The 241190-nt window shown below is 49.1% G+C and overlaps 1 protein-coding gene across 1 annotated transcript; it reads left to right on the top strand.

Annotated features, from left to right (window-relative positions):
- The first annotated feature begins 66509 nt into the window (after positions 1-66509).
- On the top strand, positions 66510-189083 carry LOC138548920 (von Willebrand factor C domain-containing protein 2-like). The gene is made up of 4 exons (XM_069642307.1): positions 66510-66572; positions 67953-68311; positions 171926-172055; positions 188040-189083. Exons 2-4 carry the CDS (start codon positions 67979-67981, stop codon positions 188225-188227), a joined length of 651 nt encoding a protein of 216 aa, XP_069498408.1. The 5' UTR covers positions 66510-66572; positions 67953-67978; the 3' UTR covers positions 188228-189083.
- The last annotated feature ends 52107 nt before the right edge of the window (positions 189084-241190 follow it).

Genomic DNA, 241190 nt, shown 5'->3' with positions numbered 1-241190 from the left:
GAGCGGGCCCTGCCTTGACCTGGTGACACCTTCAAAATCTCTTCAGACCAGCAACAACACACACGACCCATCCTTCCTTGCTGGCAGTCAGGTGAAGAGGAATAACAAAGAGCAGTCTTAAGTGCTCGCTCACAGGGCCTGGCTAAGCATGGTTCATGGGGGGCCCATTTCAACATGAAACCCCCCCCCTTGATTACAGTTGGGGGGGAAGGATTGACACACTCTGGCTCCCTTGGGCTTCTTAAATAACAATGCTCTTTGATCTGAAGGGCTAGGGAGCCAGAGTGAGCACACAAACTAATCTGCAACAAAAAATAGTAATTGATCTGTCAGTAAGGCAGTAAAATAGATGAAACCAGAGCAAAAGTGGTGATAGCACTGCTGTGTGTTGGGTGCTATCAAACGCCATTCTGTAACCTGGTGCAAAGCACACATTTAAGTCTTCAGTTAAGGTGATAACAGCCGGGAAAGGGCAGCCTGTAACATGCACACAAGGCAAAGTGCATATTTAATTACATAAAATTAAGAAATATGTTGCTACAAGTAGACAAAATAGGGGTCCTTTCCCTGATGCTCTTGACCACATACACAGAACAGCACAATTACAACACTGAGACTGTTAGGCAAGGCATACGAAGAACTGATATGTTCTAATTTGTACTCGGGACCTGTCCAGCAAAAAATATGCAGAACCCCAATTTGCACACTATGTAGTGTCATGATCAGAAAGGACATTACAGTATATAACATTACAAGCACTGTTATGAGTACTCTAGGACACCATTGGTAAAGACATTAGAATACGTTTTCACTTGTAAGCCAAGAGAATAATGTGCTGTGCAATATATAAATATCCACTATTAATAATATGCAACAACTCAATAGTTTAGGTAAACCATGAGGGTTTTTTTTTCAATTGCTAACTAAATCACTTCTAGTGACACCCAATGTCAGCTGATGGGGAACAGTGAGATTAAATGATTTGCAGAGGATCACACATTTTGTTAAAGGGGTGAAATCAATATTTGGACTCAGGCTGGGATTAAGCACTTCACATTTTCCCAGTGATGGGTCACAACTATTATTTAAGGTTGAGTTTCCAAAAACAAAATCATTCTTTGTTTCTATCAATGCCTTGAAAAGTACACAAATCACATAACAAAGCAATCTGACATCATATACATTGTTATAAAAATAGGTCAAGCAAAAATACATGTATAGCTTTATGTTGCTCCCTCCAGCCCCCCAGGATGCATGATTGCAGTAGAAGCCTGCAAAGGAACATGGACCTAAAAACAATATAATTTGATTTAAAAAAAAAAGGTATTCACAGTGAAAGAGAATTCAATATAAGGTACTCTGCTTGAGACATTGTTTTACACAGCATGCCACGTTATACTCCCCTTCCATTTATCAACCACCAATTGCATCTTCTAAGGGACAAAAGTCCTTAACCAATCGCTTCTGTGTCTGGATCATCAACCTCTAATCCGTTTATTGAAATGAGGTTGACACAAAGCTGCACCTGGAGATGCTGGGAGAGCAGTGGGAAAGGCACTCTGCTTTGAACTATTACATGAAAAGTGTGAGCTGAGAAGACTTTGGACAGCTGATCCTGAGTCAGAGGGACAGTCCTGCAAAATGCTGGATGATTGGCCACCCTATAGACACACCCAGCCCTGTTCGCCGAACGTGGGTTTCATCTGGGTTTGGTAAACTGGCAACTTGGTATAAGGTGAACACGGAGAACTCGCACAAAGGGGATTTTCGTTAACCATGTGGATCTTTTTGGCCCATTTCAATACAACCTTATCCAAGTGGCTGCATTTTAATTGTTTCCCTGTTCATTCATCTATTGCAGCTGTGAACGCGGGTGGTGGGCAGCTAGGGCAAGAATCTGCTCACCTCACAAATATGCTCTCCTTTTACCTCTTGCCTCTTGCTTTCTTTTCCTTTGACAAAGCATTCTTTCACCCCTGCTTTCCTTACTTGCAATTTCCTCTCTACTATCCTACTCTTTCCTGCTCTTTTTGAACACTACGTCATCCCCTGTTCTTGCCTCATTTCCCTAATACTCCTCTTGCCTTTTCTTTCTCCATTTCTGCCAAAGGTTCTTGGTTATAAAAATCCTGCTCTCTTTCTCTTTTTGTAGCTATTCCCATACTCACCTGCCTTCCATCACTCCATTTTCCCCTCCCTCGTTTACCCACGTCATACTAGTTGCCTTTACATTGCTGCCCCTTCCACTCCCCATTCACCCCCCTCACTCAAGTGCCTCCCTTCCCTCCTGCCCTGCTCACTCTTCATTTCTCCCTGACTCTTTAGAACTCCATTATTCCCTAAAGTTCATCATTGTGCAACTCCGCCCACTCTACGCTCTGCCTCCATGACCCGCCCACGGGGGCCCTCTGTCATGTTTGCCCAGGGGGCCCTTTGCCTTAAATCTGCCACTGGGCAGAAGGGTGGAATACTTGTGGTCATGTGCAGAAGGGGTATTTGCACATTTACATATCTGTCAACCATTTCTGTCGCAAATGCGGGTGAAAACACCTGATTTAGTTTTTGGCGGGTGAGAGCCCATTGAAATGAAATGCCATGCAGGAGGCTTGGTGGGTGACACCCGCCAAAAGCGTGTGAGTTGAGAGCTGTGTATTTACCGTCAGGTCCAGCATTTAGCTTTGGCAGTGCCCGGGGTAAGTCAACAAAATTTGGCACCCCATTCTCCTCCCCGGCACCTAAAGCGGCCCTGTTTACCATATCAGGCAGGAGGGGGGATTTATCCTTTGCAGTGGGGCAGACAAGGGGTATTTAGCACGCACAGAGCTTTGGAATAGTGGGGCATGTTATACTGCAGGTGACTACTTGGGGATTTTTCCTGTGCAGCAGAGGGAGGGGCGAGGGAATGAGTTGTCCTTTGCAAAGAGGCAGAGTCCGAGATTTATCCTGTTCAGAGAGTCCGTGGGATTGCCCTGTGCAATGGCCGGTAGTTGGGATTTGTCCTGTGTGGGATTTGCCCTATGTTGAGCAACAGGTTTGATTAGGACCTACCCGCATTTCGACGACGATCACAGCTCTGCATCTAATTTGTCCACCAAGATATTTTATTAATCATTTGTCCCTGCTCAGCCCACTGGGGCTGTTCACTATCAGAAACCTTAATCTACTTTATCATGGCCGCCGCCACTGTAGGCAATCCAGGCACAGGAGTGCCTTGTCTACCCCTCCAACTGTTGGTGTGATTGGCTATTCACCTTCCACTATAGCCAATCGGAGAGCCGGCAAGCAAGAGCCGGCCCACTGATCATGTGCCACACTAAGACCCCTGTCTGGCTATTACTACTCTTTCTTTTTCATTCCACCTTCAGCTCCCTGAGCTTGCAGGAGCTTACCTCCATTCCTGAGACCACAAAGCGGTGATCCAAAAGAGGACCCCACCAGCTAAGCCAGGCTGGTTGGGGTCCTCTTTTGGATCATGTGCATGATGGTTTTTGCAATTTCATGTATGTTTCGACTACAATCACACATCTGCACCTAATTTGTCAAACTGGACATTTTCATTATTTGTGTGCTTTACCATCGTTATCAAGCAGTGCTGCAGCATAGGTCCCTGCTTATACCAGTAGGCTGTTCACTATCAGAGGCCTTGATGTAGGCCATCCAGGGCCTCGTGCTCTGATTAGCTGTTCACCTTCCCCTATAGCCAATTGGCGAGCTGTCAGATGAGAGCCGGCCCACCGACCAAGGCCCACATGAAGGGCTCTGTCTGGCCTGTCCGCCCGTGGCCGCAGGGGCTGGAGTACCCTCTGCTTCATGCCGTGAGCTGTTCAACCCACCTGCTCTCATCACCTGCCGCAAGGATAAGATAGCTGCATGGCACATCTCCCGTGATGCCTTCCTGTCCTACGCTCCATCACATCGCTTCTGGTGCCTTCCTCAAGCTGTCACTTGCCTCCATCACCCTCTCCAGCACTCCTCCTGCCCATAAATCGGGCCTGCACTATGACCCCGCTGCCTATGCACTGTTTACTGCACAACCCCACGTCTGCCGCTTCTCTCTCTCGCTGCCTCCTTGTGCCTGTAACTTGAACCCAATGACACACAGCAGGAGAGCACCCTCCTCTGTGGCACAATCCTCACCCTTCCAGGGTCGGACTGGGACAAGAAATAGGCCCGGACACACAAAAAAAAGTGGCCCACCTCTCGCCTCAAAAAAGTGGCCCACCCCTTGCCTCAAAAAAAGTGGCCCTAAAACCATCATCCGTGAATCGCGTCAATTCACAACTTTACAGAAAATGCTACTTTTGGAGGGTTCATGTGTTTGTTACATCACAACACAACTCATAAAATAACATAACTCTGCATACAGTTCTGTGACAGGGTCCACAGCTCCGAGGCGCAGGAGTGGCATGAACCAACCACCCACACTGAGGTTTTGGGGCCTGCTGCTAGTCGATGCTTATACAGGGCTCCGCAATCCCAGCATGGAAGGAAGTTTAGGGTGACGATGGTTGGATAGGAAGGGGGAAGTAGGGAAACCGGAAAGAGGTTTAGGGAGAGGTTATGCATAGGTTGGGGATGCTAGGGTAAGGTTTTGATAACTGCGCACGCTTCCAATGTTACACTCATAGAAATATGACATTTTATAGCACTTACGCTTAAGCTCTTTTTTATTGAACAAATATGCATACAATATCACCCAACCCGTGTTGGTACTCATTCATCGACCTCAAAAGGATGAAAGGCTGAGATGGCCTTGCTGGGATTCGAGCCTGAAGATCACACTCACATCGCAGCAGTGAGTGCTCAACCCACTGAGCTATCATATCGGCTATAGTAAAATTAGCAATTATTCTGTAATGGAACCATTAAACTGGTAACTGAGATTTAACAGCAGACCATTTAAGTTGATCTGCAGGTCTGGTGCAAAGTTGACCACCTATCAAGCCTGCGTGCATCTTTCAGGCTTCAGAGGTTGGCAAAATAGGGAAAGCGGTGCACTCACAGGACATCCCATACTCTGAACACTCGTTACCTCATACATGCAAACAAACATCCTGAACATCATGCCAGGGAGTTGGGAAAGAGAGACACATTACAACAAAGCATTCATTGTGGCACAATGAAGTCAATGGCCACTTGATGTGCTATGGTTATTGCAGCATTTGGGGGAAGCGTCTGCAACGATGCGCCATATACAAAGTGATCGCATTATGAAATATACAAAAGGCAAACATTCACAGGACGACTATGGATTTCACTGAGGTTTAGAACGGGGAATACTTGCTACGCTAAAACATATGGACTGTGTTTTTTGCAACCATTCATCTTTATAGCGCCTAAATCGGTGGGGGCACATGTGAATTAGTGTGTCATTGTCCCCCCTCAGCATGTAGCTTGATGCAACCTCACGTTGCAATCACCAGCCATTCGCTCCTCTTAAGGGCCATGCCCAGGACCATGGCCACCGACACACCCCTACCATTACCTGCCAACACCTCTTTGCCTACACAAGCTCCCCTGTGCCCACAGCAATTCCCAGATTGCTGCCCTAATGCTTGGGAATGGGCTTCGTGTGCAAGCAGTCCTTTGAAATAAACAAATCTTAGCCAGCACTTTAGAGTAATAATAATGAGGTTTAACAGATGGTTGTTATGGGGCAGAGCCCAGGTTCAAATCCCCAGCAGGGGGGAAATTATAGAAAAAAAAAAGTGGTCATTCCTACCGTCCTGGCATTGTATATCAGGTAACATACAGTAAGGGAATAAGGGAATGAAGGCAGATTACCCTGAGAAGTAATGGAAAGTCCTGTACCCTTTAGTTCACTCCCACTTTGCCCTCTGCTATAAGCAAACCAGATGCAAATGGGGGAAGCGTAATTTCACAAGCACAGGAATGTGTAGGAGAGAGGCTCCAGCGTTGCGTCCAAGTTGCTACACTTTTATCAGTTCCACAGTAAATATTGTCATGGAATTTGATAATTAATTCATCTTGCAATTGGGGTTCGTCTCATTTCTGATTTGCTTGGAGAGAAATGTATATTTAACTGTTGAGTGCGCAGCACGGTGCAGCATTCCTCTCTGACTGTGCAACCCTGCCGTCTGCCCTCCTCTCACCCTCAGTGTTTGCTTGTTCTGGAGTTTTGTTGATGCAGACTTTTGCTCAATGGCCGTGGACAACAAAAGGATCTCAGCTCGGGCCAAAAAAGCATTTCTGTTGCTCAGTGTATTGAGCGATATGACGAAAAACATTTCACATTTTGTTGTTCCATAAAGACTGTGAATGTTTTTCGGAATAATTAGCATGACTGGTGGCCAGCAGAGAAAGATTAAAACAACATAAGATGTCTTTGTAGCAAGCAGCACCCTGGAGCTTTACCAAGAGCCCCAAGGCCCTGCCTCCCTACCCACCTGCACAGCACTCAGGCCACCCACCGTTACTCACCTCTTTCTGGCAGGAGGGGGAATGTCCACGGTCAGGTGACGATGGCTGTGTCTCCATGCACCACAGCCAAGTCCTCCACCAGCACGGCTTCTGGCAACTCCTCATCAACAGCAATCTCAATCACCTGAAGGCCCAACTTCTGGTGCAGGATGCCCGTGTAGACCATACTGCCGGTGGGCCTTAGCCAGATCCACTGGCTCCTCTGCAGCCCGCCTGTGTGTCGGTGATGTGAGTGACCCCGGCTCACCCACTGCTGCAGATTCTTGGCCCAGAGATTCCAGGATGGCCCTCTCCTTTCTTGCAGGAAACCCCCCTTTTCTCCTTTGAACTGAAGTGGGAGCAGCTGGTCTGCTCTCTCTCCAAAGTGCACTGATGGGCAGCAGGCTCTGGTGCAGAGGGCACGGAAATCAAAGGCAGGAAGGGAAGGGGTCGCAGGGTAGCCGCTAGTCGGGGACTCCCTGCAGGAAAGTGGCCGCAGCAGGTGGAGACGTAGGGATGTCACGATATTGATTTTTTGACGGTATGATTACCTTCATGTGACATAACGGTATACTGTGGTTATCACGGTATAGCACATACATGTGTTTAACCATTATCTTAAATACTATTTTGCCAGGAAAAGTCACACATTTTCAGCAAGACACAAAACACAAACAAGAGACGCCACTGTTGTCTTAGTTCTTCTTACATTTTTATTTTAGTTCAACTCAGCAGAGGGGAATCTATGCATTTAGCTGCTTTGATAATTGTTATATGCCATGGACAGCAACTTTTGAAAGATATTCTTGAGAAACAAAAGTAGATTGTACACCATAACACTTGTACCTATAAGGCCATGCCACAGTAATACATCACTAGACTGGCTGCACCAAAATGCCAGTGTAGCCTTGCAATAACAGATGTCATACCTACTTTATTATGGATACCCATTAAAAAAAAAGTTGAAAAAAAAATAAGGTCTCTCATGCCACAGAAATAAGTGGCTACAATACTAACTGTACAAAAATGCTATTCCAGTCACTAAACACATATGCTGAAGAAAAACAACGTGTGCACAACTGCACATAAGCCCCTACACTCAGATGTGAAAGTACACATAATGTGGTTATAAGGGTGATGTGAGCATTTGATTTTGCGGAGGAAGATGGGCAGTGGAGGCTTTGAAAGTAGCAGCTTTAAAGATTCACTGCGTTTGTGCAAGTACATTTTTCTGCATCTGCACAAACAAAAACCTGAATGCCGCCAGTTTCAGGAAAGGCTTCCCTCCTCACCTGTCTGCCATACGCAAATGAGCACATCAGGTCCTTCGAGGGGTGCACGTGCGCCTGGGCTAAAATTGTGGGGTCGGCGGAGCTAACCCTTCAAATGTTGGTAGAGGTGCTCATTTCAGAGAATGTGGGAGAAGGGAGAAACTTCTTTAAACATTCCAATGAGACTATTCTGGTGAAGTCTCAATGTTAAAAGCTGTTCGGCTCTGTCCTTTACCTCTGAAAGCACCCACTTACGGACTGCTGTGAAAATGGAGAGTCTCCTGTACCCCCTCGACCCTTCCAATCACTCACCTGACATACAAGTGCAAACCCCACTTCACGATTTCAATTGCCTAAAAATGTATGCATAACTGGTCTCGTAATTTGCTTCTGTAAATCATTTGACATGGACATTAGAACGTATATAACATTCCTCATATGACAATGTGTCTTCTTTCATTGTTCGGTGTGTTACCTTTATTAAATGTAGTGGTTTTAGTGGTGTATCTGGAAACACTACAATGCCTTAAGTTACCCTCTTTGTTCTGTAGTGATTAGGTTATTTTGTGGTGGTTCTACATCTAATATGTATTAGGTGCTTCTGCAAGTTTTTCTTGGCAAACATTAGTTGCTATTTACCAAATTCAAAATCTTCCCATAGTAAAGGCAAACATCGGTTGCACTTTACCAACAAACATTTTCCAATAGTTGCCAGCATTTCTTTTACCATTGCTTTGATTTTGCAATTTATTTCTTCACTACCCATTGCCTGCAGGCACCTCTCGCCTTAATGTGCAGCCTGACATTTTTCTCTTTTTAATTGTCGAGTTGATTTTATGGACAGGGATGCTGGCCACCCAAAGGTTAAAAGATGGCAGCAGGGATGTCACTTTCTCACTGCAAACTTTTCCCCCATACTTGGTTTCTCCTTGGTAAAGAATCCACCATGGCCTCTCTGGGAAGCCCTCTTGCAGCACAAAGCATGACCCTGCCTGCCCGAAAAATATAAAAAGAGCAGAAATGCTACACATTGCTCTCCAGACAGCCAACATCAAAATATGAATGTGCTGTCTAGTCAGCAGAAATACATACCAAAAAGAGTCTTCCAGAAATGTGCTTTGTTTATTAATCCATGTCCACATCATACAATACATTTGCCATCTGGTGGTACCAGTGAATTATTGTAAAGCCGAAGCTTAAATGGGACACAACCCCATAACGACCTCATTTGGATATACCCCCACTTCCTCACCAACATTTTGTTTGGCCCTCCTGAAAAACAGTTTATAAAAATAATAATGTATTCTACATCCCATCTGCTTGTGGTTTTACTAACCATTCTGTAACCCATATTGAGTGACTGGTATGTTTGTTGTGTAGCAAATATGCTTCTCAAAAACCGCTCCAAAGAATATAAACATAGTCTAAATTATATTTTACAGAGCAATGCAAAATGGCTCAACATGTATGAATGAACTTCCAAACTTTCCACTTTCAAAACCTAACACTCAAAGCACGGTGGGCTACTCTGAGTGGTCATCTCTTAAAACAAGTTGGAGGGCTATTCCCAGAAAGTTGCCATCTTTTGCATCTTGGAATGCGTATGGAGCATGAAGAACAACACTAGCCAAGGAAAGTCTCTATCTCCCAATCTATTACACTCTTTCGTGCTTTCTCTCGCTCACACACATACAGGCAGTCACACTCATTCTCTAAGAAGCTTAACCATCTTGCACATATCCTCGAAAGACAGCGCCACTGTTTAGAGGCATGGTAAAACACAGTTCAACCCAGTGATTTATGTTGCACAGTACACACGAATGCAGGTGCACGGCTAACAGTGAAATGCGCTGTGTTAGTAATTGCAGTGCCTCTGTTTACACGAAGCCCAGGCGCCTTTTAACTTATGTGTCATGTCGGTCCAGCCATGGCTGCAGGTCAGCCAGGTCAAGTCAACATCACACAAACTTTCATGGGGGTGGGGGAGAGCTAAAGCCCAATCAACTCAATGGTGTTGCGCCACTGCTGAACATAGTTTTCACATACCAGGGGCGAGCACAAAATACAAAGGACTCGAGAGAGGTCTTGACTCCGGAAACTCACCTGAACTAAGAGCAGCTAGCTGCACATAAGGGTTCAGCAGGGCTCCCACTCCAATGCTGGTGTGTGCCACTAACGCTTCCAGTGACTCGAATCTTCTCTGGAACTATCTCTCTGATTACAGCATGGGGTGGGGGGGAGGGCATCCCAGCCCAGGCAGACTCCCTCTGCGCTCTCACGCTCAGCCTCGGCCCTCGGGTGGAGAAAGGAGCACAGAATCCAGTGCCTGTCTGTGCCCACGGTGCTTAACGCCACTCATTGTGCACAGAGACTGCACAGTACACTGTGCGCATGCCGCACATGTATTAAAATGAAGGTAATTCTGTATACCGTTGCAAATAAAGTAACGGTAATTAAATACAAATGAAAGTGATGATGATATTTATATTGGTACGGAATACCGTTACATGCCTAGTGGAGAGAGGAGAAGACGAGAAAGGAATGGGGCACAGGGCCTGCAAAGGCAATGAATCACAACAAAAGGAGCGGCTCCCCCAGTAGCCGCTCCTTTTGTTTTGATTAATTTCATTTGCAACAACTGGCGTCACGCCGGCGCCGGATCGGCTCAGGGCCCATGGCACTGCCAGGCCAGCAGGCCTACAGCTACGTGATACATTCATCAAAGAAAGGTAACACTTCTGTGTTACCTTTCTTTAATGAATGCATCCGCTGTGGCGGGTGGTGGCTGCTAAGCGGGCTGCAGGAAGCCTGCAGGCAAGCCAGCCAGTGCCCTGAGCCAAGGTAACCTGGCAAACCGGCCCATATTAGAAGACCGGCCCCCAGGGCCTCAGATCTCATCGGCCACGGGCCGATTGGCCGACGTGGCCAGTCCAACCCTGCGACCCTTCCAGGGCCCTCCGGCACTGCTAACTCTCTTCTTCATTTTCTGGCCATCAGCCACTGGACTTGATTCCTCCCCTTGTGCCCCATGCGCTTGGTTGCTCACCGGCCTGCTCCGAGGTACTTATCACATGTGTGTCTTTCTTTTCCACACCACTCCCAGGTGTAACTTTAAGCCTCTATTCGCTGTTATCTTAAATGTCAAATTTCAATGCCCTGTATGCTCTGACTGTTTGCTCTGATTCATGAAGCCTTTTTTACTTCTGTAGTTTCTGCACTGCTGGAAACTTGAATCCTGCTGTGTTTTAAACCTGTACATTGATCAATTTCAGAGCTGGCTGGAAAGTTGCCTTTAAACCTGCACATTGATTGTTTTCAGCTGCATTTTTGTGATTTGCTGGAAAATTGAATCTAGATGTGCCTTTAAACCTGTGCATTGATTGTTTTCTGTTGCATTTTAGTGCTTGATGAAAAGTTGAATTAGATGTGCCTTTAAACCTGTCCATTGATTGTTTTTTTCTGCATTTTAGTGCTTTGCTGAAAGGTTGTATTTAGAAGTGCCCTTAAACCAGTGCATTGTTTTCAGCTAGTGCTCACCCAGTGTGGGTACTTAAAAGACCACTACCCCGTGCACGTCCTGTTTAAATTACCTCCTTCCTCTGTGCCTGCTTGTCTAGACCACCTTGTCACTTTATTCATGCACTGTGCAGCTTCCCTATGTCTCTCTCCCCCCACTACTTACATGGCACTCTCTATCTCCACACCAGCATCCATCATCATGCATTCATTCACCTAACACCACACACATGCATGCATCCACACACATAATTTAAATTAAAAGAACAGAACATAAACAAACATATCGTCTGCCGCTGGTCTTTCTTCACCAGCGCTCAGGCCCCTGCTAGCATGAACAGGAATCAGGAAGATTCCTGGTTTCTTCTCATGCATAGATTGGCTTGAGCGTGGGTGACAAGACACCCCACTCCAGCCTGCTCTGTCTGTATGTGTGAGGAGGGGCAGGAGTCCCCCCTTGCACATACAAACATGCAGTTCCCCAGCCAGTATTTCCAATGAGACATGCAAGGGTAGGCAAGCAAAAACCCCCAGCCTTGCATCGCTCATTGAGCTTGCACGGCTAGGGAACTTTAACTGTTAAAGGGAAACTGTGTTTCCCTTTGACAGTTATGAGCACTCCTTCAGCTGAAAAAAACAGCTGAGCGAGTGCTCGTATTTCACTGGCCTGGCTCCTCCATAATAGGTGAGAAGGGGCCAAGGCAAGAGCATAGGGATTACAATGTGGAGGAGAAGGAGGAAAGGGCTTTGTAGAGATGAATTCTAGATGAGACATTGTTAAAGGTGTTATGTAGGGTCATTGTATAGGGGTGTCAATATTGCACCTTGTCAGTGGCTTTGGATAGTGTTTTGCAGAGGGCAGGAGTATCTTACATCATTAGAGGTGTTTGGATGGAGCGTTGAAGAGGTGTGAAATGGCTGAGGAAACACATAACTACTGAAACCAGAATACGTGTTAAGGGTTAATTAAACAAAAGTAAAACATAAGACTATTGCATGGAATTTGGTCCGGGATGGCTGTAACATAATTATTCTTGGGGGTCATAGTCCATGAACTCAGAATTATAAATGGAGGACAGAAACAAAAAAGCCTTCCTGATGTTCTAGACAGGAAAGTCTCCAGTTTAGATCGCTGTAGCATTTAGTCTTTATTACTTCTTCTGGAGACCACATGGCCTCTCCTTGAATTTAGGTTTGTCTCCGTTTGCCATGTGTCCTAAACGTCTTCCCATCACTGGATCTCAGCGATGAGGCTCTAATTTTCTATCTTTTACTCAGGAATATGGAGCCCTGATCAACCTTTCAAACCCAGGGATATAGTGGCCTGCTTACTATACTACACCTAGGGATATGTCTTTACTTTCACAGGGATATATATTGCCTTGCTCACTAATCCAAACGCAGGGGTATAGTCTGCGCCTAGTGATATAATGCCCTGCTCACTATCGCAGGGATATAGGTCCCTGATCACTTTCTCTCTCTTCACTGTAGCCCACCCATCATCTGGGTTCACTGGCTCCCCTCTTCTGCTACACATTCCTTCTTCTGGGGCCAAATTCACTCTCTCATCTTCTCACCCGCCCTTCTCTTTGTTCCAGGATCTCTCTCTCCTGGTCTCAAGGTGCTCGCCTCTTCTTACTGGGTTCCATCCGTCTTCTGGGCTCCCAGGCGTATACTTCTTCCTCACAGGAGCACACCCCTCTTATCAGGTTCTGGGGGCACTTTGCCTCTCTGGAACAGGCTCCACTTTTGAGGTTCAGGAGGACTCTTTTCCCCCCTCACTGGAGCACACCCGACTTCTGCGGATCAATGGACTTCTTTACCCCTATTTGAAGCAGATCCTACTTTTGGGGCTCAGGGGGGGCCTTCTCCCCCTCACTAGAACACATCCCTGTTCTCGCATTTTTGGACTCCTATCCCCTGCACTGAGCAGACCACAGGTCTGGGGAATGGAGGGCTCTTCTCCCCTCTCTGAAGCACATTCTCTTAAGGGGTGCTTGGAGCTTCTCTTCCATTCACTCAAGCAGATCCAACTTTTGGAGCTCTGTGGGACTCTATATCCTTTACTGGAGCACAAAAATGTTTGGGAGTACAGGGAACTTCTCTCCCCCTCACTGGAGAAGACACATCTTCTGAGATTAAGTGGCTCAACTTCTCTGGTACTCTCCGCTTCCTCAGTGACAACTCTCCTCAGATCGCAGCCCACAAGACATGGTGTGTGTTTCTTTGCCTCTATTATAAAGACCTCACCATTCTCCCATTCGCTGAGTCAAATGTATGAATAGATAGGATAATTACATTCCTATTCCAAGCCAAGGGAAGAAAGTCTTTAAAAGGTTTTCCACCATCTTGGATTTCTTTTATCTGGCTTCCAAGTGCTTGAGCTGATATTTGTAAGCTGCTCTGCTTCTGTCTTGTGTATTGTGCAAGGGGTCCGTAATGTGATACTCATGACCGTGTTAAGATTTCTCAAGGTGCGACATTTTTATTTAAACAAACGTAGAAAATAAACCCTTACTAAACCTACTCTACCAGGGCATTTCCTACCCAGTCTAGGCGTATTTATTTGTAAAATGGCTTTCTGTAAATATGGGGGAACTGAATTTATGAATTGCTCTATGGTCAGTGTTTCTAATACTTCTGCTAAGTGAGGTCGTCTTTCCCAACCATAAGGAGAGTGTATTTTGAATCCTAGAAGCTAATTCTATAGGAGTTTCATCAGGCTTTAGTTTGATATTGTGCAATTTCTGTTTTGTATTTCACCTCTGAGAAGGGTAGCCAGATAACAGGTTTTCAATTCTGGGCCCCAATTTAACTGGTGGGTTAATCTTTCAAATCTGAGAAAAAATATTCCCAGGTCTTCCTCTTCCTTATACGACTGTAATACACCTTGTGGAATCACTGGTCTTTGGGTGGATGCTATGATCATCTCCAGTACTTCTTGGAACCTAGTCTCAGCCTGAATATGATGTTTGGTTAATGTAGCCAATAGTTCATTTATTGTAGCCATGGTGACAAATTCAGATACCAATTCTCTTACAGAATTCTCTTCGATGTCCCCAGAGGGAGAAGTAAAGTACTCATCACAAATTTCTGAACCGGATATTCTATCTACCTCATTAGATTCTTCAAACCCCACTGCTCCTGAAATATCTGGATCTTCATCCCCTCTAATTTCAATATCAGGAGGAGTTGTAGAAAGGGAGGAAGAAACTTTAATTTGGGTACTAATATCAAAGTAAGTTTACCATACGATTTAAAATGATGATATGATACCCTTTTGTTATTAGACAGGGGCTTTTGATGGAAAAACAGTTTTTGGTGATCTAGGGGAAAGGCTTTTGTCTCAACTATCTGTTGCTTTAATTGCTGTGATGCTGGAAATGCATTGGAGTGACAGGGCCTCCATATCCTTGTCCTGTAGTCCTTTTTCATATGTGTTATGTATTGGTTTATGCCCAGGAGTCCATGTGGGACTCCTGGCAGTGCAGCTCTTCCTATTTATAGTTTGGTGTACAGACCCTTGGGATACCCTTATAGCACCCATGGGCGGGGGTGTAACCCTCTGCCCCGAGTGTATGTTTTTGGGCACCTGTGTGTGGCCCACAGAGCAGGGTATGGGCTGGTGGCAGCTCCACGGTGAATTTGACAGGTGCTCCGAGTATCCTCCGTTTTGGGGATACCCAGGCCCTGCCACTGGAATCAGTTGATTCCTAATAGGAAACAAGATGGCCCCTGTGGCCTCTTGCTTTCTGTTGCCTGTTACCTTGTTTTCCCGAAGTCCTGGGAAGCCCTGACTCTGTCCCTTCCGCCTGACTGGCTGTTGGGTGGAATTTCCATCCATACATGGAATTGTGGGGAAGCCCAGGCCAGACTGGCTGGAGCCTTCCCAGTGACTGTATGTGGTGGGTACACCTTGTGGGTCGGACCAGGGTGAATGGAGTGTGTGACCGTTATGCCCTTCTTGTTGTGGATGTCTGGTTTCTGGTATGAAACACAATGACTGAGACAGCCCTGCCCGAAACTGGTATGAATGCAGTGTGTAGTGCTGAATGGCTGGGTACTTATCCCAATACACATTCCTTCTTGTGAGTGTCTGAGAGGGAGGACAAATGCCTGAATGCACTGTTTGCCTGATTGGCTGACTGACTGCTGAATGGCCTTCTGAGTGATTGGTTGCCTGAGTGTGACCCAGCAGAATGAATGAGAGACAGAACAGCATATCTGGTGGCCTCTCACTGCTAGAATTCGTTCAGAAGCATACGTTGATACTTGAAGCTTATCCTTGAAGCCCAGCTGGAAGAAGAAGATCTGCTACTGCATTTGCTTCGATCCAATCCGAAAGCTGTCGAGTTCATCGAGGTCTGTTCCAAGAGGGGACCTGGTTAGGTGCCCTCTTTCCGAGCTCCGAGGGACCATCGAGCACCGCTAACCTTTGTCAAAGCTCCCTGGAAGTCAGACCCTCAACAGGCTGCCAACCGGAGACAGGGACGGCCGAGGAGAACGAAGAGAAGCACCGGAAATTCCGTTCACTGTCGTCGACCAGGGTTCGGAGGTTTGCTATAACCGCTGGAGGCCCGTCAAGGCCGTGTTGCCCAGAAGCGGGGACCGCTTGATGCTGTGTTGTCGACTACTGGAGCCACAACCCTCCATTGATTAAGACATTTGAATCAAAGGAATCTCTCAACAGCTCCGTCGACCGATTTGTCCCGCTGGAGAAAGTCGAGGCCGCTTACGCGCCGAGGAGAATCCGCCAGTGGGTTTCCTGCCACCCAAAGACCGCAGAGACACCGGACAACTCAACGCCCTTGCTGGGCCAAAGTTCTTCATAGACTCTTGCGGTCCCGAACTATCGACACTGAGGTGCCCCGCACACCTCATCCTTGCAGGACATCATCGACGAACACCATCAGGACTGAAGCAATCCAACTTTTCATCGAGGATCATCAACGCCAAGTTCACCTACTTCGAGGCCTATTGACGATCCGTGGCTCCTGGCTTAAAGGGAGTCACTCAAGAAGGATCCATCAACGCCTCCTCAGGGAACTCTGCTATTCCAGGTACATTGGGGTGGTAGAAACATTGTAGAAGGAAATAAGACTAATTGAACAATATATGGACTGGGCTTGTAGTATATCTTTTATTTTACTGGTTGCCAATGTGGGGGGATCCTCGTACAGAGTTGTGACTTAGCAGCTATAGTACTATTCTGCCAATTGTTCTAACCAACTGCTTTTCCTCCTATGTCTATTGTTGGTTACCTTTATTAATTGATTTGTGTGATATTTGACCAGAGTACAGTTGATGCACTTTAATGAAATCCGATAATTGTGGTACCACTTAGAACTGTATATATTTGCCATTGTATATTAAATGAGCACAAAGTGAGTTATTGTGATTGTGTATATAACTTTGAACCTTAATTATATAAAGACTGTGTTTTCACTAATACCGTGTGTGGACATTCCTTTGTTGGTGCTTAAGGACTAAGAACCAGCCTGCATCACCTCCTGAGAAGCTAGGCCGTGATTGCTCACCCACGTTTATCAAAAAGAGAATCTTGGCTGGGGTCCTCTGTGCCTCTCCTCTACCAGAGTGGAAGCCCTGCCTACCCTTTGCCGAGCAATGTTGAGCTGTGTCTACAATGGCCGCGGAACGGCTGTGTTTCTCGCCGTTCGGCAGATATCTCACTGAGTGGAGAAACATTACAGGACCGGATTTTGATGTCGGATTGTCTGATGCAGACCGCCGAGCACCTGCGAGGAAATAACAATATGAGAGTAAATAAAAGGTTGAGAAACAAAGCCATTTCTATGGAGAAGTTGGCAACGCGTTCCTACCCGGAAGAGCACAGTATGTCGAAATGAGCTGCAACAAATGGGAGAGCTGCAAAGGGGCGAGAGATTCCTAGGGGAGAGGGAGAGCAATGAGTAACGAACTGTGATGCTGGAAATGCATCAGAGGGCCAGGGCCTCTGAATCCTTGTCCTTTACTGCTTTTTATCGTGTGTTCTGTCATGTTTTCTGCCCAGGAGTCCATGTGGGACTCCTGGCAGTGCAGCTCTCTCTTTTGGTTTGGTGAACAGACCCATGGGATACCCTTATGGCACCCATGGGTAGGGGTACAACCCTGTGCCCCTAGTGTATGTTTTTGGGCACCTGTGGGTGGCCCACAGAGCAGGGTATGGGCTGGTGGCAGCTCCATGCTGAATTTGTCAGGTGCTCTGGGTGTCCTCCATTTTGGGATACCCAGGCCCTGCCATTGGGATCAGTTGATTCCTGATAGGAAACAAGATGGCCCCTGTGGCCTCTTGCTTTCTATTGCCTGTTGCCTTGTTTCCCAAAGTCCTGGGAAGCCCTGACTCTGTCCCTTCCCCCTGACTGGCTGTTGGGTGGAAGTTCCATATATGGTGTTGTTGTGAAGGCCCAGCTAGACTGACTGGAGCCTTCCCAGTGACTGTATGTTGTGGGTACCTCCTGTGGGTGGGACCTGGGTGAATGGAGTGTGTGGCCAATATACACTCCTTGTTGTGGTTGTCTGGTTTCTGGCATGAGAGACAAAGACTGAGACAGCCCTGCCCGAAACTGGCCTGAATGCAGTGTGTAGTGTTGAATGGCTGGGTACTTGTCCCAATCCACATTCTTTGTTGTGAGTGTCTGAAAGGGAGGATTGTGGCCTGAATGCACTGTGTGCCTGATTGGCTGACTGACTGCATGAATGCCCTTCTGTATGATTGGCTGCTGAGTGTGTGCCAGCAGTGTGGATGAGAGACAGAATAGTATATCTGGGGACCTCTCACCACTGGTGATTGTTCAGAAGCGTTCAGAAGCTGAGTCTCCACTCTAAGAGTAACTGGAACTGCTGATCCTCGACGTCCAGCTGGAAGAAGAAGACTTGCTGTTGCATTTGCTTCGACCGATCCGAACGCTACCGAAATCGTCGAAGACTGACCCAAGAGAGGACCTGGTAAGGTGCCCTCTTCCCGTGCTCCGAGGGACCATCGAGCACCGCTCCATCTTCGCCGAAGCGCCCTGGAAGTCAGACCCTCGAAAGGCTGCCGACCCGAGACGGGACCGCCGAGGAGATCGAAGTGAAGCACCCGGACATCGCCGCCGTCGAAGTCCATTGCCGTCGACCAGGGTTCGCAGGTCTGTGTAACCGCTGGAGGCCCATCGAAGTTGTGTTGCCCAGCCGTGGGAACCACTTGACGCCGTGCCGCCGACGACCGGAGCCGTCCGCTCCTTGCCTAAGAACATTTGAATCGAAGGACTCCCTCGTCCGCACCGTCGACCGCTTTATCCTGCCGGAGAAAGTCGAGGACGACCAACGCGCCGAGGAGAAACCTACCGGTGGGTTTCCCGCCACCCGAAGACCACAAAGACTCGAACGACTCAACGCCCTTGCTGGGCCCCCGTCTCCACAATCTTTGTGGTCCAGAACAATTGTCATCGAGGTGCCCCGCACGCCTCTGCCTTGCAGGACGCCGACGCTCCGTCGTCGACGAGCACCGCTTGGATCAAAGCTGCCGCCTCATCGACGCCGTTCTACCCTGTTTGTTGTCGGACGTTCGACGCCCCGTGTCTCCCGCTTGAAAGGGAAGGAATTCAAGAAGGGTCGTCGATTCCCCGACGCCAAACGCCGAGTTCCTCGACGCTCCTCGACACCTCTCGACGATCCGTGACTCCCGCTTAAAAGGGGGTCGCTCAAGAAGGATCTGTCGACACCTCTTCGAAGAACTCGACTCCACCAGGTACATTGGGGGGGGTAAAAACATTATAGGAGGGAATAAGACTTGCAGAACAATATATGGACTGGGCTTGTGCTATATCTTTATTTTACAGGTTGCCCAGGTGGGGGGATCTCCACACAGAACTGTGTCTAGTGGTAGGGGCCAGTATTCTGCCTATTGCTCAACCATCTTATTTTTTCTCCTCTCTGTATTGCTGGTTTCACTCTATTGATCTGTGTGACATTGTTACAGTATTGTTGATGCACTTTAATGAGATCTAATACAAAGGGTGGTACCACTTTAGAATTGTATATATTTGCCATTGTTGATTTTCCTAAGTACAAAGTGAGTTATTATGATAAATATACATAACCTTGAATATTGATTATATAAAGACTGTGTTCTAACCAATACAGTGTGTGGACATTCCTTTGTGGGGGCTTGGGGACTACACTGTACTTAAGAACCAGCCTGCATCACCTCCTGAGAAGCTAGGACTTGATTGCTCGACCATAGCTACCGAATAGAGAATCTAGGCTGGGGTCCTCTGTGCCTCCCCTCTACCATATAGAGAGCAGAAGTACAGACCACCCCCTACCAGTCCCCTTTACACGAACAAAGTAGAATAAGGGTAGCTTTGGAAACATAGGACAGAGAGCAACAAACTTACGAAACGTTCACTAGGAAATGTAGCAACGCAGAGTGCTTCAGTCCGAGTAGCTAGATGAGCAGTTTCCCTAGTGGGGGCAAAGTCAGATTCCAGTATGCATCCAGGATGACTCAAACACTGCAGCAAATGACGGGCGCCATCTTGGGAGTATCCCACAAAGTAGAGCCAACCTGCTTCCACCTATACCATAATGACCAGCAAAATCTGCTCCTCGTGACAATAAGTCCCTAAAATGGATGGCAAAGGAGAGACAGGCTTTGTGTACATGTAAAAGCTGACATTATCGCCGCAGACAGAGGTGAGTAGAAACAAGGCTCACAGCCGAGGACAAGTGGAGACGGAAATATTCCAGTTACCAAGACAATGAGCTGCATGCAGAAATTCACTCTAAAATCCTCATAATTACACGCAGGGCAGCTTCGTGATCTCCACACACGTGGACATGACAATGCCTGTTCAACCAAGATAGACGAAGAAGACTGTTCCCATCAAACCAGAGGGGAATAAGTTGCAGGTGTTGCCTACGCACTGTTAATTGAATGCACTCTCCCAGGCTTAGGTGATCAGAGATGGGAACATAAGGGAACACTTTGCACCTCAATATTCATTCCCATTGTCATTTAGTCTGGTAACTGTCCAGGGCCCCAGGGATGGGAGGACACATTCTGCCCAATCCAGGTTCACCTTTCACGTGGGGATATCATTTGTTGCATGGCCAATGGTCTCTCCGTGACCCTGTAACATTGTAGATTGATACTAGTAGAGGTTGTCCTAGGAGGAGCCACTAGACATTGCTATCTATCTGTAAAGGTGTGATAGATTTCTGTGAGGGAACCTGGATTTGTGATGTCATACCTAGATAAAATTGGTGACACTTGCTTAGAAGCTGAGAGCTCCAGAGGATACTATCTGGTGTTATCCATTTCATTTTGTTTGCTAATAAAAGACAATAGCTTTGCCCCATTGCTGAGTCTTCCGTTCATGTGGCAGGGAGTATTTTATGGGTCCATTTGTTCTCTGCTGATAATTGGGGTGACTGTTAGAGTGACTGTTAGAGTACCCCGGCCACACCTATACTCCACGTACACAGAATATTATGACAACATGCCCTAGAGCAAGGGAGAATGCCCTCTGAGGAGGTGTGGCACTCTTTATTGACAAGTCCTCAACTATGGACCAGACGACAGGAGATAGACATACTGGGACGGTAGTTGTGAAGCTAAAGCCGAATGGGACAGTTGAAGTAGTGGCGAGTGCGAGATTACCCCTGCATTTCTCAGCACAGCAGCAGAATTGGTAGCTCTTATAATGGCATTAGAAGCATATGAGGTTGAAGATATCAGAGTGTACTCTGCCTACGTGACATCCACAGTACATGCAGGATTGTCACGTTGGAAAAGGAGGGGCTATTGACGTGCTTACGGCACATCAGCACAACATGCGCCGCTTTTGGCTAGACACGCTGTGACTCCCATCAGCTATAGCGGTAGTGAAGTGCCAAGCTCACACAAGGGGGAAGACGCGATTTCCCACGGCAATGAAGCCACAGATGCAGAAGCAAAACGAGCAGCATATTACACTGAAATAAACGAGTTTGACACCCCACCTAATAAACACATATGAGTAATCAGCATGCTATTGCGAGAGGGTTATATTTAATTGTCCATTACCTAAATAATAGAATCCAGAGACAAGCACCAGAAGAGGAGAAAGAATTGTGGATAAAGAGCCTGTTTTTGATATCCCCTACAGATGCACTGTGGCGACAGGGTAGCACCAGAAAGACAGTTATCCCTTTGCATCATTGTTGATTGCACTTACGCATCTGCACTACTCGACCCATCTTAGCAAAGATGTTCTTGCAGCACCTATAGAGGAAGACTGTTTCTGCCACAAACTGGCAGACTATATTGCCACCTTTATGCACAACTGTATTGTCTGCTAGAAGTTCAATGCAGGCCACACATTGCACGTAGTGCGAGGAGCAATACTGTGCCCTATTGGGCTTTTCCAACATCTCCAAATAGACTACGTGGATATGATTCAAAATTGTAATGGCTACATGTATATCCTTCTAGTAGTGTGGTCATTTTATCGCTGGATCGAAGCTGGGCCATGCTCACACTGCGATGCCCTCCATACAGTGAAATTCCTCATCAGAGAGGTGTTCCCTCAGTGGGAGGTGCTGCGATCAGATAATGGACCTCACTTCGTAAATGAAGTGTTTGAGCATATCATAGTACTGCTGGGGATTAAGCATAGGTTTTCCTGCGCTTATCACACGCAAGCTAATGGGATTTGTGAATGCCTCAATGGCTTGCTCAAAGAAAAAATAGCAAAGATAAACATTATACTGAAAAGGGGATGGCTCCATTGCCTGCCCTTAGCATTATTTGCATTGCGTAATCAGTCTGTATATGACCACCACTTAACCCCTCATGCGTTGATGGGCAGAATGACGCATGCGCCTACCTCTAGAGCATGGACAGACACCCGAAGTGTTGCTACTGTTCTTGGTGATGAAATGCAAACATTTCTTGCTTCAATGATGGCTAATACCTCTTTTATCTCTCAACAGATCAAGTCCCAGCTGGGGAGGTCGAAGAAGGGTGATGAAGACAATGCACAAGTAGAAAAATATGAAGTGCTTAAACCAACAAATCTTTATCCAGGGGACAAAGTACTTTAAAGAAATGTTGTTAGAGTGTGACACAAGCCGCGCTTTGACGCCCCTTTACAGTAGTTCAATCAACAGACAGGGCTGTCAAACTAGTAGGGAACAAGGCATGGAACTGCCCGGGAGATGTCAAGCCCTGCCGAGGTGAGACCTCCGCTAGCCCAACACGTAGATGATCTAATGCATGAAGAAGAAGAGGAACAGTGACAGATTTAAACATGTTCAAAGACCAGAACTAGACAAAAGCACACAGAGAGCTAGAGTAGGCACATTGTCTTTTCTTACACTAGGTAATCCCTGCAAATCTGTGAACTGAATTCAACAAGTAATTTTACAACTGCACAATCGAAGAAAAGCACTTTTATGAACTCATAGTAACCCAAAGCCAATGATACGAAATAATTTTCCATTAAGCTTTCCTCCTTTACGTTGCACACACTTATCCAATTATGACCAGAAATAATGTGCCTATTGTTGTATTGCTTGGTAATCCCATGGTACAATTTATATTCATGTGCATTTTTATTTCCGCATTAGCACAGTACTATTGCAAAAGAGGCTGACTTTTTACAATGATAACTTCCAGACTTATGAGGTTTGGTAACGGTTTGTGTTGAATTCGTGGACAACGTCAAGAGCTTACCCATATGCAAACTATAGACACTGCAGCCAGAGTTATTGTACTGACATTGTTTGCATTCTGCTGTCTCTACCTCTTTACCTTCCTCACTTTACAAAGGCTGCACTGTTCTATACACAATTTGAAGAGTATGCTAACACAACCCCTATCCCCGTTGTTACCAAACCTATCCCTGATTTAATTACCAGCGCTGATCGCAAAGTAAAAAGAAATAAGAGAAGCATGAATACTGATTTTGAGCATGTAATTGCCTATTTAGCTGATTCGGCCCACATCACCAATAATATGTGGTACCAGCCCATGAAAAAGGTGCAGAGAGAAACCACAAAAGAAACCTACTATTTGTGTTCTCTCATCCCCTATGTCATGAGTACCTCCATAACACTCATAGCAACAGAAATTCCAGCAGCCAGAGCCCAATATGTTATTCACTTAGCACTTTCACCATGAGTGGCTAATTTCAAGGAAGATGGGCCACACTGCGATGGATGTCACAGAAGCCGTTCCTGTATGATGATAGCTACATCAAGACTCAAGTAATACTAGACAATTACTGAAGTACAGACAAGATGATAAAGTATATACTGGACGGCCCAAAAACGGGGAAGCAAGAGTAGTAACTCAAAGGGCATTGCAGTGCCCAAAACCAGGGAAAAGGAAATAGGAGGACCCTGGGTTCCTGGGAGAGACCTCAATTGTCGGTGTATGGACAGGTGTTCCACGGAGAAGGGTGGATGGAAGGGATGATGGGGTGTAAAGCACAGGCATGCCTAACGGTTCCAGTAGAAGAGGTCCAAAAGGAAAACGATGACTGCCTCATAGAATGGGTGGCGAGTGTCAAAATGCTCACATGTGTCGAGAATGAAGCAGGCCCTACGTCAAGCATACCAGTCAGAATTCATTGTATTTCCAGAATGATGGTCCAGTGAAGATCGGGGAGAGTAAAGGATGTAAACGAACATGGAAGATATGGGGTATGAACGTCGGCACTGCAGTAATAATGGATCAATACTGGGCCTGTGGATTCAAAGCATACATGCAATTACGGCCAAACTGGGGAGGGATATGCTTTTTGGTACAGCTATATACACCAGCTTTACTAATGCCTCAGAAAGATAAACAAATGGACAAGCTTCCCAAAATGGAAGCACACCAAAGGAGGAAAATATCTGTGAGGCTGCCAAGAGTGAAACGAGGAAACTAAGGGGGTAATTCATAGAATTCAGCGCACAAGTGGCGCACGCGGCTGGCGCACAGAGTGCGCGTGCGAATCCCTGCGCCAGCGGCGTGCGCTAAAATCCATTTCCGCGCACAGCGTATTCATGGATTCCAGCCACCAAAACCAGCCGTGGCGCACAGTGTCGCAGCGACCCTGCAGCAGCGCCAGTTACGCCCCCAAGAACGCCTCTCTCGCAGGGAAAAGCCATCAATATACCCAATCCAGCGCAAAGGGCTGCGCTAACCCTGTACCAGCACGGCAAGCGGGCTACGTGTATCACTGAGGTGCGTGGTAAGTACCTCACGCGATTGGCCCCGTGCGAGCAGGGTACGCGTATTTCAGGGGTGCGCGGGAAGTACCACACGCGATTTCCGTAGGGTACGAGTATCTCAGGGGTGCGCGGGAATTCCCACACGCGACTGGGCCCGTGCGAGCAGGGTACGCGTATCTCAGGGGTGCGCAGGAAGTGCCACACGTGATTTCAGCAGGGTACGTGTATTTCGGGGGTGCGCGGGAATTTCCACACGCGATTGGGGGTGCGCAGGAAGTGCCACACACAATTTCAGCAGGGTACGTGTATTTCAGGTGTGCGCGGGAATTCCCACATGCGATTGGGGGTACGCGTATCTCAGGGGTGCGCGGGAAGTGCCACACGCGATTTCCGCAGGGTACGCGTATCTCAGGGGTGCGCGGGAATTTCCGGACGCGATTGGGCCCGTGCGAGCAGGGTACACGTATCTCAGGGGTGCGCAGGAAGTGCAACATGCAATTTCAGCAGGGTACGTGTATTCCAGGGGTGCGCGGGAAGTTCCACATGCGATTCCATCAGGGTATGTGTATTACAGGGGTGCGCGGGGAGCACCACACGTGAATTGCACGTGTGGGTCCTCCCAGGTGTTCCCTCTACACCCTCCACGGCCCCTGCAGGTGGCTCACACCACAGGGGCCTACCCTGCACATGTCCTGCAGGCACACCATCCACCATGGCCATGACCCCCAGCCAACCCACATGTCAACTTGCACTACTGCCCACCAACGCATGTCCCCCTGCACCCCCAGTCACCAGGGGCACCCTCCACCAGGCCCCACCCATGTCTCCCAGCACCCCACCCCCAGCAGTGCAGGGGCACCCACCACCAGGCCCCAACCCATGTCTCCCACCACCCCCACCCCCCAGCCACCAGGGGCACCCACCACCAGGCCCCCACCCATGTCTCCCACCACCCCCACCCCCCAGCAGTGCAGGGCAGCCTCCACCAGGCCCCCACCCATTTCCAACTCATGTCTCCCACCACCCACGCCCCCCAGCACTGTGGTGCACCTGCCAGCAGGCCCCCACCCATGTCCAACTCATGTTCCCCACCACCCCCACCCCCCAGCACTGTGGGGCACCTGCCAGCAGGCCCCCACCCATGTCCAACTCATGTTCCCCACCACCCCCACCCCCCAGCACTGTGGGGCACCTGCCAGCTGGCCCCCACCCATGTCCAACTCATGTTCCCCACCACCCCCAACCCCCAGCACTGTGGGGCACCTGCCAGCAGGCCCCCACCCATGTCTCCCACCACCCCCAGCAACCAGGGGCAGCCTCCACCAGGCCCCCACCCATGTCTCCCACCACCCCCATCCCCCCAGTCACCAGGGGAAGCCTCCACCAGGCCCCCACCCATGTCTCCCACCACCCCCACCCCCCAGCAGTGCAGGGGCAGCCTCCACCAGGCCCCCACCCATGTCTCACACCACCCCCACCCCCAGCCACCAGGGGCAGCCTCCACCAGGCCCCCACCCATGTCTCCCACCACCCCCACCCGCCCAGTCACCAGGGGCAGCCTCCACCAGGCCCCCACCCATGTCTCACACCACCCCCACCCCCAGCCACCAGGGGCAGCCTCCACCAGGCCCCCACCCATGTCTCCCACCACCCCCACCCGCCCAGTCACCAGGGGCAGCCTCCACCAGGCCCCCACCCATGTCTCCCACCACCCCCACCCCCCAGCAGTGCAGGGGCAGCCTCCACCAGGCCCCCACCCATGTCTCACACAATCCCCTACCCCAGCCACCAGGGGCAGCCTCCACCAGGCCACCACCCATGTCTCCCACCATCCCCACCCCCCAGTCACCAGGGGCAGCCTCCACCAGCCCCCCACCCATGTCTCCCACGACCCCCACCCCCCAGCAGTGCAGGGGCACCCACCAACAGGCCCCCACCCATGTCTCCCACCATCCCCACCCCCCAGCAGTGCAGGGGCAGCCTCCACCAGGCCCCCACCCATGTCTCGCACCACCCCCACCCCCCAGCAGTGCAGGGGCACCCACCACCAGGCCCCCACCCATGTCTCCCACCACCCCCACCCCCCAGCAGTGCAGGGGCAGCCTCCACCAGGCCCCCACCCATGTCCCCCAGCACCCCCACCCCCAGCACTGTGGGGCACCTGCCAGCAGGCCCCCACCCATGTCCAACTCATGTTCCCCACCACCCCCACCCCCCAGCACTGTGGGGCACCTGCCAGCAGGCCCCCAACCATGTCCAACTCATGTTCCCCACCACCCCCACCCCCCAGCACTGTGGGGCACCTGCCAGCAGGCCCCCACCCATGTCTCCCACCATCCCCACCCCCCATCCACCAGGGGCAGCCTCCACCAGGCCCCCACCCATGTCTCCCACCACCCCCACCCCCCCCAGTCACCAGGGGCAGCCTCCACCAGGCCCCCACCCATGTCTCCCACCACCCCCCAACAGTGCAGGGGCATCCTCCACCAGGCCCCCACCCATGTCTCACACAACCCCCACCCCCCAGCCACCAGGGGCAGCCTCCACCAGGCCCCCACCCATGTCTCCCACCACCCCCACCCCCCAGTCACCAGGGGCAGCCTCCACCAGGCCCCCACCCATGTCCACCCATGTCCAACTCATGTTCCCCACCACCCCCACCCCCCAGCACTGTGGGGCACCTGCCAGCAGGCCCCCACCCATGTCCAACTCATTTTCCACACCACCCCCGCCCCTCAGCACTGTGGGGTCTCTGCCAGCAGGCCCCCACCCATGTCCAACTCATGTTCCCCACCACCCCCACCCCCCAGCAGTGCAGGGGCACCCACCACCAGGCCCCCACCCATGTCTCCCACCACCCCCATCCCCCAGCCACCAGGGGCACCCACCACCAGGCCCCCACCCATGTCTCCCACCACCCCCACCCCCCAGCAGTGCAGGGGCAGCCTCCACCAGGCCCCCACCCATTTCCAACTCATGTCTCCCACCACCCACACCCCCCAGCACTGTGGTGCACCTGCCAGCAGGCCCCCACCCATGTCTCCCACCACCCCCACCCCCCAGCCACCAGGGGCAGCCTCCACCAGGCCCCCATCCATGTCTCCAACCACCCCCACCCCCCAGTCACCAGGGGCAGCCTCCACCAGGCCCCCACCCATGTCTCCCACCACCCCCACCCCCCAGCACTGTGGGGCACCTGCCAGCAGGCCCCCACCCATGTCCAACTCATGTTCCCCACCACCCCCACCCCCCAGCCACCAGGGGCAGCCTCGACCAGGCCCCCACCCATGTCTCCCAGCACCCCCACCCCCCAGCACTGTGGGGCACCTGCCAGCAGGCCCCCACCCATGTCCAACTCATGTTCCCCACCACCCCCACCCCCCAGCAGTGCAGGGGCACCCACCACCAGGCCCCCACCCATGTCACCCACCACCCCCACCCCCCAGCACTGTGGGGCACCTGCCAGCAGGCCCCACCCATGTCCAACGCATGTTCCCCACCACCCCCACCCCCCAACAGTGCAGGGGCAGCCTCCACCAGGCCCCCACCCATGTCTCACACCACCCCCACTCCCCAGCACTGTGGGGCACCTGCCAGCAGGCCCCACCCATGTCCAACGCATGTTCCCCACCAACCCCACCCCCAGCAGTGCAGGGGCAGCCTCCACCAGGCCCCCACCCATGTCTCACACCACCCCCACCCCCCAGCACTGTGGGGCACCTGCCAGCAGGCCCCCACCCATGTCCAACTCATGTTCCCCACCACCCCCACCCCCCAGCACTGTGGGCACCTGCCAGCAGGCCCCACCCATGTCCAATGCATGTTCCCCACCACCCCCACCCCCCCAGCAGTGCAGGGGCAGCCTCCACCAGGCCCGCACCCATGTCTCCCACCACCCCCACCCCCAGTCACCAGGGGCAGCCTCCACCAGGCCCCCACCCATGTCTCCCACCACCCCCACCCCCCAGCAGTGCAGGGGCACCCACCACCAGGCCCCCACCCATGTCTCCCACTACCCCCACCCCCCAGCAGTGCAGGGGCAGCCTCCACCAGGCCCCCACCCATGTCTCACACCACCCCCACCCCCCAGCACTTTGGGGCACCTGCCAGCAGGCCCCCACCCATGTCCAACTCATGTTCCCCACGACCCCCACCCTCCCCCCCAGCACTGTGGGGCACCTGCCAGCAGGCCCCACCCATGTCCAACGCATGTTCCCCACCACCCCCACGCCCCAGCAGTGCAGGGGCAGCCTCCACCAGGCCCCCACCCATGTCTCCCACCACCCCCACCCCCCATTCACCAGGGGCAGCCTCCACCAGGCCCACGCCCATGTCTCCCACCACCCCCACCCCCCAGCAGTGCAGGGGCAGCCTCCACCAGGCTCCCACCCATGTCTCACACCACCCCCACCCCCCAGCAGTGCAGGGGCACCCACCACCAGGCCCCCACCCATGTCTCCCACCAACCCCACCCCCCAGCAGTGCAGGGGCAGCCTCCACCAGGCCCCCACCCATGTCTCACACCACCCCCACCCCCCAGCACTGTGGGGCACCTGCCAGCAGGCCCCCACCCATGTCCAGCTCATGTTCCCCACCACCCCAAACCCCAGCACTGTGGGGCACCTGCCAGCAGGCCCCTACCCATGTGCAAATCATGTTCCTCAGCCAACATGTCATCACAATGTAGATCCCTGGTCCCTATGGTCAGCCTCCAAATGCAAAACACCCACCCGAGTATTGCATCCACCCACTCATAATTTGCAATTACATCACAGAACACCAATTTCAAGTTCTGAAACAAACACATTTCCCTCACATACACCCAATGGGTGTCAGTGAATCTCAAAACACATATCATGAAATGCATGAAACCAATGAGATAACACACATTGAAGTTCAGCAAAAAAAATATGTATTAAAGGAAACATAAATAGAATAAAAAATGAAGAAACAGAAACGTGAATGTACAAAAATGAAAAGAAGCATGTCCGTTAAAAAAAGCAAAACCAAAAATAAAATTCCAAAGTAATGTTGTCCAAAGTCAATGTCCACAAAACAAAATCCAATGGGAAATAAAAAAGAAAGCCATTGCTCCATGGTTAAAAAAGTAAAAAAAAAATACAATCCAACTGCGAACTATGTACATGGGAACAAGCCTGGGTCCATTATCCCAACAAAATAAAGGAAACCTATCTAACTACACTAACTAATAAAATAAACTACAAAAATGTGGCCAATGTCCGAAAGGTCCAAATGAAATAAAAACAAAAATGAAACCTAACACTACCTACATAACTATGTACAAGGGCAGCGGGCTAGTTTCACGGCTCACTTGTGGATGTCCCGGGCCAGGGCATCATCGAACTCCTCCTCAATGTCCCGGAGGCGGTCCTCCTCCATGGCCCCGAGGGTCCGCAGGGCCGTCGACGTCTCCACCTCCAAACCCCTGCGGATTGCCTCGAGGCACTCGGCCCGCCTCAGGGCCCTCTGCATGGAGTTCTCCGCCCTGACCATTGTGAGCCGTGCCTCTTCCGCCCGCTGCCGCTCCGCATCAATGGCGTGGCCCAACCGCTGCCACACGGAAGACACTCTCTGTCCTGGGTCCTCCCTCCCTCCGGCCGATGCCTGCCCCTCCGATGTTGAAGGCCCGAGCCTTCATGGCTCCCATCACGTTGCTGCTGCTGCTGTGCCTCTGCCCGTGCACTGCCTCCTGCTGCCTGCACATCCTCCGCGGGCTGGGGTGCAGTCATTGATGTGGCCACCCCTGCTGGACGTCCGACTCCCGACTGTGGCAGGGATGCCCCCTCCACCAGCCTGGCCGCACCTTCAGAGGCAGCTCCACAGGGCACCCAGGTGACTCATGGGTGGGAAGATGGCACAGAGGACGACTGGCGCATAGGGGGTCCAGTTGAGGAGGGGGTCGGAGCAAGCCCCATCAGACGGAGGAATCCGGCCTGGGTGACCTGTCCCAGCAGGCTGACGTGGTCAACGAGCCATTCGAGATGACTTGCAGTCTCTTCATGAAAAGACTGCAGGTCAACTCGCAAGGCCCGTTGACGCAACGCCACACCAGCAAGGACAGGCTCAACCCGGACCTGGATAGCCAAGTCCGCATGCAGAGGGAGGCCAGTTGACGTGAGCTCATCCCCTGCCTGAAAACGGGTCTGGACGTAGGCATCCCTGCTGGTGCAAGATGATGCAGTGACAGGATCAGGGACAGGATTGCACACAGGCACCTCCGCGGCGGCCTGTGCTGCCTCCTGTCCCTGGTCCTGCACTGCACCACTAGCACCAGTGGGATCCCCACCTCCAGACCCCGTCTCTGGTGCTTGCACGGCCTCCTCCTCCACCAAACCCCCCACCAACGTGGACGACTCCGTGCCATCTTCCCTTGTTGGGCCCTGTGGGGTCCCAGCTGCCCCTTCTGCTGCCGAGGAGTCCAACTCCAACCTCCGCCTCTTGGACCTCCCCCCGGCAGCTGCGGCCTGGGACGGGGCACCGGACTCCTCACTCCCCGACGAGATGACAACATGGAAGGGGAGCCGGGCCGTGCGTCTCCGGCTGGCGGTGGGATCCCCGCCGCTGTGCTCCACAGCACCTTCTCCGCCCTCTTCATCAGTTGACGCTGCAGACAGGGAGAAACAAAACACAGGCATCAGGGCACTGTACAATGGACACATACACACATGACAGTTGTACATGAGTGGCATTGGCAAACCTCAGACATGTCATCTCAATCCCCAACACACATGTCATTACAACTCACACACATGAGCCATACCACAGCCATATCGCAACTGCCACCACCATCCATACACATACAACAGCATGAGCAGCCAAAGGTGAGCCAGACATCACATGCAACACAGGAAGTGCACCACACATGTACACACAGCACCACACTTGCATGCATGTGTACACCTCTGCCAAGTGTCGCACTGTTCAGACGGGCATCCATGTCACATCTGCCAATCAGGCTTCCACATACCGCTGTCACATGCATCCATGTTGCATCACTGTTGCACCCTTGTCAAATACACACACATGCACATGTACACAGTGCTGATACATGCAGCCGAAAACAACATACATGCGTGACATCACGGACATGTCTACTTACATACACATTCATCCAAACATGTGTGCCCACACAACTGCATTTGGCATGCAAGCCTACACACACAAGCACCATCCATGTCTCACACATTACAGCCCTTGCATGTGTCAGCCCCACGGCCCTGTACACCCCACCCATACTCGACCCCATACAAACAGATGTGCAACCTGCACACTACTGAATAATCACCACAAGCACTGCTCACAATCAGGATGAATGTACACTCACCGCTCGACTCCAGACGGGTCTGCTTCTCTAGGACCTGGACGTGGAGCGCTGGGGATATGCGTTCCAGGACCCTCATCTGTTCTTCCGAAAAGTGGCCCCGGCGCCCCTTGGCATCCGCTGCCTTCAAGAGGCGCCGGGCCTTGTTCAGGGTCCTGGACCTGAAGTCCTCCCAGCGCTTCTTGACATGTTGTAAGTCGCGGACTGCCACCCCCTCCGCGTTGATGGCAGTCACGATGTCAGTCCAGATCCGAGTCCGTCCTTCCTTGTCGGCGCGGGAACTTCCGAAGAGGGCATCATACTTCCCCAGGACTTGCTCCAGCAGGACACCAACTTCGGTGGCACTGAAGCTGGTGCCCCTCTGCCTCTCTGGCCGGGGGTTGTCAGTGGTCCCAGATGGTGTTTGCCCCGACATGACAACCCCAGAGGCAGGAGTGGGTGGGCAACTGGGTCCTGGGGCTGGGCTGTGGAGCGATGGAATCCCAGTCGGGAGTCTTCGGTTCCAGCAGGGGTGGTCACAGCAACAGCACCCCTGGCCGATGTGCAGGCAGCAAATGGCAGGGCACGTGGGCAGCAGGCAGTCAGGCAGCAGCAGATGGCAGGTGGGAGCGTGCTCAGGGCTCTGGGGGGCAGTAGTTCGGCCTTCTGGGCAGGAGCGTGGTCTTCCGTGTGCTTACGCGTGGCCAGCTTGATACAGAGTGATTTGGCACGTGAAAAATCTGCACGTCAGCGTGTAATTCGAGGAAAGGCCCTTAGCGCGTAAGCGCGTCTGCACGCATACGCATTTTCATTGGACAGAAGGCCCCTCAAGCGCAAGCGCCCCTGTGACGTGACGCGTACAGATGTGCATCGGCATTTCAGCGCACGTGAAAAACTGCACGTCCACGTGTAATACGAGGAAAGGGCCCATGCGCGTAAGCGCACGTGGAAACTGCACGTCCGCGTGTAATACGAGGAAAGGGCCCATGCGCGTAAGCGCGGGTGAAAAACTGCACGTCCGCATGTAATACGAGGAAAGGGCCCATGCGCGTAAGTGACGTGACGCGTGCGTGCGTTTCCCTCAGCACTGGTTAAAGGTGAGCGGGCCCAGCAGTTTGCTGTACGTGCCTTTCGTGGAGACCGACGTGTGTTGCTGCTTCCTGTTGTTTCGCGCACCATCACAACTTCACAGCTATCAAGGACGTATCTCTTCTTTTGGCGGGGTATTGGCGACACGTGTTTTTCTGCATCCCGCTAGTCAGACGGTGAGTCGCACACGCTCTTTTTCCCACTGCGGGTGCCCCTGTGTATTGCACCCATTTTCGATGTCATAGTAGCCTGCGTGTCCCACGCGTACGCGTTATTCGTGTTACTGGGTGCCACCGCATACTGCGGGAGGTTGAATCCACGCACGTAGGCTGCAGGGTTGCGTGCACGGTTTTACTGCAGTTTTGGGGTGCCTGAGCGTTGCGTGACCCGTCACCACATCACCGGGGTCACATACAGCCTTGCAGGTGCAGGGGGGCTGTTAACATCTTGCTTCCCACCCCCTTCACCCCAATTGCCCAGGTCAATTGTGGTGTACACCTCCCATTGGCACCACTCCATCTGTGCCAGCACTACTACATCTGTGCCATGGTTGGGAGGCCACCAAAGGTGAGGGGCGCCTCAGCTGGGCGTACTCCTCGTGGCGGGCATGGTCGGGGACGTGGCCGTGGTGACCAGGGAGTAGGGGGACTCCAGGGTGTCCAGGGCAGCCACAGAGGGGGAAGAGGCAGGGGTGCGCCACTTGAGCACAATGTTGTGCCATGTGTCGGTGCAGCCATGCCACCACCCCCTGTGGTTCCGGGGGATGCAGCTCCTGCATCTGGCACTGGCACCCATATGACCCGGCAGTCCGTTCCATTGACTGCCATGGGCCCAAGGGTAGTGGTAGCTGCAGGTGCAGCTGTGGACACCGCCACCCAGGCTCAGGGTCTGCCAGCGCAGGCTGCGTTGGCACTTGAAGAGCCCTTGGTAGATCTCCAACAGGCCAGGGGGGAAACCATAGGGGCAGGCCGAGCTGCTCAGACCAAGACACGTGTCCCTGGGGCAGTCATGTCATCTGCTGCCCCGAACAGCCAGGTGTTGGCAAGTGCAGGGGCAGATGCACCCAACAGCACCCCGGTTGTGAGTCTGCCAACCAGGACCGTTGCGGTCAATGACCCTGCCACAGCTGATGTTGCTGCGCAGGGTCCATTAGTGGGCACCCAGCTGCCACTGACACAAGTCAGGCCCTTGGTCATCCCTCCACCTGCCACTCCCTTGGCTCAATCCACCGAACCCACTGGCCATACTGGTCAGGGCAGCATTAGCCAGCCAGGGTCTGCGCCACAGTCCAAGAGGAGGAAGGTTGCACCTGCAGCACAGGCTGGGAACCCACACACAGCCACGACCTCCTGCACGTCGAGGAAGAAGCCTTTCTGTAAGCAGGAACTGGACTTCCTCGTGGACTACGTGCGGGGCCACAGCCGTGACATGCTAGTGGGTGCCAATAGTCAGACCACGGCTGCCCAACGTGACATCCACTGGAAGCATGTTGCGGAACATGTCAGTTCATTCGGCCATGAGATGCGCACGGCGCAGGAGTGCAAAAAGCGTTGGAATGACTTCAAGCACAGCACTAAGGCCAAGCGTGCCTCAAATTACAACTTGACTCTGGTGATTGGCGGTGGGCCTGCACCAGAGGAGGAAGAACTCACTCCGCATGAGGCTCTCGTTGCGGAGTTCATACCACCTGAATTGGTTGAAGGAGTGGGAGAGAAGCTGGACTTTGATGCCCAGTCCAGTGAGTGTTGATGCGTGTTTGTTGAGGACGTGTGTGTTTCACTTGTGGGATGTGTTGTGCATGATTGCTGCTACATGTGACGTGTACATGGTTCTGATGTGTAAGTAATGCAATGCTACCGTCATGCATGTCTCCTCTGCCTGCATGCGGGACTCCATGTAGGCATGCTCCCTTGCCCCTCCTCCGCCACTCTGCACCCCAGTTCCACCTTTGCACTGGTCTGATTCAATCTTGCCAATGTGTACTTTCTTGTTCATGTGTCCTGTGTAGATGCTAACTTCCAGCGTAGAATCTGCCAGACATATGCCGTGTGGTACAGCCTTAGTACTCGATGCAGGGTATCTCACTTGTACTGTGCATGGGTCAGATGTCCCGCAGGGACATGAGTGCCCATTAATGCTCCATGTGCATTGCACGCATGCCCCTATGTGTCCTTGACAGGATGATCACTGTAATATAAGTCCTTGGTTACATACATTGCCTGCCATCTCATCAGCCTTCCCATGTCAACTGTGGCTCAGTCCTGCGTTGCACACATGTTTAGGCTCTGACAATCTGTGTGGCTCACAGGCCTCAGCCTGTTCAATGGCCAATGACTCTGTCCAACTCTTGTTGTGTCTTCTTCACACGTGGGCGGCCTCCGGAGTTTCCATCATGTGTCCTGCCCACTGTCCCAGCATCATTTGCAGTGTTGTAATTTGAATCACATTAAGCTGTTGATGCCAGTCAACACTGCCTGTCAATACACAGGTGTATGGCCAGCCTTTTGATACCATGCTAGGCATCCCTGCTTTGGTACTGGGGTGGAGGGGTGCTTGGCTTTTAGACATGGTACACATTGAATTCACAATGCACGTGATGTCTGAATTTGACATTGCACTGCCTTCACATTTCCTGGCACACACCATGTAGTGCTTGTACATGTAGGTAGTGAGTGGCGTACAAATTATTGCACTGCATAGACCCACTTCCATGGAAACTGCCACCTTTCAACAGGTCTGATCACAGAAGCTATTCAAAGTATACCCAGCATGCATGCCAGGTCATATGTTGTGTGTCACATGTCTGCCGGATGCCTTTGCTGTCGGTGTGTGTGTGTGTCGTGTGCTTCTGACATGTGTATTGACCTTTTTCTCTCTATTTTTCAGGTGATGACACAATGGAGGCAGAGGATGGTGTTGTCATGCCAGACACAGGGTTGGTAACACCACATCAACCCGGCACTAGTGGGGGTCGTGGGGTGGTAGGCCACGAAAACCCCCAAGTGCTGCAGTCCATCTTGTCTCTGGCTGCCTATGAGTACAGCCTTGATGACGACTCTGACGTCCATGTTGAGTTGGATGAGCATCAAGTCCATGTGTCAGGGGTGAGTGATTCTGATGTGGACACTCCTCTGTCTGCGACACCTGCACTGAGGGATCAGACAGTCTTGGTTCCTCCGCCCGTGGTGGATCGGGACGCAGGGTGACCCTCCACACCAGTCACTGATGTGCCTGGGACATCACGTCGACGGGGGCATGTAGTCGTGCAGCCGCAGGCGGTGCCAACATAGCGAGGACCCCCGGTCCTTGGGTCCCGCAGGGGTCAAGCCCGGCAACGCGGTCGCCGCACGCAACCGCTGTATACTGAGTGGGAGCAAGACATGACTGCCAATTCCGAACGGCAGGGGGCAGCAATGGAGAACATCGCTGAGAGCATGGAGCGTGTGGCCCGATCTGTGCTCCCCACTGCTAGGCAGGTGCTTCTCCAGCAGCAGGCGGCACGGTCCACGGCCCGCTCGCTCAGGCTGGGCATGGCGGCTTCAGACAGGGCACGCCAGGCTGAAATGTCGTCTCTGCGTCAAGCAATTGCTGCTCACGCAGAGGCGCACATGGATGCCCTGAGGGAGGAGTATGCTTCCCTCAGATCCACTCTGGGTGTCCTTATGATGTCCCAGAGGCAGCAGGCAAAGGAGAGGTTTGCACAGCTTGAGCGTACCATCTCGGCTGAGCTACAGACTTGCCGGGAGGTGCAGCGGCTGTCCAGCCAGGCCTTGCAGGAGGAACTCCGTGTTACACGTGCTACCTTGCAAGAGGAAGCACGTGTATCACGGGAGGTTCTGCATGCAGACCTACGTCACATCGCCACACAGAACCAGGCTCACCCATCCGGCAGACTTGCTGCCGACGAGGGGCAAGCTGCGGCTAGGTGTGGCCAGGCTACTGTGCCACGTCCTCCTTTCCAGGATGAGCCAGACTCGGACGACCATCTATCTCCCACATAGGTCGTGCTGTGCAGGCGTTGAGCCCATGGAGGATTTTTTTTTTGGCTCAGCATCATCGCATGTGGATGTTGAGCAGCACCCTGTACCTCCCCCCTCCTGGGTGCCTCCCCTCCCCCCCCGGTCGTATGTGGCCATTTTTGATTTTTCTTTTAGTTTAGTTAGTTAAGTTTCTGTTTGATAGTTAGTTTAAATAGGTAATGTAGGTTTTCCATAGTTAGTGTAATTAGTTAATAGTTGATTTAGTTTAAAATTGCTAGTCTATTGTGCTTTCATGTGACGGTGCAGTGCTTTGTGGCTTTTGAAGGCATCCACTGTCTGTTCCAGCTGGGCCCTTCATGGTTGTCTTGTGTATGTGTTTGCTGCTTGGGTTCCTTGACTCACATATGCCACTTCTGCATCCCTTATCCATGGGCTCGCAAGTATGGTTCGTTGTTACAGCATTTTACACAAGGGCTTTGGACTGTCATATCTGTGGCATGTCTGGTGCTCTGTGACTTGTGTTGACACCCCTAGTGGGGATGATTTAGGTGTCATTGTCCACTGTTCAGCTTTTGCTAGATGGGGTGTGTCATGATTAATGTGGACATTGATTGCTATGCATTGTGTAGTATGTTTCATATCTTTCCTGTACATGTGCTTGTTGCAATTCATGCTGTAGATAGTGTTCCACACTTTGGAGGTGAAAGACGGACTGATGGTGTGATTTGTGATGTGACTCTCTGACATGGTCAAGTAATGAGATGCCTGATGAGACACACACAGATGACTTTGAAGCATTAATCATGTGTTTCATTCCCTTTCTGCAGGGGGATGAGCCTCCAGAGCACCTTTGCCAGCAGACATGGCCCTTTGGACGACGGAATTCTGGACCCGTTTGTTGGTGCCCACATGCACATGTGTGCACAAGCAGAGGCACAGTGATTGCAGACCCACATCCTAGAACTGCTGACATGTTCCAAGGCACTCCAGGCAAGGTGAGCATCACAGGGGGGCCACGACACAGCAAAGCTTGCACCAGGCGAGTTGCACATGCAGGCTTAGTCACAGCACTGAGGGTGAGCTTAGACGAATATTGGTGTTGAAGCACACAATGCAGCTCAGATGTGTTTGTGGACTGATGGCTGTTGATAGTAGGGTTGTCTGGGACACATGCAGGGGCAGTGGCACATACCCTCCGGTACACCAAGGTCCATTGAGCCACTTGTATCAACCATGTAGCCTTCCGAGACATGGAAAGGGGCAGCTCACAGGGACATACAGCAAGGGACATACTCGGGTGCAGTGCATGTCTTTTCCACGTACTTCATGATAAATGCACTGCCAACTTTGTTTCGGTCATGGTGGTACGCAACTTGCTCTGTAGTCATGGCTTGCTATATGGGTCTGTCTGCTTACCCAGGGAACATTGCATGTTGTGTGAATTGTGACACATTGGTGTTCCTTTTGCCACGCACCCACCAGCGGCTGCCTTACTGCATTGACTGTGTATTACCCATCACAGGGGTGATGTTATATATGGGTACGAAGCATCAACCACAGATTGTCTGTTTGTAGAGTAGTTTGTTGCTAGGGGCATGTTTGGTGTTGTGTTTTTGTGTAATTGGCACATACAGGTTTTTGACTGTGGCTCTCTTTGCAGCATTGCAGTGCTCCTGTAACCGGACCTGAGAGTGCGCAGGCAGGAGGCCAGCACTCAAAACCAGAGCTAAGTGTCTTGTTGTTTTTCTTACGAACTGCTCTGCATAGGCTTGCTGGGGAGTGTACTGATGCATGGATGTATGTGTGGTTCAATTTGGTATGTTTTTTTCTCCCTAATCACCCGTGATCCTATGTAATTTTGAAACCTGTACCCTCTACCCGGTGTTCCTGCTTCCCGTGCCTATCCAAGCAATGTTCCCTGACCCTCTTTCCCCACTGGGGTTGCAGATGTGGAATTGAGGTGTGGAGGCTCCATGACCCAGGTGCAGTTGTTCAGTGGGTCATGGTCATTTGTGAGGGAGGGGGGGTTGTTGTTGATAGTTGCCTTGCCCTGCAGTGTGATGGGAACTCTGACATAGTAATGGTGGTATCCTATGTACATGTTGTGTTATGCTGATCAATGCCTGTTCATGTGTTGTGTTTTCCTTTCAGGTGCGAGGAGATAGTTGTGGTTTGACATGCTGGGGTGTACACATGGTGGATGTTCACATGTGATGTGTAGGGAACACTGATGGTCACTTGAGTGCACATGCATATGTGGAGTGCATGTCCTTGCAGAACCACACACTTGCACTCTGATGCACTACATGTACTCCCACCCTTGCATATCCACGTGTACACTGTTTGCCTTCTGGTGCCCACTGTGTCCCGGCAGCACATGTTCTGTGACCGATCATGGATCCAGTACATGCCTAATTTGATGTTTGACGTGGTCTGTCACTTAGATGTGATGCTCAGGGTGTGCATCACACACAATGGCTGTTCACTGTGCTGTGCGCTGAGCAGTGTGATGCAGGAGTAGCACACTGCGCACATGAGCTGCAGTGTTGATTTTGCAATGCATAATGTGCATGTAGACAGGCATTCATTGTGATGTTACGTCTACGACAGTTGTAATGCATTTGGAAATGACTTATTTTGGGTGGGAGATTTTGTTGGTCTGTCATTTCATCTGATTCCGGGTCAGGCAGCAATGTCCGATGCCACTGTGCATTTAGGACATGGCAATGTGTACCTTATCGTTACTGCATTGGTGTATGGGTATTGCGTGCCATGTCATGTTGATGTTTGGGAGGGTTTGAGTGACATGACAGTGATGGCCATGGCCTGTTTTGCAGGTGTGTGTGATGCACACCTTGCATGTCCGGGTCATCCGCTTCTCAGAGCAACTAGCTGGGGGTAGATTTCTCTCTGCAACAGGCCCCTCCCCCCTGGAACAGACTTCCGGCCTGACTTGAACTTGAGGGGAATCATCTCCAGTTCTGGAAGCACCTCAAGACCTTCCTCTTTGCTTCTGCTTACTGTCTGCCTCTCCCTTGCAGAATTCTCCACTGGAACTGCACAGGAGCTGCAACTGGGCCACTCTCACCGACCTCGGCCCCTGGCCCAGCCACTCTCCACTTGCACTGCCTCCCTGGCAACGCCTGCACTGTAGTACTGTCTTTCTATCCCTACAGCCCTCCCTTCCCAGCACTTGTCTGCACTTACCTTTGTAGTTGCCACCAGGCGACCTATGTATTATTTTTTTGGGCTACTTCCCCTGTACTGGACTCCCCCCCACCCTTCCCCTTGCACTTTTCCCATTCCCCCTACCCCTGCACTTGCACGATCTCAATGACACCTGGCCTAGTAGTACCGTTCTCTGTGTTCCCTTGTTCCCCCCTCCCTGCCTCATTGCGCCTTGGAATACTTGTGTATGGCCCATATCATGTCATATGTCATATGTGTGCCTTTTGGTCACACAGGATAGCTTGTGTTTAAGTAGCTAGGGATGCAGACTTCCATGGCAACTTTCTCAGGGTGGTAGGGTTGTGACAGTTAACTGTCTCTTTGTCATCATCGATTGTCACCTGGTATGTGCCAGGCCTGTGTGCACTCCGCAGGGGTGGGAGTTTAGGTGAAAAATGTGGTCACAAGCTGGGTCCGGGCTTCCTCGCCACGTGCCCTGTCCCCTCCCATGGGCAGCGCCTGTGCCTGTGGTTGGGGATGTGGGGGCACCACCATGTCCACCGGGACGCCCTGCCGTGTTGCAACATTGTGCAGGACACATGCTGCCACAATGATCCTGCACACTGGTGGTGGTGCATAGAGTAGTTGCCCACCAGAGCGGTCAAGGGAGCGGAAACGTGACTTGAGCACTCCGAATGTGCGCTCCACTATGCCCCTGGTTGCAATATGGGCGGCGTTGTATATTACCTGGGGTGTTGTGGTGGGGTTCCGGATTGGCGTCATCATGTGGTTGCTCAGAGGGTAGGCACTGTCCCCTGGGGAGGTGATAATAGTTGAGATTATATGGGTTTGGATATTTGTCTGTGTGTGACTTGCATGCATGTGCAAGGGCATTTGTACTGACCTAGGAGCCATGGGTGCAATCTATGGCACCGAGCACTTTGGGGAAGTGTGCCACCCTGAAAAAATTCAGGACAACGGCCTGCCTTTCTGCGGGTGTTCTGGGCATGTATATGTGCCTGCGGACTGAGGGGCGCGCTGTCATGATTGCCAGTGCCTGGTGTAGGCAGCGTGACTGCGTGGCCTGTGAGACCCCCCCCACTATGGCCGTGGTCTGCTGAAATGACCCAGTGGCCAAAAAATGCAGGACATTGAGCAGCTTCTCCAAGGGGCTCAATGCTTGGGAGCAAAGGGTGGGGGATGTGAGGTCATCTCTCCACTCCCTAACCAGGTCTAGGATGATATGGGATGATATGGGGTGGAAACCTATACCTGCCATAGACCTGGTCGTCAGGCATCCCAAAAAGACTTGTCCGTGGTGCGAAAATGCGTGCCCTGGCTATTCTCCTCCTCCTGCGGTGTCCCACGATCAGTGCAGCGACAAATGGGGCATTCATCGTAGCTGTATATACGCGTTTGTTGTTTGCGCGCACTTTTATGCTGTGCGCGGGGACGCTTCCGCCTGCCTTCGTGTGGCAGACGCGTTGACGCCTGTGCACGTCTTTTGCCGTGCGCGGGTTTCCCGTATTCGGATACGGTCTGAGTGTCATCGCGTGTAATCGGAGGGGAGTGAGCGTACACGCAACTGGCCTGGGTACGTGTGTTTCGGGGTGCGCGGGAAGTTCCACACGCGATTAGCCTGGGTACGTGTGTTCCGGGGTGCCGGGAACTTCCACACGCGATTGGTGGAAATCCACGTGTGTTCTGTCATCACATGCAATGAGGGAAACACCTGCGCGTGTCACGTCACAGAGCGCTCACGCGCTAAGGGCCTTTGGTCCAATGAAATCGCATATGCGTGCTGCCGGGCGTACGCGCTAAGGGCCTTTCCTCGTATTACACGCGGACGTGCAGTTTTTCACGCGCGCTGAAATGCCCATGCACGTCTGTACGCGTCACGTCACAGGGGCGCTTGCGCTTGAGTGGCCTTCTGTCCAATGAAAATGCGTATGCCTGCAGACGCGCTTACGCGCTAAGAGCCTTTCCTCGAATTACACGCTGACGTGCAGATTTTTCACATGCCAAATCACTCCGTATCAAGCTGGCCACGCGTAAGCACACGGAAGACCACGCTCCTGCCCAGAAGGCCGAACTACTGCCCCCCAGAGCCCTGAGCACGCTCCCACCTGCCATCTGCTGCTGCCTGACTGCCTGCTGCCCACGTGCCCTGCCATTTGCTGCCTGCACATCAGCCAGGGGTGCTGTTGCTGTGACCACCCCTGCTGGAACCGAAGACTCCCGACTGGGATTCCATCGCTCCACAGCCCAGCCCCAGGACCCAGTTGCCCACCCACTCCTGCCTCTGGGGTTGTCATGTCGGGGCAAACACCATCTGGGACCACTGACAACCCCCGGCCAGAGAGGCAGAGGGGCACCAGCTTCAGTGCCACCGAAGTTGGTGTCCTGGTGGAGCAAGTCCTGGGGCAGTATGATGCCCTCTTCGCAAGTTCCCGCCCCGACAAGGAAGGACGGACTCGGATCTGGACTGACATTGTGACTGCCCACAACGCGGAGGGGGTGGCAGTCCGCGACTTACAACATGTCAAGAAGCGCTGGGAGGACTTCAGGTCCAGGACCCTGAACAAGGCCCGGCGCCTCTTGAAGGCAGCGGATGCCAAGGGGCGCCGGGGCCACTTGTCGGAGGAACAGATGAGGGTCCTGGAACGCATATCCCCAGCGCTCCACGTCCAGGTCCTAGAGAAGCAGACCCGTCTGGAGTCGAGCGGTGAGTGTACATTCATCCTGATTGTGAGCAGTGCATGTGGTGATTATTCAGTAGTGTGCAGGTTGCACATCTGTTTGTATGGGGTCGAGTATGGGTGGGGGTGTACAGGGCCGTGGGGCTGACACATGCGAGGGCTGTAATGTGTGAGACATGGATGGTGCTTGTGTGTGTAGGCTTGCATGCCAAATGCAGTTGTGTGGGCACACATGTTTGGATGAATGTGTATGTAAGTAGACATGTCCGTGATGTCACGCATGTATGTTGTTTTCGGCTGCATGTATCAGCACTGTGTACATGTGCATGTGTGTGTATTTGACAAGAGTGCAACAGTGATGCAACATGGATGCATGTGACAGCGGTATTTGGAAGCCTGATTGGCAGATGTGACATGGATGCCCGTCTGAACAGTGCGACACTTGGCAGAGGTGTACATATGCATGCAAGTGTGGTGGTGTGTGTACATGTGTGGTGCACTTCCTGTGTTGCATGTGATGTCTGGCTCACCTTTGGCTGCTCATGCTGTTGTATGTGTATGGATGGTGGTGGCAGTTGCGATATGGCTGTGCTATGGCTCATGTGTGCGAGTTGTAATGACATGTGTGTTGGGGATTGTGATGACATGTCTGAGGTTTGCCAATGCCACTCATGTACAACTGTCATGTGTGTATGTGTCCAGTGCCCTGATGCTTGTGTTTTGTTTCTCCCTGTCTGCAGCGTCAACTGATGAAGAGGGCAGAGAAGGTGCTGCCGGGGGGAGGTCCAAGAGGCGGAGATTGGAGTTGGACTCCTCGGCAGCAGAAGGGGCAGCTGGGACCCCACAGGGCCCAACAGGGGAAGATGGCACGGAGTCATCCAGGTTGGTGGGGGGTTTGGTGGAGGAGGAGGCCGTGCAAGCACCAGAGACGGGGTCTGGAGGTGGGGATCCCACTGGTGCTAGTGGTGCAGTGCAGGACCAAGGACAGGAGGCAGCACAGGCCGCCGCGGAGGTGCCTGTGTGCAATCCTGTCCCTGATCCTGTCCCTGCATCATCTTGCACCAGCAGGGATGCCTACGTCCAGACCCGTTTTCAGGCAGGGAATGAGCTCACGTCAACTGGCCTTCCTCTGCCTGCGGACGTGGCTATCCAGGTCCGGGTTGAGCCTGTCCTGGCTGGTGTGGCGTTGCGTCAACGGGCAATGCAAGGTGACCTGCAGTCTTTTCATGAAGAGACTGCACGTCATCTCGAATGGCTCGTTGACCACGTCAGCCTGCTGGGACAGGTCACCCAGGCCGGATTCCTCCGTCTGATGGGTCTTGCTCCGACCCCCTCCTCAACTGGACCCCCTACTCGCCAGTCGTCCTCTGTGCCATCTTCCCACCCATCAGTCACCTGGGTGCCCTGTGGAGCTGCCTCTGACGGTGCGGCCAGGCTGGTGGAGGAGGCATCCTTGCCACAGTCGGGAGTCGGACTTCCAGCAGGGGTGGCCACATCAATGACTGCACCCCAGCCGGCGGAGGATGTGCAGGCAGCAGGAGGCAGTGCACGGGCAGAGGCTCAGCAGCAGCAGCAACGTGGTGGGAGCCATGAAGGCTCGGGGCCTTCAACATCGGAGGGGCAGGCATCGGCCGGAGGGCAGGAGGACCCAGGACAGAGAGTGTCTTCCGTGTGGCAGCGGTTGGGCCACGCCATAGATGCGGCAGCGGGCGGAAGAGGCACGGCTCACAATGGTCAGGGCGGAGAACTCCATGCGGAGGGCCCTGAGGCGGGCTGAGTGCCTCGAGGCAATCTGCAGGGGTTTGGAGGTGGAGACGTCGACGGCCCTGCGGACTCTCGGGGCCATGGAGGAGGACCGACTCCGGGACATTGAGGAGGAGTTCGATGATGCCCTGGCCCGGGACATCCACAAGTGAGCCGTGAAACTAGCCCGCTGCCCTTGTACATAGTTATGTAGGTAGTTTCATTTTTGTTTTTATTTTATTTGGACCTTTCGGACATTGGCCACATTTTTGTATATAGTTTATTTTATTAGTTAGTGTAGTTAGATAGGTTTCCTTTATTTTGTTGGGATAATGGACCCTGGCTTGTTCCCATGTACATAGTTCGGAGTTGGATTGTATTTTTTTTTCACTTTTTAACCATGGAGTAATGGCTTTCCTTTTTATTTCCCATTGGATTTTGTTTTCTGGACATTGTCTTTGGACAACATTACTTTGGAATTTTATTTTTGGTTTTGCTTTTTTTAACGGACATGCTTCTTTTCATTTTTGTACATTCACATTTCTGTTTCTTCATTTTTTATTCTATTTATGTTTCCTTTAATACATATTTTTTTGGTGAACTTCAATGTGTGGTATCTCATTGGTTTCATGCATTTCATGATATGTGTTTTGAGATTCACAGACACCCATTGGGTGTATGTGAGGGAAATGTGTTTGTTTCGGAACTTGCAATTGGTGTTCTGTGATGTAATTGCAAATTATGAGTGGGTGGATGCAATACTCGGGTGGGTGTTTTGCATTTGGAGGCTGACCATAGGGACCAGCGATCTAGATTGTGATGACATGTTGGCTGGGGAACATGAGTTGCACATAGGAGGGGGCCTGCTGGCAGGTGCCCCACAGTGCTGGGGGGTGGGGGTGGTGGGGAACATGAGTTGGGCATGGTTGGGGGCCTGCTGGCAGGTGCCCCACGGTGCTGGGGGGTGGGGGTGGTGGAGAACATGAGTTGGACATGGGTGGGGGCCTGCTGGCAGGTGCCCCACAGTTCTGGGGGGTGGGGGTGCTGGGAGACATGAGTGGGGACCTGGTGGAGGCTGCGCCTGCAATGCTGGGGGGTGGGGGTGGTGGGAGACATGGGTGGGGGCCTGGTGGAAGCTGCCTCTGGTGGCTGGGGGGTGGGAGTGCTGGGAGACATGGGTGGGGGCCTGGTGGAGACTGCCCCTGCACTGCTGGGGGTGGGGGTGGTGGGAGACATGGGTGTGGGCCTGGTGGAGGCTGTCCCTGGTGGCTGGGGGGTGGGGTGTTGGGAGACATGGTGGGGGCCTGGTGGAGGCTGCCCCTGGTGTCTGGGGGGTGGGGGTGGTTGGAGACATGGGTGGGGGCCTGGTGGAGGTTGCCCCTGGTGGCTGGGGGGTGGGGGTGCTGGGAGACATGGGTGGTAGCCTGGTGGAGGCTGCCCCTGGTGACTGGGGGGTGGGGGTGGTGGGAGACATGGGTGGGGTCCTGGTGGAGGCTGCCCCTGCACTGCTGGGGGGTGGGGGTGGTGGGAGACATGGGTGGGGGCCTGGTGGAGGCTGCCCCCGGGGGTGGGGGTGGTGGGAGACATGGGTGGGGGCCTGGTGGAGGCTGCCCCTGGTGGCTGGGGGGTGGGGGTTCTGGGAGACATGGGTGGGGTGTAACGCTCACCTGATTCCCGCAGAGGCACCGGTCTTGACTGGGTGAATGCCGTATCTTCAAAGGTGATGTGTAACACACGGTTGGCTCTTTGGGCTGGACCTCTGTGCACTGTATGTCTGACTCGAAGAGTAATATGTCTTAGGTAAGTGAACGCCGAGCTCTCCATCTGCCTCGGGGCAGGGTGCCGTAACCAGTTTCTTCACTGGATAAGGGTGCAGGCCTCTTGACCTCAGAGGACTGTTGTCCGTCGTTAACTGCACGAACGGTAAGTTCTGGGCACTTCAAATGTCTCAAAAGTCTTTTGTAATGATATCTCTTGTTTTGCAGGGTTCCGGCGATGGCGGATGGCGGGCTGATGAGAGTTGAGGATCGAACCCGCGTGAGGAATAGAAGCGCCTGGAAGCACGTAAGTAAGCGCTTGTAGCCTGCTTCACGATGCGCACTAACTGTCCCTTTTATCTTGCAGGTACAAGTTCTGAGCTTTAGAGAAGCTGAAGGGTGCTGGAATACCCACTGAATTCGGCGTGGGAAGGAGTAATGGCACGTGAGTAATAAAGTTGCCCAATGTCTTTAAACGCACCTTCTTTTGTCTTTCAGATGCGGGATGCAGCGCCGAAGGCCTCCGGAGCGTGCGAAGAGCTGGTAAGATTTTGTCTTTCAGATGCCGGAATGCAATGCGAAGACCTCCGGAGCATGCGAAGAGTAGGTAAGCCTTTGTCTTTCAGATGCCGGAAAGCAGCGCGAGGCGTTGGTGACAGCCGATGGACCAGGTAAGAGATGCGCTGCCACTGAAGACCATAGTGCTAACCTGTTCTTTCTTTGTCTTTACAGGTGCTGCTGAAGACTGGATTCCAGGATGGTAAGCCTTTGTTCCCTTAGGCCCAGGATCAGAAGCAGAAGACACGATGAGCGTTCTGCTGCAGAGAATGCAGAATAACGCAAAGCAAGATTCATCCATCGGGTGTGGTTTAAATAGCCTCCTGTAGTGCTTAGGTGTCTCCTTCCACAGCCACGCCTAGGTAAGAAAAGAGTTCCTGCTTTCCAGAAGAGTTCCAGTGTTCTGAACCTAGGTAGTGGCTCCTGCCCCACCCAACAGGAAAAGTAGTCCCAAACAGAAGAGGATCAGGGGTTCAACTGGCAGGTAAGTAAGCAGCATGGTCTGCTGCAGGTAAGTCCACCCAAGCATTATGAGCCCGGCGCTTCCAGCGCTGGGACTGGGCATCTTTATGAGCCTGGTGCCACTGCCGCCAGGACAGGGTCCAAAAGGTCCCAATTGGGACTGGCTGGCACTCGGAACCGGGGTTATGGGTCTGCTTCCAAGGGAGTCGGGCAAGTCCTGATCTTTTGGAAGCAGAGATCATGACAGCACCCCCCCTCAAGGCCCCTCCCAAACCCGGCTTCTCCGGGGGTTTGGGCTTGTTAGGAAATGTTCGATTAAATCTTTTGATTAGACGAGGCGCGTGGACATATTCTGCAGGTTCCCAGGATCTTTCTTGGGGACCGTAGCCTTTCCAGTCAATCAGGTAAAATAGTTTAGATTTGGAGATCTTGGAATCCAGGATGCTTTTGACTTCAAACTCGAGTTCTCCATCAACTAGAATAGGTTTTGGAGATGTAGTTAGTCGGGTTTGAGGTTGCACGGGTTTTAATAGAGAGACGTGGAAGACCGGATGTATCTTCATGTGAGGGGGCAAGTCCAACTTGACCGCTACTGGATTTACTATGGTAGTGATGGAATAGGGACCAAGGTATCTTGGGTTGAATGTGCGTGGTCCTTTTAGAGGTAGATATTTGGTGGATAACCAGACTTGATCTCCTACTTGATATTGGCGGGCTTCCTTCCGATGTTGGTCTGCTCCTTTCTTGTATTGTTCTTTAGCCCTTTGAAGGTGAGAAACGGCTTCCTTAAAGGCTTGGGTGATTGTAGAATGCAGGTGGTCTACTGCTGGTGTTCCAAGATCTTGGAGTGGATCCAACTCCGAGGTTCGAGGGTGACTACCGTATAAAAGAAAAAACGGGGTCTTCCCAGTTCCCGAGTGGACAGAGTTATTGTAGGCATATTCGGCTATCCAAAGGATATCTTTCCAAGTTTTTTCAGTTTGTTGTAGCATGCAGCGCAAATACTGTTCCAGAGTTTGATTGGTCCTCTCGGTTTGTCCGTCGGTTTGAGGGTGGTGGCTGGTCGAAAGTCTCACATCAATTTGAGCCAACCGACAGCAACTTCGCCAAAAATGAGAAATAAATTGACTACCTCGATCCGAAATTAGAACTGAAGGAAAACCGTGCAGTCGGACGATGTTTTCGAGAAATTCTCGGGCCACAGTTGCTGCTGTTGGTAAGCCTTTGAGTGGAATGAAATGCGCCATCTTGGAGAATAGGTCCACCATTACTAGGATCGTATTGTATCCGGAGCATGGAGGTAGATCGGTGATGAAGTCCATAGAAAGCGTATGCCAAGGGCGAGGCGGGATGTCAATAGGGCGTAAGAGGCCGCCTGGTTTTTCCTTTTGACTCTTGTTTTGGGCGCATACTCCACAGGACATTATAAAGTCTCTGATATCTTTTTTCCAAGACGGCCACCAGAAGTAGCGCTTGATCTTTTCCGAGGTCTTGGTCATACCGGGATGTCCTTCCATTAAAGAATCGTGATAACAAGAGATTACCTTTTTCTGTAAATCTGTGCTGGGCAGGTATAACCGTTCTTGGAAATATAATAGGTTGTCCTTCACCGTAAAGTCCTTTCCCTGCAGATGCCAATTCTGTATGTCTGCTGGAGTTACCAGTAGCCTGGCTTTATCCTTAACTTCCTCTATGGATTGTGTGGCGATTACACCTAGAATTCTTTGTTCGGGAGTGATAGGTACAGGTTTGGGATTGATCAAATGTTCTTCCACTCCCATCCGAGAAAGGGCATCAGCTTTACCGTTTTTTGTACCAGGTCGATAGGTAATTATGAAGTCAAACTCGGCAAAGAATAGTGCCCAACGGAGTTGCCTAGAGGATTGAGCTTTTGCGGTTTTCAAATATTGCAGGTTTCGGTGATCTGTAATCACAGTAACGGTGTGTCGGGCCCCCAGAAGATAATGCCGCCAAGCCTTAAAGGCGGACTTGATAGCTAGAAGTTCCTTATCAGTAATAGTGTAATTGATTTCGGGAGGCGAGAATTTGCAGGACCAAAATGCCACGGGATGCAACTGATTGGTTACTGGGTCCTTTTGTGATAGAACTGCCCCCATGGCAAGGCTCGAAGCATCAGTTTCAACGATGTAGGGGAGTTCTGGGCGAGGATGTTTTAAGATCGGTGCAGAGATAAATCTAGTCTTCAAATTCTGGAAAGCTTGTTCCGCCTCGGTAGACCATTCAAAACATTTGTTTTTCTTTAACAAGGCGGTGATGGGCTGGACTATTCGAGAGAATTCGGGGATAAACCTGCGGTAAAAGTTAACGAAGCCTAACATGCTTTGAACACCTTTTACGGAGGATGGCGATGGCCATTTGAGAATTGCATCGACCTTCTTTGAATCCATACGCACTCCGCTAGGTGATAATATGAATCCCAAGAATTCAACTTCAGTCACGTTGAAAACACATTTTTCCAACTTAGCGAAAAGTTTGTGTTGACGCAATCTCTCGAGGACCATTTTCACGTGTTTCCGATGTTCCGTTTCCGATGAAGAATAAACGAGGATGTTGTCAATGTAAACAACAACACACACATCTATGAGCTCTCTGAGGACATCGTTCATAAAATATTGAAAGGCGGCCGGGGCATTGCAAAGTCCGAAGGGCATGACCTGATATTCAAATAGCCCATACTTGGTGCGGAAGGCCGTCTTCCATTCATCTTTTACTCGTACCAAGTGGTAGGCTCCTCTAAGATCCAGCTTTTTATATATGCATGCTTTTCTGACTTGGTCCAGGAGTTCAGGGATCAAAGGTAACGGATATCTATTCTTAACGGTGATCTGGTTCAGGGCGCGATAATCTATACAAGTTCTAAGGTCCCCTTCTTTTTTTGGAACGAAGAACAAAGCTGAGGAAGCAGGGGACTTGGAAGGACGAATAAACCCATTCGCTAGGTATTGATCCAGGTATTGTAGGAGGTGAAGATTCTCAGGCTCGGTGAGGGCATAAATTCTACTACAAGGAGGAGTAGATCCAGGTATCAGGTCTATCTGGCAGTCATAAGACCTATGAGGAGGTAGAGAGTAAGCCTGATCCTTCCGGAAAACATCTTGGAATTCTAGGTATTCAGGAGGTAACTGGGGAGCCTCCGAGGAAATTGCTGCCAGTGCAACACCAGGTCGAGGGTGACAAGTAGAGACAGATTCTGGAAACTGAACCGTTCTTGCTCGCCAATCGATCTGAGGATTGTGCTTCTCTAACCAAGGAATTCCTAGAATAATCTGGAACTGAGGGGCCTTGATCAAATCGAACACGATCTTCTCATGGTGTCCATCTTGACTTACTAGCGTCACTTCTTGGGTGGTATGCGTTACTGGTCCGGAGGCTATCTCCGTACCATCCACCGTAGTAATGACGTCCTTTACAGCCTTTGGACAAAGAGTCAGATCCATCCTCAAAACCATTTCATGATCCACATAATTGCCGATGGCACCGCTGTCGACGTAAGCTTCAATTGCATGTAATCGATCCGGATGTTCAGGGCTAATGAGGACCATAGGTATCACGAAATGCGAGGTCACGGAACTGGTTTTAACGCTCGGCAAGAGGACCTCTATTCTTGTCGGGCGAGGTCGTTTCCCTGCTCAGAGTTTGTGACCCTGGTAACTGCAGCTCCTACTGCCTTCTTGGCTGGTTTCACCGGACAGTCTCGAAGAAAGTGCCCCGAGTTTCCTCAATAGAGGCATAATTGCAGCTGTTTTCTCCTTTCCCGCTCCTTTTGTGTTAGTGGTCCTTTCAGGCCCCCTATTTGCATGGGTTCCCCGGAGTCTACTCCTTTGGTAGGAGTTGGTGGTTTGGAAAATACTCGAGCATCAAACTTGCAACGATCGGCCTTCCTGTTCTGCAGTCTGTGGTCAATTTGAACGACTAAGTCAATATAGTCCGAACAGTCTTGCGGGGGATTCACTACTTGGGCTAACACATCTTTGAGCTCTCCACGTAGACCTCTATAAAACAGCGTAATCCTTTTGTCCTCAGGCCATCGAGTTTCCACTATCAGTCTGTTGAAAGACGCAATATAAGCCAAAAGGTCTTGATTACCCTGTCGCAATGAAAGGAGCTCATTGTCCAAGGCCTGCCCCTGTGAATGTCTTGCAAACAGTTTTTCCATACTGAGCTGAAAAGCTTGAAAATCATGGAGAACCGGATCATCTTGATTAACTAGAGGGATCGACCAGTCTGCCGCATTGCCACTAAGGTACGAAAGCACGAAAGCTACCTTAGCTTGATCAGTTGGAAAGGCTGCTGGCGGCATAAGAAGTGCAACCGGCACTGATTAATAAATACTGCAAACCTCTTTGGGTCACGAGAAAATCGTTCGGGCGGAGCCAGAGGTACATTCCCAGGTAGGTTGATCTGCACTGGGTTCGTAGAGGATGTTGAAGGAAGATTTGCCCCTGATGCGGGTAACGGAGTTTGTCCGGCTTGTGACTGTAGCAATTGTCTAGCGAGATCGTCTGTTCGCTCCTTGGAAATAATCAGTTCCCTTCTTAGAGCATTCGTTTCCTGACGGGCTGCATGCACTTCTGCTCTTAGTTCCCGAAGTAACTGGGCTAGCTGGTCGGTATCCGAGGTTTCCATAGTGCCTGGGTGGGAGTTTTGCGATAGGCTTTGCGTTCTGTAACGCTCACCTGATTCCCGCAGAGGCACCGGTCTTGACTGGGTGAATGCCGTATCTTCAAAGGTGATGTGTAACACACGGTTGGCTCTTTGGGCTGGACCTCTGTGCACTGTATGTCTGACTCGAAGAGTAATATGTCTTAGGTAAGTGAACGCCGAGCTCTCCATCTGCCTCGGGGCAGGGTGCCGTAACCAGTTTCTTCACTGGATAAGGGTGCAGGCCTCTTGACCTCAGAGGACTGCTGTCCGTCATTAACTGCACGAACGGTAAGTTCTGGGCACGTCAAATGTCTTAAAAGTCTTTTGTAATGATATCTCTTGTTTTGCAGGGTTCCGGCGATGGCGGATGGCGGGCTGATGAGAGTTGAGGATCGAACCCGCGTGAGGAATAGAAGCGCCTGGAAGCACGTAAGTAAGCGCTTGTAGCCTGCTTCACGATGCGCACTAACTGTCCCTTTTATCTTGCAGGTACAAGTTCGGAGCTTTAGAGAAGCTGAAGGGTGCTGGAATACCCACTGAATTCGGCGTGGGAAGGAGTAATGGCACGTGAGTAATAAAGTTGCCCAATGTCTTTAAACGCACCTTCTTTTGTCTTTCAGATGCGGGATGCAGCGCGAGGCGTTGGTGACAGCCGATGGACCAGGTAAGAGATGCGCTGCCACTGAAGACCATAGTGCTAACCTGTTCTTTCTTTGTCTTTACAGGTGCTGCTGAAGACTGGATTCCAGGATGGTAAGCCTTTGTTCCCTTAGGCCCAGGATCAGAAGCAGAAGACACGATGAGCGTTCTGCTGCAGAGAATGCAGAATAACGCAAAGCAAGATTCATCCATCGGGTGTGGTTTAAATAGCCTCCTGTAGTGCTTAGGTCCCTCCTTCCACAGCCACGCCTAGGTAAGAAAAGAGTTCCTGCTTTCCAGAAGAGTTCCAGTGTTCTGAACCTAGGTAGTGGCTCCTGCCCCACCCAACAGGAAAAGTAGTCCCAAACAGAAGAGGATCAGGGGTTCAACTGGCAGGTAAGTAGGCAGCATGGTCTGCTGCAGGTAAGTCCACCCAAGCATTATGAGCCCGGCGCTTCCAGCGCTGGGACTGGGCATCTTTATGAGCCTGGTGCCACTGGCGCCAGGACAGGGTCCAAAAGGTCCCAATTGGGACTGGCTGGCACTCGGAACCGGGGTTATGGGTCTGCTTCCAAGGGAGTCGGGCAAGTCCTGATCTTTTGGAAGAGATCATGACATGGGGGCCTGCTGGCAGGTGCCCCACAGTGCTGGGGGTTGGGGGTGGTGGGAGACATGGGTGGGGGCCTGGTGGAGGCTGCCCCTGGTGACTGGGGGGTGGGGGTGGTGGGAGACATGGGTGGTGGCCTAGTGGAGGCTGCCCCTGGTGACTGGGGGGTGGGGGTGGTGGGAGACATGGGTGGGGGCCTGGTGGAGGCTGCCCCTGCACTGCTGGGGGGTAGGGGTGGTGGGAGACATGGGTGGGGGCCTGGTGGTGGGTGCCCCTGGTGGCTGGGGGGTGGGGGTGGTGGGAGACATGGGTGGGGGCCTGGTAGAGGCTGCTCCTGCACTGCTGGGGGGTGGGGGTGGTGGGAGACATGGGTGGGGGCCTGGTGGAGGCTGCCCCTGGTGGCTGGGGGGTGGGGGTGGTGGGGAAAATGAGTTGGACATGGGTGGGGGCCTGCTGCCAGGTGCCCCACAGTGCTGGGGGGTGGGGGTGGTGGGAGACATGGGTGAAGGCCTGGTGGAGGCTGCCCCTGGTGGCTGGGGGGTGGGGGTGCTGGGAGAAATGGGTGGGGGCCTGCTGGCAGGTGCCCCACAGTGCTGGGGGGTGAGGGTGGTGGGGAACATGAGTTGGACATGGGTGGGGGCCTGCTGGCAGGTGCCCCACAGTGCTGGGGGGTGGGGGTGGTGTGAGACATGGGTGGGGGCCTGGTGGAGGATGCCCCTGCACTGCTGGGGGGTGGGGGTGGTGGGAGACATGGGTGGGGGCCTGGTGGTGGGTGCCCCTGTTGGCTGGGGGGTGGGGGTGGTGGGACACATGGGTGGGGGCCTGGTAGAGGCTGCTCCTGCACTGCTGGGGGGTGGGGGTGGTGGGAGACATGGGTGGGGGCCTGGTGGAGGCTGCCCCTGGTGGCTGGGGGGTGGGGGTGGTGGGAGACATGGGTGGGGGCCTGGTGGAGGCTGCCCCTGGTGGCTGGGGTTGAGGGTGGTGGGAGACATGGGTGGGGGCCTGGTGGAGGCTGCCACTGGTGGCTGGGGGTGGGGTGGTGGGGAACATGAGTTGGACATGGGTGGGGGCCTGCTGGCAGGTGCCCCACAGTGCTGTGGGGTGGGGGTGCTGGGAGACATGGGTGGGGGTCTGGTGGAGGCTGCCCCTGCACTGCTGGGGGGTGGGGGTGCTGGGAGACATGGGTGGGGGCCTGGTGGAGGCTGCCCCTGCACTGCTGGGGGGTGGGGGTGGTGTGAGACATGGGTGGGGGCCTGGTGGAGGCTGCCCCTGCACTGCTGGGGGGTGGGGTGGTGGGAGACATGGGTGGGGGCCTGGTGGTGGGTGCCCCTGGTGGCTGGGGGGTGGGGGTGGTGGGAGACATGGGTGGGGGCCTGGTAGAGGCTGCTCCTGCACTGCTGGGGGGTGGGGGTGGTGGGAGACATGGGTGGGGGCCTGGTGGAGGCTGCCCCTGGTGGCTGGGGGGTGGGGGTGGTGGGAGACATGGGTGGGGGCCTGGTGGAGGCTGCCACTGGTGGCTGGGGGGTGGGGTGGTGGGGAACATGAGTTGGACATGGGTGGGGGCCTGCTGGCAGGTGCCCCACAGTGCTGTGGGGTGGGGGTGCTGGGAGACATGGGTGGGGGTCTGGTGGAGGCTGCCCCTGCACTGCTGGGGGGTGGGGGTGCTGGGAGACATGGGTGGGGGCCTGGTGGAGGCTGCCCCTGCACTGCTGGGGGGTGGGGGTGCTGGGAGACATGGGTGGGGGCCTGGTGGAGGCTGCCCCTGGTGGCTGGGGGGTGGGGGTGCTGGGAGACATGGGTGGGGGCCTGGTGGAGGCTGCCACTGGTGACTGGGGGGTGGGGGTGGTGGGAGACATGGGTGGGGGCCTGGTGGAGGCTGCCCCTGCACTGCTGGGGGGTGGGGGTGGTGGGAGACATGGGTGGGGGCCTGGTGGAGGCTGCCCCTGGGGGTGGGAGGTGGGGGTGGTGGGAGACATGGGTGGGGGCCTGGTGGAGGCTGCCCCTGGTGGCTGGGGGGTGGGGGTGCTGGGAGACATGGGTGGGTGCCTGCTGGCAGGTGCCCCACAGTGCTGGGGGGTGGGGGTGGTGGGGAACATGAGTTGGACATGGGTGGGGGCCTGCTGGCAGGTGCCCCACAGTGCTGGGGGGTGGGGGTGGTGGGAGACATGGGTGGGGGCCTGGTGGAGGCTGGCCCTGGTGACTGGAGGGTGGGGGTGGTGGGATACATGGGTGGGGGCCTGGTGGAAGCTGCCCCTGCACTGCTGGGGGGTGGGGGTGGTGGGAGACATGGGTGGGGGCCTGGTGGTGGGTGCCCCTGGTGGCTGGGGGGTGGGGGTGGTGGGAGACATGGGTGGGGGCCTGGTAGAGGCTGCTCCTGCACTGCTGGGGGGTGGGGTGGTGGGAGACATGGCAGGGGGCCTGGTGGAGGCTGCCCCTGGTGGCTGGGGGGTGGGGGTGGTGGGGAACATGAGTTGGACATGGGTGGGGGCCTGCTGGCAGATGCCCCACAGTGCTGGGGGGTGGGGTGGTGGGAGACATGGGTGGGGGCCTGGTGGAGGCTGCCCCTGGTGGCTGGGGGGTAGGGTGCTTGGAGACATGGGTGGGGGCCTGGTGGAGGCTGCCCCTGCACTGCTGGGGGGTGGGGGTGGTGTGGAACATGAGTTGGACATGGGTGGGGGCCTGCTGGCAGGTGCCCCACAGTGCTGGGGGGTGTGGGTGGTGGGGAACATGAGTTGGACATGGGTGGGGGCCTGTTGGCAGGTGCCCCACAGTGCTGGGGGGTGGGGGTGGTGGGGAACATGAGTTGGACATGGGTGGGGGCCTGCTGGCAGGTGCCCCACAGTGCTGGGGGGTGGGGGTGGTGGGGAACATGAGTTGGACATGGGTGGGGGCCTGCTGGCAGGTGCCCCACAGTGCTGGGGGGTGGGGGTGGTGTGTGACATGGGTGGGGGCCTGGTGGAGGCTGCCCCTGGTGGTTGGGGGGTGGGGGTGGTGTGAGACATGGGTGGGGGCCTGGTGGAGGCTGCCCCTGCACTGCTGGGGGGTGGGGGTGCTGGGAGACATGGGTGGGGGCCTGGTAGAGGCTGCCCCTGCACTGCTGGGGGGTGGGGGTGCTGGGAGACATGGGTGGGGGCCTGGTGGAGGCTGCCCCTGGTGGCTGGGGGGTGGGGGTGGTGGGAGACATGGGTGGGGGCCTGGTGGAGGCTGCCCCTGGTGACTGGGGGGTGGGGGTGGTGGGAGACATGGGTGGGGGCCTGGTGGAGGCTGCCCCTGCACTGCTGGGGGGTGGGGGTGGTGGGAGACATGGGTGGGGGGCTGGTGGTGGGTGCCCCTGGTGGCTGGGGGGTGGGGGTGGTGGGAGACATGGGTGGGGGCCTGGTGGAGGCTGCCCCTGCACTGCTTGGGGGTGGGGTGGTGGGAGACATGGGTGGGGGCCTGGTGGAGGGTGCCCCTGGTGGCTGGGGGTGCAGGGAGACATGCGTTGGTGGGCATAGTGCAAGTTGACATGTGGGTTGGCTGGTGGGCACGGCCATGGTGGATGGGGTGCCTGCATGACATGTGCTGGTTAGGCCCCTGTGGTGTGAGACACCTGCAGGGGCCGTGGAGGGTGTAGAGGGAACACCTGGGAGGACCCACACGTGCAATTCACGTGTGCTGCTCCCCGCGCACCCCTGTAATACACGTACCCTGATGATATCGCGTGTGGAACTTCCCGCGCACCCCTGGAATACACGTACCCTGCTGATGTTGCGTGGGATACTTCCCCCGCACCCCGAAATACACGTACCCTGATGAGATCGCATGTGTGACTTCCCGCGCACCCCTGTAATACACGTACCCTGATGATATCGCGTGTGGAACTTCCCGCGCACCCCTGTAATACATGTACCCTGATGGAATTGCGTGTGGAACTTTCCGTGCACCCCTGGAATACATGTACCCTGCTGAAGTTGCGTGGGATACTTCCCCCGCACTCCGAAATACACGTACCCTGATGAGATCACGTATGTGACTTCCCGCGCACCCCAGAAATACACGTACCCCGCTCAATCGCGTGTGTAACTTCCCGCGCACCCCCGAAATACACGTACCCCGCTCAATCACGTGTGTAACTTCCCGCGCACCCCCGAAATACACGTACCCCGCTCAATCGCGTGTGTAACTTCCCGCGCACCCACGAAATACACGTTCCCCGCTCAATCGCGTGTGTAACTTCCCGTGCAACCCCGAAATACACGTACCTCGCTCAATCTCGTGTGTAACTTCCCGCGCACCTCCGAAATACACGTACCCCGCTCAATCGCGTATTTAACTTCCCGCGCACCCCCGATATACACGTACCCCGCTCAATCGCGTGTGTAACTTCCCGCGCACCCCCGAAATACACGTACCCCGCTCAATCGCGTGTGTAACTTCCCGCGCGCCCCCGAAATACACGTACCCCGCTCGATCGCGTGTGTTGCTTCCCGCGCACCCCCGCAATACACGTGCGCTTTCACTGTGCGCGTCGCGCACGCCTTTCGGGATGTTGCAGTGACTTGTGCGCCCTGCACGGGTTTGGCGCACATCCCGAGGTGAACACACACAGGGACTTCCATGAATCGCACGCGTGCGCGTGCGCGTGCGCCTGTTTTTTTCCACTTGCGCCTGCTTGATCCTGCTTGCACGAAGATTTTCAGGGCAATTTTGTTTCATGAATCGGCCCCTATATCTCATCCAAAATGGAAGAAGCACTTGATGCAATACCACCAGAGCACAGACTGTTCAGCTGAACTGAAATGTTCTTTGCATCAGTTGTTCCAAGGGTCCAGGCCAACTCAACCGCCAAAAGATTCCAAAAAGCAAGATGGGATCTGTTGTAGTTGATCAATTCGACAGTTTATGGGTCCAGCACTATCAAAGAAGAATTGAGAGCTGTTAGACTCATAACTCTCCAGAATAGATATGTTTTGGATACCGTCACAGCTATGGAAGGGGGCGTTTGCACTAAGATCGGGCCATCTTGCTGGAGATATGTATCCTCCCACCATGGAGGGAATGGAACCCTCACCGAAGCTATCATGCAATTATCAGACGTACATGTCAAGATGGAAGAAATCATAAGCCCAGTAAGGGAAGATGAAGACGTACATTTTTTCCTGGATACCATCATGGATGGCTAACGGGCTGAAATTACTGGTAGCTGCTTTAGTGCTAGTACTACTGGCCTTCTGTGTTATCAGAGTAGCAATAACCCAGTTGAAGAAGACCACAAAGAAGACAATAGGGATGAACATATTACTGGACATAGAAACAAAGGCAGACAGAGAGACACAAACTTTCAAAGTACTGCAATCTAATTTGAGGCAACATCCTCTGTTCCCTCCAGGCACAAGATTGTCACATCCCCAGATCCATATAACTACATGGGGCATTGGGTATGGTGCAAACCCTATGGAGAATGCTGCTATATGATCTTGGGTTTCGATGAACAAGTGCATTATGAAGGTCACCTGGGAGGAGTGGCGAAAGTATGGATTGCAAAACCCTACCTAATTAGGGAAAACAACCAAGGATGTGTGGTTGATTGCTCAAACAGAGGGGGGATTGAAGAGGGAGCCCTAAATGTGGCCCTTGTTGCACCGGGGTGATGAATATTGAGAAGGGTAACAAACTGGAGATTGGAGAGCAGAATGATTATCTTACCCAGAGGGAAATCTGTTCATTGAAAGAAGGAAGGCAGCCCATAGAAGGATGACCATTCTGTGCATGGGGATTGGTTTCCAAATAAACTACCTGAATTGAGGGTTTGCTTTAGGGATGATTTCTGGCTGACTAGGGTCCTCTCAAAATCAGAAGCTGCATTTTAAGAGGTGCATTATATTTATTTATTTATTTATTTTTTAATGAGTATAGTTTAAGTTACAAAACCTTTTTTCATTTGGTGATAAGAAAAAGAAAAGAAAAATGAAGGAAAAAAGGAAAAAAATAAAAATAAAAAATAAAAAAAATGAAAGTGAATTATTTTAAACAAGAGAATAAGATGTAGTCCAAACCTTGAAGTCAGACAACCCTGCCCAGAGTCGCTGAAGCTGTGAACGCAATCCTGATTGTCGGCTTCTTGTCGCTGACGCTGCAAACACAATCCTGATTGTAAGTTTCTTGTCCTCATCATTCATCAGTCTTAACCATTTCTCAATGTAGACAAATGCTCTTTTACAAACGCATGGAGCCAGAATTTAACGATTCTGATTGTCAACTTCTTATTTGTGCCAATCATCAGTGTTGACCATCTTTCATGGGGCGTCAATTCCACATAGGAAGCTGATAGCATATTTGCATACTAGTGTCTTTCAGCAATGCAACCTTTACAGTCCATAAGTATAGGTTGCAATGACTCAATTTCATCGTTGCATTTGCAGAAGCGACAATGGGAGGGGGTCAGCCAATCCCGGTTCCTTAGAGCTAGAACTTTGTTGGTCGAGGTGCATTAAAAGAAACCTCAACCAATTCCCTAAATTGTTTATCTTGATCAGCGTTACATCTGGGAAGGTAACAGGCAGGGAATGCAGGGAGGTGCAATTCAAAAATAGAGATACAGTGGCTAATACCCAAATGTTCTCCGGGATTCACTTTGTAAAGTTAAGTATTATTTTCAAATATAAGTAGTGGTTTAAATTGGTGGAGAGTCCTCTGAGCCATGATATTGTTGTAAGTACAATCGGCTAGAGAGATATGCATTTTATACAACTGGATAGAAACATAGTATAGACAGGACGTTGCGCAACGAAATTCATGCTTAAAGAATTCTATTCATGAAGAACTGTGTGAAGTGCAATTCTCTTAATCCTCCTGTGTTTCAATGCTCAGGCAGAGTCCAGTCTAATGTGGGAGGGAAGAGGGGTTTCCACTAGGCATATGTTACTGGAGAATAAAACATCTCCAGCCCAGAAATATAAAGAGACTGAAAGTATTAAATGGAGGCCCTTTTAAAAATGTGCATGCATCTAGATTGAAAGGAATATGTGCATGTACAAGGAAAGCCACACACACTTCCATATATTTACATATTACAAGTGGCACACATCCATGTTTAATGAAAGCCACATACACAGGCATATAGAGTGCTGTGCCCACACATTCAGAACATGTAGGATACATGTGGGTTCAGAACACAACATATAGATTCCCGAGAATATTACCTGTGAATTCAAACTTACATGGGTCAAAGCAAACAAGTCATATTTTGACTGTACATGGCTTAACACATGGTCCAATGCTAGCCGGTCATAGCTTATATATCAAGTAGCCTCTACATAGTTTTACATACATTCACTATCTCAAGCCTGCGTTCCTTGATGGCAGAAGAAAATAAGTGTCTAATTGCTATTTTATTTCTTTAACTTTCTCTGGTACCATACTTGTCTTGATGTTGAAGAACATCACATGTTTAGCTATATTTGCATCATGTAAAATGTTCTACTGGGAAAATAGTGATGTTGACAAAATAGTTAACGCTGAGCAGAAGTGTTATAATGCCTAGTGTCTTTTAGAATATCATAATAATGGCTTTGTGGACTTGTGATAGCAAGATTCTTATAGGCTGGTAACATTTTTTGTTTGTATTGATAATTGTTTTGGATATATATATATTGTAGTGATATCCTGGGTAAAGCTGAAGACCGACTTGGTTTTAGTAGCTTAATTTTTTAAATTACATTTTGGTTTTTGACTACCCCACTGTCTTTTCTTTCGCCCTGCAGTGTGGTTGTGGGATTTTATAAATGGGAGCATGAAACTGGTATGTCACATCTGTGTGAGTCAATATTAAACTACATTAAAATACTCAACAGGTGTCAACATGTCCCTATATCTGACCTGAACATGAATCTCTATTACAAATTGCACAATGTAACCTCCTCCCTCCCACTCCCCATCCTGCCACTGGTCATATCTGTGAGGAATTTGACCTTCCGCACGGGGAGAGTGCGCTCGCCTGGGCTTTTTGATTTTTTTAATAAGAGAATGAATGATGGGAGATCAACCTCTGAGGACTGTGTGAGGCCATTCCGCACACAGTCCCTCTGCTTCTTGCACATTACGTATAGAAACATATACTCCGGGAAGACACAGCCTTCAGGCGCCGTCTCCCACTGTCATATTAAGCTGGAATGTGACAGCCCCGGGTGCATCAAAGTATCTCCAGAAGAGGCAAGGCACTCCTTCCTCCAGCAATGAGCAGTCTTATTTAAATATCAAATGCTCCATGGATTTCCATTCCTTTTGGCTACTCCAGCTGGTGGCAGTGCATGCTAACGAGATAATTGAAGCAAGCCTAGAGAAGAGGCTTGGTTGCCGGAAGAGAGACAACAGGAAGTCAGGACGAACACCCCTTTGGTATGCAATGTGTCAACTTGAAGTTAGTTCCCACCTCTCTGTATGAAAGGCAGTGAATGGCGTGTCTGGGTCCAGCAGTTACTGCAGGTGTCCCTGCAAAGCAGACCCCTTTCAGAGGGATGAAGGATGTGATTTGGGAGATACAGGAAGTCTGCTCCCAGCACATACTTCAAGGGAAGCCTGCGCTTTAATCAACAGTCACAGAGGGCTCAGTCAACCAGAAAGACACTATGAACAACAGACAGGAAGGTGGGTGGGACTTAGGTATATGTTGTCACCCCTTGTCTATCCTGTTGCAGAGCACCCTGGGCCTGACCTCAGGCGTAAAACCTGAACTGCCTATTGCTAAGCAGTAAGCCCAGATGCACTCTTAGGGAACCTAAGTTCAATGCTTCATTTCACATAACAATAATTCAGATTTTCTGTATAATGATAGGCTTCTGTTAATATACCTGGCTTCATAGAAATGTTCAATTTGTAGGGTACTTGATCAGTCAATGTGATAGTAAAGGAAACTTTTAGTTTCAATAGACCAGAAATGTCAAGCAGCATTTATAACACTCTTCAGTGATAAGGTTTGTTTTAATTCACCCCTCATCATTTTCTTCAAAGTAAAATTCCAAAACAAGGATATATAACCAAACAATATGTTATATACATCTTTTTTATAAAACATGACATGAACCTTCATTTAGCCATGCACTTGTTACTGTATGTCGTGTTGAAACGATGGATACAAACAAAAAGAACAACTCTATACATCAGATACAACTTTTCATGTGCGTATCAGTTCCCATTTGGGAAAATTTGTGGGAGTTCTTGTGGGATAATAGCTCCCTCCAGGGAAGCCCTTTTATAGATATTACTAAAGTGACCAACGCGTTTCGGAACCTATAGATCCATCTACAGGGTGGGGCTTTGCTGTTCTTGTATTCATAAAGGTGAATAATAGTGTGTGTTTTCTTTAAATCTTTCCCTGTGGAGAATTTAGAAATGACAAGCATTTGAATCTATTTAGATAGACTGTTTAACTACCAATGCTAAAGTTTCAAAAGAGTGAAACGTCACTGACCTCTCCCGGAGGATTGCAGTGGTCCGGGATCAAGCCCTATTCAGAAAGGAAGGCAATATGGTAACATGAGGCAATAATCATATTTTTCACAGGCCAATCTCACATGATTGAAAGGTCCATAGTTAACTAAATCAAAGCACTCACCCAGTCTTTAGAATGACACTCTCAGGAGACAGGGAAGCGGCCGATTGCGGCCAAAGATACCCTATGGATAGAGTGTGTGTAGATTACTAACAGGATTTTATACAACCTCGGATCACAGTGAGTTGGCTCACACGCCAATCGCGGGTAAAAGAGAAAGTAATAACCCTCGGTGGCCAGATTCAATAAGTAAACCACTGGCGCATATTGCAAACTCCAGTGATTAGTGGCTCCTCGAGCGACTTCAGTAAAAGACCGCTCATACGGATGCCGTGCAGAAATGTACCGGATTGTACAGAGACTCACCTGTTTGCAGAGGCTCTGCTCTCCGTGCGGGCTGCTACAGTGTCCCCAATCCGAATGCCGGTAGCGTTCACTGTAGTCCCGGCAACCCAGCGCATGCGCATGAGGCCCATTGAGAGTCGGCCATATTGGTGTGGGCGCAACGTCGCCCTTGCGTTGTCATGGCGACGCCCCACGCTATTCTTTCGACAGAATTCTACTTGCGTGTACTATCTCATACTATGTTTCATTATTCCACGGTCCAATGATATCAGGGATATTGCAGGCGTAACAGAAGATTGTTAGTGGGGACCCAGGATTGGTTCATTAAGGTAGGCTTATCCTGCACCAATCATTGGGCCCCATATGTCTTTAAAAGAGGGCTGAACCCCTCACTTGATAGATCATCTGAAGACTTTGAAAGGAGCAAGAAGAAGGACTCATTTTGAAACCAGCTAAAGGTACAGTCTACCTTACATCTTCCGCCAGTGAAGGAAGGCTAGGAGTTCCAAGAGGGAAGCAAGATCCCTCCCCCAAATATCTTCGAGGGAACAGAGGGAGATACCGGACTCAGGGGACCCGTCCAGCAGCTCCAGAACCAGTACCCAGCCACCACACAGTGTGCCCTTCTAGGTTCTGCCACCAAGCTTCCTAGTTGGGAAATGCCAGAGAGTCTCTGGACAAAGGACAAGGGTGTTGCCTGCAATCACTCTCCAGAGCTTTGGCCCGTCCGCCTTGTATGGACACGAGCCTTGCGAAGAAGCTAGGAGGAGTGCCACACAAGCATCATCCAGCGTCCATATTTTAGGGACATTTTTTGAGACAGTCGAGTCATCAAACTGCATCTGGCTGCCCTGCTGACTGTTGTCACACTGCAGTCACAAGTGACATCCGAGCCGCCTCGACCAGCATTCCAGATCCGCCAACCAGCACAGAGACGATTATTTTCGCCGAGTTGCTGCGCTGGACAGCCTGCAGACGTCAGTCCAGCCTCGCTTGCCGAACTGCCTGTCGCCTGGTACCCACAGCTGTCTCCCGCCACTGACTTTGTCTCAAGGGCTGCGAAGCGCCCTGGAACCGTCTCGATGCTGTCGAGCACCAAGTACTTCTTCTGCACCAGGTACATTGTGGTTCTGCCCTCCTGGTTCTCCCCCGAAGGCCCCTAGAGACAGTTACGACCCTTTGACCCCTTGGTGCCGGAACAGAATAACCTTGAAAAGTAAGTCTGATTACTTTAGCAACTACCCACCTGTCCAGAGTGCATCCCTTTTCCTTCATGAAACTGTCTGTCGTCTGTGTTCCTTTACAGGGTGGGTTGTATTTTGTAGTGTGCTAGAACTGTCTGCTGTAGTAATAATAAAGGAAGATATTTTTATACAACCTTTACTTGACAGTCTCTTTTATCATTGGGTAATAATTGTATTATTGCTGTGTTGCAACTAACCAACGATCCACAACCTTGCCGAGATAAGCCTGCCGTTTCGTCCACGTTACCAAAATTGGACAAGAAGGTCTTATAATTCTCTTGTATTCCAATCCCTTCTGGTGTATTAAAGGTGTGGGTTTGATTGATGGTTTAGAACCAGATATTCATCCCTGGACCACTGGATCCCCGGAAGTTGATTCGTCAAAATATCACTCTTTTGGACCCAGCAGGGGTGGATGTCACTGTTTCCGACAGGTCTCGCTTTCTAACACGACCCGTTTGCTGACAACATAAAATCCCACCTTTCTTATTGACCCCTGCCCCTTTTTTTGACCCACACAGCTGCCTATTTCTAACTTGTGGAATTTTCCAACATGTCAGACCCTGGGCGGGACATGTCCCTATTCTTTCTGACGTAGACATGGCCCCCTTTCTTGCATGCCCCTCTTTCTGACTCCACACACGTCACTCCTTTTGACCTTTCTCGTTTTCTGATATGTGCCTATTTTTGATCTGATCAGGTGCCTCGTTCTAACATATCTCTCTTTCGAATCCCGGACATATCCCAATTTCTGGCCCGGACAGGCTCCTCTTTCTGACCCATACTTTCCTTTCCTGACATGTCTCGGTGTCTGGGAACTGTGCCCATTACTGGCCCCTGCTCAGCTGATTTAGGAGACTGAGGAGGGTGCAGCAGTCGTGCTTGCAGTGGGGGGGGGGGGTGGAGGCGCTTCGGATATCACATGCTGGAACGCGGTGAGGGGAAGGAGAGGTGGGTGCGCCTCGGCCCTCGGCTGTAAGGGGAGACTCAGTGTCTGCTCAGCCAGTGAGCCATGTTTTGGGCTTCCGTGTAAGACAGGCAGCCCGAGGCACGGATCCTAGCAGACACGCAGCGCTCTGCCAGGAAGGGGAAACTCAGCTAGTTTGAGCACCCAGGGCAGCCGGGAGGGCTTTATCGGCGCCCCCCACTGTCATTAAGACGCACGCCTCCTGACTCGAGGAAGAAGGCGCGGCGCCTCCCACCTGGGGGAGTCCTCATTCGCCCCTCCCCTCCTGCAGCTGGAAGCTGGTGAACTCCCCTTGGAGATCTCCCCGGGCGCGAGTGCCTGTTACCCCGGACGGACTGGCGCATGGGCACTTAGCCCCGGATATCATTAATGGACAGCAGTGGGCTGCACGGGCATTAACACCTTGCGCCCCTCATTGACATACAGTGGGCCCCTCACCAGGAGTTAACGGACTCTGGGGCATTCTATTAGTGGACTTTTGCTCACTGTCTAGGATCGACGCTCGAATTGCCAACGACCAAGAAGCGTCCTACTTGGATCGCATCTCAAGAACTGCAACACGTTGGGCCGCCCCTCAAGCGTTGATGGACTTTAGGTCAGCCATCGAGAGGTAGCGGGCTTTGGGGCAGCCATCTAGAGGCAGCAGGCGCTAGTCAAGCCGCAAGAGGCAGCGGACTGTGGCTCAACCCTCCAAGGTAACGGACGTCGAGACGCGTGTAGCAGACTTCAAGGCGCATCACAAAACTTAACAGACTCAAGGAATAGCCGACTTTGGTCACTCATCAACAAACGTGGAGTCCCTCCCGGTTAGTTATACCTTATTGGGTGATCTCTGGTTGCAAGGAATAGAAGACCCAAGGAGCGTTTCCTAAGTCCATCGTTTCTTTGGAGCAGTCTTACTACTGTAAGTACACACAGAAAGCAAAAACCACCCACTTTCGCCCCCTCACCAAACTGCACACATTGCATACATATCTCTAGAGATCCCACGTTCAATGAGTACATACATGTAGATTGCGTTGCATGCATGCACATGTATGTAGCATGTCCTAATCTATGCATGCATACATGTGGGATTACTCATTCCTTTAGTGCATCCCACATACCCTACACAACACTGCCCATTTAAATGAACATATGTGGGAATGTTTTTTTTCATATGTCCATACGTGTCTGGGACAGGCCATTCACCATATCCACACAAACGAATAGGTTTGTATGCACATTCTATGTACAAGGGGGAGAGAGTGTTCCAGGTTTTTGCAGCTACTACCGGGAAACTGTGCTCCCTCCTCCCCCCGGCTTTAGTTCTTTTGAATGTGGGCACAGTGAGAACGGGAGCTGTCGTGGCGTGTGTATGCTTTGTGGTTTGTGTTGGGGGATCAGGTTGGTGAGATATTTGGTTGTGGTGTTGGTTAGGCATTTGTGGGTGATTGCCAGTGTTTTGAACCTAATTCTGTCCTGGACCGGCAGCCATCGTGCTTTGCATTTTATTACTGAGATATGCTCTCTTTTGGGAATGTTTATGGCCGCTCTGAGGGCATTGTTTTGTGTGACTTGAAGTTTTTTGACGCTAGTGGTTGAGGTGGTAGCCAGTAGAACATTACAGTTGTCCAGTTTTGACAGGACGAGGGCTCTGGCTAAGGTCAGGCAACATGTTGGGTGAGAGGTGTGGTCTAAATGCGTTAATTGGTTTAGCTGTGCAGGCTGCTGAGGAAACCATTGCGTTGACTTGTCTGGTTAATGTTAAGGAGGAGTCAAGGTATACACCCAAGGTTTTGACATCTTTTGAGATGACAATATTGTTCCCGGCTATTGTGAATGATTTGTATCTGGGGTCATGTTTTTTTAGGCTTGTTTGAGTACCAACGAGTAGTAACTCAGTTTTGTTGTCGTTTAGACAAAGTTCATGTTGGGCCATCCAGGATTGGATCATTTCGTGGAGGTTATTGAGTGTTTGTTTATTTGTAACGCGCACCAAACCTGTAGGTATCTTAGCGCATGTACAGGTTTACAAAGAAAAATGACATTACAGTAGGACATTGTGGTAGAGACTTGGTCGTAGACTCCCGAGAGATGCAATCGGATCTGCGTGTCATCCACATAATTAGTATAAGACACTCCAAGTTCATCTAGGCAGCCAAATAGAGGCTTAGTGAATATTTTGTACAGCGCTGGAGACACGCAGGATCCTTGGGGCATGCCGCAAAGGACTGGGGCAGGTGTCGCGTTAGATACGTTAGAAAACACTCTCATGGTCCGCTCTGAGAGGAAAGATTCAATCCAAGAGATAGCTTTTGGTGAGAAATGGGCTGTGCTGGCTAAGTGGCGACACAGTATTTTGTGGTTCACCAGATCAAAGGCCGCGGAGAGGTCTAGTAGCAGTAGACTAGCTAGGTTACCATTGTCAATTATGGCGTCCATCTGGTGTTTTAGGTCAAGGAGCGCCGTTTCCGTGCCATGTCTAGGTCAGAAGCCTGATTGGCGTCGTCCTAAGAGACTGTCTCCAGGTGTTCTTGAATTTGGATATAGGTGGCACGGTCATGGATTTTCAGAAGGAAGGGGACCGGTGTAATAGGACGGTAATGTGTGGGGGGTGTTCGGGTCAAGTGACGGTTTTTTAGAAGTGGGAGGACCCACGCTGCTTTTCATAGCTTTGCAATTCTTCTTCCCACATATGCATATAGTATGTTCCCCCCATGCAGGGCATTGATTGTGCTTTGCCCGCCCTTTGAGTCACAGTGTCACATTGCCTCTTCTTTTCAGGAGGGGTGTTGCCTCGTCAGCCTGCCATGAGATCGTCTGCACCGGACTTCTGGGCACTAGCGGCCCTACTGGCCCTGCTCACCCGAGGCCACCACGGTCTCTTGCTGACCCCGCAGGAGAGCACCTGCGAGGCCAACGGCAGTGTCTACTATGTGGGCGAGTGGTACTTCCTGGACTCGGACCACTGCACGCAGTGCGAGTGCACCACCGAGGGGGCAGCGTGCGCCCGCACCGAGTGCACCGCCCTGCCACCCGCCTGCATGCACGTCAGCCACTACCCGTCCGACTGCTGCCCCCGCTGCGAGAAGATCGGCTGCGAGTACCGGGGCGAGGTGTACGAGCTGGGCGAGCACTTCCAGGTAAGGCGCTTCTTCCAGCCCTGCCCACACCCAGTAGTGTGATATTAGATCATGACATGTTCTGCAGGCCCAGGGACTTTCTCACTCCACTCTTTGAATAATTCGGATATTACACTGCCTACTGATGCCTCATGGCCCACCGCGTGGGGGCAGAGGCCCCGCCCTCTCGCTTACCACGGAGAATAAACAACCTCTCACGCAGCCCACCGATTTCCAATTGCAGCCCTCGTGGACGAGGGACTTCTTCCATGCTTCGTCCCATAGATGTATACGACAATATACTTGGTGTGCTCTGTTTAGCACTACATCCCACTCAGGGGCTAACACTATTGGTGGCGCTAAATCACCACTTATGAGCCAAAACTAAAAATGAATAGCTCATTTATGTAGAAGTAAAAGTATATATTGTTCAAAGTAACAATGTTTAGTGCAGTACCGGCTGTGTCCAACGTGTCCTCTTGTGGGTGATCTGGCCGATGTAAGCTCGAACCAAAGATATATTAACATAATAATTGTTATTATCTGGGTTATGTTACGTGGGTTTATATTGTGCTTTGATGTGTCCAGTCTCTCTTGGCAGATGTGAATGAAAGGGGAGTGGCTTAGGTTGCTGGGGAGAGAGGGTGATGGGAGCAGTCGCAGACCGGATGTACCCCGTGCACCGCTTGTAGGCCTGTTTCTAGGTGTTCGGTTTGAGAGCCTCGCGACGTGTGTGTCTAGAGGGCAGGCCTGTGGACGCACGGTGCGAGGATGCATTAGCTGAGGCTAGAGAAGTGTAATGTTCTGAAGTTTGTAGGGAGGGGTGTCCCGTTGTCATGTACTAGTGGCTGAGCTTGTGGGCATTTTGTGTGCCAGAACATAGCATTTGCGCTCGTGCGTGTGGGGAGCAGTCAGCAGAGACCTCGAGGGCAAGTTAGTGAGGAATGCAGACAACCTAGGCCGACATAGCAAATCCGAACGCGGGATAGCAAGCAGGAAAAGGCTTGGCAAGGCTTGAAAGGCAAAACAGAGACCTGGCAGTCTTAGCAAAGCATGAACAAGGCAAGACGACATGGTCTCCTCGCGGCTCTCCTATCACTTGCCTCTGCACACAGCTCCAATTTCACGTCATCACTTTACCACTCTCAATCCCTCTCTCTCTTTCTCTCTCGCTCTCTCCCTCCCCATCTCTCTCTCTCTCGCGTCCGCTTCAATAGATGCATTGTACCCTTTGTGCAACAAGGATCTGGGATCTGGCAGATGAGGGTCGGGGCAACCCTAGAGACCCCCTCATCGTACGAACGATTGCTTTAGCAGGACATCGGCTATGAGACCCATCATGAAACATTCATTATTATTATTACCATCTAATTCAATGGTACTCGGTTTAAACTCAGAGGCTGATTGAACCATGCTAGGATTCTAGCCTGTACCTTGCAGGCTATGCACAGCAATCGGTTCGTTCATCAAGTTATTCCGTTGGCTAACAACGCAGGACATAGTTATATAAGCTGGCATGAGATAAAATAACCGAAATTGAGGTAATATAACATGAGCCGTGTATTTATAGAGTGCACATTCACCCCAGTGGGCCATCTTGACACTGTTAACGGACGGTTATTGCTCCCCAACTCTTTGCTACTCATTTGGAAGGGTGAAGGGCTGAGTAAAACTGTCAGGATTCCAGCTGGTGACTATTAGGTAAGGGGTAGTGTGAAAGGGATAGTGGACGAGGCAGGAGTGGGAAGCTGAGGTCGAAAGCACTATTTACCTGTCTGCTGATGTAGGCTCTACTGTGTTCAGATGAGGAGGTACCCCGGGGTGTTTGTGCCATAAGGACTGTCCCAGGGGTAGAGGGGTAGCCGGGGATGCATCAAACACAGGTGCCTGTAGTGGTTGCATTGGTGCACCGAGCAGCAGACCTGGCTGGCATGGCACAGAGTAGTGTAAAGTAAGATAGCAGCAGCGAAAGCCGAAGCAGCTGAAACATGACCTATGTGGTCTTCAAAGCTGGCAGACAAAAGTGTGGGATAGCCGAGCAAATGTACTCCCTGTGCAGTCTCTCATGTCAGGTGTTTTTCATTTGAAAAACATGTTTTAAAAGCCGCATACAACATAAAATGACAGAGAAGAGAGTATTTCATCGCAGCTGCTGGTACTTAAGTTTCACCCAGCTGCAATCCTTTCTGGGTGGATCCATGAGTGAGTATTTTGAACCTAATGTCCATGTAATGACACCTTATTTGTAACTATCGTTGCTCAAGTGCTTTTGTGGTTCCACAGCTGCACAACAGGATCCCGGGTTTGATGGGCTTAAGGAGCGCGTGCCTCCAGGATGTGCAAGGAATTTATGGCACAAGGGTAGAGTTCATGTGCACAGCCACTAGGTGCATGAGGGCAGAATTCATGAACACCCACCCTCAACAGTGTAAAGGTGTCGTTCATTTGTATTGCTCCGCTGTGGCAGGGCTCAAGTCGAGGGTAAGGCTACACGTGGCTGGACAGAGTCCCCCCACTCTTTTGCAGGAGTCCCCCACTTTTTTGCAGAGGGCATCGTGATATGATAATTTCTGGTGATGCCACATTCAATTGGTATGTTAATGAGTCCACCCACTTTTTTGGGGGGGACGTGACCCCTGCACCGTTGTGTGCAGTTAGCGTGCATGCACACCCCCGCTCCGTGGCAGGAAGTTAGAATGCATTCATGCCACCCTCTGTGGCAGGCACGGTAGAGGATTATGGGCGGGTGAAGTGAGTGCAGGTAGCAAAGTATAGTTCTTAGATGAGTCTGGAAAAGGAATAGAGGGGGAGACTCATGAGGAGACTGGAGTAATAGTCTAGACTGATGGGGAAGAGTGGAAATCGAGGAGTGGGTGGAATGGTGGGTAAGGTGGGATTTGATGGATGTTCATGAGGTTAACGCTGGATTCCATCACAGTGGCAATGATAAGGCACTGCAGGTGAGCTGTTGAGTTTATTTACTTTTAGATGGTAGAGTGCATGTCCAACCCTAGCGCCACCACCACCTGTCTCGATCGCCACTTATCCTTTCAGCCATCATCAGGCGCTTGGATTCCAGGGAATCGGAGTTCTTGCTCTGGAAAGCAGCATCATAGATGCATGAGGCAATATGGTCAAAACCAGACAACTACAAATCCCCTAAATCGTAACTCTCATGGATGACGTTTTTCACCAATCTCAAATAATGGGTCAATCAAAACATTTATTTTCTAGTTCACATTTAATTTTCATTTTCATAATCTTTTAAGTTTTTATCACAAAGGAAATGTCATAGTAAAATCATACTATATAATAAAAGGCCAGATGTATGTTTGTTCGAAGCTGAGCTTCGCCTGTTGTCACCGCTAGAGGGAGCTTTAGCCTAAGGAAATATGTAGTGGCCCTACCGTGTGAATGAAAACCTAGGAGGCTGCCCGAATGCACAGAATGCTTGGAGGTGTAGTTCTGCGGGCTATAGGATATTTCGGTGGGGAGTCCAATGGACGTTGAAGGGAAAGTGGGACCGTGTCTCCAAACGCAGAGGGAGAGAGCAGCCCTGTCACACCGGCTCAACAGGTCAGGAGAAGAGGCTTGAGGGGCATTAGTGTCGGGTGGGAGAGAGCATTACTGGCACTGCTGCAGAGAGCACCCGTGGCATGCCTCTAAACGCAGAGGGAGAGAGCAGCCCTGTCACACCGGCGCAACAGGTCAGGAGAAGAGGAGTGAGGGGCATTAGTGTCGGGTGGGAGAGAGTATTACTGGCACTGGAGCAGAGAGCACCCGTGGCATGCCTCTAAACGCAGAGGGAGAGAGCAGCCCTGTCACACCGGCGCAACGAGGCAGGTCAGGAGAAGAGGAGTGAGGGGCATTAGTGTCGGGTGGGAGAGAGTATTACTGGCACTGGAGCAGAGAGCACCCGTGGCATGCCTCTAAACGCAGAGGGAGAGAGCAGCCCTGTCACACCGGCGCAACGAGGCAGGTCAGGAGAAGAGGCGTGAGGGGCATTAGTGTCGGGTGGGAGAGAGCATTACTGGCACTGGAGCAGAGAGCACCCGTGGCATGCCTCTAAACGCAGAGGGAGAGAGCAGCCCTGTCACACCGGCGCAACAGGTCAGGAGAAGAGGAGTGAGTGGCATTAGTGTCGGGTGGGAGAGAGTATTACTGGAACTGGAGCAGCGAGCACCCGTGGCATGCCTCTAAACGCAGAGGGAGAGAGCAGCCCTGTCACACCGGCGCAACAGGTCAGGAGAAGAGGAGTGAGGGGCATTAGTGTCGGGTGGGAGAGAGTATTACTGGCACTGGAGCAGAGAGCACCCGTGGCATGCCTCTAAACGCAGAGGGAGAGAGCAGCCCTGTCACACCGGCGCAACAGGTCAGGAGAAGAGGAGTGAGGGGCATTAGTGTCGGGTGGGAGAGAGTATTACTGGCACTGGAGCAGAGAGCACCCGTGGCATGCCTCTAAACGCAGAGGGAGAGAGCAGCCCTGTCACACCGGCGCAACAGGTCAGGAGAAGAGGCGTGAGGGGCATTAGTGTCGGGTGGGAGAGAGTATTACTGGCACTGGAGCAGAGAGCACCCGTGGCATGCCTCTAAACGCAGAGGGAGAGAGCAGCCCTGTCACACCGGCGCAACAGGTCAGGAGAAGAGGCGTGAGGGGCATTAGTGTCGGGTGGGAGAGAGTATTACTGGCACTGGAGCAGAGAGCACCCGTGGCATGCCTCTAAACGCAGAGGGAGAGAGCAGCCCTGTCACACCGGCGCAACAGGTCAGGAGAAGAGGAGTGAGGGGCATTAGTGTCGGGTGGGAGAGAGTATTACTGGCAGTGGAGCAGAGAGCACCCGTGGCATGCCTCTAAACGCAGAGGGAGAGAGCAGCCCTGTCACACCGGCGCAACGAGGCAGGTCAGGAGAAGAGGAGTGAGGGGCATTAGTGTCGGGTGGGAGAGAGCATTACTGGCACTGGAGCAGAGAGCACCCGTGGCATGCCTCTAAACGCAGAGGGAGAGAGCAGCCCTGTCACACCGGCGCAACAGGTCAGGAGAAGAGGAGTGAGTGGCATTAGTGTCGGGTGGGAGAGAGTATTACTGGCACTGGAGCAGAGAGCACCCGTGGCATGCCTCTAAACGCAGAGGGAGAGAGCAGCCCTGTCACACCGGCGCAACGAGGCAGGTCAGGAGAAGAGGCGTGAGGGGCATTAGTGTCGGGTGGGAGAGAGCATTACTGGCACTGGAGCAGAGAGCACCCGTGGCATGCCTCTAAACGCAGAGGGAGAGAGCAGCCCTGTCACACCGGCGCAACGAGGCAGGTCAGGAGAAGAGGAGTGAGGGGCATTAGTGTCGGGTGGGAGAGAGTATTACTGGCACTGGAGCAGAGAGCACCCGTGGCATGCCTCTAAACGCAGAGGGAGAGAGCAGCCCTGTCACACCGGCGCAACGAGGCAGGTCAGGAGAAGAGGCGTGAGGGGCATTAGTGTCGGGTGGGAGAGAGCATTACTGGCACCGGAGCAGAGAGCACCGTGGCATGCCTCTAAACGCAGAGGGAGAGAGCAGCCCTGTCACACCGGCGCAACAGGTCAGGAGAAGAGGAGTGAGGGGCATTAGTGTCGGGTGGGAGAGAGTATTACTGGCACTGGAGCAGAGAGCACCCGTGGCATGCCTCTAAACGCAGAGGGAGAGAGCAGCCCTGTCACACCGGCGCAACAGGTCAGGAGAAGAGGAGTGAGGGGCATTAGTGTCGGGTGGGAGAGAGTATTACTGGCACTGGAGCAGAGAGCACCCGTGGCATGCCTCTAAACGCAGAGGGAGAGAGCAGCCCTGTCACACCGGCGCAACGAGGCAGGTCAGGAGAAGAGGCGTGAGGGGCATTAGTGTCGGGTGGGAGAGAGCATTACTGGCACTGGAGCAGAGAGCACCCGTGGCATGCCTCTAAACGCAGAGGGAGAGAGCAGCCCTGTCACACCGGCGCAACAGGTCAGGAGAAGAGGAGTGAGGGGCATTAGTGTCGGGTGGGAGAGAGTATTACTGGCACTGGAGCAGAGAGCACCCGTGGCATGCCTCTAAACGCAGAGGGAGAGAGCAGCCCTGTCACACCGGCGCAACAGGTCAGGAGAAGAGGAGTGAGGGGCGTTAGTGTCGGGTGTGAGAGAGCATTAGTGGCACTGGAGCAGAGAGCACCCGTGGCATGCCTCTAAACGCAGAGGGAGAGAGCAGCCCTGTCACACCAGCGCAACAGGTCAGGAGAAGAGGAGTGAGGGGCATTGGTGTCGGGTGGGAGAGAGTATTACTGGCACTGGAGCAGAGAGCACCCGTGGCATGCCTCTAAACGCAGAGGGAGAGAGCAGCCCTGTCACACCGGCGCAACAGGTCAGGAGAAGAGGAGTGAGGGGCATTAGTGTCGGGTGGGAAAGAGTATTACTGGCACTGGAGCAGAGAGCACCCGTGGCATGCCTCTAAACGCAGAGGGAGAGAGCAGCCCTGTCACACCGGCGCAACAGGTCAGGAGAAGAGGAGTGAGGGGCGTTAGTGTCGGGTGTGAGAGAGCATTAGTGGCACTGGAGCAGAGAGCACCCGTGGCATGCCTCTAAACGCAGAGGGAGAGAGCAGCCCTGTCACACCAGCGCAACAGGTCAGGAGAAGAGGAGTGAGGGGCATTGGTGTCGGGTGGGAGAGAGTATTACTGGCACTGGAGCAGAGAGCACCCGTGGCATGCCTCTAAACGCAGAGGGAGAGAGCAGCCCTGTCACACCGGCGCAACAGGTCAGGAGAAGAGGCTTGAGGGGCATTAGTGTCGGGTGGGAGAGAGCATTACTGGCACTGGAGCAGAGAGCACCCGTGGCATGCCTCTAAACGCAGAGGGAGAGAGCAGCCCTGTCACACCGGAGCAACAGGTCAGGAGAAGAGGAGTGAGGGGCATTAGTGTCGGGTGGGAGAGAGCATTACTGGCACTGGAGCAGAGAGCACCCGTGGCATGCCTCTAAACGCAGAGGGAGAGAGCAGCCCTGTCACACCGGCGCAACAGGTCAGGAGAAGAGGAGTGAGGGGCATTAGTGTCGGGTGGGAGAGAGTATTACTGGCACTGGAGCAGAGAGCACCCGTGGCATGCCTCTAAACGCAGAGGGAGAGAGCAGCCCTGTCACACCGGCGCAACAGGTCAGGAGAAGAGGAGTGAGGGGCATTAGTGTCGGGTGGGAGAGAGTATTACTGGCACTGGAGCAGAGAGCACCCGTGGCATGCCTCTAAACGCAGAGGGAGAGAGCAGCCCTGTCACACCGGCGCAACGAGGCAGGTCAGGAGAAGAGGAGTGAGGGGCATTAGTGTCGGGTGGGAGAGAGTATTACTGGCACTGGAGCAGAGAGCACCCGTGGCATGCCTCTAAACGCAGAGGGAGAGAGCAGCCCTGTCACACCGGCGCAACGAGGCAGGTCAGGAGAAGAGGAGTGAGGGGCATTAGTGTCGGGTGGGAGAGAGTATTACTGGCACTGGAGCAGAGAGCACCCGTGGCATGCCTCTAAACGCAGAGGGAGAGAGCAGCCCTGTCACACCGGCGCAACGAGGCAGGTCAGGAGAAGAGGAGTGAGGGGCATTAGTGTCGGGTGGGAGAGAGTATTACTGGCACTGGAGCAGAGAGCACCCGTGGCATGCCTCTAAACGCAGAGGGAGAGAGCAGCCCTGTCACACCGGCGCAACGAGGCAGGTCAGGAGAAGAGGAGTGAGGGGCATTAGTGTCGGGTGGGAGAGAGTATTACTGGCACTGGAGCAGAGAGCACCCGTGGCATGCCTCTAAACGCAGAGGGAGAGAGCAGCCCTGTCACACCGGCGCAACGAGGCAGGTCAGGAGAAGAGGAGTGAGGGGCATTAGTGTCGGGTGGGAGAGAGTATTACTGGCACTGGAGCAGAGAGCACCCGTGGCATGCCTCTAAACGCAGAGGGAGAGAGCAGCCCTGTCACACCGGCGCAACAGGTCAGGAGAAGAGGAGTGAGGGGCAGTAGTGTCGGGTGGGAGAGAGTATTACTGGCACTGGAGCAGAGAGCACCCGTGGCATGCCTCTAAACGCAGAGGGAGAGAGCAGCCCTGTCACACCGGCGCAACAGGTCAGGAGAAGAGGAGTGAGGGGCATTAGTGTCGGGTGGGAGAGAGCATTACTGGCACTGGAGCAGAGAGCACCCGTGGCATGCCTCTAAACGCAGAGGGAGAGAGCAGCCCTGTCACACCGGCGCAACGAGGCAGGTCAGGAGAAGAGGAGTGAGGGGCATTAGTGTCGGGTGGGAGAGAGCATTACTGGCACTGGAGCAGAGAGCACCCGTGGCATGCCTCTAAACGCAGAGGGAGAGAGCAGCCCTGTCACACCGGCGCAACAGGTCAGGAGAAGAGGAGTGAGGGGCATTAGTGTCGGGTGGGAGAGAGTATTACTGGCACTGCTGCAGAGAGCACCCGTGGAATGCCTCTAAACGCAGAGGGAGAGAGCAGCCCTGTCACACCGGCGCAACGAGGCAGGTCAGGAGAAGAGGCGTGAGGGGCATTAGTGTCGGGTGGGAGAGAGCATTACTGGCACTGGAGCAGAGAGCACCCGTGGCATGCCTCTAAACGCAGAGGGAGAGAGCAGCCCTGTCACACCGGCGCAACAGGTCAGGAGAAGAGGAGTGAGGGGCATTAGTGTCGGGTGGGAGAGAGTATTACTGGCACTGCTGCAGAGAGCACCCGTGGAATGCCTCTAAACGCAGAGGGAGAGAGCAGCCCTGTCACACCGGCGCAACGAGGCAGGTCAGGAGAAGAGGCGTGAGGGGCATTGGTGTCGGGTGGGAGAGAGCATTACTGGCACTGGAGCAGAGAGCATCCGTGGCATGCCTCTAAACGCAGAGGGAGAGAGCAGCCCTGTCACACCGGCACAACAGGTCAGGAGAAGAGGAGTGAGGGGCAGTAGTGTCGGGTGGGAGAGAGTATTACTGGCACTGGAGCAGAGAGCACCCGTGGCATGCCTCTAAACGCAGAGGGAGAGAGCAGCCCTGTCACACCGGCTCAACAGGTCAGGAGAAGAGGAGTGAGGGGCATTGGTGTCGGGTGGGAGAGAGCATTACTGGCACTGGAGCAGAGAGCACCCGTGGCATGCCTCTAAACGCAGAGGGAGAGAGCAGCCCTGTCACACCGGCGCAACAGGTCAGGAGAAGAGGAGTGAGGGGCATTAGTGTCGGGTGGGAGAGAGCATTACTGGCACTGGAGCAGAGAGCACCCGTGGCATGCCTCTAAACGCAGAGGGAGAGAGCAGCCCTGTCACACCGGCGCAACAGGTCAGGAGAAGAGGAGTGAGGGGCATTAGTGTCGGGTGGGAGAGAGTATTACTGGCACTGGAGCAGAGAGCACCCGTGGCATGCCTCTAAACGCAGAGGGAGAGAGCAGCCCTGTCATACCGGCGCAACAGGTCAGAAGAAGAGGAGTGAGGGGCATTAGTGTCGGGTGGGAGAGAGTATTACTGGCACTGGAGCAGAGAGCACCCGTGGCATGCCTCTAAACGCAGAGGGAGAGAGCAGCCCTGTCACACCGGCGCAACAGGTCAGGAGAAGAGGAGTGAGGGGCATTAGTGTCGGGTGGGAGAGAGTATTACTGGCACTGGAGCAGAGAGCACCCGTGGCATGCCTCTAAACGCAGAGGGAGAGAGCAGCCCTGTCACACCGGCGCAACAGGTCAGGAGAAGAGGAGTGAGGGGCATTAGTGTCGGGTGGGAGAGAGTATTACTGGCACTGGAGCAGAGAGCACCAGTGGCATGCCTCTAAACGCAGAGGGAGAGAGCAGCCCTGTCACACCGGCGCAACGAGGCAGGTCAGGAGAAGAGGAGTGAGGGGCATTAGTGTCGGGTGGGAGAGAGTATTACTGGCACTGGAGCAGAGAGCACCCGTGGCATGCCTCTAAACGCAGAGGGAGAGAGCAGCCCTGTCACACCGGCGCAACGAGGCAGGTCAGGAGAAGAGGCGTGAGGGGCATTAGTGTCGGGTGGGAGAGAGCATTACTGGCACTGGAGCAGAGAGCACCCGTGGCATGCCTCTAAACGCAGAGGGAGAGAGCAGCCCTGTCATACCGGCGCAACAGGTCAGAAGAAGAGGAGTGAGGGGCATTAGTGTCGGGTGGGAGAGAGTATTACTGGCACTGGAGCAGAGAGCACCCGTGGCATGCCTCTAAACGCAGAGGGAGAGAGCAGCCCTGTCACACCGGCGCAACAGGTCAGGAGAAGAGGAGTGAGGGGCATTAGTGTCGGGTGGGAGAGAGTATTACTGGCACTGGAGCAGAGAGCACCCGTGGCATGCCTCTAAACGCAGAGGGAGAGAGCAGCCCTGTCACACCGGCGCAACAGGTCAGGAGAAGAGGAGTGAGGGGCGTTAGTGTCGGGTGGGAGAGAGTATTACTGGCACTGGAGCAGAGAGCACCCGTGGCATGCCTCTAAACGCAGAGGGAGAGAGCAGCCCTGTCACACCGGCGCAACGAGGCAGGTCAGGAGAAGAGGAGTGAGGGGCATTAGTGTCGGGTGGGAGAGAGTATTACTGGCACTGGAGCAGAGAGCACCCGTGGCATGCCTCTAAACGCAGAGGGAGAGAGCAGCCCTGTCACACCGGCGCAACGAGGCAGGTCAGGAGAAGAGGCGTGAGGGGCATTAGTGTCGGGTGGGAGAGAGCATTACTGGCACTGGAGCAGAGAGCACCCGTGGCATGCCTCTAAACGCAGAGGGAGAGAGCAGCCCTGTCACACCGGCGCAACAGGTCAGGAGAAGAGGAGTGAGGGGCATTAGTGTCGGGTGGGAGAGAGTATTACTGGCACTGCTGCAGAGAGCACCCGTGGCATGCCTCTAAACGCAGAGGGAGAGAGCAGCCCTGTCACACCGGCGCAACAGGTCAGAAGAAGAGGAGTGAGGGGCATTGGTGTCGGGTGGGAGAGAGTAGTGAGGGGCATTAGTGTCGGGTGGGAGAGAGTATTACTGGCACTGGAGCAGAGAGCACCCGTGGCATGCCTCTAAACGCAGAGGGAGAGAGCAGCCCTGTCACACCGGCGCAACAGGTCAGGAGAAGAGGAGTGAGGGGCATTAGTGTCGGGTGGGAGAGAGCATTACTGGCACTGGAGCAGAGAGCACCCGTGGCATGCCTCTAAACGCAGAGGGAGAGAGCAGCCCTGTCACACCGGCGCAACAGGTCAGGAGAAGAGGAGTGAGGGGCATTAGTGTCGGGTGGGAGAGAGTATTACTGGCACTGCTGCAGAGAGCACCCGTGGCATGCCTCTAAACGCAGAGGGAGAGAGCAGCCCTGTCACACCGGCGCAACGAGGCAGGTCAGGAGAAGAGGCGTGAGGGGCATTAGTGTCGGGTGGGAGAGAGCATTACTGGCACTGGAGCAGAGAGCACCCGTGGCATGCCTCTAAACGCAGAGGGAGAGAGCAGCCCTGTCACACCGGCGCAACAGGTCAGGAGAAGAGGAGTGAGGGGCATTAGTGTCGGGTGGGAGAGAGTATTACTGGCACTGCTGCAGAGAGCACCCGTGGCATGCCTCTAAACGCAGAGGGAGAGAGCAGCCCTGTCACACCGGCGCAACAGGTCAGAAGAAGAGGAGTGAGGGGCATTGGTGTCGGGTGGGAGAGAGTAGTGAGGGGCATTAGTGTCGGGTGGGAGAGAGTATTACTGGCACTGGAGCAGAGAGCACCCGTGGCATGCCTCTAAACGCAGAGGGAGAGAGCAGCCCTGTCACACCGGCGCAACAGGTCAGAAGAAGAGGAGTGAGGGGCATTGGTGTCGGGTGGGAGAGAGTAGTGAGGGGCATTAGTGTCGGGTGGGAGAGAGTATTACTGGCACTGGAGCAGAGAGCACCCGTGGCATGCCTCTAAACGCATAGGGAGAGAGCAGCCCTGTCACACCGGCGCAACAGGTCAGGAGAAGAGGAGTGAGGGGCATTAGTGTCGGGTGGGAGAGAGTATTACTGGCACTGGAGCAGAGAGCACCCGTGGCATGCCTCTAAACGCAGAGGGAGAGAGCAGCCCTGTCACACCGGCGCAACGAGGCAGGTCAGGAGAAGAGGAGTGAGGGGCATTAGTGTCGGGTGGGAGAGAGTATTACTGGCACTGGAGCAGAGAGCACCCGTGGCATGCCTCTAAACGCAGAGGGAGAGAGCAGCCCTGTCACACCGGCGCAACGAGGCAGGTCAGGAGAAGAGGAGTGAGGGGCATTAGTGTCGGGTGGGAGAGAGTATTACTGGCACTGGAGCAGAGAGCACCCGTGGCATGCCTCTAAACGCAGAGGGAGAGAACAGCCCTGTCACACCGGCGCAACAGGTCAGGAGAAGAGGAGTGAGGGGCATTAGTGTCGGGTGGGAGAGAGTATTACTGGCACTGGAGCAGAGAGCACCCGTGGCATGCCTCTAAACGCAGAGGGAGAGGGCAGCCCTGTCACACCGGCGCAACGAGGCAGGTCAGGAGAAGAGGAGTGAGGGGCATTAGTGTCGGGTGGGAGAGAGCATTACTGGCACTGGAGCAGAGAGCACCCGTGGCATGCCTCTAAACGCAGAGGGAGAGAGCAGCCCTGTCACACCGGCGCAACGAGGCAGGTCAGGAGAAGAGGAGTGAGGGGCATTAGTGTCGGGTGGGAGAGAGTATTACTGGCACTGGAGCAGAGAGCACCCGTGGCATGCCTCTAAACGCAGAGGGAGAGAGCAGCCCTGTCACACCGGCGCAACGAGGCAGGTCAGGAGAAGAGGAGTGAGGGGCATTAGTGTCGGGTGGGAGAGAGTATTACTGGCACTGGAGCAGAGAGCACCCGTGGCATGCCTCTAAACGCAGAGGGAGAGAGCAGCCCTGTCACACCGGCGCAACGAGGCAGGTCAGGAGAAGAGGAGTGAGGGGCATTAGTGTCGGGTGGGAGAGAGTATTACTGGCACTGGAGCAGAGAGCACCCGTGGCATGCCTCTAAACGCAGAGGGAGAGAGCAGCCCTGTCACACCGGCGCAACGAGGCAGGTCAGGAGAAGAGGAGTGAGGGGCATTAGTGTCGGGTGGGAGAGAGCATTACTGGCACTGGAGCAGAGAGCACCCGTGGCATGCCTCTAAACGCAGAGGGAGAGAGCAGCCCTGTCACACCGGCGCAACGAGGCAGGTCAGGAGAAGAGGAGTGAGGGGCATTAGTGTCGGGTGGGAGAGAGCATTACTGGCACTGGAGCAGAGAGCACCCGTGGCATGCCTCTAAACGCATAGGGAGAGAGCAGCCCTGTCACACCGGCGCAACAGGTCAGGAGAAGAGGAGTGAGGGGCATTGGTGTCGGGTGGGAGAGAGCATTACTGGCACTGGAGCAGAGAGCACCCGTGGCATGCCTCTAAACGCATAGGGAGAGAGCAGCCCTGTCACACCGGCGCAACAGGTCAGGAGAAGAGGAGTGAGGGGCATTGGTGTCGGGTGGGAGAGAGCATTACTGGCACTGGAGCAGAGAGCACCCGTGGCATGCCTCTAAACGCATAGGGAGAGAGCAGCCCTGTCACACCGGCACAACAGGTCAGGAGAAGAGGAGTGAGGGGCATTAGTGTCGGGTGGGAGAGAGTATTACTGGCACTGGAGCAGAGAGCACCCGTGGCATGCCTCTAAACGCATAGGGAGAGAGCAGCCCTGTCACACCGGCACAACAGGTCAGGAGAAGAGGAGTGAGGGGCATTAGTGTCGGGTGGGAGAGAGTATTACTGGCACTGGAGCAGAGAGCACCCGTGGCATGCCTCTAAACGCAGAGGGAGAGAGCAGCCCTGTCACACCGGCGCAACAGGTCAGGAGAAGAGGAGTGAGGGGCATTAGTGTCGGGTGGGAGAGAGCATTACTGGCACTGGAGCAGAGAGCACCCGTGGCATGCCTCTAAACGCAGAGGGAGAGAGCAGCCCTGTCACACCGGCGCAACGAGGCAGGTCAGGAGAAGAGGAGTGAGGGGCATTAGTGTCGGGTGGGAGAGAGTATTACTGGCACTGGAGCAGAGAGCACCCGTGGCATGCCTCTAAACGCAGAGGGAGAGAGCAGCCCTGTCACACCGGCGCAACGAGGCAGGTCAGGAGAAGAGGAGTGAGGGGCATTAGTGTCGGGTGGGAGAGAGTATTACTGGCACTGGAGCAGAGAGCACCCGTGGCATGCCTCTAAACGCAGAGGGAGAGAGCAGCCCTGTCACACCGGCGCAACAGGTCAGGAGAAGAGGAGTGAGGGGCATTAGTGTCGGGTGGGAGAGAGCATTACTGGCACTGGAGCAGAGAGCACCCGTGGCATGCCTCTAAACGCAGAGGGAGAGAGCAGCCCTGTCACACCGGCGCAACAGGTCAGGAGAAGAGGAGTGAGGGGCATTAGTGTCGGGTGGGAGAGAGCATTACTGGCACTGGAGCAGAGAGCACCCGTGGCATGCCTCTAAACGCAGAGGGAGAGAGCAGCCCTGTCACACCGGCGCAACGAGGCAGGTCAGGAGAAGAGGAGTGAGGGGCATTAGTGTCGGGTGGGAGAGAGCATTACTGGCACTGGAGCAGAGAGCACCCGTGGCATGCCTCTAAACGCAGAGGGAGAGAGCAGCCCTGTCACACCGGCGCAACGAGGCAGGTCAGGAGAAGAGGAGTGAGGGGCATTAGTGTCGGGTGGGAGAGAGCATTACTGGCACTGGAGCAGAGAGCACCCGTGGCATGCCTCTAAACGCAGAGGGAGAGAGCAGCCCTGTCACACCGGCGCAACGAGGCAGGTCAGGAGAAGAGGAGTGAGGGGCATTAGTGTCGGGTGGGAGAGAGCATTACTGGCACTGGAGCAGAGAGCACCCGTGGCATGCCTCTAAACGCAGAGGGAGAGAGCAGCCCTGTCACACCGGCGCAACAGGTCAGGAGAAGAGGCGTGAGGGGCATTAGTGTCGGGTGGGAGAGAGCATTACTGGCACTGGAGCAGAGAGCACCCGTGGCATGCCTCTAAACGCAGAGGGAGAGAGCAGCCCTGTCACACCGGCGCAACAGGCAGGTCAGGAGTATACCACAAATCCTAGTGACTCTCTGAAAATGTCTTTCTTTACGCACTTTGGCCCGTGTACACAGCCTTGTACCCTAGTCTATTATAAACGTGTCAGCAATACAACAGTGCATACTTAATTGCACATGCCTCAATGGCCAAATCGTTCTTTGCATCCTCAATACCACATCTATACTTTCAATCACACGTGCTCTACTCGTACCACATCCTACATGTTTCATTCTGCTAACACTCATTTAAAAAAATGATTAGGAAATTGTGGATAGTTATAAGTGGATGGCAGACACACAGTACTGCCGTAAATGCTCACACATCACAACACAGACACACGGTGGCCATTCAACAATAAACAGTTGGAGTTTGCTGTCAAAGAGGACCACAAGGATGCTAGCCAGGCTGGGTGCGATGCGGGGTTCAGGGTGGGGGTGAGGATATAGAAGAGGAGAGAAGGGGCGAGGCATTAGAAGCTGGGAGCGAAATGATTTCAGTTTTAGGAGAGTTTAGCTTAAGGCAGGGAAGGCGGGACCTCCTAGGGACGGAATGCAGCAGCTCTCCGCGACCTCCTAGGGACGGAATGCAGCAGCTCTCCGCGACCTCCTAGGGACGGAATGCAGCAGCTCTCCGCGACCTCCTAGGGACGGAATGCAGCAGCTCTCCGCGACCTCCTAGGGACGGAATGCAGCAGCTCTCCGCGACCTCCTAGGGACGGAATGCAGCAGCTCTCCGCGACCTCCTAGGGACGGAATGCAGCAGCTCTCCGCGACCTGCAGCAGCTCTCCGCGACCTCCTAGGGACGGAATGCAGCAGCTCTCCGCGACCTCCTAGGGACGGAATGCAGCAGCTCTCCGCGACCTCCTAGGGACGGAATGCAGCAGCTCTCCGCGACCTCCTAGGGACGGAATGCAGCAGCTCTCCGCGACCTCCTAGGGACGGAATGCAGCAGCTCTCCGCGACCTCCTAGGGACGGAATGCAGCAGCTCTCCGCGACCTCCTAGGGACCGAATGCAGCAGCTCTCAGCGACCTCCTAGGGACGGAATGCAGCAGCTCTCCGCGACCTCCTAGGGACGGAATGCAGCAGCTCTCCGCGTGAGGCTTGAGAAAAGTGAGAGGCAGCACCAGGAGAGTTTAATATCATCACCAGGCTCGGACTGGCCTGTAGGGCGATAGGGCAATGCCCGAAGCAAAAATGCAAAATGCTGGTGTGGGCCAGTCTTTTTGAGTCGAAGTGGGCCACTTTTTTGCCCAATGTGGGCAGTATAATGAGCTACTATATTTGAAAGGATGATTTTATTATCCACATCAAATAAAAAAATAAAAACAATGATCTACTTCGCTATGCAGCTAGTAGTTATGACCAGTGTTGTGAGATATATATTGTTTAAAATGCACAATTTGCATCACATATTATCAAAAAACTCCCTTTGTATGCCCCAGTCCGACTTTGTTCATCAGCAAATAGGCAGTAGAAGAAGAAGCAGGGCGAGTAGGAAGGGGTCCCTGGAAAGCAATAAGGAGAACCAAGGAAGGCTTGAGGGGGGTTGGCAGAGGACTTAGCAGTGCTCCATAAAATGGAGAAAGGGCCGCCAGAGTGCTAAGAGGTTTTTCTGTGGAGGAAGGGCTCTGGAAGCTGATGGCAGAGGGGAGAGCAGAGAAGGGTGGACCACCATGTCTAAGGTTTCCAAGGTGTCAAGTTTAACGTCACTAGAGAACAGCACCCACGTTTACCTGCCCCGCTACATTGACTTTCCTTCAGCACTCACTCCATCAACTCACCCTTTCTGGAATTGGCTCACCCCTCTCCATCTACTTCCCTGCCCGCTCATTCGTCTTTCAGTTAGCAAGCCTCTCTCCCTTCAAAATGCCATTCCCCGCACGGTACTCCATCAACTCGGCCTTCTTTCTTCGAATAACAGACACCCACTCCTCATCCACTCATTCCCTTCTGCCGGCCTATCCCTCTCTCCATCCACTCACCACGCTCCTAGTCACCTCACTCTTTCTTCTATTTACTTACTCCACCACCCACACGCTCATCCCTTTCATCATCTAACCACCCTTTAGCCTTCTTAGCACCATTTGCCCGTGTAACCACCCTTTCCCCATGCACTCACTCCTTGGCCTATCAACTCCTCCTCTCCATCTAACCAACACCCTCCACATATTCAGCCTTCTTTCTTTCAAAGCCCACACTCATTCCACCAACCCTTTTCCCCAGTTACTTACCCATCATCCATCCATTCACTCATTCATCCATTCACTTTCTACTTATACTTACTCCTCTCTCCATCCTTTCATCCCACATCCTGATCACCCGAATCTCCCCCATCCACTCACTCCTAGCTCTGTCGGCTTTTCCCCTGCCCACCCATTCCACTTCTTTATTCGTACACACATACTCTCCAACTATTTACCTTCCTCCCCAACCTCACTGCGGTCCCCAAATCCATCCACCCCACTCTCCATACAGTCATCTTTATCTTCAAAACCCCTGCTGTCTCTACATCCATCCACCTTGTGACAAATCAACTTCCTGGGCACCAGTGGTCCAGGGATGAATATCAGTTTCTAAACCATCAATCAGCCCCAGACCTCCAGTACACCAGAATGTATCCGAAGAGATTGGAAAAACAAGGGAATTATAAACCTCCTTGTCCAGTTTTGGTAACGTGGACGGAACAGCAGGCTTATCTCAGCAAGGTCGTGGATCGATGCTTAGTTGCAACACAGCGGAAGTACATTTATTACCCAATGATAAAAGGGACTGTCCAGTCAAGGTTGTATAAAAATATCTACTTTATTATTATCACAACAGACAGTTCGAGCACACTAAGAATTACAACCCACCCTGCAAAGGAATGCAAAGGACAGACAGTTTCAAAGAAGGAAAAGGGATGCATTCTGTATACTGACAGGAGGGTAATCGGTAGAGTAAATAATCACAACAGTTCAAAGATACTTGGTTTCAGATTGTACCTTCAGCCAGGGTCCAATGCAGAGTTCTTCTTTCTACTGCTGGTGAAGCATTCAGATGATCTGCCTAAAAGGGTGGTCCAGCCCTCTTTTAAATCCAAATGGACCACATGGATTGGTGTAGGTTAAGGCTACGTTAATGAACCAATCCTGGGTCCCCACCAACAATATCCTGTATGTGTGAGGTCATAGCCAGAGTGCTTTACAACTGAAAAGGTAAAAGGGTGAAAACATGTAATACTAAGTCCCGCCCATCTTCCTGTCTGTTGTGGTGCAAAGGGTCTCTCTGTTTAAATGGGCTCTCTGTGGTTCCTGATTAAAGCGGCAGGTCTTACTTGAAGCAGTGGCGAGACCAGACCTTCAGCGCCGTCAATCCACATCCTTGTACCTTCTGAATGGAGTCTCCTTGTGGGGATGACCACTGTAATACACACAGTCCCAGACATGATATTTCACTGTCAAAGCGATACCGATCTCGGGAGCTGGCTTCAGGATGACAGAGTGCAGCTAAAAGTTTGTTGGGGTTTCCTGCTTCCTGTGTTAGCTTCTGCAGCCAGGCCACATGTAGACTCCATTAGTATGTTAGTTATGTTAATCACTGACACTATCTACAGAGCTAAACAAAAGGATATGGCAGATCCATGGAGTTTGTTAATTAATTAGGCTGGCATGGCAAGAGGAAGGCTTTGCTCTCCTCCTTCTGAGACAACATGGTGGACTGTTGGCTGTCATATCACAACTAAATATGACAGGGGGGCGGCATCTGTAGGCTGTGTCACAGAGAGTACACAGGTCTATGTGCATGTCGTGCGGTGAGCATAGAAAAATGTGTGCAGAATGGCCCAACACATTTTCCGGAGGTTGATTGAGCATCATTCAATTTAATTTAAAATTTCAAAAAAGCCCTCCCTCCAACTACTCACCTTTCTCCCCAACCACCCTTCTGTCTCTACATCCATCTACGTCTCTCTCCATACAGTCATCCGTATCCCCAACCACCCTACTGTCTCTACATCCGCCCACTCCTAACATACATTCATTCTTATCCCCATTCACCTTTCTGTCTCTGCACCCATCCACCCCTCTCTCTCCATATAGTCACCCTTATTCCCAACCACCCTGCTGTCTCTGCATCCATCCACCCCTCTCTCCACACAATCACCCTTTTTCCACACCACCCTGCTGTCTCGTCATCCACCCAGCCCTCGTTCCATACTGTCATTCTTATTCCCAAGCATGCTGCTGTCTCGACCTCCATCCCTCATCCTTATCCCCAACCACCCTGTTGTCTATACATCCTTACACCTCTCTTCGCCCAGTTGTCCCTCTCCCCTATGCACCACACATCTCTGTTGCAGTCTCCACCTTTTCTCCATCTTCTCACCCTTCTCTCAGTCCATGCCCCCTTTCTGTCCACACAGTCGCCGTTTTTTTTCCATCCACCTGGCCTTTTCTCAATCCACTCACCCTTCTCTCAATCCACTCACACATCTCTCCATCCACTTGCACTTCTCCCCATTTCTCGCACTTTGTTGATTCCAACCACCCTCCTAACTAACTGTCCAGTCCCTTCTGTATCCATTCGTCCCTTGTTCCAATTAAGTCATCAATTTATCCATCCAATATCAATCTCTACATTCATTGCACATCGTCCACTCAACAATCACACTCTCCTGTCTCTCCACCCATTCATCCCTCTCTCTTTTCATTCACCCCGCTCTCCATTCATTCATCATTCATCCCGGTTTCAATCCATCCAGTCCTCTCCACCCGCTCACCCATCTTCCTATGCACCAAGCCCTCTCCACCTGCGCACCCTTATTCCTATGCACCAAGCCCTCTCCACCTGTTCACCCTTCTTCCTATGCACCCAGCCCTCTCCATCTGTGCACCCTTCTACCTATGGAACCACCCATTTCCATCTGCTCACCCGTCTTCCTATGCACCCAGCCCTCTCCATATATGCACCTTTCTTCCTATGGAAACAGCCATTTCCATCTGCTCACACTTATTCCTGTGCACCCAGCCTTCTCCATCTGCTCCCTCTTCTTCCTATGCACCCAGCACTCACTATCCGCTCGCCCTTCTTCCTATGCACGCATCCCTCTCCATCTGCTCACCCTTTTTCCTACGCAACTAGTCCTCTCTATCTGCTCACCCTTCTTCCTATGCATCAAGCCCTCTCCATCTGATTACAAATCTGCCTATGCACTTAGCCCTCTCCATCCACGTGAGTGACCAAGTTCCTATGCAGCCAGCCCTCACCATACACTCACCCGTCCTCCTATGCACCCAGCCCATGCCATCCGCTCACCCTTCTTCCTGTGGACCCAGCCCTCTCCATCCGCTCACCCTTCTTCCTATGCACCCATTCGTTCACCCCTATTCCTATGCACTCAGCCCTCTCCATCCGCTCAACCTTCTTACTATGCACCCATCCCTCTCCAAACTCTCACCCATCTTCCTATGCACCCAGCCCTCTCCATCCGCTCACCCTTCTTCCTATGCACCCAGTCCTCACCATCCACTCGCCATTCATCGTATACACCCAGCCCTCTCCATCCGCTCACCCTTCTTCCTATGCACCCAGCCCTCGCCATCCGCTCACCCTTCTTCCTATGCACCCAGCCCTCTCTATATGCTCACCTTCTCCCTATGCACATAGCCCTCACCATTTGTGCACCTTTCTTCCTATGCACCAAGCCCTCTCCAACCACTTGCTCTGCATCCAACCCTCTCCATCCGTGCACCTTTCTTCCTATGTAGCTATAACTCTCCATCTGCACACCCTTCCTCCTATGCACCTAGCCCGCTCCACCCAATCACCCATCTTCCTATGCACCCAACCCTCTCCATCCGCTCACTCTTCTTCCTATGCACCCAGCAATCTCCATCTGCTCAACCTTCGCCATATGCACCCAGCCCTCTCCACCCAATGGCCTATCTTCCTATGCACTGAGCCCTCTCCATCAGCTCACCCTTTGCCCTATGCACCCAGCCCGCTCCATCTGCGCACCCTTCTTCCTATGCACCCAGCCCTCGCCATCCGTTCACCCTTCCTCCGATACACCCAGCACTTCCAACCGCTGAACCTTCTTCCTATGCACCCAGCCCTCTGGATCTGCTCACCCTTATTCCTATGCACCCAGCCCTCTCCATACTCTCACCCATCTTTCTATGCACCCAGCCCTCTGCATCCGCTCACCCTTATTCCTATGCACCCAGCCCTCTCCATTTGTGCACCCTTCTTCCTTTGCACCGAGCCCTCTCCTTCTGCTCACCCTTTGTCCTATGCACCCAGCCCTCTCCATCTGCTCACCCTTCTTTGTATGTGCCCAGCCCCGTCCATCCGCTCACCCTTCTTCCTATGAACCCAGCCTTCTCCATCCGTTCACCCTTCCTCCGATGCACCCAGCACTTCCAACCGCTCAACCGTCTTCCTATGCACCCAGCCCTCTGCATCTGCTCACCCTTATTCCTATGCACCCAGCCCTCTCCATACTCTCACCCATCTTCCTATGCACCCAGCCCTCTGCATCTGCTCACCCTTCTTCCTATGCACCCAGCCCTTTCCATCCGCTCACCCTTCTTCCTATGCACCCAGTCCTCTCCATCCGCTCACTCTTCTTCTTATGCACCCATCCCTCACCATCCGTTCACCCTTCTTTCTATGTACCCAGCCCTCACCATCCGTTCACCCTTCTTCCTATGCACCCAGCCCTCTCCATCCGCTCACCCTTCTTCCTATGCACCCAGCCCTCTCCACCCACTCATCCTTCTTCCTATGCATCCAGCCCTGACCATCTGCGCACCCTCTCTTCTCTCTGTCCGCCCACGGAACCCTCTTTCCGCTCCCCCCCCCCCAACGCGGCCCCTTGGTCTTGTTCTTTGTATAGGCCCAAGTCCATAATTCACAAGGGGGCATTTTCCATGTTCTGAACTCATGAAGGTCGGGTATGTTCGCAATTATCCGCCTCTGGCCCATAAATAATTGTGCTTTTCCTGCAATGTTCCGAGCTAATTGTAAACATCTGTGCCCCTCACGTGAGGTGCGCCCCTGGGGGCCAAGCAATCGGTTCATACTGGCAGATCGTGCGGTCTCTTGGCACGCAGCTCATTAATCACCAGGTGCCAGCGGAATTTTATAAATTAAAAAAGAGTTCCAACCCACGCGAGAACCGCGCAGGAAGTCCCGAGTACTCTATCACGGCCTTAAGTACGTCTACTTTAAGGTAGCGTTTCTCTCAAGGCACAAAGATGTAGAGTAAGGTGACCAGCTTTTCAAAATAAAAAACGGGGCCGGCCACCAACATGAAAGAAGGACTACCATGGCAGATCTCCCTACCCCCCTTCTTCCCGTATGCGCACGTAATATTTCCAGGACTGAACTGCTATCCTGCAAATAAACTATGCAGCTTTGATTTTTATTAATGTAAGCATATTATTAACAAAGGAGCTTTCTTATCTATTTGGTTTCCTAGCAAGTCTGTCTGGCTCAAACTGGTAATGAGTATGGTGTCTACTGAAAGGATGGCTGCTCAAGCTCAGCCTGGGATGTCAGAGGTGTAGCGGCCCGCCCACGTGCGCCAGGGTGGGCCGCACAGGATACCGGGATCACCCAGTGGAGCAATAGAGCTGCGATCACGCAGCGGACGGACCGCAGGGGGCACCCTGCAGAGTCCAGATCACCGGACTCAGACACATGAGCTGGGGGCACCCAACTGACAGCATCGTTGCTTCTGGGAGCACCCATGCCGGGTCTGCAACACATGCTGTGGTCACACGGCAGGACGCACAAAATAACACACAGAGTCAGAGTTGCCACTTCCTGGGGCTCTGCTGCAGTGACCCTCACGTGGTAGTAGAGCCCCTTCTATTGGGACGAGTCATGACAAGGTCATGACTCGTTTTCTTAAAGGGGCGATACACCCACAGTTAAATGGGCAATACACAACAAGAGGGACGCAATATAAAATGATAATTATTTGTATTTTGTATTGTATTGAATTTAAATAGCCCTTTAATCCAAAGTGCTTTACATGAGAACAAGAACAAATACAACAAGCATAAAATGGCAATTGAATCACAACTCGAAAACAGTACAAGGAACAATTTACATTATTGCTGAGGTGAGGAGGGAGTGGAGAGGGACGGAAGTGTGAGCGGGAATGGGAGGTATGAGTGGGGGTAGAAGCAGAAGTAAGAGGGGAGGCGAGAAGGTGTGAGGAAGAAGAGATGAAAGAATAAGGCTAGATAAGAGCCGGAGGTAGGGTAGAAAGGAGTAGAGAGGATGGAGAGGGTAAAGAAGTACAGGAGGAAGAGTTCAGGCATGAGACAGTGGGCGAAGTAGGAGAGGAAGCGAAAGGTGTTAGGGAGGGGAATGGAAAAGATAGGATTTAAGAGAAGAGCAAAAGGAAGGGTAGGAGGGAGAAGAGTGGATTTGGAAGGGGAGGTGGTTCCAGTGGAAGGGAGCGAGGAGTTGGAAAGAGCGGAAGTGGGAGGGGGCGCAGGGTGATGGAGGAGGAGAGAGTAGGAAAAGATTAGCAGAGCGGAGAGAACGAGAATGGGGTATAGAAAGTAAGAAGGGAGGAAAGGTAGTGGGGGGGAGACCATAGAGGAATTTGAAGACAAGACAGAGGAAATTGAATTTGTGCTGGGAGTGAAAAGAGAGCCAGCGTAGAGAGGACAGAGAAGAGGAGATGGTGTCAAGAGGTGAGAGAAGGCAGAGGGAGCGGATGGCGGAGTGGTAAACAGATTTGAGTGGGGAGAGGTGAGAGGAGGGGAGTCCAAAGAAAAGGGAGGAACAGTAGAAAAGTCTGGAGAAGATGAGGAAGGTAATTAAGAGTTTAGTAGCATGAAAGGTTAGGAGGGATTGAATGTTACAAATGTTGTAAAGGTGAAAGCGACAAGACTTAGCAGTAAGAGAAATGTGGTGAGATAGAGAGAGGTGAGGGTCAATGTGAAGACCAAGGTTACGGGCATGGGGAGAGAGGGTAAGTTGGGAGGGGGGAAAGAGAATGAAAGGGGGAGGGAAGGGAGGAGGAAGAGTGTTGGCAGGGAAGAAAAGGAGGTTCAGTTTTTTCATCATTAAGAGTAAGGAAGTGAGAGGACATCCAGGATTTAATAGCAGAAAGGCAAGAAGAGAGTTTATCATGAATGTCGGGAGAGAAGGAGGAGAAGGAGAGGAAAAGCTTGGTATCATCGGCGTAGAAATGGTGCGAGATACCAAATGAGGAGATGATAGGAGCTAAGAAGGAAGTATAGAGTGAGAAAAGAAAGGGGCCAAGGACATAACCTTGGGGGACTCCATGGTTGAGAGGATATGTGGGAGAGGTAGAGCCACCCCAGGAGACAGAAAAGGTGCGGTTAGAGAGAGAAGAGGAGAGCCAGCTGAGGACAGTGTCTTTGAGGCCAAATGAGGAGAGGGAGTTGAGGAGAAGAGGATGGTCAACAGTATCAAAACGCAGGAGAGAGATCAAGGAGAATAAGAATGGAATAATAAGAATTCTCCTGATGTTTGCTTGATATATATTTGTCGCCCACCATCACTATTCAATCATTTCATACAGGTAACCTTTCCTTTATCCAAAAGCCGGGACAGGTGCCCTCCCTTTCCAAATAAAATGGTATGTGGTTTTAAATTAAAAACACTGTCAGGACAGGGGACAGAGATCCTAATTTCGGGACTGTCCCGGCGAAAGCGGACGTCTGGTCAACCTAAAGTGTAGGTGACTTATTATTATTCGAAATGCACAAGCCCACAGGAAGTAACATAAGAGGATATGTCACAGAAAGGTAATGATGGCCCCTTTTAGTAAATGCTCACGCCCCTGGCCTCTTGGGACACATTTGCTTGATGGCAATAGAACCTGTGTCGCCTACTGCTTCTGAGGACAGAGGCGGGTGCAGGCTTCCCTGTGCCATACCCATTCTGCTTTCTGCCTCTTGGAACGGGATAGTGACATGAGTTTACGACCTGGAGTTTCACTGCAGCGCTTGCAGTTCCACGTGGGCGATCTGCAGGCTTTCCACGTGGATCAGTATTCTGCTTGCCATGGAAAGGATGGATCCATGGACTCTGGCGGCATGATCGGGCACAGTGCATAGAGATTGCTTGTGATGGCGGCCGCCATGTTTTTCCATGACGGCCACCATTGTCTGCATGGAAATGCTGAAACAGGGACGGACGCTAGGTCTGCCCGGGTTATCGTGCCTGAAACTGTTCCATGTGGATAATTGGAGAATCCAATAGCGAGGCCTAGCACCGCGGAGATGACTGTGGATGTGCAACAACCTGGGCATTTCTCCATTTGTTATGCCATTTACATCACCAATTACTCATTCGCTTATGCCCCTTTCTTTCCTCTCCAGTAAGGTGCAGAATGAGACCTGTTTTCTTTTTGGCATAAAAAGTCAGCAGATTTATTTTCACATATAATAACCACAGCAAACAAATAGTGAAACTAGCTCCAAAGGTGCAGCGACTGCTCCATATCCTGCTTCCCCCATTTTCTCCACGTCCATAATAGGCCCAACTCCCCCAAGCCCATCATATCTGAGAACCGCATGCCCCTGCAGGTATTTTTGGACTGGGGGAGCGCCGTTTGTTTGGGGGAAGCTGAGCCCTCATCGCTACCACCAGACGCCCCCGCCGTTTTAGGCTCCCAGGAGGCGCTGGTCCGAACGAGCAAAGACCCTTCCAGCTTAGCAATGGCTCATTCGGAGTCTGTCTCTTATCATTGGTCGCCAAAACACTGCCACGCCAAAGGTGGGTTACCACCCACCGCGGCTCCCCCTTTTCCTCCTTCATAGCTCCTAAGGTTTAGTGCACACATTCCAGAAAGACAACTCCATTCCCAATGCTGATAGAGGCACTCCATCTTTTAAGTAGTACTCCGGGGATTTCAGGTTGATCAATCCATGTCTGAAATGAGGGAAACCCCTGCCCTTGCATAATTTCGCCATAGCACAATTCAACTTCCTCCTCGAATTCTCCACCGCCACGTGACTTTCAGCACCCCTCCATTCCTGCCTTGAAATTATTTCAGACCATACGATCTTGGTCTCACCCAGCTGTGCTGACAATTCCTGCAAGGAAGACATAATTTCCCTCAACAGGCTCCCTCTCCCCAAACTCATCAAATCGTTGCCACTGAGATGGATCACCAGCACTTCCGGTTTTTGCTGCTTACCCAGCAATTTGTGCACTTGCCCCTGCAGTTGTGCCCATCTCATGCCTGGCACCCTTGCCACCATATCCGGTATTCACTGGCAGTCAACTCCTCCTGCTTGGCCCTCCAGCTTGCCCCAGCCCTTGACTCAAACGAATGGCCCACCACCCAGACGGAGCGTCGCATTCTCTGTGCCGCCGCTACTATGGAGGAGATGAGAGGGAAGCAGTTAGCACTACATTTATTCCGGCCTGATGTACCTTTTAAAACACCCTGATTTCCATCCTCCTATCTCCTTGATTTCCTCTGTCCTTAACCCCATCCCTGCTGCTGAAGTGGCCGCCCCTATCCTAAAAGAATGGGTCCCAAACACCCCTACTGAAAACCAGGTTTTCACCAGCACCATGTCCATGACCCTTCTAAATTGAAACCGGCTCAACGCTGCTCCATCGCTGTGCACTAGAAATGGCACCCCAACCCCAGTGAGAAGCCTTATTTGAAGGTAGGCTGCCACGCACCCAACCGGACAAACTGCGCTGCCCTGAGTGCCCCCCAGTGTGATCGTCCTGCTCTTACCTTTGTGATCAGTTTTGGATTTTCTAATCAAGATGCTCACCTGACCTCCCTCCATGCGCACGTCGCTCATCCTACGAAAACCAGAGCCCCTGCCCTCCTTATTTTCGGGCACCAACTCGCTCACCCTGAGCGCCCCAAATAACGCAAACGAGAAGGCCGCTGAAAACAAGACCCTCTCATACTTGTCTCGGCACACCCCCACCAGGCACCCAATCATATCGTGCAGCTTTCCTACATCGATAGGCCGCTGCTTATCGGGTTTGGTCTTAACCTGCTTGGCCCAACCCCTCATAGCCATGACAATGTAATGTTGCTTTATGGGATCAGCCTTGCCCCACAACTTGCAGAAATGTGCAATTGCCGCCAGGTGGTATGCAACCCAAGATCATGACCTCCCCTGCTGCCAAGACCACCACACAGAGGCAGAGTATTTCTCTGAAAGGCTAAGAAACGCTCCCAGAGCCTTTTGTATCTTCTTTCAGTGTCTGGTGCCAGTGCAGTGTTGATCATTGAACTCAGATCTCCCCAATCATGCCCCACCATTGTGTTTTGATAGGTGTCATTGTTGCGCTTGCTTACGGATAGCTTTCCCGAAACCTTGCCCACTGTAAACGAGAAAGAGAATCAGCCGCCACACTTTTTACCCCTGGAATATGACGTGCCCTCACCTCTCTATTCAGTTGCAGCATGCTCCTTATGAGCTCCCTAAGCAGTTTAAGCACTCTGCCTTTCTTGCACGTACCCTGATTAATGATCTGCACCACCGTCAGGTTGTCTGACCAGATCATCACCTTGTCCTGCAGCTGTCTGGGCCACAATTTAAACGCCCCTATAATCGGAAACAGTTCTAACAGTTTAATATCCCTGCTGATCCCTTCCTCCTCCCACCTTGTTGGCCATGGTTGGCCGCACCATCTACTCCCCAAAATGGCTCCAAACCCTTGTGCACCAGATGAATCAGTGAACAGCTTGAGGCCCATGCTGCAACCCAACTCGTCTCTCCAGAACAATACACCATTAAAGTTCTCCAAAAAGGTTTCCCACATCCTGAGGTCCTCCTTGACCTCTGCCCCCAATTGTACATGTTGCCCTGCATGCTATAACCCCACTGTTTTCAGTTCAACACTCCTTGCAAACACCTTACCCGCCGGGATGACCTTCCCTGCAAAATTCAAGTTGCCAGCCAGCGACTGAAGCTCCCTCAGCGTGGCTTTCTCTTTGCCCAACAGCCCCTTAATTACCTGTTTCATTTTCAATACTTTGTCCTTCGGCAGCCTGCATTCCCCTGCGATTGTGTAAATTTCGATCCCCAAAAAGTTCAACGTTGTGACCGGACCGACCGTCTTACCCCTGGCCAGAGGTACCCCCAACTCCGCCATCAACTCTTGAAATATCCCCATGAGCACCTCATAATCGGTTGTTCCTTTTTTGCCGATAATCAAGAAGTCATCCAGGTAGTGTAGCACCCCTTCCACATTGGACCTTTGCCGTAATGCAAATTCCAAAAAGCGGCTGAATTTTTCAAAATACGCACATGAAATCGCACAACCCATGGGTAAACATTTGTCATAGAAATATTCTTGCAGTACCTTGAAAGCCAGCAGGTGATAGCTGTCCTTGTGTGTAGGCAACAGCCGGAATGCAGACTCTATGTCCACCTTCCCCATTAAGGCTCCCCCCCTTTTGCTTTCACCATTTCCACTGTCTCATAAAATGATGCATAATGCACCCTGCATTGCTCCTCAGCAATGCCATCATTCACTGATTCACCCTCAAGAAAGGAAAGGTGTTGAATCAATCTGTACTGCCCCACCTCCTTCTTGGGCACCAAAACCAGAGGTGATACCACAAAAGAGGTGGGGGAAGAGAGGGGAAAGGGCCCGCCACCCTTCCCACTTGCAATTCCTTCCCCACTTTCTGTGCCAATACCTCCGGCATTGGCAACGCCGACTTCAAATTGCATGCCTCCCTTGATCCCCTGTTCCCGGTGAAAGGGATCCTAAAACCCCACCTAAAACCTTCCCAAAGAATTTTTGCATCGCCCCTGTCATGGTATGCATTTAAAAAAGGAATCATGGCCTGCAATCGTACCGGTGTGGGTAAGTGATTTTTAATCATGCTTTGCTTTTTCTTTGGGTTTGACACTGCTCCTCTGTTTTCCTTCCCTGGCTGTGGAGCTGCACCCCCCTGAACCTTTGCCCTTTGTGTGCCTGAACCTACACGCATTGCCGTAGGTGCACTTACCCTCAGCAAACAACCAGCATTCTGCTTGCTTCCCCTGTGGCCTTTCTCCTTGGGCCTTCTCCCCCAATACCATGGCCGGTACCATTTTATCTGTGTACCCGCCCACATCCAATTCATCCCAGTTAATCCAAGCATCTCCCCTATGTTTTAGATACTGCTCATGAATCTACTGCTCGTACACGATCATTGCCACCCCATCCTGTGGGAACTTCTCTAACATGATGGTAGCATACATTCAAAAAGCCCTCAACCAATTATGAATAAAGGCTTCCACTTTAGGTCTCTCTCTCTCCTTCTTTTCCCTTTCCCTCTCGGTTAATTCCTTTAGACCTTCACCCAGCAGTTCCATCCCCACTAGATCCAGGATTTCCAAGAACTCCTTTCGCCATACCCTCTGCTTGTATGCTAATGGTATGTGCCAAACTAATGCATTCACTGCCACTCTAGCTGATGCAAAGCCAGGCATAGGCCTCCCATATACTGTGACATTGCTTGCCCCTTGTTCCTGTACCTGCCCTGCAGCTGGTGTCACAACTGTCAGCCTTCCCTGACCATCTGTCCCCATTGGAAGATTCCCAGGCTTACCCCCTTCTATTGTGGACCCTTGCCCCACCAAGGTGCTCCTAAGGGCTGCGTGCCTGTTGTAGTTGTCATGCCCTGTGGCAACTGCCCTGCTCCCACCGCCTGGCCTACCCCCGATGCTGACACCAACCGACCCTCGGGTACTAACCCTTGACTTGTGGCCATGGTACCCCCATGGTGGTGGACCACCTCAGCGTCCCTACCCAGCTATTGAATGCATTGATATTATTACATAGCATCTGCCCATTCGCCCCATTTCCCCATGCTTACATGCATTGCATGAACATACCTCTAACCATCTCCAAGGTGGTAGGACCCTCTGCTGCTACCGCCGATGTGGCTACAGGTGTGTTGAGGGGGCCTCCCCGGTTCCTTGGATCCTCAGCAGGTACTGGCGCCGGTGTGGCTACAACCTCCTGCGTCCTCCCCTTCCCCTTGATGTGACTGCCTTGCGTCTCCGAGCAGCTTCCACCTGTCATTGGCTGTCTTTGGTTTCGTAGTCATGACCCTCTTACTCTTGCTGACTGGTTCCTCTTCCTCAATCTGCTCCACTATCTCCTCTTCCCTTTCCCCTTTCTTCCTGGGAATGTACTTCAACCCATGCCTCCTCCAGTGGCGTGGGTGGGAACAAAAGTGGAGATTCCGCCCTTTGGCTGCGCCCCGCAACCTCAGCCCCCATTTGGGCTGCCATCTGCTCCATCCAACTCGTGCCATATCTGTCCGCCTCCATCCGGGCCATGGCGAGGAGCGCCTCACGGTTCTTCTGTTGGCCTTCCAGCCCCTTTCTGTGGCCTTGTGGATCCATCCTTCTTTTTAAGCCCGCTCAGTGCAGCTCAACTGGGGACACAGTGATCCTTGCCTGTGTTGTGCTGTGTCAGCCTCTGGCCTTAGCAGGACTGAAAAGTGCCCCTGCTATTCGCCGCCCTCTGTGCTCTAGCAGGACTGAAAAATGCCCCTGCTAGCAGAGCCCGTCAAATGCGTAAATGTAGCAAACCCCAGAGCCCGCTTAGCGCAGCTCTCCCCCTTTGTGCCCCCCTCCTTGTGTTCTCTCAGCCCGCTTTGCGCCGCTGTTCCTGCTCAAATCGGCTTGCCAGGATCCCCTTTTGCTGAGGCCCTCCCCCACAATGCTCTGGGGTCTTCACTGAGTCCGTTCATTAATCCTTCTTCACCCAGGCGGTCCCGTTACAAATGATGTGGTAAAGAGTCTTAAAATATTCCTTCCCCTATGCCTCAGCGGCCTGTTAGACTTTACTTTTCACCCAGGCGGTCCCGCTACCACTTGCAGGCTTCCTTACCCGATCACATCCTTCTGGGACCGCCCCTTGCTCCGCTTCCTCCAACACAGCTGACCGGCACTTCCTGCTCCTCTTCCGGTCCGCGGCTCCTGGTCCTCCACGATGTGCCGCAGCCCGACCGCAACGCCTCTCTGCTTAGCAGCACCTTCTCGCAGCCCTGCGGAACCTCTACTGCATGAGCTGCTCTTCTTCAGCGTCCTGCCCTGCGATGGATCCCCTTGGCTTCCGCAACGTCCCTGGTGCCCGCACTACTAGCACAACGGTGCCCGATCCACCACATGACCCTCCGTCAATGAGAGCACCATGGGACGAAGAAAGCAGGTAATGAAATCATTTTTCTCCCTGAAAACAAACTCTTTCCTCGTTGGCGGGCGTCCGGCTGCTGCAAAAGTGCTCTCTAGCCGGACGCCCGCCACATATATTGGGCTTGCCCCACCCCTTCCTTTTGTTTGCCCTTCGCAGGCTTTCTGTGAGCTTTGGCGCTCTTTGGGGCTTCACGACATCTCCCTCTGACCGCGAGGGGGTGAGGGGCGAGAGAGAAGAGGAGAGAGGACCCCGCCACAGTTATCAGGGTGCCTCCTCCATTTTGGGGATATCCTTCCGTCGTCACCTTCATTCCTGTCGGATGTCACTCAATGGCAAGAATGTCTCCTATGGTAGTAATCTGCAATGAAAGGATTGAGGATAGCTCTGTGGCAACGCGCGGTCCTTGGAAGCAAGACCACGCTCAGCAAACACAGGTTCGAATCCCTGATCCGTGCTTGGAAAAGAAAAAAACAAAGACAAAATAAATAACTAAACGAGTGCATTATAAATAACCTGACCTTCCACAGTGAAAATGGCCCCTAATGTGCGCTGCAAATAAATGCAAAATACAGTACGATGGGGAAATGCTGGATTCAATTAAACCTAGAAATGCTGTTAAACTACTGCTCACTTGCTCCTTGATCATTTAAGCCTGTTTTCAAAAAATATTCAAATGATTTTCTTCACTTCCTGGCTTGAATTCCTGTAATGTACGTGAAGTGTTAATTTCCTAAATGAAATATAGGATTTCAAATAACAGAATGCAAAGTGATGTGAGCTTAATAGCCAGGACAGGGGACAACTTGAGATCTCTGCAAACTCTCCTACTACTATAAAGACTTAAATACGCACTCCAAAGGAGCCTGTGATAAAGTCACCTGCTTTTAGTCATTCTTTGACACATTCATGCAGCTTATTGTAATGTATTTTGTATTTGGTTTGTATCTATTGAATGTTTTATGTCAAAGCGCTGTACACATAATCACAACACTGTACAATTAAAGGGTAAGAATGACAACAGTACCCAAAATAAAACTAGAGCAAATGAACTTTGAGGGCAGAGCGAAAAAGAGGGTATGAAGAAATAGGTACAACATCCTTTCCTCGCCTGCAATTGCAACGCCAGGCATTTCAACGTGTATATTATAACGAAAAAGTTCATGGAATTTTTTAAGGGAGTGTGGGAAAGGGCAGAGAAGGGGTTCGGGGGTAGGTAATAGGTAGAAATAGGTGGGGGAACGGGTCTTAGGGAGAGTACCCCCTCCCCCAAAATAAAAAAATAATTTGATTAACGTTTTTGTTAGAATGTACACGCTCTAAAGCCTGGCGTTGCAATTGCAGGCGATGAAAGAACATGGAACCGAAGAAATAGAATGAAGGGAGAGCTGGATTGGGTACCAGTGGAGAGGCTCTAGTAAGGAAAATGAGCAAAAGCGGGACTGGGCACAGGGTGGGCAAGGACACGTAAGAGAAATAGTGGCTGGGAACGAAGAGTACAGGGAAGAAAAAAGGGACACCAAGGAAGAGAGGTAAGGGGGAGCAAGATTATAAAGGGATTTAAAGACCATAGAAAATAAATTAAACTTAAGACGGGAGTGAAAGGGTAGAGAGCGCAGAGACGACAGAGCAGGCCAATGGAATCACGAGGTGAGGGAGAACAAAGAAAACAAATAGAAGAATTGAAAATAGACCCGAGAGATCTCAGACAGGAAGCAGGAAAGCCAAGAAGGAGGCATGAGTAATAGAAAAGACCGGAGAAGATAAGAGAGAGAGGAAATCAATATTTAAGCAGCTTGAAAGGTAAGAAAGAGCCTTGTCTTGCAGATGTTAAAAGGGTGGGTCTGGCAAGAACGAGAGAGTAAAGAAATGTGCAGAGGAAAAGAAAGGGGGCATAGCTCAAGAGAAGAGAAGGGGGAAAAGAGATGGGGGCAGGAGGAAGGGGAGGGGGAATAGGAGAGGTGGGAAAGGAAAAGGACTTCGGTCTTTGAAGAATGTAAGAACAAGATAGTGATCGGACTATCACTTTGATGGGCAGGAGAAATGTAGTTTCAGCGGAGTGACTAGCAGGAGAAAAGGACAAAAAAAGATAGAAACAGTTGGATGTCGTCACCATAGAGTGGGACAGGTTCTAAGGGATTTATCCGCGGCTGAAACGCTTGCATGAGAAAGGTGCGAACTACCAAAATTGTGCACCTTTCTCATGCGAACACCCCCACCCACACAACACTCAGCACACCCCCACCCACACCCCCAACATAAACAAACCCCACTTACCTTCATCTTCACACTGGGTTCCTGCAGCGCCAGTTCCCTTTCACTTCCGTGATCGGGAACCGGCACCACCGGGTCCTTTTCTTTTTGTTTTTTTTTTTAAACGGAAGGCTGCGGAGGTGTCCCCCGCAACCTGCGCTCACTATACCATGAAGTATAGTGAGCGGGGCAATGCAGGGGACACCCCCGCAGCCCCTGTTTTATTTTTACAATGCTACCACCAAAGGTTCGAACCTTTGGTGTTCAAACCATTGGTGGTAGCATTTTTAGAACTTTTGGTCATTGCAGCCATTTTTTGTTGGTAAAATCGTCCTATACCGTGGGACAACGGTCAAGAGGAGTTAAGAGGAGAACTATAAGGGGAAAAAGGAAGGGACCCAAGACTGACCCTCGGGAGTCACCATGGTGAAGAGGAAAAGTAGAAGAGGATTTACCAGCCCAAGAGGCAAAGTAGGTGCGATTAGACAGGTAAGATTTGAACCAGAGAAGGTCAGAGAGAGAAAACCATAGGAAGAGAGAGGAAAGAAGAAAAGAGTGGTCGACGGTGTCGAAAGCGTCAGATAAATGAAGAATTAGAAGAGAAGAGTGCTTTAAATATTGGGTAGAAAGGAGAGTGCCACAGAGAGTAGTTCAATCTCCATGGAGTGATGGGAGAGGAAACCATATTGAAAGCGAGGAAGACTAGAGTTAGAAGAAATAAAAGGAGAAACTTGAGAATAAACAAGATGCTCCAGGAACTGAGAGAGATGGGGAAGATGAGATATTGGCTGAAAGTTTGAGGGAAGAGAAGGGTCGAGAGAAAACTTTTTTAGGATAGGATGAATAGTGGCGTGCTTGAATGATGTGGGGAAAAGTAGAGAAGAGAAGGGAGATGTTAAAAAGAGAAGTAAGGGTAAGGCAATAACGAGGGATACACCTTGGGAATCAGGGATGAAGGAATGGGGTCGGAAGGAACAGAAGTGAGATGATCCCTGGACAACAGAAGCACAGTATCAGAGATAGAGACCGGAAGAAGACATGAGAGTAGACTGAGAAGAAATGGGGGCAGCAGGAGTAGAGGAAGGAACAATGGTGGAGCAGATAAGGGGGACCTTAAAGGAAAAGTAGCAGGTGAGATCAGTAGCTGAAAGTGAAGCGATAAGGGTAAGGCCAGGAGGAGAGTGGAATGTATACGAGACAAGGTTTGAAAGAAACGGCGAGGATGAGGTAAGACAGAAGGTTGGAATAATAAGAACGTTTGTCAGCGAGAAGGGCACCACCATAAGAAGAATGAAAAGGAGACAATAAGGAAGAGTCGGAGTCCAAGTATTACTTACATCCATGACACTCCAAGCGGCGAAGGATTTGTCGCATCGAGCGAAGTTGCAGCGTAAGTCAAGGTTGTGAAGGTTTGCGAGTAGATGAGGAAGGAGAGACCGGATGAAGAGCATCAAGAGAAGAAGAAAGAGAAGAAGGGAGCAAGAAGCAGCGTCGTCTGCTGAAAATGATGCAAAAGTGGGGTGCGCAGGAAAATGAGAAGTACAGGAAGAAACAAATACAGGGAGTGTCAAAGGCACAGAGATCTTGGCGGTAGTAAGTGTGGTGAGGAGACAAGCGTGGAAAGTAGAAGTGGAAAAGGTGGGAAGAGTTATAGAGAAAAGAAGGGATGATGATGATTAGAGGAATAGACAGGCGGGGCAGAAACAGAAGAGGTCAATAAGGAGGTCCTCATAGTGTTGTGAGGTGTAATGTGCCCAGTATGAGGGAGGCGTTGTTGATGTTGACTTGTGGCGGAAGTGCTCCTTGAGGGAGAGACCAAACCAATGGCGGACGTGTGTTATAGAAATATATGTGATGTGAGATAACTAGATGGGGGAGCTTGCCAGGATATCGTCCTCCTAGGTGGTGGTCTAGAGGGACTCATGGATGTTGCCGGGGTCCTTAAGGAAGAGTTGACTCATGGTGTGTGGCATGTCAAGTGGTGGTGGAGCAAGCCGTTACAACGCTAAGCTATTCTGATATTATTTATGAGTCATTTGGATATTAGCAACTTAGTAGAGGTCTGACTAGGAAACCAGGACTGGCTATTTGGAGTGTCGAGCCCAGCTACTGCACTGTAGGGTTCTGTAGAGACCCACATGAGAGCACTGATAGGATGTGCTATTCCCACCCCTATGCTGCCCCCTTCTGTTACACACTTTTTTGTTTGAACCCTTGAATTAGGCCTCAAAATGTGTACTCGCCACGAGCCATTAGCTAGTGATAGTTGCCTGTTGGCGAGTAAGACATTGAGGAGAGCGAGTTACTTTTTATGCCTGGCTAGAAGCTTGCAACTTGAGGTGTCTAAACTTGATTGAACAATTCTAAACAGCCCGAAAGTGATGGTTGGAAAGCTGACATTGTTCTGGGCAGCCTTCAAATCCATCATACTCTAGACCACATGCGCCATTACGGAAGTCTGGGGCGCAGCCAGGAGCGATTTCCAATGCTCATAATTGATACAAGTCCTTCCTATTAATCTTTTTGGGTTTGTTTGATGATCGAATAAGTGGACATTGAAATAACAGTAGGATCTGTAGAGTACTTCTTTTTTAATCACACGTCTTTCATAATCCTATTCTTTCCCCAGCCCAAAAGCTCAGCTTGACGGTCATCTCTTCCGATAGCTCATGGGCTAAAAAATGTAAGCTGACCCAGGAAGGTAGCAGCTATGATTCAGGCATAAAATAGCAGACAAGCACATCCTCCCCTCAAATACATGCCCCCGAAGTAGTCAGTTCAGAGCATGTACAAAGAGAGGGGGCTACCGCCTGCATTTTATAATTGCCATCCGTGCATTGATGCAAGGAAACATGCTAGATTAAATGATATTATGCAAATGAACATGGAGCTGGTAGAGCTCAGGTGCTAAAAATAAATAGCAAGTTGACCCCTGCTAGCATACGTAGATCGGTCACCTGTGTTTTAGATGGATTGTAAAGGTCTTTCCAATATACAGAGCAACATCATAGAACATATTTAACAAATATTCAATAAAATAATCCAAGGTTTTACACTTGAAGATTAAAACAGTAGTTTACTGCTGTGATTCCCCCAACACATTAGCCAGAAGAATTGTTATAGAGGATTTTTTTAAAAAAAATCAGTGAATCCTTTGTAAAGGCATTAGTGAGAGGGTTAAATATGGTGCATGTTTTCATTCCAGGCGAGCAAAGCAGGAGTAGGGGGAACCACTTGGAATGACTAACCAGCAAGAAGTAACTGGTCCGATCGCAGTTCCAAAGTGAGCACAACAATGCCTTTAACCCCTTGTAGTGATGCAGAGAGAGGCCTGGAATGCTGCATTTCCTGGCTGCTTAGCTATCTGAGATCTCTGTCTTCTTCCTCTGCAAAGAGACAGACAGAGGCTGAGGGGCTGCAGCAGGAGGGGCACTGGGTGCTTGCCCATGGAGGGGCAGGCAGAGCAGTAACACGTCTCGCCCTTGCTGGGTCTCTATACCTCTCCCGAGTGTCTTCTCCCTCTCCGGCCAGCAGTGAGTATGAGGAGGCCAGAGACGGGGAGGGGGAGACCGTGTGGTGAGAATATCCTGGGAGAATGTTGTGCTGAGGATGTGCAGCCTTTCACACTGCACAACAGGGCAAAGGAAGACTCGTTTAGCTCTGTCCCTGACTAACCCTGCCCATGTCACTCGCGACACACACTTCACCGATGCTGGTCGTCCCAGGGAAACCTGGCTGATCCCATTTCCAGCTCTGCAGATGGGAGAAATACAGTGCTGTGTGAAGCTACAGGCAAGAGCAGGAGGGTCCGGTTTAGTCTGCGTCAAGCCATGGTGTGTCTGAGCCGGGGCGTCCATTCCTGCGCTCCCTCCGAGCTTGTCACAGGCGATGCTCTCCATAAAACCTTCTCAAGAACTATCTGCGTGAGGGCATCCCATGGTTTCGCCGACAGTCATTACTTTCAAGTCATTTACTTCAAACAATTACTTCAAACACACTTTGAATTATCTAGGGGGTTGTGAGTTGAGGGGTTAAAAAGAGCGGGGAAGGGTTCGGGGTAGGAGTACTAGTGAAGGGGAAGGGAGGCTTGGGTGGGGCAGAGGGTCCCAAATAAAAAAAATGAAGAACAATTCGAAGTGATTTTTCGAAATAATTACTTCGAAGTAAATGATTTCGAATTGATTACCGTGGGAAAAATTACATGGAAAGCTGCGCGAGATAAAGTTAACATTGGAGGCATCCCTTTCAAGCACAGAATCTGCCCTTTTCCGACATGGCTGGCTTTCGGAACACCAGTGTTCAGCCATGCATTATCTTGAGTGTGGCATCACTCAGCCCATTGGTCCATATTCACAGGGCGGATGGTGAAGGCCTAGGCCTCTGAGCTGATCGCAGGGGTCTAAATGCCAGCATCTTCTCTGCTACTTCCAGTTGCCCAACATCCCAGAAGTAGTCCTTCGCCTGAGTCCTCCTGCAGGAAATCCTCGCCAGATTCGGGCATCTATATATGTTCTTCAAGTCTCTGGCCATATGTGGTCCCTCAAGACTGCATTGCTTTGTATTCCATGTGGCCTGACTTCAGTGGCCTGAGTGTTTCCAAGATGAATCACCCAGCTCCTAGCTGACTTTCCAAATGTCTCATTCATACAAAACCAGACCCTGGTTTGTGGCAGCTTGGACAATTCTCAGGGTACCACCCTTGAGACAGTCCTACAAAGGTTTGAAAGAAGCTGAATGCCACTGCGTGTCATCAGTTTATGCAAATGGTACATCCTGGATATGAGCTCTCAATAGATGGCGCTCTTCTCAACCTAGCTCCTCCCAGAGATGCCATCAAAAAATACCCCTGCACCCGGGTCCTTGTAGCCTGCGCCTGCCACTTCTACCATCTCGAGCAGCCCTGGTTGTGAGGACGAGTGAAGTTCTGCAGCTGCTGCCCCCCTAGGGGGGCAGCCCACTGCCCTGACTGCCCGTCCGCGGCGCTGCCGCAGAGCAGCGTTCACGCCTGGTGTTTCCATCTCCATCGGAGCCACAGACCTTGTCCTCGCCCTTTTTTTGCCGACCCATCGGCCCCGAACCTGTTGAACATCACATCTTTGGCAAAGCCCAGGGCGAAGTCCGGCAAAGTCTGGTTGCTGCTGTCTGCAGCTGTCCGCTGATGGACGCTGACAGCGCAAGGCCCATTTCTTATTCTTTCTGTCCTGCTCTACTTCTATCTACTCCTTTACCCTCAGGTTCAATGAGGCAGACTGCTATTTTGCCGGTTTCTCCCAGCTTATTCACTTGCTGACTCTACCTTATTCTCCATCCTAGTGTTGGCTGCAATATGACTCCTTCGAGACGATCCTCCCCTCTTTGTTACTATTGCTGATATGGCTGTTCTAATTCCTACTCTCTGTACTCCCCATGGCCCAGCCCTCTGCCCATCTTCTCGCAATGATCCTAACCTTATCTTTCTCCCTTGTCTCCCCCATGTGCCTCCTATTAATCTTGCTCCCTGAATACTCGTTCACTCTGTAATAAACCTCATTCTTTTCTAGATTTCTTCTTTGCTTGAATCTGCATTTCTTGTGCATTGCAGAGACGTGGCTTTTGCATTCTAACACGTTGAACAGGGGCCTCATAAACAGGTTGTAGAGGGTGGGTGAAATGCAGGATCCTTGTGGGACTGCACATCTGATCAGATTAGGGCTGCCGCAAGCCTAGTCAGAGAAAACCTTCATAACTCTTTCTTGGAGAAAGGATGTGATCCAGGCTGTAGCGTTAGGTGAAAAATTGGCAGCGGTGGAGAGGTGGTGGCAAAGGGTATGATGGTCCACCAAGTCAAAAGCTGCGAATAAGTCGAGGTGCAGCAGGAGGGCGGGTTTGCCTGCATCCTTGAAATCATCAATCTGGTTTTTAAGGTCTAATAATGCAGTTTCGGTCCCATGGCCGGGCCGGAAGCCAGACTGCTGGAGACCAAGCAGGTTATTCGCCTCTAAGAATTTGTGGACCTGCAGGTAGGCTGGTTTGTCGAGAATTTTCAAAGAAAAGGGACTGTGGTGATGGATCTATAATTCCCAGGGATTGTTGGGTCGAGCGCATGTTTTTTCAGGAGCGATCGTACCCAGGCTTCTTTGAGGCAGGCAGGGCATTCCTGGTCTTTCCTCTCATTCGGCATTTACTGCTCTTTATTCTGATGATGCAGCTTCTCTTTCTTTCTCTCTCTTGAGTCTCTTTATCTTTCCTCCTCATTTTCACCCTCCTAGAAGCCAACGCAGCCCTGGCTTACTTATCACTTTGCTCAATTTGGCAAGCCCTTCATCGACCTTGAACAACGAAGGCATAAAACTCAATCTGAATCAGATTATCAGTACTTTTCTTGCTACCCTGCACTATATGATGATGCTCTTCTCTTCTCTCGGCTAAGCTATTGTGATCTCTTGCACGGCCAATCTGCTCTTCCCAGTCATCTGCTTCAATTACTTTCTCGTCTTCTTTCTCCTGGCTACTCACTTAATTCTACTTTGACTGCTGGTGACTGTGCTGCCTACTTTTCTTCTAAAGTGGCTACTCTTCCTATGACCATTGTACCGTCTTCTTCCTGTTGTTCCTCCCACCTCTATCTTCTCCTTCTACTTCAGTGATTTTTCTCAATCACTTAGTCAGATACTTCTTCCCTATTAGCACGTGCTCATCCCACAGGTTCTCCCTTTGATCCTAATCCTTCATCACTGATACCTAAATTCTATCCTTCTCTAGTTTCCTACCTTACTTTTCAATATTTCTCCCCTTACCTCTACCTTCCCTTTTTCATTTAAGCATGCCTCAATTCTCCCTATTCTGAAAAAACCTTCTTTAGATCCTTCTCTCCTCGAATTTCTGACCAACTTCTCTTCTCTATCTCTCTAACTATTTGGACTTCTTGTTTATTCTCAGATCTCCACTTTTATAACAGATAACTCTATTCTTCCTTGTTTCCAGTCGGGTTTTTATCCTCTCCACTCAACTGAAACTCCTCTTCTCTCTGTATGTGCATCACTGTTTTCTGCTCGCTACTCTAAACACTCCTCTCTCCCTATTCTGCTGGATCTCTTAGCTGCATTTGACACAGTGGATCATACTTTACTTTTATCTTGTTTCTTCACTTTTGATTTCTCTGCCTCTGTTTTATCTTGGTTTCATTCTTATGTATCCAATCGTACGTACTCGGAATCTTGGGCTGGGTTTTCTTCTAATACCTCAAGGCTCTGTTTTGAGCCATTTTCTTTTCTCTCTTTATACTTCTACCCTTGCCGCTATTATTTCATCTTTTGGGTTATCTCATCACTTCTATTCGGATGACACTCAACTTTTTCTGTCCTTTTAAACTTTTCCCCCTTCTATCCATGACAATCTTACTTCCGCATCTAGCCATTAAATCTTGGATGTCAGACTATTTTCTTGTTTTCAATGCAATCAAACCAATGTTTTTCCCTCCTTCCCCTCCCTCTTTTGGCTCTTTTCCTCCTTCTCTATTCCCTATCACTGATTTATCTTTCTCTCATCACATTTCTATAATCTCCTGCTCCTGTCGTTATCATCTTTTTAACATTTGTAAAGTGCTGCCCTTTCCGACATTTAATGCTGCTAAACGTTTGATCTCACTTATTTTCTCATGTCTATTCTATTGTTCTACCACACTTTCTGGTCTTACTGTTGCACGCATAGCTCCTCTAAAGTCTGTCTTCAACGCTTCCATTCGTCTTTTATATTCAGTCTCTCCCTGAGATTCTATTTCATTGTCCCTATCTTCTCTCGGCTGGCTTACTTTTCATTCACGCCTTTCATTCAATTTCCTCTGTATTGTCTTCAGATCTCTCTATGGCCTTGAGCCTCCGTATCTTTCATCTCTTGTCTCTTTTCATCTTCCCTCTTGGTCACTGAATTCTCAGTCTCAGTTCTTATCAGTTCCTCGCCCCTGTGTGCTCAATCACGTTTCCATTATTTTACTTTGCTTACTCCACTCTCTTCCCCTCTATCTTCATTCTGTTGCCCTTTTTACGCTATTTCCTTATGTAGATATTGAACATTTTGGATATTCTGCAACTTAGTTTTATTGTATTATCAGTGTGGTCTGTACAGTGCTTTGGAGTAAAGCGCTATATAAATGTCAAATACAGACAACAAAATACAGAGATGGTGTTGAGATGTTTCAAGTTGGTTGTTACCAATGGATTGCAGACGATGAGACAGTTGGGTCGGCTGGAGGGCGTCCAACGATACAGTGCAGTCCTGTAGCAGTGATTGGCTCGAGTCAGGTGAAGAAAAGACAGGCGATGGGTCAAGTCATTTTCCCAAATTGGTCGAATCGGCTCAAAGAGGTCCAACGAGCCAATTGGGGCTTAGTGGCAGTTAGCTCAAAGTGCTGGAGCATAGGCAGGCGATAGGTTTGAATCAGCAACAACGGCTTGACAGCAGATCGAAAATTGTTGAGTGTCAAAGGCAGCTCCCAGTACTTGGAATGTCTCGAAATGCACCTTGACGTGATCGACACAGCTCCAAAACAGATTGAAGCGAGCAAACAGTGGCCAGAGCTGGTTCTTGATTTTTGCTTGCTGCAGACCCTATCCAGGGTCTCCAGGGCCAAGGAGAATCTTTAGTTTGGCTTTTGGATTATGCGAATGGCTTGCTATCAGGCGTACAAGGCAAACAACTTAATTGATTACAGAGCGCTCAGAATGCAGCAGTAAGACTCATTATTAAGCTTCCCGAAGTAGCATCAGCTTCCCTGCATTGGCTGCCTGTCAGGCAGAGGATAACATTTAAGATCTTGTGATTGGTATTCAAGTGTCTAAATGGACTGGCCCCTCCTTTTCTAGCTAATACAATTTCCCATTATCAGCCAACCCGTGTTCTAAGTTCAACATGTCTGCACTTGCTAAGGATTCCATCATCTCACTGCGTCTCTAGAGGTAATGGGCATTTTTCAGTCTACAGGCCCTGGCTGTGGAATTCACTACCACATTCATTGTTCAAACCCTCCCCTTTTATGGTTTTTAGGAAAGCACTGAAAACCTTTCTTTTTCAGTAATATGTGTTGGTGTAAAGGGTCCTAGGCGGGTTGCTGCTTCAGAGTTTTCTGCCTGGTGATGTCGTACCCAGAGTGCTTTGTTGGCAGGAAGTGGGGAAGGGATCCCTAGGATATATTCCAAGATGGTAGAAATCCTCTCTGGCTGGAAAGTCCAAAGGCTACTCTGATCCACCCATTCCCCATCTGCCCATATGAAAGAGGCTCTGTATTTATTTATAAAGTGCCTATACACAGGCAAGTGTATCAAAGCGCTCAAGGAGGGTGGGAATATGGGGAAAAACAAACGGTCACTCGGAGCCCTTGAAAATCTGAGACAGTAATTGTCTGCACAGGCAGAGTAAGTGCATATAATACATTCAACCGCTGAGACATAGCAAATAGGCCTGCCGGCGATGCTGCAGTTTTGCCAAGTGCATTTTGGGGTGAAGACAAAGGAGAACAGGCAGACGATCTTCAGGCGCAGTGCATTTTGATCGTGCAAGTGCACAGACGGTCACAGGGAGGGGGAGGTACAAGTGCACCCAGTCGGTGGAGACTGGGGTAAGTGCAGAGAGAGCCACTCTCTAGGGTAATTTCTCAAGTGCAGTAAGGGTGGGTGGGGTGTAGGGCTCTGAGGTTAGTGCGAGAGAGGACTGGCGGGGGTCTCACAGGTCCTGGACACTCCCACCAGTATTGCAGAGAGGAACGAGGTGGCGGAAACGCAAGTTGCGTTCCGCCCTTCCTCTCCGCCATACAAATGATTGAAAATAGGGCGTGAGGTGAATGAAAGGAGTGAACGCCTTACACAAGGCTTTTACATCTATCATATGGCGTTAATCCCCCGTTCCAAGGCCTGGAACGGAAGGTAATGGCCTGGCAGCTCAAGATATCACTAGGACTCCGGGCCGTTACCTCCCGTTCCAGCCCTTGGAACGGGGGATTAAGGCTATTAGCACCCCAGGTTGCCAAAGCGGTAACCCGTAATGCTAAAAAAAGTATTTTCCTACGTTCAACGGGATGCCGTACAGAGCCCCTCTTCCCTTTTCATGGCGGCCAGCTGGAACCGGGGAGAAGGAGTGGCTCCGGCAGCGGCACTTGCTGCCACAGAAATAGGTAAGGGGGTGAAAAAAAACATAGGGACGGAGGGTGGGGGGAAGATGGAGGCAGGATGAGCCGATCATCAGGCGGCATGGAACGCAGGCTTTCACCCTTTTCAGCCTGCGTTCCTAGCCACCTGATTGGCTGTCTCCTCCCGCCAGTGTGCTACATCAAGTTACGCCCCCAAGGAACCTGCATCTTAAAAACTACCATTACTTTCAGTCCGTGCCCCCATGGAAATCAGCTTTATGGACCCTCTCCCTTCTAAACACTCACCATTCACACCTCTGAAAGGCCATTCCAAGGACCATAGCCAACCCCACCCACTGCTTAAATTACCAATTTCACCTTAATTGCGTTTAAATGCAGAAGACAAATGGTGATCACCGCGGGTGCAGGTCCATTTCTTTATTGAAATAAAGAAACATAAAGTAGTGCCAGCAAGATAGCTCACCAAGGTGTGACACTAGAGCATTCCCAAAGGGGACCGGTTCTAATCCCCAGTAGGCAAGAAGCAAAAAAACACAAAGGTTTTCACCAGCCTATTGGCTTTGCCAGGCAATGTTTCCTTGAGAGACCTCACCAGCCTCTTGGCTTTGCCAGGCAATGTTTCCTTGAGAGACCTTGCCAGCTTCTTGGCTTTGCCAGACAATGTTTCCTTGAGAGACCGCGCCAGCCGCTTGGCCTTGCCAGGCAATGTTTCCTGGAGAGACCAACCAGCCTCTTGGCTTTGCCAAGCAATGTTTCCTGGAGAGACCAAGCCAGCCTCTTGGCTTTGCCAGGCAATGTTTCCTTGAGAGACCTCGCAAGCCTCTTGGATTTGCCAGGCAATGTTTCCTTGAGAGACTGCACCAGCCTCTTGGCTTTGCCAGGCAATGTTTCCTTGAGAGACCGCACCAGCCTCTTGGCTTTTTCAGGCAATGTTTCCTTGCGAGACTTCACCAGCCTCTTGGCTTTGCCAGGCAATGTTTTCTTGAGAGACCGCAGTTTCCTTGAGAGAGCTCACCAGCCTCTTGGCTTTGCCAGGCAATGTTTCCTTGAGAGACTTCACCAGCCTCTTGGCTTTGCCAGGCAATGTTTTCTTGAGAGACTGCACCAGCCTCTTGGCTTTGCCAGGCAATGTTTCCTTGCGAGACTTCACTAGCCTCTTGGCTTTGCCAGGCAATGTTTTCTTGAGAGACCGCAGTTTCCTTGAGAGAGCTCACCAGCCTCTTGGCTTTGCCAGGCAATGTTTCCTTGAGAGACTTCACCAGCCTCTTGGCTTTGCCAGGCAATGTTTCCTTGAGAGACCGCACCAGCCTCTTGGCTTTGCCAGGCAATGTTTCCTTGAGAGAGCTTACCAGCCTCTTGGCTTTGCCAGGCAATGTTCCCTTGAGAAACCGCACCCGCCTCTTGGCTTTGCCATGCAATGTTTCCTTGATAGACCTCGCCAGCCTCTTGGCTTTGCGGACATGTGAAAATTTTATAAATGATACCATAATTCTTGTGATTTTTCTGCCCACATTTTAAGAGGTTTTTCGACCCGGTGGCATGTTCAAGGGGGTGTCAGCGGAAAAGTGGATATAACTCTAAATGTATGCATGTTAAAAATCTGAAACTTCATCAGTTAATGTCCCTACTCCCTGCGCACATGTATGTAAAGTTGGGTCAATGTCAGAAATTGAAAAATCAGTTAAAAAGTGAAATATGTGCCATTTCTGAATGCAAGCTCCCAGGAAGAGCAGAGTTTGAACAGGGGATACCTCCTGTAATGCATGATGGGTGCATATGATTTTAAAACAATATGTACCTCTGCAAATATGTATTTGTTTCAAATCTAGATTTGTGTGTAAGTTGACAGGAGGAGTGGACTTTCTGCAGGCTGTAAAATGACATCACGCTGACTCACAGTTCATTCCCCAATCAAATGATAAATGGAAGTTTGACCAATTAGAAGCTGAGAGAGAGGTAGGGTCAGTGATGCTAGAACACACCCACATTCTAAACACATAAAAGGAGACAGACAGGACAGATAGGGACCTTCCAAATCCATCTGCAGCGGGACGCTCTGCCGGAAAAATCCATACTTTACCTCCATCAAACCTCCAGAAAGCCAAACTAGAGACTTCAATCTATCCAGAACTAAGAGACCAGACCAGAGAGAAAGCAGTGCTGTACCCAGAGAGACCCAGACCAGAGAGAAAGCAGTGCTGTACCCAGAGAGACCCAGACCAGCAGAGAGAGCTGACCCAGATCACTGTGGAGTGCAGAGGCCAGACCAGACCAGACCAGAGTCCAGTCTAAAACCCTGACCAGATCCGTGGCGAGGCCCATTTCACTCAAGAATATAGTGTGAGTACCTAGAAAACTGTGCAGAACCAATCTCTTAGTTAAAATAATATAATTCAATCCTATTTTAATCTAAGTAGAACTGTCTCCTAACTGTCACCTGTCACTTGTAAAGCTGTCACCTGTGATTTGCTAGTTGCAAGCTGCACTTGTCATTTTGAGCTTTTGAAATTTGCAAACCCAAAAACGACCTTTATTAAATCGCTCATATCTCCGCGACCGTTTGGGCTAGAGACTTGCAGTAACTTTCCTCTGATAGCTTAGAATCGTAGCTTTGAATCGCACCAAGAACCGCGAATTTTACCGCGATTTGCAATTTCTTCACATGTAAAAACTGCTGCTGTTTGCTTCCATTTGCCAGAAATTCGTTTGACCTGCTAACTATCCCTGCATCATTGCTAGTGTGAGCCTGGACTAATATTAACTAGATACCACTCACCCTGAACCTCTGAAAGGGAATTAAAAGCGTTTCCAGCATATTTCCCATCCATTGCCAGCACATATCAAAGCAATTTGGGCCTGTGATTTCAAAACTCCTATCTGTTTTCTGTTGTCTAAGCTTGCTGGATTGAACTGATTACATTGATTGCATTTCTGAGAACTGTGTGCTTCCTTCCATTTCCTTGCATTGCATAAGGAGGGGGGGAGTGAATAGCCAGAGAAAAGTGATTACATTGTTTGGTTGAAATCCTATTGAGTATTTTCTGTACTGCATTCATTGAATATTGCATCCACCTGAGCTGACATAAAGCATCCTCTACCACTTTATACTTTTGTTCCTATTTACCAGTGTGCTACCTTATCCATTCCCTGTCAACTCCTTAGTAATTATAAGAAGTGTGCTAGTGCCAGATTCTCCATTGTTGATCTTTATCATATCAGATTAAGTGTGCTATTCAATTATTAATTTATTATAAAGTGTGATCTATATATATTTTAAATTATCAAATAAACCTTTTAAACTTGCAAAACAGAACTACTTCTTGGCTCAGTGGGGTCAGGGGGATTCCAAGAGAGGGGTGTTATATAGGGGTAGTCATCCAGAACGCATGAACTGGACCTAAAGATATATCCATAAGGGTTTTCATTCAGTATTCTAGACTAGGCGTTGACTTAGCTGTAGTGCTGAATTGAATCCTCTTACAAATTGGGGGCTCTAGCCGAGACGTTGGGTTAGATTTACCACTTGTGCAGCTTAATACAGTGTGCTAACTGACGGGATACATACATCCGGTCGGATCACCACGCTGCATTACGCTGTGAAGCATTCCTCAAAAGGGACACTCCAAGAAAAGTTCTGTTCTGCAAAAATAAAATACAAACTTCTGTAAGTCAGGACAGAGACCAATCTCTAGAATGACGACCTTAGTAGACATGAAAATAGCCAGAGAGCACCTCTTGCATAAGCTATTTGTGAGAGGTGAATGGACCGAACAGGGCCAGGATGCGTGGTTGCAGGCCATCACACAACAGGTCACTGAAACAGGGTCAGATATATATAGAGATCAGGGTCCCTTACATGTGGCCCTGAGTGAGCTATATATGGCTCCTAAAGCCAAAGATGAACACAATAAGATTGCCAGGGTAGCGGCGTATTTATATTTACATATGGGAGCCGTGCAGGACAAATGTGCTGAAGGCCAAGATCTGGCGAGTAGGCAACTGCTGGCATTACAGAAGGTCCAATCTGACCTGGTCTCTTCTGAGCAGAGGCTGCAGAGGAGCCAGGAGTCAGAAAATGACAGCAGACTGTACATCACTAAAATGAAGGAGGATATGGATGTGCTGCAAAAGGAAAAGTCAGAACAGGATACCAGATTTCTGGCCCTGCAGAAGGAGCACCAAGACAGTTTGGACTCCTTACTGCAGAGCCAGAAAAAGCTGGAGCAACAATTAGACTTTAACAGGGCATGCACGGAGCAGGTAGCCACCCTGCAAAGTCATCTAGATAGAGTGAAGGTAGAGAGCAACAAGCTGATCTTGAAAGACCTGGATACCCAGGCAGAGTTTGATGAGGAGCGCCAAAAAGCTGGTGCCCTTCAACGGCAAAGGGACGACCTGGCGGCACAAATGCAGGCTCTTAGTCAGGAAAGAGACGCCTTAGGCCAGGAAGTCTGCCATTTAAAAAGAAAAATGGAAGAAAATCACATGGCCCACCAGGGACTGGGTGACCTCCAAAAAGAACACCAGAACTTGCTAGAGCACACCAGGAGGGTGGAGGATGCTCTAGCAAGAAAGGAGCAGGCCAATAGGGACACAGCTCAGGAGGTAACCCTCCTGCAGCAAAGACTGGCCCAGTTCTCCAGGACCAACCAGGAAGCACAGAGGGAAAACGAGGCCCTCTGTGAACACCATGATAGGCTCCAACAACAGGTAGCGATGCAGGAGAGACTGATAGAGTCCAGTAAGGCCTTAACTGAAGAACTGAAGGCACAAATGCAGGCTCTTGCATTGCAACAGGGAGCAGGGGCGGATAGAGATGAGGTTCGCTGGGAAAGGGAAACTCCGGAGCATAACCTCAGGAGCCCTAGTACCAGAGGCCCTCATACCTCTCAGTCCCTGGACTCTGCCACCCCCATGTTCCCTGGCGCACATGAGCACAGGGCCACAGGGATGGCAGATTACTATCCAGCTAAGAGTATGGGGCTCATAGGCCAGAACCACTCAGGAATGGAGGGGTGGGCATCCGGGTATGGGCACCCAAGTACAGTACAGTTCAATGGGGAACCCCAGGAGAGTAGGCCCATTAAGGGCATCCTGAAAACCTCTGCCCAGTTAGGTCAGTGGAGGGGGTACCCATCAAATCCTGGCAGCAAGGAGGAATCTGAAGACCCCTCTGAACTGCGCAGGACACAGGAGACCAGGTCCCCACATTCTGCCAGCCATTCCCAGGCTCGCAGAATCCGGGAAAACCTGGAAGAACAGACGGGAACCTCTGGGAGCAGTGCCTCTGAGTCCGAGGAAGAATGGACAAGGGTTACCCGAACCAAAAAGGCCAATAAGGCAAAAAGGGCCTTGCTTAAGGACCCTTTAAAGCAGATTAAGGCGATCAGGAGCGTCATCACGCCTTACCATAAGAACGCTAAGTATTCTGTTTGGGAGCACTTAGAGTTGTTTGAGCAAATGATGGAGACTTTCCATATGAAGGACAGCCAAAGCTGTATTCAATATGTAAAGTGGACCTTCTCCCCGGAATACTCCAGTTTCTTTGCGGGGCTGGAGGACCAAAATCATTTAAGATGGTCCACATATAAGGCGGCCATCCTGAAACATTTTTCTGTTCACAGAAATCCTCAAGAGGCTCGCAAGGCAGCCTACAATTTGCAATGTGGGGAGGATCAGGCCCCACAAGAATTTGTGCAGGAGTTAAAGCGTGCTTTTGCACAGACCACAAGAAGGGTGCGCACGGACAGCAGGGAATTTATAAATACGTTTTTCCATGCCTTGCCCAAATATATCATGACCCAGCTCGTGAGGGATTTTCACGAGAAAAGATCTTTAGACTGGGTCATTGAACAGGCTACCCGGATCTATGAGGTGCAGAAACCGGTAGATAGCAAAAGTAATGCCCAGAAAAACCCCAAAGCCAACAGCACCCCTGCTGCTGCCAAGGTGGCAGAGGTAAAGGTCACCCCCGTTTTGGATTTGGAGATGGGGGGGCCTAAAAACCTACCTGCACCTAATAATGCTAGGCCCAGAAGGTCCTCGGGCCAGTCACAGACAGGGAGCCAGGGAGGCAGCCCCACAAATGGGGTCCCTCGCTCTCCTGATTATGTAAGTCCCCGTTACAAGGGAAATCGACCCATCCTGGGTTATGTGTGGACTCCTCCAGCCCAAGGGGGGGGATCCAGCCAAGCACCCAACCCAGGGAACTTCCCTCCAAACTTCCCACAGGAGGGCAGAAATTTACCAAACCCTGGGCAGAACTTTTTCCCCAGATATCCTCCCGACTTTCAGCCCCAAAACCATCCATCCTTCTTTCCCCAATTCCCTGAGCCCAGACCACTGAATCCGGGAGAGGGGAGGCCAAGGGTGGAGGGGTACCCAAATCTTCCCAACCCGGGGTATTACCAGAGGAGGGACAGCTACCCTTCCCGGGATCAGCCCAGGGGAGAAAACAGGGCCCCGTATCAGCCTGAGCGGGTTTCCCAGTTAGAGCGCCAGGTTCAAAACATGGCGCGGGATCTGGGTCACATACTGAGGGCTCAGCAGAACCCTCAGATGGGCGGGCCGGCGCAGAACGCACCCAACTCTGGACCTGGTGCTCCAGAACAATGACGGGGGCAGCACCCCGATAACTCACCGGTTCCCAGGGAGGAGGCACAAAGGGAAGGGGGGTGTAAAGCCTTGGAGGAAGCTTCCTTCCTCACTTGTAAACAGCCCCTGGAAACCCAGGAACCGGAAACGAAATCTCTTGCCCCTGAAAGTCTGCCTCCTAAGGAGCAGAGGGGGGGTAGGAGAAACAAAAGACCCAAACAGACTCAGTTTGAGGAGGAGGTACAGATCTTCCAATTTGAGGGAGAGGGATCCCCAGAGGATCCTGGGAAAAGGATCTTCTCCTTCAGAGAGGGGGGAACCCCTCCCAAAGAAAAATGGGTCCCTAGGGATGCAAATCCAGACTGGGGAGATGTGGAGACTGAGCTACCGCCGCCCACCATCTCATCCCAGAACCAACAGCAAGAAAATCCCCTGGTTCAAATCCATCCTGGGGACTGCCTCCAAAAAGGGGGGGGCGGCCCAGAACCGGAACCAGGGGAACCCACAATGGCTCTGATCTCCAGTTGCCAACTTTTTCTTTCAGATTCCCAAGACTCTCCACAGAATTCTGCCCAAATCTCTTCGCTATCGATGTCCAAAACCAGAAAGTTAGCCCACCAGTTGTCCAAAAATGTACATTATCTGTGCCCCCTTGAGGAGAAGGAGGGAAGATATTATGCCCCGGTACAAGTACAGGGGCAGGGTACAATCTCGGCACTGGTGGACACTGGATCTCAAGCTACCCTTCTGTCCAGAAGGGCCTTTGATGAACTGAATGCAGGAAGGGGAGAGGATTACCAAATTCCTCTCACCTCTCTTCCGGGACAACTACAGAACTTTGACGGGAAGGAAATTCCTGTTGAGGGGACTGCAGACTTGGACATTAAAATTGGGCGACATAAGTTGAAACACCCAGTCATAGTTGTGACCCCAGAGGGCACCCCTTGTTTACTAGGGAATGACCTCCTGAGAAGGTTGTCACCCCTAATAGATTGTGTAAACAAGGTCCTCTGGACCCAGACTAGCCGACCAATAAAATTAAAACAGAGTGTCAACCATGTTAGTTTAAACGGCACCTGCCACATGGTTGAACAAAAATCTGACCAAGTAGAATTTCACTTCCAGAACAACCAGACTCCAGACGTGACAGTAATAGCAGTAGGACAAGAGACTGGTGATGGGGGGTCCTCTCTATTTCTGAAAATCAACCTTCCTTCCAGTCTAAAGTGGTATTCCACGCTGGAAGGAAACACTTTGAAATTCTATACCAATCCACAATCTGAAACTCCCACTCCGATAGTCCAGAAAGATGTGAAATCAGCTCAAAGCCTGGCTGATATTCAGCAAATTGGAGAGCAGTTGTTCATCCCTGTTCAGTTAAATGATGGGAAGGACTCTGTTCTCGCTCGAGTGTGTGTGAACAACGGTAAGAGCTTCATCAGCGAAGCCATGTTTCGCCAACTTCCAAAAGATCCAGCCATTCCCACCTTCAAACTGATAGACAAATGGGAAATGGACCTGGAAGCACCTAATTCCAAACATCTCCTGCCAAGCAGGTGTATGCTCAAAATCTCCATTGGCAACAAGAGCATTGTCCATAATTGTTGGGTCGTGCGAGACGTCCCTGCCGCCTTTTACTTAGGCAGTGACATTCTCAATCGCTTTGCCATTAGTTTGGACCTAATAAACTTCAAAGCTTGGTCCCGATTAGCGGATAATCCCATGGGCTTTGATGATCCAGAAAAAGCATTTAGGTCAGCTCAATTGCTACCTTATGCAGTTGAAATTCAGATTAAAGAGGAAGTCACCATCCCAGAAAGGACCCGACAATTCTCCCTGGAAGTGAAAGTTAAAAGGGGACAAGAGTTGAAAAACCCTGATGCTTACATACATCTAAATGCTTCTCTCCAACAGCAAGGGTTGGGGGTAAACCCAACACCATTAGTCAACATAGAACAGGACACCATTTTAATAGAGGTGGATAACAGCGACTTAAAGAGTGTTACTCTAGCCGCAGGCACCATTATTGGAATGGCGGTTGATGACCGACATTTTTCCATGGATTTAGGTAACGAACTGTTAGGACCAATCCCCAAGGACTGCTTTGACAGTGACAGTGATGACAATACAACACCAGACAGGATTTTTACCCGGCATGGGGGGAACTTCCTGGTGTACACTTCCTGCCCCTATGGTAAGGAAGATGTGACTTGTGACTTCAGGAGGGATGAGGTGATTTTCCAGGTCCATGAGGGCTGCCTTTCCCACCTGAAGCCTCCAGTCCAAATCAGCACTCTGACCAGGGACTTCTCCACCCAGCTGGAGGAGGCCGCTGAAATAGCCAAACCAGAAGTCTTTCCAGGCTTCAGGCAGATGGTGGAAGAGAGAGTCAACTTAGCTGATGCCTGTGTGACTCTGGAACAAAAGCAAAAGTTGAAACAAGTTTTCTTGGATTTCCAAGATCTCTTTGCGGTAGACTCATATGACTGTGGTCGCACTGACATCCACACAACAACGATCCCCACGGACCCTGGCATGACTCCTGTGTTTGTGAAGCAATATCGTTTGCCTCTCGCATCCATGGAGTCCCTTACTGAAATAATTAAGAACCTTGAGTCCCGGGGAATAATCCGTCCAGTCCACAGCACCTTCAATAATCCGGTGCTGGGGATATTAAAGCCAAACGGCCAGTGGAGACTCTGCGCCGACCTCAGGGAGCTCAACAAACGGGTCCATACTTCCCGATGGCCACTGCCCTACATTGACCAAGGGCTGGCCCAGATCCAGGGGTCACAGGTATTCACTGCAATAGACCTGACCAATGGATACTGGACCGTGCCTGTCAGCAGGGAGGACCAATACAAACTGGCTTTTACCTTTGGGGGCCAGCAGTATACATGGACCCGGACTCCCTTCGGATACCTCAACTCCGGCAATGAATTCAACATTTTCCTACATAAGGCCATGCCCGACCTGGGTGCGAGGGGTAACCTGGCTTATGTAGATGATGTCCTCATCAAAAGTTCATCTGTGGAGGAACACATAGCGGAGATCCGTTATGTTCTGACACAGTTGGGGGCCGCCGGAGCAAAACTTTCCTTTCAGAAAGCACAGTGGTGTAGAACCCGTGTTAATTTCTTGGGGCATGAGATTACTCCTCAGGGCCTCTGTCCCCAGGAAAAGAAAGTGGAAGCACTTCAGAAACTGAAAGACCCCACAACTCTGCGAGAACTAAGGAGCCTCCTTGGACTGACTAATTACAGCAGAAAGTTCATTGAGGGCTACGCAGAGATCACCAGACCCCTGATTCACCTCCTGAAGGGGGGGGTCAAGTGGGAATGGGGTCCAGAACAAGCCGAGGCAGTAAGACAACTCAAGAGGAGCCTCTCACAAGCGCCTTGCCTAGCTTGCCCGGTCAGAAACAAGGAGTTCTTCCTGGAGACAGGGTTCTCTAATACGTGCTTGACGGCAGTATTATATCAAAAGCATGACAAGGTCAATAAAGTAATCTCCTATGCGAGCAAAACTTTATCCTCTGTGGAGGAAAAATTCAACGATTGTGAGAAGGCACTCCTGGCAACGGTGTGGGCATTGAAGAATTACCGCCCGTTTATCCAGGGGGAACACATCATAGTGGAGACTCCACACCAGCCTCTGCAATATCTCCAAAGTGACAGAATCCGGGCCGGAAATGTGAGTAATTCCCGAATTACTTCCTGGATTCTGTCAATGCAAGGCTTTCCTGTGGAGGTCCGATATGGCCAAAACAAGAAGAGTCCCCTCGCGCAAGGTCTGGCTGACTTGCATGATTGTGCCAGAGAAAACTGTCTCGAGGACGAAAGTCTAAAAATCAAGGACAACATGGAGGCATACCTTAATTCCCCACACAAAGTCTTTGAAGAGGACAAGTGTGAGGGAATGCCCACTGTCTATGTGGATGGATGCTCTTACCATGTTGACAACAACGGGGAGAAAGAACTGGTGGCCGGCATAGGGAATGCATGGGTGAATGAGTCCCCAGAACCCTCCGCTGGATACAAAATTGGTCCCCGAAGTAGTCAGGTGGCAGAATTGATGGCTGTGCATCAGGCCATCCTCACTGCTGTCCAGCATCAACTCCACGAACTGGTCATAATCACAGATTCGGATTATGTACGGAACGGGTTCGTGGAGCACCTGGTTAATTGGAAAACCAGAGGCATGTTATGTGCTAACAACAAACCCTTGAAACATGGGAAGTTGATCCAAAACATTGATGATCTGGTCACATCGAATGGGATGACCATCTATTGGAAAAAGATCAAGGGTCATTCCAAAGTAGAGGGACCAGACAAAACTGGAAATGACTTAGCTGATCAGCTGGCCAAAACCGGGGCCATCCAAGGAGATCTAATTGAGATTGAGTCCCTGTTGGGGGAAATCCAGGTCACTGCTATCACTAGGTCCCAGACCAATGCTCACAACGACCTTTCAATTGCACAATGGAGTAAGGAGACCCCTGATGCTGATTTGATTACCGCTCAGAAGGGGGATCCAATTATTGGTAAATTTTACCAGCACCTTGAGGACCCTGAGAACTTTCCCCTGACGGATACCGATTACATTGGGAAAGAGGACCTAAGAGTGTTGATGAAATGTCCAAAAATGTTCCGAATCCAAGACGGTTTGCTGGTAAGGAAATCCAAAGCTGGCCACGATCAGTGGGTGGTTCCTACCTCATTCCGAAGCCTGATGTTAAGTCACGCCCATGATGCGGCCACCGCCGGTCATAGGGGGTTTCACACAACATTGGAAATCTTAAGAGAGGTTGCATACTGGCCACACATGGGCCAGGACCTCAACCAATATTTGAAGGGTTGTCTTGTGTGTGCACAATTTCAGCCGACATCCCTCACACACCGGGCGCCTTTACAAAAGAGGGGAATGACACTGCCATGGTCAGATTTACAAATCGACTTTGTAGGCCCTGTGATTCGCTCGGCTAGGGGGAATAAGTACATGTTGACTGTGACATGCTTGTTTACCAAGTGGGTGGAATGTCTCCCAGCCCCAAATTGCAAGGCAGAAACTGCAGCTGCCTTGATGATTAACCACATCTTTTCCCGTTTTGGTCTACCTCAAAGGATTGAGTCAGACAGAGGTAGCCACTTCACCAGTGAAGTAATGACAAAGATGTGGGAGATACTGGGGGTCAAGAGAAAGCTGCATATTGCTTATAGACCAGCTTCTTCTGGGGCAGTAGAGAGATATAACCGGACAATTGTGAGCATATTAAAGAAGTTTGTGGCAGATTCTGGGCCAAGTTGGGATATCCGATTACCTCTGGTCCTAATGGCCATCAGATCTACCCCTTCATCTGCAACCAAAATGTCACCATTTGAGTTGATGACTGGGCGCAAGATGGTGCTTCCTCAGCATTTGCTCTACAGGACCCAAGAGCAGACACTGATAAATGCCTCCACTACTCATGAGTATGTAGAGAATTTAAGGAAACACCTTCAACATGCTTTTGCTTATGCTCAGCGGAATCTAGAAAGATCGGCTGATAGCATGAAGACCCATTATGACCTGAAAACTTCCAGGAAGGAATATCAGGTGGGAGACCGGGTCTATCTATACAACTTCCAAAGGAACCAGGCCAAGCAGCGCAAATTTTTGCCTACATGGAAGGGACCCTTTGAGATCGTCGATAAGATCTCCCCTGTGGCCTACAAGATCCGCATCCCCAAAGGCGGTTCGGCAGAGGGGGAAGACAAGTGGGTCCACATAAACCAGTTGAAATGTTGCCATCCCAGGCACACTCTGCAACAACTGGAGGAATCCTCTGGAATCCTAGCGGGTACTGTCTCAGACTAATTCTGTTCCAATCATAAAACATACCACATCTAGTCTCTAAAATATTGTGATTTGCATGAAACTGTCTCTTAGTTATACTGTTTTTTTTTTTTCAAAATAAGAATGTGCACTAACGCTACAATCCTGTGAAGCCCTCACTGCTAAACTCCTTATAAATAATAATCAATCCCTAACTATTCACCTAATCTATAGACCTCCAGGCCCGCTTGGGACCTTCGAAGAGGATCTACACAAGTTACTAACCCTCAATGCTAAAACCACCTCTCAATTGCTGGTATTAGGGGATTTTAACTTAGGATTTAACGACAAAACAGATGTGCATGCCGCGACCATCGCCCAAGCTATTAATTCCCTAGGCTTCTCCCAAAAAGTCAACAACCCTACCCATACGAAAGGTAGAATATTAGACTGGATCGCTGACTCTAACTGTACTACAGTCATCTCCTCTATCTCGGCTTTATCATGGTCTGACCACTCATTAGTGTCCTTTGACCTCCTAACCTCCCAACCATCCGCTACAGTCGTCCCCATGGCACCTTCATGCCCCACAAGAAACAAAAAGATTATGACAATAGATAATGTCATACCTGCTATTCTTCCAACCTTAAACGCCTTGCCTGACAATTTAGACCCCGGCACTTTAGTTCAGGAGTATAACAAAATTATGACTGATACCTTGGACAAAATTGCCCCACTTAAAATGCGCACAAGTAAACCCAAAGCCCATCTAAATAAATGGTTCACGCCCGAACTCAAGGCCTTACGCCTCACCAAGAGAAAATATGAATCCAACTGGAAAATATGTGCAACTGCTGAGAACAAGGCTAACCTAATATCTATCTCCCGTCAATACAAAAACGCAGTCTGTCTGGCTAAGAAAAACTCATACAACGATCGTATCGCCAATTCTAAATCAAGCACGAAGGAACTCTTCTCCATCCTAAAGGAACTTGAGTCACCTATTGCCATACCAGACACTTGCACTAAAGATCAGACCTGGTGTTCTGACATCCAATATGCTCTATCTAATAAAATCACTACCCTCCAAAACAAAATTCAACTGAAAAAAGACTCGCTTAAACTCCCTACACTGTCACCACCTAAGGCGATCCACATGCCTCAACATACCAAATTTTCCTTCACCAAAACTTCCACACTTGAGATTGAAAAAATTATCCTCACCCTCAAACCATCCAACTGCAAAGGTGACATCTGCCCAGCACAGTTAATAAAAGACGCTGCCAGAGACCTATCACCATTTATCTCCAAACTGGTCAATGCATCCTTCTCTACAGGCATCATCCCAGCTAATCTAAAACAATCCTGGGTGCTCCCGTTGCTTAAAAAGGAAACTCTAGATCCTCTTATCCCCACCAATTACCGCCCAATCACTACAGTTCCGTTTCTGCTAAAGATCCTGGACAAAGTGGCCTATATACAGATTCAAAACTACCTTGAACTGCACAAACTACTAGGAACTAGACAATCTGGCTTCCGCCCACTACACGGAACGGAAACAGCCCTGATTGACTTAAAGGCCCAAATAGACGAACTGAGAGATCAGGGCAAGACAGCCCTCCTCCTCCTACTAGATCTCTCAGCTGCGTTTGATCTTGTGGACCACAAAGTCCTCTGCAAACACCTGGACGTTGCCGCTCACTTCTCCACCCAAGCCATCAGTTGGATAGAATCCTTTCTAAGTGAGAGAACTATGAGAGTCTTTTCCCCTTCGGCAGCAGCTGACCCTATACCTATTACTTGTGGAGTCCCTCAGGGATCCTGCGTCTCTCCGACCCTCTACAATATATTCACCAAACCTCTGTTCGACGATCTGGACAATCTCGGTATCACCTACACTAACTATGCAGATGATACACAGATTCTCTTCCCACTTTCTGGGGATCACAGCAGGGATGGGGAGTTGGTGAATAGAGTGTATCTCATCATTCAGGCATGGATGGCCACTCACGGTCTTTGCCTGAATGATGATAAGACAGAGTTGATCATTCTGGGCACACAAGCTAATATTAACAAATTGGGCCCGGATTACTCAGCCTTCAGCATAGACGGAAATGCCATTAAAGTCTCGAGGGAAGTAAAAACACTTGGTTTCTATCTCGACTCTACCCTGTCCTTCACTAAACAGGTAAACTCCCTAGCCTCCACTACTGCCTACACTTGTAAATTCATCAGAGCAGGCAAGCCCTTCCTGTCCAATACCAGCTGCCTAATCCTGGCTAGAGCCTTAATTCTTTCCCGACTAGACTACTGTAATGCCCTATACAGTAGCGCCAATAAAGCCACTACCCTAAGACTTCAAATTCTACAAAATAATGCTCTCAGAGCTGCATTAGGAATAAAAAAGAGGGAGCATATCTCCTCGACTAGGCGGCAACATAAATGGCTCTCTACGGAGAATAAAATCCAGCTAAAAATGATCTCATTAACCCATAAGGCCTTAAATAATGCAGCTCCCAGCTACTTAATGGACAAAATAAAAAGAAAAACTTCTAATAGACCCATGAGAATCGCCAATTCCAATTGTTTGGCAGTACCTAGATTCAGACTCGCCAAAATTGGTGGCGCCTGCTTCCCTGTGAAAGCTGCTAACCTGTGGAACGCCCTGCCACCTAACCTAAGAGCTGACCAACCCTTCCCCCATTTCAGAAGGAACCTTATCAAACACATTATCGCCAACAACGACTTAACACCCGAACACTCACAAGTGTAGTCCGACCCAATGCACCCTGACGTGACATCAACCTTTATGCTTATTACCGCAAATCCTGTATGTTGCTAACTGTACATTCATGTAAATACGGCAAATCTTTATCTGTACATTCTTGTAATTTGTGCAATATGGTGTAATATTGTAAATTCATTTATATAACATTGTAACATTGTAAGCTTCGCATATACTTGTTGCTGCGCCCGGTAACCTAAGGGTCTGGTGCGCAATATAAATAAATAAACAAACAAACAAACAAACAATGTAATGTTTCGTGATGATGAAATGCATATGCTGCCCCACTATCTCAACGGTGGTGGAAAAACGTCTATGAATAGGTATTGCCGCTCTTCCTTTGTCGTCCTAGGAGAAAGAAGACCTTGAGACTGGCCAAGGAGGATGATCCGGAGACCGGGAGCTGAGACGCAACGGGCTCGGGGTACCGCCCAATATTCCCATCAGGACCGGCGAGGAGAACCGATCGATCCGACCGGATGGAGGAAAAGATGCTGAACTGTGCCATCTATTGGAAGAAGATGAGGAAACATCCCAGGTCTTGCGAGTCCCATTCGTGAAATAGAATGGCCATCGCAAGAGGGGGGCTTGTGGGATGTATTTACCCATGCATCCTAGCCCTACCTCAAAACTGTGCAGTACTGACATGAAAACATCATGATGGCCAGAGCTTCCCAGAAAATGCACAGGGAAATGCAGGAAGAATAGGCTGCCATTCATTTTTGCCGATGTTATGGGCACAGAAGGAAACTGCCTAAAACCACCATTGGACTACCCGCACAGTAGTCTGAAACCATTGGGAATGGCAATGCTGATTGCCAAAAGCAAACCCATAACTGTTGGGAATTCATTTTCTTAAATCCCAAAAATGGGTGCAGTACCAGTACTCACCACTATCCAAAAGCCGGCAGTTTAAAACCACCCTGTGTTTCTCTGAAGGCAGGCTCAAACTGTCTATTTTAAACATTGCAACACATCTAAAAACTCACTGGACACCAGCAGACATTTGGTAGAATGGAGTGTTGTGTGCCTACAAAATCTGGGAAATGAAGAGCCCAAAACAATGCTTATAACAAAACTGCTATGGAGTCAGCAGTTTAAGTTGCACTGGATGTAAAGACACTAAAATCGAAAATGTTTAGATTAAATGAGTGAGCTATGTTTGGTGTCACATGCCTTTGTAACTGTTTAAATGTCATAGTTTTAAACTTAGAATCAGCCTTCTAGCTGCATATGTAAAAATGTTTAGTTTTATTTGAATGATGAAACTGGGGAACAAAAAGTGACATTTTATCTGAAACCTGGCTTAAGGAACTGAATTCTGCCTGGCAACTACCCCCATCAGGAGGAAATTTGAGTCACCACTGTGTTCCCAGGCCAACCTTCCTTTTGCTGCCCACACGAAGGATATGCCATCTATCTGATAATTGAATTATCTGTGCTCTGCAAGAGAGTGAACAAAGCCCTCTTCACTCAGGCAAAGGTTTTTATTACCGCAGTCGTAAATTGTAGCTTCCTCTTGGCAGGAGCTGGGAGGAGCACTGCCTGTGAGAGCAAGCTGGCTTGGCAGAAACTGGAAAGACTGGTTTCTATACCATGTGACCTGGGAAACCACACCCCTTTGGAGCCAGAACATAACTTTAAAAAGATGAATAACTCATAGAGCGGACATGTGAAAATTTTATAAATGATACCATAATTCTTGTGATTTTTCTGCCCACATTTTAAGAGGTTTTTCGACCCGGTGGCATGTTCAAGGGGGTGTCAGCGGAAAAGTGGATATAACTCTAAATGTATGCATGTTAAAAATCTGAAACTTCATCAGTTAATGTCCCTACTCCCTGCACACATGTATGTAAAGTTGGGTCAATGTCAGAAATTGAAAAATCAGTTAAAAAGTGAAATATGTGCCATTTCTGAATGCAAGCTCCCAGGAAGAGCAGAGTTTGAACAGGGGATACCTCCTGTAATGCATGATGGGTGCATATGATTTTAAAACAATATGTACATCTGCAAATATGTATTTGTTTCAAATCTAGATTTGTGTGTAAGTTGACAGGAGGAGTGGACTTTCTGCAGGCTGTAAAATGACATCACGCTGACTCACAGTTCATTCCCCAATCAAATGATAAATGGAAGTTTGACCAATTAGAAGCTGAGAGAGAGGTAGGGTCAGTGATGCTAGAACACACCCACATTCTAAACACATAAAAGGAGACAGACAGGACAGATAGGGACCTTCCAAATCCATCTGCAGCGGGACGCTCTGCCGGAAAAATCCATACTTTACCTCCATCAAACCTCCAGAAAGCCAAACTAGAGACTTCAATCTATCCAGAACTAAGAGACCAGACCAGAGAGAAAGCAGTGCTGTACCCAGAGAGACCCAGACCAGAGAGAAAGCAGTGCTGTACCCAGAGAGACCCAGACCAGCAGAGAGAGCTGACCCAGATCACTGTGGAGTGCAGAGGCCAGACCAGACCAGACCAGAGTCCAGTCTAAAACCCTGACCAGATCCGTGGCGAGGCCCATTTCACTCAAGAATATAGTGTGAGTACCTAGAAAACTGTGCAGAACCAATCTCTTAGTTAAAATAATATAATTCAATCCTATTTTAATCTAAGTAGAACTGTCTCCTAACTGTCACCTGTCACTTGTAAAGCTGTCACCTGTGATTTGCTAGTTGCAAGCTGCACTTGTCATTTTGAGCTTTTGAAATTTGCAAACCCAAAAACAACCTTTATTAAATCGCTCATATCTCCGCGACCGTTTGGGCTAGAGACTTGCAGTAACTTTCCTCTGATAGCTTAGAATCGTAGCTTTGAATCGCACCAAGAACCGCGAATTTTACCGCGATTTGCAATTTCTTCACATGTAAAAACTGCTGCTGTTTGCTTCCATTTGCCAGAAATTCGTTTGACCTGCTAACTATCCCTGCATCATTGCTAGTGTGAGCCTGGACTAATATTAACTAGATACCACTCACCCTGAACCTCTGAAAGGGAATTAAAAGCGTTTCCAGCATATTTCTCATCCATTGCCAGCACATATCAAAGCAATTTGGGCCTGTGATTTCAAAACTCCTATCTGTTTTCTGTTGTCTAAGCTTGCTGGATTGAACTGATTACATTGATTGCATTTCTGAGAACTGTGTGCTTCCTTCCATTTCCTTGCATTGCATAAGGAGGGGGGGAGTGAATAGCCAGAGAAAAGTGATTACATTGTTTGGTTGAAATCCTATTGAGTATTTTCTGTACTGCATTCATTGAATATTGCATCCACCTGAGCTGACATAAAGCATCCTCTACCACATTATACTTTTGTTCCTATTTACCAGTGTGCTACCTTATCCATTCCCTGTCAACTCCTTAGTAATTATAAGAAGTGTGCTAGTGCCAGATTCTCCATTGTTGATCTTTATCATATCAGATTAAGTGTGCTATTCAATTATTAATTTATTATAAAGTGTGATCTATATATATTTTAAATTATCAAATAAACCTTTTAAACTTGCAAAACAGAACTACTTCTTGGCTCAGTGGGGTCAGGGGGATTCCAAGAGAGGGGTGTTATATAGGGGTAGTCATCCAGAACGCATGAACTGGACCTAAAGATATATCCATAAGGGTTTTCATTCAGTATTCTAGACTAGGCGTTGACTTAGCTGTAGTGCTGAATTGAATCCTCTTACAAATTGGGGGCTCGAGCCGAGACGTTGGGTTAGATTTACCACTTGTGCAGCTTAATACAGTGTGCTAACTGACGGGATACATACATCCGGTCGGATCACCACGCTGCATTACGCTGTGAAGCATTCCTCAAAAGGGACACTCCAAGAAAAGTTCTGTTCTGCAAAAATAAAATACAAGCTTCTGTAAGTCAGGACAGAGACCAATCTCTAGAATGACGACCTTAGTAGACATGAAAATAGCCAGAGAGCACCTCTTGCATAAGCTATTTGTGAGAGGTGAATGGACCGAACAGGGCCAGGATGCGTGGTTGCAGGCCATCACACAACAGGTCACTGAAACAGGGTCAGATATATATAGAGATCAGGGTCCCTTACATGTGGCCCTGAGTGAGCTATATATGGCTCCTAAAGCCAAAGATGAACACAATAAGATTGCCAGGGTAGCGGCGTATTTATATTTACATATGGGAGCCGTGCAGGACAAATGTGCTGAAGGCCAAGATCTGGCGAGTAGGCAACTGCTGGCATTACAGAAGGTCCAATCTGACCTGGTCTCTTCTGAGCAGAGGCTGCAGAGGAGCCAGGAGTCAGAAAATGACAGCAGACTGTACATCACTAAAATGAAGGAGGATATGGATGTGCTGCAAAAGGAAAAGTCAGAACAGGATACCAGATTTCTGGCCCTGCAGAAGGAGCACCAAGACAGTTTGGACTCCTTACTGCAGAGCCAGAAAAAGCTGGAGCAACAATTAGACTTTAACAGGGCATGCACGGAGCAGGTAGCCACCCTGCAAAGTCATCTAGATAGAGTGAAGGTAGAGAGCAACAAGCTGATCTTGAAAGACCTGGATACCCAGGCAGAGTTTGATGAGGAGCGCCAAAAAGCTGGTGCCCTTCAACGGCAAAGGGACGACCTGGCGGCACAAATGCAGGCTCTTAGTCAGGAAAGAGACGCCTTAGGCCAGGAAGTCTGCCATTTAAAAAGAAAAATGGAAGAAAATCACCTGGCCCACCAGGGACTGGGTGACCTCCAAAAAGAACACCAGAACTTGCTAGAGCACACCAGGAGGGTGGAGGATGCTCTAGCAAGAAAGGAGCAGGCCAATAGGGACACAGCTCAGGAGGTAACCCTCCTGCAGCAAAGACTGGCCCAGTTCTCCAGGACCAACCAGGAAGCACAGAGGGAAAACGAGGCCCTCTGTGAACACCATGATAGGCTCCAACAACAGGTAGCGATGCAGGAGAGACTGATAGAGTCCAGTAAGGCCTTAACTGAAGAACTGAAGGCACAAATGCAGGCTCTTGCATTGCAACAGGGAGCAGGGGCGGATAGAGATGAGGTTCGCTGGGAAAGGGAAACTCCGGAGCATAACCTCAGGAGCCCTAGTACCAGAGGCCCTCATACCTCTCAGTCCCTGGACTCTGCCACCCCCATGTTCCCTGGCGCACATGAGCACAGGGCCACAGGGATGGCAGATTACTATCCAGCTAAGAGTATGGGGCTCATAGGCCAGAACCACTCAGGAATGGAGGGGTGGGCATCCGGGTATGGGCACCCAAGTACAGTACAGTTCAATGGGGAACCCCAGGAGAGTAGGCCCATTAAGGGCATCCTGAAAACCTCTGCCCAGTTAGGTCAGTGGAGGGGGTACCCATCAAATCCTGGCAGCAAGGAGGAATCTGAAGACCCCTCTGAACTGCGCAGGACACAGGAGACCAGGTCCCCACATTCTGCCAGCCATTCCCAGGCTCGCAGAATCCGGGAAAACCTGGAAGAACAGACGGGAACCTCTGGGAGCAGTGCCTCTGAGTCCGAGGAAGAATGGACAAGGGTTACCCGAACCAAAAAGGCCAATAAGGCAAAAAGGGCCTTGCTTAAGGACCCTTTAAAGCAGATTAAGGCGATCAGGAGCGTCATCACGCCTTACCATAAGAACGCTAAGTATTCTGTTTGGGAGCACTTAGAGTTGTTTGAGCAAATGATGGAGACTTTCCATATGAAGGACAGCCAAAGCTGTATTCAATATGTAAAGTGGACCTTCTCCCCGGAATACTCCAGTTTCTTTGCGGGGCTGGAGGACCAAAATCATTTAAGATGGTCCACATATAAGGCGGCCATCCTGAAACATTTTTCTGTTCACAGAAATCCTCAAGAGGCTCGCAAGGCAGCCTACAATTTGCAATGTGGGGAGGATCAGGCCCCACAAGAATTTGTGCAGGAGTTAAAGCGTGCTTTTGCACAGACCACAAGAAGGGTGCGCACGGACAGCAGGGAATTTATAAATACGTTTTTCCATGCCTTGCCCAAATATATCATGACCCAGCTCGTGAGGGATTTTCACGAGAAAAGATCTTTAGACTGGGTCATTGAACAGGCTACCCGGATCTATGAGGTGCAGAAACCGGTAGATAGCAAAAGTAATGCCCAGAAAAATCCCAAAGCCAACAGCACCCCTGCTGCTGCCAAGGTGGCAGAGGTAAAGGTCACCCCCGTTTTGGATTTGGAGATGGGGGGGCCTAAAAACCTACCTGCACCTAATAATGCTAGGCCCAGAAGGTCCTCGGGCCAGTCACAGACAGGGAGCCAGGGAGGCAGCCCCACAAATGGGGTCCCTCGCTCTCCTGATTATGTAAGTCCCCGTTACAAGGGAAATCGACCCATCCTGGGTTATGTGTGGACTCCTCCAGCCCAAGGGGGGGGATCCAGCCAAGCACCCAACCCAGGGAACTTCCCTCCAAACTTCCCACAGGAGGGCAGAAATTTACCAAACCCTGGGCAGAACTTTTTCCCCAGATATCCTCCCGACTTTCAGCCCCAAAACCATCCATCCTTCTTTCCCCAATTCCCTGAGCCCAGACCACTGAATCCGGGAGAGGGGAGGCCAAGGGTGGAGGGGTACCCAAATCTTCCCAACCCGGGGTATTACCAGAGGAGGGACAGCTACCCTTCCCGGGATCAGCCCAGGGGAGAAAACAGGGCCCCGTATCAGCCTGAGCGGGTTTCCCAGTTAGAGCGCCAGGTTCAAAACATGGCGCGGGATCTGGGTCACATACTGAGGGCTCAGCAGAACCCTCAGATGGGCGGGCCGGCGCAGAACGCACCCAACTCTGGACCTGGTGCTCCAGAACAATGACGGGGGCAGCACCCCGATAACTCACCGGTTCCCAGGGAGGAGGCACAAAGGGAAGGGGGGTGTAAAGCCTTGGAGGAAGCTTCCTTCCTCACTTGTAAACAGCCCCTGGAAACCCAGGAACCGGAAACGAAATCTCTTGCCCCTGAAAGTCTGCCTCCTAAGGAGCAGAGGGGGGGTAGGAGAAACAAAAGACCCAAACAGACTCAGTTTGAGGAGGAGGTACAGATCTTCCAATTTGAGGGAGAGGGATCCCCAGAGGATCCTGGGAAAAGGATCTTCTCCTTCAGAGAGGGGGGAACCCCTCCCAAAGAAAAATGGGTCCCTAGGGATGCAAATCCAGACTGGGGAGATGTGGAGACTGAGCTACCGCCGCCCACCATCTCATCCCAGAACCAACAGCAAGAAAATCCCCTGGTTCAAATCCATCCTGGGGACTGCCTCCAAAAAGGGGGGGGCGGCCCAGAACCGGAACCAGGGGAACCCACAATGGCTCTGATCTCCAGTTGCCAACTTTTTCTTTCAGATTCCCAAGACTCTCCACAGAATTCTGCCCAAATCTCTTCGCTATCGATGTCCAAAACCAGAAAGTTAGCCCACCAGTTGTCCAAAAATGTACATTATCTGTGCCCCCTTGAGGAGAAGGAGGGAAGATATTATGCCCCGGTACAAGTACAGGGGCAGGGTACAATCTCGGCACTGGTGGACACTGGATCTCAAGCTACCCTTCTGTCCAGAAGGGCCTTTGATGAACTGAATGCAGGAAGGGGAGAGGATTACCAAATTCCTCTCACCTCTCTTCCGGGACAACTACAGAACTTTGACGGGAAGGAAATTCCTGTTGAGGGGACTGCAGACTTGGACATTAAAATTGGGCGACATAAGTTGAAACACCCAGTCATAGTTGTGACCCCAGAGGGCACCCCTTGTTTACTAGGGAATGACCTCCTGAGAAGGTTGTCACCCCTAATAGATTGTGTAAACAAGGTCCTCTGGACCCAGACTAGCCGACCAATAAAATTAAAACAGAGTGTCAACCATGTTAGTTTAAACGGCACCTGCCACATGGTTGAACAAAAATCTGACCAAGTAGAATTTCACTTCCAGAACAACCAGACTCCAGACGTGACAGTAATAGCAGTAGGACAAGAGACTGGTGATGGGGGGTCCTCTCTATTTCTGAAAATCAACCTTCCTTCCAGTCTAAAGTGGTATTCCACGCTGGAAGGAAACACTTTGAAATTCTATACCAATCCACAATCTGAAACTCCCACTCCGATAGTCCAGAAAGATGTGAAATCAGCTCAAAGCCTGGCTGATATTCAGCAAATTGGAGAGCAGTTGTTCATCCCTGTTCAGTTAAATGATGGGAAGGACTCTGTTCTCGCTCGAGTGTGTGTGAACAACGGTAAGAGCTTCATCAGCGAAGCCATGTTTCGCCAACTTCCAAAAGATCCAGCCATTCCCACCTTCAAACTGATAGACAAATGGGAAATGGACCTGGAAGCACCTAATTCCAAACATCTCCTGCCAAGCAGGTGTATGCTCAAAATCTCCATTGGCAACAAGAGCATTGTCCATAATTGTTGGGTCGTGCGAGACGTCCCTGCCGCCTTTTACTTAGGCAGTGACATTCTCAATCGCTTTGCCATTAGTTTGGACCTAATAAACTTCAAAGCTTGGTCCCGATTAGCGGATAATCCCATGGGCTTTGATGATCCAGAAAAAGCATTTAGGTCAGCTCAATTGCTACCTTATGCAGTTGAAATTCAGATTAAAGAGGAAGTCACCATCCCAGAAAGGACCCGACAATTCTCCCTGGAAGTGAAAGTTAAAAGGGGACAAGAGTTGAAAAACCCTGATGCTTACATACATCTAAATGCTTCTCTCCAACAGCAAGGGTTGGGGGTAAACCCAACACCATTAGTCAACATAGAACAGGACACCATTTTAATAGAGGTGGATAACAGCGACTTAAAGAGTGTTACTCTAGCCGCAGGCACCATTATTGGAATGGCGGTTGATGACCGACATTTTTCCATGGATTTAGGTAACGAACTGTTAGGACCAATCCCCAAGGACTGCTTTGACAGTGACAGTGATGACAATACAACACCAGACAGGATTTTTACCCGGCATGGGGGGAACTTCCTGGTGTACACTTCCTGCCCCTATGGTAAGGAAGATGTGACTTGTGACTTCAGGAGGGATGAGGTGATTTTCCAGGTCCATGAGGGCTGCCTTTCCCACCTGAAGCCTCCAGTCCAAATCAGCACTCTGACCAGGGACTTCTCCACCCAGCTGGAGGAGGCCGCTGAAATAGCCAAACCAGAAGTCTTTCCAGGCTTCAGGCAGATGGTGGAAGAGAGAGTCAACTTAGCTGATGCCTGTGTGACTCTGGAACAAAAGCAAAAGTTGAAACAAGTTTTCTTGGATTTCCAAGATCTCTTTGCGGTAGACTCATATGACTGTGGTCGCACTGACATCCACACAACAACGATCCCCACGGACCCTGGCATGACTCCTGTGTTTGTGAAGCAATATCGTTTGCCTCTCGCATCCATGGAGTCCCTTACTGAAATAATTAAGAACCTTGAGTCCCGGGGAATAATCCGTCCAGTCCACAGCACCTTCAATAATCCGGTGCTGGGGATATTAAAGCCAAACGGCCAGTGGAGACTCTGCGCCGACCTCAGGGAGCTCAACAAACGGGTCCATACTTCCCGATGGCCACTGCCCTACATTGACCAAGGGCTGGCCCAGATCCAGGTGTCACAGGTATTCACTGCAATAGACCTGACCAATGGATACTGGACCGTGCCTGTCAGCAGGGAGGACCAATACAAACTGGCTTTTACCTTTGGGGGCCAGCAGTATACATGGACCCGGACTCCCTTCGGATACCTCAACTCCGGCAATGAATTCAACATTTTCCTACATAAGGCCATGCCCGACCTGGGTGCGAGGGGTAACCTGGCTTATGTAGATGATGTCCTCATCAAAAGTTCATCTGTGGAGGAACACATAGCGGAGATCCGTTATGTTCTGACACAGTTGGGGGCCGCCGGAGCAAAACTTTCCTTTCAGAAAGCACAGTGGTGTAGAACCCGTGTTAATTTCTTGGGGCATGAGATTACTCCTCAGGGCCTCTGTCCCCAGGAAAAGAAAGTGGAAGCACTTCAGAAACTGAAAGACCCCACAACTCTGCGAGAACTAAGGAGCCTCCTTGGACTGACTAATTACAGCAGAAAGTTCATTGAGGGCTACGCAGAGATCACCAGACCCCTGATTCACCTCCTGAAGGGGGGGGTCAAGTGGGAATGGGGTCCAGAACAAGCCGAGGCAGTAAGACAACTCAAGAGGAGCCTCTCACAAGCGCCTTGCCTAGCTTACCCGGTCAGAAACAAGGAGTTCTTCCTGGAGACAGGGTTCTCTAATACGTGCTTGACGGCAGTATTATATCAAAAGCATGACAAGGTCAATAAAGTAATCTCCTATGCGAGCAAAACTTTATCCTCTGTGGAGTAAAAATTCAACGATTGTGAGAAGGCACTCCTGGCAACGGTGTGGGCATTGAAGAATTACCGCCCGTTTATCCAGGGGGAACACATCATAGTGGAGACTCCACACCAGCCTCTGCAATATCTCCAAAGTGACAGAATCCGGGCCGGAAATGTGAGTAATTCCCGAATTACTTCCTGGATTCTGTCAATGCAAGGCTTTCCTGTGGAGGTCCGATATGGCCAAAACAAGAAGAGTCCCCTCGCGCAAGGTCTGGCTGACTTGCATGATTGTGCCAGAGAAAACTGTCTCGAGGACGAAAGTCTAAAAATCAAGGACAACATGGAGGCATACCTTAATTCCCCACACAAAGTCTTTGAAGAGGACAAGTGTGAGGGAATGCCCACTGTCTATGTGGATGGATGCTCTTACCATGTTGACAACAACGGGGAGAAAGAACTGGTGGCCGGCATAGGGAATGCATGGGTGAATGAGTCCCCAGAACCCTCCGCTGGATACAAAATTGGTCCCCGAAGTAGTCAGGTGGCAGAATTGATGGCTGTGCATCAGGCCATCCTCACTGCTGTCCAGCATCAACTCCACGAACTGGTCATAATCACAGATTCGGATTATGTACGGAACGGGTTCGTGGAGCACCTGGTTAATTGGAAAACCAGAGGCATGTTATGTGCTAACAACAAACCCTTGAAACATGGGAAGTTGATCCAAAACATTGATGATCTGGTCACATCGAATGGGATGACCATCTATTGGAAAAAGATCAAGGGTCATTCCAAAGTAGAGGGACCAGACAAAACTGGAAATGACTTAGCTGATCAGCTGGCCAAAACCGGGGCCATCCAAGGAGATCTAATTGAGATTGAGTCCCTGTTGGGGGAAATCCAGGTCACTGCTATCACTAGGTCCCAGACCAATGCTCACAACGACCTTTCAATTGCACAATGGAGTAAGGAGACCCCTGATGCTGATTTGATTACCGCTCAGAAGGGGGATCCAATTATTGGTAAATTTTACCAGCACCTTGAGGACCCTGAGAACTTTCCCCTGACGGATACCGATTACATTGGGAAAGAGGACCTAAGAGTGTTGATGAAATGTCCAAAAATGTTCCGAATCCAAGACGGTTTGCTGGTAAGGAAATCCAAAGCTGGCCACGATCAGTGGGTGGTTCCTACCTCATTCCGAAGCCTGATGTTAAGTCACGCCCATGATGCGGCCACCGCCGGTCATAGGGGGTTTCACACAACATTGGAAATCTTAAGAGAGGTTGCATACTGGCCACACATGGGCCAGGACCTCAACCAATATTTGAAGGGTTGTCTTGTGTGTGCACAATTTCAGCCGACATCCCTCACACACCGGGCGCCTTTACAAAAGAGGGGAATGACACTGCCATGGTCAGATTTACAAATCGACTTTGTAGGCCCTGTGATTCGCTCGGCTAGGGGGAATAAGTACATGTTGACTGTGACATGCTTGTTTACCAAGTGGGTGGAATGTCTCCCAGCCCCAAATTGCAAGGCAGAAACTGCAGCTGCCTTGATGATTAACCACATCTTTTCCCGTTTTGGTCTACCTCAAAGGATTGAGTCAGACAGAGGTAGCCACTTCACCAGTGAAGTAATGACAAAGATGTGGGAGATACTGGGGGTCAAGAGAAAGCTGCATATTGCTTATAGACCAGCTTCTTCTGGGGCAGTAGAGAGATATAACCGGACAATTGTGAGCATATTAAAGAAGTTTGTGGCAGATTCTGGGCCAAGTTGGGATATCCGATTACCTCTGGTCCTAATGGCCATCAGATCTACCCCTTCATCTGCAACCAAAATGTCACCATTTGAGTTGATGACTGGGCGCAAGATGGTGCTTCCTCAGCATTTGCTCTACAGGACCCAAGAGCAGACACTGATAAATGCCTCCACTACTCATGAGTATGTAGAGAATTTAAGGAAACACCTTCAACATGCTTTTGCTTATGCTCAGCGGAATCTAGAAAGATCGGCTGATAGCATGAAGACCCATTATGACCTGAAAACTTCCAGGAAGGAATATCAGGTGGGAGACCGGGTCTATCTATACAACTTCCAAAGGAACCAGGCCAAGCAGCGCAAATTTTTGCCTACATGGAAGGGACCCTTTGAGATCGTCGATAAGATCTCCCCTGTGGCCTACAAGATCTGCATCCCCAAAGGCGGTTCGGCAGAGGGGGAAGACAAGTGGGTCCACATAAACCAGTTGAAATGTTGCCATCCCAGGCACACTCTGCAACAACTGGAGGAATCCTCTGGAATCCTAGCGGGTACTGTCTCAGACTAATTCTGTTCCAATCATAAAACATACCACATCTAGTCTCTAAAATATTGTGATTTGCATGAAACTGTCTCTTAGTTATACTGTTTTTTTTTTTTCAAAATAAGAATGTAATGTTTCGTGATGATGAAATGCATATGCTGCCCCACTATCTCAACGGTGGTGGAAAAACGTCTATGAATAGGTATTGCCGCTCTTCCTTTGTCGTCCTAGGAGAAAGAAGACCTTGAGACTGGCCAAGGAGGATGATCCGGAGACCGGGAGCTGAGACGCAACGGGCTCGGGGTACCGCCCAATATTCCCATCAGGACCGGCGAGGAGAACCGATCGATCCGACCGGATGGAGGAAAAGATGCTGAACTGTGCCATCTATTGGAAGAAGATGAGGAAACATCCCAGGTCTTGCGAGTCCCATTCGTGAAATAGAATGGCCATCGCAAGAGGGGGGCTTGTGGGATGTATTTACCCATGCATCCTAGCCCTACCTCAAAACTGTGCAGTACTGACATGAAAACATCATGATGGCCAGAGCTTCCCAGAAAATGCACAGGGAAATGCAGGAAGAATAGGCTGCCATTCATTTTTGCCGATGTTATGGGCACAGAAGGAAACTGCCTAAAACCACCATTGGACTACCCGCACAGTAGTCTGAAACCATTGGGAATGGCAATGCTGATTGCCAAAAGCAAACCCATAACTGTTGGGAATTCATTTTCTTAAATCCCAAAAATGGGTGCAGTACCAGTACTCACCACTATCCAAAAGCCGGCAGTTTAAAACCACCCTGTGTTTCTCTGAAGGCAGGCTCAAACTGTCTATTTTAAACATTGCAACACATCTAAAAACTCACTGGACACCAGCAGACATTTGGTAGAATGGAGTGTTGTGTGCCTACAAAATCTGGGAAATGAAGAGCCCAAAACAATGCTTATAACAAAACTGCTATGGAGTCAGCAGTTTAAGTTGCACTGGATGTAAAGACACTAAAATCGAAAATGTTTAGATTAAATGAGTGAGCTATGTTTGGTGTCACATGCCTTTGTAACTGTTTAAATGTCATAGTTTTAAACTTAGAATCAGCCTTCTAGCTGCATATGTAAAAATGTTTAGTTTTATTTGAATGATGAAACTGGGGAACAAAAAGTGACATTTTATCTGAAACCTGGCTTAAGGAACTGAATTCTGCCTGGCAACTACCCCCATCAGGAGGAAATTTGAGTCACCACTGTGTTCCCAGGCCAACCTTCCTTTTGCTGCCCACACGAAGGATATGCCATCTATCTGATAATTGAATTATCTGTGCTCTGCAAGAGAGTGAACAAAGCCCTCTTCACTCAGGCAAAGGTTTTTATTACCGCAGTCGTAAATTGTAGCTTCCTCTTGGCAGGAGCTGGGAGGAGCACTGCCTGTGAGAGCAAGCTGGCTTGGCAGAAACTGGAAAGACTGGTTTCTATACCATGTGACCTGGGAAACCACACCCCTTTGGAGCCAGAACATAACTTTAAAAAGATGAATAACTCATAGAGCGGACATGTGAAAATTTTATAAATGATACCATAATTCTTGTGATTTTTCTGCCCACATTTTAAGAGGTTTTTCGACCCGGTGGCATGTTCAAGGGGGTGTCAGCGGAAAAGTGGATATAACTCTAAATGTATGCATGTTAAAAATCTGAAACTTCATCAGTTAATGTCCCTACTCCCTGCGCACATGTATGTAAAGTTGGGTCAATGTCAGAAATTGAAAAATCAGTTAAAAAGTGAAATATGTGCCATTTCTGAATGCAAGCTCCCAGGAAGAGCAGAGTTTGAACAGGGGATACCTCCTGTAATGCATGATGGGTGCATATGATTTTAAAACAATATGTACCTCTGCAAATATGTATTTGTTTCAAATCTAGATTTGTGTGTAAGTTGACAGGAGGAGTGGACTTTCTGCAGGATGTAAAATGACATCACGCTGACTCACAGTTCATTCCCCAATCAAATGATAAATGGAAGTTTGACCAATTAGAAGCTGAGAGAGAGGTAGGGTCAGTGATGCTAGAACACACCCACATTCTAAACACATAAAAGGAGACAGACAGGACAGATAGGGACCTTCCAAATCCATCTGCAGCGGGACGCTCTGCCGGAAAAATCCATACTTTACCTCCATCAAACCTCCAGAAAGCCAAACTAGAGACTTCAATCTATCCAGAACTAAGAGACCAGACCAGAGAGAAAGCAGTGCTGTACCCAGAGAGACCCAGACCAGAGAGAAAGCAGTGCTGTACCCAGAGAGACCCAGACCAGCAGAGAGAGCTGACCCAGATCACTGTGGAGTGCAGAGGCCAGACCAGACCAGACCAGAGTCCAGTCTAAAACCCTGACCAGATCCGTGGCGAGGCCCATTTCACTCAAGAATATAGTGTGAGTACCTAGAAAACTGTGCAGAACCAATCTCTTAGTTAAAATAATATAATTCAATCCTATTTTAATCTAAGTAGAACTGTCTCCTAACTGTCACCTGTCACTTGTAAAGCTGTCACCTGTGATTTGCTAGTTGCAAGCTGCACTTGTCATTTTGAGCTTTTGAAATTTGCAAACCCAAAAACGACCTTTATTAAATCGCTCATATCTCCGCGACCGTTTGGGCTAGAGACTTGCAGTAACTTTCCTCTGATAGCTTAGAATCGTAGCTTTGAATCGCACCAAGAACCGCATTCCTACCCCTTATAGTTTTACCGCAATCGCGGAACACGCATCCGCGAATTTTACCGCGATTTGCAATTTCTTCACATGTAAAAACTGCTGCTGTTTGCTTCCATTTGCCAGAAATTCGTTTGACCTGCTAACTATCCCTGCATCATTGCTAGTGTGAGCCTGGACTAATATTAACTAGATACCACTCACCCTGAACCTCTGAAAGGGAATTAAAAGCGTTTCCAGCATATTTCTCATCCATTGCCAGCACATATCAAAGCAATTTGGGCCTGTGATTTCAAAACTCCTATCTGTTTTCTGTTGTCTAAGCTTGCTGGATTGAACTGATTACATTGATTGCATTTCTGAGAACTGTGTGCTTCCTTCCATTTCCTTGCATTGCATAAGGAGGGGGGGAGTGAATAGCCAGAGAAAAGTGATTACATTGTTTGGTTGAAATCCTATTGAGTATTTTCTGTACTGCATTCATTGAATATTGCATCCACCTGAGCTGACATAAAGCATCCTCTACCACATTATACTTTTGTTCCTATTTACCAGTGTGCTACCTTATCCATTCCCTGTCAACTCCTTAGTAATTATAAGAAGTGTGCTAGTGCCAGATTCTCCATTGTTGATCTTTATCATATCAGATTAAGTGTGCTATTCAATTATTAATTTATTATAAAGTGTGATCTATATATATTTTAAATTATCAAATAAACCTTTTAAACTTGCAAAACAGAACTACTTCTTGGCTCAGTGGGGTCAGGGGGATTCCAAGAGAGGGGTGTTATATAGGGGTAGTCATCCAGAACGCATGAACTGGACCTAAAGATATATCCATAAGGGTTTTCATTCAGTATTCTAGACTAGGCGTTGACTTAGCTGTAGTGCTGAATTGAATCCTCTTACACTTGAGAGAGCTCACCAGCCTCTTGGCTTTGCCAGGCAATGTTTCCTTAAGAGACCGCACCAGCCTCTTGGCTTTGCCAGGCAATGTTTCCTTGAGAGAGCTCACCAGCCTCTTGGCTTTGCCAGGCAATGTTTCCTTGAGAGACCGCACCAGCCTCTTGGCTTTGCCAGGCAATGTTTCCTTGAGAGAGCGCACCAGCCTTTTGGTTTTGCAGGCAATGTTTCATTGAGAGAGCTCACCAGCCTCTTGGCTTTGCCAGGCAATGTTTCCTCGAGAGACCGCACTAGCCTCTTGGCTTTGCCAGGCAATGTTTCCTTGAAAGACCGCACCAGCCTCTTGGCTTTGCCAGGCAATGTTTCCTTGAAAGAGCACCAGCCTTTTGGTTTTGGCAGGCAATGTTTCAATGAGAGAGCTCACCAGCCTCTAGGCTTTGCCAGGCAATGTTTCCTCGAGAGACCGCACTAGCCTCTTGGCTTTGCCAGGCAATGTTTCCTTGAGAGAGCTCACCAGCCTCTTGGCTTTGCCAGGCAATGTTTCCTTGATAGACCTCACCAGCCTCTTGGCTTTGCCAGTCAATGTTTCCTTGAGAGAGCGCACCAGCCTTTTGGTTTTGCAGGCAATGTTTCATTGAGAGAGCTCACCAGCCTCTTGGCTTTGCCAGGCAATGTTTCCTCGAGAGACCGCACTAGCCTCTTGGCTTTGCCAGGCAATGTTTCCTTGAAAGACCGCACCAGCCTCTTGGCTTTGCCAGGCAATGTTTCCTTGAAAGAGCACCAGCCTTTTGGTTTTGGCAGGCAATGTTTCATTGAGAGAGCTCACCAGCCTCTAGGCTTTGCCAGGCAATGTTTCCTCGAGAGACCGCACTAGCCTCTTGGCTTTGCCAGGCAATGTTTCCTTGAGAGACCGCACCAGCCTCTTGGCTTTGCCAGGCAATGTTTGCTTGAGAGAGCTCACCAGCCTCTTGGCTTTGCCAGGGAATGTTTCCTTGAGAGACCGCAGCAGCCTCTTGGCTTTTCCAGGCAATGTTTCCTTGAGAGACCTCAGCAGCCTCTTGGCTTTGCCAGGCAATATTTCCTTGAGAGAGCTCACCAGCCTCTTGGCTTTTCCAGGCAATGTTTCCTTGAGAGAGCTCACCAGCCTCTTGGCTTTGCCAGGCAATGTTTCCTTGAGAGACTTCACCGGCCTCTTGGCTTTGCCATGCAATGTTTCCTTGAGAGACTTCACCAGCCTATTGGCTTTGCCAGGCAATGTTTCCTTGAGAGATTTCACCAGCCTCTTGGCTTTGCCAGGCAATGTTTCCTTGAGAGACTTTGCCAGCCTCTTGGCTTTGCTAGGCAATGTTTCCTTGAGAGATTTCACCAGCCTCTTGGCTTTGCCAGGCAATGTTTCCTCGAGAGACTTCACCGGCCTCTTGGCTTTGCCAGGCAATGTTTCCTTGAGAGATTTCACCAGCCTCTTCGCTTTGCCAGGCAATGTTTCCTTGAGAGACTTCGCCAGCCTCTTGGCTTTGCCAGGCAATGTTTCCTTGAGAGACTCCACCGGCCTCTTGGCTTTGCCATGCAATGTTTCCTTGAGAGACTCCACCAGCCTCTTGGCTTTGCCATGCAATGTTTCCTTGAGAGACTCCACCAGCCTCTTGGCTTTGCCATGCAATGTTTCCTTGAGAGACTTCGCCAGCCTCTTGGCTTTGCTAGGCAATGCTTCCTTAGGTAGTAGCCATTCACCCCAGAAGAGGTTTTTTTTGGTCTGGGCTCCTGCGTGTAAGCTCACTGTACTACCATTGACGTAAGGAGCCTGCGCAACATGCCAGCTGAGGTAAACGCACCTCCAATGCTCCAAGCTGTCACGTGCCTTCCCAACACCTCAGCAGTGCAGCAATAACAGAACTAAAGCTCGGGCCTGTGCGTCCCGCTCTTTAGGGCAGCTTGGCTGTGTTGAGGGGACGCAGAGAGCGAATAATGGCGTAATGCGTTTTCCTGTCTCGGATGGAAGGTTCCCAGAGCTCGCTTCCAAGCCCCGGAGTCATGGAGGTCAAGTACTTCCAGCCACAGAGCCTGGAAGACGCCGTCTGGGGACAATTAGAAAAGCAGAAATGGCTTTTTGAATACACAATCCCCTCCAAAAAGCCCCGCATGCTGTGGTAGTGACTGTGCTACTGGTTGGGTCATGTGCGAGCTTCTAACCCGCCCATGGTGTGTTAACTAGTGGGTAATGCCCGCACTCGGGGAGTTAGCCAGTTCTGCTTTTTTGTATACAGCCAGATTTAACGTTCTTGAAAATTAGGAACGACAAGACACAGAACCCAAAGGATGGTTTGCTAACAGGTCAGGACGGACAGATGGTTACCCATTTGGCAGTGTGTAACAAAGGCAGCGGGTACGGCTTCAGCCTAAATCTGTCCCTTCCCCCAGTTCTAATAACTGCAGTTCAGTCATTATAATCTAAAAGTGCTTCACAAGCCATGAATCACTCCCTTAGTCTTCTAATTCCCAACCAAAACGTGTTTCTCTTTAATTCATGTATCTTTTATAAGGCGCTATATTACTGGAGACCAGTCTGTAAGCGCGGGTCCTGCTTGCCCCTGAGCTATCTTCGGAGCCTTTAAACTAGTTTCTCTTAGTGCCACCCAGCATTATACCCACAAGGCCGCCCTAACCTTCTGCACAAATCTTTCTTTCAAATATTGACACCCCCACCTGAATGTAATGATTTTCCTCGCGCTGCCCCCAGGTCTCCCTACTCTAACATCTCGGCTCACATTAACTTGTTAAAATGACTTAAAACATGATTAAGTTGCTTTTTTATATCACGCTTCTAAACGCGGTACTGGGTATCGACCCGTCCTGCTCCTTTTGACTTCAGCTTTCCCCCCTCCCAGGCTCCCACTGGCAAGTGGTTTGGTGATTTAACTCGCTCGTCATCTGCCCTGAGGTTTTGTTAATTCGCAAATGGCTCCTCAATTGATCAATTCAAGAACTCCTTGAAAGACACCATTATCTGCCCTATCTTAAAAAATGATCTATCACACCCTACCAATGACCGTCCTATAGCTTGCATCACATGCATCTGAAAAGACCACTGCTCTCCAGCGTCAAGCCTGTAGCTGTTCAAGTCACCTATTACAGGCTAGATTCCACCCAGGACATTGACCCGGCTTATTGTAGGGCAAGCTGTCGACAACCTTAGGTCTATGATGGACGTCAAACGAGCAGGCACTATTGTCCTTTTGGACCCGTCCGCTGCTTTCAACTCTGTACACCACTGCACACCACTTGGGCGGGATCCGGATCCTGTGGTGGATTCAGTCTTTCTTGTCCAATGGACTTCAGACGGTCTCTCTGGCTCTCTGTCTGTAACATCATCAACTAGCCTTTGCAGCGCTCCCACAAGGCTCTGCTTGTTTGCAGTTGTTGATAAACATCTCTCTTGGTTGTCTCCTTATCTAGTTTTCCTTCGGACTTTCTTAAATTATGTAGATGATATCCATACTCTTTTTGATGTTATCCATTGCCCAGCCGACGAGTTGGAGAGTTGGAGGAGTACTACGAACCACCCAAAACGTACCCCTCAAATGCTAGAATCCTGCCAGTAGGTGATTACCCTGCAGTCGCTCTCCCTACTATCGGCCCATCTTCTTTGGCAATTTATCCTAAACTTGCCTCTTGTGTAAAGACTCGGGGCGTACTCCAAGATCTACATCTGCCCGTGTCACCCCAGTTATCATCTGTAGCTAAGCCTGGGATCTTTGTTGGGTTTTCCAGTTCCTTTCTCATCAATCCAGAATCATCATAGTTAGGACCTCCTCAAGAACCACAGACAACTGGACAGAATCTGGGTGTACTCATAGATGCTACTCTCTCCATGAACCCCCACATATCAGTGGTAATACAGAAGGGTTCATCAAGCTGAAAAACTCACAATGGATCTTTCCTTTTCTGAATTTTCCCCACAGTGTTGTGCTTCTTGGGATTACCTGATTGTGAAGTGCAGAGACTGCAATGTGTGAGGAACACTTCTGCTGGTCTTCTGTTCCATTTGAGAAATACCGACAGTAAATGTAGTGCTATCAGGACCCTGTTGGTTACAAGTGGGGTTCCAGGTAGATTTCAAATCGCTGTCAATGGTCACATTCCGAGAACTAAGAAAAGGAAGCAGAGTGGGTGGTCAGGTCTTCTATATCTGTGCTACAACGCTCTGGAACAAGCTACCATGCCAGACCCGAGCAACTTCAGAAACCAGCGCACACTTCTCTTTACCCCTGGTGTTTCATTTATTTGTGGCCTGTTGTGTTATGATTTTCTTCCACTTCAGGAGGTTATCTCGGCGGCGACAGTAGCGCTCTATAAGAGTTTGATGACATAACATAACATTGCTGTTCTTGCTCTCATACAGTCTCGGCTAGTGAAGTCAAGTACAGTTTATCGTGGTCTTCCATACTGCCAAGTGGTTGCCAAATGTTTCCGCCCAAGCTGTACTTAGCCTAAGGATAATGGATCATGTCACTCCCTCGCCGCAAAGTTTTCATAGGTTGCCAATGATATGATATAATAGGTTATTTATAATGTGCTTAATACCCAGAGGTTTCTAAGTGCGGAACCGGGGATTGAACCTGTGTTGCTCCGTGACACCTTGCTTCCAAAGCAAGCATGTGGCTCCTGAGCTATCCTCCCGAGACAAGTGTTACAGCTTACTCACTTTGAGAGCCTCTGTCAGGTTCATCAAGTCTTTAACGAACAGAGCCTCTGTGGAATTTCTCCAAGTATGTCCCTCGTCGCCCTCTCCGTTCTGTATTCACTTTTTACCTGTATATTTCTCAATATCCTTCTCCCTGTATACGAAGTTGTGCTTCGTCCTATGCTGTTGTTAAGTATGTGCACCATATCCGCGTTAATATCTGTTTCATTGATAATTACTCAAAATTTAGTAACACTCTCAACAACGTACTCTTACCTAGGGAACACTCCTTATTAGCACCCTGCGCGGGGGAGCCAGCCTATCAGATGGCTAGGAACGCAACTTGAACTGCCGGTGTAAATCCGCATTCCAAGCTGCCTGATGTCCGGCATCCCACTCTGCCATCTTCGCCCCACCCTTGTCCACATTATCTTTTTCTTTATTAACACCACAACCCCCACTTACCTTATTTCGGCTGCGGCGGCAATCCACAGCCGCAGCTGCACCTTCCTCTCAGCTTCCCACACAGTGCTTAATTTGTGGGGGTGGTTGCCAGTGCCCAACACCGGCACTCTTTTTTGGGCACCGGAACTCATGCGGGGCCAGCGCACGTGCAATTGCTTTGTTTGTTCTTCCACTTCGCTTTGCTTCGATTATAAATCATTGGGATTTGTCATTCTGATCTCAATCTCTCTCGTGCTTGCAGGTTGCAGGCCATGGCTGGCTGGTCCTGGGAGGGGACAGCAATAGCAATGAACAACAAACTGTTACAAACAACAGCCAATGAAAACTACCATTCTGTTGTTACTATGCAGTATTTGATACATTCTGTATAGTAACACAGATGTGCAGTTTTCATTGGCTGTTCTTCTGAGCCAGTGAAATTACATGGTGACGTGTTGTTGTTGCCACAGGAGGCAACGCGGCACCACCTTCAATTCACGAGTTACTGTGAAGTGAAGGTGTCGAGGCGTGGCGTTGTCGGTCCTGACTTGTGAGAGCGACAGCCTGTCCTGCTGCACTGCGTGGTGCAGCCTAGTTGCTTCCTGGGGCCCCCTCTGTGTGCTTTTTCATTTGTAAGGGTGCCAGTGTGCGCACCCACCCCTCCCGCACCCTGAGGCCCGACAGGAGACCAAGTCCAAAATGGCAAAGCAGGTAAGTCACTTGTTGTTGCGTGCGGTGCAGCCTGAGCCTGTCACAGTCAAGTGATCAGGCAAGGAAGGCCCAGGTCGGGGCCCAGGTGGCGGCAAGGTCCCCTGGTAGTGTCCTGACTGCCCAGGAGTCAGGACCCCACCAGGGGCCCGTCCGCGCCCGGGCTTCTGTCTGTGTGACCTGTGTGCAGTATGCTGCTGACTGCAGTCAGTGCCAGTGCATTTCTGCGACCAGGGGTTGGCGGCTACCGCAGACTGAGTCGGATGACTCTGACGCGGGCAGCCGGGCCCATGGATTGTGCCCAAAAGTATGTTTTTTACTTTTTTCTTTGAAAACTTGACCTTCCGTGTGGCTGGTGGCCAGGGCCCCACCCCACGGAAGGTAGGTTTTAAAAGAAATAACTTATTTTGAGTGCCGGCTGTGGCCCATCACTTTGAAAGTGATGGGCCCCAGCCGCCCAAATATACGTTTTTTCTTTTAAAATCTTACCTTACGTTGGGCTGCTACACCGCGCACCTATTTTTGTCATCATCAGGCTCAGCATGGCAGTGGCGGTGGTGGCCCCATGGAAGGTAGCCTAAGTGATTGAGGCAAGGCAGGGCAAAGCCCAGGACTGGGCGGGGAACGGGCTTTAAGTGCTCCCACTAGTGTCTATCACAAAAGGAATGAATTGTCATTTGTAACTTTGGCCACTTTTTCATTGGTGCCGAGCCCGACTCGAGACAATTGTATGCCCCAGTATGCCTCTGGATAGCATTAATCTAAACGAAACATGAACTGTGAATTTGTGCCTAGGTGTTTCCGTTCTTCCTTTTAATGTTATCGGCCTCATTAGTTCACAAACGAGCTTCAGCGAGGGGACCTGGAACGGTGCACGTAATGGGCCGAAACCGAACCGGCTGTACTTCGCGAGAAAACCCCATGCAAAGAGAAACTTCTGAAATGCCATTTCAGGCTTAAAGATACACACATGGAAACTAGACGGGGATAAACATGGTGGACGTGCCCACTAATCTGTAATCATAAATAAAAGCACTAGTTGAGTATTTGTGTATAATTCTCAACCGTATTTTGCTGTCATTTTTTTACATAATTCCAGCGCATGTTTTCTATCCTGATGTGTGGTTTATACACCAGATGTGGCCCATTAACCTGGCTACAGTACACTCCGAGCATGTGCTCTGAATGAGAGCACATGCAATCCTCAGATAGGAATCCTCAGATGGGGAGGTGGGTGTCTGTTACACCCGCAGTTTAGTGAAGTATGTCAAGAAAATGTCAGTGGGAAGGAGATATCCGAATATGCATTCTCCTCTGGCTCCTGAATATTGGGTGACAAAACATATTTAGTTTTTTAATATGTGTTAAGGTGGAAAGAGGCCCTAAAGCAGAAGTAGCACAGGCCGTTTATTTCACAACAATGGAACTCATTACAAGGCTTGCGCTCCCGTAATGAAGGGTGCCGGTACGGGACCGGCACCCTTCATTACGGGATGCGCAATTACAAGGTTCCCTTTGCGGGACCCGGACCAGACGTCTGGTAAAACCAGACGTCTTTTCCGGGTCCCGCAAGGGGAAGAGGGAGGTAATAATGGGCCATTCGTAATGTGCCCATTGTTACCTCCCTCCCCATTGAGCCCTATGGGGTCTCAAATGGGAATGGGGAATGGTTCCTTCAAGGAATAACCGGTCCTCCAATGTTGGAATTACTTGGTTATTCCTCATTGAAGGAACCCGGTAATGGAGCCGGTTTGGTGGCAGCCATGGTGCTGACAGCACCATGTCTGCCTCCAAACTCGTAATGAGGCCCAATGTCTTGCAGAAATGACTTTTTCCAAGTTATATAACACCATGAAGGAAGGGTGAAGGGGGATGCATTTATGAGATGTGATGACTGATAAGGGCTTGAGAGTAAATTGATTACATAAAACACCTGGATGAGGTGACTGAAGAACGAGGTGAGGGGAGGGTGCTATTCCTGGAGGTAACCAATCAACAATATTTGGTGTACTTTAACAGACTGTCAGATGGGGCAGAAGGGGTAGAGACAAATAAAGTGCAACAGTGACTGAAACCGAATGCTTTTTTATTTATTTGCATTTTTAAAGCGCTCACACAGCCTGGGGGCATCGAGGCGCAGTTACAGGAGGGGTATGTCTTAGTTGCGTATTTACTACTAGCCTGTGCCAGCAGTTGCTGCAGCACCAAACATGTGCCATGGAGCAGCAGCAGCAGTGTGATGGGCTGGTGGTGGGGCGATCTAGGTAGGTCTAGCACTGAAATGGCGCGGCCAGCGCGCCTGCACTGAGGGCGGCGCCGCGTCCGGACTTATGGGATTATGGGGCCAATTATGGGGCCAATATTTTTTGGGCACTTATTATTTTACAAATTAAGCACTGTTCCCACAACTACCATGGAAAGGGAAGAGAGGCTCCACACGGAGCCTCACGTTCCTTTCTATGGCAGCCATGTTGGTAAAGGATTGTCCTTCCTGCAACGGGAAGCACGTTTTCTTTTAGCAACCCAGCTAACCGCTTTGGTAACCCGCTTTTGCTGCTTTGGTAACCCAGGGTGCTAATGGCCTTATGCACCAGTTCCGGTGAGCGAAACAAGGGTCATTAGCATTGTCCCAGGGCCGTTAGCCCCCCAGTGTTACCCGTGGAACGGGTACATAACACCACCTAATATAGCTTAGCATATACAACTGGTCCGCCCAACTTCTACCATCCTCAAAAAGGTGAAACGTGGAGTCAGCGCTGCAGAAATTCTGATCTAAGGGTTGCGCACAGATAGCAGCAGTCACTGAATATACTGAGCTACTTCATCTTCCAATGTGATTGAGATGGCATTTTTATTTCTGTGCCTTCCACTTTAAGCGCTACACAAATAGCCATAGTGAAAATACCATTTTCAGTTGCATTCTGAAAGGGTAGCTTTATGTTCTCTAAGAAGCACTGCAGTTGTTAAATTTGTGAAGACTTAAAACACGGAAGTGCGTTTCCCTTTTAGTGTGACATGGAAGAAGGGGTGTGAAGGATGAATTTGGACAGTCAAGTACAAAGGTCAAAGTGGGCGGGAACTAAAGGGTACAGCGGTGCCTTACTTTTCAGGGAAACCCATCACCGTTCCCTTACTTTATGCAAACAAGATGGCAACATTTTTAAAAGATCCTCTTTGATTTAAATTTCATCCTTACTGGGGACTCAAACCTGAGCCGTCCTGATATCTAGCCAGTATGACATTGCACTGTGCTATCTCACAAGTCCTGGAAGACAATTATTTATTGGACTATTTGGGATGTACAACTGGTTCCCAAACAGCCAAAAAGCCCAGCTTGACAGCGATCTGTATCAGCGTATGAATGACTTTAGGCTCAGACTTGTATGTTGGCAACGGGAGGGCTATGTCTGTGGCTGGCCATGTTCTTTAAGAGGTGTGAACGGTGGGTGGTGAAGGCGAGGTTGCGTGAAGGTGAATGCTGGGTGGGACAATGACACACTAGGTGGTCATTGAAATCCATTTTCTTTCATAGTGTTTTCTTAAGTTTTACTAGAACTGATATAAAACTTAATGTTACAGGGTGCACTGTAGGAAAGGAAAGACCCAGGAATGGGGTTTGAATATAAGGGGTGGGGGGCGATGGTAAGTATGGTGGGAGTGGGCAGAAAAGGGGTGGGACGAGGGAACATAGTTCCACTACTTTGTTTTTAAACTTTGACCACTGGTTAAGTATAAAAGTGGCTAGAGGCACCAAAGATAGACAAAATTACTGTGTTGACTCACCTTTAGGTAGCGCAGGCCAAGCTTAAGGAACATGACCACTTGAAGAATTGCAGTACGGTCAAAGAATAAATACAATGTGAAAACGAGAGAAAGCAGAAGTGGTTTTGGAGCATATGTGACCAATGGAAATCACTCCAGCAAAGCTCTACATTTGGGCATTGCATGACTAGGCAAGGTGGATTAGTGAAGTTTTCCACGTGCATTGTAAATGCACTGCTAAATATTCACATTCAGCGCTACCTGCTTGTTTTGCATCACATGTTGCAGATGGGTCCATTGAGGGTGGCACAGGGGTTGCAGAATAGAAATAACTAAGACCGAGTAGTAGGGCATTGCCGTAAATGAACCCACATACTAGCAAAATGTGGGCACTATTCATCATAGTAGAGATATCTTGCCATGCCAGTTAGGCATCACAGCCTTCCGGACTAGAGGTCCAAAGCTTGCTGGTTTAGGTCTCACATCATGTTAATGACGGCATTTTAGCTGCTCTTTAGGCGTGCCAGTTTCGATATCATAGCACGAAAGTGTAAACGTAACGGGCCCCCGACGCCAAATTATTCAGGTCTCCAAAAATGAGCCCTAGTGTAGGTGAGGTCACTTGTTGTAAAAGCATTGTTAAGGTCAGCATTTTATGAATTCTGAAGCATTGCTAAAATAGCTCAATGGGTAAGGCACCTGCCGCAGAAATCTATGTGGATACCTAGAAGTCACAGATTGGAATCCCGGATCCACCAATTCTCTGTACTCTTTAGGCATGCCGGTTTTGGTATCATAGCAAGATGGATTAGGTATCACAGTATGACAGTTGTGGTACAGGTTATCATGCCATGTTCTTTCTAGAGAGGGGCGCCTTCTACCTTTTTTGAGAATTTTTTCGCAAAGAACTTGCAGTTGGCCACTCTAGGTTAACTGGGGGAACCTAGACGTGGACCCCTTGATCACTGTGCTCAGAAAGGTACAGCAACACCTCACTGATGAGGCCTAACAAGGCTGAAACATGTGTCTGGGGTTTCTGTTAGTACTCTTGTTAGAAGGAGGATTGCCTGGCAATTTGGTGCTGCACTGCCCTTGTGGGCGAGACAAAGACTGATATGCAAATGGGTATTCCTCCTTTCTGAAAAGTACAGTGAGCAAAAAGCGTTGGCTGCGGACTCTCAAAGTGGGAAAAAAACCATACAACAGGTTATCATGCCATGTTCTTTCTAGAGAGGGAGCCTGCTACCTTTTTTGTGGTATCAAATGGTGTTAGGTATGATAGCGTTCCAGTTAGGTACCATAGCATGACAGGTTATATATTCTAACATTCTCGTATTACATCGGTGGAGATATCATAAAGTCGCTTGCAGGCGTGCTGCTTTTGCTATCATAGGGCCTCATTACGAGTTGGGCGCAAAGGGATACCGGGCACCGGTAAGGACACCGGTGCCGGTATTGGAGGTAGTCATGGTGCTAATAGCGCTGGGAGGATAGCTCAGCAGCAACGTGCGTGCCTTGGAAGCAAGACGACACGAAGCAACACAGGTTCGAGCCCCGGTTCCACGCGTAAAAACTCTGGGAATTTAAGCGTGTTACATATACGCAACTAAGTAAAAAAAAACAATTACGCAACCGAAAAAACGAACAATTGCTGTAACAGCGCCTCGATGCCCGCGGGCTGTGTGAGCACTTAAAAAATGCCAATAAATGAAAAAATAAAATTACCTCCATACCCGGAATGAGGCCCATAGTGTTGCTTTCGGCATGACCATTTAGCATGTTGGTGTCGGTACTGTTGCACTGCACTAGACCTGCCTGTTTGGGCATCAAAGCGTGATGGTTTGGGTATATGTTATGCTGAGGTGTATTTATACTGAGCCCATCACTGCTGCAGCGCCTAGTCTTATCTTGATATCAGCCTATTGTGGCCCCGCCCGGGCGTGTCCACACTATAACCTGTTGCTAGTGAGGAAAAGGTGAGAGTGAGAGAAAGGCATATCAGTAAAGATAGAGACATAGTTAACAATCAGAGACAGATTTGTCATATGACGAAGAAACACGTCACATAGGGGGCGTGGTAAGGGACATGTGTGCGCTAGTGTGGATGCATGTCTTCTGAGTATACACGCGTGAGAGCCACTACAATGTACGGCTTGTAGTAAAATATAGCGTTTACGTCAGCGGCAACACCTAGGCCTGGAGCTGTGTGGCCTTAGCAATACGTATTGTGTGGCTACATGATGGGCTTGGGATGTGCTCAAGGGGGCCCTTTTAAAGTGGAGGCGTTTCGCTCTATAGTTTCCATGAAAGCACTCCTGTAAACAGGGAAGGGCGAGCATAGTCGAGACTGCTGGCAAGATGCGTCCACGCCAAGACTTGGACGTGCCAAGAAGTGTGCGTTGGGAAACATGGGGTTGGGTGAAGAGGTAGAAACAGAAACAGCATGAAATTAGCATCTCTTCTCTTTGTCTCTAACAGTGGTGGCCTGTCTGACCTCTAAGGCGGTGATATAGAGTGATGACAACATCAGCCTGTGTGTCATTACAGGGTTAAGCAGAGGGGTGAGCAGAAGTTATAATGATGCATGGAGAGTCTCTTTTTCTTATTCTCTTATTTGTGTCTTATATACATCTCTACCATGATTCCTCGCCTTTTCTTCCTAGCGCTTTGGCGCACTGCAGTGTGTTGCAAAACACAGACAATAAAACCAACACATTAATACATTTGCAAGGAGGATTTAAAGCACCACAGGAATGTGCCTGCCCTCCCTCTCCTCCCCGGGTACAATGTATGAGGAAGGGACGGCTCCCCAGGGGAGTATCAAGATCCTTCGGCCCTCACCAGAGCACCACGAGGCCCAAACCCCCCTAAGTTGAGGGAGCTCTCTGTCCCGGACTGCTGTTTTCATAAAATGCATCTGAAAGTCGTCCTTTACTCAACTGTGCAAACCTAAACAAGGAGTCTGGCCAAAGCTGTATACAATTCTCATGCTTCGCACACATTTTACTGCCAGGGTTACTATGCTGCCAGATGAAACATAGGTCTCAACTCACACGCTTTTGGCGGGTGTCACCCGCCTTGTAAAGCGCTGAATCACCCGCCAAGCCTCATGCACGCCCATTCATTTCAATGGGCCTCTCACCCGCCAAAAACACAATCGGGTGTTTTCAGCCGCCTTTGCTACACAAATGGTTGAGAGCTATGGATGAAATGAGTACCATACCAAGCGTGCATTGCATGACCAAAAGAAATGCACGTTTTAATTACTAGCACAGGCAGGTTTAATAAAGTGGTAGTCCTTCTTACGTTCCCAAAATGCACTTTGTTTGTAAGCAAAACAGCCAGCATCCTATATTCAGGGCACGTACAACATTTGATACTTTGCTCTGCCTTTCAGTCCCGCCCACACACTGACAATCCGCCCTGCCCTCACTCCTTCTTCTTCTTCTTCTAAATTACCGAATGCGTGGGCGGACCCACGCAGGCGCTTCCCCATCCAATAGGATGATGTGCACCAACCCACCAATCAACACATAGCCCACATAAACTCACAACTCCTCCCACCGCCCCCGTCTGTCTCACAAAATCCAACAACACACTGCTCCTCCTCCTGCCTCTCACCCTGTCACCTCCCAGCAAAGCCCTCCCACTCAGCTCGGCCACACCCAGCGCAGACAACTGAACCCTCATCAACTCTCTCTCTGCATCATGTCTCCCACACCTAAGCAAAAAATATGCCACAGTCTCAGGCACCCCACACACTGCACAGTCCCTCGACTCACGCTTCCCCTGCCCTCACTCACACGTGCACATGTGTGGGAAGGGGGGGCGTGATCCCCAGTAAATTTCCAGCACACTGATTCCTCCTATCAAATGAGGGTACCAGTGTGCAGTGACAGACTGGCGCCCACCCTTCATGCGACTATATTTATTTATTTAAATGTTTATAAAGCGCCACACGCCCATGGCCCTCAGCGCGCACATGAAGTCGCCACGCTCTCTACGGTGCTTTATCCATGTTTATACACGGTAGCTTAGCGCCGCCCCAGGAATGCTCGTTATGGTATCTTACATGATATGTAAGAGGTATCGGCAGTACCTGCTGCTTCAGGGGATATATCTTGTGTAACTCGAACTGTGATTACACATAAAAAAGAAAATTCATCACAGAAGGAAAGACTGGCGTTTTAAAATACAGGACACACCTTATGTTTTGATAGAAACAAAAGTAGTTGTTTAAAAACATTTTCGTTTAAAAGAAGTCCGAATGATTTTTTCACCGAATTACAGATGTGTGCATGGCTGGAAGCACTGCAACTCCGAGTCCAATATCACTGGCTTTATTTAGCGTGAAAGCGAAACGAAAGCATTGGCTCTTCCCGGAGTCCAGTCTGCGATTTACCGGTTCCACATAGAGTTCAGCAGCAGGTGCATTAACCTTTGAGCTATTTTACTAATGCTTCACAATTCCCAATTTTCGGACGATTCTCAACGCTGCTTTTACAACCAGAGACCTCGCCTACACCGTGTTCACGGAACATTTGAGAGCAACAACTTTGAAAAGCTTACTTTAATCAAGTATTCTGTGAGCATTTATTGTGGGCGAACACTGTCATCTAGTGGTAGTTTCTGTCCTTGCGCACGTCCGGCCTAAAATCTGCCTGTACTGTGGAAACATCGCTACCGGATGTTTACTTTTATTCTACAACAGTTTGACGCGTAGACGTGTTTATGCGTAGACGTGTTTCGTACGTGAGAGGTTTGTGTGTCAATAGATAGCCAGTGGCGCTCTGCCTCTCTCTGAGGACAAAAGCAAAAGAGGGAGGGGCAAAGGCTGTGGCGCGTCCGCTTGATGGCAGAGTCAATTGCCCTAAAGAGTTGTTGGGAAGGAGGCGTCCATGGGTACTTTACTTTTTAAAAATAAGTTTTATTATGTGCTATTTTGGTTTAATACAAAACCTTTAGCACTATATTAACATATAAAGCAATGCATAATACTTCATCAAAGAGCATACAAAAATGATCATCACTTACACTAAAAAATTCATAAATAAAACCATTATGTTGTTAACCAACTACTAAAAATAAATGAATTCTTCATGTGAAATTAAATACATAATCCCATAGGTTAATTGTCCTCTAATATCTAGGTTATCGCCTTCCCGATGTAATAGGCAGCGGTGTAATTCCCAGCGATTCATTCCCCCATTGTATTGTGTTCCAAAACGGATCAGTGTCAAGTCTCCCTGAATCCTGCCTATATTTACCATAACCCAACACATATTTTTCTTGTAGTGTGATGCGTGTCGTGAGTAGGCGTCCTAGGCCCCCTAAGAGACAGCATCTTTCCTTTTTTTCACTACCACTCCACACACCAGTGTAATCCAATGTGGGTAAGATGCTGAAACAAAAATAGGTGACAAAAAAAGTCTCACCTCCTTCGTACAGGGTTTTAACACTGGAGAGAAGCCCGGCTTACTATATGCGTAATATCTTTTCTTCCAAAACAGTTCTCCTTTATTTTGCGCTCAGTCACAACACAAATGTTTGGTTTTTCAGTCTCTTAGCAAAGTGAGGAAATGTTGTTTCTAAGTGTGTGAGATAGATCCTGGTACAGTACGTTTTTAGCATCATTCTTAGTGAAGAAATATAGGAGGGTACTGTTCTCGCTACGAGCCCTGCAGACTGCAGCAAAACACTTAGTAGAGTGGACGAGCCATAAAGCTTGAAGTGAAGGCACCCCGAGTTCAACTGTGAGTGCTTCCACAGGGACCGCATTGGGAACCTCAAGTATGGAGCATAGCAGTTTAGCCGCCATGCGGTCTAGCCGCGCCACCATTCTCGATGGCAGGGACTCCAGGCCATATAAAATACACAGTACTATACTGGTCCTCTGGATTTCTAATAAACCTTCTATGTTATATCCTACCTTTCTGATGATAACATGTTTCATAACCGTCTATTGTTTGGTCACTTTCAGGTGGACGTAGTTACGCAGAGAGGTGGACTAGGTTGTTGAACCAACTGTGATACCACGATATATGACAACTGTTATAGCACCCAATCTCCAACAGAAGTTTACTGTATTTATTACGGCTAGAATTACTAGTAATCTTGGGTATTTAAAAAAGTCTCCAGCTGTACGCGGTGTGACACCCGCCGTTCTAGCATATCTTAAAGGTTAGTTAAATATCATAGCACTTTTATTTATTTATTCACTCACTTGTTTCTATGTTAACACAATTAACAATCTTGTTATTCTCAGATACAACACTTAATGAGCCGAACGATCGAACTCGTGAGAGAGCAACATAGTGTTGCCCATGACGGAATACAGGTATTGGAAGGTATAGGCAGATTACGCAAAAGTCTGCCCCTGTGACTTATTAATGGTCATTGAAAAGGCTAAACGTATAGGAAAGTGCCTTCCTTTGACTTTGAAAGGCATGTTTGTACCAGGTGGAAGAGAGGTATGCATGGTATAAGACCATTATCTTAAATTTAATCCATCAATTGCACAGGCTTCTACGATGTGTCTTTGTAGACGCGTAATTGTCAACCTTGTTCCATTGCAGAGTGTCGATGTCAGAGTCCCCATGATGGCATAAGATTGCGTAGTAGCGAGATTACAGCACATAATTACAGCACCTACTTTCAGCTCATGAGGAGGCATTCATTTTGCTTTTTAGAGACTTAAAGGTTGACCCGGCAATTAAATGTCCATTGACACTGGAACCACCGTGCCCTGTGTAAAGAGAAGTGGTGTTTCTAAAGACGTAATTTGAAATTATTCAGAATGTTTGCGATAGTGGAAGGTGAAGGTGACTGCGTAGACGGTGCTCATTGTGTTTGTTAAAATGATAGCTGGTGTGGAAGTGGAAGGGCACACAGAGGTGCAGTTTGCCATTTGTACAGCAGAGGGCAACCTAACACTGATGAATTGCCCCAGCTTAGTAAGGAAACATACCATAGCATTTTCTATATGTATAGATGTTTAGCCCTGTTCAAATGTCAGCCCAAGGACAGACTGGACCACAGGCAATAGATCTGGTTTGACAGCAGTATGACATTTTCTGGGAAAGTGTGGACCACTTTAATGACTGTGCAACTGGTCATTCTGACCCATGTCACTGCCCTAACATTATTTAAACATTTGTCCCCAGGTTTTCCTAAATTTCTCCAAAAAAAGTCACAAAATGCAATTTGTAAATATTGGCCACATTTCTGTTGCACAGGACCTGCATGATTTTCATGTAAAGAGGATCATGGTTGTTCAGAAAACATGCCTAATAACTTTTTCTTTCTTCTAATGAATTATTAACAATATAAGCATCCATAAGCTTGCAGTGCTATGCTGCAAACATTAAGAAGTGAGAGAAAATAAAGGAAAAACAGACACCATCAGAGAAGCAGGTAAAGAATCCTGAAGGATGAGAGCGAGCGTTAAGCAGGATAAACTCTGACTCATAAACAAGGAAAAAGAAGGCACACAGGCCTCAAGTCGAGGGTACACATGGGGGGATGGCATCCACCAACTTTCTTTAGAGGGCAGATGCCGTCCCCCTGGGTATTTTAGAGGCCCTGTGTAAAATAAGTCAGTTTGACTGTTTTTCTTCTTCAAAATTACAATTTTAAATGCAACCTGGGGATCCGAACGTTGATCGCGAGGTTCACAGGTGGGGCACTTCACCACTACCCCATATAACCTGGTGAAAACATAAACAGCTAAAGGTGAAATGTCACATTTCAGGGCTGCACTCTCCAGGGTAAACACTGGCATTGATTCTTGGGGTTTCAAACATGCACACCTTTTAACATTTTCAAACCGTATTAGAAGAAAATATCCTCTCTTGTTTTTTTTTGTTTCTTGTTGTTATGAAAGGAACATTTCCATTTGTCCTGTGCAATTTGTATGGTTATGCAAAACCAAATGAAAGAAATCCATGATATGGTATGATATGGCATTTATAACATGCCTATAGACAAGGGTTTCAAAGGGTGACTAGGCAAGGGAGGGGAAACGGAGGGAAGACAGAGACCACAATCTTACTAGGCCAGGGGACATTGAGATTGCGCAAGTGAAGGGGAGGGAGGAAAGGGAAAGTGCAGGGCAGTGAAAGGGGCAGTGCAATACATAGGATCAACAGAAAAAATGTATAAAATAAATAAAACAATAGGTAAAAGTGCAGCAAGCTTGTGGCAAGTGCAGGGGTAAGTGCAGACATCAAGTGTCAAGAGCTGGTAGGGACTGTAGGGATACAGAAACAGCCCCAAGTGCAGGAGTTGCCTGGGAGGCAGTGCAGGTGTGCAGCTGGGAGGGGAGGGGACCTGGGCCCGAGATGAGAGGGTAGCCAGGTGACCAATGCAGGTTCAGTCAGGAGTTCAGCAGGGGAGAGGAGGAGAGAAAGCAGAAGCAAAGAGGAAGGTTTTGAGGTGCTTCCGGAACTGGAGAAGGTTCTCCTCAAGTTTCAGGGAGGAAGGGAGGCTGTTCTAGAGGGAGGCCCCAGCCAAAGAAGGAGATCTACCACCAACTTGTTGCTTGGAGAAGCGACTGGCCCTGAGGGAGTAGGAGGCGGTTGAGCAAAGAGCTTGAGAAAGAAGATATTTAGGAAGAGATAGTTTGAGTTATTTAGGCCCCAGGACCCAGAAGACCTTGTGGACAATGCAGAGGGGTTTGAACTTAATCCTCGCAGCCACTGGGAGCCAGTGCACAGATTTCAGTCCTGGAGAGATTCACTCCCTGGGCTTGAGGCCAAGGACAAGTCTCGCAGTCCTGTTCTGGATGAGTTGCAGAGGGCGGAGAGTAGAAACAGGCAGATTTAGAAAGAGGCAGTTGCAGTAGTCCAGCCTAGAGATAACCACGGCTCTGGAGACAGTGAGCTTCTGGGGGAAGGAAGGACACCTCTGAGGTGTTTCAGCTGGTAGTGTGACTTCTTAGAGATGTCGGAGATATGAGGAGAGAAGGAGAGAGTGGAGTTGAAGATGACCCTAAGGTTTCTAGCCTCACAGGTGGGAGAAGGAAGAGGGCCAAGAGAGGCCGGCCAGAGCGCGATAGTAAAGGAGGGATCAGGTGTGTCAATGAGGAGAATCTCTGTCTTACTGGCATTAAGGCAGAGATTGTTGGCGGCACATCACTCCTGGATGGAGGACAGACATTGAGAGATGATAGAAGGAGAAGAGGTGGCGGAAGGGAGCCTGAAAATAAGCTGAGTTATGCGCATAGCACTGAAAGTTGAGGCAGAGAGCGGCAATGCAGTGGTCACGAAGTGCCAGGTATTAGTTGAATAGCCAGGGAGAGAAGTTAGACCCCTGGGGAACACCACAGGTAGAGATAGAGGAGAGGAAGGACCCAAGTAGAACCTGGCAGGGTCGATCAGAGAGGAAAGAAGTCAGCCACACAGGGCCTGACCGGTGATGCCAAGGTTATCATAGAGACGATTGAGCAGGATGGCGTGGTTGACAGTGTCAAAGGCAGAACAGAGATCAAGTAAGATGAGGACACACTTGGTATTGGAGTCAAGGTTGGAGAGCAGGTCTTCATGTCTTCACGGATGTTCAGGAAAGCAGTTTCCGTGCTTCTGGTAGCTCTGAAGCCAGACTTATGGTCGTGTGTAATTCAGTGTGAAGTATGAAGATTAAGCTGGGAGATGACCAGCTTTTCCAGGAGTTTGCCCAGGAAAGGAGTGATGGAAATTGAGCTTATGTCACCTTGATATGCTGATTTCTGGTGACATCACATCCCATCGTGAATGTAAATGAGCCCCCACCCACAGTGATCCTTAGTGGAATTATTGGAATTACAGGTTGTGGCAGCCATGACTTCACTTACGATAAATGCGGATTGAGCATCTGCCGCCTTGGAGGTATAGAAGTAGGCAAAGTGATCATGACCCAGGAAGAGGTTGATGCTTGGTCCAGAGGGGAAGAAGTTAACAGCTCATCTAGTGTGGAAAATAAGCCTGGACACAACAAGAGGCTGAAAATAATGAGCTTTAGCATTACGAATTGCAGCAGGAGAAGAAATAACTAGCTTTTTAGAAAGCCAGGGTCAATGGTGCCTCTTGAGCATGAAAGGGTACAGAGGGATATAAGGAGTCAAGTGATGATGACTGAAATATATGAGAACATGCATTCAAGTCAAGAGAGTTATCCGATGACAGAGGAGAAGATAGAATAGAACTTTCCAAATCAGAAAAATTTAAATAGTGACTCAACTGGTCCATATGCAATGTTAACATATACCCCTTCAGCAACTTTGAAACTTCTTCTGAAGTCAAAAGTTTACTTTCTTAAGCTTCCCCCAAATTAAAAAGGGGAGCATTACATGGGATAAACGGGCAAACCCTCAGAAGAAAAAGAAGAGCAGTGTAATCAGGAAAAATCCCTCTTCCGCGTGCCAATGAAGCTGCGTGATACTTTAAGTCTTTCTCCATCAACTTGGTTTCTTGATGAAAATGGGAAGGGTTAGAATCACTGGTAGAATAATAAGATGGCGGAGCAAGAGCTAATGCAGAGGCTATTAAGAAATGATCAGCGGACAGTATGGAGATTGTACATAGAGAATCAATATTAGTAGCACTAGAAGATATAGAGATAATGTCGAAGGTGCCGTCAATGATATGAGTAGAGGGGGACGAGAGAAGTGAAAGGTTGTAAAATAAGGGAGAATAAGAAGAATCAGACTCAGGGATAGAAATAGTGTAATCGCCAACCATCAAGTGTGGTTCAGGTGAGGGAGAAACACAAAAAAGCAAATGTTCAAATTCCTCACAGAAGTTACTAACTGAGCAAGGAGGACAATAGATAGTTAAGCTAGCAAGAGGAGGTGCAGCAGAAAAAGTAATGCAATGAAATTTCAAGGCAGAATAGTAGGGGGGAAAAAACCTGTGTATAGAAGTCATCCAGTGTGGCTATAATACGATCCAAACTCCGCCAGCAACATTTGAGGGTTTAGGAGTAGAGCCAGAAAAAGTAAGTGAATCTTGAGTAACAGTGCCATCAGGATGTAGTCAGGCTTTGGTGAGACAAATGCAGAGACAAAACAAATCTAGATCAATGCTAGTGGTAGAGACAATTGATCTAGAATCCCGCAAAACAAAATGAACACAGTTCCAAAAAGATACTGACTGAGAAACATTGTCAGGATAGAACATATTTGACCGATTTGACCTACATGGCCGATAGACGTGGATAACATGGGAATTTTCGTAAAATTTGGGAAAAGTACCCACCAAATACAGTGAAGATATCACAATCATTCACACAAGGGCTATGAAAGACTGCAGCCAATGCTAATATGATCCCACCGGCGGTAAGCAGCGTAAATGGGTGAAAACAGAAAGTGACGATGTCCTAGAACATTCACATTTTGACCAGGATGCCCTGCCGCATTACGGCCCAAAATATGTAGCCCCTTTTGTGACCAAGAGCCTGATTCATGGATGTTTTAGCAAGGTCACTTTGCACGCACCATGCAAAGCATTCCACGAATCAGGCCCGCAGTCACAAGACAGGCCACGCAGGCTTAGACACTTCTGCCCTCTTCTTAGGATTTATGCTACATTTTCACATGGGTCGTTTCAAAGGGTTGAGAAAAGGAAGTTGAGTGGAGGGGCAGTAGTGCAAACATGAACATTGTCACCCAAAATGTGGCCTTTTCCAGAAGTAGTTCTGTAGATAGCTGTAATCTTTGAGGCAGGCCAAGTGAAACAGTCCTTTAAAAAATATCTTGAATCAAATTTCGCTTTTGCTCCAGTAGACAGAGGGTCAATACAAATGTATACATATTTTCACAAAGGAGCAGAGTCCACAGTGGTAGGATGAACTCAGAAGTGTATTCAGTATATAATAGCCTGTGTTTCTCGTTTGTTCTTCAATCCAGTGTGTTACATATGAATGAATGATGCGGATAGGTCAGTGGTTTAATTGATGAGTGTGAAACAACAATTAAAACAGGCTGAAGGCCGTGTCTTAACTGTTGGTATAATGCCCATGAAGAATTCAATCAAAAATTCTTTCCCCAAGATCGTACGCTAAGCTGTGTATTGTTGCTTGGAAATGAGTGTCTAAAGAGGCTTGCTTCACAGGCAGCCGGGGTAACATTGCAGAGCTTCGGCTACACGGGCTGCTTGATGTCCATGTTCTCAGAAATAGTGGGAGGGCTGGACTGGCCAGGGCGCTACTATTGTTTCTGAGTAAATAGTCATCACGAAGCTTGATGACGTAACTCGAAAACAAAAGGAGAGCTGGGCAGTCCATCCCCCTCCTGTTTCTGAGTACAGAGACATCAGCAGCAGGGTGACCTTTCATTCAAGGAGCTGGTGGTTAAAGAGTTGCCTACCACTGGCTCCGTGGAGGAAAGTGTGGTATCCTGGGGGTGGACCTCCTCACGCTACCAGTCCGCACTCTCATTCATGCAATAAAGAGCCGACTCAGGAGCTGGGGTGCAACACCTCTTTACTTCACCATTCATAATACCGAACTGCCGTTTGAGCGGTAACCCCGCCCCTTTGCAACACGTGGGACGCAGCCCACTAAACTATGACAATAAACAGAGGACTCATCCTCTTGTCAACTGGACAGTGACGACACCACAGAAAGGACTGCCTGCTGTGTGTGAGCTGGGGCACACTGGAGTCACACTTTTAGTGCGCCCAGACCCTTCTTGTGTTTAAAAGGAGGGGCTGGGAGCTTCAAAGGTAATAATGCCAGTATGTGCCAGCTCAACTTCTATTATCAGCACCCCCCAACCTTAGGCGAGAGGGCTCTCCTTGGGGGGCGCGGCCTAAGTACCCCTAAGGAGAGCCCCCCCTCGATTTCTAATCCCACTTAAACAGGGTAATCTCAAGCATTTTTGGGGCCCCCCTCCACCGAACAAAAACGGATGAAGGGGTCTGAATATCTGGTCACACACTTCCCTCTCTTCCCCCATAACGATCATCACTCATAGTTTGATATGCTGCCTCGCAAAATAAGCATAGGTTCTCCCTTTCAGTCCCATTACCCTCTTTATTCTTGCTTTAATCAGAATGATAAAGAAGAAGCATTTCAAGGACAACATTAGCAGTCCACAATTGTGTTGTAGCATAGGTACAGGACACTTTTCATCACTAGCATCCACACGGAAGGTATACTGCCGGTATCAGGTAATAATATCCCCATATATATGGTCGCCGTACATAATACCGCCGGGAAAATGTCGTGGCGATATTATTTGGGTGACCATATATTTGGGGACAGGGGCAAAAAAAAAATGTTTCAAAAAAGAAAAAAAAATAAGTTTGGGGGTTGCGGGGGTGTCCCCCGCATGTTCCATGCAATAATGTTGCCACAAAAAATGGCAATTTTTCGGCGATATTTTTGCATGGCGAGATTTTTGTGGCGACATTATTACATGGAACCATACTGCCCATAGTATGAGTGCAGGACACAGATCATATGAAAAAGGTGCACACACTTCAGAAAAGACGACTTAGATTTGCCGCCTCATATATTGCACAGCTGCTTAAGCAGGGATACTGGAGACCAATTGGAAGCAAGAAGAAAGCTACACATATCATAGCATAGATAGTGAATGAAGATTAGAAGCTTCTAGGAAGGTGTCTGAGACGGAGATTAAAAGGGCATCTTTTTCAAGTAGTATTACCATTGGGGAGCAAAGAAACAAGTGGTTGTGGTGTGCTATATATAAATGCTCACTATTATTATAGCGGAAGTAACACTATAGCCATTGCAAGCAAGTGTGAGGCTTTTTTGAAGACCGTATCCCGAGAACGAAATCACTCTGAAAGGTGACATTTTTTAAAGGTTACAGGATTGGTAATTTTAACAGATTAGGCAATATGAGATTAAATGAGATAAGGATCACACATTGGTTAGGCAGTGATGCTGGGATTCTGGCCCATTCTGCAAATTCTGCCATTTTCTTATCCAATTCTTACCATGAATTAAGACAATGCAATTTTATAGAAGTGACATGGAAAGTACACAAATCGCATAACCCAACATGACAATATTTTAAAAACAAAGTTTTATAGAAGCGTATTATGCAAAATGGGGATGATTCTAGCTTCATTGTCTCCGTCATCAATGGTAGTATTAAAGTACTAGCAGTCTAATTGATGTGATTTTTAAAGATTTTATCTGGGTTTCTCTTTTGTATTTTAAAGCTTTAAATATGCTAAAAACACAGGCTTGTGAAATTCTTATTTATAAAAATGCAGATAAACCTTTGAATTGTACAACAAAGCAAACTGTTTTTCTGTCAAATGAGCAGACCTTAAAATGTGCTTGCCAACGGCCTGCAATATCTGGTCACTTTCTTCTGTGGTGAACCCCTCCTAGTCTAATGGCCTATTTAAAAGGAAAGATCAGGTAATGGGCTAAACAATGCCACCAGCATGTGAGACGGCAAACCTTTTTTCAAGAAGATAGCACAGCACTGTCAGTTATATAAAATGATTTGTCCAGGATCAATGTATCATCTGCTAACAAAGCCAGGACGAGAGAATGAATGTCTTGGTTTCATAGTCTTGAATATGGTTAGCTAATCACCTCACCCGACTAACACTTATGCTCATCATTAGGGCTGGCTGCCTAGGTTTTACAACCACCGGTCTGAAGAAACCGATTTCTGATTTCTAGATCGTCACCATACTGGTGCCTTTTGTTTTTATAGCAACTGCTATCTGGTGCAGTTACATCGCCGATAAAAGCACCTGCTGAGCTACAAAACAAAGTACATATACATGCAGGTTTATTGACTTCAGACATAGGAAAGGCTGAGTCGGCCTTGCTGAAATTGGTTTTCTAATCTTACATATGAACACAGACACCTCTGCAATGAGTGCTTAACACACTAAGCCATCATCAGAACCACTGCAGCTCTCAAATGTATCAATATGCATTTCACCTTTGGCTGTTGCACATGATCAAGAGGGTCCCCACAGAAAGGTCAGAATGCTACAGGAGGTGTGCTATGGTGAAAGCGCAAACTTTGTATACTACAGTGAACACAGAAAGCATTAGAGGATGAATTAATCAGAGCAGAAAGCTCTTGTCAACAAAAGACAGGCAATAGGTTTAACCTCACCAGCATGCCATAAAATATCCAAACGTGTGCCCTTTATGCTTGGGCATCAATGGAAATGGACTTCAAAAGATCATGCAGCCTTGTGGGGCCCCCCTCCAAGGTGGGGGCCGGGGCAAGGGCCCCTTTTACCCTCCCATAAAGACGTCTCTGCACTTAAAGCACTGGTTACCTGTAAGTTAATAGGGACTGATGTTCCTGCAGTAGTCTTCTACCATGATGCACCGCGTTCAGATTTGAAACTGGGTGCCATGTTGATTGTTTATTTATTAACGGCCATGACGAACATGACGTCAGAGCATTAGCATGCTGGTAGGTATCTGCTATGTCCGAATTCCCCAAGGTGAAGAAGCTAATGTCGTGATTCATAACGAAGTTGGAAGGATTGCTAGTATTAATGAACCACCCACGGTTAATTTAACATACTAGACAGGATGTAACACTGGACATGGCATGCATCTGGAGCGCAAAGTGTCACTAGACTGCTGGCATACACCCACTGGTGTAACAGGGGCCCCCGCAGCACCCGCGGTGCGGGCGGCCCCTGCTAGCACATGCCTGGGAGGGGGCCCCACTGGAAAAAAAAAAATGAAAAAAGAATATTTTTTCAAAATATATATATTTTTTTTATTTGTTTTTGAAATCACTTTGCCTTCATAAAGACATTATTTCTGTAACAGAAATAATGTCTTTATGAAGACAGAGTGACTACAAATAGAAACCTTCTTTTTGAAGTCAGAGGGCTCCCCCTAACCCGGACATGGAAGACCCCAGGCTGGAGGCCTCCATGTCATGGGTTGGGGGAGTCCTATGAATTAAAAAATAAATAGTTTATTTTTTAAGTCACTCTGCCTTCATAAAGAAATGATTTCCGTTATTGTTCGGTCCTTAACAGAAGTAATTTCTTTATGAAGTCAGAGTGATTTCAAAAAGAGACAATCAGCCTCATTAAAAGTTTGGCGGTAGCCTTGCCGGTAAAACCAGTAGGCTGCCGCCAAACTTGCACTTTTTTCTGGCACCTGCGAATGGGCAATTATCGGTAATTGGCCATTTGCGGGGGCCGGAAAAAAATGTTCCCCATTCTCATTTGATCCTCATAGGGTTCAATGGGAATGGGGAGCTCGGATGCACCATTCAGAATGGTGCCGGTGCATCCGACATGCTCTGCTCGCGAGTGCCGGGACGCCCGCCAGGTCAGACCTGGCGGGCGGGAAGGCACCCAGGAGCAGAACTCGTAGTCTGCCGGTCTGGTAACAACGATACTGGCAAGCTTACCAGACCAGCAATCTTATACTGAGGCCCAATTTCTTTTTTAGTAATAGGGCGACCCTCAAACTATTGAGGTGTGTGAGTGTATTGTGAAAGGGTGTACACTTAAATGTGGAGGTGGCTACCTGTGTGAGTGTATGGTGAAAGGGTGCACACAAATGTATGAGTGACTGGGTGTGCGTGTGTGCGTGTATGGTGAAAGGGTGCACACTCAAATGTAAGGATGGCTGGACGTGCAAGCACGTGGTGAATGGTGTCTATAGTCTAGCCATTTCTTACTGCAGCATTGTATATTTTTTTGAGCATCTGTGATAAAATGATATGATATAAGTCTATTATAACATGCCTATACACGAGTGTTTCTTGGTGCGACAATCAATGGTGTGAATATAGAGGGTGGACAAGACAAATGATCTTACTAGGCCTTGTGTCATTCAAATCGTGCAAGTGAGAGAATGAGAAATGCAAGGGCAAAGGGAGGGGGAAGTGCAAGGAAGAAGGGAGGAGAAAACAGGGCTGTAATGCTCTGAGTAAGTGCAGCCAGGACAGTGAGGCTCTAGGTAGTGCAAGGAGGACAAGGTACTCTAGGGTTACAGTTACAGTCCCTAAGTGTGTGGTAGGCCGGAGGCAGTGCAAGGGTGACTGATCAAGAAAGAGCCTGGACTCAGTGAGACTCTGAGGGTAGCCAAGCAACCAGTTGGTACAGCAGACAGGTAGGTCAGGTAGGTCAGCAGGGGAGGTCAGGTAGGTCAGCAGGGGAGGGAGAGAGCGAAAGCAGAGGAGAAGAGGAAAATTTTGAGCTGCTTCTGGGACATCAGGTGGTCCGCTAAAGTTTGGGAGGGGCAGGGAGGCAAATGCAAAGGAAAGAGATCTACTCCCCACTCTCTGCCTGAAGAAGCGCCTAGCCCTTAAAGAGTTGGAGGTAGCCGGGGGAAGAGCTCGAGAAAAAAGGTATTTTGGAAGAGAGCATTGGATGTAGTGTGAGCCCAACCCCAGAAAGCCTTGTGGACAATGCAAAGAGTCTTGAACTTGATTATTGCAACCACCGGGAGCCAGTGGAGAGATTTCAGGGCTGTAGAGATATGATCCCTGGGCTTGTGGCCAAGGATAAGCCTTGCTGTCCTGTTCTGGATTAGTTGCAGAGGGTGGAGAGAGGGAGGCAGCTTGAGGAAGAGGCTGTTGCAGTAGTCCAGCATAGAGAGAAACAGGGCTCTGGAGACAGTGAGCTTCTGGGGGAAAGTGAGAAAGGGAAGAGTCCTTTTGAGGAGGAGCAGCTGGTAGGTAGTGGGACTTCTTGGCAACGTCTGAGATGCGAGGAGAAAAAGAGAGAGTGGAGTCGAAGATGACACAAAAGGTGAAGGAAGAGGGCCCTAGATGGGCGGCCAGGGTGAGAGAGGGAAAGCAGGGCAGGGGTCCCAATGAGAAGGATCTTCATCTTAATGGCACTAAGGTAGAAATCATTGGCGGTGCACCAATCCTGAATCACAGATAGACAGTCAGGAATGAGCAAGAGATGAGAGGAGCCTGAAGGAAAGCTGAGTGCCATCCCCATAACACTCAAAGTTAGAGGAGAAGGTAGACCAAAGAGGCCAAGTAGAGGTTGAAAAACAAGGGTGAGAGGATAGAGCCCTGGGGAATGCCACAGGTAGAGAGGTGGCAGAGAGAAAGGGACCAAGTTGGACCTGGACCTGGGAGGGGCAGTCCAAGAGGAAGGAGGTCAGCCACTACAGGGCCTGATCCGTGATGCCCAGGTTCTCACGTAGTCGATTTATCAGTATGGCATGGTTGACTGTGTCGAAAGTAGAGGAAAGATCAAGTATTATTAGGACAGAAGGAATGCTGGAATCACGGTTAAAGAGCAGATCTTCACAGGTGTTCAGGAGAGAGGTTTTGGTGCCTCTTGTATCAGGGTACTAATACTATTTTACTCCAGTTAAGAAGAAACGGCATGCAAATCATTTCTCAACACAAGAAAAAAAAAAGGCCGCCATTGATCGGGGAGAAGGAACTACACAGTGGGCCTCATTATAAGGTTGGAGGTAGTCTTGCCGGTAAAACCGGCAAGCCTGCATCCAAGCCGGCATGAAAATCCGTCACCCACGAATGGGCGATTACCGGGGTATTCCGGCCCCGCTGGACCCGGTAATTAACCTTTCGCGTTCATAACAGTTGCTGGTCTGGATACAACGGTACCGGTAAGCTTACCGCTATAGTTGAATCCGGACCGGCAACCTTTAATAGGCCCATAGTCCCTTCTCCCTTTACCTGGTGGCCATTAAAAAGTGTTTAAAAAAACACAAAGAAAATGGCCGCCAGGGAAAGGGTGAAGGGACTACATGTAGTCCCTTTTCCCTGTCCATGGTGGCCATTCGGAAACTGAGATGCGCCAGGAACACTACTGTTCTAAGTGCCAGTGAGGGACAATGCAGCACAAGACAATTGGTAAGAGGCAGGGGGCTTAAATATGAGGAAAAGTGGGGTGGGTGAGGGAGCCCACTTACCCGATTCCTGGCGAGGGAAGATGGCAGCCTCCCGCTCCGAGGAGGCTCGGAGCGGGGTCGTTCTCTGTTTTATAATGATGGGTACCAATATGTACTATCATTCTAGCTATTGATGAATGAATTGCCAATCTTCTTGTCATATTGTTTAAGGAAACTCGAATTGTTTCTGCAAAAAATATTTGATGTATTATAATGCTGTACTTAAGTGCTCTCTGCTTCCCTTTCTGCATGCTTCCTCAGCCGTCGGAGTGTGAGCAGTGTTCCTGTGACCTGGATGGCATCGCCCGCTGCCTGGTGGCAGACTGTGCACCGCCGCCCTGCGTGAATGCCGTGTATGAGAAAGGGGAGTGCTGCCCGAAGTGCAATGATGGTAAGGCTTGCGTTCTGCTGGTAATGCCAGAAACAGTGTGCCTGGAGGGTGCAGGAAAAAAGAGGATGGGACCCCTAAACATACCTAAAGTTTTCATCTGTTGCTAGAAAGAGCAGAACTTCAAATCCCAGAATGCAATAAGATAAAAAAAAACAAGTGTGAGATCCTGTAAACCTGTGATCATAGTATTATTATGTTGAGCAAAAGACTCAAGGTCACAAATACCTGAAGGTGCAGTTTTGACAAAAAAAAGGTTATCTGTGGTCATGCTTGGACTGGCCTATAGGGCAATAGGCCCATGGCTGAGCCACAAGCGTAAAATGCTTAGTGTGCCAGTTTTTTGGGTCAAAGTGGGGCACTTTTTTTTGGCCAATGTGGGCAAATTTCATGAGTTACTTCACTATGTGGCTAATAGTTTTGGCCAGTGTTGCTGAATGAATATTCTTTAAAATGTGCTATTTGCATCACATGTGATGAAAAACCTACCCCTTGGGTACTATTCAAACAGCGTCACACAAGGAATGAATTCCCATTTGCAACTGTGGGCCTCTTTTCGTTGGTGCCCGAGACAATTTTATGCCCCAGTCCGTCCCTGTCTGCGGTAGGCAAAGAATTGTACCTTTTGTTCGTCATCCACAGAAAAACTATTGACGTTATTCACATACAATCTACACTATGGGCCTCATTACAACCCTGGCGTTAAGGGGTTAACGGCGCCGCAAAAGGTGGCGGCGCCGTTAACCCCTTAACGCCTGATTATGAGGTCCCTTTGCGGGTTGGCGATTTTAACGCCTGCTTTTTGCAGGCGTTAAAATCCAACCGCAAAGGGACCTTGGTGCTAAATACGGTGCCGCAATTTGTGGCACCTTACTTAGCGCCTTCCCCATTCCCATTGAGTCCTATGGGGCAAAAATGGGAATGGGGAAGGGCCCATGGGGAATGGGGAATTACCGCCCCGCCAACCTTGGAATGGGGCGGTAATTCTGCCATTCACCATGGCGGACCCCAGCATGGACCATGGTGCTAATAGCACCATGGTTTAGCACCATGGTTTAGCGCCGGGGTCGTAATGAGGCCCTATATCTTGTAAACCCAACCATTTTGGGCCCTCGCGAGATTTTCTAGGGAATGGCAGGCTCGCTTTTGCAGCCGGAGATTGCCCTATTCACTGGGGATTATTCACCTGTTGATCTGCACCTCACCGGTCTTGTGGGAACCCTCGGGTTTCTGCCCAATAGGGGACAGTCCTCAGATTCTCTCAGCATGGCAAACGCCTTTCTTTTCCTCGCCTTTTCTTAGGGGCTACACCAGCTATTCGATAGGACAGAATCTCCCCCAAGCAGGGGTGTTGCTCGGTCTGGAAAAGATCTTGGGCTATGCTAATGTCGGGACTGTCGGAACTCGGGGCTAGCTAGCCTTTTGGTTGTAGCCACTGAGCTTTTATCCGGGGATACAACAAAAAGAATCCCACCCCCCACCTAGAGATGCCGCTGCCCCCAAGAGGCTGCTGCCCCCAAAAGACTGGAGAATCACGGCCTTGCATCTGTCGGCAGAAGGATTCTTCAGACTGCGACGTCTGCCAGGGGTTTCTCCCCTACCCATGATGCATCTGCTGCACGGGAAGGCACGGCTGACAATCCTTGCATTCTGGGTCATCGACTAATACAAAAAGAGTTTTCTGTATTTTTCTCTAAAAGCAGCCAAGAATGAGGGCTTATTATGTGTACTCCAATTAACAACGAAACATCTTGCTGTGATGATCTTTACATACATATTTTAGGAAATGGACATAATGGGAAACACATAACTAATCCATTCTCATTCACCTGCAGAAATCTTATTTATTGATTTGAATGTTTGTTTAGCGCTGGCCCTATACTGAGGTTCTCGGAGTGCCTTACATAGTTCAAATATTGAAACAGTGGTACTTGAAAAAATAGGTTTCAACATCTTTCAGTAAGGCTAGGAAGATTAGGATAGACAAGTAACAGCAGTGTAGGAGGCAGAGTTATGGGTGGGTAAACAAGTATGCTTTAAGGCTCTTTCTGAAAGTGGTGATGGAGAGTGCAGGGCGTATGTGGATAGGTAGGTAGGGTGTTCCATGCCCTGGTTGCCCATCGGGTAAATGCTTGTTTTTGTGTGCATGTGAGCTTGCAGAGTGGAATGTGCATAAGGTGTTGGCTGGCTTGTCTGGTGTTTGTGTGGGGGGTGGGCTTGAGTTTGTCATGAAAGTAAGATGGCGTTTTGAGGTGGATGGCTTTGAATACAATGCAGAGTCCTTTGAAGGCAATTCTCTAGGGTATGGGGGAATTAGTGGACCTGCGCTAGAGCGGAAGTGATGCGTGAATGTTTGGGTGGGTGGAGGATGAGTCTGGCTGCTTGTATTGCTTGCAGGGGGGCAAGGGTGCTGTTGGGTAGTTCAATAAGAGGAGCATTTCCACAGCCCAGCTTTGAGAGAACCATTACTTGGACTGCAAAGCAGAAGCTGTCAGGTGGTGATATGTCTGATTTTATGTAGGAGGTGTAGTTGTAGTTTGCATGTTTTGGTGACAGTGGCTAATTGGAGTCGATGGGGAAGCCAAACGATTTAATAGTGGTGTGGAAGCCAAGGGAGTTAAGAGGTGTGGTGAGGGATATGTGTGGGTGGTCTGTGGTGTGTCCGCTGCAAATTCTTGGATCCAGGGTGTGAGGTCGGGTTAGTGCCTTGGGGGGCAGATGAGGAGGTATTTAATTTCTATCCTACCCCGCAACTACGCCATTCAAACTCACAGCGTGTTTATCAGTGACAATAAATGTTCTTTTATACATGTTTAAAGAGCATTCAAACCATTCTTTCCAAGGAAAGCATGTCAAGGGAAAATGTCAGTGAAAATTATAATGGAGTAAGCAAAACCCTTAAATTCAATTTTAAGACCTGTTTTAACTACCAGAAATGTCATCATTTATAGATGGTGCAGGACCAAACCTGCTGAAAAGCCCAACAACCATGTCTCATCTCCAAGTATAACTCTTGGTAACTCTTGATAAACGCAAGGAATATCCTCCTGACCTGGGTTAAATAGTCCACTAAGCAGTCCTGATGTTCTTGATACAGAATGGTTTAAGTGTGACCTTCTCATACAGAATGGCTACAGTGATTGTAATCTCATACCAGACAGAATGGCCCCACTGATTGACATCTCATACACAATGGCCCCAGCAATGTCCATATGACACAGAATAACCCCAGCCAAAAGATCTGTTCGAGTGCAGGTCAACTTGTACTGCATTGTTTCGTGTTCACATTCTCATGCATAGTGGGCCCCAGCGATGTCATTCTCAGACAGAATGGCCCCAGTGTTGTCATCTTCTACCATTCAGGAGGGCCCCAGTAATTGTCATCACATACCATACAGAATGGCCCCAGTGATGGCTTTCTCATTATGACCATAGTGATACCCTTCTCATACAGAATGGCCCCAGTGATTGTCATCTCATGCAGAGTGGGCTCCGGCCATGGCTTTTTCAGACAGAATGGCCCCAGTGATTGTCATCTCATACAGAGTGGGCCCCAGTGATGGCTTTTTCAGACTCGATGACCCCTGTGATTGTCATCTAATACAGAATGAGCCCCAGTGATGAATTTCTCAGACAGTATGGCCCCAGTGATTGTCATCTCATACAGAGTGGGCCCCAGTGATGGTTGTGTCTGACAGAATGGCCCCAGTGATTGTCATCTCATGCAGAGTGGGCTCCGGCGATGGCTTTTTCAGACAGAATGGCCCCAGTGATTGTCATCTCATACAGAGTGGGCCCCAGTGATGGCTTTTTCAGACTTAATGACCCCTGTGATTGTCATCTAATACAGAATGAGCCCCAGTGATGAATTTCTCAGACGGAATGGCCCCAGTGATTGTCATCTCATACAGAGTGGGCCCCAGTGATGGTTTTGTCTGACAGAATGGCCCCAGTGATTTTCATCTCATACCATACAGAATGGCCCCAGTGCTTGTCATCTCATACAGAGTGGGCCCTGGTGATTGATTTCTCAGACAGAACGGCCCCTGTGATTGTCATCTGAAACATAATGACCCCAGTGATGTCCATATGACACATACTGATCTCGGGCCACAGATTGGTTTCAGTGGTGGCACACTCGTACAGAATGATCCAGTGATGGACTCCAGCTGTCATCCAGAATTGTGGCCCCATTGAGGGACTTCTGGTTCAGAATGGTCCTAGTCTTTTACTTTTCCTGCAGAATACTCCAGTGACATTTCTTATGCCTATTACCTTGATAACATTAGAAAATGACACCCTGACCCTTCTCTGCCCACTATGATGAATTCAGAAAATCTCCTTTATTATTAACCCTGGAGGAGTGTCTGTCAGCCTGGGATGCCAGACTACCAGGGTCTAACAGCCAAAGCTCATGATTCCTGGCTTTGGTATATGACAGAGTCCCTTCTTTCTCCCAGGATCCTTAAGTGATGTGATGTTCCTCCACAAGTGACATGTGATCCCCCGGATGGCCAGACAATACATCTTTACCAAAATGTGGACTGATGAAAAATGATGAGAAATGGAACATAAAATCCTGCCTCACAGATTTTGCTATGAAAGTAAAGACCAGGTGACTTGAGTGATGCCATTTCTTCATCCTAATGGATGTGAGAAACCTGAGGGTGCTCTCCCAAGTAGGTCCCGGGAATCACTTATTCAGGTAGCCAGGGAAGAACGGCCCTCTCTTATCCAAGGGTAGACAACTGGGAAAGGATCACCTGGGTAGGGGAACCCGGAGTTGTGCTCAGGGAAATACTCCAGGTGAGGCGCGGGATTATACCGAAGAAAGGGATGGGGAAGACAAGGTCCTTGAGGCTTTTATAGGTTATACCAACTCAACCTCCCTTCCACCTAAAGAATCTCTGTTATCCAAATCCCCTTCAAACCCGAACGCCTTAACACTCGAAAACCACAACTCTCAGAATGTCTGTTTCCCGGTGGTTTTCTACCCGAATACTCCCAGTCATTCGCCTTCCCGTCCCTTTGATTAATATTTCATGCACTTCCAATCTGCTCAGACCAAACACTACTGTTCTCACACTTCCCATTTGTCATTTTATGATAATAATCCTGAATGAAAAACAATTTTGAACAAATCCCATCGGGGGAGGGTGGTAGAGGGTACGGGTAGGGGTGGCAGTGGTTTGTAGGCCGCTCAAAATCATCCCCAAAAATCGGTCTTTTTGTTGGGTGACCTACATAACCCGAAATTATCACATAGAACCGAGCTTCTGCAGGGAGGGTCTTGAGGACGGTTGCTGGGGGGATGACGTCTGTATACGATGTGGTTGAGGGCAGCCCAGGTTTCTACCAGGTCCTCTGTAGAGAGTGTCTTGATTGTTGTTCAGGGTGTGGAGAATTTGCGATGAGGGGCGTGAGATGCATCTGTGGATGCAGAGCTGGTGTCTATGTGCGGTTAATCTTACTCATTTTGTTGATGAAGAATGGTGTTGATTGCGGGCGAGCTTTTGATGGAGTGCGGTATGGCAGGGTCGGGTAGTGGGTTGACACAGTGCTTGCCCATTTTGAAGAGGGCTCTGCTTTTGTTGTCGGCTTCGCCTGTGGTGTTCTGATAGCAGAAGACCGTAGCTGCTCTGAGTTCCTTGAGGAGCTCCAGGGAAGATGTGATACTGGAGCGTTGCCCGGTTTTCTCTTATTTTCTGATTACTCTTTTGCTGAGGTTGAGTTCTTGCGTGTACCAGGTTTCGGTTTGCAGGTGCGTTGCTTATTATACTGGGACATGGACTTGGAACATTGACACTCTATAGCTTGTGCCACGTTGACACTGTTTGATTAAACCAGACCCAGGAAGGGTAGTAGTCCTTTTTGCTTGGTGACAGATTTGTAATCCCTCTGGGCATTCAACAATCACTACCTTGTTTGAGCCATAAAAACCTCTACAACCGTTCAGTCACAAGGTTTGCCGATCCACTGCACCACCTTTGTTGGTATGCCAGAATCATCCCTGGACACACAAAACAAAGACTATATTTAAAAGAAAGTGTCTCTCGGCATGAAGGAAAACCCTGAGAAGGTTAAGTACAAGATCAAAGGAAGGAGTCAATCCTATACAAGGAGACAGCTTAAAAGAGCGGAAGAGTTGTGATGCATCTCTGGCCCTCCATTGCCCTCATAAAAAAGGAAGCATCAGCCAATCACATGTGGAGTGTGATGCACAACCACATCCATGCTAGACCAAGGAGCACATGACTGACCTTCCCTGACTATTCTAGCACTGCTAGCTTCTCCTTTTGGGAGGTCTGCTCCACACAGATCTCAAAGCGGTAATCTATAAGTCACATTGGAAGACCCTGTATTGTTGTACCACTAAATGTTTTACCAATGGCAACGTGCCACAATCAAGAGACTGTGCTCAGTGTTTGTCCCCACTGGTAGGGATGTGTTAGCTGCAATGATCAAGTTACCCATTACCCATCTAAACTGAAGAATAGTGTCACAGAAAATGGTCAGGAAAATCCTTGCCTGGGTCCAGCTGGATGGTTCCCACTCCTCCCCATCCCTCGCTGGATGGTTCCCCCTGAACCCAGCTAAGCACTTGTCTTGCTGAGGGAGAGACCCATTCAGTCCACACACTACCTCTCAGTGGCGAATGCCTGCTGTGAAAATCCTGAGGGTGTTTCACTGCCTAGACCCCGGGGTTCCCTTACTCAGTTGGCCAGAGCACGGTCATCGCTTTTGGATCCAGACCTTGGGGATGGACATGTGTGGGAGGATCACCTGGTTGTGGGGTCCTTGGGTAGGGGGGAGGAACGCCCGCTGGCAAGAAATGGTATCCCCCCATCCAAAATACCCCTGCACAATCAATTTTATAGGATATTCCAACTTCCCTGACCCTCCCCCCTTTCCTACACAAACACTGAGCCAAGGAAGAGGAGGTCTGAGGCTAAAAGGAGTACCACCCATGCAATACATTGGACATGTCCCACTAATAAGATCAGGCAGGGTCTGGCACTTGATCTTAATTACATACACCTGGTACCTATCAGCTCCACCCACATGGTTAAAAGGTGGAACGCTGAGACACACTCTGAGCAAGGCGATGCACGAGAAGGAGCAAGGCGATGTATGAGAAGGAGCAGTTCTTCCAGTGCGATGGCTAACCAGGCAGAGCAGAGCGACATACCGAGGGACAGAACCGAGGTATGAAGAAACCTTGGACACCCCGACGAGAGATTGTTACCTCCAAAGGGACTTGAAGGTTGCACAGGGAAGCCCAGCCAGAGAGAAGAGATGAACCCCTTTTGTGTTTCAAGGATACAGCCCCCTCTCAGGTGAACAGCAGAGTTGGGGAGGTGTAGCAGCAGTTGTGATATCAGCCTTGACTTCAGGATAAAAGCAGCGAAAGATGAAAATTAATTTACACAGCCGGTGAGTTGATGAAAGCAATGAAAGTCTGATCTGTGTTAAATGAAACTTGATGGCAACAATATCCGATGAATTAAGGTTGCTCATGTGCCGATAAGATGTGAGAGAAAGCAATGCATTGTAAAGAACTGTAAATTAAAGATACAAAGTAACAGAGTGGTCTGGTGATAGAAGATTGCACAATCGAAAGTCTCTGTGAAATGTCTGATGTTGTAGAAGTGGAGGAAGAGAAAGAAACTGAGATGCAAGATTTGAACTGTTGTTAGGTTTGATCCCGGAAGAGGGAAACCTGGATGTGAGAGAGGTCATTGAACTGTTAGGTTTGATCATGGCAGAGAGATACCTCTGAACTTTGAAATAAGTACTGTGCCCGAAACTACATTTACCAAGAGGCCCTGATGTAGGATAGCAAAAGTGCCATTTAAGGAAAGAAGGTCAAAGTGGTAATGCCGAGGTAAGAGCAAAAGCCTTGCAGTTTAGAAAGTCTTCAGAAGTGGGAAGAAAGTGAAAGGAGGCTTGAGCCTGACGGAGGGAAGCCTATGGAGGCGTGATTGAAGCTTGGGGATGGAATCCCCACAAATTGTGATTGAAAAGTCTGAGCCCGGCGGAGGGCAACTTGTACTGAATTGTGGTAACCAGAAGGAAACAAACGTTTGTTGAACTGTATTACAAGCTTAAAGGTGACCTGGGCTGTAGTGAGAGAAACCCGAGAGATCCAGCGAATAAACTAGTGACTTTTTGTGGAATGCCAAGTGGGCCCTGGTCCACAAAAGAACTGCATCCTTGTGCCCGAAGCCAGAGTGTGTCGCAAGGTCCAAGTGTGCCACAAAACGTGGAGAAGGAAGTTTACTCAGCCGTACTGACATTTCTTTTGAACACTGATTCTTTTGATATTACACATTCCCTTTACATACTTTTGTATTAGAAAGAGGGCATGTATTAGGTTCTTTAGTATAAGCCATTTTATTTTGACTAAGGACTGACTTTTTGTTTGATGGTCGAGAATGCTCCCATTTTTGTTATAGGGGAAGATGGGAGTTTTCCAACCCCTTTTAAACCATCAACAAAGGTTTGAAACTTGCAGCTCTTGTGTCAGTGTCTACTTGTGATACCATGCCTCCCTTACACTGCCCATCAAGGCTGCTGCTTCTATAGAGTCTGTGATGCCAAAGGCAGCCTCCCTTCATCACTCTCCACTGCTCCTCCACGATCTCACTAGCCTGTGAATTCAAGCACCAAACCACTCGCACCATGTCACTCTACCGCGATAGAATGCAGGGCGTCCAATGTTGTCGACCTCCTCATATCTAGCAGCAGGGCTGTGTCTGCGAGTTACAACAGCCATTTTAAATCAAGACGCAGAGTGTACCATTAAATGTGCTCCAGCAGATCCCCGGTTCTTTTTGCAGCACCCTGCAGCATCCTGCTACCCAATCGGATATTAAATCATCAAGGATCACCTCGTTGTCTATAAGCTGTTCTGATTGGAGCAATATGTTAGCCAGCCGGGACGCAGCTCAGAAGCACTGTGTCTTGCTAGCCTGCCATCTTGGCCACACCCTCTTGAGAGTAATTCTTAATTAACCTTCTATAAAACATGTAAAATGCTAAAAGCCGCCCCATAACTTGGGCATTCGAAGAACTGACAGCCACCTTCGGATCCAGATACAACTCAGATGAAGAGATAAAAACCACCAAATTCTCAAACTAACAATTACCAACTTAACGCCTACATTTCATGCAAATGCAATGTATGTGATGATCCAGAAGATGAATGCACAGAAGTACATGTAAATGAACTATCATGAATTGATTCATGCATGCATCGCTGAGGAATTACTATAGCATCCCATTGACCAAAGGATAATGACTACATGGGAAAGTTCTTCACTTGTCACTAAGTCTTATCTGCAGGAGGTGACAGGTCCTTTGCATGTTTGACATAGAACTAATGCACTTTCAACAGACTGCAAAATATCACCTCTCAAGGGCATGGATACAGTCCTTTATAGTAATACTATTCACCCCTAAGCCCTACATAGGGCAGACATTTTGGCCTTTTGCAGTTCCAGCTGCAGACATAGATGCAACAATAATAATGGGAGTAAAATACAATAATACAAAAAGATGAACAACCCTAGCAAAGTCAGATCTGTAGACTTGACATTTGTTACTACAGCCTCAAGAACCCATAGGCAGCCTTGGGAAAATAATAGGTATCTGCAAAAGATGAAAATTGTGTTACTGCCAAAAAGGGTCTATCTTCTGGATATTAAAGGAACATTTGGAGGTGCTGTTCCAATTAAGGACCAAACCTCCTTTTGTATTCCAAAAATGAATCCTACTGCTACAGTCTGTCAAAATGGTTCCATCCACAGCTTAAACCAGAACCACCTTTGATGTGTGTGCCACAGGAGCACAAAAGTTTAAGCCAGCGTTGTTAAAGCTTCAAACAACTAGTGGTGCCACCTGTCTTGAGCTCAGCATATCAGCATACCAGTTTCCCACATTATCTGGATTTAACCAGAAAAGGACACCCTTATGATAAAGTATGTCATGGTTGGCATAATGGACAATTCACAGCACATACAGGTCAAGGTCCCCAATGGAGGAAAAAGCATCTTGTAATAACAAAACCCCTAGGCAGGTTATGTGTCAAGTAGGAATTCAAAATGAGTTCAACAATCCTCCCTTGGTCTGTCAAATCAATGGCAGCTTAAATAGTAAGTAGCTGCCAATGATTGGCAGTGGCCGGCATACACTTATTCATGCTAGAACTGTATAGAGTTTATATCTATGTATCTGAGTGTGGCCTGGGTGCAATGCTTTGTTATGTAATGTTCAGCATCAGCATGTCAGGATGTCATTGTAGCTTATAGGTCAAAACGCCATCTGGAAAGCTTATGGTTGAACTGTGTAATGTGGGGAAGATCTAGAGTGGTATGGGCAGTTAAAGCCTGACAGCTGAAAGAGCTTGACGTTACCGCAGTGTGTGGTTACTTTTCTACACGTATAAATAAATATCTGTCTTACCTCTACCTGAGGACATCTATTTCATTGGTGACAAGCTGCCTTCGTGCACTGGCTGTGGTAAAGGGCGGAAAGCAGCCGGAGGACAGAGCTTGCTAGTTTGGGAGTCTTAGCTGTGTGGTGGTGTGTGGGCTTCTTCAGGATCCTTGACTCTGCTGGATCGGCAGAGGCTGACTAAGTCAGAAGTGGCTGCCGGTGAACTGGGCCGGGGGCCCGGTCTGGCATGGTCTGGCATGGTAAACAATGGAGCAGGCCGCTCCAGTTGTCCTGACAATGGGTGACTTCGACTTGCTCTTACTGTACAGCGGGCAACAAAGGAGCCTGCTACACTACTGGATGTGCTATGCGTTGCGCACCCACGAGGGGCAGTGGTCTGTGCATGCCGCTCTTGAGCACACACCAGTCTGAGGGACGTGTGCCGAGTGTGCCGGATTGTGGAAGTGACAAGGACATCTGAGTAAAGGACCTCCTGACATTTGGAACGTCCCGGCCATCTTGGATAGGATTGCTTTTGCCAGCTCTTCCTCGTCCAAGTAGAGTTTTGGATGGATTACCTCCAAACTTTCCTTCTCGTCCGAGTGGGGACACAAACTCTTTTTTGGATTATTGTTTGATGGAGTGGTAGAGTGTATCTTTTAGTGCTCCCAGTAAGCATGGCAAGCATTCATTTTCCTGCATTGTTTCTTCCACAAGGTGGTGAGCGCTTGGTCAGATGAAAGGACAGGGAGCAGGACTTTCCTATGTTTGTGCTGGCTGTTTATGGCCCGAACTAGTCTGTGGAGCGGAAAGATGCACTCCTTTACCATTGCTAGGGACATGGTGGCCAAGAAGTGAGGTTTCTGGTGCCCATACATGAGCATAGGATGGCCTTGAATGTGTTTGAAGACAGTTTAGACAAACTCAATATACATTTTGAAGTGTAGGAGAATAAGATTATTGCTTCCAACCTGTTTGCCACCACGGCGCAGTAGAAAGGAGAAAGCATTGAGGAGTCTGTAAAGGCCCTGAGAGGTTTAGCCGTCAAATGCCAGTTTGATCTGTGCTGTGAGGAAGAGCACATGAGAGATCAATTATTGAGTAAATGTGCTGATGATAAGGTCTGTGAAGAACTTTGAAGAGAGAAGGATTTCAATCTGGACCAGACCATAGAGATTGCGAAGCAGGTGGAGCATACTGCTCATGCATTAAGGAACTGTCTAAGCAGAGGATCAAGGGTGGTGAGGAGTCAGCTGAAACCAACCTGGTACGTAGGGACAAGGCTATCACCAGGTATACCAACAGGAAGGAGATACTCAGAGAGATATTGTGAATGGAGAATACAAGATGTGGCTAGGTGGAGTATACCTGCTCACAGAGAAGGGCTGGTGAATCGCCAGCTGGGCTACTCTGTTAGATGCTTCTATGGATGTGGTAACCCGCAGCATTTAGCCATGGACAAAGAGTGCATGACTATGTTTGTGGAATGGAGACTGTGTGGCAAAGTAGGACACTTAGTTAAATGCTGCAGACTCGCGGTCTCAGGCAGTGTGAACTAGAACTTTGGGGATGATGATGAGGTTCATGCATATGGTTTGGCCCTGGTGGAGGTGGTCAATGCTATATGTGAGGAGAAAATTAAGAAACCCAATGCTATGATGGTAGTCAATGGGGTTGGAGTTGAAATGTTAATTGACAGCAGAGCTGACAATACCCTGATTAGCAGTCAAATGTGGGAGAATGGCTTATCCTGTTGTGTGTTGAAAGAGGCTAGAGTCAAGGCCCAAGCATATGGTGAGAACCCCATTGTAATCATTGGCGAATAGCAGGCCAATTTAACGTTTTAGGGGAGGAACACCATCAATCAAGTGTTTGGATGCGGGTGAAGTGGCAAAGTGGGCTCCTGGTGTGTTTGAGGATAGGGTAGGTTGTCTTAAAGGTTTTATTCATAAAATCAAGATTAAGAGGGATGCCTTTCCGATCGTGCCAATGGGTAGCTTGTTGGCTACATTTAGTCAAGATGCTACAGTAGCGTTAAGTCCATGTTCGTGGGTGGGCTTGCTGATAATGGTTTGCCCACAAGCAAATGTTGGACTTTATTAGCATTCCAGCATGATGTGTGGTGTACTACTTGTGTCTTTGAGTAATGTAAAAAAAAGTTCCCTTTGATGAAGGGCCGTGTGTGGCCTTGCACCCTTTTATCAAGTGGAAGATTCGCCTTTTCCAAGACAGCTACCTTGGTATGCCCCACCCCACTGCTGCTGTTTCACTGTGGGACGATTTACAGTATTTTACTATGGCAGAGGTGGTGCAGGTAGAGAGACAGGAAGTGGGGTCGGAGGGTAAGGTTCATTTTAAATGTATGCACACTGGGAGAAACCTACTCCCCATGGATCCTCTGCTCAGGTGGCCAGAGAAAAGCCATCCATCTTGGATCCCGACCCTGGGAGTGGAGAAGCGAGGGAGGATCACCTTGGTAGATGGTATTTGGGGATTGGGAATGGGGTGCCCACAAGAGAGACATGATATCCTCCTTTCCCTATTGAATAATAACCTAAGTCCTGCCCCAGATTTATAGGCTATTGTAGACCCTTTCCCTATCCTCCCCTTCATAATTGAAGTTCAGAACACCACTTTTGTACTGAGACGAAGAAGAACGTGAAAAACCACTCTCGTACTGGGACAAGGAAGATGGACGTTGAGTACCAAAAGTACCGTTATCAAAGAAGGCAGGAAAATTATCTACATCTGGGCAAGGCTGGGCGGGATACTTATCTCCCTCAGGTGCAGATCGAGGCAAGCAAGGAAGAAGAGAGAAGTCAAGAAAGCAAGCTGGTGCACGCTGAGAAGCCGTACGAGGAGGGACGTGAGAGAACAGAAGACCTGATCCATGCAGTAGGATGTGAACGCTGAGACCTGCATGTGGAAAGGTCCTGAAGGCTGGCAAGTGCAAGAGTCAGTTTGGGAGTGAAGAAAGCTCCCCTTTTCCCTGGTGCCGATAAGCGTCAAAAGAAACACTCTCCCAACAAGGAAGACAGAGAGAAAGTAACCCATAGATAGAGCAATGGAGGAATAAGCGGTGTACGGAGGCCCGACATACATTGTGAGTCCATTGTGTGTTTATGGCTCGGGGTGCTCGCTCCTCAAACGTGCATGAAAGCAAGTTGGACCGCAGTTCAGGACTGCTCACGTGTGAACGGAATTGTATGGAAAAGCATTTTTGAATTTCTTGTCCCGTTTCAAAATACAAATCAACATATAAGGAAAGTTATAAGAATGCCTGGGAATCAGATCCCTTAAGAACAGAACGTATAAGAGGAGAAAAAAGCGAAAGCCAATAAAGTATGAACCTTGTCAAAAGGCCCAGAGGGTACATGTACTGGCAAAAGCCATAGGAAATATATGGAAGTGCAACACATGATGTGTGAGAGAGAGTGACAGAAAGGTGGGGAAGACCTAAGACCACCTCAAAGTGAATTTGATGAATGTAAACATTGTGGCAAGGCAGACAACTGGAATAAGGCATGTGACACCTGATAGCAAACCCAAGAGGCCAACCAGGAGAAGCCAGGAGAGTGTGAAAGTACATATAAAGCCAAGAGGGCAACAGAAGGAGCTAAGAGAAGGGGAATCTGCCCACAGGGGCACCTACAGAAGATCCTGTGTGGGCTGAAGAGCCTAGGTTTCCTAGTTTCACGACCTGTGATGGGTAGACTGTGTGGTCTGACAACTACGCCTAGAGCAGAGAGCTCGGAATTGTAGAAGTCAAAGACTTTGTGAATCAAACCAAGCAGGAGCACTTTTGTGAATTGCCAGTGCAATTCCGAAGGAGTGCAAATTTGACCTGAGATTGTGGTGAATCTTAAAGATGGAAAATAAGTATAAATTGATACATTTGAGTCTTGTGGAAGGGATCCCTGAGACTTGGTGAACTATGGAACTGCCTTGAGGAAGGAGCCCTCGGGACCCTTTCATGTGAGACTTTTGTTGAACTTTCTGGAACTTGGGGAAGGGAACCCAAAGGAATTGTGGAACTGTTTGAACTGGAGAAAGGGTAATTTTTAGACTTTTATTGAACTTTCTTGAACTTGGGGAAAGAGAGCTGAAGAGGAAGCTAAGAGCTGGACGAAGCTCAGAACTTTATGTTAATCACCATTTCTTTTATTATTGACATCCCTACAAATTATTTAGCTTAGTTGTGAGGGCAAGCATAGGTTTCGGATACAACCTTTTAAGGTGAACTCTTTGACTCATACTTTCCTTAGTTTTGTTCAGGAAGATAAATACCACCTTAGTATAGGGCAAGTTAGGCCTTCTCCCATCCTGACATTTACTTTAATAAATCATTTTGTTTTGAACTTTGAACCTGTTGTCTGTGTCTTGCTGTGTGATGCCTTCACAACACACACAAGCACGCACCTACTCACTCTAGACAACTTGGGAATTGGTGTTATGGGATCAAATTACTTCACCACTGGCATGTCTATCCAGTCTATGCAAACATTCCATAACCCATTAACACCATCACATGAACAAACTATCACGGTGATAGCTAACATCTAGACCCTTCGCTATCCCCTGTCATTTTCAAGTAAAATACACTTACCTATGATCATTTTTAACCCATAATGATCCTGGTGGATCCAAAGGGACTATTCCGGAAGTAAATGCGATATTAAAGGCCATAGTCTTGGGAAATAAATAGCAAAGGTAATGAGGCTAGGGCACGGGTCTTTGTCCTGAGGATGGTGGGAAATGAAGATAGTGAATGTAGCATCTACGGAAAGAGTCGACATCAGTGCCTTAAAGGAGGGAAGGAGACGTTCTGAAAAGATGAGGAGACAACTTTTTTTGAGAGGTGGCACTCAGGTACCATCTCATTTGTAATGTAAATCAACACTGCTACAGGACGCCTTTACTTTAGTACCTGTCCTGTCTATTGGGACCTTTATGGTGTAGATGTTTTTAGACAGAAAAGGCAAGTGTCCCTCACAGAGAGATATCAAGGGACCTCCAAGGAAGGATGAGGTGTTTTGTGTTTTAAAAAGTCAACATGAAACAACAGTGAGACCGGAATAAAATGTAATATAACTAAGGTGGGGAGCTGGACGCACGAACAAAAAAAATTGTGAATATTTTAATACAACCACAATGAATACATATGAGAAGGCTTTAAATAGAATTAATGTTGATTTCCATTATTTGCAAATTGTTTTGGTCATTCTGAAAACCCAAATGGATTTTACTATTGAGTTGGTTGTCACTAAAACAACAGCAAATCTCTTCAAGACATATAGTGTGTGTATGGGGTCTGTAACCCTTGGCTTCCCAGATGTTCTGGACTACACCTCCAATCCAAGCTAGCAGCAGAGTCGATGGTGAGGGATCATGGGTGTCGTAGTACAAGACATCTAGTGAGCCACATGTTGCAAACCTGTGTTGTAATTTATATGGGGAAAAGCATGATTGGGAAAAATTAGGCATTTAGGCATGTACTAACCTCTAGGTTAACATCTCTTTTCTTTTGTTCTCCTTTCAATATCCACTTAGGACCCAACTGCTACGCAGATGCCTCCCAAGCCCAGGTAATTCCTGGGGGTGAGTATGTTTGGGTGGATTCGTGCACCAAGTGCCGCTGCCATGACGGACAGGACGTTGGCTACTGGGAAGGAAATCGTGTGGCCAAGTGCGAGAGGATGCGAAACTGCCAAGTTGACCAAGGGGGGAGAAATTCCTAGGAGGAGGTCAGCGCTGGCCCTTGGCCAGGAACAAAACCGCAGGACTCAAAAATGGACGCAAGAAGCCCAAAGGATTCTCTGACCTTAAGAGATCGAGGACACATCCCACCCTTGGAGTAAACAATACGGCCTCTGTGCCTTAAATAAGTTCACCATATGCAGCTCATCTCGCTCAGGTTACCCGAGCACCACAAGGCAGATCCAGAGATGTTTGTACTGTATATAGTCAGCTAGTTTGTTGCTCTTCGGTTTAGAGCCCTAGGGCGTTGTAGATAGAGTATTGACCTCTGAGTTCAAAGATATGGGTTTGGTCCATTAGTTTCATACATGCCCACTTGGAAACTGTTGGATATAACTTGCCTTTAGGATTGCCCAAAAGTGGGTCATTTTTATAAGAATGAAGGGCACAGTCTAGGTTATTTTTGAGTAGGAATTATATAGCACACTCCAAGCACTCACTAGTCCAGCACCAAAAAGGCAGATCATTATGTTGTTCACATATAAGGCTTCTATGAACACTTGCACATTAAATAATATTCTAGTGTGGTGAAAGGCATTGTGGAAGCAGGCTTTCCAATAGGATAGTGTCCAGGCGGGTGCACAAATAGTTGAAGTACACCGAGTCTCTGTTCACGTTAGTACACCAGTCCTCATTATGCACCACTTCCTTCCTCTTGGATAAGCCTCTGGCAGAAGCCCTTTACCTCTACCCATTATGTACAGATGTTGAGTTACCAGAGTTGCTTCCCCAATCCTTTCAGTTGTTCACCATCTTCGTACTCATGTCTTTCCATCAATCCCTCATTGTAGCAGAAAAGTATATACAAATAAAAATTGTTGGCTGGATTTCCTTTAATCACCTCTGTCTTGCTGTTTAGTCCCTCTTGCCTTGTCTGTTTTCACCAATTGCACCTAGAAGGCCTTTTGGTCCTCACCACAAATCCACCAATCTGCTCTCTCCCTCACAATGACTACAGAGCCTGGAATCACTGAGTCCTTCCCTGTCACAGTGTGTTTAGGTTCTGGCCTCATTAAGTCCCCATGGTCACACTCTTCAGAGCATGACTTATCGTGGGCTCTCTCTGTCACAGTGTGTTCAGGACGTGTCCGCATTATGTTCCCCTGATCACACTCCTCAGAGGCTGGCTTATCTGGCTCCTACACTGTCACAATGTGTCAGGACCTGGCCTCATTAGGTCTCATTAGGCCTCATTAAGTTCCTCTGGACACACCCTTTAGTGCCTGGGTTATCCTCTGGCCACACCCTTGCTATCAGGGTTCCTCCTTGCCACAGTATGTTCATTCCTTGGACTCATTAGGTTCCTCTGGTCACACCCTTTAGTGCCTGTGTTATCAGGGTTCTTCCCAGCCACGGTTTGTTCAATACTTGGCCTCATTAAGTTCCTCTGGTCACACACATTGGTGTATGGGTTATCAAGGTTCCTCCCTGCCACTGTCTGTTCATGACTTGGCCAATTAAGTTCCTCTGGTACCAACCTGTGTTGCCAGGGTTAGCAGGGTGCCACCCTGCCACAGTGTGCTCATGACTTGGCCTCATTACATTACTCTGGTAACAACCTTTGGTGTCAGGATTAGTGGGGTTCCTCCCTGCCACAGTGTGTTCATGACTTGGGCTCATTAAGTTCCTCTGGTAACAACCTTTGGTGCCAGGGTTAGCGGGGTTCCTCCCTGCCACAGTGTGTTCATGACTTGGCCTCATTAAGTTCCTCTGCTAACAACCTTTGGTGGCAGGGTTAGCGGGGTTCCTCCCTGCCACAGTGTGTTCATGACTTGACCTCATTAAGTTCCACGGGTAACAACAACCTTTGCTGCCAGGGTTAGCGGGGTTCCTCACTGCCACAGTGTGTTCATGACCTGGCCTCATTATGTTCCTCTGGTAACAACCTTTGGTGTCAGGGTTCCTCCCTGCCACAGTGTGTTCATGACTTGGCCTCATTGTTAGGCAGAATTATATACAGTACCCTTTGGGAACACCACACACAATTAAGACTACAAGTGACAGTACAATTTCACCTTTGGTACAAGCCTGTTATAGTGTTATAATGGTAAAAGTAGCGGAGCAGCCAGACTTATCTCAAGAGTAAGTGAGCAGTACAAATAGTTACACAAAGGACAGAAATTACTATGATTCAGGCAAACACTGACTCAAGGTTTCTAAGTAAAAGAATATATATTTATTTACTCAACAGTTGCATAACATTTCACTATTATAAGCAAGTTAAAAATCACAATCATAAATACACCACACCACTTCCCTTAAATTCCAGACAAGTTAAGCTCAGAAAATGAAGTGGGATCAAAATGGCACTCTAGCAATTTAAAAGGGAGGGAAAGACAAATTTATTAGAAATTAGTCAAAATCAACGGGTAAGTACTCAGGGCAATTGAACAAGAGAGACTACAGTGAGGAGATCAGCTAGAAAAGCCTTAGGGCCAAAGTCAATGGGTCAAAAGTCTTTTGCTCAAGATCACACAGTTCAGGGTAGTTTGCGGTAGAGTTCGTGGCACAGATTTTGGACGAGGTTGGTTGGTAGAAAAGTTATTTCAAAGAGAAGAGAAGGACAAGCCCTCGGATTGGAGAAAGATTTCAAACACTTTCACCACGGTTGAACGAAACGGACAACCGGATTTGCAGAGTAGCTTAAAACGGAGAGGGAGCTGTAGCTGAGGCAGACGTTCCTGGTGGTTCCTGGAGGCTCACGGTTCCTGAAGCGACTGTCGGACTGACACGAAGTAGGAAGACTAGAGGGTCCTGCGCCACACGGGGAAGAAACCAGCAGCAGAACAAAACAACAAATAAAATGTGCGCTCCTTAAAACCCAAGCAGGGTCCGACCTTCCTGGCGATCCAGCTCACTGTAGCTCTGTACAGCGAATTCGACCAGAGGAGGGGTCCTGGCGTGTAGTTTGGGCGAACTGGTTGGTCCCACCAGCTCGAGGGAAGAAGTTTCCTGGAGGATCTTCTCTGTCGTCGGATTTGGAGATCCGGACCTGAAGCAGGGCAGCAAGGCTTAACCGGGCAGTTCAGTCGTTGTAGGGGTCCTCTTCTTCCAGTTTCTCGTTGGTTCTTTCGTTCCAGTGGTGTTTATATAATTTAATCGCGGTAGAAAAGTTAGGGTGGATACCACTGCCACCAGCCAAGTCTTAAAGATAAGAGAGCGAAACAAGGCTCCAAGAGGCACAGACAAAAAGGGACAGGGCTTAACCCTTTCCAGTACTCCATGTAAGATGGGGTGTACTCGGTCTGTAATTTAAAGTGACTACATAAAGTTAATGGAAACTTTACATGTTTCTGGGGGACAGTAGTCAGCCCCAGAAAAATGGAGTCAGTGGGAAGTCTCGAAGACAACCCTGTGTCACTGCACTGAAGGTGCTGTGTAACACACACAAAAAGTGGTGCTCATGGAGTAGGTGAGGCTCCAGAGCCCAAGAACACACCAAGTGGTAAAAACACACAGGGCAAAACACATGTAAGAATGGGAAAAAGGCTTACACTCTTACCAGGTGAGAAAAATAAATCCTAGAAATCCAGCAAAGCTGCTGAGGGACTCATTAGGTAAGGGAAATCAGTCATTTATGAGAATTCTCCCTAACACTCATTATGTTCCTCTGGTAACAGTCTTTGGTGCCTGGGTTTTCAGGCTTCTTCCCTGCCACAGTGTGCTCAAGACTTGTGGCCTCATTAAGTTCCTCCGGTCACATCCTTTGGTGCCTGGGTTATCGGGGTTCCTCCCTGCCACAGTGTGTTAATGAATTGGCGTCATTAATTTCCTCCGGTCACACACTTTGGTGCCTGAATTATCGGGGTTCCTCCCTGCCACAGTGTGTTCATGACTTGGCCTCATTAAGTTTGTGCGGTCACACCGTTTGGTGCTTGGGTTATCAGGGTTCCTCCCTGCCACAGTGTGTTCATGACTTGGTCTCATTAAGTTCCTCTGGTCACACTGTTTGGTGCCTCGGTTATCGGGGTTCCTCCCTGCCACAGTATGTTAATGACTTGGCCTCATTAATTCCCTCTGGTCACACTCTTTAGGGCCTGGGTTATGGGGGATCCCCCCTGCCACCGTGGGTTCATCACTTGGCCTCGTTTAGTTCCTCTTGTCACACTCTTTGGGTCCTGAGTTATCAGGGTTCCTCCCTGCCACAGTGTGTTCCTGACTTGGCCTCATTAAGTTCCTCCGGTCACACCCTTTGGTGCCTAGGTTATTGGGGTTCCTCTCTGCCACAGTGTGTTCATGACTTGGCCCCATTAAGATCCTCATTAAGTTCCTCTGGCCACACCCCTTGATTCCCGGGTTATCGGGGCTCCTCTCTGCCACAGTGTGTTAATGACTTGGCCTCATAAATTCCCTCTGGTCCCACTCTTTAGGGCCTGGGTTATCGGGGTTCCCCCCTGCCACAGTGTGTTCATCACTTGGCCTCATTAAGTTCCTCTGGTCACACCGTTTGGTGCCTGGTTTATCGGGGTTCCTCCCTGCCACAGTGTGTTCATGACTTGGCCTCATTAAGTTCCTCATGTCACCCCCTTTTGGTGCCGGGGTTATCGGGGTTCCTGCCTGCCTCAGTGTGTTCATGACTTGGCCTCATAAGTTTGTCCGGCTACACCCTTTGGTGCCTCGGATATTGGGGTTCCACCCTGCCAAAGTGTGTTCATGACTTGGCCTCATTAAGTTCCTCTGGTCACACCCTTTGGTGCCTGGTTTATCAGGGTTCCTCCCTGCCACAGTGTGTTCATGACTTGGCCTCATTAAGTTCCTCAAGCCACACGCTTATGTGCTTGGCTTATTGGGGCTCCTCCCTGCCACAGTGAGTTCATGATTTTGGCCTCATTAAGTTCCTCCTGTCACACCATTTTTGGTGCCGGGGTTATCAGGGTTCCTGCCTGCCTCAGTGTGTTCATGACTTGGCCTCAAAAGTTCGTCCGGCCACACCCTTTGGTGCTGGGTTATTGGGTTTCCACCCTGCCCAAGTGTGTTCATGACTTGGCCTCATCAAGTTCCTCCGGCCACACCCTTTGATGCCTGGGTTATCCGGGTTCCTCACTGCCACAGTGTGTTCATGACTTGGCCTCATTAGGTTCACCGGCCACTCCCATTGGTGCTTGGTTTATCGGGGTTCATCCCTGCCACAGTGTGTTCATGAGTTGGCCTCATTAGGTTCCTTTGGTCACACCCTTTGGTCCCAGGGTTTTCAGGGTTCCTCCCTGCCACAGTGTATTCATGACTTGGCCTCATTAAGTTCCTCCAGCCGCACCCTTTGGTGCCTGGGTTATCAGGGGTCCTCCCTGCCACAGTGTGTTCATGACTTGACCTCATTAAGTTCCTCTGGCCACACCCTTTGGTGCTTGGGTTATCGGGGTTCCTCCCTGCCGCAGTGTGTTCAAGACTTGGCCTCATTAAGTTCCTCTGATTACACCCTTTGTTGTCTGGGTTATCTGGGTTCCTCACTGCCAGACTGTGTTCATGACTTGGCCTCATTAGGTTCAACCAGGCCACACCCTTTGGCTCTTGGGTTATCGGGTTTCCTCCCTGCCACAGTGTGTTCATGACTTGACCTCATTAAGTTCCTCTGGTCACACCGTTTGGTGCCTGGGTTATCGGGGTTCCTCCCTGCCACAGTGTGTTAATGACTTGGCCTCATTAATTTCCTCCGGTCATACTCTTTGGGGCCTGGGTTATTGGGGTTCCTCGCTGCCACAGTGTGTTCATGACAGGTGGTTTAGTCGTTGTAGGGGTCCTCTTCTTGCAGTTCCTCATTGGTTCTTTCGTTCCAGTGGCGTTTATATAATATAATCGCGGTAGAAAAGTAGAGTAGATACCACTGCCACCAGCCAAGTCTTAAAGTTAAGGGAGCGAATCATGGCTTCAAGAGGCACAGACAAAAAGGGATAGGACTTAACCCTTTCCAGTACTCTATGTAAGATGAGGTCTACTGGGTCTGTAATTTAAAGTGACTACACAATGGCAACTTTACATGTTTCTGGGGGACAGTAGTCAGCCCTAGAAAAATGGAGTCAGTGGGAAGTCTCGAAGACAACCTTGTTTCACTGCACTGAAGGTGCTGTGTAACACACACAAAAAGTGGTGCTCATGGAGTAGGTGAGGCTCCAGAGCCCAAGAACACGCAAAGTGGTAAAAACACACAAGGCAAAACACATGTAAGAATGGGGAAAAGGCTCATTGCCAGGTGAGAAAAATAAATCCTAGAAATCCAGCAATGCTGCTGAGAGACTCATTAACTAAGGGAAATCAGCCATTTATGAGAATTCCCCCTAACACTCATTATGTTCCTCTGGTAACAATCTTTGGTGCCAGGGTTAGCGGGGTTCTGACTGCCACAGTGTGTTCATAATTTGGCCTCATTAAGTTCTTCTGGCCACACCCATTGGTGCCTGGGTTTTCAGGCTTCATCCCTGCCACAGTGTGCTCATGACTTGTGGCCTCATTAAGTTAATCTGGCCACACCCTTTGGTGCCTGGGTTATCGGGGTTCCTCCCTGCCAGAGTTTGTTCAATGACTTGACCTCATCAAGTTCCTCCAGTCACATCTTTTGGTGCCTGGATTATCGGGGTTCCTCCCTGCCACATTGTGTTCATGGCTTGGCGTCATTAATTTTCTCCGGCACACACTTTGGTGCCTGAATTATCGGAGTTCCTCCCTGCCACAGTGTGTTAATGACTTGGCCTCATTAGTTCCCTCTGGGCACACTCTTTAGGGATTGGGTTATCGGGGATGCCCCCTGCCACAGTGTGTTCATCACTTGGCCTCGTTTAGTTCCTCTTGTCACACTCTTTGGATCCTGAATTATCAGGGTTACTCCCTGCCAAAGTGTGTTCATGACTTGGCCTCATTAAGTTCCTCAAGCCACACGCTTTGGTGTCTGGGTTATCGGGGCTCCTCCATGCCACAGTTTGTTCATGACTTGGCCTCATTAAGTTCCTCCAGTAAACCCTTTGGTGCCTTGGTTATCTGGGTTCCTCACTGCCACAGAGTGTTCATGACTTTGGCCTCATTAAGTTCCTCCTGTTACATGCCGGGGTTATCAGGGTTCCTGCCTGCCTCAGTGTGTTCATGACTTGGCCTCATAAGTTTGTCCGGCCACACCCTTTGGTGCCTCGGTTATTGGGGTTCAACCCTGCCAAAGTGTGTTCATGACTTGGCCTCATTAAGTTCCTCCGGCCACACCCTTTGATGCCTGGGTTATCCGGGTTCCTCACTGCCACAGTGTGTTCATGATTTCGCCTCATTAGTTTCCTCCGGCCACTCCCATTGGTGCTTGGTTTATCGGGGTTCATCCCTGCCACAATGTGTTCATGAGTTGGCCTCATTAAGTTCCTCCGGTAACACCCTTTAGCGCCTGGGTTTGCAAAATCAAGCAAATATCGAGGCTTGGTACCACCAAAAATTAGATCCGCCAGTCACAAATTCAAAGATTTATTCTGTACAGATTCAAATATCAAAGCAGATAGCTATCTGGTTCACAGCACCTCGCAGTGCGTACCAGAAACACTATGAGGGGAGTGAGTCCTGGTCATCACAAAACATGCAGTATTTATACACAGTCCTGGTCATAGCTCAGCCCATCTCTAAACTAATAGGTTACATCGTGCCCAGTTCACTGTCACGCTCACCTGAAATCCACAAGGACGCCACCCAAGCCAGTTGGTCACTGGTATCCTTCTCTACGGTCCCCAGGTGTGGTCTGCTGTGTAAGTTCTGCCTGGAAATACAGGAGGGCTGTGTTTAGGGCGGGTTGACCAAGGTAGTATTTCCCCCACCTCCCGCGTGCCTGCAGCCCCTCTGTGCCCTCTCCTCACCTTGTGGTAGAAGTGGGCAAGCTCTCCGTCCTGCTTTCTTGGCATGGGCGCTTTGTCTTTCGTGGGCGAGTGCGGTCTAGTTACTTCACTAACAGCAACCCGCTTAATGTCTTTCAGGTAGGTCTTATTGCTGTTTTTGAGTTGTTATTCCTGCATGCCTTTTTCTGTGTGGTAATGTCTCTGTTTCTGCTCCCTTTGGTGTGCGGAGCGTCCGTGAGGCAAACTGGCTAAATTGGATCTTGCCGGTAATGATGATGCCCAATGAGCGCTACGATGTGGTAAGTAAGCGCTTTGTGCTGCGCTGCGATGTCTTTATACTTTGACCTGTTTCCTCCTTCTTTTGTAGGTCGCGGTATGCTCTCAACGAGTGTGGATTCTTGAAGCGATGCCGACCGGAAGATGACCAGCCAGGTAAGCCTTTCAAATAGCTCATACCTTGCTATGTCTTTAATGCCTCCTTTAAAGTTGTCTTATCGCTTCTTTCTGGTCCTTCAGTACGGGAGGCGGGCTGATCCAACGGAGCTGTTCAGGAGCTGAGAGTGAATGAAGATGGAGAATGCAGGTAAGATGCTGCTGCTAACAAAGTTCTTTTGTCTTTCTGCAGGTACTGGTTCTCCCAGGCTCGAGAGGTAGCTGGACACGGTGAGCGTCACGTTGCAGACTGCAAAGTAACGCGAAGTGTGTGGTCTTGTCCGGGTGTGGTTTAAATAGCCTCCACAAAGTAGTCCAGGTAAAGTAGTCCCTAGGCCACCACACCCAAAACACTATACCGCATAGCTTGGTTCTTAGAACCAAGCTATGTGGATGCCGCCATGTTGGCCTATAAAAGTAGTTCCTGGACACATGTCTCTCATGATGTATGAGCCTGGTGCCAAAGGCGCCAGGCCTGGCCCCAAGAGGGCCTGGGAAGTGGATGCCAGGTCTTATTTGAGACCCGAGTCCTGATTCCACCTGGCGAATAGACTTGCCAGTGGGGATCTGGGATGAGCGTCGCGACAGCACTCCCCCCAAGGCGCCTCCCTGGTATTCCTTCTGTCTGGGAAAAAGCAAATGAGCACAACCACCAGGGCACACCTATGTTTTAGAAAAAACTTACAAGATGTGTTTTTATGGTAACCTTTTAGAGATTAAGGTTTGTTTGAGGTGCGGGGGAGCAAAATTCAACCTTGGCAACTAGGTTGGATAAATGAGAGAACAAAAAGTGGTTGTTCCTAGAGATGTAGGAACTCCCGTCCCCTGCACACTATCTAGTATCTGTGGAGCAGATCAGTAATTCAGTGTTATTTATATATAATTTCACATTAACAATTTGATGCATTAAATGCAGTCCATAGTTCAGTTGGTGGGGCAGTAGGAGTAAATACCCAGCTCACAAGATTTCATGTAAAAAACAATTCATACATTTATTTATACAGTGTTTTTAGGCCCAACGCGTTTCGAGTATAAACTCTTCTTCAGGGGCAGAATCATATTTCACAAAATTCTAGAAAAAGATAGAACAAAGTGCATCTTAGTATAGCTGCATATGTAGTGTGCATTACAATTTCATTATGATCATTATTTATTCAATACAAAACAACAACTAATCAAATGTCAGATGTATTCAACAAGTATGGTAAAACTAGTGAGATATAATCAGCTATTTCTAACTGCAGTAGGATTAGATAATCCTGCTAAGTGGATTTTAGACATGGCTTCTAACCAATCTAGTCTGTAAAAAAGAGGGCTCCTAGGAAGGCAGAAAGAGCAATTTGACAAAATGGAGGAGAGATTGAACAATGTAACTTATCAACTATGGTGGTCACATAGTTGAAAAGAAGTATCCAATGGAACATAAAGTGGAAGCTCTGGAATGATCTTTCGCCTCAACGCTAAAAAAATGAAACATATATAAACCCTAAGTAATGAGAGGAGTAACAATAAGGAGAGAGAAGAGAAGCAAAGTCTCTACTTACAACAAGTTCAGAAAAAGTCCTGACGGATGGATCCATGCAAGATAAAAGTGGGATCTTTCAAAAGATAACACTCATTAGACGGTACTTCAAATGAGTAATGTCATCTAAAAGGGGAGAGAAGGCTAAGCAAAGCTTATTAAGATGAAGAGAACGTACTGGTAAGACTGACAGAATCAGTCATTGCACTTACTTGATACTGTTCAGAGAGTCCGTGCAAGTGATCATGGTGCGCCGCGTCCCACCGGAGGAGGATGCGGTACACTCAATGAGCGCCTTCTTAAATGCCTGATACTTGAATGACGTATGGACAAAACATGCGCTTAGGGAACCGTCTCTACGCGCATGCGTAACACCAAGATTAAATTATTGGGCCACATCATGGATCTGACGACACAGAAACGTCGGCGTCAGAATTCCATGACAGGTCACCTTGTGGAGATATGCTATATCTGATTTGGAAATGTTTAAAAATGTTACCACATACGGTGGACTATATATGTGAACAAGGTGTTATTTGTTTGTTTTTTGCATGTTAGATAAGCGTTAATTATGCAAACAGACGTCTGTTACTCTAAAGCCAATGTACACCTAGAGGACTGGTAGTTTCTACGGACTAGACTCCACCATATCTCCTCTCACGCAAACTTTCTGCACATCCATATGAGTATGGGTTACTTATTCTCTCCTCTACTTTCCTCGTCATGTTCCGCGCATGAGCGGTGATTTTGTATACATAAAATCAGACGACAGCCTTTCCGTGTCGTCAGATTTATGACGTAACTCTATTTTTACTCATATTTTTATGCTGATCTACACGCATCTTCTCCCATTGTTAAAAATACATTTTCCTTACTCCAAATTCAGTCTATTCTCCATCCCGTGCATGCACGGTTATCTTGTTGTCATGGAATTCTGACGACGACTTTTCCGTGTCGTCAGATCCATGACGTGGCCCAATCATTTAATCTTGGTGTTACGCATGTGCGTAGAGACGGGTCCCTACGCGCATGTTTTATGCATACGTCATTCAAGTATCAGGTATTTAAGAAGGCGCTCATTGAGTGTACCGCATCCTCCTCCGGGGGGACGTGGCGCACCATGATCGCTTGCACGGACTCTCTGAACAGTATCAAGTAAGTGCAATGACTGATTCTGTCAGTCTTACGAGTATGTTCTCTTCAGCTTAATAAGTTTTGCTCATCCTTCTCTCCCCTTTTAGATGACTTTACACATTTGAAGTACCGTCTACTGAGTGTTATCTTTTGAAAGATCCCTCCTTTATCTTGCATGGATCTGTCTATCAGGACTTTTTCTGAACTTGTTGTAAGTAGAGACTTTGCTTCTCTTCTCTCTCCTTAGTGTTACTCCTCTCACTACTTGGGGTTTACACATGTTTCATTTTTTTAGCGTTGAGACGAAAGATCATTCCAGAGCTTCCACTTTATGTTCCATTGGATACTTCTTTTCAACTATGTGACCACCATAGTTGGTAAGTTGCATTGTTCAATCTCTCCTCCATTTTGTCAAATTGCTCTTTCTGCCTTCCTAGGAGCCCTCTTTTTATAGACTAGATTGGTTAGAAGCCATGTCTAAAATCCTCTTAGCAGGATTATCTAATCCTACTGCAGTTAGAAATAGCTGATTATATCTCACTAGTTTTACCATACTTGTTAAATACATATGACATTTGATTCGTTTTTTTTTTGTATTGAATAAATAATGATCGTAATGAAATTGTAATGCACATTACATATGCAGCTATACTAAGATGCACTTTTTTCTATCTTTTTCTAGAATTTTGTGAAATATGATTCTGCCCCTGAAGAAGAGTTAATACTCGAAACGCGTTGGGCCTAAAAACACTGTATAAATAAATGTATGAATTGTTTTTTACATGAAATCTTGTGAGCTGGGTATTTACTCCTACTGCCCCACCAACTGAACTATGGACTGCATTTAATGCATCAAATTGTTAATGTGAAATTATATATAAATAACACTGAATTACTGATCTGCTCCACAGATACTATGTAGTGTGCAGGGGATGGGAGTTCCTACATCTCTAGGAACAACCACTTTTTGTTCATTCCTTCTGTCTGGTCCAGGTTTAGTTGGGAAGTTCCGATGAAACTTCCTGATTAGCTGCGGTGCATGGACATTCTCACTGGGTTCCCTGGACCTATCTTGGGGTCCATATCCTTTTCAATCGACAAGATAATACAATTTAGATCCAGAGTATTTGGAGTCCAGGATACCTTTGACTTTGAATTCAGGTTCACCGTCAATAAGTGTAGGTTTTGGTGGTGTCCCAATTCGCGTACCAGGTTGCATTGGTTTTAATAGGGACGCATGAAATACCGGGTGGATCTGTAGGTTAGGTGGTAAATCCAGTTTGACGGCTGCTGGATTAATAATTGCCTTGATGGTATAAGGCCCTAAGTAACGAGGATGGAAAGTCTGGGTTCCTTTAATGGGTATAAATTTAGCGGCTAACCAAACCTTATCTCCCACTTGGTAGTCAGGGGCCTTCTTTCTGTGTTTTCTTTGGCATGAATGAGATGTTCCTTCACCTTTCTGAAAGCTTGAGTGATGGTTGTGTTAAGAGTCTTTACTGCCGGCATTTCCAAGTTGGGTGGGAGGTCGAGTTCTTAGGTACGTGGATGTCTACCATAAAGGGTAAAAAAAGGAGTTTGTCCTGTGCTAGAATGTAAGCAGTTGTTTTATGCATACTCGGCTATCCATAGTAAGTCCTTCCAATCCCTTAATTCCTGGTGCAGCATGCACCGTAAATACTACTTGAGGGTCTGGTTGGTTCTCTCGGTTTGGCCGTCCGTTTGGGGATGGTGACTGGTATATAACCGGATGTCAATCTGTGCCATTGAACAGCATTTTCTCCAAAAGTTGGATATAAACTGGCTGCCTCGATCAGAGACCAGGACGAATGGGAAACCATGCAGCTTAACAATGTTCTCCAGAAATACATTTGCTAAAGTGGATACATCTGGGAGGCCTTTAAGGGGAATAAAATGTGCCATTTTAGAGAATAAGTCCACGACTACGAGAATGGTGTTACACCCTTGACTGGGAGGCATTCAGTGATGAAGTCAAGGGATAGAGTGTTACATGGAGTGGGAGGAATGTCCAATGGATGTAGGAGACCCGATGGTTTTTGTTTTTGTGATTTGTTTTGTGACAGACTCCGCAAGACTGAATGTACTGGATGACGTCCTTACGCCAGGTAGGCCACCAAAAGTTCCTTTTCACTTTGGCTAGGGTTTTGGTGATCCCCAGCTGTCCTTCGATTAGTGAGTCGTGATAATCAGAAATAATATGCTGTTGTAATTCCTTCTTGGGTACATATAGTCGATCCCTGAAAAAGGGTAGTAGTTCCTTGATGGAATATTGTTCTCCTTGGTTTTGCCATGCGAGGTAAGCATCAGGGTTCATTATCCGCAGAACTTCATCTCATAGGTCTGCTTGTGTTAGGGCTATTGTGATACCTAAGAGTTTGTCTTCAGGTATAATGGGTACCGGGTCTGGGGTTGTATATGCCGTTTCATCTATGCCCATACGGGATAAGGCATCAGCCTTTCAATTCTTGACTCCTGGTCAAAACGTAATTACACAGTCATATTCGGTGAAGAAAAGGGGCCACCGTAATTGGCGTGAGGACTGGGCTTTGGCTGTTTTGAGATATTGTAGGTTTCGGTGGTCTGTGATCACGGTAATGGTGTGTCTAGCCCCCAGAAGATAGTGTCGCCATGCCTTGAAAGCGGATTTTATGGCCAGGAGTTCTTTGTCTGTGATGGCATAATTAATCTCCGGAGGCGGAAACTTCTTTGACCAGAAGGCCACAGGATGTAGTTGGGCAGTTTCTGGGTCCCTCTGTGAAAGGACAGCCCCCATTGCCATACTGGAAGCATCAGTTTAAACGACATAAGGGAGGTCTGGACGAGGATGTCGCAAGATTGGGGCGGAGGTAAATCTTCGTTTAAGTTCCTGAAAAGCCTTTTCTGCTTCTTCGGTCCAAGCAAACTTTTTATTGTTTTTTCGTAGTAGTACAGTGATCGGGTGTACAACCTGAGAGAAGTCTGGAATAAACCGATGATAAAAATTTGCAAAGCCCAGCATGCTCTGTGTTCCTTTCAGAGACGTCGGTGATGGCCATTTCAAAATGGCGTCTACTTTATGTACATCCATTCTGGTGCCTCCTGGCGTTAAAATGAAGCCAAGAAACTCTACTTCGGCGACATGAAAAAATAATTTCTTCAGCTTTGCATATAAACGATGATGGCGGAGCTTGGTGAGGACTGAGCGAACATGTTTGATAGGATCTTGTTTCGAGGCTGAGTACACAAGGATGTCGTCTATGTACACTAAGGCACACATGTCGATTAGTTCTCTCAAGACGTCATTCATGAAATATTGAAACGCTGCGGGAGCTTTGCACAACCCGAAGGGCATGACTTGATATTCATTGGAGCCGTATTTGGTACATAAAGCGGTTTTCCACTCGTCACCACTTCTGACTCAGACCAGGTGGTACGCTCCTCGCAGATCCAATTTAGTATAAATATGGGCATCTTTAACTTGGTCTAGCATTTCAGGGATAAGTGGCAAGGGGTAACGGTTCTTCATGGTAATCTGGTTTATCGCGTGATAATCAATACAGGTCCTCAAGTCCCCTTCTTTTTTTGGTACGAAGAACAAAGGACTGGTAGCCGGGGACTTTGATGGATGGATAAATCCGTTTGCAAGGTACTGGTCTAAATAGGACTTCAAATGAAGGTTTTCCGGCTCGGTGAGTGCGGAGATCCTGCCACAAGGGATTTTTGCACCTGACACAAGATCAATCTGACAGCCATAGGGCCTGTGCGGCGGCAACGTGTTAGGTTGGTCTTTTTGGAAAACATCCTGGAAATCGTGGTATCCAGCTGGCAAGGTATTAATTACTCCTAGACTTGATACTGCCACTCCGGGAGTCATGGAGATACTGAAGTTGGGTTTCTGCTCTGGATAATAGCAGGCGGGGGAGCAGTTGCCGGGTAGGTTAATTTCCATGCCCGCCAGTCTATCAAAGGGTTGTGAGCAACTAACCATGGCATCCCTAGTATTAGCCGGAACTGAGGTGCCTAATGAGATCGAACGAGATACGCTCCCGTTGTCCATTCTGGCACAGCAAGGTTACTCCGGCTGTGCACTGGTTTACTGGTCCGGAAACAATTTCTGTTCCAGCGACAGTGGTTACCTTGTCCCTGGTCGGCTTGGAACAAAAAGGAAGCCCCATTTCTGCTGCCAGCTCTTGATCAATATAATTACCAACTTCTCCGCTATCGATGTATGCTTCTACGGCATGCATTTTTGACGACCGTTGGTGGTTTATTAAGATCACTGGTATTGCAAAGTGCGAGGTCAGCAACTCTTTCTTTTCACTCGAGAAACCGACCTCTACGTTTGCCGAGCTGGGTAGTTTTCCGACTCCTTAACTTCATCTTTTTCTGTGGCCCCAACTATTCTCCTTGGGGGTTTCACTGGGCAGTCCTTCAGGAAATGTCCTGGCTTTGCACAATATAAAGAAAGTTGTTGTTGTCTTCTTTTATCCCGCTCTTGTTTTGTTAATGGAGGCCGTATCCCTCCGATTTGCATGGGTTTTGCAGCATTTTCTGGCACTCGTGATGCGTTGTGTCTTGGTCAAACGTACACTACTCGAGAGTCTGTTTTGGACCGATCAGCCTTTCGGTCCTGCAACCGGTGGTCTAGCTGCACGACCAGATTTATAAACTCGGTACAGTCTCTGGGGGGATCAACCACTTGGGCTAAGATGTCCTTTAATTCGCCTCGCAAGCCTCGATGAAATGACGTGGTTCTTTTGTTTTCTGGCCACCTGGCTTCGGCAACCAGTCTATTGAAGGTAGCAATGTACGTTAACAAGTCCTGTTCCCCTGTCAAAGGGATAAAAGTTTGTTATCTACTGCTTGCTCTTGGCCATTTCTCTCTGGAATCCCCCATAGTCATGTAACAGAGGATCATCATGGGTCACCAATGGCACTGACCAATCCGCTGTGCATCCACTCAAGTATGATAAGACAAAAGCTACCCGAGCTTGGTCGTTTGGGAATGCTCCAGGTCGACAAAGGAAATGAAGGCGACACTGATTTATGAATGATGCATACTGCCGTGGGTCGCCTGAAAACCTTTCTGGTGGTGCCAGGGGAACTGTCCCAGGTAGCGTGATCTGAACTGGTGTGGGGGTAAGATTTTGCATCAGTGCATTTCCCCCAGGCAGAGGAGTCTAGCCTGCCTGTGATTGCAAGAATTGTCTGCAAATCTTCTCGGTGCAATCTTTGGTTACTAGTAGGTCTCTTCGGAGTGCATTAGTCTCTTGTTGGGTGGAATGAACCTCAGCACGAAGATCACCTAACAATTGTGCTAATTGGTCAATTTCTGATGTTTTCATGGCACCCAGGTGGATTAGTTATGATAGGGTTCGCGTTCTGTCACGCTCACCTGAAATCCATGGGGACGCCACCCAGCCAGTTGGTCGCTGGTATCCTTCTCTACGGTCCCCAGGTGTGGTCTGCTGTGTAAGTTCCGCCTGGAAATACAGGAGGGCTGTGTTTAGGGCGGGTTCACCAAGGTAGTATTTACCCCACCTCCCGCGTGCCCGCAGCCCCTCTAGGCCCTCTCCTCACCTTGTGGTAGAAGTGGGCAAGCTCTCCGTCCTGCTTTCTTGGCAGGGGCGCGTTGTCTTTCATGGGCGAGTGCGGTCTAGTTACTTCACTGACAGCAACCCGCTTAATGTCTTTCAGGTAGGTCTTATTGCTGTTTTTGAGCTGTTATTCCTGCATGTCTTTTACTGTGTGGTAATGTCTCTGTTTCTGCTCCCTTAGGTGTGCTGAGCGTCCGTGAGGCGAACTGGCTAAGTTGGATCTTACCGGTAATGATGATGCCCAACCAGCGCTACGATGTGGTAAGTAAACGCTTTGCGCTGCTCTGCGCTGTCCTAATACGCTGACCTGTTTCTTCCTTCTTTTGTAGGTCGCGGTATGCTTTCAACGAATGTGGATTCTTGAAGCGATGCCGACCGGAAGACGACCAGCCAGGTAAGCTTTTCAAATAGCTAGTACCTTGCTATGTCTTTAATGCCTCCTTTAAAGTTGTCTTTTCGCTTCTTTCAGGTCCTTCGGTACGGGAGACGCGCTGATCTAGCAGAGCTGTTCAGGAGCTGAGAGTGAATGAAGATGGAGAATTCAGGTAAGATACTGCTGCTAACCATGTTCTTTTGTCTTTGTGCCGGTGCTGGTTCTCCCAGGCTCGAAAGGTAGCTGGACACGGTGAGCGTCACATTGCAGACTGCAAAGTAACGCGAAGCGTGTTGTCTTGTCCAGGTGTGGTTTAAATAGCCTCCACAAAGTAGTCCAGGTAAAGTAGTCCCTAGGCCACCACACCCAAAACACTATACCGCATAGCTTGGTTCCTAGAACCAAGCTATGTGAATGCCTCCATGTTGGCTGATAGCCTAAAAAAGTAGTTCCTGGACACATGTCACGATGAATGAGCCTGGTGCCAAAGGCGCCAGGACTGGCCCCAAGAGGGCCTGGGAAGTGGATGCCAGGTCTTATTTGAGATCAGAGTCCTGATTCCACCTGGCGAATAGACTTGCCAGTGGGGATCTGGGATGTTGGTCGTGACATTCACATGGCAAATACAACAATATTGTCTTTAAATACTTCAAGTGTTTTCCAGTCTTCAAAATACAATAGTTACAACTTTGTTCTGTCTGGTCATTTTGGTTATCCAACTTAGGCTGATCCTAGTTTCAAGATACAAATTGAATAGCTTATTGTTATGGTACACAGTTCTAGTGTGTCTAACATTCAGTTCTTATGTTTGAATATATCTAAGGCTATTGATACAGAAAACACTTTAAATTGGAGTTCACTTTAGCTCCAAGGTTCCTTAAACATACTGACAAACTTTGTTGACGTCAGATGTGTGGCTCTTTAGCTTTCTAAAGTAAATCTATTTCCAGAAATGTACACAGGATTCCTTCAAAAACACGCAGCATTAGTTTACTTTCATTTTATAACACTGTTTGTGGGAGGATGAGTTTTGTAGACATAGATAGCACTTTGAATGAGAGTTCATTCTGACTACAAGGTCTTGTTTGCACAGGACAAATAGTCTGCTGTGCCAGCCCTAGTGTTGACATAGGCTCGAAGGTCGATTCTGCTCTAGCAGCTGAAAACATAGCTAATCATTACTGAAGAGTGAGCAGAAATTAGAACCAAGATGGAGGACTTTTTCCAAGATGGCGCTTGAAGTCAATTCTAATTCAGAACTTTGCAACACGGTTTTTACCATGGAGCAAATAGGCTTAGGCCAATATAAATCAAAAGGAGGAATAATATGATTTCCGTTTAACAAACCCTCCTTTTGGCCTAAGCCAAGTGCTAAACTAAAAACTAGTCACTTTACGAGTAACTCCACGTCTCAATGTCCATACATCCTGAATCATATTCATCAGATATATTAATTGCCATAAGATCCGCGGCAGAAATTTCCTTCATCACAAATTTGTTGGTCATTCTTTCTGGTGCGTGTACCTTTGGCCCTAACGTTCCCATAGTCTGTGCACAACATCCCCCTGACATTGAACATATGGCTGGAAGACATTGTATACAGCAACCGCAAAACAACAGAATACCCAGAATTATCAATAAGACCGAGAGTAGCTTCCATCCCCAAGATCGTAAGAAGTCACAGAACCAAGCACTTAGATCCCGATTTCCCTCGGGAACATGCTCTTCTGAACTTAGGACATGCAGATTTTGTTTTGCCTTAAAGATGGTTGGGGAGGAATCTGGTACGAAAACGCAGCAAGCGGACCCCACAAATTTGCATACTCCACCACGCTCAGCCAAGATGACGTCTCATACCATCCGGTTTTGTAGCGCCACTAATCTAATTGCCTCTTGCTCTAGAGTCATGTTATAGAGTATGTCAGTGGTCCGGTTGATGGTTTTCTCCAGTACTCTTGCTAGTCTCCTGATATCCTCGGAATTCATAATCTGCCCCCAAAAAGGTACAAAGGATTTCGCTACATCGCCCAGAACTTGTGACAAAGTATCGCCATTCGCGTCCCGCCTAGGACAAGCCCTAGAGATTTCAGTGGTACTGGCTACATATACCCCAGGTAGCAGAATTCCCAAATAACAAGTTCCCTGCCAATCCCTAGGGAGCTTCATTACCGCAAATGAAGTAGACAGGTTCGCTTACATACAAATGTCTGTCATCACTGGTCAAGTTTGCAGCACTAGTGCAACCCTCGAAATCACCCACCATTCCTCTGTATGCAGAAAGAAATTGGTCCCTATTCCGAGATTGGAGGTAGTCATGGCTCTATTTGCGCCATGACTGCCTTCAATAATGGGTCCGGCACCGGTGTGGTTCAATGGGGACTTACCGGTGTAGTCCGACCTTTGCGGGACTGGTAAGTCCCCATTGAAAAAGCCATTCCCCATTCCCATTTGAGCCCCCATAGGGCTCAATGGGAATGGGGAAGGCGCTAATAACGGTACTGCAAATTGCGGTACCGTTATTAGCTCTGAAGTCCCTTAACGGGGCCTGTCCTTAACACCTGGTCAGACCAGACATTAAAAGAGGGAACCGCTAAGGGACCTCGTAGTAGGGTGGTAAGGGATTACCGGCACCGGTCTCCTTAACGGTGCCCGGTATCCCTTACCGCCCTACTCAGAATGAGGTCTTGGGGCTATGGTTAACAGTGTAAGAAGGTGGTGTGGCATCCCTATTGCCTATAGGAGCCATCTTAAAAGAAATCAAAGATTGAAAAGGTCGGGACAATCTATCAGAAGGCCTAATAGAAGAAACATTAAGCTTGCTCCTATTTGCAAAGAGTGAGCATCCCAGAGGCGTTAAAACTCGCCTTTCAAACTCGTTCAAATTTGTTCCATCAAAGTTCCCCGAGATGCTATCATTCCATCGGCCAATGAATAGTGCCCTTAGAGAAGCATAACATGCAGTAGTTAAAGGCAAAGGGTGAATATACCAGCCCAACCCTTTTTTCCCATGTTGCGGTAAATGGGAGCAGATCCAACAATTTGTCCTATTCAAAATGGCATGAGATGCGTTCATTATAAGCAGTAATGTATTGTTATGATAGCTCTGTCTATGTTGAGAGTCTCTAGGAGATAGAGTGTGCAGGTGCACGAAAGGTGTAGATACAGTAGGAACATTCTCAGTAGGCAAGAATGTTTCAAGTGGACGTACTTCTTCCATATACCAAAATCCTAATATTGTGAAACTGGTTAACGCAATTACAAGAAAACAACACGTTTTAAAAGACCATGTATTTGATTATCCATTGTCATTGTTGGCCACACACGCGACTGTTTGTGCCGCACGAGTAGGGTCGATAACAGGCATTGTTTCTTTGAAGCGAAAACTCTGTAGTCCGATTGCTGGTGATCTCCTGATCACGCGTTTTCTTAGTCTTTCCGCTATCCCCAGCCATCTATTTTCCTTCAGATGCAAAAGGTGGGGTGAAGGATAAACCCTATATTTATTTTCCTGCAGGCACAGCTGAACCGTGCAGTAAGTCTAGCTCCGTGGACGCATATTGTACCTTGTGACTCCTGGTATAGTGTGATCTGCGAACAGCGTGTCGTTGCTTCCTGATGGAAGTGATGAATTTGTAGCAGAACCAGACAAGGATGCAAAAGGATCTGCAGGAGAGTGTGGGGATGAAGCAGCTGTTTCCCCAGGCCCCACAGGCTCAGGGAGTGTCTCCGAAGCACTCTCAGTACTGCTCCTCAGTGCTGAATGATCGTTGGGAGAAGAGCAAGTAAGTTTCTTCTTATCTTCGTCGTGTGGCAAAGGGAAAGGTATCCTCTTGACATGCAACGCATGTATCCAGTGTTTTCTCCCAGTTACTCGTACCACCGTCTGTGTGGCCAGGAGGACCTGGTAGGGCCCTCTGCACCTTGGTGCGAGACAGGAAGCTCTCTCAAACAATTTAGTAAGCACCCAGTCACCCGGTCGGATGCTGTGACCTGGCCACTTTTATTTAGCTGGGAGGGCTTCTCGCACCTGTTGATGAATCAAATACAGATTTTGAGTTAACCGTTCACAATATTCAGGAAGAAGCACATGCTCAATATCCCTCAATGCCCTAGGTTTCGGAAGATTCCAAATGTTAGCTGGCCTACCCATTACCACCTCGTATGGGGAGAGCCCAGTCCTAGTCTGTGGGGTGGTGCGCATCGAGAGTAACACTATCGGTAAGGCATCTGACCCTTTCAAATTGGTGGCGGCACACATTTTAGCGAGCTTGTTCTTCAAGATTAAATTGTGTCTCTCTACCAATCAAGCACTCCGAGCATGTCTAGCTGAATGGAACCATTTATCAAGCTGTAATCCCACGCATATCTGTAGAATTACAGCAGCGATAAAATGTGGACCATTGTCCGACCAGATGACCTTTGGCAAACCAAACCTAGGAAAATATTCCTTAAGTATGGTTTTCGCCATTGTCTTTGCTGTGGCATCTCTTACAGTAAAGGTTTCAACCCATTTACTAAAAGCACAAATAACAACCAAAATGTATTTCAGATTATTACAATGCTCCATTTGAATAATGTCAAAATGAATCACTTGAAAAGGGACAGAAGGTGGACCAAAACTACCCCTTGGTGTTGATGTACCCTCACCTATATTGTGCTGTAGACAGACCATGCAGCTCTGGACAAAACGCTCAGCAGATTTCGGGATGTTAACATTTACCCAGAGAGTTTCTAACATTTTGCAAATTTTCCTAGCGCAGATGTGAGTGGGACCATGAGCCATTAAAACCATCATAGTAACGGACGCATCTGGCAGTATCCATTTTCCCTCTAGGTTATCCACCCAACACCCATCATCATCCAACCTCGCCAAGCCCTGAGCCCATTGCTTAATTTCTTCTAGAGTGGCATCGGCTTTGATATTTTTTATAGACTCAATTCCTTCAGCAATAGTACAGACATTTGTGGCTTCCCTTGTAGTGTACATATCTGAATAAAGATCAGTAGCAGTCTGTTTGGCTACCTGGTCAGTGAAAGCGTTCCCTTTTCCTACATCATTTATGATTTTCTGACGTGCCGCGCACTTCATAATTGCTAGTTGAGTGGGAAGTGCTAGCGCTGAGAGTAGCTGAACCATCAAGGTGCCATATTGGATCTTTGTTCCATGTGAGGTCAAGAAACCTTGTTCTGCCCAAAGTCTACCAAAGTTGTGAACTACCCCAAAAGCATACTGACTATCAGTATACATGTTTACTCTAAGCCCTTTGGAAAGTTCACAAGCTCAAGTCAATGCAATAATCTCTGCGGCCTGTGCAGAGTTATGCGAAATTCTTTTGGTCTCCACAATCGTGCTTAGTGTAGTGATGGCATAAGCAGCAGTGGATGTACCATCCAGAGGTTTGAAGCAGGAGCCATCGCAAAACAGCTCCCCTTGTGGATCGTTCAAAGGTGTATCTATCAAATCAATCCTGCCTTTAGTTTCTTGTTCTGTGGTATAAAGGCAGTTATGTGACATTTCGTCACTGCAAGCAATATCTTGCGGGAGAGGTAATAATTCAGCCAGATTCAATACACAACACCTCTGAATTTTTATATGAGTTGCACACAAGATCAATTCATATCTCGTTAATCGTGCGGAGGTGAGATGTTGTGTTTGCGTTCTGTTTAATAGAACGTATACAGAGTGAGGTACCAACAAGGTTAAAGCATGGCCTAGGACCATACCCTCGCTCTGTTTTACAGACGCAGCAGCAGCAGCGACAGCTCTCAGGCATCTCGGCAAAGTGCATGCTACAGGATCAAGGGTGCAAGAAAAGTAAACGCACGGCCTATTCTTCCCCCATGTTCCTGCGTTAACACAGCCAAAGCACATCCATCACGTTCATGCACATACAACTCAAAGGCCTTTTCATAATTTGGTGTGCCCAAACCTGGTGCTGAACACAGTGCAGTCTTGAGAAAATCAATCACTAGTGAGAAGTTCGGGATACACTGTCTACAGTAAGATGCCATTCCTATCAAGGCTCTGACTTCCTTCTGTGTATTTGGGACAGACATGCTAGCAATGATTTTAATCCGTTCAGGCGTCAATCTTCTTCCCTCCTTTGACAGGAGATAGCCTAAATAGGCGACCCCCTGTCGACAATATTGACATTTCTTCAGTGAAGCTTTATGTCCATGCTTTGCTAGGTGAATAAGCAACAACACAGTGCCCTCCTTACAGGCACTTTCTGAATCTGCAGCTAAAAGAAGGTCATCGACATACTGAAGCAATGTACAAGTAGCAGGCAACTCAAGTGTATCAAGCTGATCTTTCAAAACCCTACTGTAAATGCTCAGACTTTCCGTGTACTCTTGTGGCGCACGGGTGAATGTAAACGAGCGTCCCCCTAGGGTGAACGTGAACAGGTATCTGCTATCCTTGTTTATAGGAATGCTAAAAAAGGCATTCTTAAGATCTACAACACTAAAATGAGTAGCAGAAGCTGGAATGATTGTTAAAATCGTTGTCACATGAGGCACAATAGGAAATTATGGAACAACAATCTTGTTGATAGCACGTAAATCAATAATAAAATGAAAAGGAATTGCATTATCACCTTTCTTATACACCGGTAAAATCGGACTGTTGCACAAACTACCTGCAATTTCTTCAATTACCCCACGGTGCACAAAATCAGAAACTATACACTTCATAGTGCTCACCATCAACCGAAATCTTATACTGTGGAATACGTGGCAACTTTACTCCTGGTTTCAAAATGATTTTAACAGGCTCAATTTGTGAAACACTGACATCATTATCATCAATCACCCATAAACACTCTGCAACGTCACTAAATTCCGGTGGCAAGGGTCTAGTCAGAACCTGTGAGACAGAAAATTGCTGTGGTGAAATCGTCAAACGCACTCCATCTGAAGAACAATGAATTACCGCATTTAATTCCTTCAGCAGATTCAACCCCAGCAAATTCTTACCACAATTTGATGTTAAAAGAAATGGACAGTGATCCATGAATGGACCCAGTGAAATCGGTACCGGCAGAGAAACTGGACTAACCACTGGCGTACCAGAAAATCCTAAAAACGTTGTTATGCCCTCACAGTGGAATGTCTGGAACCCATGAATGGTCAATGGAACACTTCTGTGCTCCTGTATCTATCAAAAACATAGATGCTTCCTATTCCCCTTCTTCATCACATCGTAGAGACCTCTTTGATTAACGGGAATAGGCATCGGTTCCAGACCCTGCTTCGGGCCACCCTGACGGAACAATATTCTGTGGACTAGACTGACATCGAAACTATGTATTCCCACCTGCAATCCCTGTAACTATCTGAATCTCAACTCTAAGAACAAATGTCGGAGGACCCTCCCTCATAAGCAACTGAGAAGTAGGCAACTTCAATAATTTGTTTAAGAAAGAAAAAAACAGATCAAGCGCTAAAAAGTGGTAGGAATAATATCGGGTGCAAAAGAGCTCCCTTATAGACAATCATCAATTCTGTGGGACAGCAAATCTCTTTTTATACACTAATCCTTCAGGTAGTCTATCATTACCTCTAACACTTACCTCTACATTTCTGGAATATACTAACTATACGTAGCATATACTTCTGTGGGAGACATCAACACATTCAAAAATCCATCTATGCGCATCCCTTGTGCAAATTTGCGTTTCTTCACTTTTGACTTACAAGGAGGAAGGTACCGTTCTGCACATCAAATGCATCCACACTATCACCATCTATTTCATCATTCTATAACCGTTCTAACTCCCTTCTTAACTCAAAACCCTCTCAACATGCTCATGTACTTTCTCAGCAGAAACCCTTGAATAGCTTAAAACATTAAAATCCCTCAACCCTTGTGGGACATCCGTGTCCGTCAATCTATTCCATTTCAACTAAATGTATCCCCATCCCCTGACCGGAGGAACTTAATGAGGCCAAAGTCATGAACACTCTGTGGCAGTGAGGAACCCAGATAACCCAGGCACCAAAGGGTGTTACCGGAGGAACTTAATGAGGCCAAGTCATGAACACACTGTGGCAGGGAGGAACCCCGATAACCCAGACACCAAAGGGTGTGGCCGGAAGAACTTAATGAGGCAAAAACCTGAACATACTGTGGCATGGAGGAACCCCGATAACCTAGACACCAAAGGGAGTGATGGAGGAACTTAATGAGGCCAAGTCATGAACACACTGTGGCAGGGAGGAACCCAGATAACCCAGGCACACACTGTGTCAGGGAGGAATCCTGATAACCGAAGCATCAAAAGGTGTGACCAGAGACTCTTAATGAGGCCAAGTCATGAACACAGTGTGGCAGAGAGGAACCCCCGCGATAACCCAGCCACCAAAGGGTGTGATCAGAGGAACTTAATGAGGCCAAGTCATGAACACACTTTGGCAGGGAGGAACCCCGATAACCCAGGCACCAAACGGTGTGACCAGAGGAACTTAAAGAGGCCAAGTCATGAACGCACTGTGTCAGGGAGGATCCCCGATAACCGAGGCACCAAAAGGTGGGACCAGAGGCTCTTAATGAACACAGTGTGCACAGTGTACCCCGTGATAACCCAGGCACTAACGGGTGTGACAAGACGAACTTAATGAGGCCAAGTCATGCAGACACTGCGGCATGGAGGAACTCCGATAACCCAGGCGCCAAAGGGTGTGGCCCGAAAAACTTAATGAGGCCATGACATGAACACACTGGAGGTCATTACGACCTTGGTGCTAGTTGCACCAACTTTACCACCATGGTGTAACTACGTTTACACCATGGTGGATGGCGAATTTACCGTCCCATTCCAAGGTGAGTGGGGCGGTAAATCCCCATTTCCCATTTTCCCTTCCCCATTCCCATTTTTGCCCCATAGGGCATAATGGGAGTGGGGAAGGCGCTAATTACGCCGCCGTAAATTACGGCGGCGTACTTAGCACCATGGCGGGTTAGCGCCATGGATTTTAACGCCTGCTAAAAGCAGGCGTTAAAATCGGAATCAGGCGTTAAGGGTTAACGGTGGCGTTAACCCTTAACGCCTGAGTTGTAATGAGGCCCACTGTGGTGGTGAGGAACCCCGATAACCCAGGCCCCAAAGAGTGTGACCAGAGGAAATTAATGAGGCCAAAGTCATGAACACTCTGTGGCAGTGAGGAACCCAGATAACCCAGGCACCAAAGGGTGTTACCGGAGGAGCTTAATGAGGCCAAGTCATGAATACATTGTGGGAGGGAGGAGCCCCGGTAACCTAGGCACCAAAGGGTGTGACCGGAGGAACTTAAAGAGGCCAAGTCATGAACACACTGTGGCATGGAGGAACCCCGATAACCTAGACACCAAAGGGTGTGGCCGGAAGAACTTAATGAGGCAAAAACTTGAACATACTGTGGCAGGGAGGAACCCTGATAACCCAGGCACACACTGTGTCAGGGAGATACCCTGATAACCCAGGCACCAAAAGGTGTGACCAGAGGAACCTAATGAGGCTCTTAATGGGGCCAAGTCATTAACACACTGTGGCAGGGATGAACCCCGATAACCCAGGCATCAAAGGGTGTGATGGAGGAACTTAATGAGGCCAAGTCATGAACACAATGTGGCAGGGAGGAACCCAGATAACCCAGGCACACACTGTGTCAGGGAGGAATCCTGATAACCGAAGCATCAAAAGGTGTGACAAGAGACTCTTAATGAGGCCAAGTCATGAACACAGTGTGGCAGGGAGGAACCCCCACGATAACCCAGCCACCAAAGGGTGTGATCAGAGGAACTTAATGAGGCCAAGTCATGAACACTCTTTGGCTGGGAGGAACCCCGATAACCCAGGCACCAAACGGTGTGACCAGAGGAACTTAAAGAGGCCAAGTCATGAACGCACTGTGTCAGGGAGGATCCCCGATAACCGAGGCACCAAAAGGTGGGACAAGAGGCTCTTAATGAGGCCAAGTCATGAACACAGTGTGCACAGTGTACCCTGTGATAACCCAGGCACCAACGGGTGTGACAAGACAAACTTAATGAGGCCAAGTCATGCAGACACTGTGGCATGGAGGAACCCTGATAACCCAGACACCAAAGGGTGTGATCAGAGGAACTTAATGAGGCCAAGTCATGAACACACTGTGGCAAGGAGGAACTCCGATAACCCAAGCACCAAAGGGTGTGGCCGGAAGAACTTAATGAGGCCATGTCATGAACACACTGTGGTGGTGAGGAACCCCGATAACCCAGGCCCCAAAGAGTGTGACCAGAGGAAATTAATGAGGCATAGTCATGAACACACTGTGGCAGGGAGGAACCCTGATAACACAGGAGCCAAAGGGTGTGGCCGTATGAACTTAATGAGGCCAAGTCATGAACACACTGTGGCAGGGAGGAACCCCGCGATAACCCAGGCACCAAAGGGTGTGACGAGAGGAACTTAATGAGGCCAAGTCATGAAGACACTCTGGCAGGGAGGAAGCCTGATAACCCAGGCAGCAAAGGGTGTGATCAGAGGAACTTAATGAGGCCAAGTCATGAACACACTGTGGCAGGGAGGTACCCCGATAACCCAGGATCCAAAGGATGTGACTGGAGGAATTAATGAGGCCCAGTCATGAACACACTGTGGTAGGGAGGAACCCCGATAACCCAGGCCCCAAGTAGTGTGACCGGAGGAAATTAATGAGGCCAAGTCATGAAAACACTGTGGCAGGGAGGAACCGCGATAACCCAGGCACCAAACGGAGTGACCAGAGGAACTTAAAGAGGCCAAGTCATGAACGCACTGTGTCAGGGAGGAACCCCGATAACAGAGGCACCAAAAGGTGTGACCAGAGGCTCTTAATGAGGCCAAGTCATGAACACAGTGTGCAGAGAGGAACCCCTGTGATAACCCAGGCACCAAAGGGTGTGACAAGAGTAACTTAATGAGGCCAAGTCATGAACACACTGTGGCAAGGAGGAACTCCGATAACCCAGGTGCCAAAGGGTGTGGCCGGAAGAACTTAATGAGGCCATGTAATTAACGCACTGTGGCAGGGAGGAACCCTGATAACCCTGGCATCAAATGGTGTGACCAGAGGAACTTAAAGAGGCCAAGTCATGAACACACTGTGGCAGGGAGGAACCCCGATAACCCAGGCCCCAAATGGTGTGACCAGAGGAACTTAATGAGGCGAAGTCATGAACACATTGTGGCAGGGAGGAACTCTAATAACTCAAGCCCAAACGGTGTGGCCGCAGGAAATTAATGAGGCCAAGTCGTGAACACACTGTGTCAGGGAGCAACCCCGATAATCCAGGCCCAAAGGGTGTGACCTGAGGAACCCAATGAGGCTCCTAATGAGGCCAAGTCATGAATACACTGTGGCAGGGAGGAACCCCGATAAAACTGGCACCAAAGGGTGTGACCAGAGGAACCTAATGATGCTCTTAATAAAGCCAAGTCATGAACACACTGTGGCAGGGAGGAACACAGATAACCCAGGCACCAAAGGGTGTTACCGGAGGAACTTAATGAGGCCAAGTCATGAAATCACTTTGGCAGGGAGGAACCCCGATAACCCAGGCACTAAGGGTGTTACCGGAGGAACTTAATGAGGCCAACTCATGAACACACTGTGGCAGGGATGAACCCTGATAAACCAGGCACCAATGGGAGTGGCCGGAGGAACCTAATGAGGTCAAGTCATGAACACACTGTGGCAGTGAGGAACCCAGATAACCCATGCACCAAAGGGTGTGGCTGGAAAAACTTAATGTGGCCAAGTCATGAACACACTGTGGCAGGGAGGAACCCCGATAACCCAGGCACCAAAATGTGTGACCAGAGGAGCTTAATGGGGCCAAGTCATGAACACACTGTGGCAGGGAGGAACCCTGATAACCCGGGCACCAAAGGGTGTGGCCGGAAAAACTTAATGTGGCCAAGTCATGAACACACTGTGGCAGGGATGAACCCCGATATCCCAGGAACCTGATGGTTTGGCCGGAGGATCTTAATGCTGCCAAGTTATGAACACACTGTGGCAGGGAGGAACCCCGATATCCCAGGCACCAGAGGGTGTGACTGGACGAACTTAATGAGGTTAAGTCATAAATACACTCTGGCAGTGAGCAACCACGATAACCCAGGCACCAAAGGGTATAACCAGAGGAACTTAATGAGGCTCTTAATGAGGCCAAGTCATGAACACTCTGTGGCAGGGAGGAACCCCGATAACCCAGGCACCAAAGTGTGTGACCAGAGGAGCTTAATGGTGCCAAGTCATGAAACACTGTGGCAGGGAGGAACCCTGATAATCCAGGCACCAAAGGGTGTGGCCGGAAAAACTTAATGTGGCCAAGTCATGAACACACTGTGGCAGTGAGGTACCCGGATAACCCAGGCAGCAAAGGGTGTGTCCAGAGGAGCTTAATGGGGCCAAGAGATGAACACAATATGGCAGGCAGGAACCCCGATAACCCAGGCACCAAAGGGTGTGACAGGAGGACATTAATGAGGTCAAGTCATGAACCCACTGTGGCAGGGAGCAACCCTGATAACCCAGGCACCAAAGGGGGTAACCAGAGGAACGTAATGAGGTTCTTAATGAGGCCAAGTCATGAACACTCTGTGTCAGGGAGGAACCCTGATAACCCAGGCACCAAAGTGTGTGACAAGAGGAGCTTAATGGGGCCAAGTCATGAACACACTGTGGCAGGGAGGAACCCTGATAATCCAGGCACCAAAGGGTGTGGCCGGAAAAACTTAATGAGGTCAAGTCATGAACCCACTGTGGCAGGGAGCAACCCCGATAACCCAGGCACCAAAGGGTATAACCAGAGGAACTTAATGAGGCTCTTAATGAGGCCAAGTCATGAACACTCTGTGTCAGGGAGGAACCCCCGATAACCCAGGCACCAAAGTGTGTGACCAGAGGAGCTTAATAGGGCCAAGTCATGAACACACTGTGGCAGGGAGGAACCCCGATAGACCTGGCACCAGAGGGTGTGACCAGAGGAACCTAATGATGCTCTTAATGAGGCCAAGTCATGAACACACTGTGTCAGGGGGGAACCCCGATAACCCAGGCACCAAAGGGTGCGCCTGGAGGAACTTAATGAGGCCAAGTCATGAAATCACTGTGGCAGGGAAGAACCCCGATAACCCAGGCACTAAAGAATGCTACCGGAGGAACTTAATGAGGCCAACTCATGAACACACTGTGGCAGGGATGAACCCTGATAAACCAGGCACCAATGGGAGTGGCCAGAGGAACCTAATGATGCTTTTAATGAGGCTGAGTCATGAACACACTGTGTCAGGTGGGAACCCCGATAACCCAGGCAGAAAGGGTGTGTCTGGAGGAACTTAATGAGGCCAAGTCATGAAATCCCTGTGGCAGGGAGGAACCCCGATAAACCAGGCACCAATGGGAGTTGCCAGAGGAAACTAATGAGATCAAGTCATGAACACATTGTGGCAGTGAGGAACCCGGATAACCCAGGCACCAAAGGGTGTGGCAGGAGGAACTTAATGAGGCCAAGTCATGAACAGACTTTGGCAGGGTGGAACCCCAATAACCCAGGCACCAATTGGTGTGGCCGGACGAACATATGAGGCCAAGTCATGAACACACTGCAGCAGGCAGGAACCCTGATAGCCCAGGCACCAAAGGATGTGACAGGAGGAAATTAATGAGGTCAAGTCATGAACCCACTATGGCAGGGAGCAACCCCGATAAACCTAGCACCAAAGGGTGTGACCAGAGGAACCTTATGATGCTCTTAATGAAGCCAAGTCATGAACACACTGTGGCAGGGGGGAACCCGAATAACCCCCGCACCAAAGGGTGTTACAGGAGGAACTTAATGAGGCCAAGCCATGAAATCTCTGTGGCAGGGAGCAACCCCGATAAACCAGGCACTAAAGGATGTTACCGGAGGAACTTAATGAGGCCAACTCATGAACACACTGTGGCAGGGATGAACCCCGATAAACCAGGCACCAATGGGAGTGGCCGGAGGAACCTAATGCGGTCAAGTCATGAACACACTGTGGCAGTGAGGAACCCGGATAACCCAGGCAGCAAAGGGTGTGTCCAGAGGAGCTTAATGGGGCCAAGACATGAACACAATATGGCAAGCAGGAACCCCGATAACCCAGGCATCAAATGGTATGACAGGAGGACATTAATGAGGTCATGTCATGAACCCACTGTGGCAGGGAGCAACCCTGATAACCCAGGCACCAAAGGGGGTAACCAGAGGAACTTAATGAGGCTCTTAATGAGGCCAAGTCATGAACACACTGTGGCAGGGAGGAACCCTGATAATCCAGGCACCAAAGGGTGTGGCCGGAAAACCTTAATGTGGCCAAGTCATGAACACACTGTGGCAGTGAGGTACCCGGATAACCCAGGCAGCAAAGGGTGTGTCCAGAGGAGCTTAATGGGGCCAAGAGATGAACACAATATGGCAGGCAGGAACCCCGATAACCCAGGCACCAAAGGGTGTGACAGGAGGACATTAATGAGGTCAAGTCATGAACCCACTGTGGCAGGGAGCAACCCTGATAACCCAGGCACCAAAGGGGGTAACCAGAGGAACGTAATGAGGTTCTTAATGAGGCCAAGTCATGAACACTCTGTGTCAGGGAGGAACCCTGATAACCCAGGCACCAAAGTGTGTGACAAGAGGAGCTTAATGGGGCCAAGTCATGAACACACTGTGGCAGGGAGGAACCCTGATAATCCAGGCACCAAAGGGTGTGGCCGGAAAAACTTAATGAGGTCAAGTCATGAACCCACTGTGGCAGGGAGGAACCCCGATAGACCTGGCACCAGAGGGTGTGACCAGAGGAACCTAATGATGCTCTTAATGAGGCCAAGTCATGAACACACTGTGTCAGGGGGGAACCCCGATAACCCAGGCACCAAAGGGTGCGCCTGGAGGAACTTAATGAGGCCAAGTCATGAAATCACTGTGGCAGGGAAGAACCCCGATAACCCAGGCACTAAAGAATGTTACCGGAGGAACTTAATGAGGCCAACTCATGAACACACTGTGGCAGGGATGAACCCTGATAAACCAGGCACCAATGGGAGTGGCCAGAGGAACCTAATGATGCTTTTAATGAGGCTGAGTCATGAACACACTGTGTCAGGTGGGAACCCCGATAACCCAGGCAGAAAGGGTGTGTCTGGAGGAACTTAATGAGGCCAAGTCATGAATACACTGTGGCAGGGAGGAACCCCCGATAAACCTGGCACCAAAGGGTGTGACCAGAGGAACCTAATGATGCTTTTAATGAGGCTGAGTCATGAACACACTGTGTCAGGTGGGAACCCCGATAACCCAGGCAGAAAGGGTGTGTCTGGAGGAACTTAATGAGGCCAAGTCATGAAATCCCTGTGGCAGGGAGGAACCCCGATAAACCAGGCACCAATGGGAGTTGCCAGAGGAAACTAATGAGATCAAGTCATGAACACATTGTGGCAGTGAGGAACCCGGATAACCCAGGCACCAAAGGGTGTGGCAGGAGGAACTTAATGAGGCCAAGTCATGAACAGACTTTGGCAGGGTGGAACCCCAATAACCCAGGCACCAATTGGTGTGGCCGGACGAACATATGAGGCCAAGTCATGAACACACTGCAGCAGGCAGGAACCCTGATAGCCCAGGCACCAAAGGATGTGACAGGAGGAAATTAATGAGGTCAAGTCATGAACCCACTATGGCAGGGAGCAACCCCGATAAACCTAGCACCAAAGGGTGTGACCAGAGGAACCTTATGATGCTCTTAATGAAGCCAAGTCATGAACACACTGTGGCAGGGGGGAACCCGAATAACCCCCGCACCAAAGGGTGTTACAGGAGGAACTTAATGAGGCCAAGCCATGAAATCTCTGTGGCAGGAAGCAACCCCGATAAACCAGGCACTAAAGGATGTTACCGGAGGAACTTAATGAGGCCAACTCATGAACACACTGTGGCAGGGATGAACCCCGATAAACCAGGCACCAATGGGAGTGGCCGGAGGAACCTAATGCGGTCAAGTCATGAACACACTGTGGCAGTGAGGAACCCGGATAACCCAGGCAGCAAAGGGTGTGTCCAGAGGAGCTTAATGGGGCCAAGACATGAACACAATATGGCAAGCAGGAACCCTGATAACCCAGGCACCAAATGGTATGACAGGAGGACATTAATGAGGTCATGTCATGAACCCACTGTGGCAGGGAGCAACCCTGATAACCCAGGCACCAAAGGGGGTAACCAGAGGAACGTAATGAGGTTCTTAATGAGGCCAAGTCATGAACACTCTGTGTCATTGAGGAACCCCGATAACCCAGGCACCAAAGTGTGTGACAAGAGGAGCTTAATGGGGCCAAGTCATGAACACACTGTGGCAGGGAGGAACCCTGATAATCCAGGCACCAAAGGGTGTGGCCGGAAAAACATAATGAGGTCAAGTCATGAACCCACTGTGGTAAGGAGCAACCCCGATAACCCAGGCACCAAAGGGTATAACCAGAGGAACTTAATGAGGCTCTTAATGAGGCCAAGTCATGAACACACTGTGTCAGGGAGGAACCCCCGATAACTGAGGCACCAAAGTGTGTGACCAGAGGAGCTTAATGGGGCCAAGTCATGAACACACTGTGGCAGGGAGGAACCCTGATAATCCAGGCACCAAAGGGTGTGGCCGGAAAAACTTAATGTGGCCAAGTCATGAACACACTGTGGCAGGGAGCAACCCCGATGTCCCAGGCACCATATGGTGTGGCCGGAGGAACTTAATGAGGCCAAGTAATGAACATACTGTGACAAAGAGGAACCCCAATAACCCAGGCACCAAAGAGTGTGACCGGAGGAACTTAATGAGGCCAAGTCATGAATAGACTGTGGCAGGGAGGAACAGCGATAAACGTGGCACCAAAGGGTGTGACCAGAGGAACCTAATGATGCTCTTAATGAGGCCAAGTCATGAACACACTATGTCAGGGGGGAACCCCGATAACCCAGGCACCAAAGGGTGTGTCTGGAGGAACTTAAAGAGGCCAAGTCATGAAATCACTGTGGCAGGGAGGTACCCCGATAACCCAGGCACTAAAGGGTGTTACCGGAGGAACTTGATGAGGCCAACTCATGAACACATTGTGACAGTAAGGAACCTGGTGCCAAGGTAATTGGGGTTCCTCACTGCCACAGTGTAAGAAGATTCAATTCAACACTACAGCTAAATCAATGCCTAGTCTGGGATACTGAATGGAAACCCTTATTGATATATCTGTATGTCCAGTTCATGAGTTCTGGATGACTACCCCTATATAACACCCCTCTCTTAGAATCCCCCTGACCCCACTGAGCCAAGAAGTAGTTCTGTTTTGCAAGTTTAAAAGGTTTATTTGAGAATTGAAACAATATATATATATATATATATATATATATCACACTTTATAATAAATTAATATCTGATAGTACACTTAGACATATGATGTTGATCAACAATGGGTAATCTGGCACCAGCACACTTCTTTACAATCAATGAGGAGTTAGTATAGGATGGATAAAGTAGCAAAACTACTTTTATGATTTCAAGGGAAAAGCAATGAGGAATAAAATGCAGTACAGAAATACTTGATATGATTTTAGCAAAAGATAAAATAATCACTTTTTCTCTGGCCATTCACCCCCCTCCGCCATGCAATGTAAGAAATGGAAGGAGATGGAAGTAGCACACACAGTTCTTAGGAATGCAATCAAATATAATTCAGTTCACCCCAGCAAGCTTAGACCACAGATAGAAGTTTGAAACACAGGCCCAAAATGCTTTTAAAAGGTGATGGCAACGAAGTGAGAAATATGCTGAAAATGGTTTTAATTCCCTTAAGGAGGTTCAGGGGGGGTGGTAGCTACTTGGGATGAGTTCAGGCTCACTTTAGCAATGATTCATGGATGGTTCTTAAGAGGCAAACGAATTTGAGCAGTTCAGGCAAAAGCAGCAATCTTTTTACAAGTAAAGAAATCGGGCCAAATCGCAAATCGCGGCAAAATTCGAGAGTGCGTGAATCGTGATTGCGGAGAAAGTATAAGGAGTAGGAAGTCGGTTCTAGACTTGTTGGAAAGCTTAGATTCTAAGCTTTCAGAGGAAAGTTAAACCAACGGTTCCAGAGATATGAACGATTTTGTAAAGGTCGTTTTTCGGATTTAAAGTAAACTCAAAATGACAGGTGACAGCTTTGCAGCTGCAGAATTGACAAATGACAGTGGTGCAGCTTTACAAATGACAGGTGACAGTTAGGAGGCAGTTCTACTTAGGGTAAATAGATTGAATTATATTACTTTAAACTAAGAGATTTGGTTTTGCCCCGTCCTAGCTGTACTCACAATATATTTGGAAGGATTGGGTCTCGTCACGGATCTGATCAATCAGGCTAGCGGCACTTCACAGCGATCTGGTCTCTGGGTCTGCGGTTCTGCACGGTGTGGTCTGGTCGGGTCTGGCACTGGTCTGGTCTGTCCAGATACAGTGGTCTCTGCACAGCTCCTGGATCTCTGCACTGGTCCTGGCAAAAGTTCTTGGCAAGGGATTCAAGCAGCTCACCCGGCTGTGAGTAGCTTGCAGTGATTTGAGGCCTGCTGCAGAGAACTCAGCTTGTGGTTTTAGGCCTCTGATTTAGGTTCTAAAGTATAAGTTCTAGGTTCTGGAGTATGTAGCTGGAGTCAGTCTGGAACTGGTATCTTCTGGATGTTGTGTGGTCCGGCAAAACGCTCCGCAGCAAATGGAATTGAATGTCCTCTCTAGCTTCCAGTGGCTCTTTTTATGTCTTTTGAAAGTGGGTGTGTGCGCAGCATCACGAAGCCAGCCCCTCTCTCAACTGATCATTGGTCAAGCTTTTCTCTCTTCCTTGATAGGGGAAAGGAAATGTGAGTGATGGTGATGCTGTTTTATGGCCTGCAGAAAGGACACTCCCCTGTCAAATTGCACATAAATCTATATTTGACCCAAATACATATTCCACAGATACACAGTTGTTTGTCATTGCATACACACATCATGCATCACATGAGGTATACTCTGTTCAAACTCTGCTCTTCCTGGGGGCTTGCATTCAGAAATGGCAACATTTTGCACTTTTTAACTGGTTTTGCAATATCGGACATTTACCCAAATTTACTCACATGTGCGCAAGGAGTATGGACATGAATTGATGAAGTGTCAGATTTTTAACATGCAGACATTTGGCGTGAGACCCTATTTTCCGCTAGCAACCCCCCAGAATACACCACAGGGTCCTAACGCATCTCAAAATGTTCACAGAAAAATCACAAAAATAATGATATTACTTATATAATTCTGACAAGTCCGCACTTTGAGTTATCTATCTTTTTAAAATTATGCTCTGGCCCAGATGGGTGTGGTTTAGGTTCCAAAGCACATGGGGGAAGCTCCTGCCTGTCCCCGCCTCCAGCTCGGGTGGCTCCCAGAGGCACTTCTCCTCCCACTTCTCCCAAGAGGAAGCCACTTTTACGACGCCCCAATATAACATTTTCCTGAGTCCAGGACAGGCCTTTGTTCACCTACCTGTAGTCTCCAGCTGCTCCACCCCTAATCTAATCAACAGGGCCATGTGACCTCAGGATGCAGCCAGGCCTGGCAGCCAGGCCTGGGAACACAGCTGTTGATCCAGTATCAACTCCTGTCGGGGGTAGATGTCAGGCAGAATTCAGTTTCATTAAGCCAGGTTTCAGCTAAAATGTCACTTTTTGATCCCCAGTTTAAGTCAATACAATTTTTACATATGCAGCTAGAATGCTGATTCTAAGTTCAAAACTATGACATTTTAACAGTTACAAACTATGTGACACTCACAAGTAGGTCACTCAGTTAATTTAAACATTTCGATTTTGGTGGTTTTAATCCAGTTTCAGTTAGGCTGCTGACATGCCTAGCTCAGCCAGTTTTGTTATGAACATTGTTTTGGGCTCTTCATCTTCCCCGATTTTGTATGCACACATACTTCATTCTGCCAGATGTCCGCTGGTGTTCAGTGAGATTTTTGGATGTGTTGCAATGTTTGAAAATAGGCATTTTGAGCTGGCATTCAGAGAAACCAAAGGTAATTTTAAAGCGTTTTTTTTTGTTGAGCTAACAGGCGCTGCTGTTTTACCTTTGGCACCCATTCCACTCATGGCACCCTGGCCCATCATGCTCGCACTGGTGGGTGGCAAGTTAGGCAACCATTTTGGTGTACGAACAAACTGCGTGGTTCTCCTGGATTCTGGCGCACATGTGGGCTTTTTGGCCATCTTGGATTTTCTAAGCCCACAGCACCAAATGTTGCAGCATGATAGCTCAAATGTGGGTCAGGACACCCAACAAGGCCCCCCCACGCGACTGCACTTTGAATTTGAGTCGATGGGGAGTCGGGTGCACAGAAGGTTTTGACCCACGCACTGGTATGTCCGCATAATCTTCTTCCAATTCTGCAAATGGCACAGTTCAGCATCTTTTCCTCCATCCGGTACTGATCAATCGGTTCTCCTCGCCGGTCCTGATGGGAGTATTGGGCGGTACCCCGTGCCCCTCGGGTCTCTGCTCCCGGTCTCCGGATCGTCCTCCTTGGCCAGTCTCCAGGTTTTCTTTCTCCTAGGACGACAAAGGAAAAGCGGCAATACCTATTCATGGACATTTCTCCCCCACCATTGATATAGTGGGGTGGCATATATATTTTAGAACTCAACAGATATGAACATGCACATTTTTTTAAATTAAGCGACAGGAACACATAAACTTGAGAAACACAGAATTTGATAGGCTATATGTAGAATATTTTAGGGTTGGAACTGAATTATTCTGGAGCGGCCCCCTCTGGGATTCCAGTGGATTCCTCCAGTTGTTGCAGAGTGTGCCTGGGATGGCAACACTTCAACTGGTTTATGTGGACCCACTTGTCTTCCCCCTCTGCCAAACCGCCTTTGGGGATGCGGGTCTTGTAGGCCACAGGGGAGATCTTGTCTATAATCTCAAAGGGTCCCTTCCATGTAGGCAAACATTTTCGCTGTCTTGCCTGGTTTCTTTGGAAGTTGTATAAATAGACCCGGTCCCCCACCTGATATTCCTTCCTAGAAGTTTTCAGGTCATAGTGGGTCTTCATACTCTCGGCTGATCTTTCTAGATTCCGCTGAGCATAGGCAAAAGCATGTTGAAGGTGTTTCCTTAAATTCTCCACATACTCATGAGTTGTGGAGGCATTTATCAATGTTTGCTCTTGGGTTCTGTAGAGCAAATGCTGGGGAAGCACCATCTTGCGTCCAGTCATCAACTCAAATGGTGGCATTTTGGTTTCAGATGAAGGGGTAGATCTGATGGCCATTGGGACCAGAGGTGATCGGATATCCCAACTTGACCCAGAATCTGCCACAAACTTTTTTAAGAAGGTCACAATGGTTCGGTTGTATCTCTCCACTGCTCCAGAAGAAGCTGGCCTGTAAGCAATGTGTAGCTTCCTTTTAACCCCCAGTATCTCCCACATCTTTGTCATTACTTCACTGGTGAAACGGCTACCTCTGTTTGACTCAATCCTTTGAGGTAGACCAAAACGGGAAAAGATGTGGTTAATCATCAGGGCAGCTGCAGTTTCTGCCTTGCAATTTGGGGCTGGGAGACATTCCACCCACTTGGTATACAAGCATGTAACGGTCAACATGTACTTGTTTCCTCTAGACGAGCGAATCACAGGGCCTACAAAGTCAATTTGCAAATCTGACCATGGCAGTGTCATCCCCCTCTTTTGGAGAGGCGCACAGTGTGTGAGGGATGATGGCTGAAATTGTGCACACACAAGACACCCCTTCAAGTATTGGTCGAGGTCCTGCCCCATGTGTGGCCAGTATGCAACCTCTCTTAAGATTTCCAATGTTGTGTGAAACCCCCTATGACCGGTGGAGGTCGCATCATGGGCGTGACTTAACATCAGGCTTCGGAATGAGGTAGGAACCACCCACTGATCATGGCCAGCTTGGGATTTCCTTACCAACAAACCATCTTGGATTCGGAACATTTTTGGACATTTCATCAACACTCCTAGGTCCTCTTTCCCAATGTAATCGGTATCCGTCAGGGGAAAGTTCTCAGGGTCCTCAAGGTGTTGGTAAAACTTACCAATAATTGGATCCCCCTTCTGAGCTGTAATCAAATCAGAATCAGGGGTCTCCTTGCTCCATTGGGCAGTTGAAAGATCATTGTGAGCATTTGTCTGGGACCTAGTGATAGCAGTGACCTGGATTTCCCCCAACAGGGACTCTATTTCGATTAGATCCCCTTGGATGGCCCTGGTTTTGGCCAGCTGATCAGCTAAGTCATTTCCAGTTTTGTCTGGTCCCTCTACTTTGGAATGACCCTTGATCTTTTTCCAGTAAACGGTCATCCCATTCGATGTGACCAGATGATCAATGTTTTGGATTAACTTCCCATGTTTCAAGGGTTTGTTATTAGCACATAACATGCCTCTGGTTTTCCAATTAACCAGGTGCTCCACGAACCCGTTCCCTACATAATCCAATCTGTGATTATGACCAGTTCGTGGAGTTGATGCTGGACAGCAGTGAGGATGGCCTGATGCACAGCCATCAATTCTGCCACCTGACTACTTCGGGGACCAATTTTGTATCCAGCGGAGGGTTCTGGTGACTCATTCACCCATGCATTCCCTACGCCGGCCACCAGTTCTTTCTCTCCGTCGTTGTCAACATGGTAAGAGCATCCATCCACATAGACAGTGTGCATTCCCTCACACTTGTCTTCTCCAAAGACTTTGTGTGGGGAATTAAGGTATGCCTCCATGTTGTCCTTGATTTTTAGACTTTCGTCCTCGAGACAGTTTTCTCTGGCACAATCATCCAAGCCAGACAGACCTTGCGCGAGGGGACTCTTCTTGTTTTGGCCATATCTGACCTCCACAGGAAAGCCTTGCATTGACAGAATCCAGGAAGTAATTCGGGAATTACTCACATTTCCGGCCCGGATTCTGTCACTTTGGAGATATTGCAGAGGCTGGTGTGGAGTCTCCACTATGATGTGTTCCCCCTGGATAAACGGGCGGTAATTCTTCAATGCCCACAACGTTGCCAGGAGTGCTTTCTCACAATCGTTGAATTGTTCCTCCACAGAGGATAAAGTTTTGCTCGCATAGGAGATTACTTTATTGACTTTGTCATGCTTTTGGTATAATACTGCCGTGAAGCACGTATTAGAGAACCCCGTCTCCAGGAAGAACTCCTTGTTTCTGACAGGGTAAGCTAGGCAAGGCGCTTGTGAGAGGCTTCTTTTGAGTTGTCTTACTGCCTCGGATTGTTCTGGACCCCATTCCCACTTGACCCCCCCCTTTCAGGAGATGAATCAGGGGTCTAGTGATCTCTGCGTAGCCCTCAATGAACTTTCTGCTGTAATTAGTCAGTCCAAGGAGGCTCCTTAGTTGCCGCAGAGTTTTGGGGTCTTTCAGTTTCTGGAGTGCTTCCACTTTCTTTTCTTGGGGACAGAGACCCTGAGGAGTAATCTCATGCCCCAAGAAATTAACACGGGTTCTACACCACTGTGCTTTCTGAAAGGAAAGTTTTGCTCCCGCCGCCCTCAACTGTGTCAGAACATAACGGATCTCCGCTATGTGTTCTTCCACAGATGAACTTTTGATGAGGACATCATCTACATAAGCCAGGTTACCCCTCGCACCCAGGTCGGGCATGGCCTTATGTAGGAAAATGTTGAACTCATTGCCGGAGTTGAGGTATCCGAAGGGAGTCCGGGTCCATGTGTACTGCTGGCCCACAAAGGTAAAAGCCAGTTTGTATTGGTCCTCCCTACTGACAGGCACGGTCCAGTATCCATTGGTCAGGTCTATTGCAGTGAATACCTGTGACCCCTGAATCTGGGCCAGCCCTTGGTCAATGTAGGGCAGAGGCCATCGGGGAAGTATGGACCCGTTTGTTGAGCTCCCTAAGGTCGGCGCAGAGTCTCCACTGGCCGTTTGGCTTCAATATTCCCAGCACCGGATTATTCAAGGTGCTGTGTACTGGACGTATTATTCCCCGGGACTCAAGGTTCTTAATTATTTCAGTAAGGGACTCCATGGAGGCGAGAGGCAAGCGATATTGCTTCACAAACACTGGAGTCATGCCAGGGTCCGTGGGGATTGTTGTTGTGTGGATGTCGGTGCGGCCACAGTCATATGAGTCTACCGCAAAGAGATCTTGGAAATCCAAGAAAACTTGTTTCAACTTTTGCTTTTGTTCCAGAGTCACACAGGCATCAGCTAGGTTGACTCTCTCTTCCACCATCTGCCTGAAGCCTGGAAAGACTTTTGGTTTGGCTATCTCAGCGGCCTCCTCCAGCTGGGTGGAGAAGTCCCTGGTCAGAGTGCTGATTTGGACTGGAGGCCTCAGGTGGGAAAGGCAACCCTCATGGACCTGGAAAATCACCTCATCCCTCCTGAAGTCACAAGTCACATCTTCCTTACCATAGGGGCAGGAAGTGTACACCAGGAAGTTCCCCCCATGCCGGGTAAAAATCCTGTCTGGTGTTGTATCGTCATCACTGTCACTGTCAAAACAGTCCTTGGGGATTGGTCCTAACAGTTCATTTCCTAAATCGATGGAAAAATGTCGGTCATCAACCGCCATTCCAATAATGGTGCCTGTGGCCAGAGTAATACTCTTTAAGTCGCTGTTATCCACCTCTATTGGAATGGTGTCATGTTCTATGTTGACTAATGGTGTTGGGTTCACACCCAAGCTGTTGGAGAGAAGTGTTTAGATGTATGTAAGCATCAGGGTTTTTCAAATGTTGTCCTCTTTTAACTTTCACTTCCAGGGAGAATTGTCGGGTCGTTTCTGGGATGGTGACTTCCTCTTTGATCTGAATTTCAACTGCATAAGGTAGCAATTGAGCATCAAAGCCCATGGGATTATCCGCTAATCGGGACCAAGCTTTGAAGTTTATTAGGTCCAAACTAATGGCAAAGCAATTGAGAATGTCACTGCCTAAGTAAAAGGCGGCAGTGAAGTCTCGCACGACCCAACAATTATGGACTATGCTCTTGTTGCCAATGGAGATTTGGAGCATACACCTGCTTGGCAGGAGATGTTTGGAATTAGGTGCTTCCAGGTCCATTTCCCATTTGTTTATCAGTTTGAATGTGGGAATGGTTGGATCTTTTGGGAGTTGGCGGAACATGGCTTCGCTGATGAAGCTCTTACCGTTGTTCACACACACTCGAGCGAGAACAGAGTCCTTCCCATCATTTAACTGGACAGGGATGAACAACTGCTCTCCAATTTGCTGAATATCAGCCAGGCTCTGAGCTGATTTCACATCTTTCTGGACTATAGGAGTGGGAGTTTCTGATTGTGGATTAGTAAAGAATTTCAGGGTGTTTCCTTCAAGTGTGGAATACCACCTTAAACTGGAAGGAAGGTTGATTTTCAGAAATAGAGAGGACCCCACATCACCAGTCTGTTGTCCTACTGCTATTACTGTCATGTCTGGAATTTGGTTGTTCTGGAAGTGAAATTCTATTTGGTCAGATTTGTGTTCAACCATGTGGCAGGTGCCGTTTAAACTAACATGGTTGACACTCTGTTTTAATTTTATTGGTCGGCTAGTCTGGATCCAGAGGACCTTGTTTACGCAATCTATTAGGGGTGACAACCTTCTCAGGAGGTCATTCCCTAGTAAACAAGGGGTGCCCTCTGGGGTCACTACTATGACCGGGTGTTTCACCTTGTGTCGCCCAATTTTAATGTCCAAGTCTGCAGTCCCCTCAACGGGAATTTCTTTCCCATCAAAGTTCTGCAGTTGTCCAGGAAGAGAGGTGAGAGGAATTTGGTAATTCTCCCCCCTTCCTGCATTTAGTTCCTCAAAGGCCCTTTTGGACAGAAGGGTAGCTTGGGATCCAGTGTCCACCAGTGCCAAAATTGTACCCTGCCCCTGTACTTGTACCGGGGCATAGTATCTTCCCTCCTTCTCCTCAAGGGGGCACAGATAATGCACATTTTTGGACAACTGGTGGGCTAACTTTCTGGTTTTGGACATTGCTAGAGAAGAGATTTGGGCAGAATTCTGTGGAGAGCCTTGGGAATCTGAAAGAAAAAGTTGGCAACTGGAGATCAGAGCCATGGTGGGTTCCACTGGTTCCGGTTCTGGGCCGCCCCCCCCTTTTTGGAGGCAGTCACCAGGATGGGTTTGAACCAGGGGATTTCGGTATTGTGGGTTCTGGGATGAGATGATGGGCGGCGGTAGCTCAGTCTCCATATCTCCCCAGTCTGGATTGGAATCCCTTGGGACCCATTTTTCTTTGGGAGGAGTTCCCCCATCTCTGAAGGAGAAGATCCTTTTCCCAGGATCTTCTGAGGATCCCTCTCCCTCAAATTGGAAGACCTGTACCTCCTCCACAAAGTGGGTCTGTTTAGGTCCTTTGTTTCTCCTACCCCCCCTCTGCTCCTTGGGAGGTAGGCTTTCAGGGGCAGGAGATTTTGTTTCCGGTTCCTGGTTTTCCAGGGGCTGTTTACAAGTTTGGAAGGAGGCTTCCTCCAAGGCTTTACACCCCCCTTCCCCTTGTGCCTCCTCCCTGGGAACCGTTGGATTATCGGGGTGCTGCCCCCGTCATTGTTCTGGAGCACCAGGTCCAGAGTTTGGGGCATTCTGCGGTGGCATGCTCATCTGAGGGTTCTGTTGAGCCCTCAGTATGTGACCCAGATCTCGTGCCATATTTTGGACCTGGCGCTCAAGTTGTGAAACCCGTTCAGGCTGATACGGGGCTCTGTTTTCTCCCCTGGGCTGATCCCGTGAAGGGTAGATATCCCTTCTCTGGTAGTACCCCTGGTTGGGAAGATTTTGGTACCCCTCCACCCTTGGCCTCCCCTCTCCCGGATTAGGTTGTCTGGGCTCAGGGAATTGGGGAAAGAAGGATGGATGATTTTGGGGCTGGAAATTTGGTGGACACCTGGGTAAAAAGTTCTGCCCAGGATTTGGTGAATTTCTGCCCTCCTTGGGGAAGTTAGGAGGGAAGTTCCCCGGGTCAGGTGCTTGGCTGGATCTGCCCCCCTTGGGCTGGAGGAGTCCACACATAACCCAGGATTGGTCGGATTCCCTTATAGCGGGGACTTACATAGTCAGGGGAGCGGGGGACCCCATTTGTGGGACTACCTCCTAGACTCCCTGTCTGTGACTGGCCCGAGGGCCTTCTGGGCTGTGAATTATTTGGCGCAGGCAGGTTTTTAGGCCCCCCCATCTCCAAATCTAAAACAGGGGCAACCTTTACCTCTGCCACCTTGGCAGCAGCAGGGGTGCTGTTGGTTTTGGGGTTTTTCGGCGCGTTATTTTTATTTTCGATAGGCTTCTGCACCTCATAGATCCGGGTAGCCTGTTCAATGACCCAGTCTAAAGATCTTTTCTCATGAAAATCTCTCACGAGCTGGGTCATTATATATTTAGGGAGAGCATGGAAAAATGTATTGACAAACTCTTTGCTGTCTGTGCGCACCCTTCTGGTGGTCTGCGCAAAAGCATGCTTTAATTCTTGCACAAACTCTTGTGGGGCCTGATCCTCCCCACATTGCAAATTGTAGGCTGCCTAGCGAGCCTCTTGGGGATTTCTGTGCACAGAAAAATGTTTCAAGATGGCCGTCCTGTATGTGGACCACCTTGAATGATTTTGGCCCTCACGCCCCGCAAAGAAACTGGAGTACTCTCGTGAGAAGGTCCACTTTACATATTGAATACAGCTTTGGCTGTCCTTCAAATGGAAAGTCTCCATCATTTGCTCATAGAGCTCCAAGTGTTCCCAAACAGAATACTTGGCGTTCTTATGATAAGGCGTGATAACACTCCTTATTGCCTTTATTTGCTTCAATGGGTCCTTAAGCAAGGCCCTTTTTGCCTTATTGGCCTTTTTGGTTCGGGTAACCCTGGTCCATTCATCCTCTGACTCAGAAGCACTGCTCCCAGAGCTTCCTGTCTGATCTTCCAGGTTTTCCCGGATTCTGCGAGCCTGGGAATGGCTGGCAGAATGTGGGGACCTGGTCTCCTGTGTCCTGTGCCGTTCAGAGGAGTCTTCAGATTCCTCCTTGCTGCCAGGATTTGATGGGTACCCCCCACTGACCTAACTGGGCAGAAGTTTTCAGGATGCCCTTAATGGGCCTACTCCCCTGGGGTTCCCCACTAAATTGCACTGTGCTTGGGTGCCCATACCCGGATGCCCGCCCATCCATTCCTGGGAGGTACTGGCCTATGAGCCCCATACTTCTAGCTGGATAGTAATCTGCCATCCCCATGGCCCTGGGCTCATGTGGTTATGCTCAGGAGTTTCTCTTTCCCAGCGAACCTCATCTCTATCCGCCCATGCTTCCTGTTGCAATGCAAGAGCCTGTGCTTTCAGTTCCTCAGTTAAGGCCTTACTCGACTCTATCAGTCTCTCCTGCATCGCTACCTGTTGCTGGAGCCTATCATTGTGCTGACAGAGAGCCTGATTTTCTCTCTGTGCCTCCTGATTGGTCCTGGAGTACTAGGCCAGTCTCTGCTGCAGGAGGGTTACCTCCTTAGCTGTGTCCCTATTGGCCTGCTCCTTTCTTGCCAGAGCATCCTCCACCCTCCTGGTGTGCTCTAACAAGTTCTGGTGTTCTTTTTGGAGGTCACCCAGACCCTGGAGGGCCAGGTGATTTTCTTCCATTTTCCTTTTTAAGTGGCAGACTTCCTGGCCTAAGGTGTCCCTTTCCTGACTAAGAGCCTGCATCTGTGCCGCCAGGTCATCCCTTTGCCTTTGGAAGGCACCAGCTTTCTGGTGCTCGTGATCAAACTCTGCCTGGGTATCCAGGTCTTTCAGAATCAATTTATTGCTTTCTTCTTTCTCTCTGTCTAATCAAATTTGCAGGGTGGCTACCTGTTCTGTGCATGCCCTGTTGAAGTCCAGTTGTTGCCCCAGCTTTTTCTGACTCTGCAGAAGGGAGTCCAAACCTTCTTGGTACTCCTTCTGCAAGGCCAGAAATCTGGTATCCTGGTCAGCCTTCTCCTGTTGCAGTCTATCCATGTCCTCTTTTATTTTAATGATATACTGCCTACTATCATTTTCTGACTCCTGGCTCCTCTGCAGCCTCTGCTCAGAAGAGACCAGGTCAGATTGGGCCTTTTCTAATGCCAGCCGTTGCCTATTTGCCAGATCTTGGCCTTCAGCACATTTGTCCTGCATGGCTCCCATATATAGATACAAATATGCTGCTATCTTGGCAATCTTATTATGTTCATCTTTGGCTTTAGGGGCCATATATAGTTCACTCAGGGCCACATGTAGGGGACCCTGATCTCCCCATATATCTGACCCTGTTTCAGTGACCTGTTGCACGATTGCCTGCAACCAGACCGTTTGGTCCTGATGAGTCCACTCACCTCTCACAAATAGCTTATGTAAGAAGTGCTCTCTGGCTATTTTGATGTCTACCAGTGTCGTCATTCTGGAATTTGAGTTCCTTCCTGACTTACAGAAGTTTGTATTTTATTTTTGCAAAACAGACCGTTTCCTTAGAGCGTTCCTTTGAGGAGTGCTTTACAGCGTAACACAGCGTGGTGATCCGACCGGATATGTGTATCTGGTCAGCTGGCACACTGTATTAATATGCACAAATGGTAAATCTAACCCAGAATTTCCCGGCTCGAGCCCCCACTTTGTAAGAAGATTCAATTCAACACTACAGCTAAATCAATGCCTAGTCTGGGATACTGAATGGAAACCCTTATTGATATATCTTTATGTCCAGTTCATGAGTTCTGGATGACTACCCCTATATAGCACCCCTCTCTTAGAATCCCCCTGACTCCATTGAGCCAAGAAGTAGTTCTGTTTTGCAAGTTTAAAAGGTTTATTTGAGAATTTAAACAATATATATATATATCACACTTTATAATAAATTAATATCTGATAGTACACTTAGACATATGATGTTGATCAACAATGGGTAATCTGGCACTAGCACACTTCTTTACAATCAATGAGGAGTTAGTATAGGATGGATAAAGTAGCAAAACTACTTTTATGATTTCAAGGGAAAAGCAATGAGGAATAAAATGCAGTACAGAAATACTTGATATGATTTTAGCAAAAGATAAAATAATCACTTTTTCTCTGGCAATTCACCCCCCTCCCCCATGCAATGTAAGAAATGGAAGGAGATGGAAGTAACACACACAGTTCTTAGGAATGCAATCAAATATAATTCAGTTCACCCCAGCAAGCTTAGACCACAGATAGAAGTTTGAAACACAGGCCCAAAATGCTTTTAAAAGGTGATGGCAATGAAGTGAGAAATATGTTGAAAATGGTTTTAATTCCCTTTAGGAGGTTCAGGGGGAGTGGTAGCTACTTGGGATGAGTTCAGGCTCACTTTAGCAATGATTCAGGGATGGTTCTTAAGAGGCAAACGAATTTTAGCAGTTCAGGCAAAAGCAGCAATCTTTTTACAAATAAACAAATCGGGCCAAATCGCAAATCGCGGCAAAATTCGCGAGTGCGTGAATCGTGATTGCGGAGAAAGTATAAGGAGTAGGAAGTCGGTTCTAGGCTTGTTGGAAAGCTTAGATTCTAAGCTTTCAGAGGAAATTTAAACCACCGGTTCCAGAGATATGAACGATTTTGTAAAGGTCGTTTTTCGGATTTAAAGTAAACTCAAAATGACACCTGACAGCTTTGCAGCTGCAGAATTGACAAATGACAGTGGTGCAGCTTTACAAATGACAGGTGACAGTTAGGAGGCAGTTCTACTTAGGTTAAATAGATTGAATTATATTACTTTAAACTAAGAGATTTGGTTTTGCCCCGTCCTATCTGTACTCACAATATATTTGGAAGGATTGGGTCTCGTCACGGATCTGATCAATCAGGCTAGCGGCACTTCACAGCGATCTGGTCTCTGGGTCTGCGGTTCAGCACGGTCTGGTCTGGTCGGGTCTGGCACTGGTCTGGTCTGTCCAGATACAGCGTTCTCTGCACGGCTCCTAGATCTCTGCACTGGTCCTGGCAAATGTTCTTGGCAAGGGATTCAAGCAGCTCACCCGGCTGTGAGTAGCTTGCAGTGATTTGAGGCCTGCTGCAGAGAACTCAGCTTGTGGTTTTAGGCCTCTTTTAGGTTCTAAAGTATAAGTTCTAGGTTCTGGAGTATGTAGCTGGAGTCAGTCTGGAACTGGTATCTTCAGGATGTTGTGTGGTCCGGCAAAACGCTCCGCAGCAAATGGAATTGAATGTCCTCTCTAGCTTCCAGTGGCTCTTTTTATGTCTTTTGAAAGTGGGTGTGTGGGCAGCATCACGGAGCCAGCCCCTCTCTCAACTGGTCATTGGTCAAGCTTTTCTCTCTTCCTTGATAGGGGAAAGGAAATGTGAGTCATGGTGATGCTGTTTTATGGCCTGCAGAAAGGACACTCCTCTGTCAAATTGCACATAAATCTATATTTGACCCAAATACATATTCCACAGATACACAGTTGTTTGTCATTGCATACACACATCATGCATCACATGAGGTATACTCTGTTCAAACTCTGCTCTTCCTGGGGGCTTGCATTCAGAAATGCCAACATTTTGCGCTTTTTAACTTGTTTTGCAATATCGGACATTTACCCAAATTTACACACATGTGCGCAAGGAGTATGGACATGAATTGATGAAGTGTCCGATTTCTAACATGCAGACATTTGGAGTGAGACCCTATTTTCCGCAAGCAACCCCCCAGAATACACCACAGGGTCCTAACACATCTCAAAGTGTTCACAGAAAAATCACATAAATAATGATATTACTTATATAATTCTGACAAGTCCGCACTTTGAGTTATCTATCTTTTTAAAATTATGCTCTGGCCCAGATGGGTGTGGTTTAGGTTCCAAAGCACATGGAGGAAGCTTCTGCCTGTCCCCGCCTCCAGCTCGGGTGGCTCCCAGAGGCACTTCTCCTCCCACTTCTCCCAAGAGGAAGCCACTTTTACGACGCCCCCAATATAACATTTGCCTGAGTCCAGGACAGGCCTTTGTTCACCTCCCTGTAGTTTCCAGCTGCTCCACCCCTAATCTAATCAACAGGGCCATGTGACCTCAGGATGCAGCCAGGCCTGGCAGCCAGGCCTGGGAACACAGCTGTTGATCCAGTATCAACTCCTGTCGGGGTAGATGTCAGGCAGAATTCAGTTTCATTAAGCCAGGTTTCAGCTAAAATGTCACTTTTTGTTCCCCAGTTTAAGTCAATACAATTTTTACATATGCAACTAGAATGCTGATTCTAAGTTCAAAACTATGACATTTTAACAGTTACAAACTATGTGACACTCAAAAGTAGGTCACTCAGTTAATTTAAACATTTCGATTTTGGTGGTTTTAATCCAGTTTCAGTTAGGCTGCTGACATGCCTAGCTCAGTAAGTTTTGTTATGGACATTGTTTTGGGCTCTTCATCTTCCCCGATTTTGTATGCACACATACTTCATTCTGCCAGATGTCCGCTGGTGTTCAGTGAGATTTTTGGATGTGTTGCAATGTTTGAAAATAGGCATTTTGAGCTGGCATTCAGAGAAACCAAAGGTAATTTTAAAGCGTTTTTTTTCTTGTTGAGATAACAGGCACTGCTGTTTTACCTTTGGCACCCATTCCACTCATGGCACCCTGGCCCATCATGCTCGCACTGGTGGATGGCAAGTTAGGCAATCATTTTGGTGTACGCGCAAACTGCGTGGTTCTCCTGGATTCATGTGGGCTTTTTGGCCATCTTGGATTTTCTAAGCCCACAGCACCAAATGTTGCAGCATGATAGCTCAAACATGGGTCAGGACACCCAACAACAGTGTGTTCATGACTTGGCCTCATTAGGTTCCTCTGGTCACAACCTTTGATGCCTGGGTTATCAGGGTTCCTCCCTGCCACAGTGTGTTCATGGCTTGGCCCCATTAGGTTCCTCTGGTCGTACCCGTTGGTGCCTGGGTTATCAGCGTTCTTCCCTGACAGTTTGTTCATGACTTGGCCTCATTAGGTTCCTCCGGTCACACCCTTTGGTGTCTGAGTAATCAGGGTTCCTCCCTGCCACAGTGTGTTCATGAAGTGTGTTCATGACTTTGGCCTCATTATGTTTCTCCGGTCACACCATTTGGTGCCTGGGTTATTAGGGATCCTCTCTCCCTCAGTATATTCATGATTTGGCGTCATTAAGTTCCTCCGGTCAAACCCTTTGGTGCCTGGGTTATCGGAGTTCCTCTCTGCCACACTATGTCCACAACTTGGCCTTATTAAGTTCCCCCAGCCACACCATCTGATGCCTGGTTTACCAGAGGAATCTAATGAGGCTCTTAATGAAGGCAAGTCATGAACAAACTCTGGCAGGGAGGTACCCTGATAACCCAGCTCACAAAGGGTGTGACCGGAGGAACTTAATGAGGCCAAAGTCATGAACACTCTGTGGCAGTGAGGCACCCAGTTAACCCAGGTACCAAAGGGTGTTACCGGAGGAACTTAATGAGGCCAAGTCTTGAACACATTGTGGGATGGAGGAGCCCCGGTAACCCAGGCACTAAAGGGTGTAACCGGAGGAAAGTAATGAGGTGAAGTCATGAACACACTGTGGCAGGGAGGACCCCCAATAACCCAGGCACACACTGTGTCTGGGAGATACCCCGATAACCCAGGCACCAAAGGTTTGTGACCAGAGGAACTTAATGAGGCTCTTAATATGTCCAAGTCATGAGCACACTGTGGCAGGGAGGGAGCCCGATAACCCAGACACTAAAGGGTGTGATGGAGGAAATTAATGAGGCCAAGCCATGAACACACTCTGGCAGGGAGGAACCCAGATAACCCAGGCACACACTGTGTCAGGGAGGAACCCCAATAACTGAGGCACCAAAAGGTTTGACCAGAGGCTCTTAATGAGGCCAAGTTATTTACACAGTGTGGCAGGGAGGAACCCCCACGATAACCCAGGCACCAAAGGGTGTGACGAGAGGGACCTAATGAGGCCAAGTCATGAAGATGACTTGGCCTCATTAAGGTCAGTAAGGCAGGGAGGAGCCCTGATAACCCAGGCACCAAAGAGTGTGATCAGAGGAACTTAATGAGGCCAAGTCATGAACACACTGTGGCAAGAAGGAACCCCGATAACCCAGGCGCCAAAGGGTGTGGCCGGAAGAACTTAATGAGGCCAAATAATGAACACACTGTGGCAGGGAGGAACACCGATAACCCAGGCACCAAAGGGTGTGGCCGGATAAACTTAATGAGGCCAAGTCATGAACACACTGTGTCAGGGAGCAACCCCGATAACCTAGGCGCCAAAGGGTGTGGACGGAGGAACTTAATGAGGCCAAGTCATGAACACACTGTGGCAGGGAGGAACCTCGATAACCCAGGCACCAAAGGGTGTGACTGGAGGAACTTAATTAGACCCAGTCATGAACACACTGTTGTAGGGAGGAACCCTGATAACCCTGGCCTCAAGGAGTTTGACCGGAGGAAATTAATGAGGCCAAGTCATGAAGACACTGTGGCAGGGAGGAACCCTGATAACCCAGGCACCAAAGGGTGTGATTAGAGGAACTTAATGAGGCCAATCAGCCCTACAGTTAAGGTGCGTATGGTGCCTTTTTACGCATATAATTAAAGGAAATACGGATGGTTTATTTTTCTACTGCATACCATGTACGCAGTATTTATTAATGAAAAAAAAATCATTCCGCCACTAGATGGCACTGTAGCATGCAAGCTCCTGCCTTGAGGCAGGCAGACCCTTCCCTTGACAGTCTCTAAAACATGTATCCTAATCCAGGGCTCAAACCACCCCCTCAACACCCCCTCCTGGAAGACCTTTCCAGAAACGCAAGTGTCCTGCTGCATTTTTTTATTTGCAGGGTGAGCTAAGAGAGGAGGCTACAAACGCGGTGGCACCAGCCAGGTAAGCATAACGCCCTTCTGCTGCTGGCAGCGCTTTTCAATTGTATTTTTATTTTCTCTCTGACAGCCCGGACCTCTATATGATATAATCTCGCATGGTCCGGGCTGTCAGAGAGAAAAAAAAAACTCTATTTAAAACAGTTTAAAGTATTTTGTTTCTTCCGAAGTCGGGTCGGAAGATCAAGCAACTGTCTGTTTCCCAGAGGCACAGTCCCCCTGAGTCACAGGCTGCGTCCCTGATGAACTCCACAACACAGTGTTGTCGACGCAGCATGTGTGTCTCAGGGGGGCTATGGATTGCATGTCTCCATGTCCACATTTTGCATTGTAAGCAGGCGAGCTGCCTGTCATGTCGATTTGGCTTGGCATTCTTGTACTGTGCCCCCCTAAATCTGTCCTGCCTTCTGCTCCTTCTCCCCTTCCCAGCTGCTCTGCAAACCCCCACACTCTACCAGTAAACAAGTGGGTCCCCTAAGCAGAGCTATTTTGCGGTGGGTTTGCATATGAAGGCTGCAATGAGAAATGTGTGGCTTCTTTCGCAGCTGACTTGAGAGGCTGAGTTTACCTGGCCTTCTTTCAATTGGAGCCTTGTGTGTTGTATACTAGCAGCAGGCAGTGATCCCATGAAATGTTCGATTAAACGAACATCACATCCTCATGTTTGTTATTTTGCCTAATAGTGAAATCATAAACTGTGCTCTTTTCTCAGTGCTTCCCATGGGCAGCACCCAAACATCCCAGGGCCTCCAGACGTGCTGAACAGTAAATCACCCCAGAGATCAGATAACAGAGCCAGTTATGTCATTTGCACTTTCTTGCAAGCTCTCAGGGCCGTCATGAGAAGTTACTGCGATGTGGAGAGGATGGCTGCAAGCCCGATGTTTGTTCAGGGAAAGGCAAGTTTAACCTTTCAACTGCCATGGGTTTCCCCCCCAGTGCCAAGGCCTTTTTCGGTGATTTTGGTATTTTGCCATTCAATGCCTTCTAACGTTTTTTGTTTCATTAACCTCTTAAGTGCCAAGTGTAAAGGACCACAAGGGGGTGTCTGTACTTCCGCTCTCTATATGGTAGAGGAGAGGCACAGATGACCCAGCCAAGATTCTCTATTATTGGTACGTGGTCGAGCAATCAAGGCCTAGCTT

This window comes from Ambystoma mexicanum, chromosome 1q, assembly GCF_040938575.1.
Source record: "Ambystoma mexicanum isolate Mex_15411 chromosome 1q, UKY_AmexF1_1, whole genome shotgun sequence".
Lineage (NCBI taxonomy): Eukaryota > Metazoa > Chordata > Amphibia > Caudata > Ambystomatidae > Ambystoma > Ambystoma mexicanum.
This window is presented reverse-complemented; position numbering and strand designations above follow the sequence as displayed.

Coding starts and splice junctions, on each gene's coding strand:
- LOC138548920 (XM_069642307.1), top strand. CDS start 67,979: ATGAGATCGTCTGCACCGGACTTCTGGGCACTAGCGGCCCTACTGGCC. Junction 68,312..171,925: donor AGCTGGGCGAGCACTTCCAG/GTAAGGCGCTTC, acceptor ATGCTTCCTCAG/CCGTCGGAGTGTGAGCAGTG. Junction 172,056..188,039: donor CTGCCCGAAGTGCAATGATG/GTAAGGCTTGCG, acceptor ATATCCACTTAG/GACCCAACTGCTACGCAGAT.